Consider the following 288,358-nt stretch of genomic DNA (forward strand, 5'->3'; position numbering starts at 1 on the left):
TATTTTTTATATTATTATTATTTTTAAATCCCAGCCCCATCCCCACAGGAGGCATCATTGTAAATAATAATTTGTTCTTAACTGACTTGCCTAGTTAAATAAAAGTATAAAAAATAAGCAAACGAGATGCAACGGGCAGGGGCGATTTTATCATGTAAATCTTGGTGGGGCAAACTACAATTTTCTTTGTTTAGATTCATCCCAGCAAACCCACAACACTAAACAATACACTAATTACATTAACTAAATTTAGAACATCGCAGTTCTTACAGTATTCTCCCTGTACACTAAGTCAGAACGGTATGATAAATAAAAGGGGCATATAAGCAGACAATGAAAGCTCTGCTCTACCTGCCCTGAATGACGGGTCGTCACCAGGCACAACTCTTATATCTCACACATTGAAAAGTACTGCTTTTATTTTTCTAATAAGTCCATTGTATAGTCAGTGCGTTAACTTTTCAACTGTGCTCCAAATCGGTTTGTAATCGGAGCATCTGTAATTTAACATCACGAGCTGAACCTCTATCATTGTCCAGTCTTGCCACAGCATTGTGAACTGTGGCACATTGAACCATATGATTGGTGTAGTCATGTAAGGGATCAAGGGGATTGGATAATAATATAAACGCCCCTCAAGATTAGAGTGGAGCTGAATGCAGAGCGAGATTGTTCTCTGCTGAGTTTAGAAAACTGTTAAAAGAGCAGCATGGTAGCGCCAAAGTCTATTTAATCCACAGTTGTATTACTCCCATCATTTGGTGATTGGGATTTAGGCAGTGATAACAAAAAGGCATCAGACAGACCTACAGTATGTTTTAGCAGAGAAGTTTGGTAGGGTGACCTTATTTGTAACTATGAAAATAATTTTGTCAAACAGATTGTGAACCTAAAAGTGTAAGTTGGATTCAAGACGGGAGACAATGAATATAACAATTAATCGGTTAGGGTGTAGGGGCAGTTCTATGTAATCTTGTCTAGAGTAGATTTGATCTATTTACTTTATTTAGTCTGATCAGTGGAACAATTGTCATTCTTAACAATGGGCTAAAACATAGGGTAATTGCTGTGCTTGTCAGCAAGAACACTACGGTTATTCCCCACATGTATTTTACTTTTCCACTTATTCCAAATTTTGCCAGTGTAATCATATATTTTAAATCTCATATTAGCCTACTTGTGTCTTTAAAAATGAATGATATGAGGCTATGTATTATTGTAGCCGTTACTGGACAGTTTTGAAGAAGTCATACAAATAAGCATAGGATATTAAATGCTCCAGGAATCAAATATAATTTAACATTTTAGTATTGTGCACAAGCTAGGCAGAGATGGTAAGGGGACTCACAACTCATAAACACATATTTTGTTTATGTAGGCATAAGTAGTAAGTAGCCTTGGCTTATGCAAGCTGGAACGGCTCATAGGACAGGAGCCAACCTCCTGTTTCCGTAGCGTGAGGCAGCTTGATGTAAAGTATACCCCCTAGACAAGACGCTAGTCTATCGCAGGACCTCACCCCCCAATCCATCTCTCCTTAGTAGACCTAAACGACCTGAATATTGATATTTATTAGATTTTTCACGAAGCTTGGGTGATTTTGAGAAATTATTGTTATAACAAGGACATTTTCAAACACCCAGCACTTGGGAAACGTAAATCAGGGGTGGCTAACCCTTCTGGAGAGCAAGCAGAATTCTCTTCCAGCCCTATTTTGCCCGTGTCCCTATTTAACTTCAATACTGTCTGAATAAATTGTCAAACCACCATTTTTTTTAGCATTCTTAAAATTTCTTCCCCCAAAAGTAACAAAGTTGTCAACTTTTGCGTGTTCATTTAATATTCTAATATTCTAAGCATCATAAATATTGTAATGAAACAGCAGGGAGCAGGTCTCGAACCCTCGACCTTCGAGCCCGCGCTCGCTATCGACTGTGCCGCAAAAGCATGCTCATGCGGCAGGGTCGATTTCGGCGCTTATAAACACAGGGTCATTACAATATGTAGAATTGCAGGAAATTAGCTTTAAAACAGAAACATTTTCCTGGGAATCTAGGGGTTGTGCAAGGGGGCAATGAATTCACATAGCAAATCTCACTCCAAGCTTTCTTCAAAAGTTGGCAGCCCTGCATTGGACTCGACTGAACTAGCTAGCAACGACAGCCACGGTGGGGTGCGCGAGAATGGGAAAATTAGATTATGCGGAGTGTCATTATTGTAACTTTTATAACCTTTTGACCTTTCAGAAACATTCCCCCAGATTAATCCAAATGTAGAGGCATTTAAGACAGACAGGAGGAGGAGGTTGGTTCCCCTGAAGCTGGATGGCATGTGTCCAGCTACAATCAAATCAGCTGGGTTAAGGAGGTCTGCCCTGCCTGTATTTAAGATTTAAGGTATTTGATAGTTTGTGTGTTAGGGAGAGGGAGGTAGGTTGAGCTTTATGTCATGTGATAAATGCCAGAGGTAATGAATGGATTTAAAAATAAATAGGGTTTCCCTCTGTGTACAAAAGTATTGAAGTATTTCAGTAACTAGTGTTTTCTTGTATTTTTATGTTAAAGGAAAGTGTAAGGTAGGAGACAAGCTCAGAGGCAGAGACTCTGCCCATGGATAGGCCTACCTGTTGCTTCACCAAAAGCTTCAGTGACACTAGAGGTTTGGAATGTTAAATGACCTTTTCCACTTTTCTCATCAAATTGTAATCTATCCACGAAAATAATTCCACCTTCACATGCTAGTTGAAATTCTGACATTTCTGACCTGTAAACTGGTTGTACCATATCCTGTATTTAGAGAGTTGGGCCAACTTTTAGAATTTTGAATATTGTTCTAATTCTAGACATTAAAATAACATAGCATTGTTTAAATATTTCCCATTTATATTCGTTCAAATAAGCCTCACGTACCAAATCAGCAATAACTTTATCGACCAAATTCGACACACACATTGACCCCCCATATAAAAATTCCACAGAGTTAACATGGCTGTCGTAGAAAGTGTGGAATATAGGTTGTTATGAATGCACTGATATAAGTAGACGCACGTGGCATTTCAACAACTTTGAAAAAATAACGACTTAAAAGGTAGACTCAGCTAAAATACATTGCCACGAGCAGCGCCGCAGACATTGAGAAGGGGCACGCATGCACATGGAATTTTAATGAGTTTTTATTTTCTGAGTTTGAATTAAACAGGTTAATTATTTTGATAAAGGAATGTTCTGGGAACCTGGGATACAACATGTAGGAACTATTTGACTATTGTTTGCAATTTGTCTAATATAGTAAAAAAACACTTCTTTGAAGGGTTTTGTATGACCTATGACCTCTATGATGACCTTCCATTGTGGCTTGATCACCCGCATTGGAAAGCCATTTGGATAATGAATTTATGGTCATTTGTAATATTACTTTCAAGATAATTTGTGTAATTGATAAATATGTTTGAGTTTATAGTTCTTAGCCATATTTGTAATTTGGACCACTGTGAAGAAGGAGAGGGCATTGCTTTTAACTAACGGTATGCTGCTTTAAGTCTATTTTCCTATGACTACATGGGTTGAATTTTTCTTTGTGGAGTTTTTTCAGTTTAGTGATTTTTATTTGATTAGGTTATTTGAAAAAAAAAAATTTTTCCAGTAGTAGTTTTGGTTTTTACATTACTCTCATGGAGAGATATGTGTAAAACATGGGGGAGGATTCAGTTTTTTGAGGTTTTGAATTTAAGTTTATACACCTTGAGTGATATGTGAAGGAGTATATTGTATTGTTGTGTTTGTTTTGTTCTATTCCCGAGGGGTATAGGTCTAACTTCTTGATCCTTGGCTCTACGATGGAGTTGACAGTGAGATGGGGAGGATAAGCCAATTTGAAAGAATAGTTTCAATAGAATGTGTTGATATTTTCTTTGAAATATGTTTAGATATGTGTATTAAGAATAATTGGTAAAAATGATAATTTATCATGTAGTTAATGAACTGAACTAAACTGTTATTCTGATCTGTTCTTTCGAGGTTACCATGAAAAGTGACATCAGGCGGTATCTTAATAATGCATGGAAGAGATAATTGGACCGAATAGTGTGTGTACCTCAAAACCCCCTCTAACTGGCTGAAGAAGAGTGACAAAGGTGTTGAAGGCCTTCCGAACCACTTCTACCGAGAGAAAGGAACCAAGCCAGACATCGGTGTACAGTATACGTTATAAGCTGTCAACTGGTTTTCTTTCATGTTTCTCTCAGGAGTGTGAGAGTCCACTTGGAGTGAGCATGGAGAGAGATCTGTTCTAACCTTTTCTTATGATGCTGGTATATTGGTTGACGAATGGACAAGACATGAGTGGTAAAGATGAGACATTAAAATTTGGACATTATCATGGGCCATCCACTTTGAACTGTAAAGCTATCTGAAGAAGAACGAAAAAGACGCCAGAAGAATCAGTGCCTGAGAGGTCGGGTTAGTCTAATCTGTGAATGTGTCTAACTATTCCTAAACCATGTGAAGGGATGGTGTGATTAATGGGGAACAATGTCTGTGTGCCAGTCATTTCTCTCTGTAAGCTTATCCAGGAGGGGTTGTATTTTTTATGGGAGTATCTAGAAATTGACAATTGATATATACCATTGGATGAGGTAATGTCTTGGTACTATGTTGTACCAAGAACGAGACAAGAGCTTCGGTTTAGGAGACCAAACTGAACGATAATTTATAGCTAATGCTATAATGCTATGCTAATGCTATAAATTATGGGATACTCTTTTGTCTGGTAAAAGGTTCTTTGAAAAATGTTCCTAAGATCTGTTATTCGTCATGTGAGTTTTGATGGGTGTGTCTTGGCTATAAATGATACTAAGGACTGTTTTGTAAGCACTCTCAGCGAATTAATTTAAAGACACTGAATTGATCTGAGAGTCACATGGTGAAGCTCATACAATTAAAGATGGAATTTATGATAACTCTGACTTGTGTGTGGTTTGCTCTCTCATGATTTGGTAATAAAGGAAATTTCCACGACAGATGTCAGAAATGTCGCTCTCAGTCATCCACAGTATCGCTTCACGCTGTTCAAAGCGTGGTAGCCAGTGCACCAAAACTGTGGAGAAGTTAAGTCTCGGGCTTCAGTGCTCTAATTGGCCTACTCTGCTCTTTACATCTACGTAATATCGCTGAGTCAACCTTTAATATTAGAGTTGTGCTTGTTGTTCACGTATATCTGCAGGGGTGTAGTGCTGCCGGAGGAGAGGAGTGGCGCCCCCTTATTTTTTTTTTTCAATTTGAGAATACACAGAGCTGGTAAAACTATTTCTGGAAAATTCATACTGATAAATTGTAAATTATTTTAATTTACTTATTTAATTACATTAAGTAAATGAAAAAACAATAGAATAACAAACCAAATAAACATGTAGCGCAACCTAGAGGCCGGTAAATGGGGGTTTCTTCCCCGTCTTCTCTCTGGCGGTGGCGAGAATTATGAACTACAGGTTACGTGTGTGTGCTGCGGAGGCCCAATAGTCATACTCTATTATTACAAATAGAAGATTAACACAATGGTGCTCGTTTAATAAAGTTAGATAAAAGGTAAATAAATGTCTCGCAAGATCACAATGATTCATTTGCATTTTACATAACAGAACCGAATATAATACCATAGCAAAGTAGGCCAAAAACGTCACACCAGAAATACCTAATTTCTATTTAGATTTTAGGATGGTTAGCTGAAGCGGAATAGTTTTAAAAAAGAAGCCCATGCGCCAAAAGTCAGAGCGTACCACTAGGCAGGACATATGCTTTGACTGAAACAAATTACAAGGCTAATAGCTTAACGCCATCTGATTTAATTTGCTCATGAAATAGTAATTCAGGAAGATTTAAATGCATATTCTCATGAAACTGGGATGGGAGATGCAGTTTGGACATTTCACCAGTAAAACAAAGATTTATCATTCACAATTGATAGTGATTATGGCCTATTTTGAAATTGGGTTGCCTATGCCGAACTTGGTGTTTGAGGTTAAATAGATGTGTGTGGGCATAGGCAGATGTTGCAATTGGAGGATGCATTTGATGCATATTCTATAAGGATAGGCTATTCAATTGGCTACATCTGTCGGTACACACAATTTTATTTAACCTTTATTTAACTAGGAAAGTCAGTTAAGAACAAATTCTTATTTACAATGATGGCCTACCAAAAGGCAAAAGGCCTTCTGCGGGGACAGGGCTGGGATAATTTTTAAAATAAATACAATATAAATATAGGACAAAACACACATCAAAAGAGATAACACTACATAAAGAGAGACCTAAGACGACAACATAGCAAGGCAGCAACACACGATAACACTCAGGAAATGTACTACGCAACTGGTATCTGCCCTCTTATTGGCTAAAATGGTCCCACCTGTTCTCCTTCCACCTGCCTTCCATCTTTAAGGACATGTATTTCCATTGTCAATATAATACTCTTTGGGAAAAGCCAGGGAATAACAAACTATTTCCCCCCTCACTACACAGAAGTATTCTCTAGCAGCCTATGATGATATTTATGACGTTAATAATGTCTTGTTTAAATCAGGTAATGTAGTTATGAAATAATACATATACAGTGAAATCACTCCAGCATGATAGCAGAAAGTGCATTTATTTAGTTCGCTGACATTGCACAAATTCAACATTGAGATCAGAAATATACATTTTTTGAAGATGCACATGGTGAATATAAGGATCTCTCAACAGCAAAGTGGCATGTTGAGATATCAAATACCCCAACCCATATACAGATAAACATTGACAAAATTTCAACAACAAAAAAATTCTAAATTTCAAAAGCATGATGTAGCTAGGCTAGATTAAGCACGTGGAGTAATGAGTAGGATTATGTTTTTATATGCAAAAGTTATTGCTTCTGATAAAAACGCTTTCTGTGCCTTCCCAATGAAAACTAGTTTGAAAATTAAAAAAATTTAATGGAAAAGAGATGTAGGTTTTAGACTATGCACCATGCTGCCTTGTTGACATGAAAGCGGCGCAGATTACTATTCCATTTGTGAGGACGCTCCTCCCTCACTGCTTTTGCCAGTTCACGTCGTGGACAATAGAACGGTGCACCACAGCTCAGGTTAATAGAACTCCCTCATTGCCTGACTACCCAGACTCCTTGCTCCGGCCAAATGCTACACCCACGGACGTTAGTTTAATCTCCGCAATGAGTGGCTCTGTGCTTCTACATCTGCATTGCTTGCACATTGGGGTTTTAGGATGGGTATCTGTGTAAGCATTTTGTGACAACTGCTGATGTAAAAAGGGATGTATAAAATACATTTGATTGATTGGAGTACCTCCCTGACCCTTCACCGACTTGTGAACACATTCAAGGCCGTCTGATTGGTCCAGAAACCGATGGGTAAAGCAGCGGTTTGAAAATGTGTCACTGGTTTTGACACTGATTGGTAAGAGACGATCCAATCGCTGAAGAAGTATGTAGCGAACTATAATGCAGCGCAAGAATGTTGCGAGTTGTCAGCTACTGTTGCTACTGTTGCCAGGCACACCCAATACCTTACATCCTTTTCCTACCAATCTTCTCCCCCTTGCAGCCCATGAAAATGTCACGCAAACATTGTATTAACCGCAGGTCTTGAGCTTTTAATAGCCTTCTAAATTAACATACAATAATTCAGTGTTTTAAGTTTCATTATGGAAATATACATTTTCTGAATGAGTACTTTATCGTTATGAATGAAGGCATATATCCATGTATTACAAAAATATATCAAGGCAAGCCATTTGGCAATGAACAACATTCTACCAATGTAACAGCCTTCCTAGCGCTGGATTATAAAATCCCTTTTCATTCAGGCTGGTAAATGAAAAAGTAGCATTTGTATTACACAAAGTATGGTTTTTTTCTTAAGTATATCGTCACACCTCAAATATTTTCATTATGTCTGACAGTCATGGAACCCTCATCGGCTTCAAAACAGCGTCATGTGAAAAAGAATGAGGCTCTAGGAATTCAAACCTATGTGATGAACAATAAGTGGAACATGTAAGTGTGCCCATCCAACAATTGCAGTTGTGGCATGGGACTGAAATTGTGAAGACTAAGCGCAAAGAGGCTGACTGGAAAAATGAAGGATCACACCCAGCCTCACTTCAAACCAGACCATGGCTTTTCTCTGTCCCCATCGCTCTCTCTGATGGATTTTTGTTTGTTTATTAAGTACTGTTTTTTTCCCAAAATATATTTATATGGTGCTTGCAGTGCCCGCACAGATTGAGACTGACATTTTTCCTTCCTATTTTCAGATGTTTAGTCAAAAGGACTGAAATCCCTCTCTAGGTTTTCGGACTCGTCATCATCAGAAAAGAAGTCATCCTCGTCATCTTCATGCCATTCGGGAACGTACTCATCGTCATACCATTCATCCTCCTCTGCCTCATCTCCACCCTCGTTGTTATGGTTGTCAGACTCAGAGCCCCCAGCCCTGCAGAGAGAGCAGACCCGTGAGCACAGCAAATCAGGAAGAACATTTTCTCAGTAATAAGCTACTAGATCCAGGAACCAATGTAGAGATCCACTTCCCAAATCTCCTGTACTCACACTTTGTTGGCGTCTGTGGTCTTAGAAAGATTTGAAGCTTGAGCAGATTCCAGTTCCTGTCCTGTTTTGGAGTTGTATCCCACTCGGAAGTCCTGTGTTTGGAGAGACCAGACAGGAGGAAACCCTCATGACTTGCTGTTGATTGGACCACAAAGCACCCAATAAGTATTACCGCCACACTTTGTGCTGTGCTCTTCAGAGTGTGTAAATCACTCCCTAGTCCCTACCTGGGTCGAGTGTTGTAGAATGGCCACCAGACGCTCCTGAATGCGGCGGATGAGTTCCAGGCCAGTGTTGAGGTGCTCAGGCTTCAGTAGACGGATGCAGGACGCTAGATCCGTACACTGCAACAGGGTCTCCTCTGGAGGGGAAAGACACAGACAATGAGAACTCATCCATGGTGTATGAAACATCCTCAAAAAGTAGGGATGTTCGAATATCCAAAGCAGACATTAGTATTCGATTACTTGGGAGAGTATTTGAGGAATAAATACATTTTTTTAAGGCTGTGTCTAAAATGATCCTATGTGACATAGCCTACAAGAATAGACCATTGCATACAAAGTTTTAATAAAACAAGAGTTTGAGTTATGAGTGTGCCCCATAAAAGACACACCGGTAGCCAAAACGCATTACACACGTGTAGCTTATTGTCGGTCAATCAAAGTGGCGCAACAGTTATTTTTTACAGAAACTTCCTGTTTCCATCATATCTGTCATTATTTTATTTGGTTTGAATTTACACCTATAAGAACTCTTCTACCCTTCTACTTAAACAAGCAGAGTGCATCGCACCGGCTATCCCTCGAGTCACGCGAGGAAGTCTCCATTAAAGTAAAAACCTCTCTAACAGTGAAATCCTTTCAAATGCCAATCTGTACGTAATAGAAATTTGCCTTGACAATCTTACAATTATCCTTTTATTCATACCCCTTGACTCATTCCACATTTTGTTGTGTTACAGCCTGAATTCAAAATGGACTAAATCAAATTTAAAAAATCCTCACCCATCGACACACAATTCCCCATAATGACAAAGTGAAAATATGTTTCACATGTATTTTTTATTTATTGAAAATGAAATCCAGAAATCAAATGTACATAAATGTTAGAATCACCTTTGGCAGCCATTCCAGCAGTCTTTATGGGTGGGTCTAAGAGTTTTGCACAACTGGATTGTACAATATTTGCACATTATTCTTTAAGCTCTGTCAAGTTGGTTGATCATTGCTCGACAGCCAATTTCAAGACTATTTAAGTAAAAACTATCTAGTCCACTCAGGAACATTCAATGACATTGTGGTAGCCTACATGGAGGAGGTGACTCAATGTCAACAAAAACGAGATGATAGTGGACCTCAGGAAACAGCAGAGGGAGCACTCCCCCATCCACCGACAGAACAGCAGTGTAGTTGGTGGAAAGTTAAGTACCTCGGCATACACATCACTGACAAACTGAAATGGTCCATCCACACAGAGTGTGGTGAAGGCGTGTCACCTAAAACCCTCACAAATTTGTACAGATGCACAATTGAAAGCATCCTGTCGAGCTGTATCGCCGCCTGGTACGGCAACTGCACCAACCACAACCGCAGGGATATCCAGAGGGTGTTGTGGTCTGCACAACACATCACCGGGGGCAAACTACCTGCCCTCTAGGACACCTACAGCACCTGATGTCACAGGAAGGTCAAAAAGATCAAGGACAACAACCACCCGAGCCACTGCCTTTTCAACCCGCTACCATCCAGAAGTTAAGGTCAGTCTACAGGTGCATCAAAGCTGGGGCAGAGAGTCTGAAAAACAGCTTCTATCTCAAGACCAGACGACTGTTAAACAAACATCACTAGCACAGAGAGGTTGCTGCCTACATACAGACGTGAAATCATTGGCCACTAGTCACTAATGCCACTTTAATAATGTTTACATATTTTGCATTACTCATCTCATATGTATATACTGTATTCTATATTGCATCTTAGCCTATGCTGCGCTAACATTGCTCATCCATATTCTTGTTACATTCCTTTACTTAGATGGTTGTGTATTAGGTATTTGTTGTGAAATTGTTAGATATTACTTGTTAGATATTGCTGCACTGTCGGGAACTATAAGCACAAGCATTTAGCTACACTCGCAATAACATCTGCTAACCATGTGTATGTGACCAATACAAATTGATTTGGTTATTGTCCTACTGAAAGGTGTATTTGTGTCTGTTGGAAAACAGACAACCAGGTTTTCCTCTAGGATTATTTTTATTCTAAACTACCTAGTCCTTGCCAATGACAAGCATTCCCATAACATGATGTAGCCACCACCATGCTTGAAAATATGAAGCGTGGTACTCAGTGATGTGTTTGACCCAAACATAAAGCTTTGTATTTAGGTCATACATTTCTTTCCCACATTTTTTGCAGTTTTACTTATTGCAAACAAGATGCATGTTTTGTACAGGATTCCTACTTTTCACTGTCAATTAGGTTAGTATTGTGGAGTAACTACAATGTTGTTTTCATCAAGGACCTCTGTTCTTTGCTCCATTCATCTTTCCCTCTATTCGGACTAGTCTTCTAGTCTCTGCCGCTGAAAAACACCCCACAGCATGATGCTGCCACCACCATGCTTCACCGTTGGGATGGTGCCAGGTTTCCTCCAGACCTGACGCTTGGCATTCAGGCCAAAGACTTCAATCTTGGTTTCATCACAACAGAGAATCTTGTTTCTCATTGTCTGAGAGTCCATAGGTGCCTTTTGGCAAATTCCAAGCGGGCTTGTCATCTGCCCCGAGGAGTGGCTTCCATCTGGCCACTACCTTAAAGGCCTGATTGGTAGAGTGCTGCAGAGATGTCCAATCAATTGAATTTACCATAGGTGGACTCCAATCAAGTTGTAGAAACATCTCAAGGATGATCAATGGAAACAGGATGCACCTGAGCTAAATTTCAAGTCTAATAGCTAAAGGTCTGAATACTTAAGGTATCCGTTTGAGATTTTTGATACATTTGCAAAAAATATATCTAAAAAACAGTTTTTGTTTTGTTATTATGGGGTATTGTGTGTAGATTGAAGATATTTTATTATTTAATCAATTATAGAACAATGCTGTGACGTAACAAAAATAAAATGGAAGGGGTCTGAATACTTTCCGAATGCACTGTATTTAGGCAAAGGGGTTAATACTTATTGACTCGAGACATTTCAGCTTTTCATTTTGTATTCATTTGTAAAAACATCATTCCACTTTGACATTATAGGGTATTGTGTTTAGGCCAGTGACACAAAATCTACATTTAATCAATTTAAACTCAGGCTGTAACAACAAAATGTGGACAGGTTAAGAAGGGGTGTGAATACTTTCTCTAGGCACTGTAATTCCTGCAGGTCTTACCCAGCAGGATCTGTAGAGTATTGGTGTGAAGCTCCAGGGCTTCCATTTGCTGCTCCATCACATCCATCTTCTCTGTGTCCTGATTGTAGTAGCTGTACACACACGAGTAGGCCAGCACCTACATGGCAGAGTCAGGCAAGGGATCCATGTTAGTCATATATTTTAAATGCTGAAAAGGTTCATCATGAATAGGGCTCTTGAGGTGACCGTATTACCGCCACACTGGCAGTCATGACCGCAGTAAAATGCCATGTGACCGTTGAGTCAAGGTAATCTCCTCTTATGCACTCTGGACATGCATCAGTAGTACTCAACAAACTAACGACCATAAGGTCACTAATGGCCTGGTACTCAGTGCTCAATTGTCCCTCTAACATCAATGAAAATGCCATCAAACACTCAAAACATTATTGTGCTTTCTTTTTTTTCTACACTTGGCTGATTGGCTGAAGCAGTGGAAAACATGGTCGTTGTGGATGTTGTTTCAAAGACTAACAACGAAATGGACAGCGCTTTCTAATGTGATGATTCATAAAAATAAAAAAACATATGCATACTGGAGCTTATCCATACACAGGCCTATAATATGTGCCCAAGCCTGAAAAAACATTGAATTAAAATAATGATTGTTCCATTATACAATACATAGCATACCGCATATTACACATGGCAGAAAAATATTTTAAACTGACTTAAGATGTTTTTGTTTGAAAATTGGTCTGGGCTACACGCCAAAATTAAAATTCTAGCAATTGCCTTTGAGTGTGGACTGTATTATTTTGCATACTGGATGTACTGGTTACCTTATTCTACACTCCAAACTTTCTAACCATGAGTCTGGGAGAGAACGTATAGGCCTAGGAGATGCTATTGATTCATCAATTGTGCAGGGCAACTTAAGAGTTAGCCCACAATTATAGTGAATTTGTATCTCACAATTTGAATCTCACCGCCGTCCGTTTCCATCTCTCTGTATCCTTCATTCCTTTCTCGAACATGCAGACAGAGGGGCTGGCAACAGTTCAATGAAATAGCCTGTTTTTCGTTGTGATTTTTTTTATTTTTTACTATCAATGTTCATGAAAAGATTTGACTTGGTTTCCCAAATGAAGCACTGGAAAGCTGCAGGAACAGGGTTTTAGAGCCCATGGTATACAGAGTTTGGGCAGAACATCACCTGTCGTGCAGCAAGAGGCTGCATGCTCCACAAAAACAGTAGTTGATGCATGGAGTGAAATAACCCGTCATGATTGAAAAACGAACCGGTGGGAAAGCGGCCTCCATTCGCTATTCGAGTGCATACAGACTACATCTTACTTCCCCTGCCCATTAATGGGCCATTCTAAATCTAAACACATTTAGCATATTAGTAAAGATGGGATTAACGTGAGAACAACATGTGCAGCCTGAGGCAAGGAACAGAGCGCAAGCTTTTTTTGTGACTTTCCCAAAACATCAATAGCCTATAGTGTCACCATGCAGCCCATATACATTTGGATTTCTAAGACAGTCTAAGATTTATTCTCAACAAAAATATACATGCAACTTGTAAAGTGTTGGTCCCATGTTTCATGAGCTGAAATGAACAATCCCAGAAATGTTCCATATGCACAAAAATATTATTTGTCAAATGTGCACAAATTCGTTTACATTCCCCGTTAGTGAGCATTTCTCCTTTGCCAAGATAATCCATCCATCTGACAGGTGTGGCATATCAAGAAGCTGATTAAACAGCATGATCATTACACAGTACGCATCTTGTGCTGGGGACAATAAAAGGCCACTCGAAAATGTACAGTTTTGTCACCCAACACAATGCCACAGATGTCTCAAGCTGAGGGAGCGTGCAATTGGCATGCTGACTACAGGAATGTCCACCAGAGCTGTTGCCAGACAATTGAACGTTGATTTCTCTTCCACAATCCGACTCCAATGTTATTTTCGAAAATTTGGCAGTGTGTCTAACCGGCATCACAACTGCAGACCACGTGTAACCACACCAGCCCAGGACCTCCATATTCGGCTTCATCACCTGCGGGACTGTCTGAGACCGGCCACCCGGACAGCTGATGAAACTGTGGGTTTGCACAACCGAAGAATTTCCACACAACTGTCAGAAATCGTCTCATGGAAGCTCATCTGCGTTCTCATCGATCTTACCAGGGTCTTGACCTGACTGTAGTTTGGCGTCATAACTGACTTCAGTGGGAAAATGCTCACCGTCGATGGCCACTAGCACGCTGGAGAAGTGTGCTCTTTACAGATTAATCCCGATTTCAACTGTACCAGGCAGATGGTATACAGCACGCTTTGATATCAACGAGTGCCCCATGGTGGCCAGTGGGTTTATGGTATGGGCAGGCATAAGCTACAGACAACAAACAATTGCATTTTATCGATGGCAATTTGAATTCACAGAGATACTGTGACAAGATCGTGTTATTCATCTGCCACCATCACCTCATGTTTCAGCATGATAATGCACGGCCCCATGTCGCAAGGATCTGTACACAATTGCTGGAAGCTGAAAATGTCCCAATTCTTCCATGGCCTGCATACTCACCACGTCATCCATTGAGCCTGTTTGGGATGCTCTGGATCAACGTTTACGACAGCATTTGCCAGTTCCCGCCAATATCCAGCAACTTCACACAGCCATTGAAGAGGAGTGGGACAACATTCCACAGGTCACAATCAACAGCCTGAGCAAAGGAGATGTGTCGCACTGAATGAGGCAAATGGTGGTTATACCAGATACTGACTGGTTGTCTGATCCATGCCCCTACATTTTTTGAAGTATCTGTGACCAACAGATGCATATCTGTATTCCCAGTCATGGGAAATCCATAGATTAGGGCCTAATGAATTATCTAAATTACCTAATTATCTAAATCGACTGATTTCTCTGTATGAACTGTAACTCAGTAAAATCTTTGACATTGTTGCATTTATATTTTTGTTCAGCAACTAAAGTGGCAAACTCAATCTAGTGTATAGGACCGGTTTCAAATGATCACTTTTATGCTCATATGTGCACTCACACCAGAATGGGACAAATACTGTTTATATTTTATTCAGATAAGAAGAATATAATTGAACTTACTATAAAATCATAGAATATAAAACAACAGCATCCGACTGAAGCATATCTTGTCTGCTTAATGAACAAGCCTACATACAGCCTATGGCACGGTGCATAGACAACATACTAGGCCAACTCCTATTCTAAAATACATGTTCTTCATATCATAATGTTTCTTTACACCTGCCTAAAATAAAGGATATATTGTGATGGTGTATATTAAATTTATTTATTATACTTTTTTAAATGTCAATGTTCCAAAAGCGTGCATGGTGATTGGTGATTGCGTGGTGATTGCTTAAATGTCTCTACCGATTGGACAGTTATTTTCAAATTAGTTTACTACCTCTTACCTTGCGCGCTTGAGCGAGGACTTTGCAGGCATCAATAACAAACGTCAACGACTTCATTTGCAGGGCTTCATTGATGGAGGAGACTTTGCTCTCTAGATTGATGGCAAAGTCCTTGGCTTGGTTGTGGAAAGTGCATCTCTCGTTGTAGTCTTGGAACTTCTTTTCTTGCCTTGCTGCTTTACTCACCTGCAGTCAGAAAAAAAGTGGATCACTGCATTGGATCACCCCCCCCATGATTATCCACATAAATGTAGAAGTGTTGAGAAACATTCTATTCTTAGTCACAATAAAAGTGACTCCAAAATGAGAAAACACATTATTCCCCATTGGGCAAAATATAATCAAAACGCAACCAAAAACTGCAAATGCATCCAACAAGTTTGTACAAGCTTGATGTAGTCATTAAGTGAAAAGACAAAATACTAAACCGTTGACTCCTTTAATACAGTAAGCAAATTAGTCCAAATACTTGACCTCCTCAAATGGGGGGACTAGATAGTGCCTTCAAAAAGTATTCAGACCCCTTTTCCTCAATCTACACACAATACCCCATTAGGACAAAGCAAAAACAGGTTGTTAGAAATGTTTGCTCATTTATAATAAAAAATGAAACACCACATTTACATAAGTATTCAGACCCTTTACTCAGTACTTGGTTGAAGCACATTGGCAGCGATTACAGCATCGAGTCTTCTTGGGTATGATGCTACAAGCTTGACACACCTGTATATGGAGAGTTTCTCCCATTCTTCTCTGCAGATCCTCTCAAGCTCTGTCAGGTTGGATGGGGAGCGTCACTGCACAGCTATTTTCAGGTTTCTCCAGAGATGTTAGATCGGTTAAAGTTCCGGCTCTGGCTGGGCCACTCAAGGACATTCAGAGACTTGTCCCGAAGCCACTCCTGCGCTGTCTTGGCTGTGTGCTTAGGGTCGCTGTCCTGTTGGAAGGTGAACCTTTGCCCCAGTCTGAGGTCCTGAGCACACTGGAGCAGGTTTTCATCAAGGATCTCTGTACTTTGCTCTGTTCATCTTTGCCTCGATCCTGACTAGTCTCCCAGTCCCTGCTGCTAAAAAACATCCCCACAGCATGATGCTTCCACCATCATGCTTCACCGTAGGGATGGTGCCAGATTTCCTCCAGACCTGACTCTTGGCATTCAGGCCAAAGATTCCAATCTTGGTTTCAACAGACCAGAGAATCTTTAGGGCTGTTGTGCCTTTTACTGAGGAGTGGCTTACGTCGGGCCACTCTACCAGAGAGGCCTGTTAGGTGGAGTTCTGCAGAGATGGTTGTCCTTCTGGAAGTTTCTCTCATCTCCACAGAGGAACTCTAGAGCTCTGTCAAAGTGACCATTGGGTTCTTGGTCACTTCCCTGACCAAGGCCCTTCCCCCCTCATTGCTCAATTTGGCCGTGTGGCCAGCTCTAGGAAGAGTCTTGGTTGTTCCAAATGTCTTCCATTTAAGAAGGATGTAGGCCACTGTGTTCTTGGGGACCTTCAATGCAGCAGAATTGTTTTTGTACCCTTCCCCTGATCTGTGCCTCAATACAATTCCTACAATTCCTTCGACCTCAAGGCCTTGTTTTTGCTTTGACATGCACAGTCAACTGTGGGACCTTATATAGACAGGTGTGTGCCTTTCCAAATCATGTCCAATCAATTGAATTTACCACCAGGTGGACTCCAATCAAGGATGATCAATGGAAACAGGATGCCTCTAAGCTCCATTTTGAGTCTCATAGCAAAGGGTCTGAATTCTTATGTAAATAAGGTATCTGTTTATTATTTCGTTTTACATTTCTAAAAACAAGTTTTCCCTTTGTCATTATGGGGTATTGTGTATAGACTGCGAATGATGTTTTATTTATTTAATCAATTTCAGAGGAAGGCTGTAAACGTAACAAATGTGGACAAGGTCAAGGGGCCTGAATACTCTCCGAAGGCACTGTACATAAAGTGCTTTCATTTCTAAACGGTAAAACAGATATTTATGAAAATACCCTCGAATAAAAGGTGACATTCTGTAAAGTGGCCTCATGAAACATTTGACCAAATCCAAAATGGTGGGGTACAGAGCCAAAAAAAATTCACTGTCCAAATACATATGGAGGGGAAACCCTTTGCATTTGTACAAAATCGTATGAAGCACAAACTTAACTTAATCAAGTCAATTGGAATTACCATAGCTGAGCAGTTGAAGTAATCTTTGTGGGTTGGTTTCCATGGCTTGAGACACCTCCAGCAAAATCCATGGTTACATTTGGCACAAGTCATACTGAAAAAAATGTTTTGACACTGAGTGGCAGTAACAGTGATGCCTAGAAATCCCTACAACATACTTCTGGTAAACCATGAAATGGTTTGATGGGAATCGACAGAGAACAAACAGGGCTGAGGATTGAAACGGGTCCAGTGGCTTTACACTTACTGTAGGCACCCTTCGTTCTTCTCGATCTGGGCCTGGCAGCTGGGGCAGCGTTTGGAGATGAGTTTGGCAAGGTGCTTACTCTGAGCTTCCATGGTCATACCCTCGTAGTAGCCACCATCGTCTATCCACTGGGACATGTGACTACAGCTGGCTGGGTAGTGAGCCTGGGGAGATAGTGGAGGGTAAGAAATCAGCATAAATCTATACTCTATGCTTACTTGTCTCTATGAACAAAATACTGTATGTACTAGATAGATTTACACTACACCAAGTCTGATGGGTATCCGTACAAATATGGATTTCTAATTCAATGCCATAGAAGTAAAAGAAAAGGACAAATAAACCACATGAATGAGGACAGGAGACGTGTATAACAGCTCAGTGCTAACCTCTGGGAAGTTGCAGCTGAAGCAGGAGGACCAGCAGCACTTTGAGCAGGTGCCCATGCTGCCGATGTTCTCCCTGCACAGGATCTGGTCACAGCCCAAGGGGTTGGTGCACCAGGTCAGGTTAGAGCAGCACTCCACATAGCCCCGGAGGAGAGCGTTCTCATACTGGGGAGAAACAGAGGACAGGAGCCTCAGAGGATGGATAGGCCCTACTGTTTTAAACTCACGATCAGCAAACATGTACAACTGGACAGACATAACTTTATGGGTTTATATACAGTACATAAAGTATTTTTTTGTTACATTAGAGCCTTATTCTAAAATGGATTATATAAGTAAAAATGCTCAATCTACACACAATACCCCATAATGACAAAACAAAAACAGGTTTAGAAATTTTTGCAAATTTATAAAAATCAAAAACAGAAATACCTTATTTACATAAGTATTCAGACCTTCTGCTATGACACTCGAAATTGAGCTCAGCTGCATCCTGTTTCCATGGATCATCCAGTGCATGTCAGAGCAAAAACCAAGCCATGAGGTCGAAGGAACTGTCCTCAGAGCTCCAAGACAGGACTGTGTCGAGACACAGATCTGGGGAAGGGTACCAAAAAAATTCTGCAGCACTGACGGTCCTCCGTCATTCTTAAATGGAAGTTTGCAACCACCAAGACTCTTCCTAGAGCTGGCCGCCCGGCCAAACTGAGCAATCGGGGATAAGGGCCTTGGTCAGGGAGGTGACCAAGAACCCAATGGTCACTCTGACAGAGCTCCAGAGTTCCTCTGTGGAGATGGAAGAACCTTCCAGAAGGACCAACATCTTTGCAGCACTCCACCAATCAGGCCTTTATGGTAGAGTGGCCAGACAAAAGCCACTCCTCAGTGAAGGCACGACAGCCGACTTGGAGTTTTCCAAAAGGCACCTAAAGACTCTCAGAACATGAGAAACAAGATTCTCTGGTCTGATGAAACCAATATGCAACTCTTTGGCCTCAATGCAAAGTGTCACATTTGGAAGGAACCTGGCACCATCCTTACGGTGAAGCATGGTGGTGGCAGCATCATGCTGTAGGGATGTTTTTCAGTGGCAGGGACTGGAAGACTTCTCAGGATCAAGGGAAAGATGAACGGAGTTAAGTATTGCAAGATCCTTGATGAAAACATGCTCCAGAGCGCTTAGGAAATCAGACTGTGGAAAAGGTTCACCTTCCAACAGGACAACGACCCTAAGCAAACAGCCAAGACAACACAGGAGTGACTTCAGGACAAGTCTCAATGTCCTTGAGTGGCCCAGCCAGGGCCCGAACCCAATCAAACATCTCTGGAGAGACATGAAAATAGCTGTGCAAGATGCTCCCCATCCAACATGACAGATCTTAAGAGGATTTGCAGATAAGAATGGGAGAAACTCCCTGAATACTTTACAAATTCACTTTAAGTGTGATGCTCTCGTGTGTGTGTGTGTGTGTGTGTGTGTGTGTGTGTGTGTGTGTGTGTGTGTGTGTGTGTGTGTGTGTGTGGGGGGGTGCAGACCTTGGCGATGGTGTCCTTGTTGGTCAGGATGTTGAAGAAGAACTGAGAAGTAGGTTGTGCTCGGCAGTCTGTTATTGGACAGTTGCAGTTCATCACCAGGTTCTGCTCAATTCTGGCCGTGAGGTACTCCTGCCAGCAAGACTAGGAAGAAAAAATAAATCATTATTAAATGGGAGTCCTGTGACAAACTGTTCACATATAAATTAGGAGCAGATGTTCCGACTCAACATGAACAGTCTAATTCATCCTTAAAGAAGCAATCAGCAGTTGAAATAATAACAAAGCTCTCTCACCACGGTTTCAGGTAAAAAGCTGAGGGATGGGGTTGGAGAAATCTAACCGCTCAAATTTATAGACCGAGCTATCCATGAAGGGACTGACCATCCATGATATCAAATTTGTAGTTTAAACCATGTTTTAAGGCTGTAGTGTTTGTTTACAAACATTGTAAAACAATCTTATACACTGCTCAAAAGAATAAAGGGAACACTAAAATAACACATCCTAGATCCTCTGCTCTCATCCTTCTAGACCTATCGGCTGCCTTCGATACTGTGAACCATCAGATCCTCCTCTCCACCCTCTCCGAGTTGGGCATCTCCGGCGCGGCCCACGCTTGATTGCGTCCTACCTGACAGTTCGCTCCTACCAGGTGGCGTGGCGAGAATCTGTCTCCTCACCACGCGCTCTCACCACTGGTGTCCCCCAGGGCTCTGTTCTAGGCCCTGTCCTATTCTCGCTATACACCAAGTCACTTGGCTCTGTCATAACCTCACATGGTCTCTCCTATCATTGCTATGCAGACGACACACAATTAATCTTCTCCTTTCCCCCTTCTGATGACCAGGTGGCGAATCGCATCTCTGCATGTCTGGCAGACATATCAGTGTGGATGACGGATCACCACCTCAAGCTGAACCTCGGCAAGACGGAGCTGCTCTTCCTCCCGGGGAAGGACTGCCCGTTCCATGATCTCGCCATCACAGTTGACAACTCCATTGTGTCCTCCTCCCAGAGCGCTAAGAACCTTGGCGTGATCCTGGACAACACCCTGTCGTTCTCAACTAACATCAAGGCAGTGGCCCGTTCCTGTAGGTTCATGCTCTACAACATCCGCAGAGTACGACCCTGCCTCACACAGGAAGCGGCGCAGGTCCTAATCCAGGCACTTGTCATCTCCCGTCTGGATTACTGCAACTCGCTGTTGGCTGGGCTCCCTGCCTGTGCCATTAAACCCCTACAACTCATCCAGAACGCCGCAGCCCGTCTGGTGTTCAACCTTCCCAAGTTCTCTCACGTCACCCCGCTCCTCCGCTCTCTCCACTGGCTTCCAGTTGAAGCTCGCATCCGCTACAAGACCATGGTGCTTGCCTACGGAGCTGTGAGGGGAACGGCACCTCAGTACCTCCAGGCTCTGATCAGGCCCTACACCCAAACAAGGGCACTGCGTTCATCCACCTCTGGCCTGCTCGCCTCCCTACCACTGAGGAAGTACAGTTCCCGCTCAGCCCAGTCAAAACTGTTCGCTGCTCTGGCTCCCCAATGGTGGAACACACTCCCTCACGACGCCAGGACAGCGGAGTCAATCACCACCTTCCGGAGACACCTGAAACCCCACCTCTTTAAGGAATACCTAGGATAGGATAAAGTAATCCTTCTCACCCCCCTTAAAAGATTTAGATGCACTATTGTAAAGTGGCTGTTCCACTGGATGTCATAAGGTGAATGCACCAATTTGTAAGTCGCTCTGGATAAGAGCGTCTGCTAAATGACTTAAATGTAAAATGTAAATGTAGATCTGAATTAATGAAATATTCTTATTAAATACTTTTTTCTTTACATTGTTGAATGTGCTGACAACAAAATCACACAACAATTATCAATGGAAATCAAATTTATCAACCCATGGAGGTCTGGATTTGGAGTCACACTCAAAATTAAAGTGGAAAACCACACTACAGGCTGATCCAACTTTGATGTAATGTCCTTAAAACAAGTCAAAATGAGGCTCAGTAGTGTGTGTGGCCTCCATGTGCCTGTATGACCTCCCTACAACGCCTGGGCATGCTCCTGATGAGGTGGCGGATGGTCTCCTGAGGGATCTCCTCCCAGACCTGGACTAAAGCATCTGCCAACTCCTGGACAGTCTGTGGTGCAACGTGGCGTTGGTGGATGGAGCGAGACATGATGTCACAGATGTGCTTAATTGGATTCAGGTCTGGGGAACGGGCGGTCCATAGCATCAATGCCTTCCTCTTGCAGGAACTGCTGACACACTCCAGCCACATGAGGTCTAGCATTGTCTTGCATTAGGAGGAACCCAGGGCCAACCGCACCAGCATATGGTCTCACAAGGGGTCTGAGGATCTCATCTCTGTACCTAATGGCAGTCAGGCTACCTCTGGCGAGCTACCGCTGTGCAGCCCCCAAAGAAATACCACCCCACACCATGACTGACCCACCGCCAAACCGGCCATGCTGGAGGATGTTGCAGGCAGCAGAACGTTCTCCACGGCGTCTCCAGACTCTTGTCACGTCTGTCACATGTGCTCAGTGTGAACCTGCTTTCATCTGTGAAGAGCACAGGGCACAAGTGGCGAAATGCCAAACGTCCTGCACGGTGTTGGGCTGTAAGCACAAACCCCACCTGTGGACGTCAATCTCCATAGACAAACATAGGCAGTAGAATGGGCCGTACTGAATAGCTCAGTGACTTTCAACGTGGCACCGTCATGGGATGCCGCCTTTCCAACAAGTCAGCTCGTCAAATTTCTGCCCTGCTAGAGCTGCCCCAGTCAACTGTAAGTGCCGTTATTGTGAAGTGGAAACGCCTAGGAGCAACAATGGCTCAGCCGCGAAGTGGTAGGCTCACAGAACGGGAACTCCAAATGCTGAAGCACATAAACATAGTCTGTTCTCGGTTGCAACACTCCATACCAAGTTCCAAACTGCCTCTGGAAGCAACGTCAGTACAAGAACTGTTTGTCGGGAGTTTCATGAAATGGCTTTCCATGGCCGAGCAGCCACACACGCCTAAGATCAACATGCTCAATTCCAAGTGTTGGTTGGCGTGGTGTAAAACTCGCCACCATTGGACTCTGGAGCAGTGGAAAGGCGTTCTCTGGAGTGATGAATCAAGTTCACCATCTGTAGTCCGACCGACGCCAGGAGAATGCATAGTGCCAACTAAGTTTGGTGGAGGAGGAATAATGGTCTGGGGCTGTTTTTCATGGTTCGGTCTAGGCCTCTTAGTTCCAGTGAAAGTTAATCCTAATCCGACAGCATACAATGACATTCTAGACGATTCTGTGCTTCCAACTTTGTGGCAACAGTTTGGGAAGGCCCTTTGCTGTTTCAGCATGACAATTGCCCTGTGCACATAGCGATGTCCATACAGAAATGGGTTTTTGAGATCGGTGTGGAAGAATTTGACTGGCCTGCATATAGCCGACCTCAACCCCATTGAACACCTTTGGGATGAATTGGAACGCAGACTGCGAGCCAGGCCTAATCGCCCAACATCACTACCCGACCTCACTAATGCTCGTGGCTGAATGGAAGCAAGTCCCCGCATCAATGTTCCAACATCTAGTGGAAATCCTTCCCAGAAGAGTGGAGGCTGATTTAGCAGCAAAGGGGGGAGAACAACTCCATATTAATAATTAGAATGAGATGTTTGACAATCAGGTGTCCACATACTTTGTTGTGTATTTCTCTATCTCACTTCAAATAATGTGGGGGAAAAAATCTAAAACATGTTTTCACTTTGTCATTATGGGGTATTGTGTATAGATGGGATGGGAAAATATATATTAAATCCATTTTGATTTCAGGCTGTAACAAAATGTATGAATACTTTGTGAAGGCAAGAATCAATGGGTACATTCATTTCTAAGTTTTAAAAATTATATAGCAACTTCAAAATGTCCCTTTAAAGCATCTATACAAGATTAAACTAGTTTAAAGTTAGAAAAGGATTAGAAAAATCGGTAAAGTGACAGACCCGGCAGCAGTAGTGCATGCAGCAGAGGGTGGGAACGGGCTCTGCCTCCCCTGTTTGAGAGATGAGGCACACAGGGCAGCTGGACACAGGGCTGGGGGGTGGCTGGGGGTTCCAGCCCTTCAGCCCAGCAGCCATGACCAGGGAGTCTGGGTCGTCTGTGTAGCGCTGGATTAGCACATCCATGTTCCACTTGCAGTGGACCAGCAGGTGCTCAGCCCGGTCCAGGTCCAGAGTCAGGGTGCCAGAGACCTGCTGCACTGTGCGCTGCATCAGCTGCCGGACCTCCTCCTGGTTCATAGTCCGGCCCATGGACAACAGGACAGCCTCCAGGACCCCGTCTTCCACACTCTGAGGGGCTGCAAAGATGCCTTCCAGGCTGGAGGAGAAGACACAGCGGGTCACAAGAGGTAAGTGACATCTATGGAAATCTTAACCTCTAAACGTTGGAAATACTCTCATTTCAGAGAACAAGCATTTGTCATTAATAACAGTGCGTCATAATAACATCCTTATGGAAAGCAGAGCTTGTAATTATCAGGTTAGTAGTTTGTGTGATTTTAACAGCAAAACGTTGTAGAGACAAATTGTGGTATCTTTATTAAAAAAGATCACCCCACACAGCATTTCTAGACTACTGTATTATACCCACACAAAATAAGAAAGCAACGCTTCCCGGGTGGCGCAGTGGTTAAGGGCGCTGCGCCACCAGAGACTCTGGGTTCACGCCCAGGCGCTGTCGCAACCGACCTAAACCGGGAGGTCCGTGGGGCGATGCACAATTGGCCTAGCGTCGTCTGGGTTAGGGAGGGTTTGGCCGGTAGGGAAATCCTTGTCTCATCGCGTACCAGCGGCGGGCCGGGCACAGTGCGCGTTAACCAAGGTTGTCAGATGCACAGTGTTTCCTCCGACACATTGGTGCGGCTGGCTTCCGGGTTGGAGGGCGCTGTGTTAAGAAGCAGTACGGCTTGGTTGGGTTGTGTATCGGAGGACTTTCAACCTTCATCTCTCCCGAGCCCGTAAGGGAGTTGTAGCGATGAGACAAGAACAATTGGATACCACCAGAAAAAGGGGTACAAAAATAAAATATTTAAAAAATAAGAAAGCAACAAACATGGTTCAAAGTTCAAATGTTCTTTATTATTTATATTAATAGAACATTCACCAGCATCTTTTGACTGTTTCTCAACATATGGCATAACAGGCTAGATATTTTTTGTGTTGCATGTATTAGAGCTATGGGTTTCTTTGAAGGTAATGGCTTAAATAAACAGCATCAGTGGTCAATGGTCATCCTGTATGTGAAATGACTGACATTGCCATTCAGCCACAGTTTAGGTCAATGTGTATTTAAAAGCTCAACTAGGACAAAGAACAAGTACATATGGCACAAATAAGTGCTGTAACGTCAGGGCTGAAGACCTCAACCCAATTGGTTAGCTATTAAAGCATTTATGCAATGGATATTGCAGACAGACATATACATGGAAAAGAATGCCTGTTAGTAATTATTCTACTCTCCTTCCCTACAATTCAAAAACAAAGAACTTGCCCTGAGATACAGAATCAACCGAGAGGCCACACCAGCAATCTACATTAAAAACCCTTCCCCCACTAGGTCAAGGGTCGTCCGCACACCTGATGTCAGCGTTGCTGCTGCTGGGGTTATTCTTCAGCTCTGCCTTGCTGAAGGAGAAATGCGCCTGGCCCTTCTGGGGAGTGGAGGGGTCTTCAGGCAGGAACTCCACGATGTGTGGGCTGTCCTCATTGCGCCTGATGTAGCCCTTGCTGATGACGTGCATGACACAGGACAACACGTCTGTAGTGCTGCAGCTGAAACGCACCGAGCCTGGGGAATGAGTCACCTCCCGCTTCTGACACGTCTCCAACACCTGAGGGAGGGATAAAGGGATAAAATAAGGGACATAAAAGACACCCACTGCTAGCTGTCGTTGTCCCCTGAACAAGAATTTGTTCTTAACTGACTTACCTAGTTAAATAAAAGGTAAATAAAATAAAACATAGGATCAGTTGATCATCTCCATTGGTCACACATGAGGGAACAAGGCCTTACTCTGAACACCAGGTTGTCTATGTTCATCTCTTTCTCAGCCTTCATGATCTGGATGACGAGGCAGTAGATGAAGTTCCTCTTCCTCTCCAGCGAGCAGGCAGCGTCCTCGTCCACATTCAGGTAGGTCTGCTTGGGCAGCAGGTAGCAGTAGCTGTGGTTTTCCAAACTCTGAGACAGAGCTTTTATGTTCAACCTCAGGACTCCTATGTGTAGAGCAGGACAAATCCTTACATTCAGTCCAACTCCACAAACGCCAACAGTAAATTCAACGCTGTCATGAACAATTCAGGGGATGGAATCTTTTTTTGTAAAAAATTGCTGGATTGGAGGGATCCACAGTAGCTCCATAGAATGCATTTGTGAAAGGCTCAGAGAAAGAACTAGCCAGGGAAAGACAGAGCGGGAGCTCACCATTCACAAGATTGTTGTCAGGGCTGTCTGTGGTGAGAATGCCCTTCTCTGCAGTGAGGGGAGACAGTGCATGGGCCAGCACTGTCGGAGAAAGGCCTGTAGCCTGCTGTAGAGCCTCCACAGATACATCCTGAAAATAACAGCAGGAGGTAGTTTAGTGTTCATTTAAAAAATGACATTCTTAAACTCAATTTCCCCATCGCACTGCGCTTCCCCCGTCTAGTTACCGGTTGGTGGTTGAACTGTAGGAGGATGTACATCTGCAGGGTGGAGACGTAGAGAGTGCAGGAGCCATAGTGCAGCTCTGCATGGCCCAGCCAGGTCCACTGTAGACGCCGGGGCTTACTGTGGGTCAGATTGTACATGCACTGGCCTGCAGACAAAACACACACCACACACCAATCAGCTATCTAGCACTTTGTTCTCAAAGATGACATTATAACGGACTGGCTCTGATGGAACTTTGCGAGATTTTGGCTTATGAGAAAGACCTAAAATATACTAAAACAAAAATAAAATGCAACATGCAATACTTTCAAAGATTTTACAGTTCATATAAGTAAATCAGTCAATAGAAATAAATTCATTAGGCTTTAATCTATGAATTTCACCTGACTGGGCAGGGTGGGTGGGCAGGCTCAGCCAATCAAAGAGATTTCCCCACAAAGGGCTTACATACAGAAATACTCAGTTTCATCAACTGTTTGGGTGGCTGGTCTCAGACAATCCCGCAGGTGAAGAAGCCAGATGAGGTCTTGGGCTGGTGTGGTTACACGTGGTCTGCAGTTGTGAGGCCGGTTGCACATATTGCCAAATTCACTAAAACGATGTTCGAGGCGGCTTATGGTATGAGAAATGAACATTCAATTCTCTGGCAACAGCTCTGGTGGAAATTCCTGCAGTCAGCATGCCAATTGCACACTCCTTCAAAACTTGAGACATCTGTGGCATTGTGTTGTGTGAGAAAACTGCACATTTTAGAGTGGCCTTGTGTTGTCCCCAGCACAAGGTGGACCTGTATAATGATCATGCTGTTTAATCAGCTTATTGGAATGACACACCTGTCAGATGGATGATCTTGACAAAGAAGAAATGCTCACCAACAGGGATGTACACATCAGGTTTTGTGTGTGCATATGGAACATTTCTGGGAATATCTATTTCAGCTAAAGAAACATGGGACCAACACTTGACATGTTGCGTTTATATATTTGTTCAGTGTATAATCAATATGAGGAGAGAAACATAAAACCAAAACTTTGTGAAAAGACAGATGACAAAATGGGACTGACTGTTAGAGTAGAAATCTGTGAACTCGGCCAGGTAGGTGGAGAGCTGCTTGGGGAAGTATCTGCTGGAGTTTTCCAGGTAGCAGGGTGCGGAGACTGCCCAGCAGCGAGGAGACAGGACCAGCACCTTCACCTCACTCTCCTCATCAGGCTCGGATGGCTGATCATCCATCATCTGCAGCACAGAAAAATACAACATTTTTGGGAGGTTATAGGTTGGATTCCCAATAGGCCATATAACATAGTAATATGTTGTCATGACTCTCCTGTGAGGATCCAAAGGATCAGATTACAGTGGATCAGCTCTACAGCGCTCCGGGGAGAGGAATGATGTGGGCGTTTTATGACATCTCACGTAGATCGTTAACAATAGGCAGCAGACGATTCCTTTTGGGGCCTAATTTGGGCAAATGGAATGCATCTGTGTTACAGAAGAGTTTGCCACCCAAGAACTTCAACATTAAACCATGGACAATATATTTCAATATCCGAATATTGGGAATGATGAGAGATGGAATATGGAAAATTACTGTCTATGTTGTGATGTCATTAAAAGTTGCATGAAGACGTTATAACGAAAACATTGTAACTTGAAGAGCTTTCATATGTGTATGTCATGTTTACATACTTTACATTGTGTGGAAAATATCCAGGATAAAGAATGTTTTTATGACGATAAGATTGTGATTTTAGTTCTCTAACGAGATCATATTGTGATACCATGACTCGTAACTAGCCACGCCCCAGGGAACCCAGAGAGCGTGCCAGCCTGATGTAAACACCTGTCGTGGAAGATTCAGAATTTGTTGGTAACATATGTAAGATGTTTTATATTCATCAAATGTGTTTAAGTTACTTCTCATCAGAATGGTATTTTTGTAAAATACTGTGGCGGGGTTGCAGTTATCTGTTCTATGTCAAGACTAAGTTGCATGGGCCGCAGAGAGGGGAGAGGTCAAAGTGTCATCATGTGTAAACATATCTCTTGACTCCACAATGTCTGTGTGCCAGTTCAGTGTGTCTCCGTGAGCTTGTCTAGGATTGGTTGTATTTAGAGTTGGTTGTATCTAAATGACAATTTGATATATGCCTGTTGATATGGAGGATTGTTTTATGGTTCTGGGGTTTGAGTAAGGAGACAAAGCTGAACGATTTATTATGTCTATGCTGTCTGACTATGTGTGTTCTTTGCTATTAAAGGATGGCAGTTGCAATGCAGGGGGGGCTCTCAGAGAATTCACTGAGAGACACTGAATTACCTGAGAGTCACAGGGTTGTGATAGAGTTCATATAATTAAAGATGGACTTTGATAACTAACTCTGACTTGTGTGTGTGGTTTGCTCCCATGATTTGGTAAATAGAGGACATTTCCACGACACACCTCAATTTTACAAAAAAGGTATAAAGCATTTGAGTTAAGAATTAACATATCAGACTAGAAGGGCCACAAGCTGCAGCTGAGGTCTACGATTAGTCACGACCCCGAAACGCAACATTAGGTTGAAGACAAAGGAACCTCTTAATCATTGCTATGGTTAAGTACTGTATCTAAGAAAGTGAATTTAAGCAGGACCCACTCTTCAAATCATTGTTTGTTTACATTGCTCTTATCCCCACTCTGGGATCATCTACACGGCTCAGAAGACCCCTCTTCCAGAACGAGTATAAGTAAACAGACAACCAAGAGAAAGGACATTGTGACATCTCGTGGACAATCGGAGACTTACACGAGAAACAGACCCCTTCTCACCGAGCAGAACTGCCCACAGAGGCCTGGGCCCAACAGAGACATCCGAGACCTTCAACACGTAAGACCTTCAACACGTAAATACATGCATTACTTCTTACCCATAAGAGCGGCAGTTCTGGGCAAGGTATTAGGGCTATTATAAGTATAGTTTCCAAATGTATCCAAGTGTTGCTTCTCTTTGTCGCTTTCTCGCTCTTTAAATTGAAATCTCCATCTTGTGTAGCCAGTGTCATATTGTATTAGTCCTCTAGGGACTTGTCATCGTGTTAAGTTTCTTATCAATAACCTACACCGCGTCTATCATATCTTATCATTTAGCTTCTTAGTAAATAATCAAATCAATGTATTGTATAGTACAGAATGATTAGTAAGACTCAGGTTTGTGCAGATTTACGAAGTCAACGACGTTCAGAATGAAACTGATATGAGGAAATTATTAATTGGTGACTGGTACGATGTCTATATACTCTGGAGTTAATTCGGGAGATTAAACATACATTTCCTGTGGTGCCCCAAATTCCTAATGAGTTAGTTGTTACATGATTAATTTAAATTGAGAAATAACTATTTGATAAATAGCAGTCATCACGATGATAGTCACGTCACGACAATGTGTATGCTGCTTTGGAGTCGATTATATGTTATATACAGTGAGCTCCAAAAGTATTGTGACAGTGGCACAGAGTACATTCTGTACTCCAACACTTTGAAATGATACAATGGCCGTGGGGTTAAAGTTCAGACTGTCAGTTTTAAGTTGAAGGTATTTTCATCCATATTCATCCATGTGGTTTTTGTACATAGTTCACCCATTTTAAACAGATCGAAAGTATTGGGACAATCACTAACATTTGAAGTCAGAAGTTTACATACACTTATGTTGGAGTCATTAAAACGTGTTTTTCCAACCACTCCACAAATTTCTTGTTAACAAACTGTAGTTTGGGCAAGTCAGTTAGGACATCTACTTTGTGCATGACAAGTAATTTTTCCAACAATTATTTACAGACAGATTATTTCACTTATCACAATTCCAGTGGGTTAGAAGATTACATACACTATGTTGACTGTGCCTTTAAACAGCTTGGAAAATTCTAGAAAATTATGTCATGGCTTTAGAAGCTTCTGATAGGTTAATTGACATAATTTGAGTCAATTGGAGGTGTACCTGTGGATGTATTTCAAGGCCTACTTTCAAACTCAGTGCCTCATTGCTTGACATCATGGGAAAATCAAAAGAAATCAGCCAAGACCTCAGAAAGAAAATTGTAGACCTCCACAAGTCTGGTTCTTCCTTGGGAGCAATTTCCAAACTCCCGAGGGTACCACGTTCATCTGTACAAACAATAGTATGCAAGTATAAACACCATGGGACCACGAAGCCGTCGTACCGCTCAGGAAGGAGACGTGTTCGGTCTCCTAGAGATTGTCGTACCTTGGTGCAAAGAGTGCAAATCAATCCCAGAACAACAGCAAAGGACCTTGTGAAGATGCTGGAGGAAACAGGTACAAAAGTATCTATATCCACAGTAAAACGAGTCCTATGTCGACATAACCTGAAAGGCCGTTCAGCAAGGAAGAAGCCACTGCTCCAAAACTGCCAAAAAAGAAGCCAGACTACGGTTTGCAACTGCACATGGGGACAAAGATCATACTTTTTGGAGAAATGTCCTCTGGTCTGATGAAACAAAAATAGAACTGTTTGGCCATAATGACCATTATGTTTGGAGGAACAAGGGGTATGCTTGCAAGCCGAAGAACACTATCCCAACCGTGAAGCACGGGGTTGGCAGGATCATGTTGTACGGGTGCTTTGCTGCAGGAGGGACTGGTGCACTTCACAAAATAGATGGCATCATGAGAAAGTAAAATGATGTGGATATATTGTGCAACATCTCAAGACATCAGTCAGGAAGTTAAAGCTTGGTTGCAAATGGGTCTTCCAAATGGACAGTGACCCCAAGCATACTTCCAAAGTTGTGGCAAAATGGCTTAAGGACAACAAAGTCTAGGTATTGGAGTGGCCATCACAAAGCCCTGACCTCAATCCTATTGAAAAATGTGTGGGCAGAACTGAAAAGGTGTGTGCGAGCAAGGAGGCCTACAAACCTGACTCAGTTACACCAGCTCTGTTAGGAGGAATGGGCCAAAATTCACTCAACTTACTGTGGGAAGCTTGTGGAAGGCTACCCAAAACGTTGATCCAAGTTAAACAATTTAAAGGCAATGCTAACAAATACTAATTGAGTGTATGTAAACTTTTGACCCACTGGGAATGCGATGAAAGAAATAAAAGCTGAAATAAATAATTCTCTCCTATTATTCTGACATTTCACATTCTTAAAATAAAGTAGTGATCCTAACTGACCTAAAACTGAATTTTTATTAGGATTAAAATGTCAAGAATTGTGAAAAACTGAGTTTAAATGTATTTGGCTAAGGTGTATGTAAACTTCCACCTTTAACTGTATGTCTATTAAAGTAGTCAAATGTTTTTAGTTCCCATATTCCTAGCAATCAATGACTACATCAAGCTCGTGACTCAACAAAGTTGGAGTCATTTGCTGTTCGTTTTGGTTGTTTCAGATTATTTTGTGCCCAATAGAAGGTAACTGAGCTAAACGACTACTGCCCCGTAGCACTCACTTCCGTCATCATGAAGTGCTTTGAGAGACTAGTCAAGGACCATATCACCTCCACCCTACCTGACACCCTAGACCCACTCCAATTTGCTTACCGCCCAAATAGGTCCACAGACGATGCAATCTCAACCACACTGCACACTGCCCTACCCCATCTGGACAAGAGGAATACCTATGTGAGAATGCTGTTCATCGACTCCAGCTCGGCATTTAACACCATAGTGCCCTCCAAGCTCGTCATCAAGCTCGAGACCCTGGGTCTCGACCCCGCCCTGTGCAACTGGGTACTGGATTTCCTGACGGGCCACCCCCAGGTGGTGAGGGTAGGCAACAACATTTCCACCCCGCTGATCCTCAACACTGGGGCCCCACAAGGGTACGTTCTGAGCCCTCTCCTGTACTCCCTGTTCACCCACGACTGCATGGCCACGCACGCCTCCAACTCAATCATCAAGTTTGCGGACGACACAACAGTGGTAGGCTTGATTACCAACAACGACGAGTCGGCCTACAGGGAGGAGGTGAGGGCCCTCGGAGTGTGGTGTCAGGAAAATAACCTCATACTCAACGTCAACAAAACTAAGGAGATGATTGTGGACTTCAGGAAACAGCAGAGGGAACACCCCCCTATCCACATTGATGGGACAGTAGTGGAGAGGGTAGTAAGTTTTAAGTTCCTCGGCGTACACATCACAGACAAACTGAATTGGTCCACCCACACAAACAGCATCGTGAAGAAGGCGCAGCAGCGCCTCTTCAACCTCAGGAGGCTGAAGAAATTCGGCTTGTCACCAAAAGCACTCACAAACTTCTACAGATGCACAATCGAGAGCATCCTGTCGGGCTGTATCACCGCCTGGTATGGCAACTGCTCCGCCCACAACCGTAAAGGCTTTCCAGAGGGTAGTGAGGTCTGCACAACGCATCACCGGGGGCAAACTACCTGCCCTCCAGGACACCTACACCACCTGATGTCACAGGAAGGCCATAAAGATCATCAAGGACAACAACCACCCGAGCCACTGCCTGTTCACCCCGCTATCATCCAGAAGGCGAGGGCAGTACAGGTGCATCAAAGCTGGGACCGAGAGACTGAAAAACAGCTTCTATCTCAAGGCCATCAGACTGTTAAACAGCCACCACTAACATTGAGTGGCTGCTGCCAACACACTGACTCAAATCCAGCCACTTTAATAATGGGAATTGATGGGAAATGATGTAAAATATATCACTAGCCACTTTAAACAATGCTACCTAATATAATGTTTACATACCCTACATTATTCATATCATATGCATACGTATATACTGTACTCTATATCATCTACTGCATCTTTATGTAATACATGTATCACTAGCCACTTTAACTATGCCACTTTGTTTACATACTCATCTCATATGTATATACTGCACTCAATACCATCTACTGTATATTGCCTATGCCGCTCTGTACCATCACTCACTCATATATCTTTATGTACATATTCTTATCCCCTTACACTTGTGTCTATAATGTAGTAGTTTTGGAATTGTTAGCTAGATTACTTGTTGGTTATTACTGCATTGTCAGAACTAAAAGCACAAGCATTTCGCTACACTCGCATTAACATTTTCTAACCATGTGTATGTGACAAATAAAATTTGATTTGATTTACATGGTAAACAATGTAGTATCGTTTGGAATTGCTTTTATTGTAAATAAGATTAGAAAATGGTTTCTAAACACCTCTACATTCATTTGAAAACAATCATGATTACGGATAATCCTGAATGAATCGTGAATAATAATGAGTGAGAAAGTTAGACGCACAAATATCATACCCCCAAGACATGCTAACCTCTCACCATTACAATAGAAGGGGAAGTTAAGCATTTTCTGAGGGGTATGATATTAATGTCATCTGTAACTTTCACTCATCATTACTATTATATTATTTTTTATATTAAAAGTTACTCCAAAATGACACTACATTACTTACCATTAAGCCCTTTACTTTTTCAAAATTTTGTTATGTTACAGCCTTATTCTAAAATAGATGTTTTTAAAATGTTTTACTCAATCTCCACACAATGCCCCATAAAGACAAAGCGAAAACTGTTTAAAAATGTTTGAACATTCATTAAAAATGAAAACAGAAATACATTATTTATATAAGTATTCAGACCCTTTCCTATGAGACATAAAATTGAGCTCAGGTGCATCCTGATTCCATTGATCATCCTTGAGGTGTTTCTACAACTTGATTGGAGTCCACCTGTGGTAAATTCAACTGATTGGACATGATTTAGAAAGGTCCCACAGTTGACAGGGCATGTCAGAGCAAAAACTTAAGCCATGAGGTCGAAAGAATTGTCCGTGGAGCTCTCAGACAGGATTGTGTTGAGGCACAGATCAGGGGAAGGGTACTGAAAAATGTCTGCAGCATTGAAGGTCCCCAAAACCACAGTGGCCTCCATCATTCTTAAATGGAAGAAGTTTGGAACCACCCAGCCAAACTGAGCAATCGGGGGAGAAGGGCCTTGGTCAGGGAGGTGACTAAGAACCCAATGGTCACTCTGACAGAGCTCCAGAGTTCAGGCAAAAGAGTTCAATGTTGGTTTCATCGGACAGATAATCTTTAATTAGCCTTTTACTGAGGAGTGGCTTCCGTCTGGCCACTATACCATAAATGCCTAATTGGTGGAGTTATCAGCTGAGATAATGAGTGGGCTGGACATGCAGAGAGGAGTTCAAATGTGTCTGCCATAGTCAAGGCTTCTGTCTATTTGAGCTCGTCAGTCTGTTGGTAATCCTGTGCGAAAGCGGCTTTTTGAAAAATGTATTGTGTAGTGGAGCTGCATAAGTGTTGCTCTCCACTTTCTGGAGGATCACTTTTTGAAATCAGTGGAATTAGAGTATGATAGCTAAACACATGGACAAAACACCTGTGTCTGGATGACATCTTCAAACTAAGGGCAACCGTGGTATGGCATTCCTGACAGGGAGACACGTCCATCATGTATGATGTATACAGGTAAGATAGCTAGCTACATTCAGATATTACACGTTTGTAATTTTGACAAAGTGGTTTCATTTCAAGCTAAAGTGTACTGCTAGCAAGCTAGCTAGCGAACGTTAGGTGGCTGATGTTACTTGTTTCCCAGAGCCATTTGCTTTTCTAGTTAGAGCCTAATGTTAACTAGCTAACATTGGACCTGGTTTTTTAGCTCCCAGCACTGTGGCACTGTTGTCATGTTGTTTATTGTTGTTTAACTAGCTAACGTTAGCTGGCTGACTCGTTGTTTACCTAGCTAGGTTCATTGTTTACCTAGCTAGCTATATGTCTTAAGTTAAAGTGTACTGTTAGCTAGTTAGCTAAAGTTAGCTGGCTAGCTCCCTTGCGGACATTATTATTTGTTTCCCAGAGCTGTTCGTTTTTTTAGTTAGAGCCTAATGTTAGGCATTGACGGTACTTTGTTCATTGTTGTTTAACTAGTTAACGTTAGCTGGCTGGCTGGCTCGTTAGCAAACGTTACGTGACGTGTGTACAACACCCGTTGAATATGGCCAGTGTCAGTAAACATCTGCAAAAAAGCATAATGAAATTGTTGCCAGCAGAGCTGGTTAGGCTTTCGTCATGTTGTCCAGAGGTAAACAAATCATCGGCCAGAGCGTCAAGTGTGCGCTCCGCGAGTGAAACTAGATGGGTGGGGCTAGAGCTTAAGAAGGTGTGAATGATGCTGAATGGGTGTAGACAAAAAAAGAGCTCATCACTAGATACCAAAACATTCAAAGGTGATTTTCTCAAGACTATACAAGTTGATCAACTTTCAAAGCAAAATTACTTTCTCATTGTTCCTCAAATGCAGTGTATGATATACCATTTGTAGCTCGGAGTCTCTACTTTTATCCAATATAAATAAATAAAAAAATCACATTTTGCTACATAAGACCGAATCCAGGTGGTGAGTCACATTTACGCGTAAATTGTACCTGATCGTCATCCATTTGTTGAAACCAATTGATCCGTCTCTGGGTAGTCGCTCGATGTAAGGCTCTGGTTTGTCCTTATTTATAGAGCTTCTCTGGTAGTGGAGTGTTTGTTAGAACAAATACTTCAGATCTACCAATGGTTGTCTGTTGGGATTCTCCTTCCCACCTTGTCTTTAGTAAAAAGTTCTAGGACCACTTTTACATGCACAGCTGTAGGCAATGTTTCTGGTTTCCTAGGTGATCTTCACATTCGTGTTGAGGTTGAGAGCTCCAAGTTTCTAACCATTTCAACGTGTAGAACATGGTCTCACGTCTTTTGATCTTGCAGTGATCTCAGAGTTTAAACCATTTATAACGTTCAGCTCGCGCTGTACATCGGCTGGTCTGGGAGTGGTCTCAAGGTTCAGGTTCAGGCTCCCGACCACTTTACACGCCAGCAGCAACCCGGCATGTTTTGGTCTCATAGTTTTAAACCATTTCATAACATTCAGCTCATGCTGTCAGGCATGAAAACGGATTTCTTTCTCCAAAAATGTACGACCCATTGTTAAGGTGTCAAGACCGGCACATTCCCCCATTCCCCTATTCTGTGGGAGAGAGGAGGTCTGGCTATCTGCAAACATATGGGTCTTTTGATCCACTGTCGGGAGAGTCATGACACTATGGTGAAGCATGGTGGTGGCAGCATCCTGTTATTGGGATGTTTTTCAACACGGCAAGGACTGGGAGACTAGTCAGGATCAAGGTAAAGATAAACGGATACAGAGATTCTTGATGAAAACCTGCTCCAGAGAGGGCTCAGGGCCTCAGACTGGGGCGAAGGGACACCTTTCAACAGGACACTGACCCTAAGCACACAGCTAAGACAACCCAGGAGTGGCTTCGGGACAAGTCATAATGTTCTGGAGTGGCCCAGCCAGAGCCCAGACTTGAACCCGATCTAACATCTCTGGAGATACCTGAAAATAGCTGTGCAGTGATGCTCCCCATCCAACCTGACAGAGCTTGAGAGGATGTGCAGAGAAGAATGGGAGAAACTCCCCAAATACAGGTGTGCCAAGCTTGTAGCGTCATACCCAAGAAGACTCGAGGTTGTAATCACTGCTAAAGGTGCCTCAACAAAGTACTGAGTAAATGGTAGGAATACTTAAGTAAATGTGACATTTCAGATATAATTTTTTGTATTTTCTGCAAAAATGTCTAAAAACATGTTTTTGCTTTGTCATTAAAGGGTATAGTGTGTAGCTTGATGAGGGTCTCTAAAATTTTTTTTTTTTAGAATAATCCTGTAATGTAACAAAATGTGGAAAAATGTATGTATGTTGGTATGTATTTATATAAAAACATTGCAGTGGTGATTTTTATTCTCTGCTCACCTCCTCGTTGACATCCTGCAGCGTCTTGTCCAGCTGCTGGAGGCGGTAGAGGTGGAACTCCTGCTGCAGCTCCTCAGACTCACTGAGATTCTTCAGCATCTGCTGGGGGAAGCGGTTTGGGAAGCAGGTGCCTATCTGCATTATGACAGCAGTCTCCAGCCACACCTTGCTTTGGCCCAGCAGCCTGTCACCGAGGTAGTACCTGTGGAGGAGGGGGATGGAGAAAAGAGACGGATTGAAACTCTAGACAATGTTACAATATGGTCCTTTTATGAATGATAAATGGTCTTAGGGTCGACTCACGGTACAGAACAATTATATTGCAGGTCGGTAACGTTTTAAATCGAGATAATATTATTTGAAAAAATGATCTTGTTATGTTGAATTGTGTTGCAAATTCTATTATGTGAGCAGTGAGACAGACATAGCCTAGGCTACTAACCACACAGGGAGAGAGTGGAGCAGGGAACTGTCCATTATGTGTGTGGTGTTGAAACATTCCTAAATTGTCCACGTGTAGAGCTTATGTTCCCTTCCACCTCTTGACAATACATTTCAAAGTTTATTTTCCCTGACTCCTAGCTCACATAAAAATGGCTAACGTAACAGGAGAAATAAAAAGGTTATGATGGTGGAATACACCATCGTGGAAACAGGTGCTGCACAAATCATTTTTCCAGTCATTGTGGACGAGAACAACAACCCGGTAGATGGATACCCAAACTGGCAAAAGTGCAAGTAGTTATTAGTTTATGATATTTTGGTTAATTATTACATGAATTCAGGTTTTTGTTCATTTAGACCAATACGCAGCCCATATAAAGTTTAAACCTATGAGGCTGGTAAAAGTTTGAGTAGCCAATAATCTACAGCATATTAAATTCTGGGAATTGTTTATTTAAATTAAACAGATAATTTAAAAAATACTAAATGTAAGGGTATTGTTATGTCGGCTATAAGCTTCAGCAGGGAAGGAGGCGGCTAACAAGAAGGCTATTTTTTTTAAAGCAATTTGAGTTGTGCAGCATTACATTGTGAAAATAACAAGACGGCATTCCTTCTTAATGACATGGTTTCCTTTTATCCAAATATTGAATAGACATGCAGACTAATTCTAATAGTGTACTACTCTGGAGTCATAAAAATAATGAAATAAATGTATGTTATTTGGCGGGTCACAGATCGGCTCCAGGAACAATTCGAGGTAGATATCGGGTAGGGCTTGGAATTTTTGTGGCCGGCACGGGGCAGGTGCGGTTCCAAAAAACGGACCCGTGCAGGAATCTGCTAGAGATAAAGAAATGTGGCCTTACCTGTAACAGTGCTCAAAGGTGTTGGCAAGTTCCAGGCCGGAGAGGAAGAGCATAGGTTCTAGAAACTGCTGCAACTGGTTAAGAGTCTCCACGTTGCCAGAGTCCACTCCACTCTCCTGGATCATCATGTCGATGTACTGGGCAAACCGCTCACTCATCTGCAAACACAGAGATAGCGAATGTAACTCACACAGACAGCAGTGATTTGGAGCATAGATATGTTACAGGTACACTGTCAGGTCACGTTCATTTGGACTATTGCCGTTTTCCGTTGCTTGCCCTAATGAACATGACCCAGGTAGTATTGAGTACAGGTCATTCAGTATAACTCACATGCATGGCGGTGAGGATGGAGAGCTGTAGGAGAGCAGCAGAGAAACCGTGGCGGAGAGCCAGCACAAATGCTGTCTGTTGGCCAAACAGCTCCTCCATGGCATTCTTCAGACGGAGGTACATGTTCCTGTAACGCTCCACAAAGTCCGGCAGACTGCACGTCGAGTCCAAGAACTTCTTCACCTGTTAAACATGGGTTGAGTACTCACTCTCAAGGAACTTAAATCCGGCCTGAGATTAATTTACCGATGCCATCTTGACTTAAACTTTAGATCCGAATGACTACGCCTACTTACTTCAAGAACATTAGATCAGAGTAGGTTAATAATGGGCCTCAATGTTTTTAGAGAAGTAAGAGTGGCTAACCTGTCTCTGTACCACGCCCTGCCAACATAGTGCTATCCCTGCAATACTGCTGATGTTCTTCCCCTTCGGCTTGACAAAGTTGGAGGACGAAGAGGACACAGCAGCTGCATCTTTGTTCTTTCCCTCTTTGCCATCTGAAAGAAAATGACAAAATCAGTTATCTTCAACGGCTCAGCCGCAAAGTAGTAGGCCACACAAGCTCACAAAACGGGAACGCCGAGTGCTGAAGCACATAGGGCGTAAAAATGGTCTGTTCTCGGTTGCAACACTCATGACCTTGTTCCAAACTGCTACTGGAAGAAGGAGCTTCAATGAAATGGGTTTCCATGGCCGAGCAGCTGCACAAAAGCCTAAGATCACCATATGCAATGCCAAACGTCAGCTTGAGTGGTGTAAAGCTCACCGCCATCGGACTCTGGAGCAGCGGAAATGCATTCTCTGGAGTGATGAATCACGCTTCACCATCTGGCAGTCCGACAGACAAATCTGGGTTTAGAGGATGCCAGGAGAACGCCACCTGACCCAATGCATAGTGCCAACTGTAAAGTTTGGTGGAGGAGGAATAATAGTCTCAGGCTGCTTTTCATGGTTCGGGCTAGGCCTCTTAGTTCCAGTGAAGGTAAATCTTAACGCCACAGCATACGATGACATTCTAGACAATTCTGTATTTCCAACTTTGTGGAAACAATTTGGGGAAGGGCCTTTCCTGTTCCACCATGACAATGCCCCGTGCACAAAGCGAGGTCCATACAAAAATTGTTTGTCGACATGGGCGACAAGTCTTCCACACCGAACATCAGTGCCCAACCTCACTAATGCTTTTGTGGCTGAATGGAAGCAAGTCCCCGCAGCAAACTCCCTGCATCTAGTGGAAAGCCTTCCCAGAAGAGTGGAGGCTGTTATAGCAGCAAAGGGGGGGACCAACTCCATATTAATTCTCATGATTTTGGAATTAGATGTTTGACAAGCACATACCACATACTTTTGGTCATGTAGCGGATGAAACTGCAGCCAAAAACAACTGAAAGAAACAAAGGAGTAACACATCGTCCTGATCATTTTCAATTCAAACTGGAGGGTTGCGTGTGGGGGGAAAGCGGAACATCTCAGTGATATAAAAATGGAGATGCTGGAAGAATAACTAAATGCAGTACATTAGCCTCTAAGCTCTTACTTACTCTTTAAAACTTTGCTTCGGTTGATACCTTCTGAAAACAAAAGAAATACGGAAGACGTGATGGGTTGTCGACCAACTATTATGAATAAAGTATCAATACCTTCGCATTTCCAAATATTATACTACCATGCAAAATCTAGTCTTTAGTCTACTGAGATTTATTTGCAGCTCATTTTGATTAGCAATTCCTGTAGGATTTCCGCACCCAATTTTAGGGGCAATAATTGCCAAAATACTATTCAAAAAGGTTGAGAGGCCCACATTTTGTCCCACTATGCCTAATGAAATATCAGTCACAGCTGGACAGAGAAAAGACTTCAGTGTTTATCAGAAGTAAAGAAGTGGTAGGGTATAGGGTTACAGGATTACTCACTGCATTTGATGGGCGGCTTGAGCTCCTCTGTGTTCACTCGGCTGGTATCCACATGGACCAGTAGGTGTGTGAGGCGACGGACGCGGGAGTTGAAGATGGCGGCCCGACTCTTGCAGCGCCTGGCTGACTCTGCGTTGTCCAGGTACTCAGTGAGTAACCAGGAGAGGGGACTGAGGTCTTGGGTCTCTGTTAGGAGTGGAGGAGAAAAGCAAGGTTGGCATACTACAACTCTGACAGAAAATCATCTTAGTTGATGAAAATGTATGGCTGACAGAACGTAGCTGAATTGCAGGAAGTGAGAAAGAGTGTGTTTCTCAAAATGCATACTACCGTGCTCTGAGCACACAAATTGGTACATGGGATGGTCGGAGTATGATTCCAAATCAAAGTATGCGAAATGGAGCACGGAGGGCACTTGTCGAATGCTTACTCCATTTGAACATATTTTTAAGCATGTAACATAAAGTATGCACAGAAATATTACGCAACCACATAAAAATTACACAAAATTTCATTATTTGAACTGTAGAGAGAGAAAATGAAATGTTGCATAGCCACATCTCATACGTTGCCTGACTACAATATTGTATCTTAATACGTTAATAAATAGATGCTGTGTTCATTTTGGCAAGTTTACCTGCCCACAAAACCCACTGTAGTGTGCGTAGATCTTAAGCCCATAAACAGTCAATGGGGCTAACTGGCAATCTACTACTGTTAGCTAGCTAGCCAGATCGCCATGAAGAATTGGTAGCTCGCTACCCACGAAAAGTGTACATCTACCTTGCATAACATTAGATTTAGGTCATTTTTGTCTGTTTGGCTAGCTAGCTAGATTATTATGATTTCCGTACAGCTAGCTGATAATTATGAAGTAAAACGTTGTCTTTGTGTATATCTGGTTTCGTCTCCATTGTTGCATTGTCCTGGCTGGAAGAAGGTTCAGTGAATGAGGAGGTGCAGTGTGAAGTAATACAGTAGTGGGAGTGCTTCTCAAATGTAATGTTTTATGCGTTCTCCACACTCTCGTCCTCACAAAAACGTACTCAGGATAACATCCTCGGAGAATAAACTTGGCGCGTGAGTGTGGCGTACGGTAGTATGCATATTGAGAAACATCCAGAGACTCCGGAAGTTACCAGAGATGGTGATGCTCTGTACGATGGGGGTGATGAGCGCCTCCCAGCAAGTGCGTCCCAGAGCCTCCGCTGCCTCGGCATCGGGCAGGAAGCGGTCAGCAAACATCTGCTCATGTCGCAGAGCGCTGTTCAGTCTGCAGACACACACACCAGGCCAGGTTAGAGCAGTCTGGGGGTGAGTGCAATTAGCAGTAGTTCGTAGTAGAAAAAGGTTTACTTGTTGAAGAGCTGCAGCAGCTGGGCCTTGTCCTCAAGGATCTCCTGGCACCAGGTGTGGGCTTTGGTGGTGTAGAAGAGGTAGGTGCGACAGCAGAGCTGCTCCTTGAAAACAGGCCAGAAGGTGGGCTTGGGCCCCAACACCTCAAAACCGTGGACCCTCGTGTCGATGCCACCCTGGTGTGGAGAAAATGATGTTAATGCAGATTCACCATTTTAAAGTAGACTCCCTGCTGACCAGGGTTGTGATCAATACCATTTCAATTCAGGAAGTAAAACTCAATTGAAATTCCAATTTTCATGATGCCACAGCCCACCTGCTGACACCTCTTGATCCTGATCTGCACAATGGACCAGAAGCGGGTCATGTTCTCCAGTAACACAATGCGATTGGCTGACGGAGGCACATTGACCTGTAAATCACAGAGTTGGGGGAGAGGCTTAAACCTTAAAAAGACAAGATCATACATATAACCTACTTCCAAAGATGTTCCTACTCCTGCCTGCCTATACAGCTACTTACTGTGTTCAGCTCTGTGTTGATATTTGTGGGGTCGTCTCCTCCAAGTACTACAATGCGGGCAGGCATATAGCTGGAGTCTTCACTGGCCACAAGAACTGACAATTGCCTTGGTTTAACAAGAAAATGAGAAAATGTGCTTACAGTAAGTGCCCAATTGTTACAGTAAGAAATAGTACAACTACGGATGCCATTGAAATAAACGCAGCAGTTGTTCAAGATACAGCATGCAGTCCAGCATAATAATCCATAGCTGCAAGAACAAGGCAATAACACAAACATTTTGGTATACAGGCAAGGGAACAGTGAGCAACACAGGTGTGCTTCAATTTCAATTGTCTTTACATATTGTGCATAGATATCAAGAGTAAACATTCCAACATTATAAACCCTCAGTATGGCCAAAGTGATGTGTGGACATACCTAATAGCCACCCCCTTGTGCATGTAGATGTTGATAAAATGGGAACCTGTGCAGCCATTGGACTCCCAGTAGGTTTTAGGGTTCTTGTCAGTGAGCTTGTTCGCTCGATGGTGATTAGAGGAAACCTCCACTTTCTCCCAGCACTTGTCCTCCTTGAGTTCCAAACTAGATCCTGTTGTTAACGGTCACAAGATGAACAGGACAGTTTAAGACAAATTGTACTTTAACTTTCAGAAGCTAAATCAAATCTTACGGGCTGATTAGGTCAAGTAAATAATCTGCCAGTACTAGTAATGTATTTCTTGATTTTATGAAAACAGAATTAAAAAAAGGAATTATGATACATGATAATTTGATACATTTTGCAGGGCTCCAGACTGCAACCATTTTGTCACAACTGTATGTTCTGAATCAGACGGGCTATTCTAAAATGTTTCTCTAAATGTAATAGTGTACATAAAGATGAAGGCAACTTCATATCTATTGAACAAAAACAAAATCAGGATTCTGGAGCTCTATTTTGAAAGTAAAATAACAAAAATAGCCATATTGTCAAACTATGACTTCCATCTCCAGGCCATTAGACTGCTATGCAGTCACCACTAGCCGGCCCGCCCAGTACCCTATATATGCCATTTACCAGACGCTTTTATCCAAAGCGACTTACAGTCATGTGTGCATACATTCTACGTATGGGTGGTCCCGGGAATCGAACCCACTACCCTGGCGTTACAAGCGCCATGCTCTACCAACTGTGCTACAGAAGGACATGAACTTAATCACTGTTACTAGCCGGCTACCACCCAGTAATGTACCCTGCACCTTAGACACTGCTGGCCTATGTACATAATAAATTGAACACTGGTCACTTTAATAATCGTCACATACTGTATTATATAGTCTAGGATGATAATATCACTACTGCTGTACACATCTTTTCTATTTGGTATTTTATTAGGATCCCCATTAGATGTTGCAAAAGCAGCAGCTACCCTTCCTGGGTCCACACAAAACATGACATAATACAGAACATTAATAGACAAGAACAGCTCAAGGATAGAACTACATAACAAAAAAATATTTTTTTAAAAGGCACATGTAGCCTACATATCAATACATACACAATCTATTTAGGTCAAATAGGGGAGAGGCGTTGTGCCGTGAGGTGTTCGTTTATCTGTTTTTTGAAACCAGGTTTGCTGTTTAATTGAGCAATATGAGATGGAACTTAGTTCCATGCAATAATGGCTCTAAATAATTCTGTATGCTTTCTTGAATTTGTTCTGGATTTGCGAAATGTGAAAAGACCCCTTGGTGGCATGTCTGGTGGGGTTAATGTGTGTGTCAGAGCTGTGTGTAAGTTGACTATGTAAACAATTTTGGATTTTCAACACATTAAATGTTTCAACTCTCAGATGCAGCTTAACTAGGTCTTTCCTTGCAGCACTCGACTTATCAAGATAAGACAAAGCTAGAGCCTACAGGATTTACTGTTTGGTATGTGGTGTCAAAAAAGCAGAGCATCTCTTTATTACAGACCGACCTCTCCCAATCTTTACAATCATTGAATCTATATGTTGACCATGACAGTTCACAATCTAAAACGTAACACCAAGTACTTTATTCTCCTCAATTTGTTCAGCCACACCATTCATTGCCAGATTCAGCTGAAGTCTAGAACTTAGGGAATGATTCGTACCAAATACAATGCTCTTCGCTTTAGAGATGTTTAGGACCAGTTTATTACTGGCCACCCATTCCAAAACAGACTGCAACTCTTCGTTAAGGGTTTCAGTGACTTCATTAGCTGTGGTTGCTGATGCGTATATGGTTGAATCATCAGCATACACGGACACACATGTTTTGTTTAATGCCAGTGGCAGGTGATCGGTAAAAATAGAAAAGGGTAGAGGGCCTAGAGAGCTGCCGCGATACACCACACGTTTCATGTTTGACATTAGAGAAGCACCCATTAAAGAAAATACTTTGAGTTCTATTAGATAGATTGCCATATCATGGATTCAGAACAGAGGTTGAAAAGCCATGACAAGTTTTTTTCAACAGGTTATGGTCAATAATATCAAAAGTCTGCACTGAAATCTAACAGTACAGCTCCCAATCTTAGCAATTTCTTTCAACAAATCAGTCAATTGTGTCAGTGCAGTACATGTTGAGTGCCCTTCTCTATAAGCATGCTGAGTGTCTGTTGTTAATATGTTTAAAGAGAAATAGCATTGTATTTGGTCAAACAAATTTTTCCCAACAGTTTGCTAAGAGCTGGCAGCAAGCTTATAGGTCTGCTGTTAGAACCACTAAAATGCTGCTTTAGTACTCTTGGGGAGTGGAATTACTTTGGCTTCCCTCCAGGCATGAGGACAAATATTTTCCTCTAGGCTCAGATTAAAGATATAAGAGTGGCTATAGAGTCAGCTACCATCCTCAGTAGCTTTCCATCTAAGTTGTCAATGCCAGGTTTGTCATTATTGATCGATACATTTTTCCACTTTACAAAATTCAAACTTGAACCGCTTTTCTTTCATTATAGTTTTTTTTATATGCATGAATAAGATGTCTCACTGTTCGTTGTTGGCATTTCCTGCCTAAGTTTGCCCACTTTGTAAATTAAGTAATCATAAAAATAATTGGCAAGATCAAATGGTTTTGTGATCGGATTCGATAAAAGATGGAGTTGAATTTGTCTTTCTGCCCATAAGTTAATTTAAAGTACTTTTATCTCAATCATTCTTTATATCATTGATCTTGGCTTCATAATAAAAAATAAAAAAAGGAGTTTAGTCACATCATTTCTCAATTTTTAGAAAGCCAGACTTATTAGCCACACTTTCTGTTCCACGATCTCTTTCAACCATACAGTTTTTAAATTCCTCAATCCATGGAGCCTTAACAGTTAACAGTCTTAAATTAACAGGTGCATGTTTATCAATAATTGAAAGATGCAATTTCATAAATTCATCAAATGCAGCGTCTTGATTCTCCTTATTAATCAAATTAGACCAACAAATATTTTTTACATCACCCACATAAAAGTCAGAGCAAAATCTTTTGAATGACCTCTTATATACTATTTTAGGCCGAGCTTTTGGAACTTTGGCTTTCCTGGATATTGCCATAATATTGTGATCACTGCATCCAATGGGTACGGATAGAGCTTTAGATCAAAGTTCTACAGTATCAGTAAAAATGTCATCGATACATTTGAATAATCTTGACCCTGTAGTATTTGTAAACACCCTGGTACAGTAGGTTGATTAATAACCTGAACCAGATTACAGGCACTGGTTACAGTGAGAAGCTTCTTATTGAGCGGACAAGCTTGATGAAAACCAGTCATTATTCAGGTCCCCAAGAAAGTAGACATCTATTTACATCACATACACTAGCAAACATTTCACACATATTATTGAGATACTGACTGTTAGCACTTGGTGGCCTATATAAAACATCCCAAAAGAAAAGGCTTCAGATGTGGTTGCTGGTTCACTTGGCACAACACTTCAGATAAGATCTTCTCAAAGCATTACAAGGAAATAGCTCTGAATATATACAACAACACCTCCCGCATAAGCGTTTGTCTCTTATATAGATGTTATATTCTTGTATTGCTACTGCTGTATCATCAAATGAATGATCTAAATCATGGGTGTCAAACTCTGGCCCGTGGGCCAAATTTGGCCCGCGGGGTAATTATATTTGGCCCGCGAGACAATACCAAATTACTACTAGAGCTGGCCCGCCGGTATTATACAGCGCATTCACCACTAATACTACGAATCCCATAATGCTCTGCTGTTTTCGCGCGCCAATCAGGAGAGGACCCAGAAACACTCTCTCCTCTGTGACAGTAGTCATAGCAACATAGACGCTACAACTGTCAGCGAGCTAACCCTTCCCAAAAATGGCGAAAAGAAAGGCAGAAAACAGGAGCTTTCTGGACAAGTGGGAGGCAGAATATCTGTTTACATATGTAAAAGACAAACCTGTTTGTCTTGTTTGTGGAGTCAACGTGGCTGTAAGTAAGGAGTACAACATTAGACGACACTATGAAACGAAACACCATGACAAATACAAGGACCTGGACATGACTCAAAGGAGCCAGAAAGTAGAGGAGATGAAAATAAGTTTGGTTTCACAACAGAATATGTTTAAAAAAGCCACATCACAAAGCGAGGCTGCTGTAAAGGCTAGTTATATAGTGGCAGCAGAGATCGCAAAATGCATGATGAAGGTTTGTGACCTCGTATGCCCAGAGAAAAAACAAGCATTTTCAAACGTGAGCCTGAGCAGGAACACAGTAGCTGATCGCACATGTGATCTTGCCACCAATCTGTATGACCAGCTGATGGAAAAGGGAAAAGATTTTGTTGCGTTTTCCCTCGCTGTGGATGAGAGCTGCGACGCATCTGATACTGCTCAGCTGTCAGTCTTCATCCGTGGAGTGGACTCAAATCTGTGTGTTACGGAGGAGCTATTAGGATTCAAATCAATGCATGGCACAACCACAGGAAAGGAAATCTTTGAGGAGGTTTCCAAATGTGTAACTGAAATAAAGCTGCCGTGGGATAAACTTGTTGGATTAACGACAGATGGTGTGCCAGCGATGTGCGGTAAAAAGAGTGGACTGGTGGGCATGGTTCGGGAGAAGATGCGGGAAGAGAACTGTGCAGGTGAGCTAACTGTTTACCACTGCATCATACATCAGAAAGCACTGTGTGCCAAAGCCCTAAAGATGGAACATGTTATGACCACAGTAACACAGGTAGTTAACTTTATAAGAGCCAAAGGTCTAAATCACCGCCAGTTTAAATCTTTTCTGGAGGAGTGTGGTTCGGAATACGCAGACTGCGTGAGGAAATATGTCAATTCCTGGAAACCAAAGGGAAGGATACAGCAGAGCTCCGGGAGCAAAAGTTCCTGTGTGAGCTGGCCTTTCTCTGTGACATCTCGAGCCATCTCGATGCGCTGAACCTGCAGCTTCAGGGGCGGAGGCGCATCATCACAGACATGTACGCTGCAGTGAGGGCCTTCAAAACTAAACTGTGCCTGTGGGAGAATCAGATGCTGCAAGGAAACCTTTGCCATTTTCCCTGCTGCCAATCCATAAAAGCGCAGATCTCTACCGCGTTCCCATGCGCACAGTTTGCTGAAAAACTCAGTGTTCTCGCCGCTGAGTTTAGCCGGCGATTTGCCGACTTCGATGCCCAGAAATGCAAGTTTGAACTGCTTAGTAATCCCTTCGCAGTTGATGTGGAAAATGCACCAACCAACATCCAAATTGAACTGATTGAACTCCAGTGCAACGACATGCTGAAGTCAAAGTATGATGCTGTGGGCGCCGCACAGTTTCCACGGTTCATCCCTGACACAATGCCTCAGCTCCGCACCCAAGCTGCTCAGATGCTCTCCATGTTCGGCAGCACTTATCTATGCGAGCAACTTTTCTCCTCGATGAAGATGACCAAAACAACTCACAGGAGACGTCTGACTGATGAACATCTTCGCTCGATACTGAGGATTTCTTCAGCTCAGAGCTTGAGCCCAGACATTGATGAACTAGCATCCAAGAAGAGATGCCAGGTATCTGGCTTGGGCACATCAGATTAGACCAGTGTGCAATAATTAACGTTTTCTTTATGCACCTTTTCTTGCTACAAGGCATGGGCTTGAATGGTTGATTGATTTATTATCATTTTATTTGTAAAATTATTAGCCAGTGGAAAAAGTTTATTTTGGTATTTAAATCAGAAGGCTGCAAATAGAAAAGAGGCATACAATTTTTATTTAAATTGTATTTATTTAATAAATGAATGCCATTGATGTGTTTTTTCATTTGAAATTCGATTTTGCATGTCTCCACTATTAAATTATATATTGTATGGTAATAAGCGATGCTTGTTCCATATTCAATGTTAAAGCAAAACTTGTTTGGGTCCATATTAAAAGGTTAATTTGTTCAATGTTGGCCCGTGACTTTGTTCAGGTTTTACATTTTGGCCCACTGGGTATTTGAGTTTGACACCCCTGATCTAAATGATTCTCAGAAATGGTTAACATTTGAATATTATCTGATGTTATTTTTTTAGTTTACCAGGCAAGTCAGTTAAGAACAAATTCTTATTTTCACTGACGGCCTAGGAACAGTGGGCCCCTTGTTCAGGGGCAGAACGACAGATTTTTTACCTTGTCAGCTCGAGGATTCGAACTTGCAACCTTCCTGTTATTGATTTCATTAACCTTATTTCTAAGGCTACATGTGTTAATATGGGCTATTTTCTTTTCTTTTTTAAAATGTTTTACCCCTTTTTCTCCCCAATTTTGTGGTATCCAATTGTTTAGTAGCTACTATCTTGTCTCATCGCTACAACTCCCGTACGGGCTCGGGAGAGACGAAGGATGAAAGTCATGCGTCCTCCGATACACAACCCAAACAAGCCGCACTGCTTCGAATCCAGCGCGCATCCAACCCGGAAGCCAGCCACACCAATGTGTCAGAGGAAACACCATGCACTCAGCAACCTTGGTTAACACGCACTGCGCCCGGCCTGCCACAGGAGTCGCCGGTGCACGATGAGACATGGATATCCCCTACCGGCCAAACCCTCCCTAACCCGGACGATGCTAGGCCAATTGTGCGTCGCCCCACGGACCTCCCGGTCGTGGCCGGTTCCGACAGAGCCTGGGTGCGAACCCAGAGTCTCTGGTGGCACAGCAGTACAGCACCCTTAACCACTACACCACCCGGGAGGCCAATATGGGCTATTTTCAGCCCTTTCCTGGGTAGTTTACCAGAGATCGACATAATATGGAAAAGAGCAAACAAAGCAAGAGAAAAATATATATACATTCAGCGCTCCATTAAATCAATTGGTGTGTGTGTTGCGGGGTTGAAGCCAAGCCTGTTGGTTTGTAGCTATCTCATCCTTTCCAGGCTGGAGGAATGGGCTAAAATACCAGCAACAGTGTGTGAAAACCTTGTGAAGACTTCTAGAAAATGTTTGACCTCTGTCATTGCCAACAAAGGGTATATAACAAAGTATTGAGATAAACTTTTGTTATTGACCAAATACTTGTTTTCCACCATAATTTGCAAATAAATGCATTAAAAATCCTACAATGTGATTTTCTGGATTTTTTTCTTCTCATTTTGTCTATCATAGTTGAAGTGTACATATGATAAAAATTACAGGCCTCATCTTTTTAGTGGGAGAACTTGCACAATTGGTGGCTGACTAAATACTTTTTTGCCCCACTGTATATTTATTTTAATATTATTAACCTTTATTTAACTAATTGTGCGCCACCCTATGGGACTCCCAATCACGGCTGGATGTGATACAGCCTGGATTCGAACAAGGGAATGTAATGACCCCTCTTGCACTGAGATGCAGTGCCTTAGACCGCTGCGCGACTCAGGAGCCCGAATTTGTTTGAATTGTTCTGTCTTAGTGCACTGCTGTCGCTAGAATCTTTGAAATTTTGATTTCTTTATTTAACTAAGCAAGTCAGTTAAGAATACATTCTTATTTACAATGACAGCTTAGGAACAGTGGATTAGCTGACTTGTTCAGGGGCAGAATTACAGATTTTTACCTTGTCAACTCTGGGATTGAATCTAGCAACCTTTCAGTTACTGGCCCAACGCTCTAACCACTAGACTAACTGCCGCCCCAAACATAAATAGAAACATAAGCATATTGCTGCACCGGCAATAACATCTGCAAAATGTGTAAGCGACCAATAAAATTACTCGATTTTGATTTGATAATCACTGGATTACTGTAATTTATTTATTGAATACCATCTCAGTGGTCTATTAATCAAATCAAATGTATTTATATAGCCCTTCTTACATCAGCTGATATATCAAAGTGCTTTACAGAAACCCAGCCTAAAACCCTAAACAGCAAGCAATGTAGGTGTATTACACTTCTTAATAAAGCATTGTGGATTACGTTAGAATTACTTAAAAACATAACTACTTTTTTTGTGGCAATGAAATTATACTATTTTTTGGGGGTGCAATCAAATCATGGGATGGTGCCACCAACTGAAAAAGTTAGGGGAAATGTTAGTTTGGAGCCCTGATTTTGGCACCATTTCTTTGCGTGTCTGGTATTTGCTGTGCTTTGAGTCAGCTAAAAGTAAATATACCTTGGCACAGATTGTGCAGAAAGACGTCAAAGAAGGGGATGTTGATTGGCTGGTGGCTTCGCCGATGCTCCTCTATTTGGCCCAAAACCATCTGTATTTGGTTAGAAAGGACAGTACGGGTTACAAATGAGCTATTAGCAACAGAGTGGCATGACACTTGCAAGCCAAAATGTGACATCCCTGTTGAAGTCACACTTCTAAAAACAACAAGTAAAAATATAGCAGCGAGCAGCAATGAACTGGGTTCACAGGATGACAAAGGACACAAGATCATTTGGATAACAAAGCAAGCACTATCATGTACAAACTCATCCTTTATCTTCATTCATGAGTTTAAATACAACATCTGGAGTGAATCTGATATGATTCATGAAGATGTTTGCAGATGATTGAGCATTAGTGTTACATACGCAAAGAATGAGTTAATAGTTTTCTTCCAGATTCAGTGTGGTTAATCTTAGACGTCCATGATAGCGATTGAAGTAAATCCACCGTGAAGTGGATTTACAGTGATTTAAATATACAAGTAAAACCAGATTTTTGATTTGTCTATAATCTGCCAGCCATATTTTGACCAATCCATTAGTTTTTCTCAAACTAAGTTAAAACATACAGTTGAAGTCAGAAGGTTACATACACCTTAGTCAAATACATTTAAGCTCAGTTTTTCACAACTCCAGACATAGATAGAATGATTTATTTCAGCTTTTATTTATTTCATCACATTCCCAGTACACTCAATTAGTATTTGGTAGCAGTGCTTTTAAAATTGTTTAACTTGGGTCAAACGTTTTGGGTAGCCTTCCACAAGCTTCCCACAATAAGTTGGGTGAATTTTAGCCCATTCCTCCTGACAGAACGTGTGTAACTGAGTCAGGTTTGTAGGCCTCCTTGCTCGCACACGCTTTTTCAGTTCTGCCCACAAATGTTCTATAGAATTGAGGTCAGAGCTTTGTGATGGCCACTCCAATACCTTGACTTTGTTGTCCTTAAGCCATTTTGCCACAACTTTGGAAGTATGCTTGGGGTCATTGTCCATTTGGAACACCCATTTGCGACTGAGCTTTAACTTCCTGACTGATGTCTTGAGATGTTGCTTCAATATATCCACATCATTTTACGTTCTCATTTTGCCATCTATTTTGTGAAGTGCACCAGTCCCTCTTGCAGCAAAGCACCCCACAGCATGATGCTGCCACCCCCTTGCTTCAAGGTTGGAATGGCGTTCTTCGGCTTGCAAGCATCCCCCTTTTTACTCCAAACACAACGATGGTCATTATGGCCAAACAGTTCTATTTTTGTTTCATCAGACCAGAGGACATTTCTCCAAAAAGTACAATCTTTGTCCTCATGTGCAGTTGCAAACCTAGTCTGGCTTTTTATGGCGGTTTTGGAGCAGTGGCTTCTTCCTGCTCCGATCCCGGAGCAAACATTAATTAATCCGGAGCTAACCAGCTGAAGAGTTCCATCAGCCACTTCTGGACTACAATCACCTATCCGGACCCGCTTTAATGCCGATGCGGAGTCCCACCATGCCTTCCCGACTGGACTACCGACGTTATCTGCCCGAGGGAGTTATCCAACTGGCCCCTCCGTCGCAACGTTACCTGAATGCCCATCTGCGGCCCACTAATCGTTAGCCGTCTTATCGGCTGCTATCTGAATAGGTCTATCGGACAATTTTTCTTGGGTCACTATAACTATTTTGCCAATTGGATTGATCCCCTCTACCACACGGAACCCCACTAATCTACCGATGGAAACGCACAATGTGACTAAAAACAGACCTCCATCCTATGCCATCTTGCTACCGATGGCCTGGCTAGTTGTGTGAATCGCCGTTACCCCAACCAACCTCACTACTCACTGGACCCTTATGATCACTCGACTAAGCATGCATCTTCTTAATGTTAATATGCCTTGTCCATTGCTTTTCTGATTAGTGTTTAGTGTCTTATTTCACTGTAGAGCCACTATCCCTGCTCATTATATATCTTATCCAACCTTTCAGTTCCACCACCCACACATGCGATGACATCACCTGGTTTCAATTATGTTTCTAGAGACAATATCTCTCTCTCATCACTCAATACCTAGGTTGACCTCCACTGTATTCACATCCTACCATACCTTTGTCTGTACATTATACCTTGAAGCTATTTTATCGCCCCCAGAATCTTCCTTTTACTCTCGGTTCAGGACGTTCTAGACGAACAATTCTCGTAGCTTTTAGCCGTACCCTTATCCTACTCTGTTCCTCTGGTGATGTAGAGGTAAATCCAGGCCCTGCAGTGCCCAGCTCCACTCGTATTCCCCAGGCGCTCTCTTTTGATGACATCTGGAACCGTAATAACCTTGGTTTCATGCATGTTAATATTAGAAGCCTCCTGCCTAAGTTTGTTTTATTCACTGCTTTAGCACACTCTGCCAACCCGGATGTTCTAGCAGTGTCTGAATCCTGGCTTAGGAAGACCACCAAAAACCCTGGAAGAGTTCTGTCCTACTATCCAGGTCTGTACCCAAACAATTTGAACTTCTACTTTTAAAAATCACCACTCTAAAAACAAGTCTCTCACCGTTGCCGCCTGCTATAGACCACCCTCTGCCCCCAGCTGTGCTCTGGACACCATATGTGAACTGATTGCCCCCCATCTATCTTCAGAGCTCGTGCTGCTAGGTGACCTAAACTGGAACATGCTTAACAACCCATTCATCCTACAATCTACGCTTGATGCCCTCAATCTCAAACAAATTATCAATGAACCTTCCAGGTACCACCCCAAATCCGTAAACACTGGCACCCTCATAGATATCATCCTAACCATCTTGCCCTCTAAATACACCTCTAATGTTTTCAACCAAGATCTCAGCGATCACTGTCTCATTGCCTGCATCCGTAATGGGTCAGCGGCCAAAATACCTCCACTCATCACTGTCAAATGCTCCCTGAAACACTTCAGAGAGCAGGCCTAATCTAATCGACCTGGCCGGGGTATCCTGGAAGGATATTGACCTCATCCCGTCAGTAAAGGATGCCTGGGTTTTTTTCCTCACCATCTTAAATAAGCATGCCCCATTCAATACATTTAGAACCAGGAACAGATATAGCCCTTGGTTCTCTCCAGACCTGAATGCCCTTAACCAACACAAAAACATCCTATGGCATTCTGCATTAGCATCGAACAGCCCCTATGATATGCAACTTTTCAGGGAAGCTAGAAACCAATATACACAGGCAGTTAGAAAAGCCAAGACTAGCTTTTTTAAGCAGAAATTTGCTTCCTGCAACACAAACTCAAAAAGGTTCTGGGACACTAAAGTCTATGGAGAATAAATACACCTCCTCCTAGCTGCCCACTGCACTGAGGATAGGAAACACTGTCACCAATGGTAAATCCACTATATAATTGAGAATTTCAGTAAGCATTTTTCTACAGCTGGCCATGCTTTCCACCTGGCTACCCCTACCCCGGTCAAAAGCACTGCACACCCCACAGCAACTCGCACAAGCCTTCCCCATTTCTCCTTCTCCCAAATCCAGTCAGCTGATGTTCTGAAAGAGCTGCAAAATCTGGACCCCTACAAATCAGCCGGGCTAGACAATCTGGACCCTTTCTTTCTAAAAAATGATCTGCCGAAATTGATGCCACCCCTATTACTAGCCTGTTCAACCTCGCTTTCGTGTCATCTGAGGTCCCAAAGATTGGAAAGCAGTTGCGGTCATACCCCTCTTCAAAGGGGGTGGCACTCTACCTATATCTATCCTACCCTGCCCTTCTAAGGACCTCGAAAGCCAAGTCAACAAACAGATTAACGACCATTTCGAATCCCACCATACCTTCTCCGCTATGTAATCTGGTTTCAGAGCTGGTCATGGGTGCACCTCAGCCACGCTCAAGGTCCTAAATGATATCTTAACCGCCATCGATAAGAAACATTACTGTGCAGCCGTATTCATTGATCTGGCCAAGGCTTTCGACTCTGTCAATCTCCACATCGGCAGACTAGACAGCCTTGGGTTCTTAAATGATTGCCTCGCCTGGTTCACCAACTACTTCTCTGATTGATTTCAGTGTGTCAAATCGGAGGGCCTGTTGTCCGGGCCTCTGGCAGTCTCTATGGGGGTGCCACAGGGTTCAATTCTTGGACAGACTCTCTTCTCTGTATACATGAATGATGTCACTCTTGCTGCTGGTGAGTCTCTGATCCACCTCTACGCAGATGACACCATTTTGTATACTTCTGGCCCTTCTTTGGACACTGTGTTAACAACCCTCCAGACGAGCTTCAATGCCATACAACTCTCTTTCCGTGGCCTCCAAATGCTCTTAAATACAAGTAAAACTAAATGCATGCTCGTCAACCATACTCGTCGCCAAATCCACTGGCTCCAGGTCATCTACAAGACCCTACTAGGTAAAGTCCCCCCTTATCTCAGCTCGCTGGTCACCTTCTGGAGCACGGGCTCCAGAAGGTATATCTCTCTGGTCACCCCCAAAACCAATTCGTCCTTTGGCCGCCTCTCCTTCCAGTTCTCTGCTGCCAATGACTGGAACGAACTACAAAAATCTCTGAAACACTTATCTCCCTCACTAGCTTTAAGCACCAGCTGTCAGAGCAGCTCACAGATTACTGCACCGGTACATAGCACATCTATAATTTAGCCCAAACAACTACCTCTCCCCCTACTGTATTTATTTATTTTACTCCTTTGCACCCCATTATTTCTATTTCTACTTTGCACATTCTTCCACTGCAAATCTACCATTCCAGTGTTTTACTTGCTATATTGTATTTACTTCGCCACCATGGCCTTTTTTTTGCCTTTTACCTCCCTTATCTCACCTCATTTGCTCACATTGTATATAGACTTATTTTTCTACTGTATTATTGACTATGTTTGTTTTACTCCATGTGTAACTCTGTGTTGTTGTATGTGTCGAACTGCTTTGCTTTATCTTGGCCAGGTCGCAAATGTAAATGAGAACATGTTCTCAACTTGCCTACCTGGTTAAATAAAGGTGAAATAAATACAATTAATTCCATGCTGAGCGGCCTTTCAGGTTATGTCGATTTAGGACTTGTTTTACTGTGGATATAGATACTTTTGTACCCGTTTCCTCCAACATCTTCACACGGTCCTTTGCTGTTGTTCTGGGATTTTCGCACCAAAGTACGTTCATCTCTAGGAGACAGAACATGTCTCCTTCCTGAGCGGTATGACAGCTACGTGGTCCCATTTTTTGTACAGATGAACGTGGTACCTTCAGGCGAAAGGAAACTACTCCCAAGGATGAAATTGACTTGTGGAGGTCTACAATTTTTTTCTGAGGTCTTGGCTGATTTTTTTTGATTTTTCCCAAGATGTCGAGCAAAGAGGCGGTGAGTTTGAAGGTAGGCCTAGAAATACATCCACAGGTACACATCTAATTGACTCAAATTATGTCAATTAGCCTAACAGACGCTTCTAAAGCCATGACAATTTTATGACATTTTCCAAGCCGTTTAAAAAGGCACAGTCAATTAAATGTATGTAAACTTCTGACCCACTGAAATTGTGATACAGTGAGTTATAAGTGAAATAATCTGTCTGTAAACAATTGTTGGAAAAATTACTTGTGTCATGCACAAAGTAGATGTCCTAACGACTTGCCAAAACTATAGTTAACAAGAAATTTGTGGAGTGGTTGAAAAACGAGTTTAATGACTCCAACCTTAGTGTATGTAAACTTCCGACATCAACTGTACCATGGGCCTACATCCCAAATTGTGTTTTATGGTTATATGGTTCATATTTTAGCATGCTATCACATCTTGCAAATGTCAAAGATGGAGGGAAATTTATACTAATGGACCTTATGGGTCCTTGAGGCAAATTTGACAACTAAACACAATGTTTCAAGTCACAAGGTCAAACAGGGTGGCGGATATGATGATTTAAGTGAATGATCATGACAGCGCCACCTATAGTGAATCGATGCCATTCTTTTTAACAAAGTTACTCAAAAGTTACCAATCTATGCTTGAGTTATTTGACCATGTCAAGGTAATTATTATTTTATTTTTAATTAAAAGAACAATAGGTTTAGCTGTGGGGAAAAAACAATGTGGAGTTAAAATATAACTGCTGAATAGTTAGATAGTAGCACTTGTACTAAACCTGTATGCAACCAGCCAGAACACTGGTGGTCATTTTCTTGTAGAGATTGGCGTACTTATCACAGTCTGTGATTAAGTCCCGCAGCTCTGTGACCATAAGCAGGTTGACACTGTGCTTGTCCAGCGCCTTGACCAGGGCTTCCTTTGTGCCCAGACGACACATCACCACGGCATAGTCTTTGTTCAGAGAGGCCAGGCGATACAGGAAGCGGATGAGCTGCTGGACAACCTAGGGGGAAAAAAGAGAAAAAAAAACTTGCGTCATGACCATTAGCTAAAATAGAAACACAGGATTATAGCTATGCGTTTATAATCATGGAGGATCCACAGGAGGCTGGTGAGGGCAGGTCAAAATAATGGCTGGAATGGATTGAAATCAAACACATTAAAACCATATGTTTGATACCATTCCATTTGAGTCATTACTATGAGCCAGTCCTCCCCAATTAAGGTGCCATCAGCCACATGTGGGAAGATCTTTCTTACCTCACGGTCATTGATGAATGTGGTCATAGAAGACAAGCATGGTTCTATGCTCTCATGCCATGGAAGCAGATCCTCCTGGTAATTGTCCAAGACCTTGTTCAATATTCTACAGGAGATAATATAAAAACAGTCCCAACTGTAACCACCTGACACAATACATGCATTGCATATATACAGTGCCATTCGGAAAGTATTCAGACCCCTTGAGTTTTTCCACATTTTGTTATGTTACAGCATTATTCTAAATTTGATTAAATAAAATAATTTCCTCAGCAATCTACACACAATAACAAAGCAAAAACAGGTTGACATTTTTGCAAATGTAATTTTTTGCTTATTTACATAAGTATTCAGCCCCTTTGCTATGAGACTCGAAATTGAGCTCAGGTGTATCCTGTTTCCATTGATCATCCTTCAGATGTTTCTACAACTAGATTGGAGTCCACCTGTGGTAAATTCAATTGACTGGACATGATTTGGAAAAGCACACACCGGTCTATAATAAATGTCCCACAGTTGACAGTGCATATTAGAGCAAAAACCAAGCCATGAGGTCGAAGGAATTGTCCATAGAGCTCCAAGACAGGATTTTGTCAGGGCACAGATCTGGGGAAGGGTACCAAAAAAATGTCTACAGCATTGAAGGTCCCTAAAAAAACAGTGGCCTCCATCATTCTTAAAATGGAAGTAGTTTGGAACCACCAAGCCACTTCCTAGAGCTAGATGCCCAGTCAAACTGAGCAATCGGGGGTTTAGGGCCTTTGGTCAGGGAGGTGACAAAAAAAACCTGATGGTCACTGACAGAGCTCTAGAATTCCTCTGTGGAGAGTGGAGAACCTTCCTGAAGGACAACCATCTCTGCAGCACACCACCAATCAGGACTTTATGGTAGAGTGGCCAGCCAGAAGTCTCTCCTCAGTGACATGACAACCCGCTTAGAGTTTGCCAAAAGGCACCTAAAAAGACTCGCAGACCATGAGAAACAAGATTCTCTGGTCTGACGAAATCAAGATTGAACTCTTTGGCCTGAATGCCAAAGTCACGTCTGGAGGAAACCTGGCACCATCCTTACGGTGAAGCATGGTGGTGGCAGCATCATGCTGTGGGGATGTTTTCAGAGGCAGGGACTAGGAGACTAGTCAGGATTGTGGCAAAGATGAACAGAGCAAAGTACAGAGAGATCATTTATGAAAACCTGCTCCAGAGCCCTCAGGACCTCAGACTGAGGCGAAGGTTCACCTTTCAACAGGAAGACAACCCTAAGCACACAGCCAACAAAGCAGGAATGGTTTCGGGACAAGCGTCCAAATGTCCTTGAGTGGCCCAGCCAGAGCCCGGACTTGAACCCGATCTAACATCTATGGAAAGACCGAGAAATAGCTGTGCAGTAATGCTCCCAATCCAACCTGACAGAGCTTGAGGATCTGCAGAGAAGAATGGGAGAAACTCCCCAAATACAGGTGTGCCAAGCTTGTAAGACTGAGTAAAGGGTCTGAATAGTTATGTAAATATGATTTTAAAATTATATTTATTATTACATTTGCAAACATTTCTGAAAACCTGTTTTTGCTTTGTCAGTGTGTGTAGATTGAGGATTCATTTTTTAAAATCCATTTTCAAATAAGGCTTTAAGGTAACAAAATATGGAAAAGGGGTCTGAATACTTTCCGTAGGCACTGTACATAACCTATGGTCCTTTGAGGTTCATTACACAGTATTGATGACAGGATCTAGGCACTGACATGGCATTCCAACAAGTAAACCCTATAGTTAGTGTCTTGTCACGATACCAGATATTTTACATCGATACCAGGTTAAGCATCATGATACTCTATACCGAAACTATACTATGGAGAAGGAAAAAAAAAGAAAGCGTTGTAGTTAGTCACAGAATAACCACTGGGCTTTAGTTTTTTTTTAAACATTGAACAACAGTTTGATTACGGGTAGAGCAAATAAAATTGAATTTCTATTCTATACTGAACAAAAATAAAACGCTACATGCAACAATTTCAAAGATTTTACTAAATTGCAGTATATAAGTAAATCAGTCAATTGAAATAAATTCATTAGATTTTACATGACTAGGCAGGGGCACAGCCAAGGGTAGGGATCCAGGCCCACCCAATAAGAATGAGTTTGCCACAAAAGGGCTTTATTACAGACAGAAATACTCCTCAGAACTCCGCCCCCTCAGACAATCCCACAGGTGTAGAAGTTGGATGTCAAGGTCCTGGGCTGGCATGGGTACACGTGGGTGAGAGGCCGGTTGGACGTACTGCCAAATTCTCTAAAGCAACGTTACGGTAGAGAAATCAATGTTCAATTCTCTGTCAACAGCTCTGGTGGACATTCCTGCAGTCTGCATGCCAATTGCACATTTCCTCAAAACTTGAGACATCTGTGGCATTATGTTCTGTGACAAAACTGTACATTTTAAAGTGGCCTTTTATTGTCCCCAGGCATTATGTTCTGTGACAAAACTGGACATTTTAAAGTGGCCTAATGATCATGCTTGTTTAATCAGCTTCTTGATATGCCACACCTGTAAAGTAGATGGATTATCTTAGCAAAGGAGAAATGCTCACTAACAGGGAAATAAACACATTTGTGCTGGAAATTTGAAAGAAATAAGCTTTCTGTGCATAATAAAATGTATAGGACTTTTTTTCACCTCATGAAACCAACACTTTATATGTTGCGATTATACTTTTGTCCAGTGTATACTCAATTTCTTTCAAAAATAAAACACCATATTAAAGAACAGAAGAATACCTTCAATTTCCTTACGCAAAACCATAGAGACTCAGAGCAGACAATACACAATTTAACAATTTCATCTACACTTAAAAAAAAATATTTGAGGGTTAATTTGCTCATCTATGGCCATAATATTGAGCCATAATATTGGGTCAAATGACAGACTGATTCATTATAGCTAAATAATTTAATGAATTAAATAGTTAAGTTCCAAAATGACAAAAACACAAGCTAACTTCTGAAGCTTGTATATTGCAAGTCTACACACCATAGAAATACAATAAATTTCACACAGCATACTACAGTTCCCAGATTGCATTTCACTTCCCAGGGTGCAATACACCCCCCCCAGGGCTGTTAGCTGGCTAGTGGCTACTGCTAGTAACAAACCCAGAAACTCTAAGTAGTGTAAATATATTGCTGTCAAGCTATGAGCGCATTTCACATTACTTTTGGGTTGTGTGATCATATTATAATGTTAACATGAATGCCTTGTTGAATACATGTTCATGTCATTGTCACTCCAAAAAAATCTAATTTCGTAGAATAAGGACAACATTACAATGCAAATGTTATCTGTAAAATAGTTTTTTTTATGTCGTTTTGGAAATAAAGCTCCCTTGTACTGCACTGATTTGTAACACCTTTTGCTTAGTTGTTTTGGTGGGCTGTCTAATCTGCTCTGTAATCAAAGCATTCGAATAGTTACGTGCTGCAGCCAATTTTGTCAACAAGCTACAGGTGTGGAGGTACTATGTTTTCGTTTGAAGAAGCCATGCTGTCGGCATTCTCTCTCTCTCCTCAAAAGTGTCTCGCCCCGAGTCTTCTGCATGCGCAAGCATCCTGACTAGCTTATTCTGCTCCCTTAAGAATATGCTGCTCCCTTAAGAATATGATGTGAGACACACTTTACAGAAGTACCGAAAGTAACAAATTCTAGTACCGAACCATTTTTCATGTTACAGTTTCGAAAAAGCGCCGTCTCACCTGAGGATGGAGAGCTGTGTGGCCCGGTCAGCCCGGTGCTGGTCCATGAGGCGCACCAGGTCCTGGTAGGTCTCTCGGCTACGGGTCACCTGGTTGCACTCCTCCTCTAGCTGGGAGGAGTTGTCACAGAGCAGCTGCTCCAGGGTCAGGATCACCTCCTTGTTGGCTGTCATCTCTTTCAGGCTCACCACCAGCATCTTTAGCTCCGCATCCTTGAAGTCCAACTCCTCCATCAACTCTGAGGGGACATATTCAGAACAGAACTTACTTCATCCTCTTTGTCCAGGGTTGTGCATAGAAAAGTACTGGGTGGCCCACCTAATTGTTTTTATGGGCCACAAATAACTTAAGAAAATTGAAAATGATGGAAAAACATTCAGTGTAAACGTAAAGTATGTACAGTCGTGGCCAAAAGTTGAGAATGACACAAATATTAATTTCCACAAAGTCTGCTGCCTCAGTTTGTATGATGGCAATTTGCATATATTCCAGAATGTTATGAAGAGTGATCAGATGAATTGAAATTAATTGCAAAGTCCCTCTTTGCCATGCAAATGAACTGAATCCCCAAAGAACATTTCCACTGAATTTCAGCCCTGTCACAAAAGGACCAGCTGACATCATGTCAGTGATTCTCTCGTTAACACAGGTGTGAGTATTAACGAGGACAAGGCTGGAGATCACTCGCTGATTGAGTTTGAATAACAGACTGGAAGCTTCAAAAGTAGGGTGGTGCTTGGAATCATTGTTCTTCCTCTGTCAACCATGGTTACCTGCAAGGAAACACGTGCAGTCATCATTGCTTTGCACAAAAAGGGCTTTACAGGCAAGGATATTGCTGCCAGTAAGATTGCACCTAAATCAACCATTCATCAGATCATCAAGAACTTCAAGGAGAGTGGTTCAATTGTTGTGAAGAAGGATTCAGGGCACCTAAGAAAGTCCAGCAAGTGCCAGGACCATCTCCTAAAGTTGATTCAGCTGTGGGATCGGGGCACCACCAGTACAGAGCTTGCTCAGGAATGGCAGCAGGCAGGTGTGAGTGCATCTGCACTAGAGGTCGACCGATTATGATTTTTCAACGCCGATACTGATACCGATTATTGGAGGACCAATAAAAGCCGCTAACGATTTTTTTTTTTAATCGGGCATTTTGTTTTATTTGTAATAATGACAATTACAACAATACTGAATAAACACTAATTTTAACTTAATATAAAACATCAATAAAATCTATTTAGCCTCAAATAAATAATGAAAAATGTTCAATTTGGTTTAAATCATGCAAAAACAAAGTGTTGGAGAAGAAAGTAATATGTGCCATGTAAAAATGTGTGCCATGTAAAATATGTGCCATGTAAAAAAGCTAACGTTTCAGTTCCTTGCTCAGAACATGAGAACATATGAAAGTTGGTGGTTCCTTTTAACATGAGACTTCCATATTCCAAGGTAAGACGTTTTAGGTTGTAGTTAATATAGTATTTATAGGACTATTTCTCTCTATACCATTTGTATTTCATATACCTTTGACTATTGGATGTTCTTATAGGCACTATAGTATTGCCGGTGTAACAGTATAGCTTCCGTCCCCCTCCTTGCCCCTACCTGGGCTCGAACCAGGAACACATCGACAACAGCCACCCTCGAAGCATCGTTACCCATCGCTCCACAAAAGCCGCGGCCCTTGCAGCGCAAGGGGAATAACTACTCCAAATCTAAAAGCAAGTTAAGTTTGAAACAGTATTAGCGCACACCCAGCTAACGAGCTAGCCATTTCACATCTGTTACACCAGCCATTAGGCTGATAGGCATGAAGTCATAAACAGCGCTGTGCTTGCGAAGAGCTGCTGGCAAAACGCACGAAAGTGCTGTTTGAATGAATGATTACGGGCCAGCTGCTGCTCAGTCAGACTGCTCTGTCAAATCAGACTTAATTATAACGTAATAACACACAGAAATACGAGCCTTTGGTCAGTAATATGATCGAATCCGGAAACTATCATTTCGAAAACAAAACGTTTATTATTTCAGTGAAATATGGAACCGTTCGGTATTTTATCTAATGGGTGGCATCCCTAAGTCTAAATATTCTTGTTACATTGCACAACCTTCAATGCATCTCATAATTACGTAAAATTCTGGCAAATTAGTTCGCAATGAGCCAGGCAGCCCAAACTGTTGCATATACCCTGCCTCTGCGTGCAATGAACACAAGAGAAATGACACAATTTCACCTGGTTAATATTGCCTACTAAACTGGATTAGTAGTTATAACTAGTGATTATGATTTGTTTTTTATAATATAAGTTGAATGCTAGCTAGCTATTTACCTTGGCTTCTACTGCATTCGCGTAACAGGCAGGCTACTCGTGGAGTGCAATGGTTAGAGCGTTGGACTAGTTAACTGTGCGGTTGCAAGATTGGACCCCTGTGCTGACAAGGTGAAAATCTGTCGTTCTGCCCCTGAACAAGGCAGTTAACCCACAGTTCCTAGGCCGTCATTGAAAATAAGAATGCGTTCTTAACTGACTTGCCTAGTTAAATAAAAGGTATACAAAAAATAAAAATCGGAAATCGGCGCCCAAAAATACCGATTTCCGATTGGTATGAGAACTTGAAATCGGCCCTAATTAATCGGCCATTCCGATTAATCGGTCGACCTCTAATCTGCACGCACAGTGAGGCAAAGACTTTTGGAGGATGGTCTGGTGTCAAGAAGGGAAGCAAAGAAGCCACTTCTCTCCAGGAAAATCACCAAAATAAAAGCTAGACAGTCAGGGAGAATCCCAAATTGTAGTATTTTTGTCATGGCATAGGGCCCCCTTGATTTTGCTTTAATGTTTGAGTCACTCTGATAGCCATGGCAAAAAGTGTAGAATTGCAGGAAATTTGCTTTAAAACTGCACATTTTCCTCTCAGCCTCATGGCAAAGTGTGGAATTGCAGGAAATTGTATTTTACAGCAAATTTCTCTGTCTCATGGCAAAATGTGTAGAATTTCATGAAATTGGCTTTAAAACAGCAAAATTCTATTACTGTGGCCAACAGGAGAGCCTCTAAAATGGCCATGCCCCCCACCACAACCAACACCAAAACCCAAGTTTGATCCCGAAAAAACCCTGTTGTCCACATTGGGACATAAGCCCATAAGAAAGGGATGTCATATTTTCTTTGTTATTTATTGTTAGAAGGAACTATCATAGTAATACAAGAGGCGTGGCAGAAAAAGCTCATGTTCCTAGCTGGCTAGTTGCACACCTATACATAACCGTAACTCAGCACGTATTGAGGAGTGTGTTCAGATGAGCAGTGAAATCGCACCTTTTTTCTCCAGCTTGTGGTCCATGGAGATGTGGTTGAGGGCGATGATGGCCAGCCATTTCTCTGGCCGCGACGCCGCGAGGCACTTCTTGAGCACGGTGCTGACATCACAGGCCACCAGCTGCTCCGCCAGGCTCTTACTACTAGAGATCAGCATGATGATCACCAACAGACCGTTCCTTACCGACAACATACACCTGGTAGGAGAGAGAGAGCAGATATCCCTTAGCCTCTACTGTAACAAAAGCAGTCTCATTATAGGAGTTGGGCATGTTAACATTCCCTTTGAGAGCCGGTCGAGGTGCAAATGACATACCCAGGTGTGTTGAGCATCAGTTCAATGGCAGCAGGGATGGCAGCCAGCAGTCCCTTGGAGCCCTCGGGGGTGGCAGAGCCAATACTGGCAAAGACTCCGAGCATCATGGGTGTGGCAGACTCAGAAAGAGGAAGACAGCAGCTGCTCATGCTGCTAAGGTTATACTTACTGGCGCCTGTGACGACCATCAGAGTCTAGAGCGGAGGGAAGAAATCAATCGTGGACAGAAACATGATAGAAAGCTTCTATTTTACAGCTATAGAGTTGTCATTACTTGTCATCCCCTAAAACTGCGTAAGAAATCTAGCTAGATTACATAACTGGCGGGAGTAAAAACAACTCACAACAAAGTGATTGGGAACTCACCGCCAGGGCAACTTGCTGGATCTGTGGAACAGTGGGGTATTCCTGCATACAAGAGAGGATGGCTTTGACGCCCCCCTCCGTGGCAAAGGAGACCCTCCACTCGTACTTGACCATGAGGGTGCGGGTGAGACGCAGGGTGCTGACCACATTCTCCTTGGGCTGCCCACACAGCATGTCGACCACAAGCTTCAGGACTTTATCCCTGTGGGGAGGGAGGAGGGCAGAGAAAAGTCAAAGATCATGTTGGGAGGACACAAATGTCAAATGTGACCCTATAAGAGAGGAAGTGTGCAGGCAGCAGCCTTACCGGATGGTCTGGACAGCGTCTGTCCTGAGGGTGCTCCTTTCCTGAGGCCCCTCGTCCTCTAGGACCTTGGTGATAAACTTGATTCCAGCCAGCTGCTGGACTGGATCTGAGCCACTCTTCTTCATGATGTCCACCACCTCCCCAAGCTTCTCCAGGGCAGTCTTCTTGCCCTGCACCTTGGAGTTGTTGAACACTGGTGGGGAAAACACAAGGCAAAGCATGTTAGAGTAAGAATGGCTGTCATGAAGTAAATCATCCTGTATCCTGGGGTGTATTCACTAGGAACCAAACGGAAGCAAATGGACTGAAATTGAGAGGGATCTACCTGAATTTGTCAAATAAACACTCGTTTTCATTTTCACATTGCAAAATATTTTGCTACAACAACAAAAATGGTTTCACTTGTCTTTCAATGGAAAAAAGGTGTTGGCTACAGCTAGAGGTAGTTTTCCAAATGAAAAAACAAACAAAGCTCAAACACACTGACTGCCACACCTTTCATCTTCTCCTCCAGGTCTTCTGAGTAGTTAGACTCTTCCATGGGCAATTCAGACTCGGTGTCAGAGATATAGTCTGTAGGACTCTCCTTCTTAGGCTTCTTAGAAAATGAGCCCATGACAGAGGAGGAGGAAGCAGTGCCAGCAGATGAAGAGGTGCCCTGTCCTCCTAGGCCAGAAGAGCCCGGGCAGCCGTCGGGCAGCAGCTCGTCATCCTCCAGGCCTCCCCCACCGCGCCGCATGTAGTGTTTAGAGAAGGAGTGGGAGCAGAGCAGGTCCCACAGACACGAGTTCTGCAGGGTCTGCTTCAGGTAGTGGAGCAACTTACGGGCCACCTCGCCTGGCACCGACAGCCGAATAAGAGTGGCCTCATCTGCGTCTGACATCTGACAAAGCAGAGAGAAGCAAGTCAAAAAACATTAAATCTATGGTCAACTTGCATGGGGGCTGAGAGTCATGAAAAGAACAGGAAGAATGATTAGATTAGAGAGTAAGGGGTTTGAAGACAGAGGGGAGGATGGAGTGATGGACACTTGCCTGTTCATCGAGGCTCTGACGTAGGATGTTGTTGATCTCCTGCTGTTGCTTTGGTTCCAGCTTCTTGATGAAGAAGAGCACTTCCCACCACTCAGCCCGGCTCAGGGTGGCGCCATCAGCATGCAGCCCCTCAGCCAGGTAAGGCAACGAGTACAGCCCACCAGGAGGCTTGGAGAAGAATGTCTGACTCACTACATACAAGGGAGCACAACACCAACAATATTAGACAGTTACTAATAAAACAATATTTGGGCATTTTGTTGAGATTACAGAATAACCTGCAAGTGCATTAGGGCTCAACGTTCATGTGCCTTGATGCTTTCGGAGCCACGCTATTGTTGAAAGTCACTTACTTAAGTGCGAGTCTGTGGGTGCAGAAGACCCCCTCTTACCAGCCGTTAGCTTGATGGTCTCAGTCAGGGAGGAGGCCTTCTCCTGGACGTCTTTCTCACCCTGTCCACTGGTGCCCGCGGCCATGATCTCAACCATGTGCCAGTGCACCCAGTAGGTCCGAGATAGGGAGTTCCAGTACACCTGTGCCCACAAAAAGAAGCAGGCCGCAATAAGCCAATCACATTGAAGCAAATGTGAGCTTATATTGTTAATTAAAGTTTTTGTAACTCCGTCATCACTCTAAACCCTTAATCAGATCTCAGGAGCCAGCTGTGTGCTGATACCAGGTGTGATGTTTTGTACCTGCACTGGTGGCGAGCCGTCGTTACTGTAGCGGAAGTCCCCCTCATCACCAGTGCTGACTTCCTCATAGTCCTCCAGCATACGGACCAACATGCCGCTCTTCAGGTTGTCCTGCACGTATTCCACGTAAGCAGAGCGGCTGGCAAAGTCTGTGCGTGTCCTGAAGCCGCTGCCGGTCTTCTTCTTGGGTGGTGTTGTGGCTTCCATGCTTGAGGTGGTAAAGACAGGAAAGGCAGAGGCAGAGAAGCGGGGCTGGAATATGGAGCGCAGCATGCGGCGGGGCGGCACGTCCTCCTGGTCCTCTCCGCAGGCCCTGCCCTGGGCCAGGCTGCTGGACTTTGGCGGTTGCCGGTTGTGGTCCCAGCCCATGACGTGAACCAGCTCAGAGATGAGGTTAGCCATGGCCATGGTGAACTCAAACTCTCGCTGGACACGTAGGTTCTCTGGCTGGTGGCCTGCCCCTGAGGAGGAGCCTGGTGCGTCTTGCCGCTCAGAGCTTGACTCCACCCCTGCCGTGTTGAGCTTGTCCATCAGGGACGTCACACACAGGTACCGCTTCACCAGGGAGAACAGTAGCTTCCCTGGGATCTGGAGCACACGGGAAACGTCACATTCCATCTTAGCAATAGGTCATTTACTGGTTTGATCTTGGACAGGGTTCTCCAACTCAGTTCCTGGACAGCTACCCTCCAGCTACCCTCCAGTTGGTTTTCGCTCCAACTCCAGTTGTAAATAAGCTGATTCAGCTTATCAACCAGCTAATTATTCAAATCAAGTGCGTTAGATTCAGGTTGGAGCGAAAACCTACAGGGCAGTAGCTCTCCAGGAACATGGTTGGAGTGAAAACCTACAGGGCAGTAGCTCTCCAGGAACATGGTTGGAGTGAAAACCTACAGGGCAGTAGCTCTCCAGGAACATGGTTGGAGTGAAAACCTACAGGGCAGTAGCTCTCCAGGAACATGGTTGGAGTGAAACCCTACAGGGCAGTAGCTCTCCAGGAACATGGTTGGAGTGAAAACCTACAGGGCAGTAACTCTCCAGGAACATGGTTGGAGTGAAAACCTACAGGACGCTAGCTCTCCAGGAACATGGTTGGAGTGAAAACCTACAGGACGCTAGCTCTCCAGGAACATGGTTGGAGTGAAAACCTACAGGGCAGTAACTCTCCAGGAACAGGGTTCGAGTGAAAACCTACAGGACGCTAGCTCTCCAGGAACATGGTTGGAATGAAAACCTACAGGACGCTAGCTCTCCAGGAACATGGTTGGAGTGAAAACCTTCAGGGCAGTAACTCTCCAGGAACATGGTTGGAGTGAAAACCTACAGGACGCTAGCTCTCCAGGAACATGGTTGGAGTGAAAACCTACAGGGCAGTAACTCTCCAGGAGCAGGGTTGGCGTGCCCTGATCTAGAGGTACATGTAGGAACACATTGGTGAGTAAAGGTACTGTACATAGACATAGAATGTGATTTGGTAGCTACCTGAGGGAGGTGGATTCCCTCAAAAGAGATGCCATGCTCCTCAGAGGAGGTGGTCTCTGCAAACAGCTCCAGGAGGGTGTAGCGATTGTCAAAGTCCATGTGCTGCTCAATACCGTCCTGCTGGCTGAGTGACAGGAGCACATAGGCACGGCTCCCTGGGGGAAGACAGAAGCACCATTGTTATTTTATGTGGACACACTCTCCCTCGTGCTCTCTCCCCCTCTGAGCTTTCACTGGTTGGTCTGTCATGACACCTAGTATTAGCGGTGCGAATATTTAAATAAAATTGGGATCCTTAACATTAAGAAACATTAAGAAAACATCACCCCCCACACACACAATTTAAAATCACAGTACAGCTGGCCCGCCTGCACTTTTTCGACGCTAATGTTACGAGATGTAGAATGTTGCATGTAGAATATCCTAGCCTATTCAATGATGACATTGAGACATTGCAAGCCAATTAATTGCAAAATACAGCATTCCATTGCGAGATACAGCGTTTGATTGCCGATAGACAGCCCTAGTGCACGGTTCTAACTGTCTGCCTGGTGGCCGGCCTGCTTCTACTGTGCCCCTCCCCTCTCCCTCAGTTATTTGCTAACTTGCTATGAAAGATGTGAGTGTTTGTGTTCTCAGAAGTACAGTACAGTCTCCTCCATTCCAAAAATAACAGAAGATGTGTTTTCTTTCAACTAAGTATTATCTCACGACTTTCAAAGTACTTTTTTAGGTCTGGTCTGCAGGCAGGCAATGCGTAGGTAGCTCAAGATTATTTGATTGACAGTTCTGGTCACCTAGTGATGGACGTCGGCCCCGCTTCAGAAGCGGCCTTATTTTACAAACAAGTAAAATGCCCATTCAGCGGCGCTTCAAAACCATCTCCAGAGAAGGTTTCGTGTTGGCATTTAAAAAGCTGTAGTTTCCCCTAGACATAAAAAAACATGCCGTACCCGAGGCACTTTCAAGGGTATATGACTGCAGTAGATAAAACTTATTCACCCGGCTCTAATGGTCATACATACGTAATAGAACCATTATTCTTCATTAAGAATTGAAGTGGAATTTTTAAAAAAAAAAATTTTTTTAAATGGGTATTTAAACATTAAGCAAAATTGTCATCTAGTATCTAATGAGGTGGTTACCACTGTCCCAGGAGAGTTGAGATATACCAGAGCTTAATCATCTTAATCACCTGATTAACAATACATTTCAGTTTCACTCAATTTGCACTTACAAGACAACCTAAAATCCTGGCGTGGTAATAGTACTTAAAATGATGTGCTTTGTTTTTGCACTCGCACCAAGAAATCCATGTGAACAAATATATTTAAGTGCAGAAGTGTGTGACTAGGATTACAGGCAGCCCAATTATGTTTTCCACTAATTGGTCTTTCACCCAATCACATCAGATCTTTTCACATCAAATATTTTTCAGAGCTGACCTTATTGGTCAAAAGACCAATTAGTGAAAATGCAACCTTTGTGACAAAGCAAAAGCCTTTACAACCATATCAGCTCCCATTCACCTCAGAATATGTCAAAAGTGTAAACACAGACAGGGTTCAAGAGATCTCCTGTGTACTCACGCATTTCCTCAACAGGGCTCAGCAATGAAAACAAACATCAGTCAGTGACAGACACTGACGGGAATGCAGAGCTGCCCTTAGCGTCATGTCTAAGGTCTCAGCCCTTCCTGATAGGAGTTACATCGAATAAAATTCCACAAGATTGTGAGCCTCATAGCCTAAGGAGAGGGAATTAAAAATGTACAGAAACCAAGAGACAATTCTATACAAGACAGCAGAGCACACGCATTCAGATCTTCATATTTTTTTTTATTTTGGCCTCCCTAGTGACACTGCATCGCAGTGCTATACCTGGGTTCATTCCCAGGTTTTCCACAACCGGCCATGGACCCAAAGGATTGCGCACAATTGGCCCAGCATCGTCCGTGTTAGGGGAGGGTTTGGCAGATGGGGCTTCATTTAGCTCATTGCACTCTAGCTCACTCTAGCTCATTGCACCTTGTGGCGGGCCGGTGCCTGCAGCCTGCCTATGGCACCAGTTGGACGGTGTTTCCTCCAACACATTGGTGCGGCTAGCTTCCGGGTTAAGCTGGCGGGTGTTAAGGAGCGCGGTTAGGCAGGTCATGTTTTGAAGGACGCCTGGCTCCACCTTCGCCTCTCCCGAGCTCGTTGGGAGAGGCCAACGCTAGGCCAATTGTGCAGACCTCCCGGTCGCGGCCGGTTACGACAGAGCCTGGGCGCGAACCCAGGGACTCTGATGGCACAGCTGGCGCTGCAGTACAGCGCCCTTAACCACTGCGCCACCCGGGAGGCCACATAAACGGAAGTCTTCTGACTAGCTTGGAAAGACAGTATCGAGTGTCTGTATAAAGACAGACATGCAGTATCGAAGAGCCCACACTGCTGCTCGATCATCCTATTTCTCCAACTTAATTGAGGAAAATAAGAACAAGCCAAAATGTATTTTTGATACTGTCGCAAAACTAACTAAAAAGCAGCATTCCTCATGAGAAGATGGCTTTCACTTCAGCAGTGATAAACTCATGAACTTCTTTGAGAAAAAGATCATGATCATTAGAAAGCAAATCACAGACTCCTCCTTAAATCTTAATGTTTTTCTAGAATCTTGACTAGAACCAAAACATTTGATCATATTACTCCAGTGCTAACCTCGCTACACTGGCTTCCTGTTAAGGCAAAGGAGGATTTCAAAGTTTTACAGCTAACCTACAAAGCATTACATGGGCTTGCTCCTACCCATCTTTCCGATTTGGTCCTGCCGTACATACATACACGTACGCTACGGTCACAAGATGCAGGCCTCCTAACTGTCCCTAGAATTTCTAAGCAGCTAGAGGCAGGGCTTTCTCCTATAGAGCTCCATTTTTATGGAATGGCCTGCCTACCCATGTGAGAGACGCAGACTCGGTCTGAACCTTTATGTCTATTTTGAAGACTAATTTCTTCAGTAGGTCCTATGATTGAGTGTAGTCTGGCCCAGGAGTGTGAAGGTGAACAGAAATGCACTGGAGCAACGAACCACCCTTGCTGTCTCTGCCTGGCCGGTTCCCCTCTCCACTGGGATTCTCTGCCGCTAACCCTATTACAGGGGCTGAGTCACTGGCTTACTGGTGCTCTTCCATGCCGTCCCTAGGAGGGGTGCGTCACTTGAGTGGGTTGAGTCACTGACGTGATCTTCCTGTCTGGGGTGGCGCCCCTCCTTGGGTTGTGCCGTGGCGGAGATCTTTGTGGGCTATACTTGACCTTGTCTCGTGATGGTAAGTTGGTGGTTGAAGATATCCCTCTACTGGTGTGGGGGCTGTGCTTTGGCAAAGTGGGTGGGGTTATATCCTGCCTGTTTGGCCCGGTCCGGGGGTATCGTCGGATGGGGCCACAGTGTCTACCTACCCCTCCTGTCTCAGCCTCCAGTATTTATGCTGCAGTAGTTTATGTGTCGGGGTGCTAGGGTCAGTCTGCTATATGTGGAGTATTTCTCCTCTTATCCGGCGTCCTGTGTGAATTTAAGTACTCTCTCTCTCTCTCTGGACCCGAGCCCTCTCTATCTGGACCTGAGCCCTAGGACCATGCCTCAGGGCTACCTGGCCTGATGACTCCTTGTTGTCCCCAGTCCACCTGGTCGTGCTGCTGCTCCAGTTTCAATTGTTCTGCCTGCTGCTATGGAACCCTGACCTGTTCACCGGACGTGCTACCTGTCCCAGGCCTGCTGTTTTCAACTCTCTAGAGACAGCAGGAGCGGTAGAGATTAGAGGTCGACCGATAAATCTTGAAACCTTACAGTTAACTAGTCTAACGCAATAACGACCTGCCTCTCTCTCGTTGCACTCCACAAGGAGACTGCCTGTTACGCGAATGCAGTAAGTCAAGGTAAGTTTCTAGCTAGCATTAAACTTATCTTATAAAAAACAATCAATCATAATCACTAGTTAACTACACATGGTTGATGATATTACTAGATATTATCTAGCGTGTCCTGCGTTGCATATAATCTGACTGAGCATACAAGCACACAAGTATCTAAGTATCTGACTGAGCGGTGGTAGGCAGAAGCAGGCGCGTAAACATTCATTCAAACAGCACTTTCGTGCATTTTCCCAGCAGCTCTTCGTTGTGCGTCAAGCATTACGCTGTTTATGACTTCAAGCCTATCAACTCCCGAGATGAGGCTGGTATAACCGAAGTGAAATGGCTAGCTAGTTAGTGCGCACTAATAGCATTTCAAAAGTCACTCGCTCTGAGCCTTCTAGTAGTTGTTCCCCTTGCTCTACATGGGTAACGCTGCTTCGATGGTGGCTGTTGTCGTTGTGTTGCTGGTTCGAGCCCAGGGAGGAGCGAGGAGAGGGACAGAAGCTATACTGTTACACTGGCAATACTAAAGTGCCTATAAGAACATCCAATAGTCAAAGGTTAATGAAATACAAATGGTATAGAGAGAAATAGTCCTATAATTCCTATAATAACTACAACCTAAAACTTCTTACCTGGGAATATTGAAGACTCATGTTAAAAGGAACCACCAGCTTTCATATGTTCTCATGTTCTGAGCAAGGAACTGAAACGTTAGCTTTCTTACATATTTCACTTTTAGCCACTAGCCATGTGTAGTTAACTAGTGATTATGATTGATTGTTTTTTTTATAACTTACCTTGGCTTCTTACTGCATTCGCGTAACAGGCAGGCTCCTCGTGGAGTGCAATGAGAGGCAGGTGGTTCGAGCGTTGGACTAGTTAACTGTAAGGTTGCAAGATTGAATCCCCGAGCTGACAAGGTACAAATCTGTCATTCTGCCCCTGAACAAGGCAGTTAACCCACTGTTCCTAGGCCGTCATTGACAATAAGAAAGTGTTCTTAACTGACTTGCCTAGTTAAATAAAAGTGTAAAAAATATATATACATGCTTTTTTAAAATTATTATTATTATTATTTTTTATTTTTTTAATCGGCCAAATAGGTATCCAAAAATACAGATTTCCGATTGTTATGAAAACTTGAAATTGGCCCTAATTAAATCGGTCATTCCGATTAATCGGTCAACTTCTACTCACTACACAGGTTCCCATAGTTAGGTGCAGGATGATGTGCGTTGTCATAAATCTTGCCCTTGGAGGCAGAACTGAGCAATTTCCGCTAGATGGGCAAGCTGCAGAGTCAAATTTGGCTATATTGTAAAAATTCAGGAAAACCAAAACAAGCTTTTTGGTCTGAATTTAAGGTTAGGCATTAGGGTTAGCAGTGTGGTTAGGGTTAAGTTTAGCTTTAAAATAAGATTTTATGACATAGTGGCTGTGCCAGCTAGTGGACCTTCTTGCAGAGCTACATTCAGGGCAAGATTCATGACAATAAATGCCAACCTGCTAATTAGGCTTACCATTGCCCACAGAATCTCAATTTCAAAATTAAAATGGGAAGTGTTGTCAGTCAATGACAATAGAAAATGCTAGGAACACTAAAGCTAAAGAGATATTAACTAGTGGCTAAATCAAGAATTTAAGCCCTTTTTTGGCAAATAAAGCTACGAGTCATGCAGAAATACCATTATTCAGGTCAATGATGCTTACAGACGAATATTACACATACGTAGTGACTGATTTACCTAATAGGGGTCTGTGTTTTACATTGCAGCACATGCTCAGTTATCCAATAAACAACCACACTAAACAAACTGCGTAACCGAAAATAAACTGTGTCCTGCACTATAAACGTGTTTTGGATAGTAAGGGGAGTGGAACTCCAGGCAGATGGGTCATGTTTCACACCAACACACCAAAAACATCAGGTATCATAGCCTAACTAATAAACAGACTACAGAATCAGTGTGCAGATGTAAAACAGACAGGGGCCAAGTCCTCACATAGTAAGTAGACTACACAAAACATTTCCCCTTTTCACAGCTCATCAGTGATAAAGAAATATTAATAGTGGTAAAGGACCGTCTAGGTGAAAGCAAGAGGGCAGAAACACTGCCTAGCCTACTAGTAAGCCTGCTTTTTCTGTCTTGTCAGTTAAGATCAGTGGTCTATATTGAAAGGAAGGTGATAAGTATAGAATGTATTACCACCACGTCTCAGTCTCTCTACTCTATTTTCCAATATGGCTGACACTGGAACAGTATAAGAATGAAATTATCAAAGCCCCACCATACCTGCGTCATGAGAGGCCAGAGCCCGGAGCATCTTCCCAGCACTTCTGCGGGTTTGTTGCTCCTTGTTGCAGAGCAGCTCCATGAGCAGGTCCAGGGCACCCGTCTCCTTGAAGACACCCACCAGTGAGCCGATGCTGGCGTAGGCACTCAGCACATGGATGGTGTGTGTGATGCTGATGGCAAAGTCGCTCTTCTTGGTCATCTGCTTGCGGGCCCTCCTGACCAAGTTCTTGACATCGTCCTTCATGTCAGAGAGCTCCACCTCATCAAAGGTGACATCATTAGGGAAATCTCCGCCGGGCCTCTCCTCTGCCTCCTGGAGGGGCCGCTGGGCATCTGCCTTGCGCTTGCCCAGCAGCGTGGGGCAGTTGGCGTAGACGTCCTCCATTGACATCCACATCAGGATGTTCTCCGTCTTGCTCTCGCCTGAGGTTGAACCGCCCACCCCTGAACTGCTTCCCCCTTCTCCTCCTGTCTCATTGCTCCCTCCACCTGAGCCACTACCGTCGTCTATGGCCAGCAAGCACCAGCGGATCAGGTACTCTGTCTGGCCATCATGAGTCCGCCGCTGCCGGATCAACTCCTCTGGGTAGGCCTGTAGCTTCGGGCCCAGCTGGACAAGCAGGTTTCCATTGCGGCGTTCGCCTAACATGATCGCTGTAAGGAAAAAAATTAAGAATGAATGACTAATATCAATACTTGAGATGGTGATACTTTGACCATATAAGATCAAACTAAAATAACACTGTTGGGCAACTTGTAGCCAGGCTGTATCTTGTTAGCTGTGCACCTCTATGGAAATTAAAGTGAGATACTGGATCAGTGAGGTGTAACAAAAACTACTGGATGGGCAAATCAGCCAATGAATGAAGACTTGGCTTGGCTGTTGACATATAATAAAGCTATTGGTGAATGGCAAGTATAACTAACGTTCGCTAGTTTGCAATACATTTCCAGAAACTTTAGTTTCCTTTTCATTATGACCTATTTGAATATACATTTTTCGAGAAAAAAAAGGTACATAAACACATATGTAGCTAGCTACTATAGTTAACTAAATAACGACAGTAATTTGCATAAGAGATTGAGTAGCAGTTAGCTAAGCTATTATACAGCAGTTGCAAATTCTGACGGTCGGTAAACGCTGGCTGCTGCTATAGCGTTTGTTAGCTAGTAACGTTAATGTAATTACATTTGATCAATTTTCACTATCAAAGCCCTCTTCAAACATCTGATTGTATCAGTTGGGACGTTAACGTTAGTCACTTTCACTTTTTAAACACTAGCGAACGTTATCGTCCTATTTACTATGAAAAAGGTGTGGCTGCCAATGTCGCTGAATAACTCCAACAAGTTTACACTACAGACTGCCTCATCAGCAGGGGCCCTTTTTGACAAGGCAACACTGCCTCAAATTATTAAAGAAGCTACATTACCTAGCTAGCTTGCTAACGCCTGACTCTGTTTCTAACGTTAGCAAGAAGATTTTACTAGCTACCAGTAACTAACATTAGCTACACTTTTTTGTATATGTGATTTGGGGGTAATAACTGAACTAGAGCGGCCTAATAACACCAACATAGCAGGGGATCGATAACTCGTTTACCTCCAGTGCTACAGGGTTTCCCCTTCACTTCTTCCCCGCTCTTCTGTCGATGGAGCTTTCTTCTCCGTTTTAATGTATCGTTTCCCAGCCTGGAAAAAGTTCGTAGACAGCGTCTGATACTTCGGGGCACACCGCACGGTGACAGCAACGTATGGTTTAGAAACTGAGGTGACGGGTAGGAATTTCCCTGTGAAACGAACGGTTGTTACTAGTTACCACAGCCACAAAGTAAAATTGACTATATCGTGAAACAAACAAAAAATATATATCATTTTGGTCTTAATTTAAGGTTATGGCTAGGCATAAGGTTAGTAGTGTGGTTAGGTTTAAAACCAGATTTGATTAAAAAACATTTTAGAAATGGGCGGGGTTTACAACTTTGTGGCTGTAATAACTAGTGACGACCGAATGAAACCGCTTCACTTCCGCTTAACTTTCATATCATGTGGAGATGCGAGAGGTTTTACTCCAACCAAAATATGTCCACCAAAATAAGCCCACGAAGTGAGTCATTTTTGTATGGAGGCCAATGAGAGAGTGTCGAATTTGCTCAACAAAAATGTATTTGGTAATTTTCTAATAATTAATTGAATATAAATGTCGTAATGGCTAGGTTGATACCAATACACTGATATAGTGGCCTCTCGTGTCATTTTGGTAACATTGAAAAAAAAACGACTTTATATCAGAGTTTTGACTGTTTTCATAAACATAGAGGATTCATCATGGATATGACCCGTTTTAGCATGCCATTGCCAGTGAGGGCTTCCACCATTTTTAAGTAGGCAACTGGGTGGGGATTCCTATGAGTTGGGAGCAATCAGCAAATGAATAAGAAGACCATTTACTAGTTTAAAATTGAGATAGCCTCAATGATGTTGTCCATGCAGTTACAGACGCTATAATGGCACAGATACAAAAATGAGCCCTCTATCCATCTCTATGGACTATTGTTCAAACACGTATGTGCCCTCTCATTGGCTAGGTTCACAGATAGAACAATGAGACAGATATTTCTCCGGATGTATAAATGTGAAGTATCCGGTTGGCGTTCCCACTCACTACTTAATATCGTAGTGAGAGGAACCCCAGTGGCTGGCAGTGGGAGATGATGAAACGAGATGGATTTTGGCCGACATTCTGTTAATTTACTCATCAATGAGACATTTGATCTCAATACAGTTCTGTTCCAAACAGAGTGAACTAAGTTTTGTAGACTTGACCCTTTGCCAAAGTTTTAAGAAATTGTGTTGCTGGGCCTCCCGAGTGGCGCTGCGGACTAAGGTACTGCATTGCAGTGCTAGAGCCACTACAGACCCAGGCTCGATCCCAGGCTTTTTTAATTATTTTTTTCCCCTCAACTTTTCACTCCGGACGCTTTATCTGGACACGATTCGTCAGGACCTCCAACAGCCGAAGCTAAGTAGTAACATTAACATGATGCCTTCTAATTGCAGTCGCCGTACTCCCCTTACGGCGAGGATAGCTGTGCTACAAGCCCAGCTTCAGACGCAATCGTTAGGCAAGGGTAATTTCAGTGTAGGAAAGGATGAAACAGCGTCTGTGCCACCAGTAAGTACAGATAGTAGTATAAATCCCCTGGCACAGTCCCCGCAGCCGGACAGCTTTCTCACGGTTTCTGGAAGGAAATGCTGTAGGAACGCTCAACCGGTGTCGACAGAAACTTTCAACCGGTTTTCCCCATTAAGCAGCGGGTCGGAGTCAGAGGCAGAGTCTTCTCTGGTCTCTACTCCTCCCGTTACGGGGTCTGAGACGCCGAAGCTTCTCACCATTAGCTCTGACAAATTGAAAACTCTAGTCATTGGCGACTCCATTACCCGCAGTATTCGACTTAAAACGAATCATCCAGCGATCATACACTGTTTACCAGGGGGCAGGGCTACCGACGTTAAGGCTAATCTGAAAATGGTGCTGGCTAAAGCTAAAACTGGCGAGTGTAGAGAGTATAGAGATTGTTATCCACGTCAGCACCAACTATGTTAGGATGAAACAGTCAGAGATCACCAAGCGCAACATAGCTTCTGCGTGTAAATCAGCTAGAAAGATGTGTCGGCATCGAGTAATTGTCTCTGGCCCCCTCCCAGTTAGGGGGAGTGATTAGCTCTACAGCAGAGTCTCACAACTCAATCGCTGGTTGAAAAACTGTTTTCTGCCCCTCCCAAAAGATAGAATTTGTAGATAGTTGGCCCTCTTTCTGGGACTCACCCACAAACAGGACCAAGCCTGACCTGCTGAGGAGTGACGGACTCCATTCTAGCTGGAGGGGTGCTCTCATCTTATCTACCAACATAGACAGGGCTCTAACTCCTCTAGCTCCACAATGAAATAGGGTGCAGGCCAGGCAGCAGGCTGTTAGCCAGCCTGCCAGCATAGTGGAGTCTGCCACTAGCACAGTCAGTGTAGTCAGCTCAGCTATCACCATTGAGACCGTGTCTGTGCCTCGACCTAGGTTGGGCAAAACTAAACATGGCGGTGTTCGCCTTAGCAATCTCACTAGGATAAAGACCACCTCCATTCCTGTCATTATTGAAAGAGATCATGATACCTCACATCTCAAAATAGGGCTACTTAATGTTAGATCCCTTACTTCAAAGGCAATTCTAGTCAATGAACTAATCACTGATCATAATCTTGATGTGATTGGCCTGACTGAAACATGGCTTAAGCCTGATGCATTTACTGTGTTAAATGAGGCCTCACCTCCTGGCTACACTAGTGACCATATCCCCCGTGCATCCCGCAAAGGCGGAGGTGTTGCTAACATTTACAATAGCAAATTTCAATTTACAAAAAAAAAAAATGACGTTTTTGTCTTTTGAGCTTCTAGTCATGAAATCTATGCAGCCTACTCAATCACTTTTTATAGCTACTGTTTACAGGCCTCCTGGGCCATATACAGCGTTTCTCACTGAGTTCCCTGAATTCCTATCGGACCTTGTAGTCATAGCAGATAATATTCTAATCTTTGGTGACTTTAATATTCACATGGAAAAGTCCACAGACCCACTCCAAAAGGCTTTCGGAGCCATCATCGACTCAGTGGGTTTTGTCCAACATGTCTCTGGACCCACTCACTGTCACAGTCATACGCTGGACCTAGTTTTGTCCCATGGAATAAATGTTGTGGATCTTAATGTTTTTCCTCATAATCCTGGACTATCGGACCACCATTTTATTACGTTTGCAATTGCAACAAATAATCTGCTCAGACCCCAACCAAGGAACATCAAAAGTCGTGCTATAAATTCACAGACAACACAAAGATTCCTTGATGTCCTTCCAGATTCCCTCTGTCTACCCAAGGACGCCAGAGGACAAAAATCAGTTACCCACCTAACTGAGGAACTCAATTTAACCTTGCGCAATACCCTAGATGCAGTTGCACCCCTAAAAACTAAAAACATTTCTCATAAGAAACTAGCTCCCTGGTACACAGAAAATACCCGAGCTCTGAAGCAAGCTTCCAGAAAATGGAACGGAAATGGCGCCACACCAAACTGGAAGTCTTCCGACTAGCTTGGAAAGACAGTACCGTGCAGTACCGAAGAGCCCTTACTGCTGCTCGATCATCCTATTTTTCTAACTTAATTGAGGAAAATAAGAACAATCCGAAATTCCTTTTTGATACTGTCGCAAAGCTAACTAAAAAGCAGCATTCCCCAAGAGAGGATGACTTTCACTTTAGCAGTGATAAATTCATGAACTTCTTTGAGGAAAAGATTATGATTATTAGAAAGCAAATTACAGACTCTTCTTTAAATCTGCGTGCTCCTTCAAAGCTCAGTTGTCCTGAGTCTGCACAACTCTGCCAGGACCTAGGATCAAGAGAGACGCTCAAGTGTTTTAGTACTATATCTCTTGACACAATGATGAAAATAATCATGGCTTCAAGCTGCATACTGGACCCTATTCCAACTAAACTACTGAAAGAGCTGCTTCCTGTGCTTGGCCCTCCTATGTTGAACATAATAAACGGCTCTCTATCCACCGGATGTGTACCAAACTCACTAAAAGTGGCAGTAATAAAGCCTCTCTTGAAAAAGCCAAACCTTGACCCAGAAAATATTTTTAAACTATCGGCCTATATCGAATCTTCCATTCCTCTCAACATTTTTAGAGAAGGCTGTTGCGCAGCAACTCACTGCCTTCCTGAAGACAACAATGTATACGAAATGCTTCAGTCTGGTTTTAGACCACATCATAGCACTGAGACGGCATTTGTGAAGGTGGTAAATTACATTTTAATGGCATCGGACGAGGCTCTGCATCTGCCCTCGTGCTCCTACATTTACATTTAAGTCATTTAGCAGACGCTCTTATCCAGAGCGACTTACAAATTGGTGCATTCACCTTATGACATCCAGTGGAACAGTCACTTTACAATAGACCTTAGTGCTGCTTTTGATACCATCGATCACCACATTCTTTTGGAGAGATTGGAAACCCAAATTGGTCTACACGGACAAGTTCTGGCCTGGTTTAGATCTTAACTGTCGGAAAGATATCAGTTTGTCTCTGTGAATGGTTTGTCCTCTGACAAATCAACTGTAAATTTCGGTGTTCCTCAAGGTTCTGTTTTGGGACCACTATTGTTTTAACTATATATTTTACCTCTTGGGGATGTTATTCGAAAACATAATGTTAACTTTCACTGCTATGCGGATGACACACAGCTGTACATTTCAATGAAACATGGTGAAGCCCCAAAATCTCTCTTTTGAAGAACATGTCAAGACCATTTCAAGGACAGCTTTTTTCCATCTATGTAACATTGCAAAAATCAGAAACTTTCTGTCCAAAAATGATGCAGAAAAATTAATCCATGCTTTTGTCACTTCTAGTTTAGACTACTGCAATGCTCTACTTTCCGGCTACCCGGATAAAACGCAAAATAAACTTCAGTGCTAAATACGGCTGCTAGAAACCTGACTAGAACCAAAAAATTTGATCATATTACTCCAGTGCTAGCCTCTCTACACTGGCTTCCTGTCAAAGCAAGGGCTGATTTCAAGGTTTTACTGCTAACCTACAAAGCATTACATGGGCCTGCTCCTACCTATCTCTCTGATTTGGTCCTGCCGTACATACCTACACGTACGCTACGGTCACAAGACGCAGGCCTCCAAATTGTCCCTAGAATTTCTCAATTTTTATGGAACGGTCTGCCTACCCATGTCAGAGACGCAAACTCGGTCTCAACCTTTTAAGTCTTTACTGAAGACTCATCTCTTCAGTGGGTCATATGATTGAGTGTAGTCTGGCCCAGGAGCGAGAAGGTGACCGGAAAGGCTCTGGAGCAAAGGACCGCCCTTGCTGTCTCTGCCTGGCCGGTTCCCCTCTTTCCACTGTGATTCTCTGCCTCTAACCCTATTACAGGGGCTGAGTCACTGGCTTACTGGGGCTCTCTCATGCTGTCTCTGGAAGGGGTGCGTCACCTGAGTGGGTTGATTCACTGATGTGGTCATCCTGTCTGGGTTGCCCCCCTTTGGGTTGTGCCATGGCGGAGATCTTTGTGGGCTATACTCAGCCTTGTCTCAGGATGGTAAGTTGGTGGTTGAAGATATCCCTCTAGTGGTGTGGGGGCTGTGCTTTGTCAAAGTGGGTGGGGTTATATCCTTCCTGTTTGGCCCTGTCCGGGGGTGTCCTCGGATGGGGCCACAGTGTCTCCTGACCCCTCCTGTCTCAGCCTCCAGTATTTATGCTGCAGTAGTTTGTGTCGGGGGGCTAGGGTCAGTTTGTTATATCTGGAGTACTTCCCCTGTCCTATTCGGTGTCCTGTGTGAATCTAAGTGTGCATTCTCTAATTCTCCCCTTCTCTCTTTCTTTCTCTCTCTCGGAGGACCTGAGCCCTAGGACCATGCCCCAGGACTACCTGACATGATGACTCCTTGCTGTCCCCAGTCCACCTGGCCGTGCTGCTGCTCCAGTTTCAACTGTTCTGCCTTATTATTATTCGACCATGCTGGTCATTTATGAACATTTGAACATCTTGGCCATGTTCTGTTATAATCTCCACCCGGCACAGCCAGAAGAGGACTGGCCACCCCACATATGCTCTCTCTAATTCTCTCTTTCTTTCTCTCTCTCGGAGGACCTGAGCCCTAGGACTACCTGACATGATGACTCCTTGCTGTCCCCAGTCCACCTGACCGTGCTGCTGCTCCAGTTTCAACTGTTCTGCCTTATTATTATTCGACCATGCTGGTCATTTATGAACATTTGAACATCTTGGCCATGTTCTGTTATAATCTCCACCCGGCACAGCCAGAAGAGGACTGGCCACCCCACATAGCCTGGTTCCTCTCTAGGTTTCTTCCTAGGTTTTGGCCTTTCTAGGGAGTTTTTCCTAGCCACTGTGCTTCTACACCTGCATTGCTTGCTGTTTGGGGTTTTAGGCTGGGTTTCTGTACAGCACTTTGAGATATCAGCTGATGTACGAAGGGCTGTATAAATAAATTTGATTTGATCACAACCGGCCGTGATCGGGACTCCCATAGTGTGGCGCACAATTGGTCCAGTGTTAGGGGAGGGTTTGGTGGGGGGGGTTTACTTGGCTCATCGCGCTCTAGTGACTCCTTGTGGCGGGCCGGGTGCCTGGAGGCTGACCTCAGCAGTCAGGTGAGGGGTGTTTCCTCTGACACATTGGCGCCGGCTGGCTTCCAGGTTAAGCGGGCAGGTGTTAAAAAGCGCGGTTTGGCGGGTCATGTTTTGGAGGATGCATGACTCAACCGGTTGGGGAGTTGCAGCGATGAGAGGAGATCAAAATTGTGGAGGAAAAAGTGGGTTTACAATCAGAGCACTGTCAGTTTGGTATTTGGTATTTTATTAGGATCCCCATTAGCTGTTGCAAAGGCACACGTAGCATACATATCAATAGATACACACAAACTATCTAGGTCAAATAAGGGAGAGGCGTTGTGCCGTGAGGTGTTGCTTTATCTGTTTTTGTAAACCAGGTTTACTGTTTATTTGAGCAATATGAGATGGAACGGCGTTCCATGCAATAATGGCTCTATATAAAACTGTACGCTTTCTTGAATTTGGGGACTGTGAAAAGACCCCTAGTGGCATGTCTGGTGGGGTAAGTGTGTGTGTGTCAGAGCTGTGTGTTCTTATAAAAATAAGTGATGCAGTCAGCCTTTCCTCAACTCTTAGCCAAGAGAGAGACTGGCATGCATTGTATTTATATCATCCCTCTGATTACAATGAACAGCAAGATGTGCCGCTCTGTTCTGGGCCAGCTGCAGCTTAACTAGGTCTTTCCTTGCAGCACTCGACCACACGATTGGACAATAATCAAGATTAGACCAAACTAGAGCCTTCAGAACTTGCTTTTTGGAGTGTGGTGTCTAAAAAGCAGACCATCTCTTTATATCAGACAGACCTCTCCCCATCTTTACAACCATTGAATCTATATGTTTTAACCATGACACCACTGCCCAGCTCCAGGGGTCCCTCACCTGTATGAACTGGGATGCACTCGTGTCTGGTTCCAACAACAATATTGATCAAATGGTTACCACAATAACGGACTATATCAAGTTCTGTATACACTGTGTGATCCCCACGAGAACAATCATGGATAAATGGCCAGATCAAAAACGCATTACATATGAAGATTGCATTCTCCCATTGAGATATGCAGTCCCTACACCAACTGAACATGCCAAACTAAGGTACAAGAACAAGATGGAGGAGGAATTCAGCAACATGAATGCTAAGCATGCCTTTCAAAAAGTCAGGAAGTGTGCAGGCTACTCCGATAAACCATCTACACAGGCTCATGATGACACAAAGCTAAGTGCAAGGCAGCGGGGACACCGAGTCGAGTCCTAAAAGCCTGCACTGCTGAGCTCAGCCCCATCCTACTCAGACTGTTTGACCTATCACTATCCATTAGCACAAAAACATCTACCATTGTCCCCATTCCCAAAAAGTCTCCTCAGACTGAGTTCAACCATTACCGACCTGTTGTCCTCACTTCACTGATCATGAAATGCTTGGATAGACTGGTTCTTAACATCCTACTGCCCACCATTCACTCCTCCCTTGATCCCTACCAGTTTGCTTACAAAGCGAGGAGAGGAACGGATGACGTGGTGGTCTGCATGCTGCACAGGCTCCTGGAACACTTGGAGGGAACAGGGAATTGCGCACACATCTTTTTCGTGGATTTCAGCTCTGTCTTCATCACCATCCAACGCCACACTATAATCCAGAATCTCAATAACCTGGACATATCTCCCACCATCGACCTCAGGCCGTGAGGATAGATGACACCCTGTCCTCTGTGCGCATCACCAACACCGGCGAGCCACAGGGTTGGGTTCTTAGTCCGTTAATCTACACCCTGAATACCAATGACTGCCAAAGCATGGGCCACAATACACTCCTTTTCAAGTACCCTGATGACACAGACATCCTGTCCCTCCTGAACGTCACCCCTTCTCCTTCCAGCAATATCAATCATCCGTTACCCAATTCAGTGAATGGTGATGCAATAACTACCTGGATCTCAACATCTCCAAAACAAAATAAATACCAACCAACTTCCGCAAAAAAAACATGACAACCCTTTCCTCATCACCTGAGAGGCCATCGAAATGGTTCCTTCATTCAAATATCTCGGAATAACAATAGACTCACCTTCGAATAACAAAATCACAAACTCACCTTCGAATAACACACCACTGAAATAACTAAGACATCACAGCAATGTCTGTCTGTCATCAGACGTATGTGCAACCTGTCCGTCAAACTCGAACTCCTTCTGCTACTATACCAGAGCATAATTGAACCACTACTCAACTACGGCAGCATCTGTTATCACAATACGCTCATAGTCTTACAACTCAACAAACTGAAGAATTTAAACTGATTGGCCTCCCCAAGTTCTCAACTCTCCCTTCTGAATAATCGCCCTTTCCATCGCAAAAGCCCGCCACATAATCTCCAGCCCAGACCACCCACATCACCTTTGCTTTGATCATCACCTTTGCTTTGATCTCCTCCCATTAGGTCAAAGAAACCAGTTGATTCTGTGCTGCACTGAACATTTCAGGAGGAGTTTAATTCCGGGGGCTATCACCATAGTGAACAATTCCATGTAATTTCTCCCATGAAAGGGGGGGGACAATTTACGCCTGACTGTTTATTTTGTGTTATTACATGCCACCAGGGGAGTAGGGCTGCCACACTGCGTCCGAATCAGGTCACCTGAATATAATGAAAACTACCAAAACACAGCACACCCATTGCCACACAATAACATTAACCCTGGAGCAGTACTCATAGTTCATAGTTCAATTTGCACTTAATGTCCAATAACTACTCACTTTGTCATGTTGAAATGTTATGTTGCAGCTGTGACAGTCACACCAGGATCCATACAGTAAGCAGTCCTGCAGAAGGGAGAGGGACTGGGCTAAAGGATAGAGCTGGCGCTTTCAAGGAGCAGGACTCTAACCCGGAAGCTTATAAGAAATCCCGCTATGCCCTCCAACGAACCATCAAACAGGCAAAGCGTCAATATCATACGAAGATCAAATCGTATTACACCGGCTCCGACGCTCGTCGGATGTCGCAGGGTTTTCAAACTATTACAGACTACAAAGGGAGGCACAGCCGAGAGCTTCAAAGTGACACAAGCCTACCAGACAAGGTAAATTACTTATATGGTGGCTTCGAGGCAAGTAACACTGAAACATGCATGAGAGAATCAGCTGTTCCGGACAACTGTGTGATCACGCTTTCCACAGCCGATGTGAGTAAGTCCTTTAAACAGGTCAACATTCACAAGGCTGCAGGGCCAGACGGATTACCAGGACGTGTACTCCGAGCATGCGCTGACCAATTGGCAAGTGTCTTCACTGACATTTTCAACCTCGCCCTGTCTGAGTTTGGAATACCAACATGTTTCAAGCATACCACCATAGTCCCTGTGCCCAAGAACACTAAGGTAACCTGCCTAAATGACTATCAACCCTTAGCACTTACGTCTGTAGCCATGAAGTGTTTGAAAGGCTGGTCATGGCTCACATCAACACCATTATCCCAGAAACTCTAGACACACTCCAATTTGCATACCGCCTCAACAGATCCACAGATGATGCAATCTCTATTGCACTCCACACTGGCCTTTCACACATGGACAAAAGGAACACCTATGTGAGAGTGCTATTCATTGACTACAGCTCAGTGATCAACACCATAGTGTCCTCAAAGCTCATCACTAAGCTATGGACCCTGGGACTAAACACCTCCCTCTGCAACTGGATCCTGGACTTCCTGACGGGCCGCCCCAGGTGGTAAGGGTGGGTAACAACGCATCCGCCATGCTGATCCTCAACACGGGGGACCCTCAGGGGTGGGTGCTCAGTCCCCTCCTGTACTCCCTGTTCACTCATGATTGCACAGCCAGGCATGACTCCAACACCATCATTAAGGTTGCCAATGACACAACAGTGGTAGGCCTGATCACCGATAATGACGAGACCGCCTATAGGGAGGGGGTCAAAGACATGACCGTGTGGTGCAAGGACAACAACCTCTCCCTCAACGTGATCAAGACAAAGGAGATGATTGTGGACTACAGGAAAAGGAGGACCGAGCCTGCCCCCAATCTTATCGACGAGGCTGTATTGGAGCAGGTTGAGCGTTTAAGTTCCTTGGCGTCCACATCACCAACAAACTAACATGGTCCAAGCACAACAAGACAGTCGTGAAGAGGGCACGACAAAACCTATTCCCCCTCAGGAGACTGAAAAGATTTGGCATGGGTCCTCAGATCCTCTAAAGGGTCTACAGCTGCACAATCGAGAGCATCCTGATGGGTTGCATCACTGCCTGGTATAGCAACTGCTCGGCCTCTGACCGCAAGGCACTACAGAGGGTAGTGGGCACAGAGGGTAGCGGTGATATAGTCAGACAGGATGCTCTCAATTGTGCATCTGTACAAATTTGTGAGGGTTTTAGGTGACAAGCCTTCTTCAACACACTGTTTGTGTGGGTGGACAATTTCAGTTTGACAGTGATATGTATGACGGGGAACTTAACTTTCTACCTTCTCCACTGATGTCCCGTCGATGTGGATAGGGGGGAGCTCCCTCTGCTATTTCCTGAAGTCCACGATCATCTCCTTTATTTTTATGACGTTGAGTGAGAGATTATTCTCCAGAGACCACACTCCGAGAGCCCTCACAGTCTACTACTGTCTGAAAACTTGATGATTGAGTCGGAGGCGTGCATGGCCACGCAGTCATGGGTGAACAGCGAGTACAGGAGGGGGCTGAGCACGCACCCTTGTGGGGTCCCAGGCTTGAGGATCAGCAAAGTGGAGATGTTGTTTCCTACCTTCATCACCCGTCAGGAATTCCAGGACCCAATTGCACAGGGCGGGGTTGAGACCCAGGGCCTCAAGCTTAATGATGAGCTTGGAGGGTACTATGGTTTTGAACGCTTAGCTATAGTCAATGAATAGCATTCTTACATAGGTATTCCTGTTGTCCAGATGGGATAGGGAAGTCTGCAGTGTGATGGAGAACGCATCATCTGTGGACCTATTGGGGCGGTAAGCAAATTGAAGTGGGTCTAGGGTGACAGGTAAGGTGGAGGTGATAGGATCCATGACTAGTCTCTCAAAGCACTTTGTGATGACAGCAGTGAATGCTACGGAGCGATAGTCATTTAGTTCAGTTACCTTTGCATTATTGGGTACAGTCACTTGGCTCTGTCATAACCTCACATGGTCTCTCCTATCATTGCTATGCAGACGACACACAATTAATCTTCTCCTTTCCCCCTTCTGATGACCAGGTGGCGAATCGCATCTCTGCATGTCTGGCAGACATATCAGTGTGGATGACGGATCACCACCTCAAGCTGAACCTCGGCAAGATGGAGCTCCTCTTCCTCCCGGGAAGGACTGCCCGTTCCATGATCTCGCCATCACGGTTGACAACTCCATTGTGTCCTCCTCCCAGAGCGCTAAGAACCTTGGCGTGATCCTGGACAACACCCTGTCGTTCTCAACTAACATCAAGGCGGTGTCCCGTTCCTGTAGGTTCATGCTCTACAACATCCGCAGAGTACGACCCTGCCTCACACAGGAAGCGGCGCAGGTCCTAATCCAGGCACTTGTCATCTCCCGTCTTGATTACTGCAACTCGCTGTTGGCTGGGCTCCCTGCCTGTGCCATTAAACCCCTACAACTCATCCAGAACGCCGCAGCCCGTCTGGTGTTCAACCTTCCCAAGTTCTCTCACGTCACCCCGCTCCTCCGCTCTCTCCACTGGCTTCCAGTTGAAGCTCGCATCCGCTACAAGACCATGGTGCTTGCCTACGGAGCTGTGAGGGAACGGCACCTCAGTACCTCCAGGCTCTGATCAGGCCCTACACCCAAACAAGGGCACTGCGTTCATCCACCTCTGGCCTGCTCGCCTCCCTACCACTGAGGAAGTACAGTTCCCGCTCAGCCCAGTCAAAACTGTTCGCTGCTCTGGCCCCCAATGGTGGAACAAACTCCCTCACGACGCCAGGACAGCGGAGTCAATCACCACCTTCCGGAGACACCTGAAACCCCACCTCTTCAAGGAATACCTAGGATAGGGTAAGTAATCCTTCTCACCCCCCTAAAAAGATTTAGATGCACTATTGTAAGTGGCTGTTCCACTGGATATCATAAGGTGTATGCACCAATTTGTAAGTCGCTCTGGATAAGAGCGTCTGCTAAATGACTTAAATGTAATGTAAATGTAAATGGATCAATGGTGGCCATCTTGAAACGTGGGGATAGCAGACTGGGATAGGGAGAGATTGACTATGTCCGTCAACACACCAGCCAGCTGGTCTGCGCATGCTCTACAATCGGTGTAGATGAAGGGGGGAGACAGGTTAAAGAAGGATTTTTAAGCCATGAGACAATTGAGACATGGATTGTGTATGTGTGCCATTCAGAGGGTGAGTGGGACAGACAAAAACATGTAAGGGCCTTTGAACGGGGCATGGTAGTAAAAAAGAAAAAATGATTCCTAATGTTTGGTATCCTCAGTGTATGTTTAGATTTTTTTTCTCTCCATTTAATAACATTTCTTGTTCTTCGTTATGTAAATATTATTTGAACTATTCTTACTCTGATTAAGCAATTGTGGGTTGTTTTGAATAGCAGGACATAAAGTACCTAACGTTGTACTTATGTTGAAGAGACAGGTTGAAGAGATATGGCTGGGGTTATAGAGAATTGTCCCCATGTAGTCACAGAAAACCATACATCAGACATCGCTGCTATTATTGGTTTGACATCACACAAAATGTCAGTGGCTATACATGATGTTGTTGGTAGCGTCTTATAGAATCCTTGTGTCATTGATAAACTAATAGTACAAAAAACTTTTATCAAATACTGTCTATGTCTATTTTTTGGCTAATTTTGTTATACAAGGTGACTGTACTGATAGCTCGGCTGATTAATTGGGACACAGCTCGAATTATAAGCTTGCTTTGTTAATAGGTATATCATAACTGCATACGTTTTTAGTAACGTTTTCAACATTTTCATGTCTCTGTGTCCAGTATGAAGGAAGTTAGATGTAGTTTTTCAAGCCAATGCTAACTAGAGTTAGCACAATGACTGGAAGTCTATGGGTATCTACTAGCATGATCGCAATGACTGGAAGTCTATGGGTATCTACTAGCATGCTAGCAGATAACCATAGACTTCCAGTCATTGTGCTAATGCTAGTTAGCATTGGCTCAAAAAACTACCTCTAACTTCCTTCTTACAAGACAGAGAGATATGCCCTCAAAATGAACATAAAATCGACATACCATTAAGGATCTGGCTAAAAATACTTGAATCAGTTGTAGAGCCCATTGTCCTTCATGGTTGTGGGGTCTGGGGTCCGCTCACCAAACAAGAATTCACAAAATGGGACAAACGGCAAATTGAGACTGCATGCAGAATTCTGCATAAATATATGCAAATAATGCATGCAGAGCAGAATTAGGCCAATACCTGCTAATTATCAAAATCCAGAAAAGAGCAGTTAAATTCTACAACCACCTAAAAGGAAGTGATTCCCAAACCTTCCACAACAAAGCCATCACCTACAGAGAGATGGATATGGAGAAGAGTCCCCTAAGCAAGCTGGTCCTGGGGCTCTGTTCACAAACAAACACACCCCACAGAGCACCAGGACAGCAACACAATTAGACCCAACCAAATCATGAGAAAATAAAAAGACAATTACTTGACACATTGGAAAGAATTAACAAAAAAAACTGAACAAACTAGAATGCTATTTGGCCAGAATACCTGACCACTGTGACTGACCCAAACTGGAGGAAAGCTTTGACTATGTACAGACTCAGTGAGCATAGCCTTGCTATTGAGAAAGGCCGCCGTAGGCAGACCTGGCTCTCAAGAGAAGACAGGCTATGTGCACACTGCCCACAAGATGAGGTGGAAACTGAGCTGCACTTCCTAACCTCCTGCCCAATGTATGACCATATTAGAGACACATATTTCCTTCAGATTACACAGATCCACAAAGAATTCAAAGACAAACCCGATTTTGATAAACTCCCATATCTACTTGGTAAAATAACACAGTGTGCCATCACAGCAGCAAGATTTGTGACCTGTTGCCACAAGATCAACCAGTGAAGAACAAACACCATTGTAAATACAACCCATATTTATGCTTATTTTATCTTCCTTTTTGTACTTTACCCATTTGTACATCGTTACAACACTGTATATATATAATAATATGACATTTGTAATGTCTTTATTCTTTTGGAACTTCTGTGACTGTAATGTTTACTGCTCATTTTTATTGTTTGTTTCACTTTTGTATATTATCTACTTCACTTGCTTTGGCAATGTTAACATACAGTAGGGCAAATTTAGTCAGCCACCAACTGTGCCAGTTCTCCCACTTAATTTCCACCATAATTTGCAAATAAATTCATTAAAAATCCTACAATGTGATTTTCTGGATTTTTATTCTCATTTTGTCTGTCATGGTTGAAGTGTACCTATGATGAAAATTACAGGCCTCTCTCATCTTTTTAAGTGGGAGAACTTGCACAATTGGTGGCTGACTAAATACTGTTTTGCCCCACTGTATGTTCCCCATGCCAATAAAGCCACTTGAATTGAATTGACATACAAATGGTATCCACGATTTCATCTGACTCTGGGGAACTAGATAAAGGGCCTCATTGCCAAAATCCCAAAGTGTCCCTTTAAACAGAAAATATAATACAACTGTCTCCCATTCTTTTATTTTTAGATTTGTGTGTATTGTTGTGAATTGTTACATACTACTGCATTGTTGGGGCAAGGAAATCAAGCATTTCGCTACACCCGTAATAACATCGACTAAATGTGTGTATGTGACCAATAAAATTTGATTTGATGTACACAAATATTGCAAGCGAAAGCAATGTCCTCATACACAAAATGTTCTTCATGTTTTCAGTGATTATGTGGTGGTACTTCGTGCCTACAGATTTCTTCTCCCTCACTATGCTGCTGCACACACTGGGCTCCAGGCTGTGCTCGGCTGGGCTCCAGTGCTGGTGCACATGTATTAATGGGCTCCTGAAACCGGAAATAGCAAGATGTCAGCCCCCACAAATTGGTGTATGCAACCATGAGTAGATTAAATTGAAGAAAAAGGTCGACCATCTTGGAGGCTGTCTCTAGTTCTTATTAAAGCTCAATGTTCCAAACCTGGGACCTGCAGTACATCAACCCTTATTATTTGTCGGAAGTGTAGCCTACACCTGGGGGCAGCATTGGATTATTTGATAGGACAAACAACAGCGAGGTAGAGACCGAGGTCAATCACTCTTCAACATTCACGACGTTAAATTGTCATATTTGTGAGTCAATATACAATTCAGTATAGGATTTACTTATAGTACCAGATGGGTTACTAAACCATAGTTTATTGTAAACCTTTGATATTGTAATCCCCTTGAAATATGGCATAAAATCCCTATTTCAGCACAAAAACATGTTGAAATAACTGACATTCTTTAGGACCATGGGGTGAACTGTTCCATTTGACTGGTACCTTCACACTCATCCAGCACTAGATTGGTAGCCGGTAAAGTCTGAAATGCTGCTATTTGACACTTTTACATACAAAGCACAGTGCAGCTGCCTTCACTTCACAAGTAAGAACTGTGGTAGCTCTAGCCGGTGGTGTGTGTCTGTCTGTATGCTGCACGTGGTCCCCGCTGTATTTTTCCCATCTGAGCAGAAGACAAAATGCAACTCCCCCATTGCAGGCACACAAAATACAAATGTCATTGATGTTTTTCTTCAGGTTGGACATCAGACTATTGAGGCTTTGGTTTAACACTTTTTGTTAGATTAGGTGGAGACGGAGTCCTGGATAGATTTATATGGGAAAGCCTGTACAGAATTCCTACTGAAAGGGAAGGATCGCTGACGGATTGTTAAACCCTCGGTCCACTTATGTTTCCGACGGGATCTAGTCTACTCGCCGCAGAACGCGCTTTCACGTTGGAAGGTAAGTTTGTGTGAATGCCTTGCCAGTCAGATCAAGAATTTGCAGGTTACAGCAACAATAGAAGAGACTGCGGAGAACACAAGCAAGCTAATACATGTTATTTTCATTGATTCGTTTTGGGTGATTCTGGTTAATTATAAAACGATAAAGGGTATGCATGTAGACTACTAGTTAAAACATTTTTTATATATGTGTCAATGTTTCACTTACAAACATTGCCGTTTCTCCGCGTGGGCCATTTGGGCCATAGCCTATAAGGCTATTTAAAAAAAAAAATATTTCTGGAGTGAGCTTTTTGGGAACCGTTCAGTGCTCATTACAAACACGGTAAATAAAGGACCTTGAATGAGAGCTCCATGGACAACTCCTCCGTTCACCCGGAGACTTATTGCAACTATTTTGATCCGCCGCTGACCACGTTTTAGACTACTTCTCTGTTTACATTGTGTCATAGCCTACACTTGGTCTCTTCGACCCTGTTCCCGGAGAGCTACCGTCCTCTAGGTTTTGGCTCCAACCCGAATCTAGCACACTTGAATCAGGTTAGTTCAGCGTTTTCCAAACTCTGTGTTGGAGACCCCAAGGGGTGCACGTTTGGGATTTTGCCCAAGTACTACACAGTTGATTCAAATAAAAGCTTGATGATTATTTGAATCAGCTTTTATTTGAATCAGCAGAATTGCAATCTAGTGCATGCACGATTTTTGGAATTAAAATTCTAGGAAATTGGGCAACCCGTATGCGTATTATGTTACCCGTTGCACACAACCCACAAAGTTATAGTGCATTCGGGAAGTGTTCAGACCGCATTACTTTTATTTTTGTTTAACGTTACAGCCTTATTCTAAATCGATTCAATTATTTTCTTCCCTCAATCTACACACAATACCCCATAACGACAGTGAATAGTTTTTTTATTTTATTTAGCAAATGTATTTGTTTTTATTTTGAATACCTTATTTACGTGAGTATTCAGACCATTGCAATGAGACTGGAAATTGAGCTCAGGTGCATCCTTTTTACACTGATAATCCTTTAAACGTGTCTACAACTTGAGTGGAGTCCACCTGGGGTAATTTCAATTGATTGGACATGATTTGGAAAGGCACACACCTGTCTATATAAGGTCCCACTGTTGACAGTGCATGTCAGAGCAAAAACCAAGCCACGAGTTTGAAGGAATTGTCCGTAGAGCTCCAAGACAGGATTGTGTTGAGGCACAGATCATGGGAAGGGTACCAAAACATTTATGCAGCATTGAAAGTCCCCAAGAACACAGTATCCCCCATAATTCTTAAATGGAAGAAGTTTGGAACCACCAAGACTCTTCCTAGAGCTGGCCGCCTGGGCCAAGCTGAGCAATCGAGGGAGAAGGGCCTTGGTCAGGGAGGTTACCAAGAACCCAATGGTGACTCTTACAGAGCTCCAGAGTTCCTCTGTGGAGATGAGAACTTTCGAGACGGACAACCATCTCTGCAGCACTCCCAACAATCAGGCCTTTATGGTAGAGTGGCCAGCCCGCTTGGTGTTTACCAAAAGGCATCTAATTCTCTGGTCTGATGAAACCAAGATGAAGCTATTAGGCCTGAATGCCCGGTGTCACGTCTGGAGGAAACCTGGCACCATCCCTACAGTGAAGTGTGGTGGTGGCAGCATCATGCTGTGGGGATGTTTTTCAGTGGCAGGGACTGGGAGACTAGTCAGGATCGAGGGAAAGATGAATGGAGCAAACTACAGAGAGATCCTTAATGGAAAACCTGCTCAGAAACTCCGACTGGGGTGAAGGTTCACCATCCAACATGACAACGACCCTAAGAATACAGCCAAGACAACGCAGGAGTGACTTTGGGACAAGACTCTGAATGTCCTTGAGTGGTCCAGCCAGAGCCTGGATTTGAACCTGATCAAACATCTCTGGAGAGACCTGAAAATAGCTGTGCAGCGACGCGCCCCATCCAACCTGACAGAGCTTGAGTGGATCTGCAGAGTAGAATGGGAGAAACTTCCCAAACATGGGTGTGCAAAGCTTGTAGTGTCATACCCAAGAAGACTTGAGGCTGTAATTGCTGCCAAAGGTGCTTCAATAAAGTTCTGAGTAAAGGGCCTGAATACTTACACTACCGTTCAAAAGTTTGGGGTCACTTAGATATTTCCTTGTTTTTGAAAGAAAACACACTTTTTTTTTTGGTCCATTATAATAACATCAAATTGATAAGAAATACAGTGTAGACATTATTAAGAATGTAAATGATTGTGGCTGGACACTGCAGATTTTTTTGTAATTGTACGCCTATGTAGATGAGGCCCATTATCAGTAACCATCACTCCTGTGTTCCAATGGCACGTTGTTAGCTGATCCCAAGTTTATAATTTTAATTGATCATTAGAAAACCCTTTTGCAATTATGTTAGCACAACTGAAAACTGTTGTGCTCATTAAAGAAGAAATAATACTGGCCTTAAACTAGTTGAGTATCTGGAGCATCAGAGTGGGAGCAATTATTAGGAAATGGAAGACATACAAGACCACTGATAATCTCCCTCAATCTGGGGCTCCCTGCAAGATCTCACCCCGTGGGGTCAAAATGATCACAAGAACGGTGAGCAAAAATCCCAGAACCACACGGGGGGACCTTGTGAATGACCTGCAGAGAGCTGGGACCAAAGTAACAAAGCCTACCATCAGCAAGGGCATTGAATATGAAACGTGGCTGGGTCTTTCAGCATGACAATGATCCCAAACACACCGCCCGGGCAACAAAGGAGTGGCTTCGTAAGAAGCATTTCAAGGTCCTGGAGTGGCCTAGCCAGTCTCCAGATCTCAACCCCATAGAAAATCTTTGGAGGGAGTTGAAAGTCCGTGTTGCCCAGCAACAGCCCCAAAACATTACTGCTCTATAGGAGATCTGCATGGATGAATGGGCCAAAATACCAGCAACAGTGTGTGAAAATCTTGTGAAGACTTACAGAAAACGTTTGACCTCTGTCATTGCCAACAAAGGGTATAAAACAAAGTATTGAGAAACTTTTGTTATTGACCAAATACTTATTTTCCACCATAATTTGCAAATAAATTAATTGAAAATCCTACAATGTGATTTTCTGGATTTTTTTTTTTCTTCTCATTTAGTCTGTCATAGTTGAAGTGTACCTATGATGAAAATGACAGGCCTCTCATCTTTTTAAGTGGGAGAACTTGCACAATTGGTGGTTAACTAAATACTTTTTTGCCCCACTGTATATATATCTGTTGGTCACAGATGCCTTTAAAAAACAGAAAGGCGTGGATCAGAAAACCAGTCAGTATCTGATATGATATGACCACCATTTGCCTCATGCAGCGCGATACATCTCCACTCTACATAGAGTTGATTGTGGAATGTCGTCCCACTCTTCTTCAATGGCTGTGCGACGTTGCTGGATATTGGCGGAAACTGGAACACGCTGGCGTACACGTCAGTCAAGAGAATCCCATGCATGCTCAATGGGTGACATGTCTGGTGAGTATGCAGGCCAGAAGAACTGCGACATTTTCAGCTTCCAGGAAATGTGTACAGATCCTTTCGGGAATGAGGGGCTGTGCATTATCATGCCGTAACATGAGGTCTTGTCACGGTATCTCCGTGCATTCAAATTGTGACGACCCTTCCACTCTGTCTGCTGTATTCTTTCTCTTTGCTCTTGTTTTACTTATTAGCATGTTCGGCAGGAGGTGCTGGGTGGGTCGTCAGCGACATGGGGACACACCTGGTCCCGTGATAAATACACCTCTTCCCCATTCATTGCTGAGACTCTCCATGCAGACACACTGTTAGATTTTGGTTATGGCATTTTTGTGGCTGTTTTGTTTGTTTACTTTGGCACCTTTCAACACCCATCATAATTACATTTTTATATACGCAACCACTCACTTACACTACTGATTACAGACTACACACACCATTGTTAATTGTATTTACGTTACCGCTGATAATAAATATATTTTTGTTATTCCTAATCTCCACGTTGTCTCCCTTTTTTGTTACGGACTTCGAGACGGTTCGTGACAAGTGGGGGCTCATCCGGGATCTTGAAGGTATTGTGTTTGGGAGAAAACGTGGCGTTAATGTTAAACTCTGTAGGTGCTTTGTTTGCATCTTTTGTTACAGCTTGTTTGAGTTGTAATGTTTGGTGCCCAGTATTGGTTGCCTTTGTTTGTTTGGTAAACTTGCCACTGCGGTGGATAGTTGGTTGTGTGCTGCATTGAAGAGAGTACATTGGTTAGTTTCCAGGCCCCTGCCCAGGCTGGAGACTCTTGCTCTACTCGCTGTTGGGACAGCGGTCCGAGGAAGTTAGTACAATTGGCTGTGTACCTCAGTGGGACATTTGAGTAGGGTAGTGACACTTGCTACCCGGAGCTATAGCTTTTCTTTTTCTCCTGTTAGGCTTAGCGATGTGTTTCACTTTGGAATATGTTGGGCGTGGTTATTTTTGTGTGGTGTCCGTGGACTGAGCAGTTGTCTCGGGGGCACATCTATGGCTTGGAGGGAATCAGCCAGCATGCTGGGTGTTTTTTACCTTGCCAGCGGGCTACAGTGCATAATTACCCACCGCAAATCCGCACGAAGACTAGGGTTGAGTTATTGTGGGGTTTGGGGAATCTCCATATATTTCATCTCTCTTCTGTGGTGCCCAGTGTGATTGTCATTTATCTTGTTGTGGTCTGGTCTGGTGTGCTCAGCAGAGGGGAAGAGCGAGATGTTTTTTTGTTGTTGTATTTACTTGTGACTATGGCGTCTAATGTAGACGAGTTCATTCGCTATCCATCAGAGGAACTGTTCGAATTATGTACTAAAGAACAGCTGTTGAAGATAGCTGAACACTACAAGATTGAAATTAGTGATGAATGTAAAACATTTTATTTGTTATGTTGATATTCAAAGCCAATCTGATTAAGAGTGGTATTCTTGAAGTTAACACTGGGGAAGCCTCTGCCGAGGACTCTCCTTCTCCCCGTTTCGCTACAATGGCCGCCACATCTGTTAGACCTAGTGGTCTGCCTTTTGAACAACAGAAGGAACTGCTTCTGTTACAACTAGAGCATGATCGTGTAAAGTATGAAAGGGAATTGGCATTTTACACAGGATTTGGAGCGCGCAAAAATCAAGTTGCAACGAGTGGCTACAGTTTGTTAGGGAAGTAAAGCTCTCAGGGGAGAGTTTCCTCTGGGAAGGTGACACAGATTTACCTAGGGGTCGCTCCTCTCTCGGTCATGCCCCTGACTCATTTGATATTGTTGGAAACTTAACGTTGTTGCCAAAATTTAATGAGAAGGACCCTCATACGTTCTTTTCGTTGAAGCTTATTGCTCTTTCTGAATTTCTACTGGTTGGGTCAATTTGGGATGCAGGCTGGGTCTTGCTAGTATCCAGGGCAGTATTTTGTTTGTGTGACGACCCTCCCGCTCTGTCTGCCGTGTTCTTTCTCTTTGCTCTTGTTTCCCTTATTAGGATGTTCGGCGGGAGGAGCTGGGAGGGTCATCAACGACATGGGACACACCTCGCCCCGACTCTCTCCATGCATGGCATTTTTGTGGCCATTTTGTTTGTTTGCTTTTGCACCTTTTCAACACCCATCATTATCACATTGTGCACGCAACCACTCACTTACACCTACAGATTAATGACTACACACACCATTGTTAATTGTATTTACGTTACCTCAGTTAATAAATATATTTTTGTTAATCCTAATCTCCACGTTGTCTCCCTTTTTGTTACGGACTTTGAGCCGGTTTGTGACAAAATGGCCATACGTAAAATGCAATTGTGCTCGTTCTCCGTAGCTGATGCCTGCCCATACCATAACCCCACCGCCACCACGGGGCACTCTGTTCTCAATGTTAACATCAGTAAACCGCTCGCCCGACACAATGCCATACACGCCGTCTACCAGCTGCCCGGTGAAGTCAACCGGGATTCATCTGTGAAGAGCACTTATCCAGTGTTCCAGTGGCCATCGAAGTTGAGCATTTGTCCATTGAAGTTGGCTATGACGCCAAACTGCAGTCAGGTCAAGACCCTGGTGAGGACGACGAGTACGCAGATGAGCTTTCCTGAGACTTTCTGACAGTTTGTGTTGAAATTCTTCTGTTGTGCAAACCCAGTTTCATCAGCTGTCCAGATGGCTGGTCTCAGACGATCCCGCAGGTGAAGAAGACTGATGTGGAGGTTCTAGGCTGGCGTGGTTAGGGCTGGGCGATATGATATACAGTTGAAGTCGGCAGTTTACATACACATGTTGGAGTCATTAAAATTATTTGTTTTTCAGCACCTCCACAAATTTCTTGTTAACAAACTATAGTTTTGGCAAGTCTGTTAGGACATCTACTCTGCATGACACAAGTCATTTTTCCAACAATTGTTTACAGACAGATTATTTCACTTATAATTCACTGTATCACAATTCCAGTGGGTCAGACGTTTACATACTTTTGACTGTGCCTTTTAAACAGCTTGGAAAATTCCCCAAAATGATGTCATGGCTTTAGAAGCTTCTGTTAGGTTAATTGACATAATTTGAGTCAATTGGAGGTGTACCTGTGGATGTATTTCAAGGCCTACCTTCCAACTCAGGTGCTTCTTTGCTTAACATCATGGGAAAATCAAAAGAAATCAGCCAAGACATCAAAAATAATTGTAGACCTCCATAAGTCTGGTCCATCTTTGGGAGCAATTTCCAAATGCCTGAAGGTACCACGTTCATCTGTACAAACAATAGTACGCAAGTATAAACACCATGGGACCACGCAGCCGTCATACCGCTCAGGAAGGAGATGCATTCTGTATCCTAGAGATGAATGCACTTTGGTGTGAAATGTGCAAATCAATCTCAGAACAACAGCAAAGGACCTTGTGAAGATGCTGGAGGAAATGGGTACAAAAGTATCTATATCCACAGTAAAACGAGTCCTATGTCGACACATCCTGAAGGGCCGCTCAGCAAGGAAGACGCCACTGCTCCAAAACCGCCATAAAAAGCCAGACTACGGTTTGCAACTGCACATGTGGAGGAAGATTGTACTTTTTGGAGAAATGTCCTCTGGTCTGATGAAACAAAAATAACTGTTTGGCCATAATAACCATTGTTATGTTTGGAGGAAAAGGGGGGATGCTTACAAGCTGAAGAATACCATCCCAACCGTGAAGCACAGGGGTGGAAGCATCATGTTGTGCGGGTGCATTGCTGCTGGAAGGACTGGTGCACTTCACAAAATAGATGGCATCATGAGGAAAGAACATTATGTGGATATATTGAAGCAAAATCTCAAGACATCGGTCAGGAAGTTAAAGCTTGGTCGCAAATTGATCTTCCAAATGGACAATGACCCCAAGCATACTTCCAAAGTTGTGGCAAAATGGCTTAAGGACAACAAAGTCAAGGTATTAGAGTGGCCATCACAAAGCCCTGACCTCAATCCTATAGAAAATTTGTGGGCAGAACTGAAAAAGCATGTTTGAACAAGGAGGCCTGACAAACCTGACTCAGTTACATCAGCTCTGTCAGGAGGAACGGGCCAAAATTCACTCAACTTATTGTTGGAAGCTTGTGGAAGGCTACTTAAAACATTTGACCTAAATTAAACAATTTAAAGGCAATGCTACCAAATACTAATTGAGTGTATGTAAACTTCTGACCCATTGGGAATGTGACGAAAGAGATATAAGCTGAAATAAATCGTTCCCTCTACTATTATTCTGACATTTCACCTTCTTAAAATAAAATGGTGATCCTAACTGACCTAAGGGAATTTTTACTAGGATTAAATGTCAGGAATTGTGAAAAACTGAGTTTAAATGTATTTGGCTAAGGTGTGTGTAAACTTCCGGCTTCAACTGTGTGTGTGTATATATTAGGCCTATATATTTATTTTGTTTGCAACTGTAGTTGAAGTGTTTTCTATTTACCTTTTTAGATTTCTTACATTCATATTTTATATTGTTACATGCTTAATTGAAAATCTGCACAGGTTCTAAATAAAAGGAAATTAAATATGAGTACGTACCTTTTTTATTTGTTGAGTATTTTTCAAAATGTAATAAGAAATAGGCATGTACATGTGGTCATTTTATGTAAATTATTTTTTCATTGAATTTACAGAAAATGTGCTATATCGGGGTATGAGATTTTGTCCATATCGCCCAGCCCTACTTGTGGTCTGTGGTTGTTAGGCCGGTTGGACGTACTGACGAATTCTCTAAAATGACTTAGGAGGTAGCTTGTGGTATGAGAAATTAACATTCAGTTCTCTGGCAACAGCTCTGGTGGACATTCCGGCGTCAGCTCAACTTGAGACATCTGTGGCATTGTGTTGAATGACAAGCATTCTAGTGGCCTTCTATTGTCCCCAGCACAAGGTGCACCTGTAATGATCATGTTGTTTAATTAGCTTGTTGCTATGCCACACCTGTAAGGTGGATTGATTATCTTGGGAAATGAGAAATGCTCACTAACAGGGGTGTAAACAAATTTGTGCACAAAATTTGAGAAGTTTTTTGTGCGTATGGGACATTTCTGGGATCTTTTATTTCGGCTCATTAATAACATATGACCAACAGTTTACATGTTGCGTTTTATATTTTTGTTCAGTGTAATATATCTTCAGGAAAAGGACTGTGCCATTATTGTCCTTATTGCAATTAGGCTCAGTTATGAGTTAATCCTGTAAAAGCTTGTTCTTGTAATGGCCACTTATGTTCATATGCTCAGAGATAGCACTATGTCATTGAGCCAAAATGTGACCAGAGATTTTGTAATGTTGAACAGTTGTCCCTTCTATAGGCTTTAGCTTTGACCTTAGCTTTGATTTTTGAAGGGGATCGAAATGGAATAGTGGCAGTCCATTTTAATTCCACTGGAGCCTTTAATTTGCTCATGAAGCATTCATTTGCTAATGTTTTGATATGTGCTTAAAGGCTGTTGGTTTACTGTCCCTGAGGCATTGAATACAAAGCAGCACGTTGAACTCTTTTGCAAAATACAAAAAAAGCAAACAAATAAAGGATTGAACTCGAGCCAAGGGAGTCCCAATACCTCCCACATTCAGCGAGGTGTCTAATTCGTCACAGGATGCTGCACAAGAAGCTGCTCTCACACACTGTGGCAATACAGTTAAAAGCTGACTTGGACATGGCATCCATTAAAGCCTCATCCTGCACACACAGTTTACTGCTGAACCTAGCAAAAAGAGCCTTTCTGTTCCAGGCCTTGGCAAGGTATAGCATGCAGATAGATAATGCAATGGTGGAATCTATGGCTCTGACATGCAACGTTACTGCTTACGCAGGGACCATTTTGGCATGGTTGAGGACCAAAAGCTTGCAGGGCTGAGAGGGAATGAGGGGGGTGAGGTGTGTGCATGTGCACATGCAGCCATGTATGTGTTTGCCAACAAAATGCATTTGTTGGTACACACCCCACCAGATGAAATGCAAAGTGATGTAGGCCTGGGAGTTAAAGTGCCTTCGGCAGCACCAAACCTCTCAGGATTTAATGCTTGGCAGGGTTGATGTTTTGTAACTGGCAGCTGTGCAATTAAATCTTCATAGAGATGGTGGATGTTAATTGATAAAAACACTCTTCACTTTTTGATAACCCCTTTACCTGACCATGTTTCTGACTGAGCTGGATTTACCAAAATAACTCCGCACAATTAAATACATTTACAACTGAGTGCAAGATTACACGAAAATAGGCAGAAAGCCAATCACTGATTAAACCCCCTCAAAAAACTCTGTTTTTCTCATCTGAATTACCAATTCAGTAACATGAATAGAGGAAGCATGTACAGGCTTTAAGCTCTGTCTGTGTTTTATACTGCTTTTGATGGAGGAAAAAACAACAATGTAAATCGAATACAAAAGCCCTTTTTTATCTGATAAGCCATTTTAATCTGACCTCCCACAGGAGAGTGCAGCCTACCATCCCAATGCCTTCCCCAACCCAAGGCCCCTATGAGAGAGGCCTTTAAAGAGGAGGGGATTTGACCAAACAATCCAGCTCTGTAAGTCGGGATGGAGGGTGGACAGGGAGCAGGGTCGTGCTCCAGCCAGGCTGTGGAGGCTGAGTACCCCGCCCAGGGGACAAGTTCTCCAGCCAGGGGAGGAGGGGATGCAGGGCTGGGCTCTTGCAAGCACAACGGACTGATCAATACCCACAGCTTGATGGTGGAGACTAAGGAAGGGCTGGTGTCAGTGTACTCGGGGTCACAATACCAGGGTCACATGGTGGTCAACCTATCCCCCCAGCAGGAGCAGAATGGCCAGGGAGTGGGCGGAGGAGGGGGACACCCACAGCTGCTCAACCCCAGCGCTCTGCCCCAGGGCATGGACCCATGCTTCAGGCCCGACCTGATCCTGTACTCTGAGAACACGCTGCGGGCCTGGGGGGATGGAGGAGTCGGGGATTGCTGTGAGACCACCTTCATAGAGGACTTGGCATCCGGTTCCTCTGCCGCCTCCAAGGATACGCTGATGTTTGCCGATGGCAAGTTCCTGGACATGTCTGTGGAGGATGCAAAGATCCAGACCCTGTCCTATGACGATGATGAGTTCCAGGACCTGGAGGTAAGGCTTGGGGCTCTGTCTTTTATCATAACACATTACACTGTAAGAAATGTAAGAAACGCATGAATATATTGCTGTATGGTTAGACGTTTGTGTTATTGCATTTAGAGACAAATAATAATGGATCAGATGGATTTCTGAGGTTTTTGTTTGAAGGAGAAGGATCTCTTGGGTTCTTTAAGATGTCTCACCACCTCTGATTCAGCAGGCATTTCCCTGCTCAATAGGCCTCAGGACAGACCAGGCAGGAAAAAACATGTACATTATGTGGGCTCAGGTGGCTGTCTTGTGGATATACTTGTTTCCCTATCCCTGGGTCTATGGGACCTACAAAGACTAGTTATTTTTATACTAAATGTTTGCAGGAAACATTTGAGTCCACACTAAATTGTTGGTTTCTGGTGTTGCCATGGTTTCTGGTGGTTGTCACTGGAGCAGTCAAGGTATGCAACATTTTTATAGCTCATTCTTAATTAATACGATCTTTGTTACAGTATGTTGTAAAATTCTAGAGAAGGCAAAAAACACCTCCCCTGCTTCATTTGGCCTTTTATTCACTACAAAAGTAGCTCCTTGGATTCTCAACGTGGGTTGTTTGAAATACACAGCAATTTAATCATATGTGAGGTTCCCACAGAATATTTGCAGGTGACGACCATCCTTAAAATGTATTGCACATACTGTACCTCATACTTAGAGATTCTCTGGTAGTTTTCTATACTTATACTTATACCAGTAGCCGGCCTTCACAAGCCAAAAGTGGTCCCCGAAAATTGCATACTACGTCACATGTAGATATGTGCACACCGTTATTGCTCTGTCTTTCACTCTGCTGTGTGTGCATCTTGCTAGCTGTCACTCAAATAGCAAGGGGCTAAAGCTCATTGGCTGTAACTCAAATTGCTTGGGGGCTGGCCCACCTGGGGGAAATTTTTGGGAAAATGGTGCTGCACAGCCTCTAGTAAACTGTCACACAACTAGGGGTTTTGTGGCTAATTGAGGTAAGACAGGAATTCTGCTTATAGATTATGTTCTTACAGTACTTTTGGAGTAAAACATGTCTAAACCTTCCAAATTTACATCGGCTGTCTAGGTTACTATTTAAGTCCTTTCAATATCTTATAATTTATTGTGCCCTCTGACCTTTTTATTAGCGTCAGATTTAGGCACTGTGTGTGGAATGAGATTTGTGAATTATACATTTTTGTCATCTTGTTCAGTACCCATCTGAAGTTAATCAGCAAGTCTGAGGAGGTGCAATGATTTGTAGTGTCTTACTAATCCACCCTCCAGGGCAAGAATGACCTCATAATTAGGGCCAAGCTTTTTGAGCTTTTTTGGGGGCATTTTGCTTTTACAGGTATTTCAAGCATGATCCACTAGGTTTGCTCAAGCTGATTGTAGCTATAAAAAAATAGGTCAATTTAGGAACAATTTGGGAGAGTCAATGAAACCAACCATGGAAGTATAATGTTGTGAATTCGGGGGTAGCCCAGACCGGTTTGAGATACCCTGTATTGGCTTGGCAGTCATTGGACCCGGGTTTGAGTTTTCCCATCATTGTCCAATTGGCATGACTGGTCGTTCCCCAGTCTGGTTGAACATATGTACAGTGCCCTCTCGGTGCAAATCGACTGCTAGAGAGCACAGCGGTGCAAGCTCAGTGCCTGAACAAATGTGTTGAGGTGAGGAAAACCAGAGCCATCTGAAGTAAAGAGAATGAACATTTATTTCAACAACACATCAGCAAGACCACCATATGCTGCGATATAGTGCAGTCTTCTGTAAACCTCTGACCTTTTCTTGACCTGCATCTAAAGTAGTCACTCTTTGTGCTTTCACAGAGCGAGTACTCGAGCGACTCAGAGAGTGAAGACAACTTTCTCATGATGCCACCGAGGGACCACTTGGGCCTGAGCGTCTTCTCCATGCTGTGTTGCTTCTGGCCCTTGGGGATCGCTGCCTTCTACCTGTCCCATGAGGTAAGGACTACTACACTGTCAATGACACTACACACACCACGGTTGCGTCACCACTAGTAGTTACAGTAAATATCAAGGCAGTCTTAGGAGAATGTGTATACTCTCACACAATAAATAACCTAAAGAAGTAAATCATTTATAGATTTAGGTCATCATAGTATTAGGTGCAAGGCTCAAAAGTACAGTGCCTAGTGAAAGTCTGCACACCCTTTGCACACATCTTCACATTTTGCTGCCTTAAAATTTAGTCTAAAAAAGGATTACATTTTTATTCTATTTTTTATCTACACATTTTCAAAGTGTCGTGATGGATTAATGTCTTGATTGTGTATGTCCTCACACCCCTGAGTTAATACTTGGTGGAAGCACCTTTTGGCAGCCATTACAACAGACAGTGCCTGCAGAAAGTATTCATACATTTAGTTGTTACAGCCTGAATATATATATTTTTAAAAATTGTTTGCAGATTTATTGAAAATAAAATCAAAGAAATATCTAATTTAACACAACTGAGTTATTACTTTGTAGAAGCACGGTGATTACAGCTTTGACTCGTCTTGGGTATGTCTATATCAGCTTTGACTCGTCTTGGGTATGTCTATATCAGCTTTGACTCGTCTTGGGTATGTCTATATCAGCTTTGACTCGTCTTGGGTATGTCTATATCAGCTTTGACTCGTCTTGGGTATGTCTATATGGTTCTTCTGTAGCTCAGTTGGTAGAGCATGGCGCTTGTAACGCCAGGGTAGTGGGTTCGATTCCCGGGACCACCCATACGTAGAATGTATGCACACATGACTGTAAGTCGCTTTGGATAAAAGCGTCTGCTAAATGGCATATATTATTATTATATTATCTATATCAGCTTTGACTCGTCTTGGGTATGTCTATATCAGCTTTGACTAGTCTTGGGTATGTCTATATCAGCTTTGACTCGTCTTGGGTATGTCTATATCAGCTTTGACTCGTCTTGGGTATGTCTATATCAGCTTTGACTCGTCTTGGGTATGTCTATATCAGCTTTGACTCGTCTTGGGTATGTCTATATCAGCTTTGACTCGTCTTGGGTATGTCTATATCAGCTTTGCACCTTTGGATTTGGGGAATTTCTCCCATTCTTCCTTGCAGATTTTCTCAACTCATAATTATCAGCTTCCATTCAGTCAGCGCATAAAACCGCCTCGCCAGGCCAAATATATACAATATTAACAGCCTTTATATCTATTATAGACATAGGCCTTCAGTGTGTGACAGGTTGGTGATTCTGAAAGGACAGCAACCGTAATACCAGCCGACTCATGTAGGAGAGTGCACTTTCTGTTAAACACAAAGGGCCAATGGAGGGTATACGCAGGTATAAGCCGTATACCCACTTTTTCAGTGGGCATTGCCATTGCTTATACTCACTTCGTATTCCCTACTGATGCATATCAAAATAGTGAAGTGGAGGTATATGATTTATCAATTATGTAGAACAGGGAAATCATGCACAAAGTAACCTACACAATCGCAAAGCATGTGAAATATATTCACATAGCCTAGTTTCAGCGGAATATCATCTGCAGGCAGCAAGAGTGTGCATTTCTCAACTGGTTTTGGGATGGAGCAGCTCACCGAAGAATGACATCGGTAGCTGGTACGGTAGCAAAGATGTTTGAACTTATATCTACCAGTAAATGCTAACTAAGGCAACAATGAGTATGCAAACCAGGTATGGAAAAAGTTAAGTCCGAAGTGTTGGTTAGTAGGCTATTTGTGATGTGCAACTGTCATGTGCTGTTTGCGTCAGGAGCCTAGTTATGGATCGGACCTGGGTGGCTTGGGGAGCCAGGCCCTGACAGGCCCCCCCCCAATCAGATTTTTTGGCAAAATTAGAGTATACCCACTTCTCCAGACACCACTGAATAGGGCCAATGGAAAAGACAGCAGTCACACACAACATGATGTTAAAGGATAAACAGTCCATACACTTGGACATAATAAGCCAGTAGGTCCCAATTAAAAGAATACAAAAACACAACATAACCAGCTCTGCTACAGCGGATGAAAAGGTCAGACTGAGATGTTCTCTCATTTGTGTCTGGAAGTAGCTAGCTAGCCAACTTTAGCCAGTCAGCTTGAGTGATTTGGTTGGGACAAGCATGCATTGGCTGACAAGCTGCAGAAGGACGAGTAGGCTATAATTCCCCATCGTTTATCAGTGCAATTGTGACGGCCAATTCGCTGACATTTCAGAGTGTTTGTCTAATGTTCCTTTGTTAGATTTGAGCTCATCTTGCTCTGGCTAGCATTAGAATTTGATCTTGTTGATATGCATAACTGAGGGAGAGCGAGAGTCTACCTTTTCATGGTTGTTTGATCAATAGGACTGTAAAGTTCCCAAATTTAAGAGGACTCCCGTGGTGTTTACGTTTTTTTAGAAATCCATTCAGATGTATTTTGTGGCTTTTGGCAAATGCGTTCTAATGATCTAATGTCGTGCTGTTGCAACTGCCTGTAAACGCAGTCTAGTTCAAAGTGAATGATGGCAGGCCCATGTTGCAAATGACTTATTTGTATAAAGGTCTATTGTAGATCTGATTGGCTATAGCTCACCGGTCTGTGTAGACTCCGGTACTGGACAAGACATGTTTTTATTTGATTTCTGAGGTTGTATATGAACATATTTCAATAAGATTTTATGTTGATAAAATGCTGTCAGTTCCACTTTAAATGCAACAGTGTTTCACACACACAAGTTATTTTCAAAGAAATGGCTAACAGCAAGGGCATTGCAATAAAACAAAGTTCCACTCACCAGGTGATGATCATTTGAAACTTAACTTCTTCTTTAAAGTTCTTCTTGAAAAGAGAGAAGATAACAAATTAGCAACAACATCCTCTTTAATAACACCTGCTCCAGCCGCTGCAAACTAGCCGACAACAAAAGCTAGCAAGCTGGACCGTGGGAAAACTACTGCTCCCTATTGCACAGTGACTTGTTGGCCTTCAAGAAGGCAGAAGTTTCCATAGGTTTGAGTAAAAACTTGAGATGAAATCGGAACAGCATTGAAAATAATATCATTATCATTATTAGAATCATTATTTTATAAATCCTTCGCCCTTCTCTGAAGGCGTAGAAAGCCCATTGTTCCCCACTGTGTTTGGGGTTAGCAATAATTTGTAGAGTGGCTCTATTTTCCCTCAGCAGGCATTTTTTTCACTATTCCAAATTTCTAAAGAATACATATGTTCTGAAATATGAATATAGAAATACTGGACATTTTGAACTCTTATGGTGGTGATTTGACACAATTACAATCATGGTCTTGAATTGGGCTCGCATTCTTCTGGTCTCAGTCTCGCCCCTCCTCCGGTCTTGGTCTTGACTTGGTTTCGATTTGCCCCGGCCTTGGTCTTGAATCTGTCTCACTTTAGGTGGTCTCGAACACAACACTGTTTCATGGTAGTGATGGTGTTGGACGGTTGATGAACTGTGATTGGTTTTCTCCAGACATAGCGCCTTGCATTCAAGCAAAATAATCATATTTTCGTCTCATCAGACCACACAATCTTTTTCCTTATGCGCTCAGTCTTTCACAATCCTTTTTTGCAAACTTCGGGTTTGCTGTCATGCTTTTTTCTCAGGTGTGGCTTCTGTCTGGCTACTCTCCCATAAAGTTCAAATTGGTGAAGTGCTGTAGTGACTGTTGTCCTTCTGGAAGGTTCTACCATCTCAAACAAGGAACTCTGTAGTTCTGTCAGAGTGGTCATTGGGTTCTTAGTCACCTCACTGACCAAGGTCCTTCCTGCCCTGTTGCTCAGTTTGGGCGGATAGCCAGCTCTAGGCAGTGTGGGTAGTTCCGAATTGTTTTCGGTTTCCCCTTTGATGGAGACCACTGTGCTCTTGGAAACTTTCAACACTTTTAGAAATTGTTTTATACCTTGTATGCCTCATCACAATTCAATCTCAGAGATCTACAGACGGTTCCTTGGACTTTATGGTATAGGTTCTGCTTTGACATGTACTGTCAACTATGGGACTTTATATAGGCAGTGTTTCCAAACTATCATGTACAAACAATTGAATTGGCAACAGGTGGACTCCAATCAAGTTGGAGTGATGTCTCATGGATGATCAAAGGAAATTGGATGCACCTGAGCTTAATTTAATGTTAAATACAAATGAGATATTTCTGTATTTAATATTCAATAAATGTGCAAATATTTCTAAAAATATGTTTTCACTTTGTCATTATGGGGTATTGTGTGTGTAGATGGGTAATAAAATAATAATATTTAAAAATAAATAATTTGGCCATAACACAACAAAATGTAGAATAAGTCAAGGGGTATGAATACTTTCTGAAGGCACAGTGCCTTGCTCAAGCTCAGTAAATTTGGTTGTGAAGCAATGATGGACAGCAATGTTCAAACATCTCAGATTTTATAGGACATTTAAGTCAGGACTGAAACTGAACACTCAACCCCTTGTAGAAAGCCATGCTGGTGTGTTTTTGGCATGAACATTTGTGTCATTTTCACAATGACAAATGTAACTATCTGGGGGTAGAGTGAGGAGGGTTTTCCTCTAACCTTTTACCTGGGCTTTGCTCCCAATTTCTTTTGATCCTGACAAACTCTGGAATAAACAAAAACATACAGTCAATAATACAGTTGAAGAAAATCTATATACAGTGTGTGCAAATGAGGTAAGAAAAGGGAGGTAAGGCAATAAATAGGCCATGGTGACAAAGTAATTACAATTTACCAATTAGACACTAGAGTGATTGATGTGCAGAAATAGAGATACAGGGTTGCAAAGGAGCAAGATAAATAAATAAATACAGTATGGATATGAGGTAGTTATTTACAGATGTTCTATGTACAGGTGCAGTGATCTGTGAGCTGCTCAGACAGCTGGTGCTTAAAGCTAGTGAGGGAGGTAAGAGTCTCCAGCTTCAGTGATTTTTGCAATTCATTCCAGTCATTGGCAGCAGAGAACTGGAAGGAAAGGCGGCCTAGGAGGAATTGGCTTTAGGGGTGACGAGAGATATACCTGCTGGAGCGCGTGCTACGGGTGGGTGCCGCTATGGTGACCAGAGAGCTGAGAAAAGGCGGGGCCTTACCTATCAAAGACTTGTAGATGACCTGAAGCCAGTGGGTTTGGCGACGAGTATGAAGTGAGGGCCAGCCAACGAGGCTGTACAGGTCGCAGTGGTGGGTAGTATATGGGGCTTTGGTGACAAAACGGATGACACTGTGATAGACTGCATCCAATTTGTTGAGTAGAGTGTTGGGGGCTATTTTGTAAATGACATCGCCAAAGTCGAGGATCTGTTTCACTCTGTGTTGTATTAGATTTGACCCAAACGTGTGTGTGTGTTTTTGAATTTAGGCCAAAAAGTACATTTCTTTGCCATGTTGTAAGGCTGGGCAGTATACCGTATTTTACGAAATACTGGTATTGAGGCAAGGACCAGTTTTGGTTTTTATGTTACCTTCTATAACAGTGTTTGAATGTTTGGTTTGTTAAATGTGATACACCATGTGAAACGTCCATTTTTCCCCCAAGCGTTCTAAAATTACACTTAGTTTGTGTTTCTTACATCTGCAAACAGCTAGTTTGTCTTTTCTTAGCAAGTTGGACCTAAATCGTGTTAGCCGCTAATGCTAATCGCTAGTTAACTGGCAAGCTTGTTAATTAATGTACTGAGACAGAACAAGCGTAACTGGCTATACAGCCTGATAATACCAGTGATGGGATAGACCTAAATCAGTATGTTGTTTGTGCGACAGTATCTTCTAAATCGAAGAGGAATATGCGAAGCATGAATATTGTAGCTACATGAAGTATTATAGCTAAATATTATAGGGTTCCTTAGGAAACACTTATTAACACTTTGCTTCCTACCCTGTCACAATAACTCCTCCTGACATTTTCATTCGTTGTCATGTCAAACAACACGGTATTCGGTATTCAAAGTGCCCACTATTATATTCTATTCAAAAAATCTTTCACTTTGAAAATGTGGAGTATGATGTGAATATCAGTAGGGGGGGGGAAGAACTAATTTTCATAAATGTTTAGATTTTTTTTTTTTTAAGCAGCAGAATGTGACAACTGCAGGGGGTGTGTAGACATTCACTAGGCACTTTTTTGTCAAGATCTACTGGCAGGAAGGTATTCATTGTTAAAATGGAAATAAAGTAGCTCAATATTCTTTATTCCTTTCCAATGTGCCAGACAGTGGATCTGCTGCCTGTGTGCCTGTTTTTTAGTTGGATGCATCATGTATTAAATATCAGTATTCAATATTCCTGTGTGTTTCAGTATAACATTTTGTAATATAGGACAGCAGAGCTACGGTCCCAGGGGGCTGCCTAGTAGGTAGAGAGCGTGATGAAATCTCTGCATTAGCTTTTGCTTTTTTTCAACTCACAGGTCACCAATGGCAGTTAGAAGAACAGATGAAGATGCTTTATTTTCATATAAAATAAATCAGGGACCTGATTTAAGCTTTTTTTCAGTCCATCTAATGTTGGAAAAATAGGACAATTTGTTTACAGCCAAAGCATGCGCCTAGAAATGTTATTTTCTCTGTAATGTAAACCATGGGTTTGTTATGGCACCATGGGGACCACTAAGGACACCATGAGATTGAATCCTTGCTATTTGCAGGAAGGGCTTAGCTGTAATAACAGTATAACACAAAAAAACATGCCTTTAGTGAAAAGTCCCTGTTGTTTCAGACCATGTACAACATAAATCCTCTATAAAAACATGTAAACTTGTACTTTGTATAGTGTTACCATCTTGATTGCGTCTTAGAACCAGGAAAATGAGCAAAAGGACATTGATTCAGTTGATAGATGAGAGTGGGCTTGATGAAGATGTTAGACAGTTGTTTTCCGTATGTGTGTATTGATCTCATATCTCTGTGAGCTGCTCGAAGCCTCTGGCAGCAGCCTGCAACTCACACTGAATCACTCTGGTCTGACTGCACGTCACGACTCAAACACCTACATCTCTCTCTTATGCTCCAGGTTTTTATAAAGTCTGCTCGGTTGGCATGGGCAACACAGCCCACGCTAAAATCAATTTCCTAAAATTCAACTACAAAGCCTTGTAGGCACAGGATACAAAATGAAATTAAAACAGAAAGCCACATCGCCATGGTGGTAGGCTTTGAAGAGCTTTAGGGCACGTTTCAAACTCAAGCCACAGAGTCTGCTGGCTTTTGCTCCTCACTTGTACTTGATTGATTAATTAAGGTCACTAATTAGTAAAGAACTTTCCCCATCTGGTTGTCTTAGTTAACAGGAAAACCCCACAAACACTAGGCCTTCCATGGAATAAAATTGACACCCCTGGTTTAGGGTATCATCAAAGATAAGCTATTCAAAGCAACCATTATAAGTTCCTGAAAGGAACAGGAAAACGTTTTGAGTCTCAGTGAATTGAAAACCAATCCACAAGTATTTTTTGAAACCTCCCACTTTGGGCTGGATTTGTCGATTCTATAGTTCATATTTGATGTATTTAACTAGGCAAGTCAGTTAAGAACAATTTCTTATTTACAATGACTGCCTAGGAACAGCCTTGTTCAGGGGCAGAAAGACCATTTTTTACCTTGTCAGCTCAGGGATTCGATCTAGCAACCTTTCAGTTACTGGCCCAATGCTCTAACCACTAGGCTACCTGCCGCCCCGTATCTGCATAATCTATGAGCAGAATGACTGTCTTTCCTCAATTAGCCATGAAGTGACTGTTTTCTGGAAGCGGTGCAGCGCCATTTTCCCTACATTTTCCCACACTTGGGCCCGCCCCCCCTAGCAATTCGAGTGTCAGCCAATGAGTTTCAGCCCCTCGCCATTTGAGTTCCAGTTAGCAAGATGCAGAGGGAAAGAGAGCGCAATGCACATATGTGGCGTAGTACGTCATTTTCTGGGTCCACTTTTGGCTCGTGATTGACTACTTTCAGAACTATTGTCTAAAAGGTATACAAAATTACCGGAGGAATCTCATGAATTAAATATCTGCGGATCATCTTCTTCCTATGAGTTGTCCACGTTGGCGTTTTAGGAAAATCGAAGGTGGTCTGCAAAACATAATGAAATCAAGGAAAATTCAGTCTTGAGAAAGCCACCTACAGTGCCTTGCGAAAGTATTCGGCCCCCTTGAACTTTGCGACCTTTTGCCACATTTCAGGCTTCAAACATAAAGATATAAAACTGTATTTTTTTTGTGAAGAATCAACAACAAGTGGGACACAATCATGAAGTGGAACGACATTTATTGGATATTTCAAACTTTTTTAACAAATCAAAAACTGAAAAATTGGGCGTGAAAAGCTGTTGAAATCATCTCTTCAAAAAATGTATAGACACAACTTCCTGTTTGTGCAGAATGGATCGGCTCTGACATAGGTTTATTGGATCAAGAGGTAGAAGCCAGAACATAATTAAGAACATTATTGGTATTTACATTTATGTAAATTGGGTAATGTGACAATGTGATAATTGGATGGAAATACATGCATAGATTGACAAAGGAACTGCTTCAGTAAGGCTCAACAATTTTCTACTCCAGCCTGTATTTGTGTAATATAAAGATAATCCATGTTGTCTACAGCCCACACATACAGAGTGTGTGCCATAGCATAGATTTCCTTTCAGCACCTCCCTCGGGAGTTTGTTTCAAATATCAATCACCTTGAGTGCACTTTAATCAAGATCAGGTTATTGCTTATGGGCCTCTCTGTGAAGATGTGCCTCAGTCTCACGCTCAAAGCAGAGCAGAAAGCAGCTTCTGTGTCGATTGGTAGAACGTTAATAAGAGCTGTGTTTTGAGTGGTGCACTTGGTTTCTGCATCTCAAGAGCAACTAAAGGCCGTTGCCCCATTTTAATTGGTTCCCGTTCCCTTTTGTTCAGCTCAACACTCCAATTAATTTCCTCCTTTTGAGGAGGAACGAAGCAATCAATACACAGCTCTTTGGGGCGACGTGGTGTAGGGGGAAAAAAGCTTTAATCACAACCCATCTAGATTTCATGGGTGAGATTGCAGGGGACCCACCCCCCTCCCCCACCCTCTCTATTAGATAGGCAACTGTATAGCTACTGGGTTGTTTGTTAAAAGGTAAATGAATCTGTCAGAATGACTTGGATTTCTGCACAATATTAGCTGCAGTTTTTACTCATTAGTATTTTTCTTCCTCCTATTTTGTTGTGACGACATATCAATGTGATACATTGATGACTTTTTGGAAAGCCAATCAGTTTAAGAGAATTTTGTCTTTTGTTCACCCAACTTTGAACATAAATCCAATGCCATAGTGACATAATTTTTTTATTTCATGTTAGTTGACAAGTCAACCAAATGTAATTAAAAATAGATGTTGAACTGACGTCTGTGCCCAGGGGGATCCTTTGTTACTGTCTCAAACTCAAAGGAGAAGCATGAATTGGCTTTCATCAACGCAAAACTCCAAGACTGACTCTAACAGAATTGATGGCAATTAGGCTGAAACTTAAGCCTGTTTTGTATAATAATAATACATTTTAATTTGTATAGCGCTTTATATTAGTTATCTCAAAGCTCTACTGAGGAGTTTTCTATATATATAACATCATACATTTTAGAATGAAAGCAGGTAAAATGGCAATAGTGTGCTCGGTGCTAAATACATTTTAGATTGGGACTAGGACTCAGAAATATATAGTCTGTTGTAGTGGATTTTAAGGCCAGTTTTAAAAGTTCAGAGTGATGGAGTGGCTCTCAGATGGTCAGGGAGACCATTCCATGGGAAAGGGAGCAGAAGGCTCGGTCCCCCATAGACGTGTCTTGGGGACATGAAGCAGTAGGGAGTGGCTGGAGTGGAGAATGTGAGGTGGCTTGCTGATTGAGATGAGGTCGCTGATGTAGGTGGGACTCCATCCATTCAAGGCTTTAAATACAAGCATGAGACTTTTGAAGTTGATCCGGTAGTTGACCAGTAGCCAGTGGAGTTGGGCCAGGATTGGGATGATGCGGTCTGACTTCTTGGTCCTGGTCAGGACACTGACAGCACTGTTCTGGATTGGTTGGAACCTCTGGGGGTCTCCCAGCCAAATCACTACAAACAGTGCAGTCGATCCGAGAGAAGATGAAGGCGTGGATTGGATGAGTATGTCCTGTCAATAAATACTCAGATCATTGCAGACACAGTTTCTGTTTTTCTTTTCCTGGAAGTTTCCTGGGGTAAGGATTGTTTTGGGGATTTTCAAGTCCCTCAGTTGCCTGATTCTCTTTTTTGTTGTTGTTCAAGCTGGACTGAAAAGTGTTTGGGTCCAGTTTCATTACTGTTACCTGCAGTGAAACAGTTGAGGATGACTATGTCCCTCTGACTCATCTGGCAGAGTGGAGAGCTCCGTTGATCATGCATATTGCAACCACCGCCACACTACTTCCCATCTCTTCTGGGACTTAGAGGGAACTATCAGAGCGAGTAAATTGTGAAATACATATTCAAGCAGGGGTTGATCTCATCTCTAGTTAGGCACCAACCCAAGGGAAACCTGGAGGGGAACGGGCCGGTTTGGAATGAAATCCTTCCATTTATCTCTGGGGATGCTATTTGGGGAACATGCATAACTCTTTCAACATTTTAAAGTGCATTGCTATGGGGGTATTTCCCTGGTTTGAATATACCATTTTGTATGTCATTTTAGTGCTGGGCAATATATCGAATTAATTTGAGTTTATGTTTTAGCTCGATATTCCAAATGCCTGTATTGTAAGAATCAAGTTTATTTATGTTATCTTTTAGTTTTTATGAACCCTTATGCCTGCTTGTTCTCATGTTGTCTTTTTGGTCTTGTCTCCTTCGCTCCTTCTGCTGTGACTGTGCACCTATGCTGTGCACCTTCCCATTTACACACACACACACACACACACACACACACACACACACACACACACACACACACACACACACACACACACACACACACACACACACACACACACACACACACACACACACACACACACACACACACCAAGCCCCTCCCCCTGCCACTCATAACAACAACAGATGAAAGATCACCTCTTCCTCTCTTGACAACAAGCGGATTCCACTCGCTATTTGAATTTGGGTTGGTCCAACAGAATTGGTTATATGGACACCGAAACACATTGAGACAATATTTTACTGTAGTAGACGACAACGTAACCTTTCTAACAAATACCCTTTTTCTGTTTCAACTCCTTAAATTTTGCAAAGAGCACACCCTACTAAAACGGTAGTATCAATGAACATTGATTCTGGAAATGAATGAATGCATAGTTTCTATCTGCACGTGTGTACTGCTGGCAGCATTTTAGCCACAGACTATTATACTGTCTAGTTTGGTCTTTATAAACGTGCATAAGCATAAAATACTGTTATATAAGGAATTGGGAACTTGTTCTCATTCTGAAAAACAAGGTAGGCCACATGATTTCAACATCCTGAACAAAGTAGACAGGCTAGCATGCTGTTCAAACAGTTGGAGACGGACAGAAGGATGTGTTCAGGGTTGCCAGGTCTAGCTAAAATTGAGCCCAAGGACCACTCAACCTGGCCAAAAGGCCTGAAAACTAGCCCCATTCTTTTTCACAGCAAGAGAGGAGTTGATGTGTTTATATAATAACTCATTCTTACCCCATAACGTTATCGAGCCAATTAAGAAGGAATATCGTAGTAACTTGTAACGTAATTAAAAGAGTAAAAAGTATTATTTTTCATGGTCTGATATACCAGGACATCCAACCAATCAGCATTCAGGGCTCGATCCAGTTTTATAATTGTAAATAAATCCCCTCTGCGGATGTGCATAACTATAGAGAAATCGGACAGGAGAGTTTGAGTGATGAAAGTTGGACAGACGATCTGAAAATCTCTGATCAAGAAACAGAGGAAGAACATAAAAAAACCTTTTGGCTATTTTCTGACAATTGTGCTGTTATTATGTGCCAGATGTTAAGACCGTTACACCGTTATAAATGGCCCATTTGTGAGATTGACATTTCAATAGGCATAGGCTACAAACTCAAATCTGGCTTTAGGATTGTAATTGAATTTTGACATGGGTTTGCTAAGATAAAGGCAGGTAGTTTATAGCCCCTGATAGGCCTACATGTCATTTCAGATAGTCTATAGTAGCCTAGATAAGATGTAGGCAAGATGTGAACTGAACGATTTAGCAGCTTGCTTAGTTCAAATTAACAGACAAATGTATCCAACATTAATAGATTATGAGGTAAGAAGTGCTTGTGTTTCCCAATAGCCTGTTGGAATAGGCTACTGAGGATGGGTGACATAATTTCAAACATAAATGTTAATAATATGTATATGAACTGAATATGCTGGTCAACAACAACCAATGTTTATTTTTTAGATGTTTTTTAACCTGTAGTCTAATCTGTTACCATCAATCTAATTATTTCTAACAACTGATCTGAAATTGCGATAGAGTTTGATAAGTTCCAATTGAATGAATGAAACATGTCCATTAATAATTGCATAACAGTAATTGCATAACATAAGGATACAACAACAATAAACGGAAGTTAGAGGCGATTTATTCAATTGGTTTGCCAGCTCCAGGTAGGCTACACAAGTGGCACAAATTTATTTAAAATGACTCCAGTGATATCGCCAACATTTATTGTATCAAATGGTAGCCTACAATGGCATATACATTAATAGGCTACTTGATGGCAGATGGAAATGTACATTTTTTTATCATAGCATTTTTGTGTGTTCCCTATAGTTATGTACTTGAAAATGTATAAATTGACCAATTGCACACATTATTTAGGCAAACTTCTGGCAGACTGTTGTGTAGTAATGTAATTCTTCACAGGAACTTTGCACACACACTGCTGCCATCTTGTGGACGACATCTAAATTACACCTAGAATCCTATCTTAATGTATAGCTTTTCGCTTACATTTCAAAGATGATTAAAAAAAATGTGTTTAATTCTTCTTATTTTTTTTTTGCATTATCTTTTACCAGATCTAATGTGTTATATTCTCCTTCATTCATTTCACGTTCCCTTTCAAATGGTATCAAGAATATGCATATCTTTGCTTCAGGTCCTGAGCTACAGGCAGCTAGATGGGTTGGGTATGTAATTTCAGGTGGAAATTGAAAAAAAGGGTCCGATCTTTAAGAGGTTTTGGAATGCAGTTTAGACTCCCTCCGAGCGAATGTATGTAATGCGCTCTAGTGTGCCCGAAGTCATTATTTCCATTATTTTATGATATTCATCAGTTCTTGCAAATTAATATGTTTTACTGAAAAGGTGTTGGAAATAGGTGCCTACGTAATAACAATTTAAATACCACGTTCGGGCATGCTGCTCCCTCTCCTCTCACGCACGTGACTCAATAGCTGTAGTGCTCTCTCAACACACACACACCCCCCTCCGGCCCTCCCCACCACTCACTCAGCAACAGCCTGACTCACTGCCTAACAGTCAGCAGCAGATCACAGTGAAATATATATGTTTTTAAGGAAGATGCCATAGCGGCCGCGGTGCAACTTAGAAATAGCCCAAAAACTCGCCACGTGCGACCAATACATTTTCACCCGCGACATAGTTTTCAAAGTAGGCCAATTGTGGGAAAACAGCGAACATGGCAACACTGGGTGTGTTTATAACAATTAAACTGTTCTATCTTGTTAGCTGGCAAATAGATCCAAGTTAGCTAGACTTTAAATATAAACAATTGCTGGCTACTCACTAGCAGGTGGGCTTGTGCTTGAGAGATTGTTTATGAGACCTATAATACCTGCTACAGGAAGTTTGTTATTATTAGTGAATGTGCATTATGCAGGGTTCTGGTTAAATCTATAACAAAATGGGCATTTTCATAGACGGACAGTGATTATTGCAACAACAACAAAAAGCAGTTTCAACTATTGGTAGTACACACCGTTGTACAAGATCTTCAGTTTCTTGGCAATTTCTCGCATGGAATAGCCTTCATTTCTCAGAACAAGAATAAACTGACAAGTTTCAGAAGAAAGGTCTTTGTTTCTGGGCATTTTGAGCCTGTAATCAAACCCACAAATGTCCCGATACTCAACTAGTCTAAGAAGGCCAGTTTTATTGCTTCTTTAATCAAAACAACAGTTTTCAGCTGTGCTAACATAATTGCAAAAGGGTTTTCTAATGATCAATTAGCCTTTTGAAATGATCAACTTGGATTAGCTAACACAACGTGCCATTGGAACACAGTGATGGTTGCTGATAATGGTCCTCTGTACACTATGTAGATATTCCATTAAATATCATCAGTTTAGAGCTACAATAGTCATTTTCCACATTAACCATGTCTACACTGTATTTCTGATCAATTTGATGTTATTTTAATGGACAAGAAATGTGTTTTTCTTTCAAAAACAAGGACATTTCTAAGTGACCCCAAACTTTTGAACGGTAGTGTATATCGGGTGAACAGTTTAGAAATTACATCACATTTTGTATGTAGTTCCCCTATTCTAGGGGACCAAAACTATTGGGACAATTAACAATAGCATATGTTTCTAAACACTTCTACATTAACGTGGAGGCTACCGTGATTACGGATAATCCTGAATGAATCATGAATAATGATGAGTGAGAAAGTTAGACGCGCAAATACCATACCCCCTCTTACCATTTTTTTAGGGGGGATATGTGTGTCTAAATTTCAAAAGCATTATTCACGATTCATTCAGGATTATCCGTAATCATGGTAGCATCCACATGTAATGTAGAAGTGCATGGGTCCATTTACTGGCCCAAAGATTGATTAAACTGGGAGCGCACCGTCCAAACAAATTGAACAGCCGAAACACAGGATCTGCTGGAGATTAAACTGGTCATATGACTGCTGTGTAAGAATACTGTAGGTAACACCTCATTTAGTTTAGGTTGAGACCAGTATAGTGTGTCTCCACAGGATTTCCATTATCAAAGCCACATATGCATGGATGAACAAGAATAGTCTTCTAGGATTCCGTTTCAGTATTTAATAGTCACATGTACAGGGTTGCAGGTGTGATTGCAGGGTACAGTGAAAATCTTAGGCTTTGACCTCCAACATGCAGGACCAGGCAAAATAAAGAATATGGTAATAAATAACAACAATGGAAATAGAACTATATACACAATAACAACTGTGGCAGTGATGAATAAATAAATGTCCATTTAGGTAGAGGCAGAATAAAGACTGTTTAGGGGGTGTGGGGGAATGACCATAAGGCGAGAAGCCTGACCATTGAGGGGGTGTGGGGATCAAGTGAAAAAAAATCTATAACAATTTTAATGAAAAAAATTATAATATACATATTAACAACCGCAACAGTGACTGTCATTGGGGTGGGGGCAAAAGTCTGTGGGGTTGGACTGTCCATCGGGGGACACATATGTAGCAGGGGGAAGAGCTGCATGAGAAAGACTGTCCATAGGTGGAGCAGCAGGTAAGGTAAGTGACTGTTGAGGGTGTGAGGGGAAAATGTCCATAGGGGGAGTAACAGGAGCAGGTGGTGCTCCTGTAGAACACTGTGCGGGCCCTCTGGGACAGGCCAAATTTCTTCAGCCTCCTGAGGTTGGAAAGTCGCTGTCGTGACATCACTACGTTGTCCGTGTGGTTAGACCATTTCATCTTCTCTGAGATGTGTACGGCGGCCCTGTTGATGGGGGCGTGTCCAGCCTGGTTCCTCCTGAAGTCCACAATCGGCTCCTTTGTTTTGCTGTTAATGTTGAGGGAGAGGTTGTTTACCTGGCATGTTTACTATCACCTGTAACACTCAACCGTTTCTCCTGTCATTGGCTGAATTTTTTTGATTCATTGGTGTCGTCAAGGAGGATTGTATTGGGATTGTTAAAACTACTCTCCTGAGCATAATTTTTGCCATGTAGTTGTTATTCTTTAAATAAGGCGGTGGTGTATACAGATGGTGAGATGGAAAAACACAGGATTATATGTGCAGCTTAATAATGACCTTTTTTTGTCACAAGATGATTATTATTACTGTAGATCTTATTTAAATCAATCTCCGTCATATCACATGGGTAAAGTTTAATAGGTCCCGACACCCTAAAGTGAGGTCTCAATGTTACGATACCAAACTGCAACAATCTGTTTTTGCTACGCCAGTGTGTATAATCTGATTCACTGCTTTTAGAACATGCTCCACACAAATTGGCTAAGCTTTTTACATAATATTTTGGCACGATTGTGTGAGAGTGGGCCTTGTATGGAATAAGCTAGGAACGAAAATCCTCCTTGAGCGATGGCGGACATATTCCACAAAGCAAAGGTTTTCTACCATGTATAAAAATGTTTCACTCATAGATACAGTGGCAAGAAAAAGTATGTGAACCCTTTGGAATTGCCTGGATTTCTGCATAAATTGGTCATCAAATTTGATCTGATCTTCATTTAAGTCACAACAATAGACAAACACAGTGTGCTTAAACTAATAACACACAACTTGTTGTATTTTTCTTGTCTATTGAGTACATAATTTAAACATTCACAGTGTAGGTCGGAAAAAGTATGTGAACCCCTAGGCTAATGACTTCTCCAAAAGCCAATTGGAGTCAGGAGTCAACTAACCTGGAGTCCAATCAATGAGACGAGATTGGAGATGTTGGTTAGAGCTGCCTTGCCCTATTAAAAATACTCACAAAAATAGAGTTTTCTATTCACAAGAAGCAATGCCTGATGTGAACCATGCCTCAGACAAAAGAGATCTCAGAAGACCTAAGATTAAGAATAGTTGACGGGTTGAAAGGGTTACAAAAGTATCTCTAAAAGCCTTGATGTTCATCAGTCCACTGTAAAACAAATAGTCTATAAATGGAGAAAGTTCAGCACTGTTGCTACTCTCCCTAGGAGTGGCTGTCCTGCAAAGATGTCTGCAAGAGCACAGTGCAGAACGATCAATGAGGTTAAGAAGAATCCTAGAGTGTCAGCTAAAGACATACAGAAATCTCTGGAACATGCTGACATCTCTGTTGACGAGTCTACAATACGTAAAACACCAAACAAGAATGGTGTTCATTTGAGGACACCACGGAAGAAGCCACTGCTGTCCAAAAAAAAAAAAAAATTCTGCACGTCTGAAGTTTGCAAAAGTGCACCTGGATGTTCCACATCGCTACTGGCAAAATATTGTGTAGACAGATGAAACTACAGTTGAGTTGTTTGGAAGGAACAGACAACACTATGTGTGGAGAAAAAGGCACAGCACACCAACATCAAAACCTCATCCCAACTGTAAAGTATGGTGGAGGGAGCAACATGGTTCTGGGCTGCTTTGCTTCCTCTGGGCCTGGACAGCTTGCTATCATCGACGGAAAAATGAATTCCCAAGTTTATCAAGACATTTTGCAAGAGAATGTTAGGCCATCTGTCCGCCAATTGAAGCTCAACAGAAGGTCTGCAACAGGACAACGACCCAAAACATAGAAGTAAATCAACAACCGAATGGCTTCAACAGAAGAAAATACGCCTTCTGGAGTGGCCCAGTCAGAGTTCTGACCTCAACCTGATTGGGATGCTGTGTCATAGACCTCTGCGCCACCCAGGAGGCCCTAAGGTGCTGCATCGCAGTGCTAGCTGTGCCACCAGAGACTCTGGGTTAGGGAGGGCTTGACCGGCAGGGATATCCTTGTCTCATCGCGCACTAGCGACTCCTGTGGCAGGCCGGGCGCAATGCACGCTGACCAGGTCGCCAGGTGTACGGTGTTTCCTCCAACACATTGGTGCGGCAGGCTTCCGGGTTGGATGAGCGTTGTGTCAAGAAGCATTGTGGCTTCGGAGGACGCATGGCTCTCGACCTTCGCCTCTCCCGAGTCCGTACGGGAGTTGCAGAGATGAGACAAGACCGTAACTACTACCAATTGGATACCACGAAATTGGGGAGAAAAAAGGGGGTAAAAAAAAATGCTGTGGCATGACCTCGACAGCAGTTCACACCAGACATCCCAAGAATATTGCTGAACTGAAACTGAATGGCCCAAAATTCCTCCTGACCGTTGTGCATGTTTGATCCGCAACTACAGAACATGTTTGGTTGTTATTGCTGCCAAAGGAGGGTCAACCAGTTATTAAAGCCAAGGGTTCACATATTTTTCCCATCCTGCACTGTGAATGTTTACGCGGTATGTTCAATAAAGACATGAAAACCTATAATCGTTTGTGTGTTATTAGTTTAAGCAGACTGTGTTTGTCTATTGTTGTAACCTAGATGAAGATCAGATCACATTTTATGGTATTTCCAAAGGGTTAACATACCTACTTTTTCTTGTCACTGTATATCCACAATTACCTATACTTTCATGTAGTGTATACAGTACATGTATGTCCCTGTGGATGATAGTGTAGGAGCACTAAGTGTTTTGTTGAAATGTGAAAGATTATTTTCAGTCAACGCCCTCAGATCTCAAGGGTAGAAGATAATTGTCTAATGTGTTTGTAAAACACGTTTTTCATTCTGAAAATGGTTGTTTTCTCTCTCTCCTTACTGCATCTGAGGAACTGCGGTTGCTCCGTGGTTAATTCGTTTTTGTTTTGACTTGATTGTAATTCATTAAGCCAACTTAAATTGAACCAGTAATTACAAAGAACTGTTTCTCGCCTGTGCAGAACAATAGGGTTGTTAATCATATTTACATACTTAGTATGCTCATTAACTGCCGTGGAGGGCTAGGTGGAAAATGGTAGTGTCTGTAAGACTCAACAAAACCCTATGTGGCATCCTGTAGTTAAAACTGAGTATAGTTAGAATAACGAGACACAGACTGAGAGCAATGTGGCATTTTGTTACATTTGTCAGTCATCTGAAACAAACAGTCTGTATTTTTGAAGGGCTCATGAGAGTTACTAATAAATCTTGATCTCAGTATGTTATCCTCCTCTTATCCTTTAAATAATAACATCGAAGCCATTCTATAGAGATATCTCTCATAAACTGAGTGCACAAAACATTAGGAACACCTGCTCTGAAGCTATGATCCTTTTTGATGTCACAATCAGTGTAGATGAAGGGGAGGAGACAGGTTAAAGAAGGATTTTTAAGCGTTGAGACAATTGAGGCATGGATTGTGTTTACCATTCAGAGGCTGAATAGGCAAGACAATAGATGTAAGGGTTCCCAAGTGGCGCAGCAGTTTAAGGCACTGCACCTCGGTACAAGAGGCATCACTACAGTCCCTGGTTCGAATCTAGGCTGTATCACATACGGCTGTGATTGGGAATCACACAGGCCCGGTGCACAATTGGCCCAGCGTCGTCCGGGAATGGCCGGGGTAGACCGTCATTGTAAATTAGAATTTGTTCTTAACTGACTTGCCTAGTTAAATAAAGGTTAAATAAAAACAAAGTACCTTTTTGAATGGGGTATGGTAGTAGATGCCAGTTTGAGTGTGTCAAGAACTGCAACACTGCTGGGTTTTTCACACACAACAGTTTCCTGTGTGTGTCAAGAATGGGCCACCACCCAAAGGACATCCAGCCAACTTGACACAACTGTGGGAAGCAGTGGAGTCAACAGGGGCCAGCATCCCTGTGGAATGCTTTCGACAACTTGTAGAGTCCATGCCCCAAGAAGTTGAGGCTGTTTTGAGGACAAAATATTACGAAGGTGTTCCTAATGTTTTGTACAAATTCATCAACAGTCATTTTCATGTCCACCCGCATGTTTCATTGTCCTCATGTACAATTCTGCTGGCAGCCTAAACAACCATGTCCGCTGACCTTTTCAAGTATGCAAAAATGACTCATATTCTGTTTTGTACACTGTATGTAATGTGATAGACAACACAGATCTATTATGGTTCATTGTCATGTTAACAAAGGCCTATATTACCTTCGCATAACTCTGTGAATGATTACACTGTGCATGTGTACTCACAACTTGGAGATAGTGAAGGTCATTGGTTGTGTCATGCCCGACTCCCCCTCCCCCCTGCGGAAATGTGTGTTACATCAAATACAGAGACTAGAGTAATAAAAAAAGCTTCAGATTTGAGTTCTTTAGTTCAGTTTTCTGCGTTCGACAGCGTTCAACAACAGCAAACATACGTTGTTCTCCGGTGACGTAGTGAAATCTTTCTCAGACTTCCACTATAACTATGTTGTTTTTCGGTTTGGTTTATTTTTTGGTTTATTGGTTTATTAGAATCCCCATTAGCTTTTTCCGAAGCAGCAGCTATTCTTCCTGGGGACCACAAAGAACACTAAACATGGCAAGCAACAAAACTCTGATACAGTGAGAGACAAGGAAAGTCACAGATGTAAAATACAACGATATACAAAAATGATGGTACAAACGATACAACTAAAATGTGTGTTTGTGTGTCCCCACAGTCCCAGCCGTCCCATAAAATGTTGTTTCGTCTATTTTTCAAAGGTAATTTTGCTGTTTGCTTGAGTAATTGGAGATGGGAGTTCCATGCAGTCATGGCTCTGTATGTTGGAGGCAGTGGGTGGGAGTTTGATCTCTTCAAATGAAATTATACAATCAAGACCAGATTAACCATGGATCAGGGATCCCCACGCAGGGGATGATAATCAGCCTTTGGTCCTCATGGTAGCATTGTTTGGAGTTGGACAGTTGGACAGAGACTGTGTGCGGATTTGTGTGTGTGTGTGTGTGTTAGGGGTGGGTTGTCCACCAAAACACAGTAAATGTAATCTATTATATACATAAGAGAGTATATTTGACCTCAATGCGAAGCAGCAGCAAAAACTGCAATGAATTGTTTGAATTACCTTGATTACCTTGGCTTCCAAGAATTAAGCTTTTTGATTGGAGAAATCATTATGCTTCCTTTTTTAAAGATGATTATCTTGTTTTGTATATATCCTTATCTCTAATGAGTACTAGGTTTAAGTTTATATTACCAATTTTCAAGTAGGAGGATTTTTAATCAATCTGAAAATTAAAACGATTATTGCGTAATATATTATTGGCCTTCTTCTCTCTTGTAAATACGTCTTTAGTATATTTGTCATTGAGGGACGTAGGCAAGAGGGTGAAATCACATCTTCAATAAAAAACTTTTTACAGTTTGGAGTACCATTAAGTTCTTCAGAGCTAGGGTTAGTCTTGTTGACATAGTAAGTCATTAGGTAATGTCCTCATTGATTCAAGCACATTTTATCCGCGGTGAGTCAAATGAAAAACAAGATAATAGCCTTCCATGAAAGCTTCTAACTGAGGCTGCAGACAGGACTGGATCCAAAAACCGAATTCTCTGTTCCTCAGGCCTAGACATACGCCAGTAATATAAATAGAGCACAGAACTCCCTGTGCTCAAGGACTGAAATGTATGTCCTGACAGGAACCATTACATACATCTATTTGACTTGAGTTTGCATTGCAGGGCCACAGGGATAAGTGTACAGAGGAACCTTATGTAGACTAAGGAGGCATCGGCACACACCGTGGACGTGGTTGCTTTGTTAACAATGGCACTCCACGATCATGTGTCAGTGGAAAGATATTCGATCACATTGACTGAATTCGATTTTTATGTATTACAGAAAGCAGTGGACTGAATGACGGCTGTGTCTCTCCTCCAGACTACATTAAAACTGCTATTGTATTGATCATTGTAATGGAAAACATTTATTTATGTTTTGGCATGGCATGTGCATATTTAATCATTCTAGGCATCATGAGAACTATGAGAGAAAATGCATGTTCACTTAACCTATTAGGTTTATCTAGTTTATATGATGGAGCAAGAGAAGAATCCTGGTTCTTTTGAACATAAAAGCCTGGAATTTATGAACGATCCCACAACTTGGGTCACAAGTTACACAGATCCTAACACAAAGGTGGTGTTATCCCTCCCTGTGATTCCACATGATTGGTTATGGTCTTTTCACACACTGGTAACACATTTGAATTGAACTATGTGTCAATTATTCCAACACCTCTGTTCTTTGGCACTGTTTGATGTGAAAATGAAATTGTCATGACAGGACGGACCGGTTCCACTGAATGACATCTCCGCTGCCAGCCTGGTGTTCACAATTATCAATTAGCCCCAACTCTGTAACCTTGAACAGCATAGGCTGTTACCCAGGCAGCCCAATTCTGATATTTTTACCAATTATTGACAAAAGAGCTGATATGATATGAAAAAATACCAATTAGTGATAAAAATATCAGAATTGGGCTGACTTGGAAAAACACAGCCTTAAATCAAATCAAATTGTATTTGTCACATGCGCCGAATACAACATGAAATGCTTACATACAAACCCTTAACCAACAACGCAATTCAAGAAAGAGTTAAGAAAATATTTACTAAATAAAACAAAAAGTAACACAATAAAATAACAATACCGAAGCTATATACAGGGGGTACCAAAACCAAGTCAATGTGCAGGTGTACAGTTTAGTCAAGGTAATTTGTACATATAGGTAGAGGTAAAGGGACCAAGCATAGATAATAAACAGTGAGTAGCAGCAGTATAAAAACAAAAGGGGGGCGTTGTCAATGTAAATAGTCAGGGTGGCCTTTGATTAATTGTTCAGCAGTCTTATGGCTTCGGGGTAGAATCTGTTACCTCTTAAGTATTAGCCCTTTTTTTTCAATTTTCCCCTAAAATGACATACCCCAATCTAACTGCATGTAGTTCAGGCCCTGAAGCAAGGATATGCATATTCTTGGTACCATTTGAAAGGAAACACTTTGAAGTTTGTGGAAATATGAAAGGAATGTAGTAGACTATAACACAATAGATCTGGTAAAAGATGATACAACAAAAAAAACTGTACTTTTGTATTGTTTTTGTACCATCTTTGAAATGCAAGAGAAATGCCATGATGTATTATTCCAGCCCAGGTGCAATTTAGATTCTGGCCACTAGATGGCACTGGTGCATGTGCAATGCATTTCTGTTCAAAATTTTGTATCAAGACTGCCCAAGTGTGCCTAATTTGTTTATTAATAACTTTTCATGTTCAAAATTATGCACTCTCCTCAAACAATAGCATGGTATTATTTCCCTATAATAGCTACTGTAAATTGGACAGTGCAGTTACATGAACAAGAATTTAATCTTTCTGCCAATATCAGATATGTCTATGTCCTGGGAAATGTTCTTAGCGGTACCGCTTGCCTTGTGGTAGTAGAGAGGACAGTCTATGACTTGAATGACTGGAGTCTTTGACAATTTTTTGGGGCCTTCGTCTGACACGCCTAGTTTATAGGTCCTGGATGGCAGGAAGCTTGGCGCCAGTAATGTACTGGGCTGTACTCACTACCCTCTGTAGCGCCTTACGGTCAGATGCCGAGCAGTTGCCATACCAGGCGGTGATGCAACCGGTCAGGATACTCTCGATGTTGCAGCTTTAGAACTTTTTGAGGATCTGGGGACCCATGCCAAATCTTTTCATGTTAGTTTGTTGGTGATGTGGACACCAAGAAACTTGAAATTCTCGACCCGCTCCACTACAGCCTCGTCGATGTGAATGGGGGTTGTTTGGCCCTTTTTTTCCTGTAGTCCACAATCAGCTCCTTTGACTTGCTCACATTGAGAGAGAGGTTGTTGTCCTGGCACCACACTGCCAGGTCTCTGACCTCCTCACTATAGGCTGTCTAATCATTGTCGCTGATCAAGCCTACCACTGTTGTGTCGTCAGAAAACTTAATGATGGTGTTGGAGTCGTGGTTGGCCATGCAGTTGTGGGTAAACAAGGAATACAAGAAGGGCCTAAGCACGCACCCCTGTGGGCCCCCCATGTTGAGGATCATCGTGACAGATATGGTGTTGCAGAAGGAGGTGTGGGGGGGGGGTGTAGAACGCTGAGATGTAGTCAATTAACCACATTCTCACACAGGTCTTCATTTTGTCCAGGTGGGGAAGGGTAGTGTGGAGTGCGATTTGAAATTGCATCATCAGTGCAGCTTGTGGCTGGGTTTCCCTTTGTAGTCCGTAATAGTTTGCTAGCCCTTCCACATCCGATGAGCATCAGGGCCGATGTAGTACGATTCAATCTTTGTCCTGTATTGACGCTTGGCCTGTTTTGATGGTTCGTCTGAGGGCATAGCGGGATTTCTTATAAGCGTCCAGATTAGTGTCCCACTCCTTGAAAGCGGCAGCTCTAGCCTTTAGCTCAGTGCGGATGTTGCCTGTAATCCATGGCTTCTGCTTGGGATATGAACGTACGGTCACTGGTACTTCCAGATTTAGTTTTTGCTTGTAAGCAGGAATAAGGAGGGTTGAATTATGGTCAGATTTGCCAAATGGATGGCAAGGGAGAGCTTTATATGTGTCTGTGTTTGGAGTAAAGGTGGTCTCTGTTTGCACATGTGACATGCTGGTAGAAATGAGGTAAAATTGATTTACGTTTGCCTGCATTAAAGTCCCCGGCCACTAGGAGCCCTGCTTCTGGATGAGCATTTTCTTGTTTATTTATGGCTTTATACAGATCATTGAGTGCAGTCTTAGTGCTAACGTCGATTAGTGTTGGTAAATAGATGGCCACGAAAAATATATAAATAAAAACTCTTGGTAGATAGTGTGGTCTACAGCTTATCATGAGGTACTCTACCTCAGGCGAGCAATATCTCGAGACTTCCTTAATATTAGACATTGCGCACCAGCTGTTATTGACAAATGGACACATAGCACCACCCCTCATCTTACCATACATAGCTGTTCTGTCCTGCCGAAGCACGGAAACCCCAGCCAACTGTATATTATCTGTGTCTTCATTCAAAAGTAATCATCCCCCTTGGCGTTTTTCCTATTTTGTTGCATTACAACCTGTAATTTAAAATTGATTTTTATTTGGATTTCATGGAATGGACATACACAAAATAGTCCAAATTGGTGAAGTGAAATGAAAAAAATTACTTGTTTAAAAAAGAATATAAAAAAATATGGAAAAGTGGTGCGTATTCACCCCCTTTGCTATGAAGCCCCCAAATAAGATCTGGTGCAACCATTTACCTTCAGAAGTCACATAATTTGTTAAATAAAGTCCATCTGTGTGTCACATGATCTGTTACATGATCTCAGTATATATACACCTGTTCTGAAAGGCGCCAGAGTCTGAAACACCACTAAGCAAGGGGCATCACCAATCAAGCGACACCATGAAATGAATACCAAGGAGCTCTCTAACCAGGTCAGTGACAAAGTTGTGGAGAAGTACAGATCAGGGTTGGATTATTAAAAAATATCCAAAACTTTGAACATCCCACGGAGCACCATTAAATCCATTATTAAAAGTAAAGTATATGGCACCACAACAAACCTGCCAAGAGAGGGCCGCCCACCAAAACTCATGGACAAGGCAAGGAGGCCATTAATCAAAGAGGCAACAAAGTGACCAAAGATAAATCCTGATGGGGCTGCAAAGCTCCACAGCGGAGATTAGAGTATCTGTCCAAAGGACCACTTTAAGCCGTATACTCCACAGAGCTGGGCTTTAAAGAGTGGCCAGAAAAAAAGCCATTTGCGTAAGAAAAAAAATAAGTAAACACGTTTGGTATTTGCCAAAAGGCATGTGGGAGTCTCCCGAAACATGGAAGAAGGTACACTGGTCAGATGAGACTAAAATTGAGCTTTTTGTCCATCAAGGAGAACTCTGTCTGGCACAAACCCAACACCTCTCACACCCATAGTGGTGACAGCATCATGCTGTGGGGATGTTTTTCATCTGCAGGGTCTGGGAAACTGTCCGGAATTGAAGGAATGATGAATGGCGCAAACTACAGGGAAATTCTTGAGGGAAACCTGTTTCAGTCTTCCAGAGATTTGAGACTAGGACGGAGGTTCACCTTCCAGCAGGACAATGACCCTAAGCTTACTGCTAAAGCAACACGTGAGTGGTTTAAGGGGAAACATTTAAATGTCTTGGAATGGCCTAGTCAAGCCTAGTCAAAGCCCAATCCAATTGAGAATCTGTGGTATGACTTGCTGTACACCAGCAGAACCCATCCAACTTGAAAGAACTGGAGCAGTTTTGCCTTCAAGAATGGGCAAAAATCCCAGTGGCTAATTGTGCCAAGCTTATAGAGACATACCCCAAGAGACATGCTGTCACGGCTGTTGAAGGATGAGGAGCAAGGTGCAGCGTACATTTTACTTTATTTAAGAAATGATGCTGACAAAACAATAAACCAAACAAACTGTGAAGCTTAAGGCTATGTGCCATCAAACAAAGTTAACTTCCCACAAACACAGGTGGGAAAAGGGTACCTAAGTATGGTTCCCAATCAGAGACAACGATAGACAGCTGTTCCTGATTGAGAAACACAAAACATAGAATGCCCACCCCAACTCACACCCTGACCAAACCTAAATAGAGACATAAAAAGGATCTCTAGTGTCTGGGTGTGAAACTTGCAGCTGTAATTTCTGCAAAAGGTGATATTGACTTTGGGGGGCTGAGTAGTTATGCATACTCAAGTTTGTTTCACAATTTTTTTAAATTGCATCTTCAAAGTGGTAGGCATGTTGTGTGGTCCTTCTGTAGCTCAGTTGGTAGAGCATGGCGCTTGTAACGCCAGGGTAGTGGGTTCGATTCCCGGGACCACCCATACGTAGAATGTATGCACACATGACTGACTGTAAGTCGCTTTGGATAAAAGCGTCTGCTAAATGGCATATATATATATATATATATACATATATATATAAATCAAATTATACAAACCCCACACAAATCTATGTTAATTCCAGGGTGTAAGGCAACAAAATAGGAAAAATACCAAGGGGGATGAATACTTTTGCAAGCCACTGTACTCGTGATACATAAGATATTACACTTGTTAATGTCACGTCGTTGAGATAGTCTCGAACGGTGCTCATCCATTTTATTCTCCAGTGATTACACGTTGGCCAATAGAACTGATGGTAGAGGCGGGTTACCAACTCGCTGCCGAATTTTCACAAGGCACCCCCTCCAGCGCCATTCTTGGTCGTACGGTTACAACTCTATTATGTGCGGCCTGCAGTAGTACTGCATGGCCGTGAGGCATAACCTTCACAATTGCAATTTGCATATTAAGTAATCATAGGTTCCTCTAAATGAAAACACATTCGTAACTACCTTGAGAAGAACGTGAGCTAAAACGAACAGTACCTCTTGTATGCTATAAGTACTATGGTTTAATTGACTACCACAGCACCGCTTTAGTCATTCCTTGTTACGACTACCCTTTCCTCACTCTCCCTCTTTCTTTGTCCTCTCTATCGCTGACGTACTGTGTCTGAGTGATGGTGTAAAGCTAACGTCTCAGCGGGGCTCCCGTGGGACTCTGGGGTCGGCTACATGCATTAATATTTCAGCTACCCTGTCACGGGCCACATTCACACAGAAGCAAACATGGCATCAAATTCCAATCATTTTAGAAGAAAAAAAATCATAATGGAGCTTTCAATAGCCCGCAGGACTCCATCTCCTCTGACACCCTTCCTCCCTCTGCATCAGTTGTTTCGCTGTAACATTGTGTTCACTCTACATTAAAATGTGAAATAAAGTTTTCTTGCCCCAGGGAGCCCTCCACATGAGTCCATGTTATGCTCCTGTCTGAACATAGAAAATAACAAGATAAAAACATCACAATCCCTTAATCTCTGTCTTCACCCTCCATTTACCCAAAGGACAGTTTTTTTTCAACCTTGGGCCAAGCACCAGTAAGGTTATCAGCTTTCAGCCGCTACCCACCTCGTGATGAACTTTGTCTGGAATCTTTAAATGAGGATTGGGTTCATTAATAAATGTTTTGGTATTCAAACTTGCACAATTAACAATGTTAGAGGGGGCCTGTCTACAGGCGGCCTTTTGATTGCTACCCATAATGCTGAAGATAAAAGGCCTGCTTGCTAACAAACCAAGAATGGTCCTCAGCAAGGTAATAGGGGAGGTCAGGGCGGTATATAGATGACATAATAAGGAATACTTCTAGGGTATTGAGCTATATTAATCAGAATATCCCTCTTTAGTCTTGATAATGTCTCTTGGACTTCAGAATTATACAGGCCCAGCGGATTTAGTTATTTATCCGCTGTGGGTTGCCATGTTTTGCTGAGCGCCTCCACAAGATCCCCCATACATTTCACTGGAAAGGGCCAATTTACTGTTTCATTTCCTCCTATTAATTGGGTAATTCTGTCTCTCTCTCCCCTTTGCCCTCGGTCTCTCTCTCTCTCTCTCTCTCTCTCAGACCAACAAGGCGGTGTCTAAGGGGGACTTACACTTGGCCAGCTCCAGCTCCAGACGTGCACTCTTCCTGGCTGTGCTGTCAATCACCATCGGCACAGGCATATATGTGGGCGTGGCTGTAGCGCTCATCGCATACCTCTCCAAGAACCACCACTTGTAGCCTTGCCCTGCCCCCACTGCACTGTACTGACTGCGCTGGGGGTATGGTTCACTTGGGGGCAATTGAACAATGGAATATGGGCCTGCAAACTATGGGACTATCAGGATGGACAGAACCTGGCCATATGGTTGACACAATTCGTGAGCTCTAACATGAGGTTCTTGATATGGATAATGGTATTTTAACGGTCAAGTTATTCTCTCATTTTCACCAAGAAAAAAACGGAGACTGTTAGTCGTTCCATTCACAACTTCTTTTCTAGATGTTTCAAATTGGTTTGCGTTTTACCAAGGCATAACACAGCCTGTGAGAGGTCAAACCAACATGCACTAAATATTACCTGTACCAAGAGCATATTGTACGTTTTACGGGGCATGTTCAATGCTCAGTTAACGGTGAGCTGTGGATGTCCAGCTACATTCACCACACTAACAGTCACATCTGGCTGCTCCTGTCGTGGATAAAATATGTCACTCATCCAAACATTTAACCTGTATACATTTATTCAACGTCACATTGAATTGATCCGTGGATGTGACACAGTGCAGCTCAACTGGATCATTTCTCGGTTGAATATTACAAATTCTATAAAGTAATGTGATGGTTTATATACGGTGCCTACAGAAAGTATTCACACCGCTTGATTACAGCCTGAATTTAAAATGCATTCAATTGAGCTTTTCATTGCCACTGGACTACACACAATAACCCATAATGTCAAAGTGGAATTATGTTTTTAGACATTTTTACAAATTCATTCAAACATTTACAAGCTGAAATGTCTTCAGTCAATAAGCATTCTACCCCTTTTGTTATGGCAAGCCTAAATAAGTTGAGTAAAAATTATGCTCCCATAATAAGTTACATGGACTGTGTGTGCAATAATAGTGTTTAGCATGATTTTTGAATGACTACATCATCTCCGTACACCACACGTAAAATTATCTATTGGGGGGGGGGGGCAGACATTGAATATCCCTTTGAGCATGCTGAAGTTATTAATTACACTCTGGATGGTGTGTCAATACACCCAGTCACTACAAAGATACAGGCCTCCTTCCTAACTCAGTTGACAGAGAGGAAGAAAACCTCTCAGGGATTTCAACATGAGGCCAATGGTGACTTCAAAACAGTTATAGAGTATAATGGCTGTGATAGGAGAAAACTGAGGATGGATCAACAACATTATAGTTACTCCACAATACTAACCTGAGTGAAAAGAAGGACGCTTGTGGGGTATTGTGTGTAAATGTGTGAGAAAGAAAATCTATTGAATCCATTTTGATTTCAGGCTGTGTAGCAACAAAATGTGGAATAAGCCGAGGGGTATAAATACTTTCTGGAGGCACTGTACATTAAAGTGACACCACACTCCAATACAGTATCTTGGTGGCCCTATTATCTCAAGGGAGAACTGATGTTTCCTCGCAGCACAATATTTTTTAACACGTTTCACACCTGAAACGTGGAGCTTTTTTTGTATCCCTACGACGACATGCTTTTGTGTTCCGTCCGGGATAGGAAGTGCACAGGCTGCAGCTCCCCAACAGAACCAGCATACACAGAGATACAGTACCTCAATGTTGATAGGCACAAATAAGGGGGGAAAAAGCCGACGGGTCCTTGGAGGCAGAAGCCATGCTGTAAATACCTCTATGCTTTTTTATTTATAGACATACTGGAATAGATGTGATACATCATTTTTTTTTGCAATATTTTTTTTCTTCTCCTGCTGTATACTGCTACTATGTCAACTGTCAATGTTTTGGAGACTCATTGGGAGAGTCAGTGTTTGACATAAAAGTGCTTGCAAATTAAATGTAGTGTTATGTCTGACGTGCCTGTGGTTTCACAATCTGACTTTGGTTGGTTCAGCTGCAACTTTCTTAAAATTATTGTATTTTTTTCTTCATGCACAATAGCTTTGCTTATTACAACATATACAGTATTACCACATGAAACAGTCTGGTTCAAATGTTTTACAGGTTAGGCTATTTTGTTGCATATGCTGTGCATTATAAAATATGTTTAAAATAAATAAATACTAATATGCACAATATAAAGGCTTCTAAAAAAAACAAATATTATTAGACACACAAAAAATGATTGAGTGTTTATTGAAGTCCGCACAGATCTAAATTATGGACACTGCTCAAGCATCAGGTTTCCCCACTCACTCCCCTAATTCCCTCAGCTCACCTCCACTGCACATACTAGTACAACTACATTCATCCTTTCCCCAAGAATGACTAATGACCTGCACGCACTGCATATTTCATGGCAGCAGAAACCTCTCGCTGCCTGTCAAATATTAGCTTGCCAGACGATTCATCCATTTTACATGACATCGAGGGCGCCGTAGTAGTTAGCGCGGCTCTAAGTGCATGCCAAGACTTCCATGTCAGAGAGGTGGGTTGGGAGAGGGTGGGATTTAGTTGTATCATATCTATATGTGACATGAGAGAGACTCAGTGATAAAGGCCTATTGTACTGTAGGCTTTTAAGTGCTGAATGCCTTTCATGCCTTTTCTATGAATCCTCAGTGGGTCTGATCCAGATGCTTTACACTGTGTGTCCTGGGCTAACCACTGGGAGAATAGACACACCTGCTCAGTGAATCCCGGGGGCCAAGCTGATTCATACCAATAGGCTATAAGACTCTTGAGTCACAGAGGCTGGAAACCCAACAGAGGCAATACCAACAGCTAGGCTGTAAATGCAAGGATTTTGATGGTAATTAAGATATCTACCACCCAACGTTTATGGCTATAGACAGGGTTGGGGAGTAACTATTTACATGTAATCTGGGGCGGCAGGGTAGCCTAGTGGTTAGAGCGTTGGACTAGTAACCGAAAGGTTGCAAGTTCAAATCCCCGAGCTGACAAGGTACAAATCTGTCATTCTGCCCCTGAACAGGCAGTTAACACACTGTTCCTAGGCTGTCATTGAAAATAATAATTTGTTCTTAACTGACTTGCCTAGTAAAATAAAGGTTAAAAAAAATCTGTTTACAAATAAAAAACGAATTTACATTGGCAGCACATTTTTTAGTCTAGACCTCCAACATGTGTTACAATACAATAAAGAAGCAGAGACAGTCTTTTGGCACACACGCCGTTATAAATGTACAGCATGAATTGAAAGCACTGGAACAATGAATTAGAGCTCTCATTGTTAAGCAGAAGACACTTTATCACCAGAAACCTCAAACTAGCAACTCCCAGGCAAAGAGCTCCCATTAGCGACAAAGCAAACCTAGCCTGCTGTAAACAGCTGTGTGCTAGGAGCAGGCCAGTGAGCCCACAACTCTATCTAATAAGGATTTGGAGAGCGGGGGACTGAGGGAGTGGGGGAAGATGGGTTATTAGCTTAATGCACGGTGGCTTCCACCATGTTTATGTTAACTGGCAGGACATCTGATCTGAAAAGCAGGGATGATGATAGTGCAGTCTATTCATATGCATTGCTGTCGTCAGTATCCTCCAAAACAAGTGAAGGGCATTGATTATGGTTGTGTAAGACTGCACTTTGAGGCAGCATCGACTTCCCCAAATTTGTAATGCTGTCATTTGTAGCCGAGTATCACATCATTGTCGTTTAGCTTATCAGTTGGCAGGGTAAGATATAAAATGCGATACATTGTAATGCAAATGTCGATTAGCACAACACAACACCCCCATTTGACACTTAACTCTCAATGTCAATCATTGAGTCAAATAGAGCGTGTTCGGCTCCAGAGTTTTGATAGGTCAGACAAATTACATAGCACAAGCAAAAATCATTGCTGGTCTGAACCAGCAACACAAAGTGAATGACATGGGAAGATGCTACCATTCATGTGGGTGTGGTTCTTGTGCAGTGGCATAGATAAGTTAGAGCAGTAAATATTAGCTAGAGCATAGAGCATTAAATATTAGTTAGAACATAGAGCAGTAAATATTAGTTAGAACATAGAGCAGTAAATATTATTGAGAACATAGAGCAGTAAATATTATTTAGAACATAGAGCAGTAAATATTAGTGAGAACACAGAGCAGTAAATATTAGTTAGAACATAGAGCAGTAAATATTATTTAAACTCACAGAGGCTATTGCAAAAAACTACATAAGATAATGTTTCATTTAATATAAATTATTGCCCGTTTTTAGAATGTTTTTTTGGAGAGTTTGAAATTGGGATCTTTTGCTACAGACAAAGGCATTTCCAGGCATAGAGCCGGCATGGAAATGAATAATATTGAAAGCTCGTGGGCCCCCCTGCTCAACCCTGCTACGTCAGTGTTCTTGTGGCGAGGAGGAATCTAGTCGATGAATCGCAGCAGCCGTTTTCCCTCCAAGGCCCATTAATCAGAAATTAACAGTGATTGAGTGTTCTTCCACAGAAACACTGGGCCTGGCTGAACTGGGCTATGATGAGGAGGAGACACAGAGGGACAGACAAGCTTACTGAGATTTTGCAGCAGTGAGACATTTACACCTGTTATGTTCAAACAGGAATAAGGCAGGGAAGGAATATATACAGTATATAGATTTTTTAAATGTATTATACATTATGATATTTGGTCATGCAAAATGTATGCAAACAAGAAAACCAATTGCTGTGGGTAACTGAAAACATACAATGTTTATATCGTTATACACTGCCCTTAATAATGTACATTACGGGAGGTATGAGATCTTCTTTAATGATCTTTTCTATTGATGCACCACTGTGGTTTGGGCTGCAGGTAAATAAGAAGAAACGTCAACCGAGATCTGTAGTGTTACATCCTCTCCCCTGAGCCAAAAGGTTAATTGTGACGAAATACTGCAGACATCTTGTCCCTAAGATCCATGTTAGAGTCACATCGCAGAATATCTGCCACGTGAATAAGGTATGAATAATGGCCACGCATGTACACACGTGCACACACGCACGCAGGCAGGCACGCACACACACACTGTGACATGCTATGCACTACCTGCATAGGACAGCACATAAATCATTTCACAGAAGAAATAGATTGTCTGTATAATACTGAGCCAGGTTTGCATCTCAACCCTCCACTCAGATGTTTCACCCAAAATTCAATATGATCATCATATGGGTAAATTGAAGATTGCTGAGATTAAGCTGGTCATAATGCAGCACAAAAAGGAATGAAAAAGGCCCTGGTCTTACCCTATTCGATTAACTCTAAAGGGTTCGCTCTCGGGTTTCCATGAAAGCTGAAAATGTTAATTAATGTGCAAGTTAATTTAGAGCCCACCTTCTGTGACACGTAGCAGTGATGACTCAACCCACTCTCATCTCTGAATGATTTATTCATCCAGCCTTTTCCGAGGCCAACAGCTCTCTCTCGACGGGCCAGTGGTGGGGAGAAGTGGTTGGGGAGCAAGGCAGGTCAACAGGAGGTTGTTGCGTACTCTGATACAGAACCGGACTCTTGTGTTCCAACTGGGACATCATGGATAGTGTCATATTATCTAATAAAGAATACAGGGACTGTGGCTAATCAGATGTTAGCCTGTAATGAACAATCAGAGTTGGGTCACCTCACATACACAGAGTGTTACTGTCTCTCCTCCACTGTTGTGTTCGCACGGCTTATGCCATAGAGAGTTCTTGTGCGATCACACAGACTCCAAGCTGTTCCGTCATACAGTAGAGAAAAATAAAGGAAGAAGGCAATCCCGGGCCTGGTCTCACAGGATCGGCGCAGCAGACCCAAACACTTTTGACTGTGAGATGGCGCTCCTATCAAGCCCTGCCTCTGGGGGGGTCGAATCAAGCGTGTCTGCACATTGAAGATCATGCTTGAGCCACTCAGCATACCGCACCATCGTTGTAGCTACATATTTTGCAAATTCTACATTGACCCTTCAGTGAGCAGAAGTCTACTTCTGAACAATGCCTGACTGAGAAATTTAACAAATCGTTGGTGGTAAATGCAGTTATTTGTGTGTAATGAGGTAATCATTTCACGTGGGTGTTTGAATTCAATTATAATGTACTGATTACTAAGTTAATCAGCAATATTAATGCAATTGACCACAGGTTAGATGGAGACTTCAGAGACAATAATGAGGACTTATTTTCATTTTCAGTGATGCAGAAAATACCACCTGGTTAAGAAGGAGACCACAGCAGTGCTCTGCTAGTCACCCACTGCCATTAGAAACTGGAGCCTGAGGAGAGACCAGACAGGAGCAACCGCAAACCAAAATGGACTTCAGATCGAGAAGTGGCGCAGAAAACAGAACGATAGCAAGTTGAGAAGGAAAGAGGCGGGATGATGAAGGCTCAATAAAGCAGACAGTACTGTAGAATAAATCAACCTTTAAAAAGGACATTTAACGCAGTCAAAAGAAAATCACCTAGAAATTGAATTTTAATTCCTATGCAAATGCTGGCTACGCCTCCTGAGGCTCCATATGTGGGCCCTGGTTCCCACTGCTGCAATCCCACCACAGCAGAGCAGACACCCTCTCCCTCCTTTAATAACTGTGTACTATTACTGGTGTCTCTGACACATTGGCTTCATCATTTCCACTGTTCCCGTCATTACCAATCTGTCGCTCCTATCATGGCCACCTAATCATCCCCTGATTAATTGGTATGCATCACTCCTCACCTCCCCACTGTGATAGCTAATGTGTGTTGATAAACTCTGGCACAAAAATGTATGCCGTGGCACCACTCTGGTGGGTGCTACACATTGATAGTGGATGATGTGAGTTTCCCCATACAATGTAAAAACCTTTTGAGCAGCTGGTGGAAAAACTATTTACGGTGATATAAATTGCTAATATTTATGACTCTATGCCAACGACACGGTCAGATATCCGATCATTCCTTGCCCATAGGAGACACTGTACAATACAGCGACAAATTCCTCTTTAAGAGCATTTTAAAACAATGAAAAAGGCCAATAAAAGGCCATATAACTTAATTGAGCAGTGGTAATGCAGTTAGCAGATCTCATATCTATTGGTTTTTGAGGAAGTAGTTACCATTTTGTGCATGTATTGGCAGCCATCCATCAAGTAAGCAGCAATAAGCAGTCAAGACCAGGAAGTGATGTTCTGTATCAGTGAGGTCAGCTGACAGAAAATCCATCTCCCAGGTTATAGCTGCCCTACACAGGACCTTAATAGAGAAGAGGAAGAAGTGGAAAAGGCACACAGAAAAGGGTAGGAAAATTAAATGCAATCACATAATTAAATCCAAATGTGCAAGTTCAATCCCTAGCATTTCTAATGTCAAGCTTATTACCAAATGTGTTTGCTGGACATTGTTTTAGCCATTTACTCAAGTAAACAAGCATTTATGCCAAAGGCAGAGCCAGGGGTTACAGACAAGCAACGAGTAACTCTTACATTGTGGTGGACATATTTTGATACGGGAGTTTTTGTGTGTATTTTTTTTACAGGTTTTAAATACTAATTTCTAGTGACTTTTGAGAAAAGGATACAGACAAATCTTAACTTATTAATGTGCAAATGTATGAGGTTTAAGGGGGGCCTTGTAAAGGGGCACTTACTCTTATACAGTCCAATCAGGTCCATGGCCATTCATACTGTACTGAATACCAGTGTGGCTGTTCATGTGGATATATTCAATTAAACAAACATTTGTTTTCTTTTTCTGCTACTGTATGATGAACGTCTTAGTATTTTTTTCACTTCCCCTATGTTAGGTTGTTACTACTGCTGCTCTACATACCGTATTGCAGGGGGGAAAGCGGGCCAAAACCGTCCAGTGAGTGATTCTTTTGGGGCCCCCCAAAGTATTTTGTTAAATATTTTTGGGTCAATAAAGAATGTAAAATCATCAGTAATTCAGGAAAATTTAGTTGGATTAATTTGAATGGGATCGTGTCTCATTGTAATCAAGGTATAAAATATCATGGCTGCATCTCTCCTGCATGAAGTTAACCTATGCAATACACCCTCTAAACTTAAACTGCTATCATTTCATCAGAGATCAGATATGATAATTCAGAAAGATTCACACGGATTAATTTGATGTAATTTTAATGGACAAAAAAATGTGATTTTCTTTCAAAAACAAGGACATTTCTAAGTGACCCCAAACTTTTGAACGGTAGTGTATGTTTCCCATGCCAATAAAGCCCTTACGTTGAATTGAAATTGAATGGTGATGGGAGGGCCAGAGGGGTGTGTACACTGAGAGCATTGGTTGAGAGAGTGCTGCAGCAGAGGCAGCTGAGACACGGAGACAGAGCAGCACGCACTTAGGTCGTAATAACTTTTACCAGTTGTAAGTAGGCTATTTAGATTGGTCATTATGGAGACACCCTTTTTTCCCAAAAAGATATTAACGCACTAGAACTGATGTAACATCGATGGAGCATTGGAAAAGGACTTTAGACGGACTAGAGCCCTTTAGATAACTCCTAGGTGGTTTAAAGTAAACTGCATTCTAATGTCGACTTTTCTTATGGATAACCGTATCAAGCGAAGGGAAGGGATTTAATCACGCTCATTTCTAGGGTCTGGAGCACTGAGCGAGTGGAAATTTGAAATGGAAGTTATTTAACTCCCTCCCATGCTTCTGACATTAAATGTGGAGAATGAAAGGCTACATTTGCATCTGTTGGCCATCACATAGGCTATTCATTTCCAAGCCATTGTAAGTTACTGTAGCCCTACCAGGAACAACAAACACAATTGCATTTTATCAATGGCATTTTGAATGCACAGAGATACCGTGACGAGATCCTGAGGCCCATTGTCGTGCCATTCATCTGCCGCCATAGCTTCATGTTCCAGCATGATAATGCACGGCCCCATGGCACAAGGATCTGTACACAATTCCTGGAAGCTGAAAATGTGCCAGTTCTTTCATGGCTTGAATACTCACCAGACATGTCACCCATTGAGCATATTTGGGATGCTCTGGTTCGATGTGTATGACAGCGTGTTCCAGTTCCCCCCAATATCCAGCAACTTCGAACAGCCATTGAGGAGTTGGACAACATTCCACAGGCCACAATCAACAGCCTGATCAACTCTATGCGAAGGAGATGTGTCATGAGGTAAACGGTGGTCACACCAGATACTAACTGGTTTTCTGATCCACGCCCCTACCTTTTATTAAAGGTATCTGTGACCAGCAGATGCATATTGTTTCCAGTCATGTGAAATCCATAGACTAGAGCCTAATGAATTTATTTCAATTGACTGATTTCCTTATATGACCAGTAACTCAGTAAAATCTTTGAAATTGTTGCGTTTTGCGTTTCTATTTTTGTTCAGTATAATTACTTGTCAGCCAGCAGCGTTCGTCTGTAAAACAAAAAGCAGACAGCCAGCTCTAGCAAACACCATAAAATGAATCCACTAATTGCAGGCAGGAGCCAATATTTAGGTTATTAAGCCCAAGGACACACACAGACACACAGCACATGGGGATTTTTAATTATATCAAGACACAAATGGGAGAATCTGCTACCTGCTACAGTTCATACAGAGTAGAACATAACCAGTTCCAAATAAACTGTCATATGATAAACCAGCTTAACTCAGGTTAACATGTCAGAAACAGCTTTATTCAACAAAAATATTTGCATGTACAGGAATTTAACTCGGTGAAATGGTGCTGCCACAATAAACAGACTATATAGACAAAAAAATATATATATAGATGCAGAATTTCCACCGATCCACATACTGTATGTACACTATATGATCACTATAAGCTAAATGATGCATGTAAGAGATGTGCAAAGAGACATGTGCAGTTCTGGGATTAGTAGTGCAGAGTGCAAAGTCCATGGATGAGAGGATCATCGTGGATCAGGTGGCCAGTTGGGGAGGAGCGTGCAGGGCCTCGATGGAGGGCAGGTGGCAGCCAATGACCCTCTCAGCAGACCTGCACAATCCATTGCAGTGATCAAGGAGGTGAGGATGGATTTTATAGTAATTGTCTCATTGGGAACTACCATTGTCTATTAATTACACAATCTCAAATGATTTCAATTTGGCACTGGAGGTTTTATTGTATACAGTCAGTAATACAGGAGTCAAATCGCAATCGGGAGTATAATCGGATCAGATGTTATCAGCAAGCCAGAGCCATCTGTGGGAAGAGCACAAGTAGAACAAAGATATAAGTGCAAACAGATAATAAATGTATCATTCAACATAGAATCCACCTAAAACAATGGCATGAGCTCTGTCCCAATGAATTTCTGCTCAACTCCTCACTTTCTCTCTACACGCACCCTTCTCAAAACCCATTGGAGGAGGTCTGAGGCGAGGAACCTTGGGTCATCTCCTCCAATGGGGTCTTAGAAGGAGGCGTGATGGTCAGTCCTTGCATCAATAGCTCTGTGTATGAATTTGAGAGTGGTTACATTTCTCTGGCCCCATCCCTCAGCGTTTTACCAAAACAGCGGCTGCTGATTGCCACTTTAAGAAACACATACATGAGCATACATCTATGTTTAATTACACATTAACTAATAGGAGTGCGGTGCCATACCTTTAGCTCCCAGGTGCAGCAGAGCTGACACACTGAAGATGAAGTTGCAGAAGATGTCTTGACCACCCTCTGGCTGTTCTCTAGTGTCCCAAGCACTGTGGAATTGCCCTGTACCAATCCATGCCATATGTAATTCAGAATGACTTAGTATTGAACAGCCTGCTGTCATTTTATGCCCAACCCACCTTGTGGAGAGCTATCTTCCTATAGGTTTTCACTTCATCCCTTACCTACACTACTCATATTGTTTGGCAATGACTATCACATACAGTACATTCAGTATAGAACCATCCTCTGTATAGAACCATTTTTTTAACCAACAGACAGCAGCTGGTCATTATCCTCTCTACGTGACAAATGTCCTATGCACAATGCCTCCATACAGTGTCCAAGAAATTAGAGGAACTCTCAGTACCATTCATGATTGAGTTACGGGGGTGATTGGTGGATGTCACGGTTACCTGCGAGAAGTCCCCAGACTGCTGTGCATAGAGGAGAGCCAAGGTAACCGACTTGGAACAGCATGGACTCCTGTATCTCCTGTCTCTGTCATCTGAGCAGAGAACAACTTCACTGCCACATATTAGTGACAGTGGACCTGCATGGAAACAGGGATGGAGATAAAAGTGGTTTGACGTCATTCTTATTTATTGTAACTGCACAACAACTGATAAAGTAAAAGTGATCAAATCTTTATTTCAGTCAGATTCTATCTCGAAGTATGTGGTTAACGGTTTACAATATTGGCTAATATTTGGTTCAGAGGCTGACTGGCTCCCCTCCTCAATCACTGACCTCTTCCCCAGTGAGGGTCTGCTCTAGCTGTTCTCACCCTGCCTCCTCCCTCTTCTGCCACCAAGTCATGTTGGTCTTCCAAGTCCTCCTCCTCTATTAAACCCCTCCTAGACTTAGGTACAATGCTTGTAGTGTCACGTTCGTCGTAACGAGGAGACCAAGGCGCAGCGTGATTGGAATACATTCTTCTTTAATTAAAACGAAGAACACTTATACAAACGTGACGCTATAAACAACTAGTGCTGACATGCAACTACACATAGACAATAACCCACCAAACCAAAATGGAAATGGCAACCTAAATAGGATCCCCAAATCAGAGACAACGATAAACAGCTGCCTCTGATTGGGAACCAATTTAGGCCACCATAGACCTACATATACCTAGACATACCAAAACCCCATAGAAATACAAACCCTAGACAAGACAAAACACACATACCACCCTCGTCACACCCTGACCTATCCAAAATAATAAAGAAAACAAAGATAACTAAGGTCACGGAGTGACACTTAGTTAAACCAGCTTGGCTTTGGTTAGACCACATGGTTAAATGTTAGCTAGCTAAATGTTAGCTAGTTAGCTTCCTAGCCTGCTTTAATAAAATAAGACCAAATAACTACCTACTTCCATTTCAATAGTATTTATCATAGTTGATAAGCTAGCTAGATGGTTAGCTAGTTTCTTTACTGAAAAACAATCGAACTTACGTCTTTATAATTTTCAGTCATCATTCACCTTTAATCGTTCCCTTTCATCTCTATTGTAAAGAAAATCAAGTTATAGAGAGCAGTCAAGACTTGATTGGTACCAACTGCGTTTTAGAAGACTGCTAGCTACAGGCTATGTTCATTGGCTTGAATTTCTCCCCATTATAAAATTATATATTTTTATATATCTTCCCTTTGATAGCAGCAGTGTACAAAGTCCAAACTGATGCCCATTCGGTCCAAATCATTGATGTTAGGGTCACATCAGGATCAAGTCACACACATTTCTTGTGTTCCTACTCCTAGAGGGATAACCTGTGATGTTATCAAATGTCAACCTCAACGAAAGACAAATTTCTGCTTTGCAAAACATGCAATGTGATCACAGATCTATAATGAAAACCGTCACAAAATGACATTTGCTGATTTTATCACCAGCTTGACAAGCCACAAAGCTCCCACTCAGTCATTTTAACCAACCAGGTCTGTTGTTCCACAGTAACAGGGGGCTTTGGATGCAATTCTCTCTACAGGTACAGTATTTTCTAAGCAAAGAGAAAACAATGCATGGTTGGTTGGCTTTTTCCTCCTACCTCCCGCAATGCACTCACAACCTACTGTAATTTACTGCAATCTTTTTAATTTTTTCTGCATCAAAAGCAGCTTGAAGCAAGTTGTGGAGTTGTGTGTGGCAGGGGGCTCATTTATATGTATAGTGCAGCAGCCTATCTGTGTTCTCAAATGGGGAAAGCAAGGGACAGGGGAGGGAGGGTGACTGCACCACTCCATGCCTGGGAGTCATCAATCACAAACCGTAGTCAACTGGATGAGCAACACAGGGATTCCATTCTCAATCAGTTTGCCCCAATGCCTCTCTACCTTACCTGTTACTTATATGTATACTATATATATATGCTTATACTTAAAAAGTTGTGAAGATGTGGCATATACCAATGATGTAACAGATAGATATCCACAAAAGACTGCACAAAAGACAGGAATTTGTAAGTTTTCCTCGCCTCCTCCAAGCTGTCGCATTGCAAGGCAAAACAAAGACAGACCATGGACAGGACAAAGTGTGACAGATGCTATACGTTTTAATGGGTATGAACATAACATTAGTTAGGCTAAAGCCTGGTTTTGATTCGTGGCTGCATGGGTATCTGCCATCAAGCACATCGAATGATGGGAGATGACAGCATAAACGTTACTTAATTACTGCATTGTCGGAACTAGAAGCACAAGCATTTCGCTACACTCGCATTAACATCCGCTAACCGTGTGTATGTGACCAATACAATTTGATTTGATTTGATTTAAAGAGCATCCCTTTATCTCTGAACATCACATTACACCTTTGGACATGACCTTGGAAAAGAAGGATAGAAGCGAGAGTAAATAAATAACAAAATGTTGGCCTATCTTACGCCTCCGGACTGCATGACTAGCTGTATTGTGTAATGCTCATTTGTAGTTGGAAAAGCACACTTTATTACTCTTAAAATAGTCAACCAGATAGTTGCTGTTTAGCACAAGCCTTTTGTGAGTCATCATACAACACACTGCACCACAGAAGGGTTAAACAAGTCCTCTTAAAAATGTTAGTAATTAGGCTATTTTAGTCACTGTGAGTCAAACATTTGTAAAATAACTTAAGACATTCACGCCAAGACTGAATAAATAGGCAAATGAACCTACATTACATCCCATTCACTTGATACACAAAAGAGAAGCACTTTCACTGCTGATGTCTACGAGGTGAACAAATGTTTCATGTTGACACTTCAGATGTGGAAAGACTGTCAGGTCTCAATACATGGAAAGAAATTGAGAAGAAACTAATAATCTGTCTATTGCCATACTTTTAGGAACAGAAATCATGATATTTGATATTAGACTTATATGAGGGAGAATATCTATTATCTCAATTTGAGATCATTTAAGTTATTTCATGTTGTCTACAGCTCTCAGTAAAGTAATCCTATTTTCTATCCTGTGTATTGAAAAGGGTATTAGGCTATGCATAGCCTATATTACATAATCCCCTCACTAGGGAGTCAGGCTTTGATCTGAATGCCAACCCATCCCTAAATTCTCATCTACTGTAGCATTGTGATGTTCCTCACATTGCACACTGTGGTCACATGGTTAGGGCCATGATTTGAAACAAAAACTATTGATGTCCCTGACTGATGTACAAATAAAGCAGTCTAAATGGAAATGGTTCTTCTTCAACTGGCAGGGAGGTGATGACATATCTTCAAATGTCTAGGGTGGAAATAGCATTGAAATCTTTCTATTGCATGCAATCGTCTGGCAGCTTTAATAGAGAAATGTTTGGGACAGACAGTTCAAACATTTGGAATTTACAAAATCTTTCATATCTACTTTATGAACTGACTGATCGTCTATTTACCTGGAGATATTCCCACAGGACTCAACCATGACACAGCTGATAGAACATCTGATTAATCCAATTATCCAATCTGATTCATCCAATCGTCCGATCTGATTAATCAATCTGATTAAGTCAGTTGACATGTGTTCATCAATGGATTTTGCACACCCTGTCTCCACACATTGCATTGAGGTGTGTGTTCTTTATACACAACTCAATATTGTACACATTGCCTATAATACTGCTGTCGCTGTCTCATGGGAGGGCTCAGAGGCTGCCTATGCTGGAGTTAAAGCATGGTATTAATATTGCAATGTGGGAGGATCATTGCAGGAAGACTCAGCTCTATTTTAACCTCCACTGTACTTTATTATTTACTCATTTCTGCAATGTGAACAAATTATTACTATGTTTAAAAGATGAGCTGAACAGAAGTGAAAGCAATATAATAAGCTATGCTTCTGTGGTTGGAAGTACAACCGCTACAAAAATTGGAACAGTACTGACTGAGTCATTGGGCTTTATCTTGCAATCGATAAATAAACACAGAGAAATCAAGTGACAGAGATTTCCATCTGCCTATTGACAGCAACAATTATAGAATGTATCCTCCTGGAAGGGTCAGCGACGGTGTGAGATAGAAGGAGCTGGCTGATGATTGGCACAATGCACTTCGGCACACATTGTCAATGGTGATGTGAAGGACGAACCGTTTGACATTGATGCTGGGCTGGGGGGATAGGGGAGGGGGCAGAGGCGGTGCTGACCCTAGACAGCACAGGTATTCTGTATGAGACATACAGAATCATACAGTCATACAGATTTTACAATTAATAGACCCCAGATGTCAAATTCATAATCTGCGGTCCTGTTTCCATCTACAACAATGAACATAATATAGCATTCTAACTATTCAACGGTGTTGACAGCAAGTCTCAAAAAGTGTGTACAAAATTAAAGAGCTGCAGGATATAACAACATAGAACACCTTATCACTTCCTCTAAAGTGAAAAACATTCATTTATAATGACTTTCATGTCGACAGGCAGTGTGGTTTGCAAAACCCCTGAAGACAGAGTTTAGAAAATGCCAAAGCCTTAATTTCCTGAGTAATTTGATTCACCACATGCACATTGTGCACATTAATATAAAAAATGCTCTCCAAAAGGGCTGAAAGGAGTCCATTAATTGTAGACAAGGGAGTGGGGGTTGCATGGTTCAATACCTCTGGCTTATTAAAAAGGCGTCTCACCAGGAATCTAAATGTCAAAAGCCCTACAGGGAGGATCATGAGGATCCACAAGGAAAACAGGTGAGGAAACAAAGATGAGGGAAATGCAGCAGGAAAATAATATGAATGTTGTCTGATGTTTGTTTACAGGATATGAGGCAGACGCTCTGTGACTGGAGGCGTAAACTAACCAGTGTCTGGATGAACAAACACAAGGTGGTTTGTGAATGCAATCTGAATAGTGCTCTGTATTACACATCACGAATGCAGTATGCTTGTGTGTTAATTGTGTTTATTGTTTCAAGCTTTTCACATCTACTTGATGGATTAAATACAAGAGGATGAGGCATTATGTTGCATCTAATTGAGGGTAACCAAGGAAACTAAAACAGACCCATCCTCTAAATGTTTCCACCCAGTTCTGAAAGCACTAAAGTTGATTATCAACAACATGCTCAAATAGATACTGATAAAAGCCACATTGCTAGAGGAGATAAATATATCCTAGATCTAGACCAAATACAACTTTCCAGTGAGTTCAAGAGTTCATAAGAAGTTGGCAAAATATGAGGATGCATTCCGTATCAGTGTGCTGCTCAATTTGAACTTTGACCATTCCGACTGATAGCTTTTGGTGGTACAGTATTATGACAGGTCTTCAGGCCTATGACCTTGGCACTAAACAACCATATTTTCTTACTGCGTATTGCTCTGCTGCCTCTCTCGTCATCTGGCAGCCACTGGCAGGGTCACATTCAGAACTCAAATCCACTGATGACAACATGCACAAACAGAGCAACGCCTGCAGTTTACCAGCTGTATGTGCACAGTATAAAACTTTGCACCCCCAAGCTGCACATGGCTCCCCGGCTGCCAAATCAAGTCATATTTAAACAACAGCCACTTTGTGATATAAAAACAACCTCTCCTTTTCAAACTGAATCCTCCTGCAAAAGCAACATGAGCTCAGAACGAACGCTCACATTGTTGGGCTGAAACCAATTTAGAGAACTCCATCAAAATGGTGGGAACCACTCAGTCTATTTGATCGTTTACCTCTTCCAACAAGGTTGGCCTGCAAAAGGTCCACAAATCAATACAGTATTTTTTGACAAACCCATTTGCATCAGGTTACTGTAGCAGTTTTGGCTACACAGAGTGTTCATAAATGCTGATTTTGATCTGATGGGCATTTTGTTTATCCAGAAATAAAGATTCTGGACCATGTGAGTATGTCTCTTTGTAATGCAGGAGAAGTCCCACATCAAAGTCAATGTATATTCAATTACACATCAAAGTCAATATTTCAAATCTATCATGGTTTCTCACCTTGACCTAGAGCAATACGATTTGTTTTATTTTTTTACAGATCAGTATGGCAAAAAGCTATTTCATGTTGAAGACAAATCTCATCTCACATAACAAGTAGTTAGAATACATGCATTTTTGATCTTGGAATCAAATTAAAGGGTATGAAGCATGTGTTTTTACTCACAAATGTAACAAAACAGTGTAGTCAAAGACTTAGGGCCATGATTTGTAACTTAGTTGCCCTGATCTGGTTACAAACATAGTTATGTTTTTGGGTTATTACCACTGGGTTATTACATATTTATTCACAAATTTCCGGATATCTTCTAAACTACCCACAATGCACTATTTTTGTTAACGTCATATGGAGGATCTACTCAATGCTACCAGATATTTGGATATAATGACGCCACCCTAACAATGGGATGTGTTGTCCACAGAGGGGACCAGCGGGTTGTCAAGCTCCCGCCTATTCCTCTCTTTGGATTGGTGGATATTTTAATACTTTTTTGAATATTCGATGAGGGGTGTTGACATCAGCCGCCTGTATTCAATTGATAGAGATACTATGCTACTAAAAAATAAAGATGCTATGCTACTAGCCATCTCCAATATAACGTGTTTTTTTTCTCAAAGTTGCCGGGATGTCACATTTCCTACTTATATCAGCAGCTCGTAACAACCTAGCCATTACGAAACCACTTATAAAATAACCCATTCGTGTTTTTTGTGGATCGAATTCGACACTCTCATTGACCTCCATGCAACAAGCAACAACCACCTGATGGAAAAGACAGATTTCTGACAAAATGTCACCATATTCTAGGACAGGGAAGTGAGATTGCAGTCAGTGCACACCAGACATCCGTACTAGCAGAACTGACCTGATTTCTGGCCATGCGACTTGCCTAAACGGTCAAATCTGATTTACTTTCCCTCAAGGTGTTTTAGGCTATTATTTGTCTTGTTGCTGGCTATCTACTCAATTTGACACAAACATGTGGTAGCTTGTTAATTGTTTACAAACAAATTAGTAAATGTACTAGAAAGGTATCAGCTACCTAGCTAGTTGACTGCTGTGGCTTGCCAAAAAGGACTACTTTGAAAGTTGGATTGTCTTATCCTTTGAGGTTTTAAGTGTTCTTACACTATGATTTTGAACATTCAAAGGGGAAACGTTCATTGCAGGCATTGCCACCGTAGCTTGCTGCATAACTGACCAATCAGCCTACACTGCTGAGCACACACCCTCGTTTCTATGACAACTAGCGTAGACACGTCAGTAAATTACTGTTGTCTGAACCAATGATTAATATATACACTAAATGACTGGGAGGGACGCTGTGTTGAAGCCACCGTGCCTCCGTATTTTCACTCATCCACCATTGTAAAAATTAGTTTGGAAGCTATAGAAATGCATCTATTAATGTCTACATTCGTTTTTTGACGTATGTATTCTATTACAGACACAAGCTACATGTACCACCTGCTGGTGGTATTTATACTACAGTATATAGTGCATTCGGAAAGTATTCAGACCCCTTCTCTTTTTTCACATTTTGTTACTTTACAGCCATATTCTAAAATGGATGAAATACAACATTTTACTCATCAATCTACACACAATACCCCATAATGACAAAGCAACAGCAGATCCTATCAAGCTCTGTCAGGTTGGATGGATAGCGTTGCTGCACAACTATTTTAAGGTCTCTCCAGAGATGTTTGATCAGGTTCAAGTCTGAGCTCTGGCTGGGCCACTCAAGGACATTCAGAGACTTGTCCCGAAGCCACTCCTACGTTGTCTTGGCTGTGTGCTTAGGGTCATTGTCCTGTTGGAAGGTGAGCCTTCGCCCCTAGTCTGACGTCCTGAGCGCTCCCAGTCCCCACAGCATAATGCTGCCACCACCATGCATCACCGTATGGATGGTTCCAGGTTTCCTCCGGATGTGACGCTTGGCATTCAGGCCAAAGAGTTCAATCTTGGTTTCATCGGACCAGAGAATGTTTGTCATGGTCTGAGATTCTTTAGGTGTCTTTTGGCAAACTCCAAGTGGGCTGTCATGTTCCTTTTACTGAGGAGTGGCTTCCGTCTGGCCATTTGACCATAAAGGCCTGATTGGTGGAGTGCTGCAGAGATGGTTGTCCTTCTGGAAGGTTCTCCCATCTCCACAGAGGAAATCTAGAGCTCTGTCAGAGTGACCATCAGGTTCTTGGTCACCTCCCTGACCAAGGACCCTTCTCCCCCGATTGCTCAGTTTGGCCGGGCGGCCAGCACTAGGATGAGTCTTGGTGGTTCCAAAATTACATTTGAGAATGGTGGAAGCCACTGTGTTCTTGGGGACCTTCAATGCTGCATACATCTTTGGGTACCCTTTCCCAGATCTGTGCCTCGACACAATCCTGTCTCGGGGCTCTACGGAAAATGCTTTTGACCTCATGGCTTGATTTTTGCTCTGACATGCACTGTCAACTGAATTTACCACAGGTGGACTCCAATCAAGTTGTAGAAACGTCCCAAGGACGATCAATGGAAACAGGATGCACCTGAGCTCAATCTCGAGTCTCATAGCAAAGGGACTGAATACTTATGTAAATAAGATATTCCTGGTTTTTTTTTTTTTTTATACATTTGCAAAATGTTCTAAAAACCTGTTTTTGCTTTGTGATTATGGGGTATTATGTGTAGATTGCTGAGGATTTTTTGTGTTTAATCCATTTTAGAATAAGGCTGTAACATAACAAAATGTGAAACAAGTCAAGGGGTCTGAATACTTTCTAAATGTACTGTTCATCAATTGGTGCACTAGCGCGCATTACATAAATTCGCTCGGAGGTGGTTTAAACTGCATTCTAATGTTGACTTTGCTTAAATAAAACGATATCAAGCGAAGCGTTTTATGCATAAAGAAAACAGTATCAAGCGTTTTATGCATAAGGAAAACAGTATCAAGCGTTTTATGCATAAAGCAAACAGTATCAAGCGTATTATGCATAAAGAAAACAGTATCAAGCGTATTATGCATAAGGAAAACAGTATCAAGCGTTTTATGCATAAGGAAAACAGTATCAAGCGTTTTATGCATAAGGAAAACAGTATCAAGCGTTTTATGCATAAAGCAAACAGTATCAAGCGTATTATGCATAAAGCAAACAGTATCAAGCGTATTATGCATAAAGCAAACAGTATCAAGCGTATTATGCATAAAGAAAACAGTATCAAGCGTATTATGCATAAAGAAAACAGTATCAAGCGTTTTATGCATAAAGCAAACAGTATCAAGCGTATTATGCATAAAGCAAACAGTATCAAGCGTATTATGCATAAAGCAAACAGTATCAAGCGTATTATGCATAAAGAAAACAGTATCAAGCGTATTATGCATAAGGAAAACAGTATCAAGCGTTTTATGCATAAGGAAAACAGTATCAAGCGTTTTATGCATAAAGCAAACAGTATCAAGCGTATTATGCATAAAGAAAACAGTATCAAGCGTATTATGCATAAGGAAAACAGTATCAAGCGTTTTATGCATAAGGAAAACAGTATCAAGCGTTTTATGCATAAGGAAAACAGTATCAAGCGTTTTATGCATAAAGCAAACAGTATCAAGCGTATTATGCATAAAGAAAACAGTATCAAGCGTATTATGCATAAAGAAAACAGTATCAAGCGTTTTATGCATAAGGAAAACAGTATCAAGCGTATTATGCATAAGGAAAACAGTATCAAGCGTTTTATGCATAAGGAAAACAGTATCAAGCGTATTATGCATAAAGAAAACAGTATCAAGCGTTTTATGCATAAGGAAAACAGTATCAAGCGTATTATGCATAAGGAAAACAGTATCAAGCGTTTTATGCATAAGGAAAACAGTATCAAGCGTATTATGCATAAGGAAAACAGTATCAAGCGTTTTATGCATAAGGAAAACAGTATCAAGCGTATTATGCATAAAGAAAACAGTATCAAGCGTTTTATGCATAAGGAAAACAGTATCAAGCGTATTATGCATAAGGAAAACAGTATCAAGCGTTTTATGCATAAAGCAAACAGTATCAAGCAAAGTGTTTCATGCATGCTCAGTTTTTGGGTCTGGGGGCTGATCGAGTGGAAATTGGAAATGGAAGTTAAGGAACATCCCCCGTGGGGGTTTTTTTATGGGGAAAATTCTGCAATGAAACTGACATTAAATGTGGAGAATGACACATTTGCATCTGTTGTCCATCAATTAGCCTATTAATTTACTGTATATGCAAATGCAATATTACTGGAGTCATTGCAAATCAACTCTGCCACTTGTGAAGCCTACCTGGAGCAGGCAAACCAATTTAATAAATAGCCTATAACTTCCGTTTATTGTTGTTGTAGCCTTATGTTATTATGCAATTATAATGGACATGTTTTGTTAATTAAATTGGAAGTTATCAAAGATCAGTTGTTAGAAAGCATTAGATTGACTGTAACAGTAGACAGATTAGGCTACAGGAGCAAAATTACGACCCCATCCTCAGTAGCCTATTCCAGCAGGCTATTGGGAAACACAAGCACTTCTTACCTCGTTATCACCTTGCTAATCATGTCGAATACATGTGTCTGTTAATATGAACTAAGCAAGCTGCTAAGTCGTTGAGTTCACATCTTGCCTACATCTTGCCTAGCCTACTGCAGACTATCTGAAATGAGTGAAATGAGATGTAGGCCTATCAGGGGCTATAAACTATCTGCCTTTTTCGAAGCAAACCATGGCAAAGTTGAATTACAATCATACACTCAGATTTTAGTCTGTAGTCTATGCCTATTGAAATGACAAGTTAATCTCGCAAATGGGCCATTTATAACTGTTTAAAGTCTTAACATCTGGCACATAATAACAGCACAATTGCCAGAAAACAGCCTAACATTAGTTTTTTTAATGTTTTTCCAAGGGTTTTTTGCTCAGAGTTTTCGAGATCTTCTGTCCAACTTTCATAACTTCAAACTCTCCTGTCAGATTGATCTATAGTTATGCACATCCGCAAAGGGGATTTATTTACAACTATAAACTTGGTTCGAGGCCTGAATGCTGATTGGCTGAAAGCTGTGGTGTATAAAACCATATACCACGGGTATGACAAAAAAAAACGTTTTACTGTTTTAATTATGTTGGTAACCCGTTTATAATATGAATAAGGCACCCCGAGGGTTTCTGATATATGGCCATGCTTAAGAACAGCCCTTAGCCGTGGAATATTGGCCATATATCATAACCCTTTGTGCCGTATTGCTTCATTATAGCAGCCAAATGAGTTAAGTTAAATTGACATCCAATGATGGAAAACGATCTGACGAGTTTAATAAGGGCGATTTGTCTTTTCTCTTATGACATATTCAAATGCCTTTATTACATCATGTCATAGCTCGTAATTATTAATATTTTGAGGAAAACCTCATTTTGCTTCTAACGTCATTACAAGTTACTACAATATTCCTTTTTATTTGCCTCAACAGCGTTATGGAAAAATGGTTTATTGTATAAAAATGGCAACTCCTCTCTTGCTGTTGGCCTAGTTTTCAGGCCTTTTGGGCTGGTTTAGTGGTCAATGGGCTTGAAATTATAGCTAGACCTGGCAACTCTCCTTGTAACTTGCTGTTTGGACAGTCAGTATTCTGTTTGGACAGTCAGTATACTGATATGTATATCTTATAGTATATTAGCATTAAGGCATGCAGTGTGAACAAGGCTTAAGTAATGTTTGACATCCAAAGCCACTGAAGCGTAGGAGAAATGGAGTGTTGTACAGTAGCACGGTGAATTTAGACCAATTTCTTCCAACACGAAGAGTGAAAATCAGGATTTTCCCTGAAGGGGGCAGCTGTGAAAAACAAGACGAAGTTCTCTGTCAAGTGTGTGAGCAACAACAGACGGGGAGGGACTTTGATGACAGAGGTTCAACTCGAGTGCATCAGCATCTCTCTTCTCTGCAGTAGAACGTCTAGAGTGCCGATTCTTTTGCCGCACAATGACAAAGTTGTCAAAAACAGAATGCAATTCATGGTCAAGTGATGTGACAGGGAATGATGAGACAATGATGATACAGACAATGAAGACCAAATATGCCAGACATAACAAAATGCGTAGAGGTTCCCATGCTATATCCAATGTATGGGACCAAATCACCAGTTGACTGAAAGTATTATGAGTTCAGTATTAACGTTAGAATTAACTTGATTTTACTTCGACATACTGAAAGTGCAGTGCACTTCTTTATAGACAAGCCTGTGGAAATAGCCTAATAAACATCAAATAAAAAAAGTAATCACACATTTTGAGGAGTGCAGCTTGGTCACTCAAAACTGGGTTGTAATCCCGAAGACAGAAAATGTTCCGTTTCCATGCAAAGATTTATCTACAGGGTATAGTTAACAGAAATGTCTCAATTTAAGTCACTCTGACATGGCCTACCCTGATTCCCCCACTCAGTGTAATCGTTAAAGTGCTAAAGTTGAGCTAAAGCTGTGCCATTTCCCAACATGTAGTTCTAATTAACAACATCTGGATCCTACCTCCTTGTGGAAAATAATACATTATTTTTGTCAGTTCAATGCAAAAGCGAGCTACATATACCACCTGCTGGTGGTAATTTGTACAACAAATAATGTACATTCGGAAAGTATTCAGACCCCTTGACATTTTCTACATTATGTTACGTTACAGCCTTATTCTAAAATGTATTAAATAGTTTTTTCCCTTCATCAATCTACACACAATACCCCATAATGACAAAGCAAAGGCAGGTTTTTAGAAATTTACATGCACTACCGTTCAAAGGTTTGGGGTCACTTAGAAATGTCCTTATTTTTTTAAAGAAACGCACATTTTTTGTCCATTCAAATAACATTAAATTGATCATAAATACAGTGTAGACATTGTTAATGTTGTAAATGACTATTGTATCTGGAAACGGCAGATTTTTTATGGAATATCTACATAGGCGAACAGAGGCCCATTATCAGCAACCATCACTTCTGTGTTCCAATGGCACGTTGTGTTAGCTGATCCAAGTTTATAATTTCAAAAGGCTAATTGATAATTAGAAAACCCTTTTGCAATTATGTTAAGCACAGCTGAAAACTGTTCATTAAAGAAGCAATAATACTGGCATTCTTTAGACTAGTTGAGTATCTGGAGCATCAGCATTTGTGGGTTCGATTACAGGCTCAAAATGGCCAGAAACAAAGATCTTTCTTCTGAAACTCATCAGTCTATTCTTGTTCTGAGAAATGAAGACTATTCAGGGCACTGCACTGCAGCGCTAGCTGTGCCACCAGAGAGTCTGGGTTCGCGCCCAGGCTCGGTCGCAACCAGCCGCGACCGGGAGGCCAATTGGGCGATGCACAATTGGCCTAGCATCGTCCGGGTTAGGGAGGGTTTGGCCGGTAGGGATATCCTTGTCTCACCGCGCACCAGTGGCGGGCCGGACGCAGTGCCTGCTAACCAAGATCGCCAGGTGCACAGTGTTTCCTCCGACACATTGGCTGGCTTCCGGTTTGGATGGTCGCTGTGTTAAGAAGCAGTGCGGCTTGGTTGGGTTGTGTTTCGGAGGATGCATGACCGCCGCGCACCTGGCCGACCTTGGTTAGCGTGCATTGCGCCTGGCCCGCCACAGGAGTCACTGGTGTGCGATGAGACAAGGATATCCCTCCCGGCTTGGTTGGGTTGTGTTTCGGAGGACGCATGACCTTCATCTCTACCGAGCCCGTACGGGAGTTGTAGCGATGACACAAGATAGTAGCTACTAACAATTGGATACCATGAAATTGGGGAGAACAAAAAGAACAGTGTTTCTGTTTGAGAACATGACTTTAATTTGAAAACATGACTTTAAATAGAACCATGAGGAAACTTGTAGGAAATGTTATGCTTAAGTACTGAAATTCCCACAGAAGAACACTGTTTCTTAACGTTCTCTGAACTATTTGAGAAAATTCCCAATGTCAAACCATTTGGGAAAAGTTTCTAGAACATTACCAAAAATGTCATTAAATATAACCATGTTTGAACTCTTAGGAAACGTTTTGTTAAAGTAATGAAATACCAAGAAAATAATGTTTATTTTGTCAAGTTCCTTAAATTTGTGAAGAATGCTCCAAAGACAAGCAACAATTCTCTACCATTCCTAGAAAGTTGTGGGACGGCTGTATGCAAAATCGCCATAGGAGAACCCCACTCTTACCAAACTCTAGAAACATATGATTTTCAGAACGTTATGTGCTAGCTGGGTCATTTCAGATTAAAGTCTCCTATTGGACTGTTGGTAGTACTTCTGTGGCTTTCAGTTCAACTAACACAGGAAGTGATGTCAACTAACCCAGGCTCTGCCTTTCTGCTGTCTTCTGCTGTCTTCATAATGATGCTATCACACAGGACTCTGTTAAAAGACAGCTTTAAACCAATTTAAAGCCAATTCAAAATTGCTTGTGGTGCTTTCCCACTGGGTATACACGGGTTGAATCAACGTTGTTTCCACGTCACTTCAATTAAATTCTTTTGATCCAACTTGGAATAGACGTTGAATAGACATCTGTGCCAAGTGGGTTTCTTCTCTTATGTACTTACTGTACGCACCTTTCCAAGTAAGCACAATTAATTCAAATAATGTTCTGTTGCAAAAAGATTAGAGAATATCAATCAAAAGATAATGAAATAATCCAACTATCTTGTTCAGTTTTCACTATTGACTGTACCTGCTAGTTGTAATTGGTTGAGGTCATGTCCTGTGGGAGGGGGGCATGGTAAGTTTTGCTAGGCTGCAATGTGTGGTGAATGTGTTGCCTTACAGGAAGTCAAATAAACAGAACAGTGTTGAGAAAGCTCCAGGTATTGGCAACATGCTTCTGCTCTTCTCTGGCTTGTGCCTGTGCTCAATTGGTAAGCTCTTTTAATTAACAGGATGAAATTGTGTGTGTTCAATTGAAGTTGGAAGTTTTGCGTGTCATGTTTGTGAAGCCAATTGGTTGTCTTGCTTTTCTGAGGATCTGAGGATTTTGTCAACTTCTTCAGTTTAACACTTCTGATTACTTTACCATAACATAACTACACCAATATCTGTTATTACGAAACATTTAAATAATGAAGTGCCTATTTGATCAGTAGCAATGCATGACAGTTAATGATCATTCTTATGCAATGTGATGGATTTATATCCTGCTTGATTTCTGTGATCGTGTTCGGGTTAGGCCCTTATGGCTTGGCTTCAGTTTGTTTATGAGGAGTCAGATCTCTCTGCTCATGTTGACTGACTATTTATCAGTATGAGAAAAATATATTGTGTGCCACTTGTCTTTGGCTACAGTTCTTACTGTCAGTAGTAGCACACAGTCTAGTGTGTGTGTGTGTGCGTGTGTGCGTGTTTCTCGCGCAAAGACTGTGAAAATGCATTTTAGATAGGGATGTCAATACCACGTAGATGAGTTACAACCAACAAAAAACAAGTAGGTGTATATAAATGAATACAATAACATGTCAGGTACAGTACGTGTCCACTGCCCGAGCCAACACCAAACAATGGATACCGTGTTTATTTTAACGTTTCATTAGTATTAGTCTTTTTTTAGTATTAGTTCTTAGGGTCAACAATTACCTGTCTCATGTTACTAATTATATTTCAATATGCTGATTGTTGGCCTGTTTACTTATGTTTTGCTTATTTAAAAAATATTTTTGTTTATTATGTTTTGTTTTTCAGGCTAATTATTATACTTGTTTTGGGGTGGGGCAGGGGGGAAATTGTATATTGATTTTGTTGTGATTTTGTTGTGATCTAAAAGCATTAAATACAAAAATATAATATATATATAAAAATGATTTACTGTTTGTAGGAGAGTAAACAGACTGTTACTCTAATTTAACAAACATTTGTGAATGGTGTTGAGTAAGCACTTTTATTTGTTTCTAGTCAGTTGCCAAAGGTATACGTCTGTGCCTGGCTCTCCCTATAACATCAGCACGGATAACAAGGGGGTCCTAAAGGCGGTGCTTCACGGGGCCTATTCATTTAACAACCAGACCAATGATGCTTTTCTCTTCAAGCCATCTGCAATTGAGAAAGCAGAAAGACAGGTATGGGGGGCAGACAATAACTTTGACCTTCATGCTGAACCTCTTTGGCTAAAAAAAACTGTTAGTGATCATATATAAAATGTGTGGCATATGGTATGGTTCACAATATACTGTAGTTGGACTTTACCAGCGAGGCATAAACGTTTTCAGTTCAACAAAGCTTTCTGTTTCTGTTACAGCTTGTGAAGGGGTTCAAATACATTCTGGAAGTAGACCTCTCACGGACTGTGTGCCTCAAAAAGGGGCACAAAGAAGCAGACCTGGCCAACTGCAAGTTCCAACCAGATGGTTTGTTACAGCAGGTATTGTACGGTACACATTATGTTTTTAGTGCAGAATTAACAAATGTTGGAAGAACCGCAGTGTGGATTGAATTTAAATATGATACAGTATGTCAAAGTTGTATGTATAGCAATTGGGTAAAAACCAGCACTCATTTTGGCTGACAAGTGGAATGGATCATGGCTAAAAGTCATAACATTGTAGATTATTATTTTTAATAGAGGGCATGTTTGTCTTTCAGACATTCCACTGTGACTTTGAGGTTTGGACTATGCCTTGGCTCCGCTTCATGAAGACAACCTATTTTGTTTGCAGTCCATCTGACTGACCCTCCACTTCTTCATGAAACCCAATCCTTCCTCATTTCAATATTCTGAGGAAGTTACTAAACTGGTTAGGTGCCTTTCGGTTGTTGTAGCTGTGTAAATTAGACTTGAAAGGCCTGAAAATCATATTGCTACTCAAGACATTGAAATTGCCATTGTTTGACTATACGTTAAAGGAGTAGTTCACTATTTTACAACTTGATGTTAGATGGTTCCTCACCCTGAAAGTAGTCTACGGGCCAAGAGAAACTGTAATTCATGGTTCAGTTTTCTTTAAACAGCCACTACAAACTTCAGCTAAGTTTATCCACTACAAGATAACAATCAATGGAAGTGATGGGGTCATGTGAGCATGTTTTTTTGTTTGTTGAACTGGCCAAATCACCTTTAAGTAACATCAGAACAAATATGGAGTTGATTTGAATTTGGACATTTAAAGAATCTTCCATCACTTCAATTGATTGTTAGCTTGGGTTTGGTTAAGGTTAGCTGAAGTTTGTAGTGGCTGTTTAAGGAAAACAGAACCATGGATTACAGTTTCTCTTGTCCCATAAACTACTTTCAGGGTGAGGAACCATCTAACGTCAAGTTGTAAAATAGTGAACTTTAACGTATAGTCAAACAATGGCAATTTCCATGTCTTGAGTAGCAATGTGATTTTCAGGCCTTTCAAGTCTAACTTACACAGCTACAACAACTGAAAGGCACGTAACCTTGTATTTTATCCTATAATAAAATTGTAGACAGCTTTGACCCTTGCAATTTATATACCGAATTATAAATAATCACGTTTTGGCCTGAGTTAGGGTCTGCACAGACTCTAATCAACAAGCTCCAATAAAATAAAAAAAACTTATGAACAAGGATTTGACAACCAAGCATGATTATATAAGCCCATGTAAACATAAACCTTCTACAGTGTCCATCTGAAGGCTTGCTCCACCGAGCTGGTTTAACAGCTAGGGTTATCATTCTTCCTCAGCACTCAGCCAGCACTCAGTGACCTGAACCCTGACCTTGTGTCTAATAGTCTGTGATACACCTTCATTATTCAAAGGCTCTTATGAAACCAGTGCAGCAGCATCTGATCTTGAGGAGCGAGTAGAGAGCAGAAGAGGCTGACAACTGTAGCAGCTGGCGGCTCTTGGGGTCGGCACTCTCCTCTCAGAGCTCCCAGCACCCTCTTTGATGCAGCACTCTGAGCACCCTCTTTTAATGAGCTTCACTGGCTCGGAGGCAGGGGCGGGTCTGCTCTCATGTAGAGGTCTCCTGTACTATACATTGCTGAGGTGTACACCGACACTGGTCTCTCATTTAAGACATGTAGTCGGTCAGTAACAGGCTAATCTTTTATGGCAGTAGTATGTAAACACTGGTAAGTGGCTAAACAAACTGTAGAAATGTGGCACCATGTTTTTCATATTAGACAAAGGCCCGTTTTAAAACATTACTGTTTTAATTCAAAGGAAACTCAGCTGAAGGCCAGCAGCATTCAACACCGAGCAAAACATTTACATTACGTAAGGTAGTTGACAGTGCACTATACAAAAGCAGATGAAATGTATCACAACAAGGGGAAATGATTCATACTTATTTTGGAATCTTTTTGCATCACCTTTATTATGATGAACAATATCTTGGATTTCTAAATATACACAAAATAAATCAGTTCAAAGTGGCACTCCTAAAATAATACTCGGTGTGTATTTCAACTGATAAAATTAACTCTTTGAAATTCTCCAAGTACAATAATAACATTGTCAGTTATATTTAAGGGTGAGATGAGAGCTTAGTGCAAAAATGAAATTAAAAGTTGAGATACTGAATGGTTTAAACAAACAAAACAAAAATAAGAACAAATTTGGCAAATTTCAACAACCTAAAACACAGACCTAAAAGACAATGTACTTACATGGGTATTTTTGGGCAAACTATTTGGCCCAAAGACTGGTTAAATAAAAAACATTCCTTGAGAAACTACTGAAATGCACTGTCAACAGAAATTAAAGGGTTAATAGTTCATTGTAGGCTGATAAGACTAGAAAGGATGGATATGCATCCCAGTCAAATGCGCCTTAATATAGTGCAGATACTTAATGAAGACTAGTCCATTTTTTTCCTGAAGCTGGTGAAAAGCAATGCAAATGCAGCATATCAAGCATGAAGCCATTCTTTTCAATTCTGATGTATTTGCTGCTATTGGAAAACAGACTAGGTAGTGAGGTGTTAGGTAGGCAGACAGCAGTCTCATATATGGGTCGTGTCTGAGAAAGTGGTTGTGCTCAGCTCTCAGCTCACACCTTGCTGAGATCCAGCTTGCAGAGGTAAGGGGAGCGGAAAGAGCCTAAGTAGAGGTGGCCGTCGTGCTCGTGTGCCTCACTGACGTAGGCTGCCACCATGCCGTGGGGGTCATGGAAGCTACGCACGCACGTTCCGCTCTCCTGCAGCTCTATCACCAGGCTGTAGCGAGGCACAAACTTCATCAGCATGTCTTGGCTGAAGAGCTGCAGGGAGAGGGAGGGAGAAAGGAATAAGTCATAGCACCAAAACACAACTGAAATAGACAACATCACACATAAACAAACAAATTGGTCTCATGATCACAATGAATGAGGTGTGTGTATCCCTTTAATATTTGTTAGGCAAGTTTCCAGCTGGCAAGATCCTACAGTGGCTTGCGAAAGTATTCACCCCCCTTGGCATTTTTTTAAAATAGATTTTTGAGGGGTTTGTATCATTTAATTTACACAACATGCCTACCACTTTAAAGACGCAAAATATATTTTATTGTGGAACAAGACAAAAAAACAAAAAATGACAAGAAAACTTCACCCCCCCCAAAGTCAATACTTTGTAGAGCTACCTTTTGCAGTGTTTAAAGCTGCAAGTCTCTTGGGGTATGTCTCTATAAGCTTGGCACATCTAGCCAGTGGGAATTTTGCCCATTCTTCAAGGCAAAACTGCTCCAGCTCCTTCAAGTTGGATGGGTTCTCTGGAAGACAAGCAGGTTTTCAACAAGAATTTCCTTGTATTTAGCGCCATCCATCACTCCTTCAATTCGGACCAGTTTCCCAGACCCTGCCAATGAAAAACATCCCCACAGCATGATGCTGTCACCACCACGCTTCACTGTGGGGATAGGGTTCTCGGGGTGATGAGGTGTTGGGTTTGCACCAGACATAGCATTTTCCTTGATGGTCAAAAAGCTCAATTTTAGTCTCATCTGACCAGAGTACCTTCTTCCATATGTTTGGGGATTTTCCCACATGCCTTTTGGCGAACACCAAACATATTTTCTGGCCACTTGTTTTCCACTTCCATAAAGCCAATCTCTGTGGAGAGTACAGCTTAAAGTAGTCCTATGGACTCCAATCTCTGCTGTGAAGCTTTGCAGCTCCTTCAGGATGTATCTTTGGTCTCTTTGTTGCCTCTCTGATTAATGCCCTCCTTGCCTGGTCTGTGAGTTTTGGTGGGCGGCCCTCTCTTGGCAGGTTTGTTGTGGTGCCATATTCTTTCCATTTTTTAATAATGGATTTAATGGTGCTCCGTGGGATGTTCAAATTTCGGATATTCTTTTTATTTTTATAACCCAACCCTAATCTGTACTTCTCCACAACTTTGTCCCTGACCTGTTTGGGAGAGCTCCTTGGTCTTCATGTTGTCAGTTGCTTGGTGGTGTTGCAGACTCTGGGGCCTTTCAGAACAGGTGTATACTGTATATACTGAGATCATGTGACACTTAAAGTCCACCTGTGTGCAATCTAACTAATTATGTCACTTTGAAGGTAATTGGTTGCACCAGATCTTATTTAGGGGCTTCATAGCAAAGGGGGTGAATACATATGCACGCACCACTTTTCTGTTTTTAATTTTTCGAAACATGGAACTTTTTTCATTTCACTTCACAAATTTAGACTATTTTGTGTATGTCCATTATATGAAATCCAAATAAAAATCTATTTAAATTACAGGCTGTAATGCAACAAAGTAGGAAAATCACCAAGGGGGATGAATACTTTTGCAAGGCACTGTAAACCATTGTATGCAAAAACACAGAAAAAAATCAGACTAATGAATGAATACCAGACTCAGTCACAGTAAATTGGACATGCAAATTGTTCTCCCTGTAGTATTTTTTTTTACTTCCATGTAAATGCACAAAGCTATTGGTTTCATATAATATAACAGCATATGATATCACGTCTTGTCATATCATCTACCTTAAAGATGAGCTTCTTGATCCAGGGCTTCTGGGACAGGAAGTCCAGCATGGAGAAGCCAGGGTTGGGCCGCACCGCTGACATGGCCACCCAGTACCCTCCAGAAGAGCTGCGACGGATATTGTCAGGGAAACCAGGCAGGTTGTCAACAAATGTGTCCATTCCTCCTTTATTTAGACCTGACACATGGACCCTAGGAGGGACACAGACACACAGTCAATTGAATGGAAATTCAGGAGATGAGGGAAAGAAAGTCCATTGCCCCATGCTTGCGGTATGTGTGACAGACAGAGAGAGGTATTATGGGAAACAATTCAAAACATTTGACAAAAAAACTCTTGTACGAAGTCTTCACAATATTTTGAAGTCTGTGTTATGGAAAGACCACCCAGATTCAGAGTTTTCAGCAGCACCAGGGTATTTCTCTCAGCAAACTGCCTGCATTGATAAAGCAAAAGAAAAATGACTTATGACTATTATAAACTAGTTATGGGAGGGAGGAAAGAATCTACTTGCTGAGAAAACCGAAAATAACATTTCAAATAAATACAAAATAATGCCCCGTTTTTCAAGGAATCAATTTACTGATTTCCATTCTGCACGGTCAGCAAATAGAAAACGTCCCCAAACAGTCTGTATTACCATACAGGCTGAAACGAACAAAGAGTTATCACCTCCCTCCCACTCATTCCCCCTCACCCCCAAAACAAATTCAGCAGGAAGGAGCTGCCTCCCCCTTTCTCCCCCCTCTACCCACACTAGCATTACTACAAAAGAAATGACAAGCTAATTTTGTCTTTCTGCTCAGGCAGCTTGGTGAAGGGGCTCCGACTGCTTCCATCACGTGGACTGGGATATGTATCGTATTGCGTCAGATAACAACATTGACGAATACGCTGATTCGGTGTGCGAGTTCATTAGAACGTGCGTTGAAGATGTCGTTCCCATAGCAACGATTAAAACATTCCCTAACCAGAAACCGCGGATTGATAGCAGCATCCGTGTGAAACTGAAAGCGCGAACCACTGCTTTTAATCAGGGCAAGGTGACTGGTAACATGACCGAATACAAACAGTGTAGCTATTCCCTCCGCAAGGCTATCAAACAAGCTAAGCGTCAGTATAGAGACAAAGTAGAATCTCAATTCAACGGCTCAGAAACAAGAGGTATGTGGCAGGGTCTACAGTCAATCACGGACTACAAGAAGAAAACCAGCCCAGTCACGGACCAGGATGTCTTGCTCCCAGGCAGACTAAATAACTTTTTTGCCTGCTTTGAGGACAATACAGTGCCACTGACAAGGCCTGCAACGAAAACATGCGGACTCTCCTTCACTGCAGCTGAGGTGAGTAAAACATTTAAACGTGTTAACCCTCGCAAGGCTGCAGGCCCAGACGGCATCCCCAACCGCGCCCTCAGAGCATGCGCAGACCAGCTGGCCAGTGTGTTTACGGACATATTCAATCAATCCCTATACCAGTCTGCTGTTCCCATATGCTTCAAGAGGGCCACCATTGTTCCTGTTCCCAAGAAAGCTAAGGTAACTGAGCTTAACGACTACCGCCCCGTAGCACTCACCTCCGTCATCAAGAAGTGCTTTGAGAGACTAGTCAAGGACCATATCACCTCCACCCTACCTGACACCCTAGACCCACTCCAATTTGCTTACCGCCCAAATAGGTCCACAGACGATGCAATCTCAACCACACTGCACACTGCCCTAACCCATCTGGGCAAGAGGAATACCTATGTGAGAATGCTGTTCATCGACTACAGCTCGGCATTCAACACCATAGTACCCTCCAAGCTCATCAAGCTCGAGACCCTGGGTCTCGACCCCGCCCTGTGCAACTGGGTACTGGACTTCCTGACGGGCCGCCCCCAGGTGGTGAGGGTAGGCAACAACATCTCCACCCCGCTGATCCTCAACACTGGGCACAAGGGTGTGTTCTGAGCCCTCTCCTGTACCCCCTGTTCACCCACGACTGCGTGGCCACGCATGCCTCCACCTCAATCATCAAGTTTGCGGACGACACAACAGTGGTAGGCTTGATTACCAACAACGACGAGACGGCCTACAGGGAGGAGGTGAGGGCCCTCGGAGTGTGGTGTCAGGAAAATAACCTCACATTCAACGTCAACAAAACTAAGGAGATGATTGTGGACTTCAGGAAACAGCAGAGGGAACACCCCCCTATCCACATCGATGGAACAGTAGTGGAGAGGGTAGTAAGTTTTAAGTTCCTTGGCATACACATCACAGACAAACTGAATTGGTCCACTCACACAGACAGCATCGTGAAGAAGGCGCAGCAGCGCCTCTTCAACCTCAGGAGGCTGAAGAAATTTGGCTTGTCACCAAAAGCACTCACAAACTTCTACAGATGCACAATCGAGAGCATCCTGGCGGGCTGTATCACCGCCTGGTACGGCAACTGCTCCGCCCACAACCGTAAGGCTCTCCAGAGGGTAGTGAGGTCTGCACAACGCATCACCGGGAGCAAACTACCTGCCCTCCAGGACACCTACACCACCCGATGTTACAGGAAGGCCATAAAGATCATCAAGGACAACAACCACCCGAGCCACTGCCTGTTCACCCCGCTATCATACAGAAGGCGAGGTCAGTACAGGTGCATCAAAGCTGGGACCGAGAGACTGAAAATCAGCTTCTATCTCAAGGCCATCAGACTGTTAAACAGCCACCACTAACATTGAGTGGCTGCAGCCAACACACTGACACTGACTCAACTCCAGCCACTTTAATAATGGGAATTGATGGGAAATGATGTAAAATATATCACTAGCCACTTTAAACAATGCTACCTAATATAATGTTTACATACCCTACATTATTCATCTCATATGCATACGTATATACTGTACTCTATATCATCTACTGCATCCTTATGTAATACATGTATCACTAGCCACTTTAACTATGCCACTTTGTTTACATACTCATCTCATATGTATATACTGTACTCGATACCATCTACTGTATCTTGCCTATGCTGCTCTGTACCATCACTCATTCATATATCTTTATCTACATATTCTTTATCCCCTTACACTGTGTATAAGACAGTAGTTTTGGAATTGTTAGTTAGATTACTTGTTGGTTATTACTGCATTGTCGGAACTAGAAGCACAAGCATTTCGCTACACTCGCATTAACATCTGCTAACCGTGTGTATGTGACAAATCAAATTTGATTTGATTTGGTTACAGAGGCAACCATCTGCTTGCATCATTTATCCAGGTGAGGCTTGGGAGAATTGACTGTGTTCCCTGCAGGTTTTAAAAAGTGTGATATTACAAAGGCGAAATATACCCATGAAATATTGTTACGGTGGAAGGAAAATAATAACCAGAGAAGAAGAAAAAAACCTTGTGGGCGCACTTTGAGTACGTTCAAAAAGCGGCCACCACAACAACTTAGCATCTGATGAAACATGAGATCGTTCCAAAGGAGGAAGAGAGAGAGAGATACGGGGGAGGGGGAGGGAGATCCCCTGTGGGTAGCATTTCTTCGTTCAGTGAATTAGTTAAATAAGGCTAGTTGTGTTGCTCAGGAGGATCAACTACAGTACCTGCGAATCCTAGCCATGGTAGTCTCAGTCACCAGCACAGACTCCTCATCAGGGAAAAGCTGGATCCCGTTGGCAAAACGAAGGTTCTCCATCAACACGGTTACCTCCTTGGTCTCTGTGTCGTACTCTAACACACTGAAAGACAGAGGGTTACATATGGACAGCTTTTCTCAGACTTTAGGTTGTTGTCTTTATAAACTGTTCCTTTTCTTAAAAATGAAAAAAGGTACCCACATCATGTATGAACACACTTGCTTTTAAGGCCCCATACTGATCTAAAATCTATAATCAACTATCAATATAAACTATTTACATAAAGGAGACAAGACCTTGCTATTAGAATGTGCTCAAAGCTCTCCCTAAGATATGTGGTAACAGTTACCGTCCATCTGCTGTGGCCTCCATGATGAGATGAAGGTAGTCTCTGCGCTGCCACCTGCTGCTAGAGTCTGTGAAGTACACTTTTCTCCCATCCTGTGTTACATCCAGGTCATTGACGAAGGAGAGCCTCCGGCCCCCAACCATCTGCCCAGCCGACACCAGGTTGGTCACCTCACCTTTACAATGAGTCAAGGAGTGAGAGTTACATCACTAAAATGTCTGGCATAATACCACACTTTTATTTGGAAGATATTATATGCAACGAAATTGATTATACTGAGTAAAAGGTGAAATTGTTGGGAAATTCAAAAACAAATATTTAATTCCTCGCAAAAAAAAAACGGTCTATGTCACATTACTGATATGAAAATATATCCTATAAAGGAAATAGAGCCATTGCTATGTAGAAGCTTGCCCTTGGCTGTGTGTGCTGCTGACCTGTGACAGGGTTGATCTCGAACAGCCCCAGATAGGCGTCAGCTACAAAAAGGGTACCGTTAGGACCCACTCTGATACCCAGGGGTCGTCCACAGCTAGGCTCCTGCTCACGGGATCCATCTAAAACATACCACACAATCCCAGTGGATATGAGGTATCTGAAGTAATTCCTTATTTATTGGGTGCTATTTATTATTTCAATCATTTTGAACAGTCTAATCTGATTAATATGAGCAAATACTCGAGTTCGAGCTCGGCCTTTTCTTGACATGTCATTTCAGTTTTGAGCCACACTGCTAGGCCTGTTGTGCATTAAGCCATCCTTGTTGTGCATTAAGCCATCCTTGTTGTGCAAGTATAAAAACAATCCATAAAAAGGCATGTGTGAAATGTAACTGCTAAGAGTTGCTTATGATTGAACTGCTGGGTCATTTCTGTCTAAATCATGTCATGTTGAGACATCATTGTGAAATGAAAGCTTGTGAAATCAGGTCTAACGCAATGAGTGAGGAAACAATCACAGCTCTAGTCCTTGCTCACTTACCACACGGTGGCTTGCCAAGTCTGGCTATAACAGTGATGCTCTTGCCTTCAATCTTCACTATCTTCCCGTCAGCCGTACCTGTGTAAATGACATCTAGAGAAAGGAGATAGACAATAACAATTAGCATTTAGAAACTGAAGAAAAAAAAAACACCAGGGCAATATGTTGGACACAGTTCACCATTATGACCTCAGAAAAGCAAAACAGTTGCAGAGGAATACCAGTCAAGCACAAGTCATGTCATGTGTGAATATATGTGTCATCTCAAATATCCATCTGTCACTAAGAAATAAAATAAAATGTTCTTGGTCACAGACACATGATTAGCAGATATTTTATCTAACAAGTAATATCTAGCAATTTCACAACAATACACACAAATCTAAGTATAGGAATGGAATTAAGAATATATAAATATATGGAAGAGCAATGTCAGAGCGGCATAGACTAAGATACAGTAGAATAGAACATATACATATGAGATGAGTAATGCCAAATATGTAAACATTATTAAAGTGACTAAGTGTTCCATTATTAAAGTGGCCAGTGATAAGACCACGCTTATCATAGCTCATTTGGAAAAAATAAACATCTGCTATTATTGGTCAACAGCGTGTCTGCAATCCAGACTGCATTGCCCTATCACTTTTGATATATCAGGCTGCGTTACTGTGGTCACACCATACATTACACAAGCCCAAACAAACTGGGTGAAGGACATTGTCATGTGGCGAGACTCCAGCTGGAATGCTTTACCCCCATACTGACCTCCGAAGTTGGCAATGGACTCTGGGCCAACAAGCTGGTCCTCAAACAGCCGCTGTGCTTCCCTCAGCTTAATGTTGGGCTCGTAACACCCAGACATAAGAGGAGGCTCATTGAGGCTAAAAAACAAAACAAGAGAAAACAAATTAGGAAACAGAATCAGTATGAATCACTGATCAACACCCTTGCCCTAGACTAGCCTGTACCCTGAAGCCTAGTGCTGTGGAGAAAAGGGAGAGAGGAAATCCTTGGCCCCAAGACCTCAGAATGGATCATTAACTGTGCATGCAGAATTTAGAAATGAATTCTAATGAGGACAGGGAGTCGCATGCTATTTTTTTTCTGAGGGGCAGACACTGGTGACAAATGAGATCAGCCACTGTGCAAGTTGGGGCAGCAAATCACTCAATCTAATAGCATTAGTAGAGAATGCAGTACGGAGAAATACGGCTATACAGTTGTGGAGAGATCAGGGTTGTGGCAGAGGAGTGGATAAGGGGGATTCTGAACTGACTGGTCTGAACTGACTGAAGGCGTCTAAAAGGAAATCGCACCTGTGCATTCAGACTATGAGCAGAGTGCCTTATCAATCTTTCCTCAATCAAAAATTAATAAATTATTGATATAAGATCATGTTTGACTAAGCATTTTGTATTTGCATCAGAACACTACATGATGAACTATATTGCTTAGGGACGATTGAAACTATTCTACATACTAACGTATGCATGTTATACAATGTATCTTATACATAATCTGTTATACAAGTAGTATAAGCCTAGTCATTCAGTGGCGTAACATCTGTGAGAGGGACTTGTGGTAGAAATGTACAGAACAGTTTCCACAAAACTATTTCCAAAAGCTGAAAAGTAAGCAGAAATGTTGACTATGCAGACTGACTAAAGTATTTTGCAGTAAAGCTGATTAGTCTAAACATTCCTTGAAGTCCATACATTTCTGAGCTATTAGAGTTAACATGATTCTAAAGACCAGGAGAAAAAAAAAGAGAGAAGGATTTCAATTCTTGACATCTCACCTGAGCAGCTCAGGGTGAATAGGAGACTCGAGCAGAAAAAAGACTACAAGCAATGGAAGGATCAGGCATCCTCCCAGGGTCACCAGGGTCACACGGAATACCTTTCCACTGTAGGTACTGGAAAAAACAAAACATAGATAAATCAAACCCGCCCGACACATTTCTATAGAGCTGAGGGATGAGGCTGAGGAAATGTAACCTCTCAAATTCATAGAAAACTCTAGATGTAAGGACTGGCATCCACATAATAAATATTAGGATGCTTTACAGTACCAGTCAAAAGTTTGGGCACACCTACTCATTCAATGGTTTTCTTTCTATTTTACTATTTTCTAAATTGTAGAATAATGGTGAAGACATCAAAACAATGAAATAACCCATATGGAAGCATGTATTATTCACAAAAAAAAGTGTTAAACAAATCTAAATATTTTTAGATTCTTTGAGAGATTGCCAAGAGTGTGCAAAGCTGTCATCAATGCAAAGGGAGGCTACTTTGAAGAATCTCAAATATAAAATACATTTGGATTTGTTTAACACTTTTTTGGTTACTTACAATAGCAAAAATAAAGAAAAACCCTGGAATGAGTAGGTGTGTCCAAACTTTTGAGTGGTACTGTACATAGCTTATGTTCTTGTTGTTTGTAAACAATGGAGTAGGCTTATAACCTTTATATTGTTAAATACAGGTTTGATTGCTGTGTTAAACTCCTGATTCATAGGCCTAAGTGAAATTCTTCAAGAATCAATGGGTATTTTGAACAGATTTCCAGATCTCAAACTGTAGTTTTAATAATATCAATATGTAATTGGGTGTTTGAAGAGATCCATGAGGTCAACTCAGGTCAACAGTGGATGATGCAGTACACAAACATACACACAGAATGCAAATATTTTTTTTCCAGAGAGAATGCATCTACGACAAAACCTGAATAAGCCTTACCGTCACTCAGCGCATGCTGGCCAATGCTCTCTCCGCTGACTGGTTTGGTTCATACCATGCACGCATAATGCAAAGTAATTCATCCACTGTTATACCTGTCAGTGAGTGGAAAACTGACCTTGAAATGGATTGTGTTTACCTCTGCATCTGTCATCAGCTAGCAAGTGGAAATGCGAATCATGCAGTCTGAAACACAGTGGTTGACTGCATCTGTGCGTAAGGCAATACATACTACATAGCAAGGAAAGCAGTATCTGATGTTAATATGAATAGTGTATTATTTAGAATAGGCTAGTTTACCTGGTGCCCTTGTATTGGGGTTCCTGTAATTCGTCTGTGATAATCTGTGGTCTGTTCAGCCTCCTGAACCGCAGTCCCTCTGGCTCATTCATACTGAAATGAGACTTCTACTATCACTCTATCCAAAAATGAGGTTTCAGGTAAGCAGCTTGCTACATGAGAAGGTTGATAATTCGATTGCTTGTAAAGACAGACACATGCAGGACATCGTAGTGATAGCTACAGCATTCAACGACGCGCTTTCCCGGCCGTGGACAGTTTTTACGCAATACGCATTTTTTTTATTCTACGTCAGACGACAGGTGCCGTCTCTAATCATTGATATTCAACGCCACCTGCTGTTGTGGAGTGTGCGCTACAGACCTTTTTTTAAAGATCATATAAAACACGAAAGAGGAAGCGAGACATCCCACTCCCTCATTGTTTCTATTTTAACGGAAGTCCAGACCCTGCTGCTATCGCATTGGAGTCTATGGAGAGCCACCGCCTTTTTTCAAATGGTTTACCACCTGAGTTAACGATCTTAATTTAGCCACCGTCTTTGGTCAGATGATCTGAGGAAGGTCTAAAATTGGTCCAAGGAGAACACAGGGTGGTCTATAGAGTACCACAGTACGAGTCATAATACCCCCAAAACTAAGCATTCAAACAAGGAAATTGTTCCAATCGTTTTTTCACAATTTCTTTTTCCCAAATGGGATTTTAGAAACACTTAAAATAATGGCTGTGTTTAGTGTAAGCTTACCCGGCCTGACGTTTTGACAACAGTGTCAACCTCTCTAATACAAGGTGACCTTTATCAATATATTCGCCTGTATTTACCACATTTTGTAATTAATAAATTGGCTACATTTAAAAAATATATAATTCTGTGAACTGTCTTGTGCAAGTTTTAAATTGAAGTGTATGCTATCGAAATTCTACTTCACCTACATGATTTAAATGAATGAATATCATGATTAGATACCAGACCAAGGTTTTTGTAACATTCACAAGACTTGTTTTGTATTTTTGTGATGATTTTCTCAAAATATAACCAGGTAGTGAGTGCATGACCAAAAAGTTACTGAGTTACAGTTAATATAAGGAAATCAATTAATTGAAATAAACGCATTAGGCCCTAATCTATGGATTTCACATGACTGGGAATACAGATATATATCTGTTGGTCACAGATACCTTTTTAAAATGATGTTACTTTGATTGACGCATGGGTGGTAAAATACTGAATTTGGCCATTACTACTATAGAAATGCTTTGAATAACACATTCATAAATGGCAATAAATACAGTCACAAAATATAGCATAAGTAATAAGGTTTTGAAGTGTCTGTCCTACATCTAGGATATATAAGAAAGCTCAGGAAATAAACTCAGCAAATAGAAACGTCCCCTCACTGTCAACTGCGGTTATTTTCAGCAAACTTAACATGTGTAAATATTTGTATGAACATAACAAGATTCAACAACTGAGGCATAAACTGAACAAATTCCACAGGCATGTGACTAACAAAAATGGAATAATGTGTCCCTGAACAAAGGGTGGGTCAAAATCAAAAGTTACAGTCAGTATCTGGTGTGGCCAAAAGCAAATTTGCCAGTTCTTGCTGTGAGATGTTACCCCACTCTTCCACCAAGGCACCTGCAAGTTCCCAGACATTTATGTGGGAAATGGCCCTAGCCCTCACCCTCCGATCCAACAGGTCCCAGACATGCTCAATGGGATTGAGATCCGGGCTCTTCGCTGGCCATGGCAGAACACTGCCATTCCTGTCTTGCAGAAAATCACGCACCGAACGAGCAGTATGGCTGGTGGCATTGTCATGCTGGAGGGTCATGTCAGGATGAGCCTGCAGGAAGGGTACCACATGAGGGAGGATGATGTTTTTCCTGTAACGCACAGTGTTGAGATTGCCTGCAATGACAACAAGCTCAGTCCGATGATGCTGTGACACACCATGACGGACCCTCCACCTCCAAATCGATCCTGCTCCAGAGTACAGGCCTCGGTGTAACGCTCATTCCTTCGACGATAAACGTTAATTCAACCATCACCCCTGGTGAGACAAAACCACGACTCGTCAGTGAAGAGCACTTTTTGACAGTCCTGTCTGGTCCAGCGACGGTGGGTTTGTGCCCATAGGCGATGTTGTTGCCGGTGATATCTGGTGAGGACCTGCCTTACAACAGGCCTACAAGCCCTCAGTCCGGCCTCTCTCAGCCTATTGCGGACAGTCTGAGCACTGATGGAGGGATTGTGCATTCCTGGTGTAACTCGGGCAGTTGTTGTTGCCATCCTGACCTGTCCCGCAGGTGTGATGTTCGGATGTACCGATCCTGTGCAGGTGTTGTTACACGTGGTCTGCCACTGCGGGGATGATCAGCTGTACGTCCTGTCTCCCTGTAGCACTGTTTTAGGTGTCTCACAGTACGGACATTTGCAATTTGCAGTCCTCATGCCTCCTTGCAGCATGCCTAAGGCACATTCATGCAGATAATCAGGGACCCTGGGCATCTTTCTTTAGGTGTTTTTCAGAGTCAGTAGAAAGGCCTCTTTAGGGTCCTAGGTTTTCATAACTGTGACCTTAATTGCCTACCGTCTGTAAGCTGTTAGTGTCTTAACGACCGTTCCACAGGTGTATGTTCATAAAAAAAATTATGGTTCATTGAACAAGCATGGAAAACATTATTTAAACCCTTTACAATGAAGACCTGTGAAGTTATTTGGATTTTTACGAATTATCTTTGAAAGACTGGGTCCTGAAAAAGGGCCGTTTCTTATTTTGCTGAGTTTATATTTGTATTTTTGTACACACATTTAACCCCTTACTTTTTGTTGGCATAAAACTACCTCCATTTGTTTGTATGGGTTACCTTCAGACAGTCCCGTGACAAAGAACACCATCGGAGAACATTGTGTTCATGAGAGTCTCCCCTTTCCAAAGAGTGGTCATAATAGTTTGCAGGCCAAACCGTTCGGACGCTACAGACATGTATTCCTGAGAAGACTGATTTTCCAGATGTCTCATGGTCTGACAAACTGACTGCTGTTGCTTAGTCACCATCCACTGCAGATGCGGAAGGCCGGCGGATGCGGTGGATTGAGATGCATTGAAGAGTTTGATGGGGATTTTAAAAATATGTTACTTATAGACTCTTAAGGACTTAATCTATGTTCGGGAAACTGGCCCTTAATGTCTTATCTGCATCACATTTAATCCATTCAAGTGAAACAACATTTTATTTTATATAACATTTAGCTGTAGGATACAATATTACGTTATAAACCTCTTCACTCTAAAATTGGCAGTGTAGAAATCCCCTACAATAACCCATGTGTATAAATGTATTACATTTTATTCACACTTAAGACAATCAACAATAGTTGAATTTGTTTGACAACAATGTTACAGACAAGACAAATTACAGGCTTTAACATTACAGTGGCATCTACACTGAGTGTACAAAACATTAGGAACATCTGCTTTTTCCATGACAGACTGACCAGGTGAATCCAGGTAAAAGCTATGATATTTTATTGATTTAATTTCTTAATTAAATCCACTTCAACCAGTGTAGCTGAAGTGTAGACAGGTTGAAGAAAAATTGTTAAGCCTTGAGATAACTGAGACATGGATTGTGTGTGGCATTCAAAGAGTGACTGTGCAAGACATAATATTTAGGTGCCTTTAAACGGGGGGGTATGGTAGTAGATGCCAGGCGTACCTGTTCGAGCGTGTCAAGAACTGCAACGCTGCTGGGTTTTTCAACCTCAACAGTTTCCTGTATGTATTAAGAATGGTCCATCACCCAAAGAACATCCAGCCAACTTGACACAACTGGAGTCAACATGGGCCAGCATCCCTTGTAGAGTCCATGCCCTGACAAATTGAGGCTGTTCTGAGGGCAAAAGGCAGTGCAACTCAATATTAGGAACATATCTTTGTAAATTAGTGAGTTTCATATCACATTCATTTATACACTCAAGTGTATAAATGAATGTGATATGAGACTCACTCATTTATTGTAAAATGTACACACATTTTATTTCAGTTTGTGAGTATGTGATATAGATAGGGGTTGGAGGCATGTTTATTTCGACATTATAAAATACAACTTTTATACACGCTTTTGACATTGCAGGCGACTGCCGACTGACTGATCTACAAATCACCATAAATAACTACACATCATTATTTGTAGATCAGTCAGTCCTTTTTCTCCCCAATTTCAATCTTGTCTCATCGCTGCAGCTCCCCAATACGTCCTCCGAAACATGACCCCCCCAACACACGCTTAACACCCGCTCAAACCACCAATGCGCCTACAGGCGCCCGCCCCGCCACAAGTAGTCGCTAGAGCGCGAAGAGCCAAGTAAAGCACCCCCGGCCAAACCCTCCCCTAAACCCAACAACGATGGGCCAATTGTGCGTTGCCCTATTGGACTCCCGATCACGGCCGAATGTGATACAGCCCAGGATCGAACCAGGGTCTGTAGTGACACCTCTAGCACTGTCATGCAGTGCCTTAGGGCTCCCGAGTGGTGCAGCGGTCTAAGAGTGGTACAGAGAAGCTGTATCTTCCTCCATGAGACTATGATTTGAGGCCAGAGTGAGTCTGTTAGTGTCTGCGGAGGTTGGGTGCTAAACTGAAACATCTGCCGCAGATCTCACAGCGAAATCCTTTCTCACCGGTGTGAACTCTGTGGTGGGAATTAAGTGCACTTTTCAGGCTGAAGCCTTTTCCGTAATAATCACATATGTAGGGCTCCTCTCCTGTATGGGTCCTTTGAGCCTTGAGGCCACTTCTCTGAGTGAATCTATTGCCACATATGTCACAGCTGAAAGGTCTCTCTCCTTTGTGTACAGTCAGCACATGTACATTTAAACTGCGTCCAGCTGTAAAAGACTTCCCACATGTTGTACATTTTAAATAGTCTTTCCCCTGTGTGTACACATTGTATTATCAGGTCTCTCTGCCTGGCAACAACCTTCCCACACTGAGAGCACTTGAATCTCTTCTCTCCTCTGTGTACAGCTATTATGTGAGCTTCGAGGCTACATTTGCCTTGGAAAACCTGAGCACACAAAATACATTTTAACACCTTCTCTTTATGTCTTTTGAAAACCACCTGGTGTTCTTTAACCTGGCTCTGGGTGCCAAATATCTTTCCGCAGTACATGCACTTGAATTCTTTCTCCCTTTTGTGCACTATAATGCGGTGTAGTTTGAGACTGCACTTTGCTGTGAAGCCCTTCCTGCACTGTGTGCACTTAAATGGCCTCTCACCCATGTGGACAACCTGGTGGGCTTTCAAGTTACATAGTTTACTAAAAGCCTTCCCACACTGTACACAGCTTAAATGATTGTCTCTTGTTACAGATTTCTGGCACTTTGTGCGTCTCACCACACGCAGTCTCCTTTGTCTTACGGTGAGAACCACTATCTTAGCATCACTGGATATGTCTGTAGGTGCATTAGGCTGTAAGTCTTGGTCGTCTTTGGTGTCTGCTGGTGAGAGTGGTGTAGTGATTTCCTCCTTCAAGTTGTGGTGAATAGTAGCATTCTCCCCAGCCACTGTCCTGGATTCTCCATCTGGGCAGCAGAAGGTTAAAGATGAATATCACTGCTGTTGTGCTGCAGGTTCAGCGTTTAATTTCAACAAAGTTCTGAATATGAGATGTAACAATTACCCCTACAATGTCTTCCATGTTACACACATCTCTGTGCCAACACAAAGCTAGCTGGCTAGCTAGACAAATGTAAACACTACTTGTAAACCCACTAACGCATAGTAGACCATATAGCACCAACCTCAGTCCCGGGGCAAATGCTCTGCTCTGTGAATAGGTGTCAACGTTTTGACTTGTGCACTTGTCAAACAATTGACTTATTTCCATCACTACTGCATATACTAAAAGCCCCATGACGGTGACCAGTTGATCCTTTAAACGTGACATTTTCCTTGAGATATAAAAGTAAACATTTACACAAATAATATGTTAGGATTATGCAATTGATCCTGTCACGTTTTGATTTAGTAGCTAACTATTATAGTAAACTAAACTCAGCAAATACAAAACGTCCCCTCACTGTCAACTGCGTTTATTTTCAGCAAACTTAACATGTGTAAATATTTGTATGAAATTAACAAGATTCAACATCTGAGACATAAACTGAACAAGTTCCACAGACATGTGACTAACAGAAATTGAATAATGTGTCCCTGAACAAAGGGGGGTTCAAAATCAAAAGTAACAGTCAGTATCTGGTGTGGCCACCAGCTGCATTAGGTACTGCAGCGCATCTCCTCGTCGTGGACTGCACAGAGATTTGCCAGTTCTTGCTGTGAGATGTTACCCCACTCTTCCACCAAGGCACCTGCAAGTTCCCAGACATTTCTGGGGGGAATGGCTCTAGCCCTCACCCTCTGATCCAACAGGTCCCAGATGTGCTCAATGGGATTGAGATCCGGGCTCTTCGCTGGCAATGGCAGAACAATGAGATTCCTGTCTTGCAGGAAATCACACACAGAACGAGCAGTATGGCTGGTGGCATTGTCATGCTGGAGGGTCATGTCAGGATGAGCCTGCAGGAAGGGTACCACATGAGGGAGGAGGATGTCTTCCCTGTGACGCATAGTGTTGAGATTGCCTGCAATGACAACAAGCACAGTCCGATGATGCTGTGACACACCGCCCCAGACCATGATGGACCCTCCACCTTCAAATCGATCCCTCTCCAGAGTACAGGCCTCAGCTCAGCTCATTCCTTCGACGATAAACGCTAATCCGGGTAGTTGATCTGGACATTTCTGACATTTCTGACCTAGTTATAAATAGCTCTCTAAGGTATGCAACGACTAACATGACAAGAGGAACTGATGATGCACTTCCACATTTCGAAATTGCACCTTGTGCATTCTACTATTACAACTATTACAAATCAAGAGTAAGTTTAAAGCTGAGTTCCACTGATTTACGGGACCTTTCCTCCCGAAACTTCTGCCACAGATTACTTAATTATATTGACTAGATATTTAGTGGCTGCTCTAACAATGAAAATAAATGTCTTAAAAAATGGAATGCAGTCGGGCAGAGGTAATATCAGGTGGGACCATTCTAGCCAATGAGAGTGTGTGGAACAACAGGCACAACTCTGATATAAAGTGTTTTTTCTCATAGTTTACGTAATATCACGTGTCGTACTTATCACAACAACCTAAGCATTACGAATCTTATATTCGATCAAATAAGCCACACTTAAATTTTTTTGTAAACCAAATTCGACACTCATTGACCTCCATACATAAACCAATCGCTTGATGAGCGCAAGCAACGCCACCTGCTGGAGAAGAAGATTTTGGGGCCAGGTACTCAAATCAGAGATATTAGAGAAAGGAGAAGATAGGAATCCCATTGGGTAAGGAATTGAGGAACGAATAACGCCTCAGCCAGCACTCTATCGACCAATCGCGTTATCATGCTGCGTCACACGGTTGCTAAAACAATCGTCACGCAATCCCCACAAAGTCAGTGAATGAGTTGAGAAACCTGCCTATTTTCATCGAAAGTACGTAATGTCACGATTCAAAAGCTATAACATATCACAGAGAACCAGTTAATTATTTTATATGTAGGAAATTATTTGTAATGTTGCAGTTCTTGTTGACAAAAGACATGCTAATGTTGCGTTTTTGAGCTAGCTCCCAATTGACTCCCATTTACTCCACGAAGGAGAGCTCTCCTGCTCTCCTTGTGCCAGCATAGCCCAGAATGAACCGCGCGATCCATTGACGAGGCATTGGCAACGCACACAATGGCTTCAGGACCATTCAAATAGTGTCCCATCTCCTCAAAAGTATCTCTGCCAGTTATCCCTCTCCGCTTATGCGCATTTGCGGAATTCTCTATTTAGATATTCTCTACTTACGCAGTCTACTCTACTCATAGAGCGTCAATCAATCAAATGTATTCATAAAGCACTTTTTACATCAGCAGATGTCACGAAGTGCCTAAACAGAAACCCAGCCTAAAAAAGCAAGAAATGCAGATGTAGAAGATTTAAAGAACAGGCTACTCTGGCGAATGATGGTTGTTAAATAAAGTTAAATCAAAGCTGAATCAATGTCTGCAAGATCACATTATGGTAGTATTGTACATATAACCAACCGTACATAATTGCATAGTATAACATTACTGTAAGAGACAAAAAAAAGCACCTTATATTTTATGACAGGGGTTCTTAAACTTTTTCAACCTGGAACCAATTGAGAAATTCTGTGTTTTTCCTGGGGCCCAAGCTTAGGAAAATATGCAACTATACATAAGTATTTGTACATTTCATTGCCCTTATGCGTAAACAAATGCAATATACAGTTATGACCAAAAGTTTTCAGAATGACACAAATATTAATTTTGACAGAATGTTATGAAAAGTGATTAGATGAATTGCAATTAATTACAGTCCCTCTTTGCCATGCAAATTAACTGAATCCCCCAAAAAACATTTCCACTGCATTTCAGCCCTGCCACAACTGGACCAGCTGACATCATGTCAGTGATTCTCTCATTAACACAGGTGTGAGTGTTGACGAGGACAAGGCTGGAGATCACTCTGTCATGCTGATTGAGTTTGAATAACAGACTGGAAGCTTCAAAAGGAGGGTGGTGCTTGGAATCATTGTTCTTCCTCTGTGAACCATGATTACCTGCAAGGAACACGTGTCGTCATCATTGCTTTGAACAAAAGAGCTTCACAGGCAAGGATATTGCTGCCAGTAAGATTGCACCTAAATCAACCATTTATCGGATCATCAAGAACTTCAAGGAGAGCGGTTCAATTGTTGCCCAAGAAAGTCCAGCAAGCGCCAGGACCGTCTCCTAAAGTTGATTCAGCTGCGGGATCGGGGCACCACCAGTACAGAGCTTGCTCAGGAACGGCAGCAGGCAGGTGTGAGTGTATCTGCACGCACAGTGAGGCAAATACTTGGAGGATGGCCTGGTGTCAAGAATGTCAGCAAAGAAGCCACTTCTCTCCAGGAAAAACATCAGGGACAGACTGGTATTCTGCAAAAGGTACAGGGATTGGACTGCTGAGGACTGGGGTAAAGTCATTTTCTCTGATGAATCCCCTTTCTGATTGTTTGTAGCATCCGGAAAAAAAGCTTGTCCGGAGAAGACAAGGTGAGCGCTACCATCAGTCCTGTATCATGCCAACAGTAAAGCATCCTGAGACCATTCATGTATGGGGTTGCTTCTCAGCCAAGGGAGTGGGCTCACTCACAATTTTGCCTAAGAATACAGCCATGAATAAAGAATGGTACCAACACATTCTCCAAGAGCAACTTCTTCCAACCATCCAGGAACAGTTTGGTGATGAACAATGCCTTTTCCAGCATGATGGAGTGGTTCGGGGAACAAAACATCAATATTTTGTGTCCATGGCCAGGAAACTCACCAGCCTTAATCCAATTGAGAATTTATGGTCAATCCTCAAGAGGCGGGTGGACAAACAAAAACCAACAAACAAACATTCTGACAAACTCCAAGCATTGATTATGCAAGAATGGGCTGCCATCAGTCAGGATGTGGCCCAGAAGTTAATTGACAGCATGCCAGGGCCGATTGCAGAGGTCTTGAAAAAGAAGGGTCAACATTGCAAATATTGACTCTTTGCATCAACTTCATGTAATTGTCAATAAAAGCCTTTGACACTTATGAAATCCTTGTAATTATACTTCAGTACTCCATAGTAACATCTGACAAAAATATCTAAAGACACTGAAGTAGCAAACATTGTGGAAATTAATATTTGTGTCATTCTCAAAACTTTTGGCCACGACTGTAAACAAAAACAAATAACAATTACATTAAATATCCATTTAAATATCTATTAATGTTTATTTTCCCCAATTAAAACACTCACATATCTGTCTCGGTTGGAACTGTTGCTGTTTAAATGCAATTAATTTAAATTCTGAACTGGAATAAACTGATTGATCACATCACACAGATGAATAACAGAACACACACATAGGCTCTTTGATAGAGCAACCCTAAATAACAGTATAGATTAAATGTGATTAGGCCTACTGTATAAATTATTGTTGAAAGAAAGTCTAGTTTGGAAGTGTTGCTGTTAAAATACAATACATATTTTTTATTCTGAACTGGAATAAACTGATTGATCACATCACACACACAGTCCTTTTCTGGTCTATATCTGTGTGATGTGATCAATCAGTTTATTCCAGTTCAGAATAAAAAATATGTATTGTATTTTAACAGCAACATGCCTATTCTGGGCTGTTTTTGACAGTGCAACACAGACGTCATGCTCAGCCTTGAAACTATGTATGTACTTGTTTTTTAAGTATGTCAGAGTTGAGAACCCTGACTCACATAGGTATGTGGTGACAAACTGGACCAGAACATCTACTGCTTTCTCAGGCAGGCAGGAGACCGCTTCCTGTTGTAGATGAGCAACCGAGAACTGTGGGAGTGTGTTTGCCACAGTTTATTCCAGTTATTATTATTGTATTTTAACAGCAACAGTTCCAACCTAGACTAGTTTTCAACAATAATTTCTACAATAAGATGTACAGTAGGCCTGATCATTTTTCATCTTCATCTGTACTGTTACTTACGGTTGCACTATTAGTAGCTAGCTTGCTTTGGCGAATGTTAGCTGTGTACAAGGCCAGGGGATTGTTTGAAAGATAAACTCACATCTACTACTATGAGAGTTAGTTAGTACTCCCTTAGTTCTGCTCATAGTTCTTCTCATCACCTGCTATAAAATAACAATGTCTTGCTAGCGGACATACTTTTCCACTGTCGATGCACTGTTTCCTGAAGCATTCTTCACTGTTCTGAAAGAACTCCCTGGGTTTACCATCATGCTGTGGATGTTTGGTCAGGACGTGTCGTTTTATTAATTTGTTCGTAATACGAGACTCATTACTAAGCACTTCCACACACAAAACACATTGTGGACGCTCCTCGTTATAAGTGTGTATGAAAGAGAGAGAAACTCGTAGCTGTGTATGCGTTTCATGACAATTGAGCTCAGTCAGAACTTGTGGCTACCATCCATTTGACTCCATTTAAAAAAAGGTAATTTAAATGTAATTTATTTATTCTAAATCCTTTTTATTTTCCATTTGACATCATAGTCCATTTGATGACAGCGGTGTTGGAATGACAAGTCAGTGGCTGACAGCACGTAATCTGCCGCCTTAACGACAGCGCTGCTTCATGTGTATCGCGGATCAATCTTCAAGAAAACTGCATAGAAAAAGATCCGGTAAACCGCGAAGCACACGGTCACCTCCCTCTCACTCTCGTGCAGTTGCCAAACTGAGCAGGGACCGCTGCTTAAGCACTGAACATAGAGCACAGATGCACTTGGCCAAATCTATTTCTGTAATTAATGAGTCAATTATACATTCTCACTGACACGTCGCGACCCATACTTTACTTTAAGAAAGGCTGTTTTATGATGATTGTACAAATGGTCACATTTTCTCTGGGGCCACAACTCAACAGCGCGCACCACTCGGCAAAACGTGTGCATTGATTGAAACAAAGCACCAGTATGCTAGAGGTTGTTTACATTATCTGCTGAAAAATTCGCGTAACACTGTATATAACTCATTAAAAAGATCTAAATGTATATTTTCATGAAACTGATTGAGATCAAATGGTTGGCATGCAGATTGCAGATATTTATTTATACCAGCAAGGACTGGATTTGTTTTTTGTTGTTGCGGAGAAGTCGTTTCCTCCACTGCATATGTGTAACTGTAACACATGTAATGTCATGAAATTGCTGAACAAAAATGATCGTTTATGTCAATTAATATAATCACTAATAAGGACGGCAAAATAGTTATTCGATGTGTTATTCCGTATATATGCGATACATGTGCAACAGCAATTGACAAGGCAAAAAAAACAGTGCTCATGTTTGTTACTTCCTTTATTTTTTGTAAGAATTTACAACGTAAAGTCAATTCATTCTGTTATAATTTAAATATGGCATTGATATTTTGAATAATGAATCTGGGGGAAAAAAAAGTTCATTCTTAAGTAAGTGTTTCAATCAAGTGAACACGTCCTTGAGCAATTTATTTTTATTTCATAACATTTGTTAAAATAGGACCTTTATAAAGATAACATATATAAAACACCATTATTCTGGATGAATTATTCATAATTTATTACAGCGCCTTTTCTTATTTAAAATATGTACTATGCAGAAATCGCCATTTCCTGGTTGGTAAAAGTCTAATTGTTCGCCTAATTTCAGTTGATGTGACAAAACAAGCAGGTAAAGTAATTTTACCATCTAAACCCCTGTGAAATATATTTTTCATAAAAATATATTGTATTTTCAGCTGTTTGAAGCTGGTGAACAAAACTGAAAGTTAAAAGACCCAAAAACGAAACTTAAGAAGGGGAAGCATAGAAATAGCGCACAAAGAAGAAATACCACTTCTTAGACTTACATATTGCAGCTTTAAAGAGAACTGCCTTTAAAAAGCAAGAATCCATTTGAAAACTGCATATGTGACATCTATATGAGTAAGAAACAGTTATTATAGTGTCAAAATTGACTACAAAGTGTAAATCTGATCATTTTGTTCATAAAGTCAGTCTCTTCTAAAACAGAGTTTGGAACATCGGCGCATCACAACATGTAAATAAATGAAGGTTGTGTTTTAATTTTAAAACGTCCATTGGCCTACTAACATGGGTTGAACAACGGTCAGGAAACATACATCCCAGACTGAAATCTTGTTTTTCTAATGAGCAACAGAAAAACACCCGTGCCAATCGGCGTGGCTCTTTAAAAAACAAAGTAAAAAAATACTGTGCGTTTGATAATCTTAATCTCTCATGAGAGATTAGCCTTATGATAATGATTCTTAAAGGGAAAGAAAGGAGTGTACTGTGTATCTTGAGTGTCTTGTGTCTTATATAAATGAGCCATACATAGTGAACAACTGAAGGACTGTGGTCAAAAAACTGACTCGGCTTCAGCACAGTATAAAATTCAGAATGGAGTGAGTGAAGTGAGCTGTTACTCAAGTGACCAGTGCCAAGTTGCCAACACAACGTCTTAGCAGTGATAAAGCCTACTTCATTATTTATTCTGAGATGTCAGGCTCTTGTACTGGGCATGGGCCTTGATGATCTCTGCGACAACAGATGGGTCATCCAGAGTGGACACATCGCCCAGGTCTCCTGTCTGCTCCATAGCCACCTTCCGCAGGATTCTCCTCATGATCTTCCCAGAGCGTGTCTTGGGAAGTCTCTTCACTACCTGAAAGAGGTCAAACGACAGAAAGATGAAAGAAACCATCTATTATTAGTTTAAAACAAATGCCATTTCCATATAATAGGATCTTCAACAACAGCAATTTACCTAGGATAGGATAAGTAATCCTTCTCACCCCCCTAAAAGATTTAGATGCACTATTGTAAAGTGGCTGTTCCACTGGATGCCATAAGGTGAATGCACCAATTTGTAAGTCGCTCTGGATAAGAGCGTCTGCTAAATAACTTAAATGTAAATGTAAATGTAATTTTACATACTGCCTTGAATAACAGGAATGCACAGTTTAGTAACCACAAACAGCGTGAATGTCCTCACCAGAAAGTGGTCAGGGACAGCATACTTTGTTTGTTATCTTAGTGGCCCCAGGCCTCTCAGATCTTTAACGACTGCTGTCTGGTTCAGGGCATATACTAGGATCTTCAACAACAGCAGTTTTACATACTATCATAAATGCACAGTTTAGTAACCACAAGCAGCATGAATATCCTCACCAGAAAGTGGTCAGGGACAGCATACTTTGCTATCTTAGTGGCCACCAGGCCTCTCAGCTCTTTAACGACTGCTGTGTGGTTCAGGGAAGGGTCTTCTTTCAAAACCACAAAGGCAAAGGGAACTGTTGTAGAAGGGAAGGAAAACATGCAACAAAGCGTTGATAGAATGTGCCAATAACTATGAATTGCAAGTTGTAAATAAGCTTCAATTCACTTGATCGTCATATAGATGTACACATATGTCATTTCAGTGTACATAGATATATACATATGTCATTTTAGCAATCTTGATCTTCTTTTGGTTAGTATGTGGGTTGGTGTTAATCTCATGAAGAACACCACATATTCCTTGTTATTCCCCTTTATAGCCAAAAGGTGGTGCTGAGTATCAAGAGTTTACCAAGAACAAACTTCTAAGGACTTTCTCAGGGTTTATCATTGAACTCAGTAACAAGTCGTACTAAGAGGCTGTTCGTTTAGTTTTGGGTATATTACACTAGTATTGACACACCTGAAGGCTAGTGCCTATTCCACTAAAGGGGAACAGTGGCTAGATTCAAGGATAGATTTGACTCAAAGCTAAGAAGCTTTCCATTTCCTGGTGTACTGTTATTCAACGGGTTAGAAGCCATTTCAAAGCTCCAGAAATATCCAATTCACATACATACTGTAACAAATGTGTATTGTGCGTGTTAATGTGGGATGATAGAGGTTTTGCACTGTGTGTCTATATTTTTGTTCTTACCCTCTCCTTTGATATCATGGGAAATACCAATCACCGCAGTCTCAGGAACTGCTGGGTGTTCATCCTAAAAGACAGAAGACAACCATTCAAGAAATGTATAAGAAATCCCCATTGACAACAACAGTACAGTGACTCTTTCACATAATCATGATATTGATTTTATTAGTGAGTCAACTGAACATACAGCTGCCATTCATGTAACAAATAGTCTAGGTGTGTTAGTTCTTACCAGGGCATCCTCAATTTCAGCAGTACCCAATCGGTGGCCACTAATGTTGATTACGTCATCCATACGCCCAGTTATCTGATAGTAGCCTTCTTTAGACCGATATGCTCCATCCCCAGTGAAGTAATGACCTGGAATAGAATCAACTCCAAAGCTCACACTTGGGTAATAAACAGTGACACTCCCTAAGTTTGTTTTATTCACTGCTTTAGCACAATCCACAAACCCGGATGTCCTAGCCGTGTCTGAATCCTGGCTTAGGAAGGTCACCAAAAATCCTGAAATTTCCATCCCTAACTACAACTTTTTCTGAGAAGATAGAACTGCCAAGGGGGGCCGAGTTGCAAGCTACTGCAGAGATAGCATCCAGAATTCTGTCATACTATCCAGGTCTGTGCCCAAACGATTCGAGCTTCTACTTTTAAAAATCCACCTTTCCAGAAACAAGTCTCTCACCGTTGCCGCTTGTTATAAACCCCCCCTCGGCCCCCAGTTGTGCCCTGGACACCATATGTGAATTGATCGCCCTTCATCTATCTTCATAGTTCGAACTGTTAGGTGACCTAAACTGGGACATGCTTAACATCCTGGCCGTCCTATAATCTAAGCTAGATGCCCTCAACCTCACACAAATCATCAAGGAACCTACCAGGTACAACCCTAAATCAGTAACCATGGGCACCCTCTTAGATATCATCCTGACCAACCTGCCCTCTAAATACACCTCTGCTGTCTTCAACCAGGATCTCAGTGATCACTGCCTCATTGCCTGTGTGTGTACTGGGTCCGTGGTCAAACGACCACCCCTCATCACTGTCAAACGCTCCCTAAAATACTTCAGCGAGCAGGCCTTTCTAATTGACCTGGCCCGGGTATCCTGGAAGGATATTGACCTCATCCCGTCAGTAGAGGATGCCTGGTTGCTCTTCAAAAGTGCTTTCCTCTCCATCTTAAATAAGCATGCCCCATTCAAAAAATGTAGAACTAAGAACAGATATAGCCCTTGATTCACCCAAGACTTGCCTGCCCTTGACCAGCACAAAAACATCCTGTGGCGGTCTACATTAGCATCGAGTAGCCTCCGCGATATGTAACTTTCCAGGGAAGTCATGAACCAATACTCAGTCAGTTAGGAAAGCTAAGGCTAGCTTTTTCAAGCAGAAATTTGCTTCCTGTAGCACTAATTCCCCAAAGTTTTAGGACACTAAAGTCCATGGAGAATAAGAGCACCTCCTCCCAGCTGTCCACTGAACTGAGGATAGTTAACACTGTCACCACCGATAAATCTTCGATAATCGATCATTTCAATAAGCATTTTTCCATGGCTGGCCATGCTTTCCACCTGGCTACCCCTACCCTGGCCAACATCTCAGCACCCCCTGCAGCAACTTGAACAACCCCCAACCCCCCGCTTCCCCTTCACCCAAATCCAGACAGCTGATGTTCTGAAAGAACTGCAAAATCTGTATCCCTACAAATCAGATGGACTAGACAATCTGGACCCTTTCCTTCTAAAATTATCCACCGAAATTGTTGCAACCCCCATTACTAGCCTATTCCACCTCTCTTGCGTATCGTCTGAGATCCCCAAAGATTGGAAAGCTGCCTCGGGCGTCCCCCTCTTCAAAGGGGGAGACACTCTAGACCCAAAGTGTTATAGACCTATATCCATCCTGCCCTGCCTTTCTAAAATCTTCAAATGCCAAGTTAATAAACAGATCACCGACCATTTCGTATCCCACCGTACCTTCTCCACTATGCAATCTGGTTTCCGAGCTGGTCATGGGTGCACCTCAGCCACGCTCAAGGTCCTAAACGATATCCTATCCTCCATCGATAAAAGGCAGTACTGTGTAGCCGTCTTCATCGACCTGGCCAAGGCTTTCGACTCTGTGAATCACCGCATTCTTATCGGCAGACTCAATAGCCTTGGCTTCTCAAATGACTGACTCGGGCCAACTCTTTTCTCTATATATATCAATGATGTCGCTCTTGCTGCTGGTGATTCTCTGATCCACCTCTATGCAGACAACACCATTCTGTATACATCTGGCCCTTCTTTGGACACTGTGCTAACAAACCTCCAAACGAGCTTCAACGCCATACAACACTACTTCCGTGGCCTCCAACTGCTTTTAAATGCTAGTAAAACTAAGTGCACACTCTTCAACCGATTGCTGCCTGCACCCTCCCGCCAGATTAGCATCACTACTCTGGACGGTTCTGACCTAGAACATGTGGACAACTACAAATACCTAGGTGTCTGGTTAGACTGTAAACTCTCCTTCCAGACTCACATTAAGCATCCCCAATCCCAAATTAAATCTAGAATTGGCTTCCTATTTCTGAACAAAGCCTCCTTCACTCATGCCGCCAACATACCCTCGTAAAACTGACTATCCTACCAATCCTTGACTTCGGTGGTGTCATTTAGAAAATAGCCCCCAACACTCTACTCAGCAAACTGGATGTATTCTATCACAGTGCCATCCGTTTTATCACCAAAGCCCCATATATTACCCACCACTGCAACCTGTATGCTCTCGTTGGCTGGCCCTCACTACATATCCGTCGCCAAACCCACTGGCTCCAGGTCATCTATAAGTATTTGCTAGGTAAATCCCCACCTTATCTCAGCTCACTGGTCACCATAGCAACACCCACCCATAGCACACGCTCCAGCAGGTATATTGCGCTGGTCATCCCCAAAGCCAACACTTACTTTGGCCGTCTTTCCTTCCAGTTCTCTGCTGCCAATGACTGGAACGAATGGCAAACATCTCTGAAGCTGGCATCTTATATCTCCCTCTATAACTTTAAGCATCAGCTGTCTGAGTAGCTTACTGATCACTGTACCTGTACACAACCAATCTGTAAATAGCACACCCGAATACCTCATCCCCATATTATTACTTACACTCTTGCTCTTTTGCACCCCAGTATCTCTACTTGCACATCATCATCTGCACATCTATCACTCCAGTATTAATGCTAAATTGTAATTATTTTCTTCTATAGGGCCAATTTATTGCCTACCTCCCTACTCTTCTACATTTCTGCTTTGCTTTATCTTGGCCAGGTTGCAGTTGTAAATGAGAACTTGTTCTCAACTGGCCTACCTAGCTAAATAAAGGTGATATAAAATACATTTTAAAAAAGAGAGGAGCCCACAGGGAAATGGAATTAGGCCAACTAACCAGGATATGGTTTGAAGTATGCATCCACAAATCTCTTGTGGTCCCCAAAGATGGTCCGGGCCATTCCAGGCCATGGTTGGCCAATACAAAGGGCTCCACTGACATCATTTCCTGATATAGGCTTACCCTGTTGGTGATAAAAGGAAAATGAATCAAACATTTTAATAACTTATTAGGTTCTCACACAATAAAACATTTGAATTAATAAAACACATCAGTATAGAATGTAAACACAAACATTACAAGTGCGTTAAAAAAAATCATGCAGCAAGCATGTCACAACAACAATAATTACAATAAGAATGTGTCTGTTCATAAAGATCAACCTCTACAGTAAAACACATAGCTAACAACAATACATAGAAATTCAGTGCATGCAAGTTATACAGTACTGCCTGTAGTTTTACTGTTGACTGAAATTACTAGTAAAAGACACGGAGAGGGGAAATTAAGTTTCGAGGTCACGTTACCACTCCAACAAAGCCCTAATAAATATGTTAATCAAGGAAAGGGAAGCATATGCTGCTAGTTTTAATTGCAATGTGTAAGGCGGGTGTGACCAAACTACCACTGTCCCACAATTAGTGTCTAACGTACAGTTCTTAGTGCTTTAAAAAAACAGTTCAAATCAAAATCTAAGTTTATTTGTCACATGAGCCGAACACAACTTGTGTTTACCGTGAAATGCTAGCTTACGAGCCCTTCCCAACGAGGCAGAGTTTAAAAACAATGATACAAATTAAATAGTAATACAATGCACTAGAATGGAGCTATATACAGGGAGTACCAATACCAGGTCAATGTAGAGCTATATACAGGGAGTACCAATACCAGGTCAATGTAGAGCTATATACAGGGAGTACCAATACCAGGTCAATGTAGAGCTATATACAGGGAGTACCAATACCAGGTCAATGTAGAGCTATATACAGGGAGTACCAATACCAGGTCAATGTAGAGCTATATACAGGGAGTACCAATACCAGGTCAATGTAGAGCTATATACAGGGAGTACCAATACCAGGTCAATGTAGAGCTATATACAGGGAGTACCAATACCAGGTCAATGTAGAGCTATATACAGGGAGTACCAATACCAGGTCAATGTAGAGCTATATACAGGGAGTACGAATACCAGGTCAATGTGGAGCTATATACAGGGAGTACCAATACCAGGTCAATGTAGAGCTATATACAGGGAGTACGAATACCAGGTCAATGTAGAGCTATATACAGGGAGTACCAATACCAGGTCAATGTAGAGCTATATACAGGGAGTACCAATACCAGGTCAATGTAGAGCTATATACAGGGAGTACCAATACCAGATCAATGTGGAGCTATATACAGGGAGTACCAATACCAGATCAATGTGGAGCTATATACAGGGAGAACCAGTACCAGATCAATGTGGAGCTATATACAGGGAGTACCAGTACCAGATCAATGTGGAGCTATATACAGGGAGTACCAGTACCAGATCAATGTGGAGCTATATACAGGGAGTACCAGTACCAGATCAATGTGGAGCTATATACAGGGAGTACCAGTACCAGATCAATGTGAAGAGGTATGAGGTAAATATGTACATGAAGGCAGGGTAAAGTGACTAGGCATCACGATAGATAATAATAATAAGAGTAAAATACATAACAGAGCAGCAGCAGCAAATGATGAGTGTAAAAGTGTGTGAGTGTGCGTGTGTGTGTAATGTGTACGTGTGTTTGTGTTGTGTGTGTGTGCGTATGTAGTGTATGTGGTGTATGTGAATGTGTGGGAGTGTCAAGGTAGTGTGTGTGAGTGAGTGTATATATGGTGTGTATATATAGTCTAGTGGGTGTGCGTAGAGTCAGTGCAGATAGTTCTGGTACCATTTAATTTACTATTTAGAAGTCTGGCTATAGCAATCTTATGGCTTGGGGGTAGAAGCGGTAGCAGAATGAATAGTCTATGACTTGGGTGGCTGGAGTCTTTGGCAATTTTTCAGGGTTTCCTCTGACACCGCCTGTTATAGGGGTCCTCGATGTCATCGAGTTTGCCCCGGTGATGTACTGGTATGTCCCTACCACCCTCTGTGGCACTTTGCGGTCAAGGGCGGTGCATTTGCCATACCAAGCAGTGATGCAGACAGTCACAATGCTCTCGATGGTGCAGCTGTAGAACTTTTGGAGGATTCGAGGACCCATGCCAAATATTTTCAGTCTCTTGAGGGGGAAGAGGCTTTGCCATGCCCTTTTCACAACTGTGTGTGTGTGTGTGCACCATGTGAAGTCCTTAGTAATGTGTACGCCAATGAACTTGAAGCTTTCGACCTGCTCCACAACAGCTCCGTCAATATGGATGGGGGCGTGCTCTCCCCTCTTTGCACTATAGTCCACGGTCAGCTCCTTGGTCTTACTGACATTGAGGGAGAGGTTGTCGTCCTCGCACCACACTGCTAAGTCTCTGACCTCCTCCCTGTAGGCTGACTTATCGCCTTTGGTGATCAGGACTCCACCGTCATGTCATGAGCAAACTTGATAATGGTGTTGGAGTCATGCGTGGCCACGCAGTCATGGGTGAACAGGGAGTACAAGATGGAACTAAGCACACACCCCTGAGGGGCCCCCGTCTTCACGGTCAGCGTGGCGATGGTGTTGATGCCTACCTTCATCACCTGGGGCCGAGCCGCCAGGAAGTATAGGATCCAGTAGCAGAGGGAGGGGTTCAGTCCCAGGGTCCCTAGCTTGGTGACTAGCTTGGAGGGAACTATGGTATTGAACTCTGAGCTGTAGTCTATGAACAGTGTTCTCCCATTGTTATTTCCCCTCTTGTCCAGGTGGGAGAGGGCAGTGTTGAAGTGCAATTGAGATTGTGTCATCTATGGATCTGTTGGGGCGGTATGCAAATTGGAGTGGGTCTAGGGTGTCTGGGATGATGGTGTTGATGTGTGTCATGACCAGCCTTCAAAGCACTTCATAATCACAGATCTGAGTGCTATAGGGTGGTAGTCATTTAGGCAGGTTACATTGGAGCTCTTGGGAACCGGGACGAGGGTGGTCAGCTTGAAACATGTTGGGATTACAGACTGGGACAAGGAGCGATTGAAAATGTCTGTGAAGACACTAACCAGCTGGTCTGTGCATGCTTTGAGAATGTACCCTGGTGGCTTTCTGATTGTTAACCTGTTTTCAACTTTTGAACGGAGAACGAGGTCACACAGTTGAGAAGGGGAAGAGTGGAATGTCCTTGGAGCAGTTGGACATGGTCCAGCTTGAATTGTTATACTTTTTATGGCTTCTGAAGAACGAGAGTCCAAAGTCCCAGAATGCCGTCAGAGGAGAATGCGGTAATACCACTGACTACATTTCACAAGGACTTGATTCACAAAAATGGAAGGTAAAACATTTAAGGTTGTGTCTTAATGATGAACATAGAACAAATACATTTTATATTTTTCTCTTAAGTAAAATCTGTTTAAAAAAAAATACAAATTGACCATTTCATTCAGAAAAAGCAAGACAGTTGAATTGATTTGAATTCAGCACAGACAGATCACCTTCTCCTCCATGAGAACAGGCTGAATGCCAAAGAAGGGCCTCATGGCCATGGCCGGAACAATTTCAGCACCCTTTTCAGCTGGCCTTGGAGCAATACACACACCTCCCGTCTCTGGGGACAGAGAGAGAGAGAGAGAGAGAGAGAGGAGATGCACGGAGAAGTGCAATAAGGAAGGTTAAAGGGATGTGCAGCTGACATATTGGAGAGTAGTTGATATGTACTACATTTGACCTAAGTCTGGCTGCGCTACAGATTGTCTATGTTTTGCTGATGGGGAAGAGGGTGAGGGTTGAACCCCTGTGGCTATGGCAAATTAGTAATAAGTGATAATCACCTTAATAAAAAAGGAATTGCAGTACTGTACAAGAAAATTACACTTCATTTTGACATTAAGCCTTTGGAAGAACCCCACTCTCCACCCCCCCTCAAAAGACTTAGCACATACGCCCATGGAGAAAACCCCAGAAAGTGATTTTTGAGGAATTAGGTCATGACCCTCCCCACTTCACTCCTGCCAGTCCTCACTGGAGAGCCTCCACCCGCTGGCGGTTGGGAGAGTCGGGGAGAAGGGGGTAAGTGTGTTGGGGGTGAGGGGGGGATTATTTTAATTCATTTTCAGTGCAGATGTACCTTGTGCTAATCGCAAATTAGGGTTAAGCCACCAGTAAACAGAGTATCAGACAGACTTATTGTCTAGATCAGCACAGAAACCACCATAACAAATCAAGATGCGCCTTAGAGGCAGAGCTTTCTCCTCCACCAGCATGCAACATCAGAGCACAGGCGTTGGCATTCATTTGATGCACAAAATAAGCTTGCTTTTCAAGTGATGATTGTATCCTTCTTACAAATGTAACTTGACCGGATTTTTATATGCCTTTGATAAGCCCTTTGTTCCATGTCATGTAATGGAGCGTATTATGATGCCCTACATGGTAGTGCAATAAAAATGTTAGCTTAATTGTGCATTATAAAATCTCTAAGGCAATTAAAGTTGAAGCATTTACCACATCAGACAACTTTGGCCAAGACATTCAGCCGCCCTGATGTTACCTGTCTGCCACCATGTATCCACTAGGGGGCATCTTCCATCTCCCACCACGTTGTAGAACCACTCCCATGCCTCGTGATTGATAGGCTCCCCCACTGCAAGAAGACAGGCACATTCAATACAGTTCACCCAGCACTGGGCACACTCAGAGCTAGTTTAAGATATTGTGAAATGTACTCTAGGCATAAACATTCTGTATTATTTAGATATTGGGCTACCTTTTTACTGGTAGAGTATTTCAGTAATAAGACAATAATAATAAAGATATGAAATGCTTTGAACTGATATGACTTATGATCATGTTGGCCTATGAATGTGATGATAGCTATAGCCAAGAACTCTGAGATGAATTGCTTATTAAGGTCATTGTAACACTGACAGGAATCACTGGAACCAAGTCAAGTTTCCATAACGCGCAAAGCCACTGACTTTGAATTTGCAATTGAGTTGCAACAATGCAACTCAATTGCATACATAGCAGTTGATCAGTTATTTCATTCATCTGGTAGGATCAACTGTGCGCTCATTGGAAAATTATTATGCAGGGGGCACTGATCTAGTGTCTCACCAGAGCCGAGGGTCTTGAGGGAGGACCTGTCGTACTTTTTGACCCAGCTCTCCTCATATTTCAGCAGCAGCCTGATGGCAGTGGGAGCACCGTAGAACTGGTTAATGCCCAGACGCTGCACTGTTTCCCAGTATCGCCCTGAGGGGACAAAGGCACATGGTCATTATGGTAAAGGAATACACACGCACGCAAATATCAGCAAAATATATCCTTCCTGTTTCCATAATCCACTAAATAGTGACACAGAAACAAGGACAGGAAATGTCCTATTTTGCCAAGGCTATAAGAGGGCATTGGCCAATGTCATATCACTACAAAGTTGACAGCAAACCTTAACAATGAACTTATAACACTTTGAAGCACTCCTTCAGTCGACGAGCCATGGTAATAAACAAAGAACAAAATTGTCATCAAGACAGTTAATGAGTCACGTAACACTGGAGAAATGCCAGCGAAGCCAGTTACAACTACAGTGATTCACATTTCTAAGGTTTTCTTGTTGTCCCAAATACTACATATACAAGTTATCCGCGGGTTATAGAAAGAAAAATATTGCGTATTGCGGTAATAGTTATACATTAGTTCTAGCACACATAGCAACAGAACGTCTTAACACATGCATAAATAATATAGAACTTCTAACTTGTCTATAAAAATAGAATCAAAAACAATAATGAATGTTGTCCCTTATTGCCCCTAGCCCAGTGAATAAGTATTCCAATACTGCCAAAAGCTGTGACACCCACCCAGCTGGTAACAAGTCACCTGGCTATCTCTCTGTGGATACGACCTGTAAAACTCTATGACCTCTTGTAAAGAGGACAAGTGAGTAAAAAGCACCAGAAAAGAAAGGACAAACGTTGATGCTGTATGTCAAAGTCTCCTGCCAAAGTATCCTCTGTCTCAATGTAACAGTTGTAGACATCTTAATGATTAATAGTGGACGATTATGTCAATCAGATATTGTCAGGGTGCAGCCCTTGTACTTGTACTGTTATAGCTCACCGGGGTCTGGGTACACAGGAGTGCTCTCAAAGAGGACCGTGGTGGCACCATTACACAGAGGACCATACACCACATAGCTATGACCAGTCACCCAGCCAATGTCTGCCACACAGCCAAACACGTCGCCCGGATGGTAGTCGAAGACATACTGCAAGAACAAGAACACGTAAGTTAGAGACCAGGTCCATTGAGCAATGCTGTACTTTTCCAGACAATGAAATCATCAAAATTACAAGATTGCGAAATTCTGGCAAACGTATACAGGCTTTCCCACACAACATGGCTGCCACATTGATAGTTCTCTGAGCAGAACTGATTAACAGCCTGGCAACAGCAACAGGTCTCTCTTTGGCATGGTCACAAGAGGCCCAGTCTGTGTCAGGGGGCTACAGATATAAAGCAGCTTTGTCTGTTATTTGAATCTAAACAGCCAACATGCCAAAAAGAGACAGTGCGAGCAATTGCCAAACGTCTGTTTGGGCCTGAGCTGGTAAGCTACTTAGAAATTAGCAGCACATCTCGTGCAGATTCATAGCTGTGTTTTCATTCTATTATTATCACTAACAGCATGTAAGCTTTGTGTCTGTCAATCCCACCAAGCACAACATGCTCACCAGCATCGAAAAGCAGGGAGAAAACAGATGTTTTTATTTGTCAGTCAAAGGGGGCTAATTTTGACCCAGAATATGGAATGGGGCTTCTCTCACGAAAGGGGAACACTGAATTCATTGTTCTGATCTAAGCTATGCCAAATCATGTGGCAGAATATTTATATTGTTCAAACTGCCCTGTCTGTAGCCCTCATCAAAACATTCTCAGACAACACAGTAATTGGGCCTTCCTCCTCCTTTTATAGTTGGTTCTATTTATCAGCAAAACAAATGCATATTTTCTGCCACATAATCATTTTAAGGAAGGCACCATACCTGCATTTGCTTCTCTAAAGTAAGAAGTATTCCGTAGAGGGATTAACTGAAGACATACCTGGTGAGTCAGTGCAGCATAGAGCAGATAGCCAGCCTGTGTGTGGACAATGCCCTTGGGCTTGCCTGTACTGCCTGACGTGTGGAGCATAAAAAGCATCTCCTCACTGCCCATAGGCTCTGGAGCACACTGTGCCGACTCACTGGCCATCGCCTGAGACAGAGAGGAAAAGAGTGGGAGACTGGAGGTATGGTTTGGTGATATGAATGTTTCTGGCAGTGGAATTACTAAATGCAGTGGGATTACACTTGATTTGCTTCAAGTTAAATGTGTGTTATGTCATCATGCTACTCTCATAGTAGGTCTGTCTATGTGCTTTGTTCAACAGTACTGTACACAGGTTGTTCTTAAAAACAAAACACCTCGAGGTGTTTAATCTTGTCAGTGACAATGGCAGATGAAATGACAGACAAATAAGGAGATCTTTCATAACAGATATTAACATGACAGATAACATCGCAAAACGGTTCTTTCAGTTCACCACTTCCATCTGTGAGCAGAGCTTGGCTGCAATGCAATCTGATCCCGTTACAGGACTGCCACTGGCTTGTCCCGCTACTCAGACTCAGTATTACCTTCTCCATGGCACAATAAGAAGTATGAAGAACAAGTATTACCTCCTCCAATGGGATGTCTAGTTTGCCCATGGGAGTTGGGTTAGTGGTCCTCTGGGCCACAAACACATGCTGGACAGTGGGGCAGTTCTTCACTGCAGCATCTACTGTAGGTTTCAGGTCTATGCACCGGCCTCCCCTCACACCTTGGTTACACGTGATCACAGCTTTACACTGGGCTGCAGGGAGATGGGGAACACAGTCTGAGAGATCTGAGATCATGCGGACACATCACTACACAGTCTAATTGAGAATATGAAGTACCTTGAGAAAATGCAAGCAGCTTCTAACAATTGCAAGATGTCAATAGGCCTAATTGCTATCTGTTGGTTCTCTTTGAGGTATACACTGAGTGTACAAGACATTCGGAACACCTTCCAAATATTGAGTTCCACCCCGTTTTTCCCTCAGAACAGCCTCAATTCGTCAGGACATGGACTCTACAAGCGTTCTACAGGGATGCTGGCCCACGTTGACTCCAATGCTTCCCATAGCTGTGTCAAGTTGGCTGGATGTCCTTTGGGTGGTGGACCATTCTTGATATAGACAGGAAACTGTTGAGGGTAAAAAACACAGCAGAGCTGCAGTTCTTGACACACTCAAACCGGTGCGTCTGGCACCTACCACCATACCCCATTCAAAGGCACTTAAATATTTTGCCTTGCCCATTCACCCTCTGAATGGCGCACATACATGATCCATGTCTGAAGGCTTAAAAGTACTTATTTAACATGCCTCCTCCCCTTCAAGAAGTGGATTTAACAAGTGACATCTATAATGGATCATAGCTTTCACCTGGATAGTTTGTCATGGAAAGAGCAGGTGTTCCTAATGTTTTGTACACTCAGTACTGTACTGCACATGTTATAAAGGTTTGAGATGACATGTTGCTCCTAGCTTTCTGTCTCATCCTTCAGTGTGTGTCCTAAACTGCTGGCCTTGTGTTTGATCGTTCTAAAATTGGCCTGGTTTCTGTCTGACCACAAAATGCAGCTTGAAATTAAACAGCCCTTGCCTAGTCTCATGATGTTAGTAGCATTTGAGTAAAACAGGTTAGTTTCTCACTGAAGTTAAGTTGGGAAAAAGGGGAGGAAACTTGATGACTGGTGTCTCCCAGACACAATGGCCAAGAGCATGTTCAATTTAAAAAATCTGACATTGCTCTATGCATAATGACTCACTTGGGAGTGCTGAGAACTTGCCAGCCATTCAGTCGAGCCATTTTAGGGGTCATGGCCATTGGAGCTATATCCTGTTTAACTATCAGACATTTATCCTGTGCCTTTGAATAGAAAAGCTGAAATTCCTGTAAACTCTATGGTTACGCTTTATTTAAAGGCGCAAAGCTTAAGTATTATGTCAGCTTTGTATGATTACAGATAACAACCTCGAAAATCTCTCATTTTTTATTTGAACTTGAATAGTTACATGCATGCACAATTGAAATGCCCTTGTGCCCTTCCCTTGTGTTCAGTCAACCATTCAAATGTCATGTTTGGGCTTTAAAGGGAGCATCTGTAAACAAAACACAAACGTCCTTGAAATGCATTCTTGGGTTACCAACTGGACCATGAGATTAGGAAAGCTAAGGCTAGCTTTTTCAAGCAGACATTTTCTTCCTGTAGCACTAATTTCCAAAAGTTTTGGGACAATGTAAAGTCCATGGAGAATAAGAGCACCTCCTCCCAGCTGCCCACTGCACTGAGGATAGGAAACACTGTCACCACCAATAAATCTATGATAACCGATCATTTCAATAAGCATTTTTCCACGGCTAGCCATGCTTTACACCTGGCTAGCCCTACCCTGGCCAACATCTCAGCACCCCCTGCAGCAACTAACATTTCTAAAGAGTTTATCTCAGTCAAACATGAGTCCAGGCCCAGTATCACTCACCATCCTGAATCCTCCCAGCCAGGGCCTCTGAGCTGAACCCAGCAAACACCACCGTGTGCACAGCACCGATACGAGCACATGCAAGCATGGCAGCCACAGCGATGGGCGACACTGGCATATAAATGGCCACCCGGTCACCTTTGTTGACCCCATGCCTCTTCAGCGTGTTGGCTAGGCGGCAGGTAGTCTCAAGTAGCTCCCTGTAGAAAAGTTGTATAAAGTTCAGACAGAAGTTCTTACTTGGAGCAATAGTTACCTCAACTATTGTTGCGTATGTAAGTTATGTATTCTGTATTGATTCCATCAAACACTATCTGAAGTGTACACTCTTAGGAAAAAAAGGTGCTATATAGAACCTAAAAGGGTTCTTCGGCTGTCTCCATAGGAGAAGCATTTGAAGAACCATTTTTGGTTCCAGGTAGAACTTATTTGGTTACAGGTAGAACTTTTTGGGGTTCTATTTAGAAGCCTTTCCACAGAGGGTTCTACATGGAAGCCAAAAGGGTTCTACCTAGGGCCCAAAGGAGTTCTACGTGGAACTTAAAAGGGTTCTCCTATGGTGACAACCGAATAAGTATTTTGTTGTAAAATGAGAGTCTTTGAGAACTACTTTACTCCTTGCAAGCCATATAGGAAGATGTATATTAGTGACTTTGAGGCTTCTTTGAGGCACTGAACAATGGATAACTCTGATTAATAATTTTTGGGAGCACTGAAATTACCTTCCAGTACACTTTCAGTTTCATGTCTAGTGAACGCTCAGTTGGACACCCCACAGCTTCCTGTTTACATTCTGATCCAGGAAGCAGCTTTAGTCGTTATTGCAGAACGGCCTCATTTTGAAATCTCACACTACCACCTTACACAATAACTGTGACACCCAGCCAAAAATAATTTTGCAATTTCAACAGCACTTCCTTATAATTTAATCCCATCAACAATAAAGTACATACGGTGTCTCATTCATAATGCAAATTGTAATGGGAGTATTGAAGCCTTCATGATTTGCTGATTGTTGTAACACAGGACATCATTGAAAAAGAGACCCTGGTATCAATTGGTATTCCCTGTATCAATAAAGGTTTAATGTCATGCTATTTATGTACTATACAATATTAAAGTTAACAATATATCCATGCAGATCCAGAACATGGTTCTTATCCAGTTCTTCTTTGGCACAGCTGAACATCTCACTGTGCATATCTAGAGAACTATTTGGAATATTGTAAATATTTAGATATTACTGCTGAATCTCTGCCATGTTTCGTCCTACCCTTTACAGTATAGCATAAACTTTTTTTTTTAAACACAACCTAACATGGATACTTGACAGAGGACAAGATGATCTTTTCACTGGATACAGATGTAGGATCTTAATTTGATTACCCGGGACATTTTAAACTTGTAGTGTATTTGAGGTTAATAATTCACAATTCCTGTTGCCACAGGATTATTTTCATGCTGTAGCAAACTGGCTGAAATGAAGATCCTACATCTGGAGGCAATCATCTTTGGTTAAACATCAGTGTGGAATGTGAAGTATTTTGGTTTGATACCTCCTACTCTGTTGCACAGATCAGTATAAATTCCAGCTCCTCTGCTGAATGATGTGGATTAATTCATTCAGATGACTCTAATCTATATCATATCTCAAGCTTTCCAAGATAAGCATTACTTTATAATAGTCCCCCACCCTGCCGAAGGTCCTTGCATAGGCATGAACTTACCTATAGGTGACCTTTACCTCCGTCCCAGGTTCATCCCTCTCCCAGACCAGGGCGACTCTGTCAGGATGCTTGGCAACATGCACATCCAAACAATTCACTGCCAATTAAATGGATGAACTAATGTAACTTCCTGTCCAGTATTTGGGGGGCTGTCCAGTAAGCATAATGTACATTAAACATAGTTAGCAAACCTTAACAAGATCCACACAAACAAAATCAATACAATAACTTAATCCTAGAAGAAAATAAGGCTTGACCACGCACTTCCAGTCTATGTAGAAAGGCTGTAATGCAATGGGGTAGTAAATATTTAGTGTTGCCAATAATAATAATAAAAGGGGATGGCAATTCTTACCAGAAACGTTCAACTGTCCCCCAAGAAACCAATTGATTTTCCCACTAGTAATTTCGCAGTCCCTCACTTGATCGAATGGTTTATTCCATGTAAGTCTCTCTTTAGCAATTGATCCCCAAAAGGTTTCCGGATCTTTCACAGACAATTCGTATAACTCGTTGTATGACCATCCAGCGAGATTTGAGCTCAAGTGCGGTGTCAAGTTCGTGTTCCTATCGCCGATACTGGAGACTGTTCGTCTCTGACACTGAACAGGTTTCAGAGAGGTCAATAAAATTCTCTTTCGGTAGCTGCCGTTTTTGAAGAATACACTGGCTCTATTTATTATATGTATCAAACTCCCGTTTTTATGTGCAGCCATTTTATGCTCCCCTGCTGTACGCAGAACTTGACCAGAGCAGGATCCTTTTCTTTCAAGCTTCCTTGAGTGGTACAGAAAGGGTGGGAACAAGTCGTTGATGAAAATGTATTATGTAAAGGTCAGTGTTCATGACAGAGGACAGTTAGTTTCAGCACTCACTATCACTAAAGTGTAGCCTAGCCCACTGTTTTCCAAACTGTGGGTCGGGAGTCGGGACATTTTTTGTGCATTGCAACCCCAAAAAGTAAACTTTTTTTTTTTTAAGAATAGTTAAAATTGGGATGGAAAAACGCTTTCAGTGTGTAAACTTAAACCACTAAAACCAATTAGAAAGTATATCGAAATTATAAGGGACCTATAGAATTGCAGGAAATGTGCTTTAAAACTGCTAAACCTTCTCTCTGCTGCCAAGACAGGTTTTACTTATTCTTTGGTCTGTGTATGTGTTTTTAAATGTTTATATTTCATGTATTGATATGTCCTAGTAGATTGTGGTACAAGACTCAAAACTCATCATATTAAAAACAATATGTGTGAAACAAATCATGATTAGCCTATTGAATTTCTGCATATGTGTGATAGTACATTTTCCTTTGAAAATCCTACAACCATCTCTTGTAGTCCTCTATAATTAAAAAATAACCACTTTTCAATTTAAACTCTTAAAACATTTTCATATTGGCCGCTACTCTGTTATTACATGTATTCTCAAATTCAAGAATGATGCTGCCTCCTAGAGGACCAAACAGAAGGGTGAAATTATATTTTATTTCATGCTGAATGAAATCTCAATCCCATCATCTGGATTAGGGGAAAACAAATGCAATAGTTTCAATGTAACCTGCAAACAAACTCCAACACATTGTTCAACAACACTTTTCTCTTCAGTGTGTGATAATATTAGACCGTTTACTCAAATCCCCAGTTGAAATATGAAACTGTATTGGGTTTGGCAATAGTCATATTGTCTAAAATACACTAATATATTATGCTATGGACAATCATTTCCAGATATTGCATTAATAGTATGAATTCTAATTAAACCAAAGTGAATAGTTCATTTGTTTAAAAAAAAATACTTTCCAATTTAGACAGAAACAAACTTTTCATCAACACACTGCATAGGCCTATCTACTAAATACGCTTTAGGCCCGTAATCTCTTTATAAATGATGTATGTGATATAAAAACACACCATAAAAGATGAATGCTTGTGAACGGAGTAAAACAAACATTTGACAGGTGGGTCCTGCTTGACAAAACAACAGATATTATTATTAAATTCTGTTCTATAAATGAACACTGTTTTCCATTAGCAGACAATTCCAACAAAAGGCCAGATTATTTGCCCTGTTTTCTATAATGCTCTAACATAGTACCATCATATAATTGTAGTTTAGTTTGGGCGAGAGGATGTAAAGGTATGAACGTGACTTGTGGGATAAATTCTGATTGATGACATTTTAATAGATTTAATACCCCTCATTCTTAACAATGAGGTGTCTCTAATCTCTTTGTGCTTTGTTTTTCTCCCTACTGCTAATCTGTTTGTTCAAACCATGGGAAAAGCAAATCACTCACATAATGTGACCACTGATTGGTTCACTGAACATGATCAATGGTCTAATACTAATACAGTGGTTGTAATTGTACTGAATAATATTATTCTGAGTTACTCAGCCTGTGTAGCCTAGCTGTATTGTTTTTGTACGTTTGCTAACATTCAGAGGTATTCTATATTGATGAGGCTGTGGAGATAAACATAACATAATGACATTTGAAAAAGATATATACTAACACCCTTGCCTTTCATGAACTCACACTTGACCTTTTCCGACTTGACTGACTTTGCTGATAGTTACTTTATTGAGGAAAAATGTACTTACTATGACTGAGATATGTGGCTCACCTGGCTATCTTAAGGTGAACGCACTAACTGTAAGTCGCTCTGGATAAGAGTGTCTGCTAAATAACTAACATGTAAACGTAAGTATTCTGCTTGTTGGATTGCAGACAGAAACAGAACAACAGCAGTTTGATGAACTCTCTCCATTACTCACATGCAGGATTTTTTGACACCCACTTTATCATGTTATAATCAATCTGAGTAGTATTTGTTTATAACTATTTGTTTGGAAATGTGTGTTATTTATCATATTAAAGCTGTTGTTGTTGATATTGTTAATCATGGGATTAATATTACAGGATAAATAAACCATTATTGAGCCCAAACCAAAATACAATTTCATTTGGAAATCTACTACCCTATTTGCTATTCAAAAACATTGTAATCTCTAAACAATATCAGCTTAAAGGCAATGGGCCATTAGACTATAATGTGGAAAATAAGGATAAGGCAGTAGAGCAATTATATGGTCTGTGAACCATTAAGTGGGAATTATATGTGATTAAGCAGGGTTTTAAGGCTTAAACTAGACATGAAATACACAACTAGATATTAATATGAATCTTAAGAACCATTAACCAAATAGGGCAACTGTGATGGTGTTTTGCATTTCCAATACCCACTCAAGCCATCACGATGAGACATATAGGCTAAGCAAAGCAATGTCAACAAGATACCTGTTTGACTAATTGTATTGCTGTTTTCTCGCAGAAAAAAAAACGTATCTAAAAGTAGGATATTGAAATAAAAAGACTGTTTGAAAATACAAACTGTATTTAAATATGTGTAATTGCCAATGGTGTGCGTATTGGTAGCGGTGTCAGGTGCAGGAGAGCAGAGAGTTGTGAACAGGCGCACACTTTATTGAGACAGGAGAAACCAACATACGGACGCCACTGTGTCAAAGCCTCCAAGGCCCATTTCCTTTAAAGCCTCCAGCCGATTGGCAAAAGTGCAAAACGCGCAAACAGTCACAATAATTATGTTCACCTCGTGACCTCGTGACAAGATACGGAATCTACGAACACCAGTCTGGCGCGTCAAAAAATTACACGTAAACACAAACAATATCACACAAAGACATGAGGGGGAACAGAGGAATAAATACATGCAGTGTGATTGGGAAATGCAAACCAAGTGTGCAAAACAAAACAAAAACAAATGGATCAATGAAAAATTGAGCCCCGATGGCTAGAAAGCCGGTGACGCGCGAACAAGGAGAGGAGCCGACTTCGGCGGAAGTCGTGACAGTAATAATAATTCATTAAAATGTTTATTGACATGCACTTAGGCCCTAGAAAATATACATAGGTTGAATTTAATAAACAATTAACTTTATTTTATTTTTAGTAATGTAGTAGTAATGTTTTAGTAATGTAAAGTATTTACTAATTTAACATTCAGTAACCATAGTAGGCATACTGTACATATCTTCACCTGAAAAGCTAAAACAATTCTACTCAAACTGTGGACCTGCCTGTGGGTTTTCTTCAAGCTTCTTCATCAGTGTGAGCAGTCCTCATCTTCTATTTTGTGTGTCTCATGATGAGTCTTCATACCTGGCAGAGACGTAATCTATTTCCACAAGGGCATTTCACCTGTGTGAATACTGCTGTGCCTGGAGATTGACATCTGTGAACAGAAATCCTTCCCACAGGTGGCACATTTGTATGGGTTCTCAGCTGGGTGGACATTATGGTACTCCTTGAGATTCCAACAGAGACTGAATTGCTCACCACAAACATCTCAAGGGTGTGGCTTTTCCCCTGTGTGAGTAAACATGTGTCGCTTGAGGCTAAAGAAATGATAGAATATCTTTCCACAGGCTGCGCAGGTCAGTGTCTTTCTGGGACACTCTGCATGTTTTACAATCATGTGTAACTTGAGTTCGGAAGGTTGGTGGAAATGCTATCCACAGACAGAATCTCTTCCCACAAGTCTCATAGCTGAATGCGTTCTCCTCCTTGTGTGTATCTAGATGTCTGTTCAGATGGGCAGCATAACCAAAACCAAAGTTTTTATGCTGCGCTGAGTGTGCTGGTGTCATTTGAGGGAATGGACTTTGGCAAAACCTTTTACACATACAGTTGAAGTCAGAAGTTTACATACACTTAGGTTGGAGTCATTAAAACTAGTTTTTCAACCACTCCACAATTGTCTTGCTAACAAACTATACTTTTGGCAAGTCAGTTAGGACATCTACTTTGTGCATGACACAAGTCATTTTTCCAACAATTTTTTACAATATTATTTCACTTATAATTCACTGTATCACAATTCCAGTGGATCAGAAGTTTACAGACTGTATCTTTAAACAGCTTGGAAAAATTCCAGAAAATTATGTAATGGCTTTAGAAGCTTCTGATAGGCTAATTGATATAATTTGAGTCAATTGGAGGTGTACCTGTGGATGTATTTCAAGACCTACCTTCAAACTCAGTGCATCATTGCTTGATGTCATGGGGAAATCAAAAGAAATCAGCCAAGACCTCAGGACAAAAATTGTAGACCTCCACAAGTCTGGTTGGGAGCAATTTCCAAACGCCTGAAGGTACCACTTTCATCTGTACAAAGGATAGTACGCAAGTATAAACACCATGGGACCACGCTGCTGTCATACCGCTCAGGAAGGAGATGCGTTCTGTCTCCTAGAGATGAACATACTTTGGTGCGAAAAGTGCAAATCAATCCCAGAACAACAGAAAAGGACCTTGTGAAGATGCTGGAGGAAACAGGTACAAACGTATCTATATCCACAGTAAAACGAGTCCCACATTGACATAACCTGAAAGGCCGCTCAGCAAGGAAGAAGCCACCGCTCCCAAACCACCATAAAAAAAGCCAGACTACGGTTTGCAACTGCACATGGGGACAAAGATTGTACTTTTTGGAGAAACTTCCTCGGGTCTGATGAAACAAAAATAGAACTGTTTGGCCATAATGACCATCATTACCCCGTGAAGCACGGGGTTGGCAGCATCATGTTGTGGGTGTGCTTTGCTGCAGGAGGGCCTGGTGTACTTCACAAAATAGATGGTATCATGAGGGAAAAAAATTATGTGGATATATTGAAGCAACATCTCAAGACTTCAGTCAGGAAGTTAAAGCTTGGTTGAAAATGGGTCTTCCAAATGGACAGTGACCCCAAGCATACTTCCAAAGTTGTGGCAAAATGGCTTAAGGACAACTAAGTCAAGGTATTGGAGTGGCCATCACAAAGCCCTGACCTCAATCCTATAGAAAATGTGTGGGCAGAACTGAAAAAGTGTGTGCGAGCAAGGAGGCCTACAAACCTGACTCGGTTACACCAGCTCTGTCAGAAGGAATGGGCCAAAATTCACCCAACTTATTGTGGGAGGCTTGTGAAAGGCTACCTGAAATGTTTGACCCAAGTTAAACAATTGAAAGGCAATGCTACCAAATACTAATTGAGTGTATGTAAACGTCTGACGCACTGGGAATGTGATGAAAGAAATAAAAGCTGAAATAAATCATTCTCTCTGCTATTATTCATTACACATTCTTAAAATAAAGTGGTGTTCCTAACTGACCTAAGACAGGGAATGTTTACTCGGATTAAGCGTCAGGAGTTGTGAAAAACTGAATTTAAATGTATTTGGCTAAGGTGTATGTAAACTTCTGACTTCAACTGTGTATTACATTGGCACACAGTCTCTCTTGTGTGATTGATATTGTGTCTGGCGCAATGGCGCTTTAGACAAAACCTGTACCACAGTAACCACAGACGAATGATTTGGCCTTAAATAGGTGTACTATTCACTGAAGATTCCTGAGATCAGCCTGGGCCGAAAAAAATGCATTCCACAAAGTTAGCATGAATGCCGTTTATTTTGTGTTGACTGTCGTCTTGCTTCTGCACTTTTTGCTCTGCTCTACGGTATCACTATCCTTGTCTTTGGTGTCTGAGGTTGGGCCTGGGGAGGGCAGCAGTGTGTCTGGTTTCTCCAGGCTCTCTGTAGGGGTGAGCTGAGATGTTGATCCCTTTTCATTGTGCTGAGGCTCATTGACCTTCTCTCCTCCATACGAACTGGAGCAAAAACATGAGCAATCATAACGTAATAGCATTTCACTGTTCAAAATGTTTGACTTTTCTTTGGTATGAAAGACAATATTTTGAATAAATCTGTATTCATAAGTCATTCTCCATCATTAGGATTCTCCACATTTTGACCTGAGATCCACGCCAGTCCTCATTTATGACTGCACTCCCAAAAAACATGTTATGATCATTTCAGTCACACAGAAACACTTCACTTCAACACTTTCGGTCTTGCAAATAACATATTCTAATGAGTAGCTCGTGCATGAACTGACCCCACTAATCAGAATGAAGGTCTGGTAGTCCTCTCCACGGCTCCAAATATTTTGTTCCTTAACTGAAACAGAGGGAGAGATGGATTGAATGAAAACCAGTAAAAGCTAGGCTTCGCCTGTAGAATAATCTCGTATTGTTAATAGTATGGAAGTGTATAGTCAACCGGCAGCAGGAACATTACATTTCGGCATAGGGGAAAACATTTATTAAGGTAAGGTTTAAGGTTAGGTTTAAGAATGAGGGTTAGGTTTAAGTTGTTAGGTATAGTTTCAGTGATTAAGGTTAGGATTAGGGAAAGGCATAAGAAAATAAAATGGGTTATTCGATTAGCCATCCCCGCCATTCATTTCCTGCCAGTCGAATATACACTACTGGCAAAAAATATTGAAAAGGCAGATGTAGGAGTATTTATCAGGCTAATGATTACAACTTGTAGTATCATAACAAGGTTTAATAAGTATTAGAAAGTTACATGGTTAGTGCTCATAGCTGTCAGCTTAGCTATCCCTGAGCTAGCTTATTCGTCTCAGTTCGGATGTTAACAGTTACTTCTGTTAATATGAACATTGGTAATTGTGGTCCTATAACTAAACTATGAGCTATGGAGTCAGTCCTACATTTCCCCCTTCTTTAACTAAGACCCTAAGTCAAGATAAAGTTATGGAGTCTAGCAGGTATTCTTCTTTCACGAGCTGGTCACAGCTCTGCTTGATGTTCTTTTTGTGCTCTTGCTTCTGGCATATCTCCATGAGCAACTTCTTGCCTTTGACCTTGAAAGTTCTGCTCTTGACCTTGAATATGAGCGGGTTGTGAAATGAACACCTCAGCATCCATTTCTTCTTTGGTTTTTGGTGATGGTGATAAGTTGTGTAAGCAGTGTGTTTGTTGTTGCTGGTAGCATTATCCGTGCTGGTGCTGTCTCTGTGTGAGTGGAACCCTGAAGCATGCCTCAGGCCCGTTTGATTCAGTTGGGCACATTAGCTACAGTATGTTTATGTTCTTTTTCTTGATATTTGAGTTTGGTACAGTGTTATTTTTCTCCCACTGAAGGCCTAGGTCCAATAACCATGGTTGACCACTGCCTACTACCACTGAGTAGCTAACATTTTTTGTTACAATTCAACATTTTAGTAATAGTGAAATATTTATTTGTTCTTAATATAAAGCTTTTAATCCGGGGCCAACCTACCACAACGCATCACCCAATCATTTTGCCTCAGCCTAATGCTGGGATTTAATTGTCACCTTTTAACAGAACAATAACCCAAAATGGAAGGCTAGGCTACACTGGAGGGTTACAATTAAGTTGTTGAATGTCCCTGGGTGGTCTCAGTTCTGACTTAAAACTGGGTCAAGACTTGAAGATCATTGTCCACCAATTTCACAAAACTTGAGTCATTTATCAAGAATAATGGGTGAATATTTCCCGAATCTCGTGGGCAAAGGTGGTAGAGATTTGTTTGAAAATACTTAATTGCTGCTAATGGTGCTTTCATCAAGTACTCACTCGGGGGTTTACATAGGCCTACTTATTCACACAACACTCATGTTTTTTTCACTTGATAACTGTGGAGTAAGTTGTGTACTTAGGTAAAAAAAAAATATATATATACAAATAAAATGTGGTCTCTTTTCAGACCATAACACAACAAATGTGGAAAATATGGAGGGGTTCACGTACTTATAGGGGCTTGAAAATTGAGAGGATTACTTGAGATCCATTAGGCCAGTTGTGTTTGTTAGACATCTCCACTTACATTTTGAGTATGAGGCACATCAGAAAGATAGGCCAACATCTGATGAGTCTGTGGTCTAGAATAGATAGAGCAGATGCACTGAGCATCCAAGGACCATGTGGTTGATGTGTTTCAAATCAAATCAAAGTTTATTTGTCACTCGCGCCGAATACAACAGGTAGACCTGACAGTGAAATGCTTACTTACAGGCTCTAACCAACAGTTTCAATTTCTAAGTAAAAAAAAATATTAGGTGAACAATATGTAAGTAAAAAATTTAAAACAGTAAAAAGACAGTGAAAAATAACAGTAGCGAGGCTATATACAGGAGCGAGGCTATATTTGATACCATTCCACTGATTCCACTCCAGTCATTACCACGAGCCCATCCTCCCCATTTAAGGTGCCACCAACCTCCTCAGTCCATGCAACTAGCTCACTATTAGCGAACTAGTTGTCAATCAATTTCAAACTAGCTGTCACGAGTGGCGCTCTGCGGTCGTCGTCACCGGCCTATTAGCTGCCACTGATTGTCTTTCCTCCCCCTCCTTGTATGTTTATTGGTAGCACCTGTTTATGTATGATTAGATTGTCTTTATTAGACAGCCGGCCCGCCTGGTTGTTGTGCGGGATTATTTCAGTGTAACCTTCGGCTCTGTTGTAGAGGTACGTGTTAGTGCCTGGTCGTGACTTTTCCGTTGTACATTTTTCATTCCCTGTGTTTGGGGCCATTACTATTGTGAGCACCCTGTGGTGCGTTGGTGCTATTAAAGACGCACAGCATTGCACTCTCTGTCTCCTGCGTTTGACTCCACACCCACGACACCCGGAGCATTACAGAATCCCGCACCTATCAAATTAAATGGAGTCAGCAGGAGCAGCAGCCAACCCTCTCCCATCGATGGAGGAACGGGTTCTCCACCACACCATCGTCCTCCATCGGATCGGATCCGCGATGGATCAAGTGATGGAGAGAATGGACCGATGGGAGAGGAGTGGTCTCCTCTCTCCACCTTCGGCACCCCCGGCTCCGGACTCCCCATCTCCCGACTCCAGCACCCTCCGTCTGACGCTACCGAGGGCTTATGATGGAGCGGCGGCGGGTTGCCAGGGGTTTCTGCTTCAGCTGGAGCTATACCTGGCTACCATCAGACCCACTCCCTCAGGAGCAGAGAGGGTGAGTGTCCTCATCTCCTGCCTCACGGGTCGTGCTCTGGAGTGGGCGAACGCAGTCTGGAATGGCCCAGACTCAGCGCTGGAGCACTACCCAGAGTTTTCCCGCCGCTTCCGTGACGTGTTTGATCACCCTCCAGACGGCCGAGCGGTGGGAGAACGACTTTTTCATCTCAGGCAGGAGAGGAGGAGCGCCCAGGATTACGCGCTGGAGTTCCGGACCTTGGCAGCCGGATCTGGGTGGAACGACAGGGCCCTTATGGACCACTACAGGTGTAGTCTCCGAGAGGACGTCCCCCGGGAGTTAGCATGTCGGGACACCACTCTGTCACTGGATCAGCTGATTGACATGTCCATTCGACTGGACAATCTGCTGGCTGCCCGCGGGCGTTCAGAGAGGGTCCTGTGCGTTCCACCACCCAGCCCCTCCGCTCCCATTCCGATGGAGTTGGGAGGGGCTGCGCCGAGGGGTACTGGAGGAGGAGGCCTTCTCTGCACCAACTGTGGTCGGAGAGGACACACGTCTGACCGGTGTGGGGGGGGTCCGTCTGGGAGTAGAGATGGCAGGCGGAATGCTTCTCGATCACCCCAGGTGAGTCTGCATCAAACTCACCCAGAACCCCCTGTTGGCCACATGTTTGTCTTAACCTTTTTTCTTCACTTTTTTCCCTCTTCCCAGCATAGGGCGCTAGTCGATTCAGGCACAGCTGGGAACTTTATGGATCGCGGACTCGCCCTTAAGTTATGGGTTCCGCTGGTGCCGATAGATTCTCCTTTCCCCGTGCACTCCCTAGATAGCCGGCCATTAGGGTCAGGGATGGTCAGGGAGACCACGGTCCCACTGGACATGGTGATGCAGGGGAATCATAGGGAGCGTATCAGTTTTTTTATTATTGATTCGCCTGCGTTTCCAGTGGTGCTGGGGACTCCCTGGCTGGCCCGGCACAATCCTAAAATTTCGTGGAAACAGGGGGTTCTCCAGGGGTGGTCAGAGGAGTGTTCTGGAAGGTGTTTGGGAGTTTCCATCGGTGCCACGTCGGTGGAGAGTCCAGACCAGGGTTCCACGGTGTGCATTCCCCCCGAGTATGCCGATTTGGCAATCGCTTTCAGTAAAGTGAAAGCGACTAAATTACCACCTTATCGACCGGGAAGGGATTGTACGATAGATCTCCAGGTAGACGCTGCGCTTCCCAAGAGTCACGTGTACCCACTGTCCCAGGAGTAGACGTTGGCAATGGAGACATATGTCACGGAGTCGCTGGGACAGGGGTACATTCGGCCCTCCATTTCACCCGTCTCCTCAAGTTTCTTTTTTGTGAGGAAAAAGGAGGGAGGTTTGTGTCCGTGTATTGATTATAGAGGTCTAAACGCCATCACAGTGGGGTATAGTTACCCTCTACCTCTCATCGCTACGGAGGTGGAATCATTCCACGGAGCGCAGTTCTTCACAAAACTGGATCTCAGGAGCGCGTATAGTCTGGTGCGTATTCGGAAGGGAGACGAGTGGAAAACCGCATTTAGTACCACATCAGGCCACTATGAGTACCTCGTCATGCCGTATGGGTTAAAAAATGCTCCAGACGTTTTTCAATCCTTTGTAGACGAGATTCTCAGGGACCTGTGAGGGCAGGGAGTGTTTTTTTATATCGATGACATTCTGATCTACTCGGCCACTCATACCGCGCATGTGTCTCTGGTGCACAAGGTGCTTGGTAGACTGCTGGAGCATGACCTATACGTCAAGGCTGAGAAATGCGTGTTCTCTAAACGAGCCGTCTCTTTTCTGGGATATCGCATTTCCACCTCGGGGGTAGTGATGGAGGGCGACCGCATTAGGGCCGTGCGTAATTGGCCGACTCCGACCACGGTAAAGGAGGTGCAGCGGTTTTTGGGTTTTGCCAACTACTACCGGAGGTTTATCCTGGGTTTTGGCCAGATAGCGGCTCCCATTACCTCACTGCTGAAGGGGGGCCCGGTGCGGTTGCAGTGGTCAGCAGAGGCGGACGGAGCATTCAACAAGTTGAAGGCGCTGTTCACTGATGCGCCCGTGTTGGCGCATCCGGACCCCTCTCTAGCATTCATAGTGGAGGTGGACGCGTCCGAGGCTGGGGTGGGTGCCGTGCTATCGCAGCGCTCGGGTACGCCACCAAAACTCAGCCCCTGCACTTTCTTCTCAAGGAAGCTCAGCCCAGCGGAGCGTAACTATGATGTGGGAGACCGGGAGTTGCTAGCGGTGGTTAGAGCTCTGCAGGTGTGGAGACACTGGCTTGAGGGGGCTAAGCACCCCTTTCTCATCTGGACCGACCACCAGAACCTGGAGTATATTCGGGCTGCTAGGAGACTTAACCCACGTCAGGCAAGGTGGGCCATATTCTTCACCCGGTTCCGGTTTACTTTGTCTTATAGACCGGGCTCCCAGAACGTAAAGGCTGACGCACTGTCCCGCCTTTACGACACGGAGGATGGGTCCACCGAACCTACTCCCATCCTTCCCGCCTCAAAGCTGGTAGCACCAGTGGTATGGGAGGTGGACTCAGACATCGAGTGGGCGTTACGGGCTGAACCCGCACCTCCTCAGTGTCCAGCGGTGCGAAGGTACGTGCCGCTTGGTGTTCGGGACAAGCTGATTCGGTGGACTCACGTCCTACCCTCCTCGGGTCACCCTGGGGTGACGAGGACAGTGGGGAGCCTTCAGGGGAGGTATTGGTGGCCTACTTTGGCTAAGGACGTTAAGGGTTATGTCTCCTCCTGTTCAGTGTGCGCTCAGAGTAAGGCTCCTAGGCACCTTCCTAGAGGGAAGTTAAAACCCCTCCCCGTTCCACAGCGGCCATGGTCACATCTGTCCATAGATTTCCTGACCGATCTTCCGCCGTCTCAGGGGAACACCACGGTTCTAGTGATTGTTATTCACCCATGTCTTTCGGCACTACGGGGTGCCGGAGGTCATCGTTTCTGATCGGGGCCCCCAATTCACGTCTCGGGTATGGAGAGCGTTCATGGAACGCTTGGGGGTCTCTGTCAGCCTGACCTCCGGCTATCACCCTGAGAGTAATGGGCAGGTGGAGAGAGTGAACCAGGAGGTGGGTAGGTTTCTGCGGTCGTATTGCCAGGATCGGCCAGGGGAGTGGGCACGCTACATTCCCTGGGCTGAAATGGCCCAGAACTCACTACGCCACTCCTCTACTAACGTGTCCCCTTTTCAGTGTGTGTTGGGGTACCAGCCGGTCCTGGCACCATGGCATCCGAGCCAGACCGAGGCTCCTGCGGTGGAGGAATGGGTACAGCACTCCAAGGAGACCTGGAGGGCCGTCCAGGAATCTCTACAACAAGCGAGTGGACGGCAGAAGAGGAGTGCTGACCGCCACCGCAGTGAGGCCCCCGTGTTTGTACCGGGGGACAGGGTCTGGCTCTCGACCCGAAACCTACCTCTCCGCTTGCCCTGCCGGAAGCTGGGTCCGCAGTGTGTAGGGCCCTTTAAAGTCCTGAGGAGAATAAACGAGGTGTGTTATCGATTACAACTCCCTTCCTTTTATCGTATTAACCCCTCGTTTCATGTGTCTCTCCTCAAGCCGGTGGTAGCTGGTCCCCTGCAGGACAGTGAGGTGCCGGAGGTCCCCCCCCCCCTCTGGACATCGAGGGGTCCCCGGCGTACACGATCCGGGCCATTCTGGACTCAAGACGCCGGGTGAGGGGCCTGTAGTACCTCGTGGACTGGGAGGGGTACGGCCCGGAGGAGAGGTGCTGGGTACCGGTGGGGGACATCTTGGATCCATCCATGTTGAGGGATTTCCATCGCCTCCATCCGGATCGCCCTGCACCTCGTCCTCCGGGGCGACCTCGAGGCCGGTGTCGGCGCGCTGCGGGAGCCGCGCGTCAGGGGGGGGTACTGTCACGAGTGGCGCTCGGCGGTCGTCGTCACCGGCCTATTAGCTGCCACTGATTGTCTTTCCTCCCCCTCCTTGTATGATTATTGGTAGCACCTGTTTATGTATGATTAGTTTGTCTTTATTAGACAGCCGGCCCGCCTGGTTGTTGTGTGGGATTATTTCAGTGTAACCTTCGGCTCTGTTGTAGAGGTACGTGTTAGTGCCTGGTCGTGACTTTTCCGTTGTACATTTTTCATTCCCTGTGTTTGGGGCCATTACTATTGTGAGCACCCTGTGGTGCGTTGGTGCTATTAAAGACGCACAGCATTGCACTCTCTGTCTCCTGCGTTTGACTCCACACCCACGACACCCGGAGCATTACACTAGCTTCTAAAATAAATAAACACACCCAATACCATGTGTAAGCAGATAAGCAGATTTCCTGCCAGTTGCCATCCAAATGATGAAAATTATTAGGAAGTTAGCTAGTTTGCCAGTTGTCAGCTCATCATTATTAATAACTCTAGCCAGTGTTCTTATTCAGGGTTCAGTCTGCAATATTTATTGATTTTCACGGGTCATTTAAGGTTGTCATGTCACGGGAGCAAACTGTTGCACATGTAAATTAAACGATGTTAAACTACCCAACACACTAGTGGCGGCTGGTGGGTGGAGCTATAGGAGGACGGGCATATTGTAATGGTGGGAACGGAATAAATGGAATGTTATCAAACACATCAAACATATGGAAGCCACATGTTTGACTCAGTGAGCCCCTCCCACCAGCCTCCACTGCAACACACATAGGCTTAAAATAGTGCAATCTGCAGAGAAAACTCTGGACAGTCTTGCCCCATCACCCAAAATGTTGATGGCGATCTCATGGACTATCATTAATTGCATCCTTGGCTACATGTACTCAAAAGTGGTTATATTTCTGTTGCCCCATCCCTCAGCTTTATTTAGTGTCTACAGGCGAGAGCTCTGTGTGTGTGTGTGTGTGTGTGTGTGTGTGTGTGTGTGTGTGTGTGTGTGTGTGTGTGTGTGGGGGGGGGGGGCACCTGAGCCCTCGCCTAGGACCCCTCGGACCCCCCGCCAAGGACTACAACATGTGTTCAGTCAGTCTTACACTATGGCTTCAACAAAGGCCACCAGTACCATGTGCTCTTTTTCCATCTCACCCAGCTCAACAAGAAAACTGTTCAAGAGGACCTTGATCATTCTGGCAAATCCCTTCAGGGAGAACATTTCTCTTTTTTATTCTTGTCATTTTTTTTGCTGTTGACTTTGCTGGTGAACAGCCGCCTACTCATTGGTAGCCGTCCTACACATTGTTTCTGTGGTCTGTGGTCTTTTACAATACTTTGTTATAGCCTTCTCTGTGCTGTAGTCCTATTAATTTCTGCCCAGATGTACTGGGATTTTCGGTGGATGGTGCAATGCACATCAGGTTCATTTTTGGTTCTGAATGAAAGTTGAAAAGACATAATTTAAAGACGTTGAAAATACCTCTTTTTGCGTAAGCATTATATCACAATAATAATTATTAAATCAATTTAATATGGGAAAGAGGAGCCACCTGAAGATTCCAGCATATAATAATTATTATAGCTCCCATCTGTCACATGCACTTATGTTAGCTTGTCGAAAGCTTTAAAACTGGCAGAGATTATGTTCAAAGTAGTCCAACCTATAGAACAGGGGTCAGCAACAGGGGGTCCGCGGTGGTCGTCGAGTAATTAAAAACATTATAAGAATGGATTTTTGGGGAATTTTAGTTTTTGGTCAAACAAGACTGTAAAATCACCAGTCAATTTAATTTAGGAAGCCTGTTCCCAAGTATTCACACAAATCAAATGAAGAGACCTATGTGATTTGTAGCTCAGCGTAATCAAGGTATGAAATCATTGTTCATTTCAAACACTATCTCTTTTTGGAGAAATTATTATAATTATTATCCAGCCCCCCACCAACCATTTACTCCAACAAACAACATCATTCGGTGGATGGATTTAGTTACATACCCATGTCATAGAATAAACCAACAGACCACTTCAACTAGAATAACATTCTCAGTAATGATTACAGAAATATTTTTTTCTTGCTATGACTGTGATATGTTGTTGTTTATCTACTTTAGTTTAATACAGTGACTGTAAGTCGCTCTGGATAAGAGCGTATGCTGAATGACCAAAATTCAAATGTAAAGCAAAGCATGCAAAGCATGCTAGGTATTATTATAATGAGCTCTTCCCCCAAACAAGTGAAAATGTGGTCAGTCTGGACCAGACCAAATCTGAACAAATCATAGACGTCTAAATTTGGTTTCACAAGTTTCAACAGCACAGCACAGTTTGGCACAGTTCAGTACAGTAGAGCACAGTAGAGCAGTGGTTCACAAACGTTTTTGGCATCGGGGACCCATTTTGTGATAGCACATTCATCAGGGCCCCCTCGTAATACATTACATGACCAAAAGTATGTGGACACCTGCTTGTCGAACATCTCATTACAAAATCATGGCATTAATATGGAGTTTGTCCCCCCTTTGCTGCTATAAAAGCCTCCACTCCCCCTTTGCTGCTACAACAGCCTACACTCTTATGGGAAAGCTTTCCACTAGATGTCGGAACATTGCTGCAGGGACTTACATCCATTCAGCCAAAAGAGCATTAGTGAAGTCGGGCACTGATGTTGGGCGATTATGCCTGGTTCGCAGTCGGAGATCCAATTAATCCTAAAGGGTGTTAGATGGGGTTGAGGTCAGGGCTCTGTGCAGAACAGTCAAGTTCTTCCACACCAATCTCAACAAACCATTTCTGTATGGACCTCGCTTTGTTCATGGGGGCATTTTCATATTGGAAGCACAGAATCGTCTAGAATGTTATTTGATGCTGTAGCGTTAAGATTTCACTTCACTGCAACTAAGGGACCTAGCCTGAACCATGAAAAACAGCCCCAGACCATTATTCCTCCTCCACCAAACTTTACAGTTGGCACTATGCATTGGGGCAGGTAGCGTTCTCCTGGCATCCACCAAACTCTGATTTGTCCGTCGGACTGATGGTCTAGTGAGTGTTGAAACCGAGGACAGACGATTTCTACACACTACGCGCTTCCGTACTCGGTGGTCCGAGCCGTTGTTGCTTCAGAGCAGCTCTAGCAGGGCAGAAATTTCACAAACTGAATTGTTGGAAAGTTTGCATCCTTTGACGGTACCACGTTCAAAGTTAATGAGCTCTTCAGTAAGGCCATTCTACTGACAATGTTTGTCTATGACACCTGTCAGCAACTGGCTGAAATAGCCAAATCCTCTAATTTGAAGGTGTGTCCACATACTTTTGTATATATAGTGTATCAGAAAACAACTTCTACTTTAAAGTGAGATTAAATTGAATACAATAAGTTTTACAATGACTTCTGCAGTGCATGGCTGGACTAACCAAGTCTCGGGCCCTGGGAAAGAACATTTTAAAATCCCCCCTCTTGGCATCAAAGAGAAATGTTTGCCGTTTTAAAGCAGAAATCAGCAGTTGAAACATAACAAAGCATTCTCCCTGCCACTGTTTCACTAGAAAGCTGAGGGATGGGGCTGGAGAAATGTAGCCACTCTCAAATTCATAAACAGAGCTATGGATGCAAGGACTGACCATCCATGATATCAAAATTTGAATTTTAACCATGGTTTGAGGCTATATAATGTTTGTATAGAAACATTGCCGTAAAACAAGCTTGTAGTTTGGGTTCTGATGGGGTATACCAGTTGAACTAAGCTCAAGAGGCATTTCTAAGTTGTCCAGGTGCCTTTTAGTTCCAGACTTGGCACTCCAGTATTGCTTGCTGCGTGGTAGCAGAGTGTACAGTCTATGGCTTGGGTGGCTGGGGTCATTGACAATTTTCCGGGCCTTCCTCAGACACCTCCTGGTATAGAGTTCCTGGATGACGGGGAAATCGCGCCTCAGTGATGTACTGGGCCGTCCTTCAAACTCTTAAGGGGGAAGAAGTGCTGTCTCTGCTTCTTCACGACTATGCTGGTGTGAGGACCATGTTAAGTCCTTGGTGATGTGGACACCGAGGAAATTGAAGCTCTCGACCCGCTCCACTACAGCCCAGTCAATGTAGATGGGGGCGTGCTCGCTCCTCGATTTCCTGTAGCCCATGATCAGCTCCTTTGTCTTGCTGACGCTGAGGGAGAGGTTGTTGATCTGGCACCACACTGCCAGCTCTCTGACCTCCTTCCTGTAGGATGTTTCATCGTCGTCGGTGATCAGGTCTACCACTGTCGTGTAATCAGCAAATGGTTTTGGAGTCGTGCGTGGCCACACAGTTGTGGGTGAACAGGGAGTACAGTAGGGGACCAACCACATACCCCTGAGGGAACCCTGTGTTGAAGGTCAGTGTAGCAGATGTGTTGTCACCTACCCTCACCACCTGGGGGAGGCCCGTCAGAAAGTCCAGGATCTAGTTACAAAGGGAGGGGACTATGGTGTTCAATGCTGAGCTGTAGTCAATGAACTGCAATTTCACATAGGTAGTCCTCTTGTCCAGGTGGGAGAGAGCAGTGTGCAGTGCAATAGAGATAGCGTTGTCTGTGGATCTGTTGGAGTGGGTCCAGGGTGTCTGTGATGATGGTGTTGATGTGTGCCATGGTCAGCCTTTCAAAGCATTTCATGGTTCCAGATGTGAGTGCTACGGGACAATAGGTTACATTTGAGTTCTTATGAACAGGGACAATGCTTGAAACATGTTGGGATTACAGACTGGGACAAGGAAATGTTGAAAATGTCCATGAAGACATTTGTCAGCTGGTCTGCATATGAACTGAGAATGTGTCCTGGTATTCCGTCTAGCCCAGTGGCCTTGCGAGTGTTATCGTATTTAGAAGTCTTACATCGGCCACGGAGAGCGAGATCACACATTCGCCCGGAACAGCAGGGGCTCTCATGCCTGGCTCAGTGTTGTTTGCCTCGAAACGAGCATAGAAGACATTCGGCTTGACTGGGAGGTTTGCGTCACTGGGCAACTCACGGCTAGGTTTCCCTTTCTAATGCGTAATACTCTGCAAACCCTTTCACATCCGATGAGTGTCGGAGCCGATGTATTATGATTCTGTCTTCGTCCTATATTGACATTTTCCATTTTTGATGGCTCGTCGGAGGTTGTAGCGGGCTTTCTTGTAAGTGTCCAAAGCATATACTGTATTGTACTGCACACTCACCTTCCACGGATCCCTTGTCCAAAATGCATTTAATTTAAGGTGCAACAACAGATTAATGCAGACCCCACTTTGAAAACCACTGCAGTAGAGTATGGTACAATAGAGTGTAGAGTGTCATATAGTGTCATTCAGTGGAGTCAAGTAGAGTACAGTACAGGAGAGTTTAATTCACTAGCTGGCCTCCGCCCAGTACCTTGCCCTGAAACTTAGGCACTGTCACTAGCCGGCTACAATCCGATACTCTACCAAGCACCTTAGAGACTGCTGCCCTATGTACATAGAGTCATTGAACACTGGTCACTTGAAGGATCCAATGCATATGTTTTATCTCAATATCAAATCATTTCTGGCAAAGAATTAAGCACCTTACTGTGATTGTTTTCAATTACAATGATCAAAAAGGAACAGAAGTAGCTTTTTAGCAAAGAGCAATTTCTCAAGCAAAAATTTTGCCATGACTGTCTGGGAGTGGTCTGAGGGGGGACTGAAAACTAGCTTTTATTGGCAGAGAGGTTTGGAACTCTCTTTCTTATTGGTCTATTAACTAATATACCAAATGGTGATGTCAAAACTCCATCCCGCCAAAACAGGCTGACATTTCAGGTGGTCTTTTCAAATATCTTTTCAACTAAAAGGGCATTACCATCATTTTCACAATTTCACAAAATTATTCCAACCTCATAGTGTGGAAAATATACAGTTGAAGTTGGAAGTTTACATACACTTAGGTTGGAGTCATTAAAACTTGTTTTTCAACCGCCTCCAAAACATTACTTGTTAACAAACTATAGTTTTGGCAATTCGGTTAGGACATCTACTTTGTGCCTCACACAAGTACTTTTTCCAACAATTGTTTCAAACTCAGTGCCTCTTTGCTTGAAATTGTAGACCTCCACAAGTCTGGTTCATCCTTGAGAGAAATTTCCAAACACTTGAAGGTACCACGTTCATCTGCACAAACAATAGTACGCAAGTATAAACACCATGGGACCACGCAGCCGTCATACCGCTCAGGAAGGAGATGCGTTCTGTCTCCTACAGATGAATGAACTTCGGTGCGAAAAGTGCAAGTCAATCCCAGAACAACAGCAAAGGACCTTGTGAAGATGCTGGAGGAAACAGGTACAAAAGTACTTATGTCCACAGTAAAACGAGTCCTATATCGACATAACCTGAAAGGCCTCTCAGCAAGGAAGAAGCCACTGCTCCAAAACCGCCATAAAAAAGCCGGACTACGGTTTACAACTGCTCATTGGCCAGATCAAGAACACCCTCCAGGAGGTAGGCGTATCTGTGTCAAAGTCAACTATCAAGAGAAGACTTCACTAGGGCAAATACAGAGGGTTTACCACAATATCTAAACCATTGGCAAGCCTCAAAAGCAGGAAGACCAGATTTCTTTTTTAAATTCCGAAGTGTTTAATACTATTTATCTGCTCAGATTCAGCCAAATGCTTCAAAACTAATTGGACGGCGCTTCACAGTGCAGCTGGACAATGACCCGAAGCATACTGCGAAAGCAACCCAATACTTTTTTTAGGCAAAGAAGTGAAATGTTCTGCAATGACCAAGTCAATCACCTGACCTGAATCCAATTGAGCATACATTTTACTTGCTGAAGGCAAAACTGAAAGCAAAACGGTCCAAGAACAAGCAGGAACTGAAGACAGCTGCAGTAAAGGCCTGGCAGAGCATCACCAGGGAAGAAACCCAGCATCTGGTGATGTCTATCGGTTCCAGACTTCAGGCAGTCATTGACCACAAAGAATTTGTAACCAATTATTAAAACTAGCAACTTAATTGATGATTATGTTAGTTTGTCAAATTACATAACATTTGACTAAACCCTTGAATTAAAGATGCAAGTCTACACTTAAAGCACATCTTTATTGTTTCCTTTCCAATCCATTGTGGTGGCGTACAGAGCCAAAATGATGCAAATTGTGTCACTGTTCAAAAACTTATGGACCTGACTGTATACAGTATATTTATATTCCAGACTCTGGTCTGGAAGCTAAATTCCTGCAATTCTATCAATTTTGCCATTGGGTTTTGTACTGTATGTTTAAATAATGTATTCTCGCTCATTCTATTTTTTTCTACTACTGTACATTGCCTTTTAGTTACACTGTTTATACGCACTGCATATTTCTTTATATACTGGATTCTTGACATAGCTCACTCTCATATATTTACTGCTATACATATCATACTTAGTATATCTTGTGTCAATTCCGGTGTATATACAGTGGGGCAAAAAAGTATTTAGTCAGCCACCAATTGTGCAAGTTCTCCCACTTAAAAAGATGAGAGAGGCCTGTAATGTTCATCATAGGTACACTTCAACTATGACAGACGAAATGAGAAAAAAAATCCAGAAAATCACATTGTAGGATTTTTAATGAATTTTGCAAATTATGGTGGAAAATAAGTATTTTGGTGGCTGACTAAAAATTATTTTTTTGAACAGTTTTGTTCAGTAGAGTAGAGTGCATGAGAGTAAAGGAGGGTATAGTACAGTACATTATACTGTACTATAAAAAATATATTTTCACATGAATTAGCCACACTCAAAAAAACACAAAACTGACCATATCCCATATCTGCTGAAATACTTTTTGTACATATTTGCACGAATTAAATGTGAGGTTGTGTTGATGTGGATGTTGAAATCATGGCCCATCCAGACCTGACCCAATTTGAACCAAACATAAACGCCTATGATTCAGATTTAATCGCCCGGACCCCACCCCCAAAAAGATGTCTGGACAGGACCAGGCGTCGGTCCGTGCTTAGTGGGAATGACCGTGACCTGCTCAACCTGGGACAGTGTGCGTTAAATAGAGCCACTGTAAGGATGCTCCCATTACCATCATAACTCTTTCAATCATCATCGTCTTCTGCTACTCTTATGCGCATACATATACAATGAGGCATCCAGGGCTGTTACGGCGCTTCAACTGAACAACCGCCGTCTGGTTTGCTTGTTAGAGGTTAAAAGGTTACACGTTTAATGTACAGGAAATATCATGTGCCTTTCAATCTTCAAAATTGGTCAGGGTGCTATTTTGTTTTTGGAATCTTTTTAATACTTTTATTGTATTCCAAAAAAAGAGAAATAACCTACATTTTCAACATTGGCAAAACATTGTGTTTTGATACCCATGTCGTGAACTAATTAGTTGTTTTTTTTAGAGTCATTTTGATTTCTGTTAAATATTTAATGTAGTCTTAACATTTTTGGTGCGAATAAGGCGGTGAGAGAACCAACTGTGTAGGCCTATCTCCATCTCTGTTTTCTTCTAAAAAAACTATGTTTTTCGGTCAACAGGAAATCTCATCTCCTGAGGGGAAAGATGCGCTGTCTCTGTGTGTGTGTGTTTGTGTGGACCATGTTAATTCCTCAGTGATGTGGACTCCGAGGAACTTGAAGCGATCGACCCGCTCCACTATACAGCCTCATCGATACACTGATTCTGGTGGTTGTCCTCTTCTGTCAGAATTTCCCAACATTCAATATTTATTTTTGACTATAAATAATAAATGGGGAAAAAGCAACAATGTGGAACTGTGTGTTAGTGATAAGTGTACCAACATAGCAACGGTAGCAGGTGTCAAAGATGTGCGCTAGAAAACATTTTAAGTGCATACGCAAAGTCTACCTTTTGGAATGTCATTTATTTCATAGAAGTTAGTTATATCAGTGTACGCTATAGTTAGTACCTTATTGCATCAGCGTAATGTGTTTTTTTAACCCATTTAAATGGTACATCAAGTGAATGAAGGTATACGAACAACTCAAAGAAAGACAGAATTAAAAAAAAAGTTTTATTTATTTGACTGTTTTCATGATATTGCTGTTCTTATTTTCGCTGTCGTTACAGTGAAATTGACCTCTGAATGCAGCATGACATTCACTATCAACACAACTAAAGTGCTTAATTTCGCCCATTGATAACGATGATCTGTGTATTTTAGTTGATGTTTTATACAAAATGCAGGCGGTGGGGCTTACACCCTAACCATCAACATTCAAAAATATGAAATAAGATGTAAGGTTGGTAATTTTCAGTAATTGTTTTCAGAGAAATGTGTTTGTGTATGTGTATTTCTGGTGGTCCTTTCTCTTCTTTCTTGAAATATTATTTCAATACCTCAAAAAAATGTAACACAAGTATAGAAAGGAATAAAACATTAAATAGTATCTTATTTAAAACCAGACAATGTTATAAAACATATGTTCAAATACAAGTATTAAGAAATAAGACAAGTACACTGTACACTCCTAAATTGATGGGACCGTTGCACATCTTTGGAAAATAACCCACAAGGCGCACACTGGTTGAATCAACGTTGTTTCCACGTCATTCAGTGAAATTACGTTGAACCAATGTGGAATAGACGTTGCCTTGACGTCTGTGCCCAGTGGGAATTGTCTTCGAGGTGAGCATCATTTCCACGCAAATGTCCGAGCTCACTGTCTGCAACGGGGATTGACGTCTATTTAGCTCTCGTCTGAATCACTGTTGGGAACGAGATCCCTCTGCGGCGACAATGATTTGAAAGTGCTCTTGTTGCTGTCCTGCTTGGAAGTGCTGGATAGGTCTATTGCCATGTCCTCACTGTCATCTACAGCACTAGCGCGGCTGGGCCAGGACATGTCGCTGTCTTTCACTTTAGTTTCCTCCGAGTAAGTTTCCGAGTGGGAAGACTCTGGCGTACCTGGGGATTTCTTTACTATCTCCATGGACTTCTTGTGCATTCCTGCGTAAAGTGATAAAAATGAAAAAAAAATAATAATAATTAGTCTCGGCGTACACGTAGCCTATAGCAAAATAAATCCATATAAGTAGAGGTTAGGCCTATTGGTAAACGAAAATGTAACATTTAGGCCTACTTCCTCGTTATTATTGTCTATGTTATGTTGTAGGCTACATCTAGGCCTATATCAAACATTGTACAGATACAAAATACATCTCAGCTATGTATTCAATGGATTAAATACATATTTGAGTCTTATATGATGAATAAAGCAAACAACCTGCTGGCTCACCTAGAAGCCAGGGAGCACAGGAGCCCATCATCCCGCTCTTGGCGGAGTTGATGATTGATTCTGGCAGAGGGATGGAGTGGCGGACCATGGCACCGTAGAGGCCATACTCTGCCATCACACTGCTGCGTCCCCAGCACTTCTCACGTTTTCTCCACTTGGCCCGACGATTCTGGAACCATACCTGAAAAAAATAGGCACAACATGTTAGATCTTCGGAAAACTTTCAAGATTAAACCATCAATATGGCCATTGTAGGCCTACATGTTTATATAGGCCTACCTGTATTCTGTCCTCAGGCAATTCTGTCTTCATTGCTAACATTTCCCTGGCATATACGTCTGGGTAATGTGCTTCATGGAATGCCTTTTCGAGCTCCTCCAGTTGATGCGATGTGAACACGGTTCTGTAAATGAGTTTTAAAAAGGTTGGAAGCATTGATAAAGCAGGCTTGCCAAAGGCATTCATTGTACTAGTTTAATGTAATAGTCTACTCAATGTTTCTATTTTTTTTCTCTGGAGCAATAAAACTGTAATCATTATGTACCAACCTGTGCCTCCTTTTCTTTCTCTTCTGTGAGTTCCCTGAGTTTTTCGAATCGTTTCGATCACCAGAGAGACACTCATCATCTGAAAAGAAAAAGGAAAACATATATTAGAGACAAAATAATCTATTCAAAATCAAACGAATAAACGTTAAATGAAAATTGTGCTGAACATGTTTTATACATTGAGAACTTATACATGCTATATAGACTAATTGAATATCATTATATGTATCAAAAGTTATACGTTGTAATGTTATCCAAAATAACAGCTCCCATATTAGTCTCGCGCTAAATCAACCTTGAACGCAATCAAATTTGAAATAAATTGAGCAACATGAAGAAGTGGCTGTTTCAGCACCCCCTGAGAATAAATGCAAAGTGGACCGCTTCCCTAAAGCATTAACTTTAAAGTCAACTATTTGAAGTGAGCTGTACCAGAGTATGGGTCTCTTTGTTGCTCCAAGTTCTGCATGAAATGACTCTCGGTCCTGGACTGAAGGAGGGGTATGTGACTCGGTAGGAAGCAGGGGGCTCCCGCAGGTTGCTGAGCCGCCAAACTGCACAGAAACCCTAGACCAAGCGGCAAGGATCCTCCAGCGAAAGGGAATCCCATCCCAGTGCTCTGAATATCCCCGTTACCTCCTACTCCATGAGGTCCGGATGGGCGAGGCTGGAGATCCGTTTCAAGACCCAGTAGGTCCGTGATGGCAAAGCCTTTAGACCTAAACCCAGATCCATGAAGTCGTGACTTATCGATCCCAAATGATGGAGCCAGCATCTTGACTTTGGGCTTTTCATCCGAGCCATCATCTCTTCCTGTCATGGTTGTCATTGTAAAGCGCTACTTTCTCTTTCTCCTGTAGCTCGGGGTGATGAGGCGGGAGATGACAAACGGCAGGACAATTTATCCCTGTGTCATATCCAGGGATAACCTCTAGTGACCAATCAGAGCAAAAGGCACCCGTCAAACCGAAAGGAGGCGTTTCCCTTTTTCAATCCCAAAGGATTAATTGCCACCAATTTCCCATCAAATCCGATAAGGATTTTCTCCTCTGTCCCCTCTATCCGAATTGGTCCTAAGTGTTTTTCTCTGATGGCAAATGTCACTTATATAGCCAGGGCTGCAGGCCAAACCATAATGAATGCTTTACAACTTTCAAAATAATATTTTGAAGGAATACAGGCCATGTGACATTTTGCAATTATCAACCAAAACTGAAATAGTTTTTTTAGCAATCAAACGTTTATCTCAATCTGAGGTTGTTGGGCTATGGTCATTGCTCAGTGATGCTTCAATGTCATTGTTGTATTATTTGTAAATGACGAAACATATTATATCCCAACGAAAATCTTTGTTTGCCCATGTAGTGAAAATTAGAGAATAGCTTGTTGATTTGGGACTAGCCTATTTAGCGTGACAGCCTATAGCCAAACTGGAAATAGGTTTAAAACGCAAAAAGATTAACATTTGAAAATAAGTTTAAATCGTTGGTTTATTATAATCGCTCTGGGATTTAATAAATTGCATGTTAAATTCATTTTGGCAAATAATATTATATAATAGGCTATAGCAAACTAATGATGCAACCTGCAGAATATAGAACATTTAAATAGCCATTTAAATAGCCTGGAAACGTGGCCTGGCGATGTCAGTTGTTAATGCATAATCACGATACTTTTTTATGTTTCCCACGATATAAATATTGTTTTCTAATGTTCTTTGCACTACAAAGTTTTTTTAGGCTAGGCCTGTGGCTAACTGAAAAATATGAACAAAGAAAGTCCATCATATGCTTCCACATCACATCTTGCATTCAAATTACTTTTACAAACGACAGTTTACCACATCTGATTCAATATTTATAACTGATTTCGACTCTTTCCACTCTAGTCTATTAGACACTCCTGATGAATAAAAAGGAAAAGCATTCATTTCATATTCAAGAAAGGTCCAAATCTCCCTGACAACATGTTATCTGGATTAACAAAGCATATTTTTCGTTTGGGTAATTGGCCTTTGAATTACAGGGTTGAAAATTCAACACAAGGTCTGTAGACCAACGTTTTTCTCTATTTAAATTGATTTTAGAAGTAGGGAATTATTTACGAAAAGTACAAGTGTGTCTATTGGTCCGCAACTGTATTTGTCCCTTGCAGTATAGCCGAAAATATTTTGCTCTCAGGGTCTTTATTGACCTAGCCCATAAATTGTCAGAAATGTGTGTGTGGTTGTCCTATTGCCAGCAGCAAACGAGGCTCCGATCTTAATAGTATTTCATATTCATCATGATGACGTGGATGACACATGTCCCTCTAAATGCACTTTCACTAGACCACAGCAAACTAACGTGGAGAAAATCTCCCGGTGTAATTAGAGTTCGTAATCCGGCCCTTCACCAAATTTCCTGTCTGTACAGATATTAGGATAAACCCGTAATTGGTTTGACGTAGACGCAGAATCAGCTTTATTTTGTAGGCTAGATAAAGTTAATAACGAGGTCTCGGGAGAAAATGAAGCTCCTTGTGTAAAAGTAAATCTGGACATTAAAACCAAATGATGGTAATCCCAAGGGATTGAACGGAGGGGGTGTGTTGCTGCCTGCAGGTACTTTGTAAAAAGAACGGAGTGGCAGCGGATGCCACTTTTCATGGACCTTTATTCATGACCTCTTAAGATCCAGACGCTTCTGCGCATGTGCGGGATTCTCTACTCCTAGGGACGATAACGAAGAAGGAAATTGACGCCATTCCTACACACTTCTCAGTAGTTTGTATTCAGATTTACCTTATGGAGGCGCACAATGAGGTTTAGTGTGATTCCTTTGTATACACTGAATACATGCAATTAAACCACAGAAAACACCCACTGGGTCGCCTACCAATTTGATCAGGGAGTATTTGTTCAATTCGTTTTACTATTCATTTCTCTCAAGCAACCCTTTTAAAATGGTGTACCTTTCATTTGAATTTGATCGGCACAATACTTGAACGTAGACTATACAGAATGCGCTCAGAATATACAAAGATAGCCATGGGTAGATTTAAAAAAGAACACTCACGGTATGGCGTAGCGGTCAAAGTCACTGCATCTCGGTGCAAGAAGTGTCACTGTAATCACTGGTTCGAATCCATGATGCATCACATTCGGCTGTGATTGGGAGTTCCGTAGGGCGGCGCACAATTGGCCCAGCGTCGTTCAAGGTTTGGCCGGGGTAGTCCGTCATTGTAAATAATAATTTGTTCTTAACTGACTGGCTTAGTTAAATATAAATAAATAAAGATTTTAGTCATTATTTATGTTAAGGGAATAATCGTGAATCCTATCCTAATAGAGCCTTTACTCACAATCGGGAAAAAAAGTGGTTTGATTCATTCTGAATGTTGTCACATTCCGGTCATCAATGGTAAGGTTGGAAGTAGTGTAGACTACAATATAATTATAATATGGAGAATAGTATATAATAGTATGATATAATAAAAATATACCCTAATTGCCCATACTGATCGTGGAACTGTGTGATGGCTAGTGCTAGTCAAATTCAAAGTAACGGTTTGAGCAACCACATGGATGTGACCGCGTTTACAGAGTAAATAAATAAAGGTAGCTAAGTCAAAATATATAGTCTTAATGGAATGCAATGAATGTAGGGAAAGGAATGAACACTAAATTGGCAGTTAAATATATGTGGTTATTACTTAGGGTCGTTCTCCTGCCATATGACTCGTTCACATTAATCTCCAGCCATCATCAGGTAAAATATATATAAAACAATAACCTATATTTACAATCCCCTTATCGAAACGGATTACTCAGTTACCTAACTCTTATCAATAGCTCTTATCAATTTATAAATAACATCGCGTGGAGAATGCTGTTATTTCTATAGGAGAAAATACAGTAGATGTTTTTTCCATTTGGAACCGGCCGGTTCGCTCGACCTTATTCATGGTTTCCTGTTATGTAAAGGTGATGGACATATTAGGGAATTAAGTTAAGGTTAGAATATTTCATATCTGTAGACACACCTCCATTTATTTTGATCTCCACCCCCAAACGCATACATTGCTGGCACTGGCCCTGCTTGAATTCAAGGTCAGAATACTCATAGAGAGAAAAGTGCATGTTCAGGGAATAACGACAACAGGTTACTCTGGCAAATGGTGCTCGTTTAATAAAGTTAGATCATCCCCGTCTGCCCTGTGACTTTTCATTTAAGGAGGTGGTATGGAGTCGGTCTCTGATTTTAAAAATGAATGAGAGAAATCTTCTTAACCAAATGCATTAAATTAGTTGAATCTATCACTTGAATACAGAGCCATGTGAAATATGCTTTTAGGACACATATCCATCAAAGAGCATGTGATATGTGTTTTTCACACGGGTTTAGAGCGATATGGTCGTAAATAGCTAATAGTTTATGGGAAATCGTGGGATTCTAACATGATAGGCTCAGTTATTGGACATAATAAGTGGACCATCCTAACATTGAACTATCCGAATTTAAAATGATATAAAATAGTAAAAGATTATTCAGGATAATCCACAGTTAACATCAGATAAGTGTTTTCAATGTCAATTATAAGAGGTAAGTAACATGAATTATCCCTCATCCCTTAAAATAAAATATAAATTGAATAAATCATCACCATTACCATCATTAATCTCCTCAACGAGTCAATGCATTAGACTAGAGGGCATGCAGTAACAATTATTAGGCTTACAGCATTGACAATAACTAAGACTCTATACAGGCCCGTTTACCCAGACTCATACACCAGCGCCAGCATTAGTAGGCTACCAGGCGTTGTATTCAATTTGTTTCACCCGTTTCTATACCCACATAGCATGATATTTAATGAGTTAATGTGTGGGTAAATTGAGGAAAATGAGATAAACACAACATCCTCTCTAATTTGATGGAAATAATTCCCTTAAAATAGGCAGAAAAAAACGCCCATTTTATTCTTAAACGAGTGCTTGCAGTGAATTGAGTGGAGGGAGGAAAAAACATTATTTTTAAGGGCCAGATTACAAGGCTGTTTCATGGTGTAATCAAATGGGATTATCTGGGATGAAAATAAAGGTTAAATATATATTTTTAAATTAATAATAATCATAGTAAATGTTTCTCTGCTCATTATTTTCCAGAGAATATTTCAGGGCGATTCTCCACCACCAAGATTATTAATCTCTTAAAGAGCACATCAAAAAATCGCTTTTTGCTCTAATTTATTGTGTCTAACCCTGTTGTGTCTAACCCTGGAACATGGGGGTTGTTTGACTAATAGATGGGCCACGTGCCCTACATCTGCATAGGATCCAGCCACGAGGGAATCCCAGCACCAAAGATGGTTTAGTATGCATTTAGTTGAGAAACTCTGTGAGAGCACTTTGAAGTGTTGACAGGTGTCATTTTAATGCCCCATCCATGCCCTATCCATGCCCCATCCATGCCCCATCCATGCCCCATCCATGCCCCATCCATGCCCCAACCATGCCCCATCCATGCCCCATCCATGCCCCAACCAAATGCTCACTAAACACAGGAAGAAAAAAAAACTTTAAATCTCAAGTGATTTTATGGTTGATGTGATTTATTTTATTCGTGGCTTAATGATGTGTACCCATTGATTGTCTCATGCTCTTAATTCAGCTGTTGTAACTCATCAGAACCCAAAATATAAGCTTGTTTGACTCCAATGTTTGTAAGCAATGTAAACATAAACAAACAATGTATAGCCTCAAAACATGGTCAAAACTATAATTTTTATATCCTGCATGGTCAGTCATTGCACCCATAGCTCTGTTTATGAATATGAGAATTGCTACATTTATCTAGCCCTTATCCCTCAGCGTTTTACAAAAAAAGGGTCCACTTTGTTATTGTTTAAACTGCAAATGGCCACTTTAATAAAGTAGGGCAACCCGCAAACTGCCTGCCAACAGCGTAAAATCATAACACAAATGATGTAATTTCACCAAAAAAGGCCAGATTGGACCAAAAAAAAACTATTGTTCAGAGTAACTATTACTACACTGAGCAGTGCTGTGCCGTAGGCTACTTCACTGGCCTGGTTACACATTACATCTGGTTACACATTTGAGCACTAGTTGCTCGTACTGTGCTGGAAAGGACAATGTAAAAAGAAAATATCCAAGCCAGCACAATACGGTTCAGGTCAGCATCATAGTTTGAAAATGGTATGCGGATGTTCTCACATGAGGTCATCAGATAGGAGCCGAGATTCCTCAGAGTTAAACTCTTGATCACAAACAGTCTTCTTCCTTACCGACCCACGGTACTCTACACAAGGCATACTGGGCAGATGGGCAAATCCTCTCCGGGGTGGGGCATAGATAGATGGGGTGTGACTGCACGGTGCACACTTGACGAACATGTGTTGTGCAAGCAGATGGACTGGACTGAGTCCAGATGTTTCAGACTCTCCATTAACGTTCTTCAGGATTCGTAATCACCAAGAACGTGAGACACCACTGTCGTAACATATTAATGGAGAGAGCTACTTATTCCCTCATCAGCCAATGTGAGGGACCTCCTGCTGTTCCCTTCTTGATCTCATTGTCTCTGCATCAGGACAGTCTCTTATGCCACTTCTGTTCTCTTCCTGATCTCGTTGTCTCTGCATCAGGACAGTCTCTTATGCCACTGCTGTTCTCTTGCCAATCTCGTTGTATCTGCATCAGGACAGTCTCTTATGCCACTGCTGTTCTCTTACCAATCTTGCTGTCTCTGCATAAGAACAGTCTCTTATGCCACTGCTGTTCCCTTATCAATCTCGTTGTCTCTGCATAAGAACAGTCTCTTATGCCACTGCTGTTCTCATCCTGATCCCGGAGACACCTGAAACCCCACCTCTTTAAGGAATACCTAGGATAGGATAAGTAATCCTTCTCACCCCCCCTAAAAGATTTAGATGCACTATTGTAAAGTGGCTGTTCCACTGGATGTCATAAGGTGAATGCACCAATTTGTAAGTTGCTCTGGATAAGAGCGTCTGCTAAATGACTTAAATGTAAATGTTGTCTCTGCATCAGGATAGTATTTTATGCCACTGCTGTTCTGTTGCTGATCTTGTTGTCTCTGCATTAGGACAGTCTCTTATGCCAATTCTGTTCTCTTCCTGATCTCGTTGTCTCTGCACCAGGACAGTCTCTTATGCCACTGCTGTTCCCTTCCTGATCTCGTTGTGTCTGCATCAGGACAGTCTCTTATGCCACTGCTGTTCCCTTCCTGATCTCGTTGTGTCTGCATCAGGACAGTCTCTTATGCCACTGCTGTTCTCTTCCTGATCTCATTGTCTCTGCATAAGAACAGTCTCTCATGCCACTGCTGTTCCCTTCCTGATCTCGTTGTGTCTGCATCAGGACAGTCTCTTATGCCACTGCTGTTCCCTTCCTGATCTCGTTGTCTCTGCATCAGGACAGTCTCTTATGCCACTGCTGTTCCCTTCCTGATCTCGTTGTGTCTGCATCAGGACAGTCTCTTATGCCACTGCTGTTCCCTTCCTGATCTCGTTGTGTCTGCACCAGGACAGTCTCTTATGCCACTGCTGTTCCCTTCCTGATCTCGTTGTGTCTGCATCAGGACAGTCTCTTATGCCACTGCTGTTCCCTTCCTGATCTCGTTGTGTCTGCATCAGGACAGTCTCTTATGCCACTGCTGTTCTCTTCCTGATCTCATTGTCTCTGCATAAGAACAGTCTCTCATGCCACTGCTGTTCTGTTATCGATCTCGTTTTCTGCATAAGAACAGTATCTTATGCCACTGCTGTTCTCTTCCTGATCTTGTTGTCTCTGCACCAGGACAGTCTCTTATGACAGTCTTTTTAAGCCTTGAGACAATTGAGACATGGATTGTGTATGTGTGCCATTCAGAGGGTGAATGGGCAAGGAAAAAATGTAAGTGCCTTTGAACGGGGTATGGTAGTAGGTGCCAGGCACACCAGTTTGTGTCAAGAACTACAATAATCCTGGGTTGTTCACACTCAACAGTTTCCAGTGTGGATCAAGAATGGTCCACCACCCAAAGGACATCCAGCCAACATGACACAACTGTGGGAAACATTGGAGTCAACATGGGGGGAGGGAGTATTCAGTATTCAGAACCTTTGCTATGAGAAAGGCACACACCTGTCTATATAAGGTCCCATAGTTGACAGTGCACGTCAGAGCAAAAACCAAGCCATGAGGTCGAAGGAATTGTCCGTAGAGCTCCGAGGCGGGATTGTGTTGAGGCACAGATCTGGGCATTTCTGCAGCATTGAAGGTCCCCAGAACACAGTGGTCTCCATCATTCTTAAATGAAAGAAGTTTGCAACCACTAGACCTGGCTGCTCGGGCCAAACTGAGCAATCGGGGGAGAAGGGCATTGGTTAGGGAGGTGACCAAGAACCTAATGTTCACTCTGACAGAGCTCCAGGGTTCCTCTGTGGAGATGGACGAACCTTCCAGAAGGACAGCCATCTCCGCACACTCCACCAATCAAGCCTTTATGGTAGAGTGACCAGACAGAAGCCACCCCTTGGTAAAAGGCACATGCCAGTCTGCTTGGAGTTTGCCGGAGGCACCTAAAGACTCTTAGACAATGAGAAACAAAATTCTCTGGTCTGATGAAACCAAGATTGAACTCTTTGGTCTGAATGCCAAGCATCACGTCTGGAGGAAACCTGGCACCATCCCTACGGTGAGGCATGGTAGTGGCAGCATCATGCTTTGGGGATGTTTTTCAGTGGCAGGAACTGGGAGACTAGTCAGGATCAAGGCAAAGATGAACGGAGCAAAGTACAGAGAGATCCTTGATGAAAACCTGCTCCAGAGTGCTCAGGACCTTAGACTTGGGGCGAAGGTTCACCTTCCAATAGGACAATGACCCTAAGCACACAGCCAAGACAACGCAGGAGTGGCTTTGGGACAAGTCTCTGAATGTCCTTGATCGAACAACTCTGGAGATACCTGATAATAGCTGTGCTGCAACACTCCCCATCCAACCTGACAGAGCTACTCCCCAAATACAGGTGTGCCAATATTGTAGTCTCCTAGACTACACTTCCAGCAATCTTTATCTCCAGGAAACTTGGCCACTAAGAATCTGGACATGATAAGAGCAGGATCTTAAGGTGAAGCAGAGGTTATAGTTGTACCAACCTCACTTAAAGCACACTGGGTTGCACATAACACACATATGCATGCATGTATGCAAGCCCACGCACACACACACACACACACACACACACACACACACACACACACACACACACACACACACACACACACACACACACACACACACACACACACACACACACACACACACACACACACACACACTTCCCATCCCCTTACTGTGCACATTAATCGAGTGCAAAATGAATTGTTTAATCCATTTTTTATTCATTTCCATTCAAGTACAGTATAATCTTCTGTAAAATCATAATGAAACAATGATTAATCTACAATGATTGCTAAGCTTGTGCAGATTTACAAAGGGTATACAAAGTGTCAACATCGGTTTTGATTGTATGATAATAAAAATTGTGCTTAACAGTGTTAAGGTTTAGTGCTCATCCAATATCTACTGAAGTGTGTGTGTGTGTGTGTGTGTGTGTGTGTGTGTGTGTGTGTGTGTGTGTGTGTGTGTGTGTGTGTGTGGCATGGGGTGAACTCGTATAAGCCGCTGCTCACTTGAGCAAACTATGTCATATTTAATTTATTTCCAACATGGATTATAATTATATCAAGAAGAGGATTAATTGATTTGGGTGGATGAATAATATGTCCAGATTAAGGTTTTTAGATTCTTAGCCCTTCAGAGCTTTTATCCTGATCCAGATTTCTGCTGGTTTATCTCATTGTTTCACATCTTAACATTCTAAGGGTTTCTCGGTTATGTCTGGTACTATTATATCGACTTCTGTAATCGCAAAAGTCTTGGTTTCATGCATGTTAACATTAGAAGCCTCCTCCCTAAGTTTGTTTTATTCACTGCTTTAGCACAATCTGCCAACCCGGATGTCCTAGCCGTGTCTGAATCCTGGCTTAGGAAGACCACCAAAAACCCTGTAATTTCCATCCCCAACTATAACATCTTCCGACAAGATAGAACTGCCAAAGGGGGCGGTGTTGCAATCTACTGCAGAGATAGCCTGCAGAGTTCTGTCTTACTATCCAGGTCTGTACCCAAACAATTCAAGCTTAAACTTTTTAAAAATCCACCTTTCCAGAAACATGTCTCTCACTATTGCCGCTTGTTATAGACCACCCTCTGCCCCCAGCTGTGCCCTGGACACCATATGTGAAATGATTGCCCCCCCCCCATCTATCTTCAGAGCTTGTGCTGCTAGGTGACCTAAACTGGGACATGCTTAACACCCTGGCCATCCTACAATCTAAGATAGATGCCCTCAATCTCACACAAATTATCAGCGAACCCACCAGGTACAATCCCAAATCCGTAAACACGGGCACCCTCATAGATATCATCCGAACTAACTTGCCCTCGAAATATACCTCTGCAGTTTTCAACCAAGATCTCAGCGATCACGGCCTCATTGCCAGCATCCGTAAAGGGTCTGCGGTCAAACGACCACCCCTCATCACTGTCAAACGCTCCCTAAAACACTTCAGCGAGCAGGCCTTTCTAATCAACCTGGCCCCAGTATCCTGGAAGGATATTGACCTCCTCCCTTCAGTAGAGGATGCCTGGTTATTCTTTATAAGTACCTTCCTCACCATCTTAAATAAGCATGCCCCATTCAAAAAATGTAGAACCAGGAACAAATATAGCCCTTGGTTTTTCCAGACCTGACTTCCCTTGACCAGACAAAAACATCCTGTGGCGTTCTGCATTAGCATCGAATAGCCCCCGTGATATGCAACTTTTCAGGGTAGTTAGGAACCAATATACACAGGCAGTTAGGAAAGCTAAGGCTAGCTTTTTCGAGCAGAAATGTCTATCCTGTTGCACAAACTCAAAAACGTTCTGGGACACTGTAAAGTCCATGGAGAATAAGAGCACCTCCTCCCAGCTGCCCACTGCACTGAGGCTAGAAAACACTGTCACCACCGATAAATCCACTATAATTGAGAATTTCAATAAGCATTTTTCTACGGCTGGCCATGCTTTCCACCTGGCTACCCCTACCCCGATCAACAGCTTTGCACCTCCCACAGCAACTCCCCCATTACTCCTTCATCCAAATCCATATAACTGATGTTCTGAAAGAGCTGCAAAATCTGGACCCCTACAAATCAGTCGTCCTAGACAATCTGGAGCCTCTCCTTCCAAAATGATCTGCTGAAATTGTTGCAACCCCTATTACTAGCCTGTTCAACCTCTCTGTCGTATCGTCTGAGATTCCCAAAGTGTCACGCTCGCTATCCTCAAACTCCCTGTCATAAATCGACCAAGGCGCAACGTGCATGTAGTTCCACATCCTTTAATGAAAGTGAAACCAAAACAACCAAAAAAACAAACAGGTAAACAGCAAAGACCGTGACGCAACCGAGGTGCACACAAACACACACAGAGAATAATTACCCACAAAACACAGGTGGGAAAAGGCTACCTAAGTATGGTTGTCAATCAGAGACAACGACAGACAGCTGTCCCTGATTGAGAACTATACCCGGCCAAAAACAAAGAAATACAAAAACATGGAAAAAAGAACAGAGAATGCCCACCTTAGTCACACCCTGGCCTAACCAAAATAGAGAATAAAAAGCCTCTCTATGGCCAGGGTGTGACACAAAGATTGGAAAGCTGCCACAGTAATCCCCCTCTTCAAAGGGGGAGACACTCTAGACCCAAACTGCTATAGACCTATATAGACCTCCATCCTACCCTATAGACCTCCATCCTACCCTGTCTTTCTAAGATCTTCGAAAGTCAAGTTATTAACAAACAGATTACCGAAACGATATCATAACCGCCATCGAAAAGAGACATTACTGTGCAGCCATATTCATCGACCTGGCCAAGGTTTTCGACTCTGTCAATCACCACATTCTTATCGGCAGACTCAAGAGCCTTGGTTTCTCAAATGATTGCCTCACCTGGTTCACCAACTACTTCTCTAATAGAGTTCAGTGTGTCAAATCGGAGGGCCTGTTGTCCGGACCTCTGGCAGTCTCTATGGGGGTGCCACAGGGTTCAATTCTCGGGCAGACTCTCTTCTCTGTATACATCAATGATGTTGCTCTTGCTGCTGGTGATTCTCTGATCCACCTCTACGCAGCTGAAACCATTCTGTATACCTCTGGCCCTTCTTTGGACATTGTGTTAACTAACCTCCAGATTAGCTTCAATGCCATACAACTCTCCTTCCGTGGCCTCCAACTGCTTTAAAATGCAAGTAAAACTAAATGCATGCTATTCAACCTATCGCTGCCTGCACCTGCCCGCCTGTCCAGCATCACTACTCTAGACGGTTCTGACTTAGAATATGTGGACAACTACAAATACCTAGGTGTCAGGTTAGACACAAATACCTAGGTGTCTGGTGTAAACTCTCCTTCCAGATTCACATTAAGCATCTCTATCCAAAATTAAATCTAGAATACGCTTCCTATTTCACCAGCAAGCATCCTTCACTCATGCTGCCAAACATACCCTCGTAAAACTGATCATCCTACCGATCCTCAACTTTGGTGATGTCATTTACAAAATAGCCTCCAACACTCTACTCAACAAATTGGATGCAGTCTATCACAGTGCCATCCGTTTTGTCACCAAAGCCCCATATATTACCCACCACTGCGACCTGTACGCTCTCGCTGGCTGGCCCTCGCTTCATACTCGCTGCCAAACACACTGGTTCCAGGTCATCTACGAGTCTCTGCTAGGTAAAGCCCTGGCTTATCTCAGGTCACTGGTCACCATAGCAGCACCCACCTGTAGCACGCGCTCCAGCAGGTATATCTCACTGGTCACCCCTGCCGTGTCTTTGGCTATGCCAGATTAAGTGATATGACATGCTATTCTATAAAATCATTTCTCAGTAATTAATATTACCTGATTGAGCTAATCATGTAAATGTAATTAACTAGAGAGTCGGGGCACCACAAAATAATATTTATAGAGCTGTTATCTTCCGAATGAACTCTTAAAGACCTAGTAACTTTTTACATCAATAGCAGTCAATATTAATCGTCAAATTAATTCAGTCTCTTCTGAAAGTTGTAAATTCTTGGTCATCTGCACGAACCCTGGCTAACAAGTTGAATCAGCAATACAAAATTGGGTTTAATTATTTATTTACTAAATACCTAACTAATCACACAGAATTACATATACACATAATGAATCATAACTTGATTACAAATTACGTCATAAAGGAAAACGTCCCTAGCGTGCGGAACAGATTTGACAGCTGGTTACACAAAAGAAAATGGTCTGGGTTTGAGTAAGAGCGGGAAGACTGAGGAAAAAAGGGCGAAGCTGTGCTATCGTAAATACAGTATCTTATGCATTCTAAATTACCGCCCATTTGGAAAAGGAAAATGCAATAAATATTTACTCTGAGCTGCGCTTCGGTAGGTTGGTGGTAGATGGAAGTCCTTTGTCCTTTGAAGAATGTCTCTGCTGGTAAACTGGATACGTTGTAGTAACGTTGTTGTGTGGTAGACGGGTTACTCTGTCTGTTCCTTCCTAACCTGCGTTAGTTTTTGATTTGTTAAAAAAGTTTGAAATATCCAATAAATGTCGTTCCACTTCATGATTGTGTCCCACTTGTTGTTGATTCTTCACAAAAAATACAGTTTTATATCTTTATCTTTGAAGCCTGAAATGTGGCAAAAGGTCGCAAAGTTCAAGGGGGCCGAATACTTTCGCAAGGCACTGTATGTTCAATTGGTCGGATTACCAGAATATAGTTCATTTCCCCCCACCTTCTGATGTTCCCAGAATCTCTATGTTAACCAAGGTGTTTGCAAATGTAACATCAGTAGGGTAGAGAGAGGGAAAGGGGCGGAAGAGGTATTTATGACTGTCATAAACCTACCCCCAGGCCAACGTCATGACACCCCCAAAGCCAATTCTTCCTTTGGCCGCCTTTCCTTCCAGTTCTCTGCTGCCAATGACTGGAACGAACTGCAAACATCACTGAAGCTGGAGACTCATATCTCCCTCACTAGCTTTAAGCACCAGTCCTCAGAGCAGCTCACCGATCACTGCATCCAACTACCTCATCCCCATACTGTATTTATTTATTTATCTATCTTTCTCCTTTGCACCCCTGTATCTCTACTTGCACATTCATCTTCTGCACATATACCATTTCAGTGTTTAATTGCTATATTGTAATTACTTCGCCACCATGGCCTATTTATTGCCTTACCTTCCTTATCCTACCTCATTTGCACACACTGTATATATTTGCACACACTGTATATATACTATTCTACTGTATTATTGACTGTGTGTTTGTTTATTCCATGTTTAACTCTGTGTTGTTGTATGTGTCGAACTGCTTTGCTTTATCTTGGCCAGGTCGCAGTTGTAAATGAGAACTTGTTCTCAACTAGCCTACCTGGATAAATAAAGGTGAAATAAAAAATATTAAAAATATTAAACAACTATCCCCAAGGTTTGAAAGGGGGCTCATGTACTCCCTCTATACAACGGAGGTGATCCTTGGGACCTAAATAACTAAATAAATTGCCCTATTTAAAAAAAAGAAATGTCTAGCTAATATTAGAATCCTTGATATATTCTCAGCTAAGATCTTTCTTATCTATGAAACATATTCTACATGTACTTCAGTCGGTTTTAGACCAGGTCACAGCACTATCTCTGCTGCATCCCTAGTTATAAATGAAGTGGTTAACTGTATGGATTAAAGGCAACATTGTGGTGCCCTCTTCACTGACCTGTCAAAGTCCTTTGATACTGTTGATCACTCACTGCTAATTCAGAGGCTTTCCTCAATTGGCCGAGACCAGGCTGCATTTAACTGGTTTAAAATGACTTGACAGATAGAACTCAATGTGTATCTACTGATGGTGTTAAGTCAGGTTTCCTGGATATTACGAAAGGTGTCCCACAGGGCCGATTCTGGGTCCTGTATTGATTACTGTTTACATTAACAATATTGACTTGTCTTTAAAAAATTGTAGCCTGCACTTATATGCCGATGATACGGTTGTGTATGCTATTGCAGTCTCCATTCATTTTTTTACAGAAAAACTTTATTGACCTGAATGTATTATTGAATGCAGGTAAAACTAAGTATATGTTGTTCTCTAGAGCACATAAAAATAACTCTGATGATTTAAGCATATGGTACTTTGGATGGTGTCCATATTGATCGTGTCCCTGCTTACAAATATCTGGGTATCTGGATAGATAAAAACACGTCTTTTCAAAAGCATATTGATGAGTTATTTAAGAAGCTGAGAATAAAAATGTGCTTCTTCTATAGAAACAGTTCATTCCTCTCGCTAAGTAGTAGAACGCAGATTATTCAGTGGATGTTCTTACCGGTCCTAGACTGTGGCGTCATCATCGATACGAACGCAGCTGCCACCTCATTAAAGCTGTTAGATGCAGTATATCGTAGCGCACTGCGCTTTTACGGGAGACAGGTTTAGTACTCATCCCTGCATTCTATACCAGAAAGTTAGTTGTCCCTCTTTGATGTCACTTAGGTTGACACATGTTTTCATTTATTTAGCTTGTTTACAAAAAAACTCCCACTGTAACTAACATCATTACTAACCCTTAGGGAGTGAATGTTATTTACAATAAGGGCTGCATGGATTTGGATACTGGATTTCTGAAATGAAAATGGATGGCCCTCTCTTCAACATGGCCAGAAGGTTGTGGATTCTCAGACCACAGTGAACAAAAGTAAAGGTGGAAAGATATCCTTTATAGTAAAATCATTGCATGAATCTACCATTGTATTTGCCTGTACAATTGTTTCTTGTTGCCTTTTATCAACATTTCGTGCAATGTTTTTTAATACCACCCAAATGCAGAAATGACTGGCTGAGAATGGACAGATAGACCAATGTGTTCATCATATCATATTTCTCCAATGACAAATCAGTGTGTCTTGTTTGCAATGAAAATGTCCCTGTTTGCAAGTAATTAAATCTGAGAAGTCATTAGCATCGTGCTTACTATCAAACGTTAGGCCTACCTTCCCACCCCAGACATACAGGGCATTCGGAAAGTGTTCAGATCCCTTCCCATTTTTTAATAATAATAATAATAATATATGCCATTTAGCAGACGCTTTTATCCAAAGCGACTTACAGTCATGTGTGCATACATTCTACGTATGGGTGGTCCCGGGAATCGAACCCACTACCCTGGCGTTACAAGCGCCATGCTCTACCAACTGAGCTACAGAAGGACCCATTTTAAATGTTACAGCCTTGTTCTAAAATGTATTAAATAAAAATTTCCCTCATCAATCTACACACAATACTCCATAATGACAAAGCAAAAACAGGCTTTTATATTATTTAGCAAATATATAAAAAATAAAAAACTGATACCTTATTTGTATTCAGACACTTTGCTATGAGACTCGAAATTGAGCTTTCTACTTGATTGGAGTCCACCTGTGGTAAATTCGATTGTTTGGACATGATTTGGAAAGGTACACACCTATCAAAATAAGGTTTCAGAGTTGACACTGCATGTCAGAGCAAAAATCAAGCCACTAGGTCGAAGGAATTGTCTGTAGAGATCCGAGACCGGATTGTGTCGAGGCACAGAACTGGGGAAGGGTAACAAAATATTTCTGCAGCATTGAAGGTCCCAAATGAACACAGTGGCCTCCAAGAGCTACAGAGTTCCTCTGTGATGGAAGAACCTTCCAGAAGGACAATCATCTCTGCAGCACTCCCCCAATCAGGTATTTATGATAGAGTGGCCAGATGGAAGTCACTCAGCCAGCTTGGAGTTTGCCAGAAGGTACCTAAAGGACTCAGACCATGAGAAACAAGATTCTCTGGTCTGATGAAACCAAGATTGAACTCTTTGGCCTGAATGCCAATAGTCACATCTGGAGTAAACCTGGCACCATCCCTACGGTGAAGCATGGTGGTGGCAGCATCAGGCTGTAGGGATGTTTTTCAGCTGCAGGGAACGGGAGACTAGTCAGGATCGAGGGAAAGATGAACGGAGCAAAGTACAGAGAGATCCTTGATGAAAACCTGCTCCAGAGTGCACAGGACCTCAGACTGGGGAAAGGTTCACCTTCCAACAGGAAGACAACCCTAAGCACACAGCCAAGACAATGTAGGAGTGGCTTCGGGACAAGCCTCTGAACGTCCTTGAGTGGCCCAACTTAAACCAGTTCGAACATCTTTGGAGAGACCTGAAAACACTGTGCAGTGACACTCCCCATCCAACCTGACAGAGCTTGAGAGGATCTGTAGAGAAGAATGGGAGAAACTCCCCAAATACAGGTGTGCCAAGTTTGTAGTATCATACCCAAGAAGACTCAAGGCGTTCATCGCTGCCAAAGGTGCTGTAAGAAAGTACTGAGTAAAGGGTCTGAAAACGTTTTTATTTGATACATTTGCGGTTTTTGCTTTGTCATTATGGGGTATTGTGTGAAGATTGATGAGGATGTTTAAAAAAAAAATCAATTTTAGAATAAGGCTGTAATGTAACAAAATGTGGAAAAAGTCAAGGGGTCTGAATACTTTCCGAATGCACTGTATTTGGCCTACCGATGCAGCTTTAACTGATGGCTACTCTTCTTCCATGGCTTAACCCAACGAGGTCACAAGTGTTTCCCTAAAAGCTGTTTGGGTTTAAACATATTCTATTTTACAGAAAGTGAATAGCTTAATCAATTGATCAAGACAGAATTAGATGAAATCCCAGCTCTATTTTTTTGTCTCCTCGGGTATAGAAGGTTGGAGCTCAGCCTCTGACTGTCAAAGAAATGAAACAATGATGTCCCCATATGCATTGGAGTCAGGTCTTTCCCAGGTATTTAACAGTTTGTTTCTAGCATAAAGTATCGCGGAACAAAAGGCTGTTAGATTGTTTTATTTCATTCAAAATCGTAATGTTTGATGTTTTGGTGCCTCTAGTGTAATTCAGAAAGCTGATTGAGACCTTATTGCTGATGAATGTGTTTGTTTTTTTATGACCATGTTTACTTTCTGCTTGCATTTTGCATTTGTATTCTTATATGTATATTTCATGTAATTACTGTATTTCAGAAATAATTCATCTGTAAAAGGGGCATTGGTCTCAGTATGAGTCCCTGATTTTAAAAAAGAGGTTAATTAAGCAATAAGGCCCAAGGGGGTGTGGTATATGGGCAATATACCACGGCTAAAGGCTGTTCATATGCACAACGCAACGCGGAGTGACTGGACACAGCCCTTAGCCGTGGTATATTGGCCATATATTAAGATACTGTCCTGATGCAGAGACAACAAGATCAGGAAGAGATCAGCAGTGGCATAAGAGACTGTCCTGATGCAGAGACAACGAGATCAGGAAGAGAACAGCAGTGGCATAAGAGACTGTCCTGATGCAGAGATAACAAGATCAGCAACAGAACAGAATTGGCATAAGAGACTGTCCTGATGCAGAGACAACAAGATCAGCAACAGAACAGCAGTGGCATAAGAGACTGTCCTGATGCAGAGACAATGAGATCAAGAAGGGAACAGCAGGAGGTCCCTCACATTGGCTGATGAGGGAATAAGTAGCTCTCTCCATTAATATGTTACGACAGTGGTGTCTCACGTTCTTGGTGATTACGAATCCTGAAGAACGTTAATGGAGTCTGAAACATCTGGACTCAGTCCAGTCCATCTGCTTGCGCAACACATGTTCGTGAAGTGTGCACCGTGCAGTCACACTCCATCTATCTATGCCCCACCCCAGAGAGGATTTGTCCATCTGCCCAGTATGCCTTGCGTAGAGTACCATGGGTCGGTAAGGAAGAAGACTGACAACGAGATCAGGACGAAAACAGCAGGGGCATAAGAGACTGCCCTGATGCAGAGACAACAAGATCAGGAAGAGAACAGCAGCGGCATAAGAGACTGTCCTGATGCAGAGACAACGAGATCAGGACGAAAACAGCAGTGTCTTAAGAGACTGTCGTCATGCAGAGACAACCAGATCAGGAAGAGAACAGCAGTGGCATAAGAGACTGTCCTGATGCAGAGACAACGAGATCAGGAAGAGAACAGCAGTGGCATAAGATACTGTCCTGATGAAGAGACATAGAGATCAGGAAAGAGAACAGCAGTGGCATAAGTGGCATAATAGACTGTCCTGATGCAGAGACAACAAGATCAGGAAGAGAACAGCAGTGGCATAAGAGACTGTCCTGATGCAGAGACAACGAGATCAGGAAAGAGAACAGCAGTGGTATAATAGACTGTCCTGATGCAAAGACAACAGGATCACGTAGAGAACAGCAGTGGCATAAGAGACTGTCATGATGCAGAGACAACAAGATCAGGAAGAGAACAGCAGTGTCTTAAGAGACTGTCGTCATGCAGAGACAACAAGATCAGGAAAGAGAACAGCAGTGGTATAAGAGACTGTCATGATGCAGAGACAACAAGATCAGGAAGAGAACAGCAGTGTCTTAAGAGACTGTCGTCATGCAGAGACAACGAGATCAGGAAAGAGAACAGCAGTGGTATAAGAGACTGTCATGATGCAGAGACAACAAGATCAGGAAGAGAACAGCAGTGGCATAAGAGACTGTCCTGATGAAGAGACATAGAGATCAGGAAAGAGAACAGCAGTGGCATAAGAGACTGTCCTCATGCAGAGACAACGAGATCAGGAAAGAGAACAGCAGTGGCATTAGAGACTGTCCTGATGCAGAGACAACAGGATCACGTAGAGAACAGCAGTGGCATAAGAGACTGTCCTGATGCAGAGACAACGAGATCAGGACGAAAACAGCAGTGGCATAATAGACTGTCCTGATGCAGAGACAACGAGGTCAGGATGAGAACAGAAATAAAGTTATGTGTGGGGTCTCCTGAGTGGCGCAGAGGTCTAAGGCACACATTGCAGTGCTTGAGGCGGCACCACACCCCCGGGTTCAATCCCAGGCTGTGTCACAGCCGGCCGTGACCGGGAGACCCATGAGGCGGTGCACAATTGGCCCAGTGTCGTCCAGGTTAGAGTAGGGTTGGGCCGGCCAGGATTTCCTTGTCCCATCACGCTCCAGCGACTCCTTGTGACTGGCCATGTGCCTGCAAGCTGACTTCGGTCGCCAGCTGTATGGTGTTTCCTCCGACACGTTGGTGCGGATGGCTTCCAGGTTAAGCAAAGCATGTGTCCAGAAGCAGTGCGGCTTGGGAGGGTTGTGTTTCAGAGGACGCATGGCTCCCGACCTTCGCCTGTCTCTAGTCCGTATGGGAGTTGCAGTGATGGGGCAAGACCGTAACTACCAGCTGGGGAGAAAAAAGGGGGAAAAGTACAAAACAGAAAAAGAAATAGAGTAATGTGGCCACACATGACCTTCTGAGGATGGCCACCTGTTATTGGTGATGATTACAGACAGGAGCTGGTTTTAACAGATGCAAGCACGGACCCCTTTTCAATCCATCCTCAAGCCAACCAATGGAATTAAACATTGCTGTGCTTACAGAACACATGCAATTAATTACAAAACCAAAAACCGAGAAACCCTTAGAATGTTAAGATATGAAACAATGAGATAAACCAGCAGAAATCTGGATCAGGATAAAAGCTCTGAAGGGCTAAGAATCTAAAAACCTTAATCTGGACATATTATTCATCCACCCAAATCAATTAATCCTCTTCTTGATATAATTACAATCCATGTTGGAAATAGGTTGCTTAAGTGAGCATTGGCTTTTACAACCTCCCCCATGCCACACACACACACACACACACACACACACACACACACACACACACACACACACACACACACACACACACACACACACACACACACACACACACACACACACACACACACACACTTTTGTAGATTTTGGATGAGCAGTAAACCTAGCACAAATCATACAATCAAAACCGATGTTGAAGCTTTGTAAATCTAGAAGTTTAGCAATCACAAATAATCTGAACTCATCCTCATCATGAGGGGCTGCAGTTGCTTGCGGGTTTGCGTACCCACATCCCCAAAACATTTTTTAAAAGATTGATGAAGTATATAACACTAATATACCTTGATTAGATAATAATTCACCCCCCTGAGTCAATACATGTTAGAAACACCTTTGACAGTGATTACAGCTGTGAGTCTTCTTGGGTAAATCTCTACGACCCTTTCACCCCTGGATTGTGCAACATTTGCCCATTATCTTTTTCTAAATTCTTAAACCTCTGTCAAATTGGATGTTAATCATTGCTAGGCAATCATTTTCAGATCTTGCCATAGATGTTCAAGCAGATTTAAGTCAAAACTGTAACGTGGCCACTCAGAAACATACACTGTCTTCTTGGTAAGCAACTCCAGTGTAGATTTGGCTTTGTGTTGTAGGTTATTGTCCAGCTGAAAGGTGAATACCTCTCCCAGTGTCTGGTGTAAAGTAGACTGAAGCAGGTTTTCCTCTGGGTTTTTGCCTGCGCTTAGCTCCATCCTGTATATTTTCATCCTGAAAAACTCCCCAGTCTTTGCCGATGTCAAGCATACCCATACCATGATGCAGCCACCACCATGCTTGAAAATAAGTAAGCAGTTACTCAGTAATGTGTTGTGTTGGATTTGCCCCAAACATAAGGCTTTGCATTTAGGCCAAAAAGCGTATTTCTTCGCCTTGTTTTTTTTCAGTATTACTTTAGTGCCTTGTTGCATATACAGTTGAAGTCGGAAAGCACCCCCACAACATGATGCTGCCACCCCCGTGCTTCACGCTTGGGATGGTGTTCTTCGGCTTGCAAGCCTCCCCCTTTTTCCTCCAAACATAACGATGGTCATTATGGCCAAACAGTTCTATTTTTGTTTCGTCAGACCAGAAGACATTTCTCCCAAAACTATCTTTGTCCCCATGTGCAATTACAAACCGTAGTCTGGCTTTTATATGGCGGTTTTGGAGCAGTGTCTTCTTCCTTGCTGAGTGGCCTTTCAGGTTGTCGATATAGGACTCGTTTTACTGTGGATATAGATATCTTTGTACCTGTTTCCTCTAACATCTTAACAAAATCCTTTGCTGTTGTTCTGGGATTGATTTGCACTTTTCACACCAAAGTACATTAATCTCTAGGAGACAGAACGCGTCTCCTTCCTGAGCGGTATGACGGCTGCGTGGTCCCATGGTGTTTATACTTGCGTACTATTGTTTTTACAGATGAACATGGTACCTTCAGGCGTTTGGAAATTGCTCCCAAGGATGAACCAGACTTGTGGAGGTCTACAATTTCTTTCTGAGGTCTTGGCTGTTTTCTTTTGATTTTCCCATGATGTCAAGCAAAGAGGCACTGAGTTTGAAGGTAGGCCTTGAAATACATCCACAGGTACACCTCCATGTGTCTCAAATGATGTCAATTAGCCTATCAGAAGCTTCTAAAGTCATGACATCATTTTCTGGAATTTTCCAAACTGTTTAAAGGCACAGTCAACTTAGTGTATGTACACTTCTGACCCACGGGAATTGTATACAATTTTTTGAAAAATTGCTTGTGTCCTAACTGACTTGCCAAAGCTATAGTTTGTTAACAAGAAATTTGTGGAGTGCTAGAAAAACAAGTTTTAATGATTCCAACCTAAGTGTATGTAAACTTCCGACTTCAACTGTATATGCATGTTTTGGAATATTCCGTATATTTGTATTATTTTTTTCACTCTGTCATTTTGTTCATTATTGTGGAGTCACTACAATGTTGTTGATCCATCCCCACTTTTCTCCCATCACAACCATTGAACTCTGTAGCTGTTTTAAAATCACCACTGGCCTCATGGTGACATCCCTAAGCAGTTTCCTTCCTGTCCTGCAGCTCAGTTCAGAAGGAAGACTGCATCTTTGATGTGTCTGGGTGGTTTCATACATCATGCACAGCATAATTATTCACTGAACCATGCTTAAAGATATATTCAATGTCTGATTTGTTATTGTTACCAAACTGCCCTTCTTTATGAGACTTTCGAGAAGCTCCCTGGTCTTTGTTTTTGAGGTTGAATCTCTGCTTGAAAGTCAGACTAAGCAACCTTATAGAATGTTGTCTACATGGGAGACAGAGTTAGGAGTAGTCATAACAAAAAATAATGTCAAACCCTATTATTTCACAGTGTGAGTCAATATAACCTATGCGATCTGTTAAACCACACTTGACTTCTGAACTAATTTAGGCTTGCCTTAACAAAGAAGATGAATGCGTATTCTATGACGATGTTGTAGTTATTAGATTCGTAGAATTCTCTTTTCACGTTGACATTATGGATTATGTTCTGTAGACCAATTTAAAAAATGACAACTAAATCTATTTCATTCCCACGTTTTAATGCAACAGGTAAAAAAGGTAAAACATTTTCAAGGGGTTGTAGACTTTCTATAGGCACTTTAATTCCATTGGATGGCTTGATGATGATGGATTGAAAAGGGGGCGGTGCATTGCATCTGTTAAAGCCAGCTAATTTCTGTAATTATCACCAATAAGGGGAGGCCATCCTCAAAAGGTCACAGCGTGTGTGATGGTGGCATTAGAGCAACATTACATTGTTTCTGTTGTCTTCCTGCTCTCACCATGACATATAAATTAAGGTATTTTTCTCTATTATTAAAAATGCAACCCTCAATGATTGCTTTTTATTTTCCATTATGATTTTATATCAGACATGAAGGCAATCACTTTATTAAAGGCTATTAAAGGCTCTAAACTACAAAAAAAAATGACTAAATGTTCATTTTAACAACAGTTTTATTTCCCATCTCTGAATAACAAACTCTAATCTACAGTAAGGGCTATATATTCTTATTAATGCTAAGAAAGAAGACAAATTGTCATACTCTGATCTGTTTTACCTGTCTTTGTGATTGTCTTCACCCCCCTCCAGGTGTCACCAATCTTCCCCATTATCCCCTGTGTATTTATACCTGTGTTCTCTGTTTGTCTGTTGCCAGTTCGACTTGTTTGTCAAGTCAACCAGCTTTTTTGTAACAGCACCTGCTTTTCCCCAGTCGCTCTTTTCTCATCCTCCTGGTTTTTGACCCTTGCCTGTCCTGAGCCCACCCGCCTGACCACTCTGCCTGCCCCTGAGCCTGCCTGCTGTCCTGTACCTTTGCCCCGTCTCTGGATTACCGACCTCTGCCTGACCTGACCCTGAGCCTGCCTGCCGTCCTGTACCTTTTCCCCTGTTACTGTAATAAACATTGTTACTTCGACACGGTCTGCATCTGGGTCATACCTTACTTATCCTGATACAAATGACAACAACAACAGTACACCAAAAGGCCCACACACCCTTGAGGCTCCCAATTCAACGCTTTATTGACTACGTTTCAATCCGAAATGACGAAGATCGAAACGTATTTAATAAAGCAGTGAATTGGGAGCTTAAAGAGTGTGCGGACCTTTCTGTTTGTTACTGACAACAGTACAACCAAAGTATATAGTCTTTCAGCTGGGGGCTGCAGAATTGTTCATCAGGACGGGGTGTCACGTTAAAGCGTTGGGAAGCTGAATGAGAATGGAGACATTGTCCTTTAAGTACCCACCTGGGAACAAGACAGTGAGGCTGATTGATAACATAGTTTACACACTTCAGAACATCAATAGAGGAAAAAGCAATCAGTTCAGTGCATCTGTAAAAAAAAAGACATAAAGCTTAATTTTGTTTAATGGTAAATTTGTATTAAAGCATAAGCAAGTGTGATTGGAAATGCTAATCAAACGTGTTTTGTGCAATATATATTCAGACTAGCTCCTGTCATCTTATTGTGTGGTGTAGTTCAAATTGTTGGAGATAGTTGCTAAGGTGGAAGAAGGCACACAATATCTACAGTATGACAAATGACGTAAGATTTTCTCCAACCTTGCTAATTGTATTTGTACAGATAATAAGACACCCATACTGTACAGTGGTTACATGGTTAAGAGAATGATTGAAAAACATGAATCGACAATGTTAATTGAAAACAATGACAAGCATTAATGGATTTGAAGAAATAACAACAAAACAGTACAACAATGTTTCCAGCACAATATTTTCACACATTATCATAAAACCCTTTTAATTAAATCAATCAAACAATTAACATACAGTTATTTCATCACATCAATTCTATTTTGCTACCCAATGACCGTACTGCATATGACTGAAATAATTTAGTCTAAAGGGCATTGTAAGTGATAGCAGTAATTTGCAGCCCAATAATTCTCCTCCCAGGCAGTGATAATGCCCAAGGTCACCAACACAAAGGATGCTGGTCAACAGGCCTTCTTGTTTGTGTTGTTCATTGTTTTGCAGGTCCATTGTTTATCTGAGACAACGGCACAGGAGACAACAGTCTGGCCACACGTCATCCACCCGCAAATCAACCCACCACAGTCGGACTTGGCCCAGTAATTATAAAAAAATGCACATTTATGCAAATAGCCCAGGATAGATTAACCTAATTCTGTGATGTAAACAACTCCTCGACTGGGATTAAAGTTTTGTCAATTAGACAAGGGTATATAATGACCTCTAGTAGTCTGGAAGTCTGGGTGCAGTCTTCCAATCATTATATATTCCTAATCTCACCCTTAAAGTGAGGCCAAGCCAGACATGACATACTCAGGATATTTCTCACAAACACAATACAATACAATCACACTGTCTACTGGCATTAGCAGTAATGGCTAATGATTAAAGTTTAACGGTATACTGACACCATGTCTGGGCCATTTCTTAAACACCAGGCAGCAACCGCACGTGTCCAGTCACGCTTTTGGGGAGCCATGTGGGCACACAAATCATAATTGGTACGCATGCCAATCTGTCAAATAAACGACACAGCACACACATACACTATTTTGCAATCTCGTAACCTCCATTTTACTCTAAAAGTGACTGAATAACATTTATCTATGCAAAATGCTATTTGGGACATAGAACTGACATTTGAGGAAACAATAATGAAATGTATGGCCACATCCAAACCGACAGTACGACTACAACTGTGCTTCATAACATTAGAATGAGGTCAGGTAAGGAAACAAACATGATATTGGCATGAAGGCTGCCTTTGAAACGGACCAGCATTCTATAATACTTTTCATATGCACTTTACGTCAAGAAAAGTGGCTTATCACTGATAATATAATTCATAAGCAAGTACATTTCTGGGATTAATACAAAGTAACATTCCTCTACCATGTTTGAATGTATATGAATTTGTAAATGTTTTGAGTGTATGGATCCAAAAGGTGCAGTCTTTTGTTGCAATTGACTGAAATCACAAAAGTTTGATTGAATAGGGCCCTAAAATTCTATTTTCCGACCAGCTGGATCCAACATTTCCTTGGACTTCAAACAATGGTTCATGGTTTTCCTAAAATACTTGGTACAGTTTGATAATTACATCAGTATAACAAATATAAATAAACTGTATATACATAGAACTTTTTACAAAAGTAAATTCATAATACATCAATTTATCCAAAACTCACAGCAAGAATTCTTGCTTTTCTGTCATAACAGTGTTGACATCCTGCCTTTTTGTTCCCATCTCTTGACAGATGATCTCTGTGTCTTCATTTTCTTTCTTCTTTCCATTTTCTGGGATGTTTCTCTTTCTTTGTGGATAAACAGTACATGACTGTTCTGGTTTAATTTGAGTCGGAAGCTTTTCCCACAGTCAGAACAGTTCTAGTAAAATAATGTATCCACTGTGTGAGTCATTATGTTCAGTTATGTGTCCCTTCCTCTTGAAGCTGTTTCCACAGTCAGCACAGTTCAATAGTTGTATCTCCTGTGTGATTCAGTATATGCCTGTTCTGGGTCTTCTTCCAATTGAATCTTTTGCCACGGTCACCACATTTTGAATGGTTTGTCCTCTTAGTGAATCCTCGAGTGCATCATCAGCTGGCCAGCATTCGCCACAGTCAAGGCAGCTGTGAGGTTTTTTAGACGTGGGCCTGGGTTTAGTGCTGGTTCCCTCAATGGTGTGTTGGGATCCAACGTGTGTTGGGATCCAATCGTGTGTTGGGATCCAATGGTGGGTCGGTCAAGATCGAGTGGTGGGTTGATGTCAAGTCCTATTGGGTCGCTGCTTACGGCAGACCTGTTACTGGAGGCATTGTTTTGATTATCAGGAGGGTCACAGGCAATGTTCCCTCTAAGTTGCGCTAGTGCGCGGGTGCACAGCTCCCTGGGTCTGCCTCGCAGAAGAAATATCAGCCCGTGCAGAGAATCATGAGATTAAACTTCACTCAACTTTCTAGAGTTTTCCCCATTTGTTACCACTATGAACATTTCCCTTTACTGTGGGAATTGTGATCGAATCAATGCTACATGTAGTGACGTGTGCACATTTGTACATTTGTTCATATCCTTTGCTAGCTAGTGAGTTATTAGCCCAGTTATAGATCATTTGTAGTCAGCAATGGGGAGTGATTGCTTCCTACAAGAGCACAAAACGTGTGCATTTCTAGACATTTTTGAAAAGCGAGTCAGTTAAAGAGCTTTTTTTTGTTGTCTTAAAATGGCAGAGTTGTATTTTGAGAGAGGCTTGAATAAGCTAAGTACCCAATAGGCAGAGGGTAGTATAATTTGCCTGATTTTCTGCAATAATGGTATGGGAATAATGATGAATTTTATTTTGTAAAGTGGTTTCTTGAATCAAACAACACAACAACATGTTCAGTTAATGTCAAGCCCTGCATATTTTTTTTGAAAGTCAGATGGAATTTAAGCATACACTGAACACCATGCATTGGCTGCTACAGTAGAATGAACGATAGAAAAGCTATTTTCATGTCAAAATGTTATGGGATGCATTTTATCCATTGTTTTTGATGGTAGGCCACTCTGGTAGGCCTATATATATTATGATCAGCCACAGTAGCCTACTTGACCACTGTCAAAACTAACTTAAAGCAGGTACAACCTCTGTGTTCACAGTAAATGCACACCGAAAGTTGCGCTCAGCAGACCTGAAATCTGCTCAGTGATGAAAAGAAATTAGCGGGAATATTGGCCACAGGAAATGTGGAGACCCTTTAGGTGGGTCACAGTGTCAAAAGCTTTGAGAATTAAATGGTTAAGAGTCACTCGAAAAACCCTCTCTGTTCTCCACAGTCTGGGTTTGGGGAAGAGTCAAGGACTGAAGTGGGTTCTCCTGATCACATTCACTTTTCACAAAGGGAGTAGTGAATATGGAGTCTTTGGTGTCAAAGAGCCCATTAAGCTGTTCTTCCTCCTGACAGGTCATGAGTTCCTCCTGTTCTTCCTTAATCTGTGTGGGCTCTGAGTCCTCCTGCACCAGACTGGGGCTCCAGTCCTGATCATAGTACTGCTGCTCAGGGGTAACCTCCTCCTCAGAGACAGCAAGAGAGAACTAGAGGGAGTCTTCTATACATAGCTTTATCTCCGATAAAGCAGCAGTCTCTGTAGCCAGTTATTCTCCTCTTTGGATCAGGAAATATCCTCCTGGTACTCCACTACCACTTTCTCTACTACCTCAAAAATCTCCATGTCAGCCATTAAATGCTCATTAAAAAAACACTCAAAAGACTGGAGGTTAGCCATTTTGAGTGGATCCTTGAGTTTGGTATTCAGCTGAATGGTGAAGAGATCCAATGGTGGTCTACGGGGTCGCTGCTTACGGCTGAGCTGTGACTGGAGGTATTCATTTGATTATCTGGACGGTCACAGGAAATGTCAAGACCTTTTAGGTAATCAAAATATCAGCTGCCATTTAAAGCTCATTTTTTAAAAACTTACTCATTCATTGGAGTTAGCCATTTTGAGTGGACCCTTGAGTTGGGTATTCAGTTGAACGGATCTTTAGTCCACAAAAGGAAAACAGCAAAACAGCATGTCTTGATTCCTCCTTGTTGTCCTGTTCTTTTATGCTTTACAGCGAGTGGCAAGCTTAGAGATGCTAGCTGGATGGGGTTCCGTGCTGGAATAGATAACTTTATGAAATGAATGGCCTCTACCTTTTTCCTATACAGTAAAAACATTATCTAAAACATTATCTATATAGAGCGCTAGCCCCTCCAATGTTCCATCACAGAGAAGGGGCTAATCAGGGGGACATGGTAGAGAACCCCTATTTTCTGGATAGTCACCTCATTGGGCCTGTCTGTATGGGTCGCAATAGGCTGCCTGAAGCCAACGGACTCCCCAGCTTTCGCCCCCCAAAAATAAAGTCTTTCAGTTAGCAAGTCTCACAACGCTGCCATTATCTTCTCAGCCAAAAGCCTGTCTGTTTGACTCAGTCCATTCCAGGGTGATCGCTCTCCATCTCTCCTTCGTTCCCTCTTCCCTCTCTCCCCACCTTCTCAAAGTGTGCTAATTAGACACCGAGATCATCAAGTCAATTATGGAGAGACTCATTAATGGGCCTCAGCTAGGGAATGTTGGGCCAGACTGACAGTCAACCGCTGTCAACGATGCTTTCTGGACACCAGTCATTAAGTGGCAGTCTAGAGTGTGCCGTGCTGGTGCACCAAAAATTATTTTACAGGCAGAGTCCAAGGTTCTGCTCCTATGACCAACTTCCCTCACTGTTCCTGTCATTAGTTTAAATACAGCACAATACTGTTGTAGCATTCTCTATATCTCTTCAAGGCAGAACTTTTTTGTAAATTGCCAGAATTTAGCCTAGAAAACAATGTAATTGTAATCAAATTAACACTGTAGGGCCTATAGCCTCAACACATGGTTAAAACTATCATTTTCATCTTATGGATGGATAGTCCTTGCATTATTAGCCCTGTGTATGAATTTGAGAGTGGTTACATTTTTCCAGACCCATTCTTCGCCAGTGGCAGGGTGATGGCTTTGTTGTTGTTTAAACTACAGATTGAGCCTTATAAGTAATCATTCAAATTAAGATTGATACAAGTAATCGTATTTCTACGAACTATTGAAACATCAGGTGGTCATAAGGTTAGAGATATGTCCACCTGCTTTGAAAGAAGTCCTCTCTAAACTCAAGGGACGAGAGTCCAGCTTTAACTGGGTGAAGACTGGTTGAAAGTGTTATGGAGAAACCTTAAGAGTGATACAAAGAAAATGAAAACAAAATCTGCCCATGATTTAAACAATAACTGTGGTATAAAAATCTGCAGATTAATTTAAAAAAATGCTATTGCACTTTTTTTTCTGGTAGAAAAGATCACATATGGTACAGAATCAGGCATATGGTCAATGTTGAGAGGGAAGAATAGAAAAGTGCAATTATTCTGATGGATTACCTAGTTATTAGTATCTAATATTCAATTCTCTGGCAATGACAAAAATGTGGGTTTTGTTCCGCATCTATCAGGTTGCATGCAAAGACTAAGCCATGTGTCTTTATTCTTAACGCCATGATAAAAAAAATATTTTATCCAAAACTGAACAAATTCATTGTGAGGTTGGGGGATTTATTTTCTCAACAGATTGCACCAGTCATATATTTTGGGGATAATACCTGTATCTACAGCAGTATTTACACAAGATTATTCAAGAGTGTGCATGCAGGGGGGAGGGGAGTTATGTATTGGGATTAAGCTGTGAATACGCAGGAACAGAGGAATAAAGCAATTCCTTGGTGCAAAACCGGGAGGACTAGGAAAAAGAGAATAGCAAAGCAAGTGTACGGGAAAAGATGAACTGGCACAGAGAGACAGGAAACACAGGGATAAATACACTGGGAAAAACAAGTGACACCTGGAGGGGATGGAGACAATAACGAGGACAGGTGAAACTGATCAGGGTGTGACACTGAAAAGTAGCAGGCCTGAATTAGTTTGACTCTTTTGCGATAATAAAGCATCTCCTAAATGGCATATACAGTTGAAGTCGGAAGTTTACATACACCGTAGCCAAATACATTTAAACTCAGTTTAACAATTCCTGACATTGAATCCTAGTAACAATTCCATGTCTTAGGTCAGTTAGGATCACCACTTTATTTTAAGAATGCAAAATGTCAGAATAAATTATTTATTTCAGCTTTTATTTCTTTCATCACATTCCCAGTGGGTCAGAAGTTTACATACACTCAATTAGTATTTGGTAGCGTTGCCTTTACATTTTTTTAAAACTTGGGTCAAATGTTTCGGGTAGCCTTCCAGAACCTTCCCACAATAAGTTGTGTGAATTTTGGCCCATACCTCCTGACAGAGTTGGTGTAACCGAGTTAGGTTTGTAGGCCTCCTTGCTCGGACATCACATTGCTTTTTCAGTTCTGCCAACCAATTTGAGGTCAGGGCTTTGTGATGACAACTTCTGGTGAAACTGGAGGGCACGCAATTCAAATAATCATAAATATTGTGGATTTTAAACATTTAGGTACATATAAGTATTTTATGTTGGCTGAAAGCTTAAATTCTTGTTAATCTAACTGCACTATCCAATTTACAGTAACTATTACAGCGAAAACATGCCATGCGATTGTTTGAGGACGGCGCCCCACATAATTTTCCACCGGCACAGGTTTCATAAATTCACATATAATGATTAAATATTATCTTACTTTTTTTTGTTGTTTTTTTGTTGTTGAATTTTACCCCTTTTTCTCCCCAATTTCGTGGTATCCAATTGTTGTAGTAGATACTATCTTGTCTCATCGCTACAACTCCAGTACGGGCTCGGGAGAGACGAAGGTTGAAAGTCATATGTCCTCCGATACACAACCCAGCAACAATGTGTCGGAGGAAAAACTGTGCACCTGGCAACCTTGGTTAGCGCGCACTGCGCCCGGCCCGCCACAGGAGTCGCTGGTGCACGATGAGACAATGAAATGTAGTGTCGTTTTTGTTAGATAAAATCCTTCTTTACATCCCAAAAAGTCAGTTTAGTTGGCGCCATCGATTTGCGTAATCCACTCGTTCAATTTACAGAGAAAGGAATCCGAAAATCTACCCCTAAACCTTTCAACAAGACAAAATACATGTATATTTACTCCTCAGATACCATAAAATGTAGTCAAACTATAATATTTCTTAGGGAAAGTAGTATGTTCAGCAGGTGCGTAATGCAAGAGAAATGTCATATTGAGAATTTGCTCCCTGGGTGTCAGCAGGGTGTCTGTCAACAGTCTATGTTCAAAACTTCAAAAACAAATAAGAAATATCAGTTTTAGCAGAAGGACACAGTCTTGGAAATTCGTGTTTGGTCATGCCATGACGGCATTTCTAAGAGGATGGTCTTTCTCAAAAAGAAAATTCTGTTGGTTTTTCTTTGGATTTTCTTCTACCATGTCTATTGTGTTATATTCTCCTACATTATTTTAACATTTCTACAAACTTCAAAGTGTTTTCTTTCCAATGGAACCAATTATATGCATATCCTGGCTTCAGGGCCGGAGCTACAGGCAGTTTACTTTGGGCACGTTATTCAGACAGGAAGTGGAGAAAAAGGGTCATAGCCCTAAGAAGTTAAGCCATTTTGCCACAACTTTGGAAGTATGCTTGGGGTCATTGTCCATTTGGAAGACTCATTTGCCCCAAGCTTTAACTTCCTGACTGATGTCTTGAGATGCTGCTTCAATATATCCACATAATATTCTTTCCTCATGATGCCATCTATTTTATGAAGTGCACCAGTCCCTCCTGCAACAAAGCACCCCCACAACATGATGCTGCCACCCCCGTGCTTCATGGTCGGGATGGTGTTCTTTGGCTTGCAAGCCTCCCCCTTTTTCCTCCAAACATAACAATGGTCATTATGGCCAAACAGTTATATTTTTGTTTCATCAGACCAGAGGACATTTCTCCAAAAAGCACGATCCCCATGTGCAGTTGCAAACCGTAGTCTGGCTTTATAAGGCGGTTTTGGAACGACTCGTTTTACTGTGAATATAGACACTTTTGTGCCTGTTTCCTCCAGCATCTTCAAAAGGTCCTTTGCTGTTGTTCTGGGATTGATTTGCGCTTTTCTTACCAAAGTATGTTCATCTCTAGGAGACAGAACACGTCTCCTACCTGAGTGGTATGACGGCTGCGTGGTCCCATGGTGTTTATACTTGCGTACTATAGTTTGTACAGATGAACGTGGTACCTTCAGGCATTTGGAAATTGCTCCCAAGGATGAACCAGCCTTGTGGAGGTCTACAATTTATTTTCTGAGGACATGGCTGATTTCTTTAGATTTTCCCATGATGTCAAGCAAAGTGACACTGAGTTTGAAGGTAGGCCTTGAAATACATCCACAGGTACACCTCCAATGGAGTCAAATTATGTCAATTAGCCTATCAGGAGCTTCTGAAGCCATGACATAATTTTCTGGAATTTTCCAAGCTGTTTAAAGGAACAGTCAATTTAGTGTATGTAAACTTCTGACCCACTGGAATTGTGATACAGTGAAATAATCTGTCTGTAAACAATTGTTGGAAAAATTACTTGTCATGCACAAAGTAGATGTCCTAAACAACTTGCCAAAACTATAGTTTGTTAACAACAAATGTGTGGAGTGGTTGAAAAACGAGTTTTAATGACTCCAACCTAAGTGTATGTAAACTTCCGACTTCAACTGTTATTATTACTTTTGTCTATTTAACTATAATGACTATATAAACAACATAATTAAGCTATGTCTGATGTAGTAAAAGTATGTCAAATACATTAGGCTTGAATATAGCTCATTTACACCTTTTAATACACTGAAGATAATCCTTGGTGGTTACTATCGGCAGTTCGTGAGCCATTTGTCATGCCCTGGCTTGGTACAGACCAGAGGGAGGGAATGAAGGGGGGATCAGGCAATCAGGGGCGGGGGGTTACTGGGTGATGTGTGGAAAGTGTCCAGGGCAGTAATGCCTCCCATTAACGTTTGCTTCTGTCTTACAGAAGTGTGCCTGCTTCGTCCTGCCCCACCGACTGTGTGGCAGGATTAGAACAAATGAGGCTAAGAACAGATTAGAAAAAAGGGGAAAAGTAAAATAAGAAGAAAATCGGTTTAAAATGCAAACGTTTAATTCACAATTAATGACAATGAATTTAACCTCCATGTGGGCGTTCAGGTCAGTGTTTCCTAAAAGTCAGTGAAATATGTAACAAAACTATGAGATGATTGGTAGATGCCTGGTGGCTAATGAGTGGACATGGCATTTATTTTGTGAACTACTGTATGCTAAAATTGGTCCAAAAATGAATGCTGCACAGAATAGAGATTGCAGAGGACATGTATTGGACATTTATGAACTATATTGTTTGCACTGGCAAACACTACTGTCAATACAGTTGCCATTCTCATTTAATTTTCTCCAGACTACATTTGACTGTACAGTATCATCATGTCATCATATAAATAATGTTGTATCCTTCTTCTTGTTTTTTCTCAAATGTTTTCTCCATATACACATTACACTGTCCGTGGCTGAACTGGATTGTCTGACAGAGATGTCAGAGTGCATCGCCATCTTCGACCATCCATGCTCAGAGTAGCATTGGTCTGTGTTCCAGAGTGTCTCTGTTGTGAGCCTCCAAAGAGGGTAGCCTATGTGGCTGTGCAGTGGGGCGTGTAGTCCTCTGACAGGGGGAACAGAAGTAGCCTGGTTGGATCTACGACCTCCAATCCCTCCCCGAGGTGAAACAGTTGCTCCTCTAATGTAACGCATATGCTCCTTGACATCCTCCCGGTGCCCTGCCAGATGCCTGGTCAGAATTGTTTGTATCCTTGATAGGATAATTTATTCTTTATTAGGGTCATTCCCTAGTGACTCGATGTGTTTTAGTAATGAATATATTATCAATGAAGCTACAGCAGTGAAAAGACCACACAGACACCACATTGTGAACGTCTGCACACAAGACAATTCATTGTGAATTTCTTTCACACCATTTTACACTGTGAAAGTTGAATGGGTCATGTCCATGCATTTCCCCATGCTTGATGGTAAATTTAGCATGCAGGCACACACAAAAGATACAGCCTACACATGAGTACACTCTTAGAAAAAAAGGTGCATCGAGAACCAAAAAGGGTTCTTCAGCTGTCCTCATAGGAGAACCCTTTGAATAACCCCTTTTGGTTCTAGGTAGATCCATTTTAGTTCTAGTGAGAACCCTTTTGGGTTCCATGTAGAACCCTTTCCACAGAGGGATTGACATGGAACCCAAAAGAGTTCTACCTGGAACCAAAACGGGTTCTACCTGGAACCTAAAAGGGTTCTCCTATGGGGACAGGAGCAGAACTATTTTGGGACCCTTTTTTCTAAGAGTGTATGTGACATAAATGGGGACCTCAAAAATAATTGTTTTTCCTAAATACAGTGTCACCTCAGAGCTGTGAGCTACAATGACTGACAGAAACACACATTACAAATTAAGCACATTTAATGCCTCCAGTGGAATTACCATAAATTACAAAAACAATCATCCTCTGTGAGATCAGACAACAAAAGCCAGGACCCACACCACAGGTTGCATCAGGAGGCATCTTATTTATTTGGCCATCACTTCGTATTTGCTGCTTATCTCATTGTAGGTCCCAAATCCAAGTTAACTCGGATTATCCTTCATGAAAAAGGCATTACGGGGAGGATAACCTCTGCTTAAAATTAGTTAATCTACTGGCACGTTAATGAGTCTTGTACTGGATTGGAATTGCTTAAATTAAAAGCAAATATCAACAGTCATTTGACTAAAGGAGGGTGAGTGCCTGGCCTGGCCTCAATAAATCATTCTGTATAATGCTTTAAGTGATTTGATTCCCTGGGTCATTGCTGTAATCATGTAATGTAAGCAGAAAACAATAAAATTACCAGGTTATCAGTCAAATTAAACAACTCTAATTTAAGTGGGGGGCAGTCTTGACTGGCATTTAAAGGGGCTCGACTTTAAGTTGAGTCAAGGCCCTTGCTTATTGGGGGAGAGGGGTGTCCCATGCTGAGCGACACTTGGGGTGAGAACTTTGACCCTCGACCTTTAGGCAACACAAATCATTTAAGACTTTTCCTGGGGAAAGTTATGTTTTACAGTTCCTTAAATCAGCTTTTCAACCACTTCTCACAAATCTGATTGAAAAAGATTTATCAGTGAAATGTATTTTCTGGTATCGTTCTGAAATTCAAGGTCACAAAGCTGTTACTGTCTTTATAAAAACTCATCTCCTGTAAGTTGTTGCAATTGTTTGCATAGGATATATGCTATGTGGAAATATGTATTCTTGCAATATGTACTTTATGATTAAACTGGGGGAGTTTTGATTGCTGCAGCTTATTTTACAAATTGTATTTTCTGAATTTCATATAAGCCTAAAAGAGCATGTGAAAAGGATTTGGGTCTCAGAGCCCAATAAAACTTTTTTTTTAATGAATGCTCATAATGTTCCTGCTTATACACTGAGTATACAAAACATTAACAACTACTGCTCTTTCCATGACACACTGACCAGCTGAAAGCTATGATCCCTTATTGATGTCACTTCTTAATTCCACTTCAAATCAGTGTAGATGAAGGGGAGGAGACAGGTTAATTAAAGAAAGATTTTTAAGCCTTGAGACAATTGAAACACGGATAGTGTATGCCTGCCATTCAGAGGTTGAATGGGCAAGACAAAATATTTAAGTGTCTTTGAACGGGGTATGGTAGTAGGTGCCAGGTGAACCGGTTTGTGTCAAGGACTGCAACATTGCTCGGTTTGTCACGCTCAACATTTTCCCGTTTGTATCAAGAAGGGTCCACCACCCAAAGGACATCCAGCCAACTTGACACAATGGGAAGCATTGGAGTCAGTGTTGGCCAGCATCCCCGTGGAATGCTTTTGACACCTTGTAGAGGCCATGCCCCGGCGTTCCTAGTGTTTGGTATTTTCAGTGTATACCATGTATGGAGGGTTGGGAAGTAATGAATAAGATGTAATCCTTTACATGTAACTTGATTTTAAAAAAACTGTAGACGTAAATAATGCGTTACGTTAGAAGCAAACATGTTGTAACCAGATTACAGATTATTTTGCAAAAACTAGATGATTACTTCTAGGATTACTTCCACATTCAGAAATTATTTCTGTTTTCTGAATGACATTCAAATCAGCATTGAAAAAAGGCACACATTTAAGTTTGTTCAGCCTAAACGAGTCTGACCACAAGCCAGAGACAACTATGAGGACACACCAAATGCGTTTGATGGATCACGTGAAAAGAACAGGAATAATCTTTTGTAGGCTTATTACGGAAAACTGTGATTAACATGGTCATCTGAGAACAGTAAAGTACTCTGAAACATTTTCCTGCAACATACTGTAAATGATGATGCATTGTGGGAAAATGTTGTGGGCAAGGAAATAATGGTACTGTAATTCAACCCCACAGATTACTGCCCCGTACCGTATCTTTGGAACGCTAAAAACCTTATGACCATTAGTGGTTGCATGGTATTGTAGTGTCTGGCTCATTAACCTATTTTGAGGCTTGCCTTGAAAGAACCTGCATTTGTTGCACCCGTGAGTGAGAATACTGTACCAACTGAACTCTTATGTGTTTATAGTGCCCCATCAGTTTACCTTGTGTAAAGAACAGATTGGAGGAGCAGAAATTCTTAAACCTTAAATGGTTGAGCATTTTGCCAGGTCCTTCTGGTCTGTTTTGCCATGTAGTTGCTGCCAGTTTGGAAGCTGTTGTTTAAGGCCTCTAGAAGTTCCACCAAATACTCATTAATAATATGCTGTAATGTGTAAACACTTTACCTAGCTCCCAATTTGCTTGCACAAATCCCTTGTAATTACATTAAATATTGTGAAATACAACCCCCTCCCTCAATGAATTTCATCCATTACGATTATGGGAGCATTTACTTAATTTTTTTTTTTTTTTACAGTATAATAGAGTCAATTTTAAGGTGGCATAATGTACTCTGTGTCATTACACAATACTTGCGTTGATACCGTATTTATATATTACAGTATGTGAACTGTAATATGAAGTACAGAATTTTACTGTAAGGTACTGTCAAATGCATGCTAAGCCCTTTAAAGTGTACAGTCCAAGCTATGTCTTCTAATGGTGCGTCTACTGTCTGCATCCAAAGACTATCAAATTTGAATAAATGTTTGGAGTTAAGTACGACAGCAGTGGTATAGTAGGCCTAGCCTACTGGTGATATGGATATCACTTATTGATATCTACATAGCGCATTGATGTGAATCACACTACTCCTCTCTCATTTAGCTATTTGCGCCTTACGGATTGTGGTTGTTGTGGATGACTGTTCACAAATGTATATGTGTATTTTATCCCAATAATGGTTGAATTTAAGAAGTTCAAGTTGTCCACCAATCATTGTTTTTGCGACCAGTGGACTTGATGTGTCATGATGTTTGAAAAATTGCGCAAAACATTGCACAGGTCTTATTTTCACGATTTGGACAAAGCTAATATGTGGAAATGTGAGCAGCATTCGTATTCCTAGTTAAATTAGTTAGTACAAACTTTTTTTACATTCGAATTTCAAGAGCTCCTTGGTCATAGGCAAAAGTGCAAAACACGCAAAACAGTCACAATAATTTATATTTAACAATATACATCTTTGTGAACAACACGGTATACGCAAACCAGTCTGGCGCGTCAACAATTAACACGTAACACAAACAATTTCACACAAAGACACGAGGGGGAACAGAGGAATAAATACATGCAGTGTGATTGGGGAATGAAAACCAGGTGTGCAGTGAACAAGACAAAACAAATGGATCAATGAAAAATGGAGCAGCGATGGCTAGAAAGCCGGTGACGTTGACCGCCGAACGCCGCCCGAACCAGGAGAGGAGCCGACTTCGGCGGAAGTCGTGACATTAGTAGTATACGTTTATGTACCAGGGAAAACAAGGCTTTTCGACTTGAAATGACTTACCAGAGTCACATTAAAAGCTTAGTCTTTGATGTTTCGAAATAGCAAGGACAAAAACGCTTTAGACCTACAAGCTACATTGAAGCTTCAGACTATGTAGTTTCTGTGAGCCATGAGACAGATAGTTGTTTACATGAACATGGAAAAGCAAGGTCTCCAGCCCGACTGGGTAAAAGCATTTGGTTCAAGCATATTGTTAATGAATATTCATAATAGAAGAACCTGTGTTGCTTTGTTCGTTGACAATAAACACTGCCAGATTGTTTCCATGACGGAGCCTGTATCATTTAGCAATAGCAACTGTTATCTCTCTGGAGGCAAACAGACTTGCTGTCTCCAACTGACCATTTGCTTACTGGCCTGGGCAAATGTGCATCTCAGCTTACCCAGGGGGGAAAAAAACATGGTCATATAGACATTCTAAATTACTCATAAAATGTTTCAGGAATTCTAGTTTTCTTCAAAGACAACATGATTCCATCTAAGATAGTCACACAAATGTAATGATTTATTAGTGTATTCCTTATTATTACCTTGCAAAAGTTGAATGTAGTTACAGGTGAAGATGGGCCTGCTATGTCATTGTTACTTGTGTAGTTCTAACTTTTATAACAATTATGTGATATAGAATAATTCATCATTTATGACAAAAGATTACCGCAAATACTCAGATTGTGGAGGTTTACAGGTTTATTCAAGAAATTGGATGTAAGAAATCTGCAGGTTGTCCTCCATGAAAATAACTATTGGTCTTTGAAGTACTAGAGGCCTGCTTACATGAGCACTCATTTGAAATAAATATACCACTGGTGAAGAATGAGACCTGTTGAACCAAACACAAGGACCTATGATTAATAGAGAAGAAACAAAGGTGTTTTGGGGAAAAGCTTCAGGATGAGTTCTGGATTGTGTTGCACAAATACACACAACATTCCTAAATGGACAGACAAATTGGCAGAGCATATACCCTCTACCAAAGTATATCTGATCTGGTAAGAAAACGTGGCAATCTTTATTGTCAGTCATCAAAGAAACAAAGGGCATGTCAGCACTTTTGCATACAGAACAAAGTGATCATGGTTCTTGAAGTGTAGACAAATGGTAGAAGGTGAGAGGGGTGTTATGAAACGGAAGGGTAGTGGCGTGGTGCTTATAACATAATGACACCTGACTGGAGCTAGACTGAAAAGGCATCAATGCCGTCCACTCAACAGGACCTGAGAAAGCAAGAAACTGGAGATAACATTTTATGCCCGACCATAAAAATGTTTTTTTTTAAAAGACTTACAAAGAATTATAACATTAACTCTGAATTTCAACAGCTACACAGTATTTGACCATCCTATTGAAGCTTGAGGACTGTTAGGAAGGAGTCTAGGGACCATGGAATATCCTGCATGGTGAGATTGTAATGTCCTGAAAGGGTTTGAGGGTACAAGGGGTTCAGACAGATAATAGTAATCACTGTTAACTACTCTGTCAGTCAGATACTCTCTTTTTACCCAAATTACCTCTGAGTGTGGGTGTCCACTGTGTAGCAATGTCCACACCTCCTGGGTCTCAGGCTTACAGATTTAAGTCTAATAGCGTGAGATGAAAGTAGACAAACAACAGAGTGTACAATATGAAGGCATAGTGAGTGGACAATCTTAAGCATGTTTTAGGGTGGTAGGTCACATGACCAGGTAACTATTGAAATTAAAATAAAATAAAATTCATGTAAAACTGTGTGAGATAAAAATGGACCAACTAAAGGGTGTGCAATACACAGTGGCAAGAACAAGTATGTGAACTCTTTGGAATTACCTGGATTTCTGCAATAATTGGTCATCAAATTTGATACATTATTATTATATTATTATTATATTATATTATTATTATATATTATTATATTATATTATATCTTCATCTAAGTCACAACAATAGACAAACAATGTGCTTAAACTAATAATACACAAATTATTGTATTTTTCTTGTCTATATTGAGTACATCATTTAAACATTCACAGTGTAGGCTGGAAAAAGTATGTGAACCCCTAGGCTAATGACTTCTCCAAAAGCTAATTGGAGTCAGGAGTCAGCTAACCTGGAGTCCAATCAATGAGACGAGATTGGAGATGTTGGTTAGAGCTGCCTTGCCCTATAAAAAAAATCACAAAATTTGAGTTTGCTATTCACAAGAAGCATTGCCTGATGTGAATCATGCCTCGAAACAAAAGAGATCTCAGAAGACGGTAAAGAATTGTTGACTTGCAAAAAGTTGGAAAGGGTTACAAGAGTATCTCTAAAAGAACTTGCTAACATCTCTGTTGACGAGTCTACGATACATAAAACACTAAACAAGAATGGTGTTCATGGGAGGACACCACAGAAGAAGCCACTGCTGTCCAAAAAAAACATTGCTGCATGTCTGAAGTTTGCAAAAGTGCACCGGCAAATTGCTAAATATTCTGTGGACAGATGAAACTACAGTTGTGTGGAAGGAACACACAACACTATGTGTGGAGAAAAAAAAGCACAGCACATCAAAATCAAAACCTCATCCCAACTGTAAAGTATGGTGGAGGGATCATCATGGTTTGGGGCTGCTTTGCTGCCTCATGGCCTGGACAGCTTGCCATCATCGACGGAAAAATGAATTCCCAGGTTTATCAAGATATTTTGCAGGAGAATGTCCGGCTATCTGTCCGCCAATTGAAACTCAACAGAAGTTGGTTGATGCAACAGGACAACAACCGAAAACACAGAAGTAAATCAACAACAGAATGGCTTCAACAGAAGCCATTCAGAACATACACCCTCTGGAGTGGCCCAGTCAGAGTCCTGACCTCAACCCGATTGAGATGCTGTGGCATGACCTCAAGAGAGCAGTTCACACCAGACATCCCAAGAATATTGCTGAACTGAAACAGTTTTGTAAAGAGAATTCCTCCTGACCGTTGTGCAGTTCTGATCTGCAACTACAAAAACGTTTGCTTGAGGTTATTGCTTCCAAAGAAGGATCAACCAGTTATTAAATACAAGGATTCACATACTTTTCCCACACTGCACTGTGAATGTTTACACGGTGTGTTCAATAAAGAAATGAAAACATATCATCATTTGTGCGTTATTAGTTTAAGCAGACTGTGTTTGTCTATTGTTGTGACCTAGATGAAGATCAGATCACATTTTTTTGGAACCAATTTATGCAGAAATCGTAGTATTTCCAAAGGGTTCACATACTTTTTCTTGCCACTGTATAAGGCTAGTCCATCAACATTCTGAAGTTTGTTTGAGGTCAGCAGGTCACATGACCAAGGAGCTATTGAAATTTGAACATTTGAAAAAGTCAAGTAAATTTGTGTGAGATGAAAATGTACAAACAAAATGGTGTGAAATATATCAGGCTTGTCAGTGTACATTCAGACAGCAGTTTGAGGGTTGTAGGTCACATGACCAGAGAGCCATTGAAATTCAAAACAATGAAAACAGATAAATTCATGTAAAATCTCCTGAGATGAAAATGGATGAACAAACGTGTGTGCAATATATGAGACTAGTGAGTGGATGTTCTGAAAGTAGTTTGAGGGTTGTAGGTCACATGACCAAGGAACTATTGAATTAGAAACATTGAGAATGATTGAAAATGAATGTAAAATCGTGTGAGATTAAAATGGACAAACAAAAGGTTGTGCTACATATAAGGCTACTCCGTGGATATTCTGAAAGTAGTTTGAGGGTTGTAGGTCATATGACTAAGGAGCTATTGAAATTTGAAACTTCCAAATTCTCGTAAAATCTTGAGATGCAAATGGACAAACAAAAGGGTGTGCAATGTGTAGGCCCAATTAGTGTACATTATACACCTTGTTTGAGGTGTGTGGGTCACATGACCAAGGTGTTATTGAATTTCAAACATTTAAATAAATCATTTTAAATAGCACGAGATGTAAATCGACAAATAATGTGCAAGCAATAAGTGTCTCTGCCATCGAGTTAGCTAGAATCTGTTTTGAAAGTTTTAGGAGTAACGGTTAAAGAGCAATTGAAATTTGAAAAATTTGATTTGTCACTATGTTGACGGTCCCTAACTGCTGTTGGTGGACGTAAGGAAAACCACAGGCGAATATCTGTTGAATATCCAACCTGAATCTGTCTTTACCTCAGTCTACCACCGATCCCTGCCTATGGAATAACAGTTTGAGGGTGTTCCTCCCTTCTAAATGTGCTCCAAACTGTCAAAAACAAGTTTAATTTAAGAAGAACACGAGTGGGACTTTTATTGCTCAATCTAATTTGTGCTGCAAATTATCTAGATATTAAAGTGTTACCAACAAAAACGTACACAATAGGTCTATAGCAAATGCAGCATGTGGCAATAATTTTCATATGCAAATAGCACTTTTTGGTAGTGATCAACGCATGTCATTCCATGACACCAGCATTTATTTTTCAAATCAATGAGCCCAGTCAATCCTCCATGACAACAAGATAAGATAATATATCATTTGTTTTGGGTTATGCTCAGGTCAAACAACTTTGATAATCTATATTTCTATATTTCCAAGTCCTATTCTTGAAGATCATGGGGTATTAAATTAATTGGAATGCCTGGACATCTGACAGGCTTTGGTTTTTAATGTAAAGATATAGCCTAATCATATTATTATCTGTAGTTAAAAGCAATGGGTTAGAAGAAGCCTACATAACCAACCCATAAAGTAAAATGCAACATCCATTTATGGTCAGCTATATAAACTCTAACATTGATTTATCCTGTCATAGATGTCATTCAATTGGTTATTTAAATGTTAGTATAAATGCCTCTAAAGGGGAAAATAACTAAAAGTAATCAGATTACCTTACTGAGTTTGGGTAATCCAAAAGTTAAGGTACTGATTACAATTTTGGACAGGTCACTAGTAACTGTTACAGATTACATTTAGAAAGTAACCTACCCAACCTGCATGTATGGAATATTATAGTAATGGTTTAATGGTGCTCAATAAATCAACAAAACACTCTGGGAAAGAAACCAGAATATACATTTATCTGAGAGTTCACCAACAATTGTATATTATAGCAACGCAATCTGCCTGGATCACAGTGTAAGTGATATTTTATATTACTTTATAGCATAACTGACAAATTGAGGCTGATCTGAGGGCAAAGGAGGGTGCAACTCAATATTTCAAATCAAATCACATTTTATTTGTCACATACGCCGAATACAACAATGATTACTTACAAGCCCTTAACCAACGATGCAGTTTTAAGAAAATACCTGAAAAAAGAAAGAAAAAAGAAAGAGAGAGAAGAAAAACAAATGATTATGGCTTGGGGGTAGAAGCTGTTTAGAAGACTCTTGGACCCAGACGTGGCGCTCCGGAACCGCTTGCAGTGTGGTGGCAGAGAGAACAGTCTATGACTAGGGTGGCTGGAGTCTTTGACGATTTTTAAGTCCTTCCTTTGACACCGCCTGGTATAGAGGTCCTGGATGGCAGGAAGCTTGGCCCTGGTAATGTATTTGGCCGTACGTGCCTTGCGGTCGAAGACCGAGCAGTTGCCATACCAGGCAGTGATGCAACCCGTCAGGATGCTCTCAATGGAGCAGTTATAAAATATTTTGAGGATCTGAGGATCCATGCCAAATCTTTTTGGCATGAATAGGTTTTGTTGTGCCCTCTTCACGACTGTCTTGGTGTGCTTGGACCATGTTAATTTGTTGTTGATATGGACGCCAAGGAACTTGAAGCTCTCAACCTTTTCCTGTAGTCCACAATCATCTCCTTTGTCTTGATCACATTGAGGGAGAGGTTGTTGTCCTTGCACCACATGGTCAGGTCTCTGACCTCCTCCCTATAGGCTGTCTCATCGTTGTCAGTGATTAGGCTGTTGTGTCATCACTGTTGTGTCATCAGCACACTTAATGATGGTGTTTGAGTTGTGCCTGGCCGTGCAGTCATGAGTGAACAGGGAGTACAGGAGGGGACTGAGCACGCACCCCTGAAGGGCCCCCGTATTGAGGATCAGCGTGGCGGATGTGTTGTTACCTACCCTTACCACCTGGGGGTGGCCCGTGTGAGGGGAAAATGATGTATTCACCTTATTTGTTGGATATGTAACAATTATTTACTTAACAGACAGTAAGATATTTCTATCCTGCTAATGCTGTGTTTTATGGTCTTCACTCTAGCACCTTGCAGCTAGTCTGGGTGTTGAGGACATGGGTTCTACTAGAGATAGCTTGAAGCTGACATTCTATAGACAAGATGTGGTGTGTGTGTGACTCGAGATAGAGAGAGCCTGGAAGAGTTGAGAACAATGCCTCATTGTCTCATCTTCCTGGCATCTGGGAAATTAAGTAAAATACCATCCTGTGTAGATAACCAACGTGGCTTATGGGAAGGCTAGAAATGACTAACTAAGCAATCTTGGTATCAGCTATATAAAAACTTTGCATCACCTGTAAAGGCTAGACACTCAGACTAACAGTCAGTCCAGACTGGCGGGCTGACGGTCTCATTATTTCAATAATTAATCGATATTAAATAAAGAAGATTGTTTGAAGAAATGACCAAGTCTCTCAATACTGAATTTCCACGACACCCATCAGGAAGTCTAGGATCCAGTTGCAGAGGGAGCTGTTTAGTCCCAGGGTCCTTAGCTTAGTGGTGAGGTTTGAGGGCACTATGGTTTTGAACGCTGAGCTGTAGACAATGAAAAGCATTCTCACATAGGTGTTCCTTTTGTCCAGGTGGGAAAGGGCAGTGTGGAGTGCAATAGAGATAGCATCATCTGTGGATCTGTGCGGTATGCAAATTGAAATATAATGGTGTTGATGTGAGCCATGACCAGCCTTTCAAAGCATTTCATGGCTACAGATGTGAGTGCTACGGGTTGGAAAGTGTACCTAATGTTTTGTACACTCAGTGTATATTGCATGCTCCAAATTGGTTTTAAATGATATTATTTTATACTGATAAAATTGCTCAGAGAAAGAGACATTGTTTATCAAGTAATAAAAACAAATCTTAAAAAGATAAGGGTCAAAATTATTTGCACCCCTGTTTTTAATACTCTAGCACCCTCCCTCGCATGGATAAAAACACTGAGCCTTGTGTAATGTGATTTTTTAAAATGTTGTGGCAGTATGCGTCTGCATGTGTTATGTGTGTGTGTGTATGTAGTGTATGTGAATGTGTGCGTGCATGCAGGTTTTGTGTGGGAGTGTCAATGTAGTGTGTGTGAGTGGTTGTGTATATGGCGTGTATACACTGAGTGTACAAAACATTAAGGACACATGCTCTTTCCATGACAGACTGACCAGGTGAATCCAGGTGAAAGCTATGATCCCTTATTGATGTCACTTGTTAAATCCACTTCAATCAGTGTAGATGAAGGAGAGGAGACAGGTTAAAGAATGATTTTTAAGCCTTGAGACAACTGAAATATGGATTGTGTATGTGTGCCAAGACAAGTGCCGTTTATCTGTGTTTTCCCATTAAACAGATTCCCATGTGTATATCAAGAATGGTCTAACACCCATAGGACATCCAGCCAACTTGGCAGAACTGTGAGAAGCATTGCAGTCAACATGGGCCAGCATCCATGTCGAATGCTTCGCCACCTTGTAGAGTCCATGCCCCAACGAATTGAGGCTGTGGATGAACAGGGAGTACAGGAGGGGACTAAGCACACAACCCCAAGGGGGCCCCGTTTTGAGGGTCAGCATAGCGAAGGTGTTGTTGCCTACCCTCACCACCTGGGGGCGGTCCGTCAGGAAGTCCAGGATCCAGTTGCAGAGGGAGGGTTTAATTTCAGGGTCCCTAGCTTGGTGATGAGCTTGGATGGGACTATGGTGTGGAATGCTGAGCTATAGTCTGTGAACAGCATTCTCACATTTATTCAACCTATTATCCAGGTGAGAGAGGGCAGTGTGAAATGCAACTGAGATTGTGGCATCTGTTGGAGCAGTGTGTATATTGGAGTGGGTCTAGGGTGTCTGGGATGATGGTGTTGATGTGTGTCATGACCAGCCTTTCAAAGCACTGCATAATTACAGATGTGAGTGCTACAGGGCAAGAGTCAATTAGGCAGGTTACCTTGGAACTCTTGGGAACAGGAACAATGGTGGCCAGCTTGAAACATGTTGCAATTACAGACTGGGACAAGGAGAGATTGAAATTGTATGTGAAGACACTTGCCAGAGGAATCACTACAAAGATACAAGCATCCTTCCTAACTCAGCTGCCAGAGAGGAAGGAAACTGCTAAGGATTTCCCCATGAGGTTAATGGTTAAAACAGTTATAGAGTTTATTGACTGTGATAGGAGAAAACTGAGGATGAAGCAACAACATTGTAGTTGCTCCACAATACTAACCTAAATGACAGTGAAAGAAGGAAGCATGTACAGAATAAAAATATTCCAAAACATGCGTCCTGTCTTCAATAAGACACTAAACTAAAATATGTTTGGGGAAAATCCAACACAACACATCACTGAATACCACTTTCCATATTTTCAAGCATGTTGGTGGCTACACATGTTATGGGTATGCTTGCCATCGGCAAAGACTAATGAGTTTTTTAGGATAAAAAGAAATGGAATGAGAGATAAGCACAGGCAACAGGCTTTCCAGACAAATTCACCTTTCAGCCAGACAATAACCTAGAACATAAGGCCAAATATACACTGGAGTAGCTTACCAAGACAACATTGAATGTTCCTGAGTGGCCTAGTTACAGTTCTGACTTAAATTGGCTTGAAAATCTATGGCAAAACTTGAAAATGCCTATCTAGGAATGATCAACAACCAACTTGACAGAGCTTGAAGAATTTTTAAAGAAAAATTTGCAAATATTGTACAATCCAGGTGTGCAAAAGCTCTTAGAGACTTACCCAGGAAGACTCACAGCTGTCATCGCAGCCAAACGTGATTTTTATGTATTGACTCGGGGGTGTGAATACTTTCAGTATGTAAATGAGATATTTCTGTATTTCATTTTCAATAAATTTGCAAACATTTCTAAAAACATGTTTTCACTTTGTCATTATGGGGTATTATGTGTAGATGGGTGAGAAAAATAAAATAATTTAATCCATTTTGAATTCCGGCTGTAACAACAAAATGTGAAATAAGTCAAGGGGAATGTATATTTTCTGAAGGCACTCTTGACCTGTTATGACTGTCCCCTTCTCCTTATACAATACAGTTCAATTTTTGTCATTTAGCAGATGCTCTTATCCAGAACAACTTACAGGAGAAGTTAGGGTTAAGTGCCTTGCTCAAGGGAACATTGACAGATTTTTCAGCTAGTCGGCTCAGGGATTTGAACCAGCGACCTTTCGGTTACTGGCCCAACGCTCTTAACCGCTAGGCTACCTGCCACGGTAAAATAAGCTAGGTTAGGTTCATTTAATTTTCCCTAATTGAAAGTCTCTTGGTGAATTCTAAATATATCATCCCCAACTGCTCCCCAACAGGACACTGGCTGAGGGATTAGCCATAGTTTGGATTCTTTCATTTTTTAATGTATTAAACAATGTCTGCAGATTAGCCTGACGATTCAGAACACATCAAATATTGAAAATTGCATTAAATTATCCCAACATTATTATCGTTCCCCTGCCTGCACCCCCTGAATTCATTATATAATGAATTAAAGTGGTATTACCCAAGTATCCCTTTAATTTTCCATCTATAAAGGACCTGCGCTAGAAAATGGAATTGAAACTGCATAATGCAATCGGCTATAAATGAAATACTTGGGACCGGACTATAATAGCAATAGCCTCCACAAAGGGCAACTAAGGTCCTGAGCCTACATGGGTTGAGAAATAGTGGAGGTGTATGGTTACTTTTGTATACAATTTCATGGTTTGCTGACATGGTTGATGCTTTAGAACACTTTCTGTTCAAGCTTTGAATGGGTTTTTACTTACAACCTGAAAGTCACAGAAGTTTGCACCTGCACCATTTAGCTCAGTTAGCACAATTAGGGTTAAGAAATTAGGGTTAAGTGCCTTGCTCAAGGGAACATTGACAGATTTTTCAGCTAGTCGGCTCAGGGATTCGAACCAGTGACCTTTCGGTTACTGGCCCAACGCTCTAAACTGTTAGGCTACCTGCCACGGCAAAATAAGCTAGGTTAGGTTAATGAGCATAAGAAATTGAGGGACACTAGTGTCTGCCAATTCCGGAGCGCCATTATGCAGTAAATTCCCATTTATGAATATGAGCGCATTTGGATATTTTGTATTGTCTCTGATTTTACAGTTTGGATTATAGTATCGCACTTCAAACAATCAACCATAATTTATATTGGTAAAAGCAATTAAAAAACCAAGAGGGAGGTGTATATGTGAGGATTCGGTTGACAACCACTTGCTATATATCTAGGCCACGTGATACTATAAGGAAGATTATTAGGAAATAACTTGAAGGATTTATAGGCATATAATTCAGTGTAAGTACAGTATATTAGAATAACAATTAATAGAATATTTCACTTTTCAAATTTTAAATCAGGGTTCTCCATGGATTACGAGATGAACAGCATGGACATCTGGTCTGAGCTACCTTTAATTTTTCCAAGTAAATATTTGTCTCTTATGTATGTCCTTATGTATTTCATTGGTTGTTTCATAAAGTCCTTTGTTCATATACCACTGACCCAAGACGTGGACATTTTGACTATGCAAGAATGATGTATTGTTATGTACTATTATCTTTCATCCTCTTCAGTAATTGGGATCATAATATTCAGAAAAGCCGTTTTATTCAACAATCTCAAACCCAAGACTGAAAGACTGTACTCCAGCCTTTCTTGAACCATACCAAACTCTGCAAAAATAAATAGTATACTGATTAATCTCATTGGATTATTTACGTTGCCTTCAACATGATTGACCTGAAGAAATGAAATTAAAATGTGTGTTCAATGGGATTTTCTAGGAAAGTCCTGTTATGTTGGTTGAAAAACCACTATGGTAATAAGGAATGACTAATTCTCCCAAAGTCGATTAAATGTAATCTCATCCAATGGCGCTCTGTCCCCATGAAATACAGCAGGTCGTGGATTTTGCTGAGGTTATGTGTATTTAGAATAACCAATAAGAGCTGGATTAGACAACTGTTTGGTACTTTATAAGGAGATTAATAAAGGGTTTTCTTATTATTTCAGGGTGTACTGCTCGCAGGGCTTAACTATGTGCATGGAAAACAAGCCATTAGAGAAACATAAATGGTCAAATAGGCTATACACTGGAGGTCTCTCTGATAACATAATATCTAGTATTGAGTCATCCTAGTTTTAACAGTAAACACACAAATCAGTGTCAACCTGCTGTTTTGATGTACTGGGGCTCAAGTGTTTCATAGAAGAGACTATGATGCTATAATTGTGAAAAGAGGGGAATTTGGCTAACCCATTTCTATCCACAATGGAGGGAAGTGCATTGAGATATTTATTTGACAATATTTCTCTCAATCATCCTCTGTGTTGAGCTTATTGGTTTTACTGTATTTGGAATTTGAAAGGAAAGAGTGCAATTCTTAGAATTCAGCCCTCTAGAGATCAAGTGGGCCATCCTTAAAATATAGCAATATACACATGCTTTGCACTGTGTATTCTCTACTACTACAACTACTACTATAGTCTATTCTAGTGTTACTAGTACTACTACCCCAACAACTACTCGTTATTTAGAACCTTGAGAAAACACTACCATTACTTTTTACTTATATTCATACTGCTACTGGTGATCACAATAACTTGTAAGCAATTTAGTAGCAATGTAGTAGTAGTAGTGGTGGTAGTAGTAGTAGTAGTAGTAGTAGTAGTGGTAGTGGTAGTAGTAGTAGTAGTAGTAGTAGTAGTGGTAGTGGTAGTGGTAGTAGTAATAATAGTAGTAGTAGTAGTAGTAGTAGTAGTAGTGGTAGTAGTAGTAGTAGTAGTGGTAGTAGTGTTAGTGTTAGTAGTAGTAGTAGTGGTAGTAGTAGTAGTAGTAGTAGTGGTAGTAGTAGTGGTTGTAGTGGTAGTGGTAGTAGTGTTAGTAGTAGTAGTAGTAGTAGTGGTAGTAGGCCTAGTAGTGGTAGTAGTAGTTGTTCACAAGAGGTTAAAATATACCATATAGAACTAAGGGGGCAAAGACCTTCCTTGAGAATCCAAGATCATAACCATGATGTGAGCAGAAGCAGGTCAGAGGGGCTCTTTCCTCATCACATAGACAGTTCTGTCTCGCTTAACAACTTAGTTGGATTCGTCATCTTTCCATTGGAAGTGCTCCTTAACGATCTGACGTAATTGTTCTAAATGTCATTTGTATGTAAATCTCTGGGCCGATTAGGATACACTCAACATACTTTTGTTGTTATTATCATTATTATTAAAATGTTTGCTCGTATGAGGAGAAAGATTACAGAACCATTAAGCATGTTGTCTGACCCACTGACTGACAAAATACTATTAGGGGTTTAAAGATTAAATTACATACAGTACCAGTCAAAGGTTTGGACACACCTACTCATTCCAAGGTTTTTCTTTCTTTCTTTACTATTTTCTACATTGTAGAATAATAGTGAAGACATCAAAACTATGAAATAACACATATGGGATCATGTTAAACAAATACAAATATATGTTATATTTGAGATTCTTCAAAGTAGCCACCCTTTACCTCGATGACAGCTTTGCTCACTCTTGGCATTCTCTCAACCAGCTTCATGAGGTAGTCACCTGGAATGCATTTCAATTAACAGGTATGCCTTGTTAAAAGTTACTTAGTGGAATTTCTTAATGCATTTGAGCCAATCAGTTGTGTTGTGACAAGGTGGGGTTGGTATACAGAATATAGCCCTATTAGGTAAAAGACCAAGTCCATATTATGGCAAGAACAGCTCAAATAAGCAAAGAGAAACGAGTCCATCATTACATTAAGACATGAAGGTCAGTCAATCCAGAAAATTTCAAGAACTTTGAAAGTTTCTTCAAGTGCAGTCGCAAAAACCATCAAGTGATATGATGAAACTGGCTCTCACGAGGACCGCCACAGGAGTGGAAGACAGAGTTACCTCTGCTGCAGAGGAAAAGTTCATTAGGATTACCAGCCTCAGAAATTGCAGGCCAAATAAATGCTTCACAGACAAGTCTCAACATCAACTGTTCAGTGGAGACTGCGTGAATCAGGCCTTCATGGTCAAATTGTGACAAAGAAACCACTACTAAAGAAACCAATTATAAGATGACACTTTCTTGGGCCAAGAAACATGAGCAAATGACATTAGACCGGTGGAAATCTGTCTTTTGGTCTGATGCTTCCAAATTTCTGATTTTTGGTTCCAACAGCTGTGTCTTTGTGAGATGCAGAGTAGGTGAACGGAGGATCTCCACATGTGTGGTTCCCACCGTGAAGCATGGAAGAGGAGGTGTGATGGTACTTTGCTGGTGACACAGTGATTTATTTAGAATTCAAGGCACACTTAACTAGCATGGCTACCACAGCATTCTGCAGCGATACGTGAGCCCATCTGATTTGCGCTTAGTGGAACTATCATTTGTTTTCAACAGGACAATGACCCAACACACCTCAAGGTTGATATTTGACCAAGAAGGAGAGTTGATGGAGTGCTGCATCAGATGACCTGGCCTCCACAATCACCCGACTTCAACCCAATTGAGATGATTTGCAATGAGTTGAAACACAGAGTGAAGGAAAAGCAGCCAACAAGTGCTCAGCATATGTGGGAACTTCTTCAAGACTGCTGGAAAAAACATTCCATGTGAAGCTGGTTGAGAGAATGCCAAGAGTGCGCAAAGCTGTCATCAAGGCAATGGGTGGCTACTTTGAAGAATCTCAAAGATATTTTGATTTGTGGTTACTACATGATTCAATATGTGTTATTTCATAGCTTTGATGTCTTCAATATTATTATACAATGTGGAAAATAGTAAAAATAAAGAAAAACCCTTGAATGAGTAGGTGTGCCCAAACTTTTGACTGGTACTGTATATGGACCACAAAGTGATGAAACTGCTATTTCTCTACCTCATGGAGAGTATAAATGCTTTACACTGGAGAAAGCTCAGAAAAACAACCTGCAGGAGAAACGGATAAAAATAATTATTTTTTGTTTTTTAAATAATTTTCTTCTAATGTAAAAGTTGAATATCAGTTGGCATAAATCCTGACATCATGCAACACAATGAATTTTTCAATTTTCATCTTATGCACCATTTTATATCCTTTGAATAGCTATGACAAATTGAGCCTGAAGCAGCCTGCAAACCGCCACTTAACAAATTAATTGTGTTAAACAATGCGCGCAGTAGGTCGCTGATTCAGGGGATCCAGGGGGTGTGGTCTTTTGTGCAGAAACTGTTGATGGGCATATGTAATGACTGGTAGAAATACAATAGATCTACTCATGTGTGTATCCATTTGGAGAGAGAGAGGGGCCCAGTCCCTCCTCCAATAGCAGCAAGTGTGCAACAGTTTGACGGTAGGGTTGCTCACACTAACCCCCATTCAGCCCTTATTGATCTTTGATAACAGAGAAAGGCCTCTGGGTCAGTCGGTCCTTCAGAACCTTGTGACCTAGATACACACACACACACACACACAACTGGGCATATGGTCTTTTCAAAGCGTCCTCTGCATCTGCAGACAATTTGCATAAGGGCCTCTAATTGAATATCTACAAAACCATCACCAACCTCCTTTCATATTCCCAAGACCCCTAAATGTCAGTCATTTATTTCCTTATATATGTATGAGTGTGTGTACACTAGCGCACTCACACTCCTTTGTGAGTGAGACGTGTGGGTGGGTGTTTGGGCGGGTACGTTAAGAGCGTTGCATGTGTGTGTGTGTGTGCATGGGAAAGCACACCAAAAGAAAACAGATTGGCCCATATATCAAGACTAATGATCGTTAATTGAGGTAATGAATAGAGAGTAGCAAGAGGGGCCTATTGCCACAGGCTGGTAAACGTTAACAAAACTATTGATTGTTGGAGAGGGAGGTGAAGTGCTTCTGACACGAGCTTGCCAGAGGCAGACCAGCTGGTGCCATATTGTCAACAAGGACAATGAGAATGTAATTGGCTTCTGAATCTCTCTTTGAAAAACGGGTGGGAAACGTTGGGTAATGGAAAAATGTTAGGTTTTTGAACTGTCCGGTTGAGTTAAGGTCCCTTATTACAGATTTTAGTAACACCCTGTGTCTTCATATAATTATTTTTAGATTATTAATTTGGGGATATTGGGTAAAAGCAAATGAGTATTACTTTGATTTAAATTATTTAAACTTACATTTATTAACAATGTTGAAAAATATAAACATGAATATTGAAAACATAAAATGTTTGATTTGGGCAATTTTGTCAATATATTGTTGAGTATAATTCCAGAAGAAAGAGCATAAACTCAGTCCTCCGGACCCCAAGGGGTGCATGTTACGTTTTTTGCCCTAACACTACACAGCTGTTTCAAATGATGATGCTGCTGCTTAGTTTATTATTTGAATCAGCTGTGTAGTGCTAGGGCACAAACCAAAACGTGCACCCCTTGGGGTCCTGAGGACTGAGTGGGAAACACTGCTCTACGGGCATATCAAAGTTCCAGAGTGGGATCTCTGCTACTTTTAGAGTTATGATCCAATTTGTAAGCATTCGAAACAGAGTGAATGTGAAAATGGATTCAAAATGGCTGCCCTCTGCTGGTGATTTGCAGGATGTGCAATGATACAAGTAAAAGGAGAGCTGTGATTGGTTATATTGCCTACTATGCCAATTTCTCTGTATCATATGGGCACTAACTTTAAAACTAACAGAGATCTCATTCTGGAACTTTGATATGCCATGTAGAGTAGATTATCTTCAACAGTATATTGAAAAATGTGCCTGTTTTATTGCATAAAACACATTGTATACTTCCGGAAACAGGAAGTATACAAACGTCTCAAACTCCATCTAGAAAATAGTAGTATTTCTTATTAGTGAATATACATACATTCACATGTATGAATATTACATTTTACCATTAGCATAACTACATTTAAGAGGAAAATGTGTTTTCTTTACCCTTATTATAGTTAAGGAAACCGAGCTGTACATTTTCCTATAATAAACAAAAGTCATCAAGAATATTTTCAATTATACATCTACAAATATCTTGCAAGAATCTCTTCACATGCAGACAATGCCAAAATAAATGCCAAACTGTTTCTGGGTGCTCAGGAGGCAAGTCAGTTAATTACAAATTCTTATTTACAATGACGGCCAACACCAGCCAAACCCGGAAGACGTTGGGCCAATTGTGCCGCCCTATGGGACTCCCAATCACAGCCGGTTGTGAAACAGCTTGGAATCAACCCAGAGTGTCTGTAGTGAAGCCTCAAGCACTGAGATGCAGTGCCTTAGTCCACTGCGTGCGTCACTTATGGGTAATGTGAATGTGTTTTTTTTAGTTTCTTCAAGTAATTTTTTGCAGGGTTATACTTATGGATAATTCTGAAAGAGACCTGTTTGACCATCTTATTAACAAGCAAGTATTTGTGTGCGAATGACCAAACCTTTTTCCAACAGACAAAAGTAGTCCAGTAAATTGGGACTAAGGAATAGATATGACATCCCTTTGAAATAAAGAACCTATAGATATGTTATTGTTCTGAGGGAGCAAGAAAAAACACATTTTTCCTACTGGAGAGACTCAACTGGACTAAGCAAGGGTCTCAAGAAGGTGAGGGCTGGTTACACTTTTAAACAGCATGGGAGTTCCGGATGGAATAGGATCAAAGACTATTTATTTAAACTTTTTATAATGAACAATTCTTATTTACAATGACGGCCTACCCTGGCCAAACCCTAATCCAGATGACACTGGGCCAATTGTGCGCTTATGGGACTCCTAATTAAGGCCGGTTGTGATACAGCCTGGAATCAATCCAGGGTCTGTAGTAGTGACGCCTCTGGCACTGAGATGCAGTGCCTTAGACCACTGCGCCACTCGGGAGCCCCTGACTATGGCGAACTGTCTAACTAACAGGGATTTTGTAAAGAGATACACATTCTTAGTGATTGAGCAACAACCCTTATGCATTATACATTTGTTTTACCAGTAAGATATCATTATAATCAAATCAGTTCTTAAAAAACAAAGACTTATTTCTATAAGAAATATACTTATTGTTCTAAATGAAATACCTCTGCGAGAATTTGTTTAATTTTAATTACCACGCTAAGAACACTTGTCTGCAGATCATTTTGTAGGAATCTTATCAATATTACAGTTACAAAACGAATAAAATTGAAGCTACCAAAACGGGAAAAGATATGCAGCGTTCAAAACAAATTGAAACTCAAAAATCTGACTACTCTGTGTTCAAAAGAACTGCGAACTCTGAGAAAAAACGAGTTCCGACTGGGAAAAATCGTTTTGAACAGTTATCCAAGTAACTGAAATTCTGCCATTTTTATAGAACTCCGTCTTTTCGACATGAAGATCACTGATGTCATGATTTGATCTCGTTTTTTTCAGAGTCCGCCGTTGTCTTAAAAGCACCAGGGAGCTCTTTGTTTTTTTCTTCCCACATCATCACCACACACTGACATAATTAAACAGACACTCTTGTGTTTTCAATACAACTGGGGTTCCCAGTTGCCTTGAACGCATTTAAATCGGAGATTTTCGAGTTGTTTTCAAAGCGGTATCGGGGGTTGGTTTGAGGCAGCGATGATAGAGAAAGGATAGAGCGATATTAGAGAGCATTCCATTGGCCCTAAGGTGCAAACTGCTTTCCGGTGAGACAAATTAAGTGTGCCTGATGTTTTTCTGTCTTCTGCTTTTTCAAACTGTACTTTTGGGCAAAACGGTGGCAGTATGAACAAGGTGGACGACAACCTTTTAAGATGGAACATAGTTTTCAAAACAAATTGAACCTTGGATGGAGTTCTTATACATATTTAAGCCAGTGTGTCCATGATGTGTGAAATTGATTTTGTGAACATACTAGCTATTGTTTTAAGGTTGCTTTTATATAAGTGATTACTTTATCATGCTAGGTATGGTTCTAGTTGACGCAACAATTTTCATATGAGAGTCAATGCTCTCCTGGCTTCTGGGAGAACAACTTCTACTTGATTTGAAAATGTAGCTTTTGTTGCAATGGGTGAAACATACTAATGAATTTTGAATACAATGTAAGTTTCTCTTGAGAGTAAATTAACTGTGTACATAAGACAAATCTGTTCATAAATCTGGCCAGCATGGAAGCACATTTAGCAAAGTATAGAAAGGCAAGCTTATTAATATTCAGACGTGCAACAGTCCAGCATCATTGTATACGTATTTCACAACGTGCAACAGTTTAAATATATTTGGCGTGGTTTTATAACAGTAAAAAATAAAGGATAGGGCAGTGGAAGGAACTTACTACGCCTCACCCAGCAGACTGTCGACCAATTGCGTTCACGTTCTCATGCTGCGTCACGCGGTTGCTAAATTAGTCGTCAAGCAATCCTTCTCAAAGTCAGGGTATGAGTCAAGCCATCGTCCGAAATAGGAATATCGAACATGCAACTGGAATCAGAGTAAGTAACTACTTATGATCCACGCATAGGTATGTATCCATCTTTTGTTTTGTAAGTTGTCTTCAAAATCAACAAGCCAGGGACCACGCCAGTTACAGTAGCTTGCTCGCTGCGAATAAATTCTGACATCTCTCACAGCCCTAAAATACAGTGACAGTTAGCCTGCCACTATTCCAGGTACATACGAATTCATACTAGCAATGCAAAAGTGAGAAACACACTCCATGTCTTGTCTTACAGAAGTCACAGGTCAAGAGAAACTTAGCCTTTGATAATGACTCTGTTCCATTACACATTGTATGTCATTGTTGGACAAAGGCATCTTCTGTATGGCCCGTAGGAAGTTTTTGTTAAAATTCCTGACGCTTTGTTTGAACACTAACATGGAAGCATAAGGACTTTATCTTTCATGTCAGCGAGGAAACATATTCAAAACGTTATTCATTTAAACATTGTTAAGATGTTCTCACACGGCAATATCTCCATGTTTACAGCGCTTGTTTACGGAAGACAACGCGACCACCTGTGCAAATTACCTTTATAAACTGTGTGGTTCGAGCCCTGAATGCTGATTGGCTGACAGCCGTATACCACTGGTATGACAGAACATGTATTTTTACTGCCCAAATTACGTTGGTAAACAGTTTATAATAGCAATAAGGCACCTCAGTGGTTTGTGGTATATGGCCAACAAACCACAGCTAAGGGCTGTGTCCAGGCATGCCGTGATGCGTTGTGCCTAAGAACCCCCCCACACACACACACACACTTGTGTTATGTCATGACATACCTGGATCACCTATTGCAATGTGCCTTTTTGTTATGTAAATCGAGTGTTAAATGATATTAGGAGGAGAATGGAGTGTCGCTTTAACACCTGATATACTTAACAAAAGGCACAGGTAAGTCACCACATAGCATAAGTGGATGGGGTGGGCTTTCCTCATTTGTTGTCTATTGCGCCTCTATTGTTCCTCAAGCAAGGGGGAGGCTGGTGATATCACAAGCAAGGCACTTAATTTAGATTTTGTTTACCTAGTCGGCTGGGAGATTTGAAACGTGACCTTTCAGTTACTGTCCCAAAGCTCTTAACCGCTAGGGTACCTGCCACTCTTTGAATGCAATACCATTTAAAGTGAAGTTGTCTAAAAAAACACACATTTGCTCAAAAAAATGTTTTCTCCCATTAGTGTGTGTACTTTTTATATTTGGGATATTGCTTTTCAAAAGAAAAAGTTCCAAAATCACTGGAGGGTGTCTTTTTAAATGTAGTTATGTAGCTAGCTAGTACTAGTTGGAACAGTTTCTACATTCTACTGATATAATTGAAAATCTTAAAATTATGAGTACAGGTGGCCTAGCTAGCTAGCTAAACCTTGATGTCAATTATTGAACAGCTTTCTATCAGATGGCTAACTGCTGTATGTCTGTTTCATTTATAGGAGGAACACCAGAAATTACAGCCTTTAGTTTTGTATGGAACTGCAGAATGTGCCTTACATACACCAGTCACCATGAGGTTTCCCGAAGATCAGTGTTTTTGTCTTCGTGGGCTGCCTGGTGGCTTACCTGATGTTTGTTAAGCACCACTATGATGGTGTAAGGCCAGCCATCTCTTAAAATACCACCTCACTTCCACCCCAGATTGGGCTTGTCGGGCAACCCAAACAGACCAACCTCCTCAGAAGTGGTCAGCGGACGTTTCCAGTATGGCGTTATTTTTGATGCTGGGAGCACAGGGACAAGGATCCATGTCTTCAAGTTTCAACTAGAGGACAATGGTACGGTACATGTGATAACAAATATTACACCCCTTGCCTGGGAGAGGTAGAAAATAATGGAGAACGTTTACTTCCATACCTCTCAACCCGAAAATGTATATAGGCTCTATTCCATCCATTCATGGACTTGTTTGGGTGCATGTACATAGAATAAGCTGCATCTGCAAATGTAGTTTACCAAACGGAATCAATTAAATGTAGCTTTTTGCATTGCTTTTAGCATTTGTGAGCCATGTGAGGCAGCAAAAAGTGTTAATTACAGATTTGAATTCATGTGAGAAGGCTTTCAGGCTTAATTTGTATTATGTGATGTTGCCATTACTAAATGCACAAATTCATTACTCCATTTAGAGCCTCATATTAGGCTTACGATGCCTCCTATCAGGAATAAAAAATAAAAAAAGTTTCTGTAAAGCATTGCCAAATGGCTTAGTTATCGCATTATTTCAACATTAAGATAAATCACTTAAGTGCTGTTTTGGCGTTATTGTTAAATCTACGATTGTTATTCTTATGGTTTCCAAGCACCTGCTGTTTGTTGAAATAGCCTTAATCGTTTTGCAGAGACATGTCAGTAGGTCATAAGCATCACAGAAGAAATGTATAAATTCTGACAAGATGGAACAAGTCACTTGTTAAGGCAGTGTTATGTAGGCTACTGTATAGTAGCACGCAGCTTGCCATGGCTCTCTGCCTTTGGTA

General features: G+C 42.0%; 7 protein-coding genes across 22 annotated transcripts in view; 3 read left to right on the forward strand and 4 right to left on the reverse strand.

Moving 5' to 3' along the window:
• Positions 1 to 6,626: 6,626 nt before the first annotated feature.
• LOC118369395 (cullin-9-like) lies at positions 6,627 to 77,363 on the reverse strand. 4 transcript variants are annotated; one of them, XM_052498448.1, is made up of 41 exons: positions 77,040 to 77,361; positions 75,434 to 76,090; positions 69,244 to 69,398; positions 67,762 to 68,349; positions 67,419 to 67,599; positions 67,066 to 67,256; positions 66,527 to 66,914; positions 66,032 to 66,224; positions 65,725 to 65,926; positions 65,359 to 65,552; positions 65,043 to 65,239; positions 61,723 to 61,960; positions 57,976 to 58,081; positions 57,491 to 57,718; positions 51,331 to 51,421; positions 43,162 to 43,333; positions 42,742 to 42,847; positions 42,536 to 42,631; positions 42,220 to 42,395; positions 42,003 to 42,136; positions 40,864 to 41,049; positions 40,492 to 40,521; positions 39,314 to 39,447; positions 38,948 to 39,130; positions 38,615 to 38,772; positions 37,302 to 37,503; positions 27,563 to 27,734; positions 26,498 to 26,643; positions 26,271 to 26,400; positions 25,860 to 26,062; positions 25,424 to 25,677; positions 23,789 to 24,164; positions 19,786 to 19,926; positions 18,250 to 18,414; positions 17,861 to 18,024; positions 17,614 to 17,707; positions 15,434 to 15,619; positions 11,999 to 12,116; positions 8,835 to 8,968; positions 8,608 to 8,699; positions 6,627 to 8,491 (listed from the first exon to the last, which is right to left on the reverse strand). In XM_052498448.1, exons 2-41 carry the CDS (start codon positions 76,083 to 76,085, stop codon positions 8,317 to 8,319), a joined length of 7,731 nt encoding a protein of 2,576 aa, XP_052354408.1. In that variant the 5' UTR covers positions 76,086 to 76,090; positions 77,040 to 77,361; the 3' UTR covers positions 6,627 to 8,316. The 4 variants fall into 4 exon arrangements, with proteins under 4 accessions (XP_052354408.1, XP_052354410.1, XP_052354409.1 ...); XM_052498450.1 differs by having other exon boundaries at positions 67,458 to 67,599; positions 77,040 to 77,360; XM_052498451.1 differs by having other exon boundaries at positions 8,434 to 8,491; positions 8,608 to 8,742; positions 77,040 to 77,363.
• A 15,380-nt stretch (positions 77,364 to 92,743) lies between these two features.
• Positions 92,744 to 136,388, forward strand: LOC118369602 (synapse differentiation-inducing gene protein 1-like). 10 transcript variants are annotated; one of them, XM_035754103.2, is made up of 5 exons: positions 92,744 to 92,893; positions 93,449 to 93,604; positions 103,549 to 104,207; positions 106,052 to 106,189; positions 134,394 to 136,388. In XM_035754103.2, the coding sequence occupies exons 3-5, from the start codon at positions 103,656 to 103,658 to the stop codon at positions 134,550 to 134,552; spliced, it is 849 nt and encodes a 282-aa protein (XP_035609996.1). In that variant the 5' UTR covers positions 92,744 to 92,893; positions 93,449 to 93,604; positions 103,549 to 103,655; the 3' UTR covers positions 134,553 to 136,388. The 10 variants fall into 10 exon arrangements, 8 of the variants coding, with proteins under 8 accessions (XP_035609996.1, XP_035609994.1, XP_035609998.1 ...); XM_035754101.2 differs by having other exon boundaries at positions 92,756 to 92,893; positions 93,444 to 93,604; XM_035754105.2 differs by having other exon boundaries at positions 92,767 to 92,948.
• Positions 136,389 to 160,269: 23,881 nt separating this feature from the next.
• Positions 160,270 to 162,723, forward strand: LOC118369904 (cystatin-F). Its single transcript, XM_035754679.2, has 4 exons — positions 160,270 to 160,399; positions 161,427 to 161,590; positions 161,770 to 161,892; positions 162,114 to 162,723. Exons 1-4 carry the CDS (start codon positions 160,360 to 160,362, stop codon positions 162,198 to 162,200), a joined length of 414 nt encoding a protein of 137 aa, XP_035610572.1. The 5' UTR covers positions 160,270 to 160,359; the 3' UTR covers positions 162,201 to 162,723.
• Positions 162,724 to 163,632: 909 nt separating this feature from the next.
• Positions 163,633 to 174,680, reverse strand: apmap (adipocyte plasma membrane associated protein). Of its 2 annotated transcripts, XM_035754108.2 has the most exons (10): positions 174,419 to 174,679; positions 174,119 to 174,213; positions 173,176 to 173,292; positions 172,143 to 172,258; positions 171,375 to 171,467; positions 170,831 to 170,950; positions 170,394 to 170,568; positions 170,012 to 170,146; positions 166,419 to 166,611; positions 163,633 to 164,702 (listed from the first exon to the last, which is right to left on the reverse strand). In XM_035754108.2, the coding sequence occupies exons 4-10, from the start codon at positions 172,237 to 172,239 to the stop codon at positions 164,493 to 164,495; spliced, it is 1,023 nt and encodes a 340-aa protein (XP_035610001.1). In that variant the 5' UTR covers positions 172,240 to 172,258; positions 173,176 to 173,292; positions 174,119 to 174,213; positions 174,419 to 174,679; the 3' UTR covers positions 163,633 to 164,492. The 2 variants fall into 2 exon arrangements, with proteins under 2 accessions (XP_035610001.1, XP_035610000.1); XM_035754107.2 differs by lacking the exon at positions 174,119 to 174,213 and having other exon boundaries at positions 174,419 to 174,680.
• Positions 174,681 to 186,382: 11,702 nt separating this feature from the next.
• acss1 (acyl-CoA synthetase short chain family member 1) lies at positions 186,383 to 204,681 on the reverse strand. Of its 2 annotated transcripts, none has more exons than XM_035754109.2 (14): positions 204,162 to 204,681; positions 203,807 to 203,903; positions 202,080 to 202,279; positions 200,187 to 200,362; positions 199,570 to 199,722; positions 198,586 to 198,733; positions 197,581 to 197,718; positions 197,015 to 197,107; positions 195,960 to 196,072; positions 192,422 to 192,548; positions 189,228 to 189,355; positions 188,999 to 189,062; positions 188,254 to 188,375; positions 186,383 to 187,747 (listed from the first exon to the last, which is right to left on the reverse strand). In XM_035754109.2, exons 1-14 carry the CDS (start codon positions 204,520 to 204,522, stop codon positions 187,568 to 187,570), a joined length of 2,100 nt encoding a protein of 699 aa, XP_035610002.1. In that variant the 5' UTR covers positions 204,523 to 204,681; the 3' UTR covers positions 186,383 to 187,567. The 2 variants fall into 2 exon arrangements, with proteins under 2 accessions (XP_035610002.1, XP_035610003.1); XM_035754110.1 differs by having other exon boundaries at positions 203,807 to 203,955; positions 204,162 to 204,300.
• Positions 204,682 to 226,570: 21,889 nt separating this feature from the next.
• LOC118369905 (visual system homeobox 1-like) lies at positions 226,571 to 229,217 on the reverse strand. Of its 2 annotated transcripts, none has more exons than XM_035754680.2 (5): positions 228,790 to 229,217; positions 228,358 to 228,436; positions 228,089 to 228,212; positions 227,810 to 227,990; positions 226,571 to 227,520 (listed from the first exon to the last, which is right to left on the reverse strand). In XM_035754680.2, exons 1-5 carry the CDS (start codon positions 229,184 to 229,186, stop codon positions 227,261 to 227,263), a joined length of 1,041 nt encoding a protein of 346 aa, XP_035610573.1. In that variant the 5' UTR covers positions 229,187 to 229,217; the 3' UTR covers positions 226,571 to 227,260. The 2 variants fall into 2 exon arrangements, with proteins under 2 accessions (XP_035610573.1, XP_052354220.1); XM_052498260.1 differs by having other exon boundaries at positions 227,798 to 227,990.
• A 55,667-nt stretch (positions 229,218 to 284,884) lies between these two features.
• Positions 284,885 to 288,358, forward strand: part of LOC118369607 (ectonucleoside triphosphate diphosphohydrolase 6-like) — a 42,801-nt gene continuing 39,327 nt past the window's right edge. The window contains exons 1-2 of the mRNA XM_035754112.1: positions 284,885 to 285,086; positions 287,318 to 287,656. Of these exons, the coding sequence (XP_035610005.1) occupies positions 287,654 to 287,656 (3 nt within the window). The 5' untranslated portion in view covers positions 284,885 to 285,086; positions 287,318 to 287,653. The remainder of the gene's footprint in view (positions 285,087 to 287,317; positions 287,657 to 288,358) is intronic.

The sequence above is a fragment of the Oncorhynchus keta genome, chromosome 36 (genome assembly GCF_023373465.1).
Source record: "Oncorhynchus keta strain PuntledgeMale-10-30-2019 chromosome 36, Oket_V2, whole genome shotgun sequence".
Taxonomy (NCBI): domain Eukaryota; kingdom Metazoa; phylum Chordata; class Actinopteri; order Salmoniformes; family Salmonidae; genus Oncorhynchus; species Oncorhynchus keta.

Coding starts and splice junctions, on each gene's coding strand:
- LOC118369395 (XM_052498448.1), bottom strand. CDS start 76,085: ATGTTAGGCGAACGCCGCAATGGAAACCTGCTTGTCCAGCTGGGCCCG. Junction 51,422..57,490: donor TTCTGGCTGGTTGCATACAG/GTTTAGTACAAG, acceptor AACCAAATACAG/ATGGTTTTGGGCCAAATAGA. Junction 15,620..17,613: donor ACTTCAACTGCTCAGCTATG/GTAATTCCAATT, acceptor TTCTGACTGCAG/GTGAGTAAAGCAGCAAGGCA.
- LOC118369602 (XM_035754103.2), top strand. CDS start 103,656: ATGGAGGGTGGACAGGGAGCAGGGTCGTGCTCCAGCCAGGCTGTGGAG. Junction 104,208..106,051: donor ATGAGTTCCAGGACCTGGAG/GTAAGGCTTGGG, acceptor GTGCTTTCACAG/AGCGAGTACTCGAGCGACTC. Junction 106,190..134,393: donor CCTTCTACCTGTCCCATGAG/GTAAGGACTACT, acceptor TCTCTCTCTCAG/ACCAACAAGGCGGTGTCTAA.
- LOC118369904 (XM_035754679.2), top strand. CDS start 160,360: ATGCTTCTGCTCTTCTCTGGCTTGTGCCTGTGCTCAATTG. Junction 161,591..161,769: donor TTGAGAAAGCAGAAAGACAG/GTATGGGGGGCA, acceptor TTTCTGTTACAG/CTTGTGAAGGGGTTCAAATA. Junction 161,893..162,113: donor CAGATGGTTTGTTACAGCAG/GTATTGTACGGT, acceptor TTTGTCTTTCAG/ACATTCCACTGTGACTTTGA.
- apmap (XM_035754107.2), bottom strand. CDS start 174,510: ATGAATGAGCCAGAGGGACTGCGGTTCAGGAGGCTGAACAGACCACAG. Junction 173,293..174,418: donor CCCCAATACAAGGGCACCAG/GTAAACTAGCCT, acceptor TGTTTTTTCCAG/TACCTACAGTGGAAAGGTAT. Junction 172,259..173,175: donor ATTCACCCTGAGCTGCTCAG/GTGAGATGTCAA, acceptor TTTGTTTTTTAG/CCTCAATGAGCCTCCTCTTA.
- acss1 (XM_035754109.2), bottom strand. CDS start 204,522: ATGGCTGCACATAAAAACGGGAGTTTGATACATATAATAAATAGAGCC. Junction 199,723..200,186: donor TAGACATCCCATTGGAGGAG/GTAATACTTGTT, acceptor TCTCTGTCTCAG/GCGATGGCCAGTGAGTCGGC. Junction 198,734..199,569: donor ATGCTGCACTGACTCACCAG/GTATGTCTTCAG, acceptor TTGTTCTTGCAG/TATGTCTTCGACTACCATCC.
- LOC118369905 (XM_052498260.1), bottom strand. CDS start 229,186: ATGACAACCATGACAGGAAGAGATGATGGCTCGGATGAAAAGCCCAAA. Junction 228,213..228,357: donor AGAAAGAAAAGGAGGCACAG/GTTGGTACATAA, acceptor ACTCATTTACAG/AACCGTGTTCACATCGCATC. Junction 227,991..228,088: donor TGCCTGAGGACAGAATACAG/GTAGGCCTATAT, acceptor TATTTTTTTCAG/GTATGGTTCCAGAATCGTCG.